The 228173-nt window shown below is 36.2% G+C and overlaps 6 protein-coding genes across 7 annotated transcripts; 2 read left to right on the top strand and 4 right to left on the bottom strand.

Annotated features, from left to right (window-relative positions):
* Nucleotides 1-7795: 7795 nt before the first annotated feature.
* Nucleotides 7796-78169, bottom strand: LOC123560484 (uncharacterized). The gene is made up of 8 exons (XM_053516782.1): nt 78088-78169; nt 58154-58290; nt 52988-53136; nt 42461-42609; nt 39657-39747; nt 29802-29988; nt 18476-18584; nt 7796-8133 (listed from the first exon to the last, which is right to left on the bottom strand). The coding sequence occupies exons 1-8, from the start codon at nt 78167-78169 to the stop codon at nt 8063-8065; spliced, it is 975 nt and encodes a 324-aa protein (XP_053372757.1). The 3' UTR covers nt 7796-8062.
* A 10201-nt stretch (nt 78170-88370) lies between these two features.
* LOC123560482 (lysyl oxidase homolog 2-like) lies at nt 88371-92117 on the bottom strand. Its single transcript, XM_045352672.2, has 3 exons — nt 91710-92117; nt 90571-90770; nt 88371-89411 (listed from the first exon to the last, which is right to left on the bottom strand). The coding sequence occupies exons 1-3, from the start codon at nt 91995-91997 to the stop codon at nt 89243-89245; spliced, it is 657 nt and encodes a 218-aa protein (XP_045208607.1). The 5' UTR covers nt 91998-92117; the 3' UTR covers nt 88371-89242.
* Nucleotides 92118-100247: 8130 nt separating this feature from the next.
* Nucleotides 100248-144641, bottom strand: LOC123559746 (zinc transporter ZIP12-like). Its single transcript, XM_045351807.2, has 15 exons — nt 144290-144641; nt 122207-122468; nt 121277-121488; nt 120471-120582; nt 117613-117717; nt 116942-117078; nt 113955-114135; nt 112234-112403; nt 111824-111947; nt 107432-107484; nt 106101-106154; nt 105236-105320; nt 104827-104979; nt 104376-104563; nt 100248-103621 (listed from the first exon to the last, which is right to left on the bottom strand). Exons 1-15 carry the CDS (start codon nt 144542-144544, stop codon nt 103490-103492), a joined length of 2223 nt encoding a protein of 740 aa, XP_045207742.1. The 5' UTR covers nt 144545-144641; the 3' UTR covers nt 100248-103489.
* A 10741-nt stretch (nt 144642-155382) lies between these two features.
* LOC128545861 (tripartite motif-containing protein 3-like) lies at nt 155383-159137 on the top strand. The gene is made up of 2 exons (XM_053516714.1): nt 155383-155461; nt 157023-159137. Exon 2 carries the CDS (start codon nt 157025-157027, stop codon nt 158093-158095), a length of 1071 nt encoding a protein of 356 aa, XP_053372689.1. The 5' UTR covers nt 155383-155461; nt 157023-157024; the 3' UTR covers nt 158096-159137.
* A 12195-nt stretch (nt 159138-171332) lies between these two features.
* Nucleotides 171333-205729, bottom strand: LOC123559745 (myosin-7-like). Its single transcript, XM_045351805.2, has 8 exons — nt 205657-205729; nt 198068-198224; nt 196983-197092; nt 191138-191228; nt 190648-190770; nt 189153-189347; nt 188377-188465; nt 171333-176132 (listed from the first exon to the last, which is right to left on the bottom strand). Exons 2-8 carry the CDS (start codon nt 198149-198151, stop codon nt 176066-176068), a joined length of 759 nt encoding a protein of 252 aa, XP_045207740.2. The 5' UTR covers nt 198152-198224; nt 205657-205729; the 3' UTR covers nt 171333-176065.
* A 110-nt stretch (nt 205730-205839) lies between these two features.
* On the top strand, nt 205840-225434 carry LOC123559744 (ATP-dependent RNA helicase me31b-like). 2 transcript variants are annotated; one of them, XM_053552333.1, is made up of 11 exons: nt 205840-205957; nt 210729-211070; nt 213124-213184; nt 213617-213851; nt 215222-215365; nt 216077-216171; nt 216458-216580; nt 219738-219866; nt 222993-223173; nt 223761-223914; nt 224480-225434. In XM_053552333.1, exons 2-11 carry the CDS (start codon nt 210997-210999, stop codon nt 224637-224639), a joined length of 1356 nt encoding a protein of 451 aa, XP_053408308.1. In that variant the 5' UTR covers nt 205840-205957; nt 210729-210996; the 3' UTR covers nt 224640-225434. The 2 variants fall into 2 exon arrangements, with proteins under 2 accessions (XP_053408308.1, XP_053408309.1); XM_053552334.1 differs by lacking the exon at nt 205840-205957 and adding an exon at nt 206251-206273.
* Nucleotides 225435-228173: the final 2739 nt, after the last annotated feature.

The raw sequence follows: 228173 nt of genomic DNA, 5'->3' as shown, positions 1-228173 counted from the left end.
TGCAGTTGACCCAGTTTCAAACTTGACCTAGATATCATCAAGATGAACATTCAGACCAACTTTCATACAGATCCCATGAAAAGTATGGCCTCTAGAGAGGTCACAAGGTTTTTTATTATTTGACCTACTGACCTAGTTTTTTATGGCATGTGACCCAGTTTCAAACTTGACCTAGATATCATCAAGGTGAACATTCTGACCATTTTTTATGGAGATTCATTCACAAGTATGGCCTCTAGAGAGGTCACAAGGTTTTTTAGCCCACCATCATCAGATGGTGGGCTATTAAAATCACTCTGCGTCCGTGGTCCGTCCGTCCGTCATTCCGTCCGTCCGTCCGTCCGTTAACAATTTCTCGTTATCGCATCTCCTCAGAAACTACTAGGGGGATTTTGACCAAACTTTGTCAGTATGATGTATTGGTACCCTAGTTGTGTCCCCCTGAAAATCAGACTGGTTCAACAATTTTTGAGTGAGTTATGGCCCTTTGTTTATTTTTATAATTTACATAGATTTATATAGGGAAAAATTTTGAAAATCTTCTTGTCCAAAACCACAGAGCCTAGGGCTTTGATATTTGGTATGAAGCATCATCTAGTGGTCCTCTACCAAGATGATTCAAATTATATCCCTGGGGTCAAATTTGGTCACGCCCCGGGGTCACATGGTTTATATATAGTTATATAGGGAAAAACTTTGAAAAACCTCTTGTCCAAAACCACAGGGCCTAGGGCTTTAATATTTTGCATGTGACATCATCTAGTGGTCTTCTACTAAGATTGTTCAAATTATTCCCCTAGGGTCAAATATGGCCCCGCCCTGGGGGTCATATGGTTTACATAGACTTATATAGGGAAAAACTTTGAAAATCTTCTTGTCCAAACCGCAGGGCCTAGGGCTTTGATATTTGTTATGTAGCATCATCTTCTGGTTCTCTACCAAGTTTGTTCAAATTATCCCCCTAGGTTCATATATTGCCCTGCCCTGGGGGTCACATGGTTCATATAGACATATATAGGGAAAAGCTTTTTAAAATCTTGTCAATAACTTACAGCATTCAAATTTGGACCACATGTATAGTTTTGAATGAGTGGCGAGATGATCATTGACATGAGTTGACCTTGATCTTGACCTAGTGACCTACTTTCACATTTCTGTAGCTACAGCCTTCAAATTTGGACCACATGCATAATTTTGTGCACCGGAAAAAACTTTAACCTTGACATTGACCTAGTGACCTACTTTCACATTTTTGAAGGTACAGGCTTCAAATTTGGACCACATGCATAGTTTTGTGTTCCGAAATGAAATTTGACCTTGATCTGGACCTATTGACCTACTTTCACATTTCTCAAGCTACAGCCTTCAAATTTGAACCACATGCATAGTTTTGTGTACCGAAAAAAACTTTGACCTTGACATTGACCTAGTGACCTACTTTCACATTTCTCAAGCTACAGCCTTCAAATTTGGACCACATGCATAGTTTTGTGTACCGAAAAAAACTTTGACCTTGACATTGACCTAGTGACCTACTTCCACATTTCTGAAGGTACAGGCTTCAAATTTGGACCACATGCGTAGTTTTGTGTTCTGAAATGAAATTTGACCGTGATTTTGACCTAGTGACCTACTTTCACATTTCTCAAGCTACAGCCTTCAAATTTGGACCACATGCATAGTTTTGTGTATCGAAATGAAATTTGACCTCGACATTGACCTATTGACCTACTTTCACATTTTTCAAGCTACAGCCTTCAAATTTGCACCACACGTATAGTTTTGTGTACCGAAAAAAACTTGGACCTTGACATTGACCTAGTGACCTACTTTCACATTTCTCAAGCTACAGCCTTCAAATTTGGACCACATGCATAGTTTTGTGTACCGAAATGAAATTTGACCTTGACATTGACCTATTGACCTACTTTCACATTTTTCAAGCTACAGCCATCAAATTTGGACCACATGCATAGTTTTGTGTACCGAAATGAAATTTGACCTCAACATTGACCTAGTGACCTACTTTCACATTTCTCAATCTACAGCCTTCAAATTTGGACCACATGCATAGTTTTGTGTACCGAAATGAACTTTGATCTTGAGATTGACCTATTGACCTACTTTCACATTTCTCAAGCTACAGGCTTCAAATTTGGACCACATGCATATTTTTGTGTTCTGAATTGAAATTTGACATTGATTTTTATCTAGTATCTACTTTCACATTTCTCAAGCTGCAGCCTCCAAATCTGAAGCACATGCATAGTTTTGTTTACCGAAATGAACTTTGACCTTGAAATTGATCTTGTGACCTACTTTCACATTTCTCAAGCTACAGCTTTCAAACTTGGACCACATGCATGGACCACATGCACAGCGGTGTGTACTGAAATGAAATTTTACCTTGATTTTGACCTTGAGCTAGTCTTGAAATTTGGAACAATCAAAAATGGCTCAATGGTGGGCGCCAAGATCACTCTGTGATCTCTTGTCTATTTTTAGACCTACTGACCTAGTTTTTGACCACACATGACCCTGTTTCGAACTTGATCTAGATATCATCAAGATGAACATTCAGACCAATTTTCATACAGATCCCATGAAAAATATGGCCTTTAGAGAGGTCACAAGGTTTTTCTATTATTTGACCTACTGACCTAGTTTTTGACGGCTCGTGAATCACTTTCGAACTTGATCTAGATATCATCAAGATGAACATTCAGACCAACTTTCATACAGATCCCATGAAAAATATGGCCTCTAGAGAGGTCACAAGGTTTTTCTATTATTTGACCTACTGACCTAGTTTTTGATGGCACGTGACCCACTTTCGAACTGGACCTAAATATCATCAAGGTGAACATTCTGACCAATTTTCATGAAGATTTCATGAAATATATGGCCTCTAGAGAGGTCACAAGGTTTTTCTATTTTTAGACCTACTGTCCTAGTTTTTGATGGCACGTGACCCAGTTTCAAACTTGACCTAGATATCATCAAGGTGAACATTCAGACCAACTTTAATACAGATCCCGTGAAAAATATGGCCTTTTTGTTTGTTTGTTTTGGGTTTAACGCCGTTTTTCAACAGTATTTCAGTCATGTAACGGCGGGCAGTTAACCTAACCAGTGTTCCTGGATTCTGTACCAGTACAAACCTGTTCTCCTCAAGTAACTGCCAACTTCCCCACATGAATCAGAAGTGGAGGACTAATGATTTCAGACACAATGTCGTTTATCAAATAGTCACGGAGAACATACGCCCAGCCCGAGGATCGAACTCACGACCCTGCGACCCGTAGACCGACGCTCTACCTACTGAGCTAAAAATATGGCCTTTAGAGAGGTCACAAGGTTTTTCTATTATTTGATCTACTGACCTAGTTTTTGATGGCACGTGACCCAGTTTCGAACTTGACCTAGATATCATCAAGGTGAACGTTCTGACCAATTTTCATGAAGATCTTATGAAATATATGGCCTCTAGAGAGGTCACAAGGTTTCTCTATTTTTAGACCTACTGACCTAGTTTTTGATGGCACGTGACCCAGTTTCGAACTTGACCTAGATATCATCAAGGTGAACGTTCTGACCAATTTTCATGAAGATCTTATGAAATATATGGCCTCTAGAGAGGTCACAAGGTTTCTCTATTTTTAGACCTACTGACCTAGTTTTTGATGGCACGTGACCCAGTTTCGAACTTGACCTAGATATCATCAAGGTGAACATTCTGACCAATTTTCATGAAGATCTCATGAAATATATGGCCTCTAGAGAGGTCACAAGGTTTTTCTATTTTTAGACCTACTGACCTAGTTTTTGAAGGCACGTGACCCAGTTTCAAACTTGACCTAGATATCATCAAGATGAACATTCTGACCAACTTTCATAAAGATCCCATGAAAAATGCGACCTCTAGAGCGGTCACAAGCAAAAGTTTACGGACGGACACACGCACGCTCGGACGGACGGACGACAGACAACGCGCGATCACAAAAGCTCACCTTGTCACTTTGTGACAGGTGAGCTAAAAAATAATAACAGGATCAATGCTCATTTAACTGACTTTATTTCCAAAATACAGAAAGCAAAACAAAAGCTTAACAAAACATAACAAAAGTAACTACTTTACACCAAGAACCATGGCTACAGTATAATTGTAAAGATTCAATAGTTTCCTGTGAAACAGCAGCTTTGTTAGTAAATACAGTTATAATTGGGTCTCTTAAATTCCAAGGGATCAAACGTTTTACTTCGAGATAACCGATATTCAAATAAAAATGATATTTATTTTGCATCCATGTTTTTAGGGACGGGACTTGAAATTGTTTTCAAGATGGCCAGAATTTTGAGATATGCGAGTTCAAGAGTTTTAACTGTACATGTAGAAGGAACAGTAGTTCTTGCCTATAAATGAGGATGGGGAAGTACAGGAATTTTTAATGAAAGAGATCCACGCTACAACTGTAACATGTTATTCAAAGATTCTATACAGTGACAATATTATATACAGAAAAGCTATTTTTTTTATCAAAGTCTTGATTAACAAGAGCTGTCACTAATGGTGACAAATGCCCCTGCAGCACCTTGACCTTTGACCTGGTGACCCTAAAGTCAATAGGGGTCGTGTACTCAATAAGCACTATCAGCATGTGAAGTTTGAAGGTCCTGGGTGCAGTGGTTCGCAAGTAAAGTGCCTTCATGCAAAAAGTTAACATTGGCCCCTGTGACCGTGACCTTTGACCTGGGGACCCCAAAGTCAGTAGGGGTCGTGTACTCAATAAATACTATCAGCATGTGAAGTTTGAAGTCCTGGGTGCAGTGGTTCGCGAGTAAAGTGCCTTCATGCAAAAAGTTAACATTGGCCCCTGTGACCTTGACCTTTGACCTGGTGACCCAAAAGTCAGTAGGGGTCGAGTACTCAATAGGTACTATCAGTACGTGAAGTTTGAAGGTCCTGGGTGCAGTGGTTTGTGAGTAAAGTGCCTTCATGCAAAAAGTTAACATTGGCCCCTGTGACCATGACCTTTGACCTGGTGACCCCAAAGTCAGTAGGGGTCATGTACTCAATAAATACTATCAGCATGTGAAGTTTGAAGGTCCTGGGTGCAGTGGTTCGCAAGTAAATTGCCTTCATGCAAAAAGTTAACATTGAGACGAACAAACTAATGAATGAGTTAACATTGGCCCCTGTGACCTTGACCTTTGACCTGGTGACCCCAAAGTCAGTAGGGGTCATGTACTCAATAAGTACTATCAGCATGTGAAGTTTGAAGGTCCTGGGTGCAGTGGTTCGCGAGTAAAGTGCCTTCATGCAAAAAGTTAACATCGTGACGAACGAACGAACGGATGGACAGTTGAATACTAATATGCCTCCCTTTGGGGGCATAAAAATTGTTGCTAGAAAATATATGAAAGAACAAAAACATTTGACAAATCAAATAATAAGAGTTGTCAGCAGACGACAAGATGTAAAATTTAACAAGAGCCCATTTTCCGAAAAGGGATTAATTTTGTGTGGGTACAGGTATAAAAATGCTGAAAAAAACAAGTGAAAAAATATGTATCGAATTGGAAAAAAGAAAGAACAAGAGGGCCATGATGGCCCTATATATCGCTCACCAGAGTTGATCTCGCCTACTGACCTAGCTTTCAGCCCAACATGACCAGGAGTCGAACTTAACCTAAAGATCATCAAGACAAACGTTCTGACTAAATTTCATAAAGATTTGGTTACAACTGTGGCCTCTAGTGTTCACAAGCTTTTCCTTTGATTTGACCGGGTGACCTAGTTTTTTACCTCACATGACCCAGATTCGAATCTGACATATAGATTATCAAAACAAACATTGTGACTAATTCTCATGAGTTTCCAACTTAAATTGTTGTCTCTAGAGTACTGAAAAGATTTTCCATTGATCTGGCCTAGTGACCTAGTTTTTGACCCCACATGAACCAGTTTCAAACTTCACCTAGAAATGATTAAGACAAACATTCTAAACCAGTTTCAGAAAGATTGAGTTACAACTGTGGCCTCTAAAGTGTTCACAAGCTTTTCCCTTTGATTTAACCAGGTGACCTAGTTTTTGACCCCACATGACCCAGATTCTAACTTGACCTAGAGATCATCAAGACAAACATTCTGACCAAGTTTCATAAATATTGGGACACAACTGTGGCCTCTGGACTGTTCACAAGCTTTTCCTTTGATTTGACCAGGTGACCTAGTTTTTGAACCCATATACCCATATGACCCAGTTTCAAACTTGACATAGAGATCATCAAGACTAACATTCTGACCAAGCTTCATAAAGATTAGGTCACAAATGTGGTCCCTAGAGTGTTCACAAGCTCTTCCATTGATCTGACCTACTGACCTAGTTTTTAACCCCACATAACCCAGATTCAAACTTGACCTAGAGATCATCAAAACTAACATTCTGACCAAATTTCATAAATATTGGGTCACAAATACTGTCTCTAGAGTGTTCACAGTTTTTCCTTCGATCTGACCTACTGACCTAGTTTCTGAACATACATGACCCAGTTTCAGACTTGACCTAGAGATCATCAAGACTAACATTTTGATTAAATTTCATAGATTGGGTCACAAATGTGGTCTCTAGACTGTTCAAAAGCTATTCCTTTGATCTGATCTACTGACCTAGTTTTTGACCCCACATGACCCAGTTTCAAACTTGACCTAGAAATCATCAAGACTAACATTCTGACTAAGTTTCATAAATATTGGGACACAACTGTGGCCTCTGGACTGTTCACAAGCTTTTCCTTTGATTTGACCAGGTGACCTAGTTTTTGAACCCACATGACCAAGTTTCAAACTTGACATAGAGATCATCAAGACTAACATTCTGACCAAGTTTCATAAAGATTGGGTCACAAATGTGGTCCCTAGAGTGTTCACAAGCTCTTCCATTGATCTGACCTACTGACCTAGTTTTTAACCCCACATGATTCAGATTCAAACTTGACCTAGAAATCATCAAAACTAACATTCTGACCAAATTTCATAAATATTGGGTCAAAAATACTGTCTCTAGAGTGTTCACAAGTTTTTCCTTCGATCTGACCTACTGACCTAGTTTTTGACCACACATGACCCAGTTTCAAACCTGACCTAGAGATCATCGAGACTAACATTTTGATTAAATTTCATAAAGATTGGGTCACAAATGTGGTCTCTAGACTGTTCACAAGCTTTTCCTTTGATCTGACCTACTTACCTAGTTTTTGACCCCACATAAGTCAGTTTCAAACCTGACCTAGAAATCATCAAGACTAACATTCTGACCAAGTTTCATAAAGATTGAGTCACAAATGTGGTCTCTAGAGTGTTCATAAGCTATCCCTTTGATCTGATCTACTGACCTAGTTTTTGACCCCACATGACCCAGTTTCAAATCTGACCTAGAAATCATCAAGACTAACATTCTGATTAATTTTCATAAAGATTAGGTCACAAATGTGGCCTCTAGAGTGTTCACAAGGCAAAATCCTATGAAATTTCAACATTCTGGGACAAGTGTTTCTCAAGTTATTTTCAGGCCCCTGTGACCTTGACCTTTAACAGAGTGACTCTAAAGTCAATAGGGGTCATCTCTGCATGACTAATCATTCTATGAAATTTCAACATTCGCGTCAAGTGTTTTTTAAGTACATTTGTTAGTGTGATGGATGGACAGGGCAAAAACAATATATCTCCAGTGGGTGGCAGGGAGACATAATAACACCCTACTCAAATATCTAGATATTAATTCACAATACTAAGTTAGGTATATGCATGACTTTTAATAATAATTTCTCAGGTAATTTATTACTTTGTACAGTACAAAATTCATTTCATTGAAAGGCTGTTCCGTTGTTACTAAGCTTATTCTTACTACTTTATACAGTACAGTATTCATTGGCAATTGCTTTCGTCATTGCAAGCCTATTCCATGGTTACTTAAACACATCCTTATCATTACTTTATACAGTACAGAATTCATTGGCAACTGCTTTCGACACTGCAAGGCTGTTCCACAGTTACTTAACCTTATTCTCTTGTAAGTCTGTACAATAGCGCCATTAAGAGGCATGGGACCACAAGCCATTCCACCGCTGAGTCTGAAAACAATACATTAATGTAAAAAAGACTGCCAAATAACTTTCAGTAATGTATTTAATATACTGAAAGAGCACATTTTATCCAACTACCTGCCATACTGAGTTCGGAGTTTTCAAGGCTGGATTATGAAATAAAGTATGGAGAATATAGATATGATCAACAAGAGGGCCAAGATGGCCCAAGGTCGCTCACCTGAGTAACACAACATATAATCATTGTGAGCTAAAAACAAAGGGAGGTAACCTAACATAAATCAATCCAGAGTTTCTAACTTGATCATCTGAGTACCCTGGTGACACTGATGAAATATCAAATCAGTCTTGTCAGATGTTACTGAGAAATATCCATTCAAAATAAAAAAGGTTATTTGTCAAAAATTCACTCTGGAGTTGTCTACTGATTGTCTGAAACTCTTGATCACATAAATAAAATTTAGAACCAATCATGTAAATAGTTACCAAAATATGTTCATTTAAATTAAAGACAAAAGGGAGGTAATTTGAAATAAAATCAGTCCAGAGTTATCTACCCTGATAATCTGAGTCCACCTGAACTTTCAAATCAATCACATACACATGATTAGGACTGGTGAAGAAAGAAAAATGCAAAACAATGTGAAATATAGCAATTTTTGTAAATCAAGGGCACACAACTCTTGGCCTATTAAACTGAATCAGCTCTTGAAACTCATCCAAGACTTTTTAATCATACACATTCTGTGTAAATATTATTTGGATTGGTAAAGAAATGAAGCTGCTTGAGTGTAAACAAGGGAAAATATAGCAATTTCTGTAAAATCAAGAGCAAGTAACTCTGCTCCTAATGATCAGATTTCACATATGCTCATACACATTCTGTTTGAATATGATTTGGATTCTGAAGGAATGAAGGTGTTATAGTGTAAACAAGGTAAAATATAGGGACTTTTGTGAAATCAAGGACCAACTAGAAAATGCTTTTGTAAAAAAGCGCATGTCTCCCCAAATGCAAAGTCCTATAGGCAAGAAGTCAATAGGGGTCAGGAGCGAAAGTCAAAGAGAAACTGATGGTTGGCTGCAATAGGGATCGCCTACTTGGCATGTCCAGTCATCCCGCTAAATTTCAACACTCTGGGCCTAGTGGTTCTCAAGTCACTGTTCAGGCTCCTGTGACCTTGACCTTTGATCAAGTGACCTCAAAATAAAAAATGATTTTACATGAACAGGCCACTGTGACCTTGACCTTTAATTGACTGACTCCAAAAGCAATAGGGGTCACATACTCTGCATGTTCAATCATCCTATGAAGTTTCAACATTCTGGGTCAAGTGGTTCTCAAGTTATTAATCGGAACTGGTTATCAATGTTAAGGCCCCTGTGACCTTGACCTTTAACAGAGTAACCCAAAAAACACTATGGGTCATTTACTCTGTATGATCAATCATCCTATGAAGTTTCAACATTCTGGGTCGAGAGGTTCTCAAGTTATTGATTGGAAATGGTTTTCCATGTTCAGGCCCCTGTGGCCTTGACCTTTAACAGAGTGACCCCAAAATCGTTAGGGGTCATCTACTCTGCATGACCAATCATCCTATGAAGTTTCATCATTCTGGGTCAAGTGGTTCTCAAGTTACTGACCGGAAATGGTTTTCAATGTTCAGGCCCCTGTGACCTTGACCTTTAATGGAGTGACCCCAAAATCGATAGGGGTCATCTACTTTGCATGTAGAATCATCCTATGAAGTTTCAACATTCTCGGTGAAGTGGTTCTCCAGTTATTGATCGGAAATGGTTTTCAATGTTCAGGCCCCTGTGACCTTGACCTTTGACGGAGTGATTCCAAAATCAATAGGGGTCATCTACTTTTCATGACCAATCATCCTATGAAGTTTCAACATTCTGGGTCAAGTGGTTCTCTAGTTATTGATCGGAAATGGTTTTCAATGTTCAGGCCCCTGTGACCTTAACCTTTGACGGAGTGACCCCAAAATCAATAGGGGTCATCTACTCTTCATGACCAATCATCCTATGAAGTTTCAACATTCTGGGTCAAGTGGTTCTCTAGTTATTGATCGGAAATGGTTTTCAATGTTCAGGCCCCTGTGACCTTGACCTTTGACAGAGTGACCCCAAAAACAATAGGGGTCATCTACTCCAGCAGCCCTACAACCCTATAAAGTTTGAAGGTTCTAGGTCAAATGGTTCTCCAGTTATTGCTCGGAAATGAAGTGTGACGGACGGACGGACACACGGACGGATGGAAGGACGGACGGACGGACGGGGCAAAAACAATATGTCTCCTGGGGGAGACATAATAACTGTGGTCCTACTTGTCTGATTTTGCTCAAAATAGAACTCAACCAAGATCTTATAGCAATACATATACAATGTGGTTATGCTTTGAAATGGTGAAGAAATGAAAAATTATTTTAAATTGGATCACTGTTTCTGCAAATGAGATTTTTGTCGAGCCCACTTGTGGAAGCGAAAGCATAGTAAACTGTTGTCCAAATGGCTCTTCGGTGTATGTGCATGCATCAATGTGTGCATCCATCCCAATTTGTTTGTTTGTTTGGTCGAACTATAACTTTGACATGCATGGAGCAAGGTCCCGTCAGATCTTGTCCGGCCCATAACTTTGACATGCATGGAGCAAGGTCCCGTCAGATCTTGTCCGGGCCATAACTTTGACATGCATGGAGCAAGGTCCTGTCAGATCTTGTCCGGGCCATAACTTTGACATGCATGGAGCAAGGTCCTGTCAGATCTTGTCCGGCCCATAACTTTGACACGCAATGAGAAATCTTATTTATATTTTGCATGAATGTTTAACTCAATGACACTGCCTCTAATTCAAAGGCTATTTCAAGGGCAATAACTCTGTAACAAGGCTAAGATTCTCAGAAGAATGCCAAGTGTGCAAGGTCACATCATGATAAAGACTCAAGCAATGTTTCATGAATTTACAACAAATACTTTTTGAGCTAGGCACGTAATTAGGTGAAAATGTGCATTTTTTGTCTATTTCAGGGGCCATAACTTTAAAAATAGGGGGTGGAGCCAGCCAAAACATATGAGTTGTGCAAGCTTATATCATGATAAAGATTCATGCAAGTTTTCATCCATTCATATCATACACCTTTTGAGTTAGGCATGTCACAAGGTGAAAATGTGCATTTTTGACTATTTCAGGGGCCAATACTCTGGAAATAAGGGGCGGACCCAGGTGAAAAAGAGGAGGTGCGCAAGTTCATATCAAGAAAGACTCAGGCAAGGTTTAATCAATTTATATTAAATACTTTTTGAGCTAGTCGTGTCACAAGGTGAAAATGTGCATTTCTGACTATTTCAGGGGCCATAACTCTGAAAATAGGGGGCGGAGCCAGACGTAAATAGGAGGGGCGCATATCATGATAAGGACTCATGCAAGGTTTCATCAATTTATATCGAATGCTTTTTGAGCTAGGCGCGTCACAAACTTCTGACGGACGCACAGACAAGACCAAATCTATATGCCCCCGCCACTCATGGAGGGCACAAAAAATGTTTGTGTTACAATTTTGTTAATATTTGAAAATAGAAGGGTAAATTATCAGAAGTTTATACTGATAAACGAAAAACAAGAGGGCCAAGATGGCTCTAGGTCGCTCTCCTGAGTAACACACCATAACAGTGTAAACATGTTTTACCTAATGATTTCATGGAAACAAATATTCTGACTAATTTTCATTAAAATTGGACTGAAAAACATGGCCTCTTGAGTGTAAACAAGCATTTTCTTTGATTTTACCTAGTGAACTAGTTTCTTACCCCACATGACCCAGATTTGAATTTGTCCAAAACAAACATTCTGACAAAGTTTCGAGAAGACTGGAGCAAAAAAAGTGTCCCTTAGTGTGTATACAAGCTTTTTCCTTTGGTCTGACCTAGTCACATAGTTTCTGACCCCACATGACCCAAATTTGTGATCATGCAAGAGTTTATGATAAACATTCTACAGATAGAATCAAGAATGTGCTCCCTAGGATGTAAATAAGCTATTCTTTGCTTTGATCTGGTGACCTAGTTTTTGACCCTACATGACCCAGATAAAAATTCATCCCAGATCTCTATAGACAAATATTCAACAAGGTTTTTTCTTTGATTTTAACAGGTAACCTAGTTTTTGACCCCTGATGATCCACATTTGAAATTGGGCTAAAGATCACCAAGATCATCATTTTGACCAAGTTTCATGAAGAAAGGGTATCTGGAGTGTTACCAAGCTTTTCCTTTGTTTTGACAGGATAACCTAGTTTTTGACCCCACATGACCCAAGTTCAAACTTGAACTTGAGACAACCATTCTGACCAAGTTTCATAAAGACTGAATTACAACTGCCACTGGCCTCTAGAGTGTTCACAAGTTTTTCCCTTGATTTGACCTGGTGATCTACTTTTTGACCCAAAATGACCCAGATTCAATCTTGGCCTAGATAAACATTCTGACCAAGTTTCATAAAGATTGAGTCACGAATGTGGCCTCTGGAGTGTTCACAAGCTTTTCCTATGATATGGCCTACTGACCTAGTTCTTAACCCCACATAACCCAGTTTCAAACTTGACCTAGAAATCATCAAGATAAACATTCTTCATATAGATTAGGTCACAACGGTGGCCTCTAGAGTGTTCACAAGACAAACGTTGATGCATGACGGACAACGTACGACTCATGTCGACAATGACCGGTCACAATACTTCACCTTGAGCACTCTGTGCTCAGGTGAGCTAAAAACAATTGCTTAACCTTTACCCTGCTAAATTTCTATAATGAACTTGTCCACAGTACCATTAACTCTTAGAAGGGGTGCTTACCAAAAAGGTACTGACTGAATGGCTAACAGTGCAAATCTTGATCAGACAGCATGGATGTGCAGGCTGATTATTATCTACACTGGTAGCAAAGGCAGAAGCAATTTTGTCCAGCATGGTCAAGGTTAACTGCGAAACACCAAAGACAAACTTCTCTTAAGACTTGGACAAGATGTGGATCCATTATAGGAAAATTGTGCTCCAACATCCTGTCACTGTATGGTCATGTGTTCATTGCTGACAATTCAAGACTCAGAAAATCTCTGTATCACAGAGGATTGAGGTAGGGTGGGAGTATAGATACTACAACAAGAGCTCAGCTAAGCGTGGCAATATACGCCCGAAAGGTTATATCAGAGGATGGGAACAAAAATTTAAAGAACTTGACTGTTGAAGCCCAAAGGACAGGAAGAACAAAAGGGAGAAATTAAAAAATTCTAAGTCGACAGAAAAAAAAATTCTAAGTCCACAAAAAAAATCCTTACCAGGTAAAGATATGTCAAAATACACCTAAAAATTGGAGGTACCATCCATGTTGTACCGCAGAAAAGTGGTCTTGGTTTTTCCCTATGGCCAATAATAAAAAAGTTACAAAATAAGCTATTTATAGTAATATAAAAGGGAAGTAATTCAATAAAAAAGATTATTATAAGTGAACAAAAAAGGGATCTGCCAAAAAAACCCCAAAAAACAAGAGCACTGCAATGCAGAGCAATATACAAATAAAACAAAGTCATATGACCTTTGACCCCTAAGTGTGAAGTTGACCTTAAAGTGAGCCATCCGAAACATGCGCTCTGCATGTTGTCTTGATGTGGTGAACATTTGTGCCAAGTTTCTTTGAAATCCTTCAAGAAGTTCAAGAGTTACAGAGCGGACACGAAACAAAGTCATATGACCTTTGACCCCTAAGTGTGACCTTGACCTTGAAGGGAGCCATCCGAAACATGCGCTCTGCACGTCATCTCAATGTGGTGAACATTTGTGCCAAGTGTCTTTGAAATCCTTCAAGGGGTTCATGAGTTACAGAGCGGACACAATATTGCTACCCGACAGACAGACGGATGCACACCGGCGTCATGAAAAAATCATCAGGAAAGAAAGGATAAAAGAAATTGAAAAAAAAAAGATTTTTTATGGGGGAAAAGTAGTACCAAAAACAGTGAACAACTTCATATTCTGAGCAATAAGGTTTCATGACTTCAGATCAAATACTTTTTTGCATGACATGTCTCATTATGGGGAGAATTTGTGCCAAATAATATTAACTGTTTTTAATGCATGACAAATTTTGGTTCAGACAGGAAAAAAACACTACTGACTTTTGACCTCAGTGTGACCTTGACCTTTTAGCCAGAGGTACTGGTCTTGAGCATGACAAGTTGTCTGATTATGAGGAACATTTGTGCCAAGAAATATAAAAATCCTTTCATGCATGACTAAAGATATGGACCAGACAGGAAAAAGTATCTATTGACATTTGACATCAAAGTGTGACCTTGACCCTTGTTGAGCTATGGGTCCGGGTGTTGCGCATGTCACATCATCTTACTATAGGGAACAATTGTGCCAAGTACTACTGTAATCTCTCCATGGATGAAAGAATTCTGGACCTGACACAAAACAGACACCATAAATGCCATGCTAACCTTTGAACTCCAAGTGTGACCTTGACTTTTAAGCTATGGGTCTGAAAGTTGTGCATAACACATCTTCTTTTTATGGAAACATGTTTGCCAATTAATATTAAAATCCTTTGATGAATTGTTGAGTTACAGACCCGACAGGAATGAAGTCCTGTTCACCTTTTGACCTCCAAGTGTGACCTTGACCTTTGAGATAGGGGTTTGCTGTTTTTGCAAGACGCGTAGTCTCATTATGAGAATCATTTATGCCAGGTAATATTAAAATCCCTTGATGAATAACAGAGTTACGGACCTGACAAGAAACTGCAGATGGACTGACAGAATAAAAGATGGACGGAAAGTGCAATCCTATTGTCTCCAAATCTGGTTTTCAACCAGTAGGGGACTGATAATCTGACATCAGAAACCTTGAAATATGCAAGTGTCCAGTTCATGATGATGATGATGTTTTCATTTGTATTGGATGAAAACTGTAGGAGTCAAGTACTTAAGACTAGAAATACATTCTGCATGCCTACGGGCAGAATATCGAGCCCGCCAGCACCTTTGGCCTCTAAGTGTAACCTTGACCTTAGACTTAGGGACCTGGTTCTTGCGCTTGACACTCCATCTCATAATGGTGAACATTCATGCCAAACTACATCAAAATCCCACCATGCATGAAAAAGAAATGCTCTGGACAACCTTGACCTTTGAGTTAGGAACATGGTGTTTGCGCATGACACTCCTCATTGAGGTAAACATTCATGCCAAATATAAACAAGATTGGTCCACGCATGTCAAAGTTATTGTCTGGACGAAATCGGACAAACGTGCCACCTAAATGATATAGGGGGCCATTTCTTTTGTCATTTTCTTTTGTTGTATAGGGGGCCCTGGCCCTTTAATCTATTTTTAATGGATTGAAGCTATTGTTCTCTTTTGTTCTCTTTACAGTTTGATGGCCCTCTCTATCTTTTAAGTTGCTTGGACACATGCATGCGTCCATATGCACAGATGGACACACATACGCACATAGACCGACCCACCAAAAGTGACGACTATATCAAGCTCACCGCAAGTGGGCTCGACAGAAATGCAACTGAAGATCAGACGGGCAGACATTTCAAACACTGCATGCCATCGAAGTCATAGAAATTGGGGACATAAAAATGTAAAGTGCAAAAAAACTTTCATTTAATGTCTAGGATCCTGCGCTCTGACAAGTGAGATAGCTTTCCATGTACTTCATCTAGACCAGCTAAAAAAGAAGTTATGACACAAGAGCTGTCGGAGGACAGAAACACTCGACTATTCAACAGCCTTGTCAGTTGAATGAAAATAAAAGTTGAAACAAGACCTGTCAGTTGACAGCGCGCTCGACTATTCTCAGTACTTGATAGTATAATATAAGCTATGTCAAACTTTAACATTACAATAAGCATATTCTAAGTCGAAAAGGGGCCATAATTCAGTCAAAATGCTTGACAGAGTTGCCTCCTCCTTTTTACAGACTGAGGTTGTGATGGTAAACAAGTATGCAAAATATCAAAGCAATATCTCGATGGACTCTGAAAATATTTGGGGTGGTACGCAAACTTTAACATTACAATAAGCATATTCTAAGTCGAAAAGGGGCCATAATTCTGTCAAAATGCTTGATAGAGTTGCCTCCTCCTTTTTACAGACTGGGGTCACGATGGTTAACAAGTATGCAAAATATGAAAGCAATATCTCAATGGACTTTGAAAATATTTGGGGTGGTATGCAAACTTTAACATTTGTGTGATGCTAACGCTAATGCTCACGCTCACGCCGACACTGGGGCGAGTAGGATAGCTCCCCTATTCTTCGAATAGTCAAGCTAAAAATGGAATAATTTTGTAAACATGCAAAGTAGAGTTATGTAACCTGTGCATCACATGTCAAATTATGACAGTGAACAAGTATGTGAAGTTTCAATCCATTCCCATTAGTGGGTACAGAGATGCAAGCTTACATACAAAAACTTAACCATGCAAAAAATGCTAAGTCTAAAAAGGGGCATAATTTTGTAAAATTGCAAAGTAGAGTTATGTAACCTGTGCACTGCATGTCAAACTCTGACAGTGAACAAGTGTGTGATGTTTCAATCCATTTCAATTAGTGGGTACTGAGATACCAGCTTACATACAACAAGAGGGCCATGATGGCCCTATATTGCTCACCAGAGTTTACCTGGCCTACTGGCCTTGTTTTTGACCCCAAATGACCCAGTTTCAAATTTAATCTAAAGATCATCAAGACCAAGTTTCATATAGACTGAGTCACAACTGTTGCCTTTAGAGTGTTCACAAACTTTTCCTTTTATTTGGCCATGTGACCTAGTTTTCGACCCCAAATGACCCAGATTAAAACTGGACCTAGAGATCATCAAGACAAACATTCTGACAAAATTTCATAAAGATTGAGTCACAACTGTGGCCTCTAGAGTGTTCACAAGCTTTTCCTTTGATCTGACTGGGTGACCTAGTTTTTGACCCCACATGACAGATTCAAACATGACTTATAGATAATAAAGACAAACATTCTGATTAATTCTAATGAGTTTCAAACTTAAATTGTGGTCTCTAGGTTGACAAGATTTTCCTTTGATCTGGCATAGTGACCTAGTTTTTGACCCCACATGACCCAGTTTCAAACTTCACCTAGAAATCATCAAGACAAACATTCTGACCAAGTTTCATAAAGAGTGAGTCAAAATTGTGGCCTCTGAGGTGTTCACAGGCATTTCCTTTGATCTGACTGGGTGACCTAGTTTTTGATCCCACATTATCCAGATTCAAACCTGACCTAGAAATTATCAAGACAATTATTCTGACCAAGTTTCATAAATATTGGGTCACAACTGTTGCCTCTAGAGTGTTCACAAGCTTTTCCTTTGGTCTGTCCTACTGACCTAGTTTTTGACTCTACATAACCCAGTTTCAAAATTGACCTAGAAATCATCAAGACAAACATTCTGATTAAATTTTGTAAAGATTGAGTCAAAATTGTGGCCTCTAAAGTGTTCACAAGCTTTTCCTTTGATTTGACCGGGTGACCTAGTTTTTGACCCCACATGACCCAGATTCATATATGACCTAGAAATCATCTAGACAATTATTCTGACCAAGTTTCATAAACATTGGTTCACAACTGTGGCCTCTAAGGTGTCCACAAGCTTTTCCTTTGATCTGGCCTACTGACCTAGTTTTTGACCCCACATAACCCAGTTTCAAAACTGACCTAGAGATCATCAAGACTAACATTCTAACCAAGTTTCATAAAGTTTGGATCACAAATGTGGCCTCTGGAGTGTTTGCAAGGCAAATGTTGATGGATGACGCACAACGTTTGATGGATGCAGACGGACACCAAACAACGACTGGTCACAATAGCTCACCCTGAGGACTTTGTGCACTGGTGAGCTAAAAACTTAACCAAAAACTGCTAAGTTGACAAAGGAGCATAATTTTGAAAAAAGTAGAGTTACTGGACCTGCTTAGTGCATGTCAGATGATGACAGTGAACAAGTGTGTGAAGTTCTAATCTATTCCCATTTGTGGGTACTGAAACACCAGCTTACATACAAAACCTTAACCAAACATTTCTAAGTAGAAAAAAGGGCATAATTTTGTAAACAAAGCAAAATAGAATTATGGAACCTGTGCAATGTTAGTCAGTTTACCACAGTGAATAAGTGTGTGAAGTTTCAATCCATTCCCACAAGTGGTTACTGAGATACCAGCTTACATACAAACTTAACCAAATCGGGATGCCGATGCAGACGCACGGGCGAGTCCAATAGCTCTTCTATTCTTTGAATAGTCAAGCTAAAAAAGTAAGTTTGTAAAGTAAAACAATTACCAGAACTGGAATACATGTATTGATCTACCACACGAAAACTGCTCTTAACAGATACATCCTCTACACCAACAGCAACTTCAAATTCTCTCTTTTTTCTAGTGTCACATACCTACAGAAAAGAAAAAACAAAAGCATTTTCAGCCACCAGTACAATCCTAGTACATGTATACTGAAAATGTCACTTCTATATCTATCACACACCCTACCCTTCACACCCTAAATGAAATGTTCTTCTTTTTTTAGGCTGACAAACGCTTAGGAGAAAAATGACATTCCTTCAAGGCAAGTAACTCTCAACCCACTAACCTGACCTGACCTGACCTGAGCCATATTCAAAACTAAAAGGATTAGTTAAGAAATGAATGTGCTCAAGCACATGACAGTTATGATAAAACAAGGCCACATAACTCAGGACTACTATTCCTAACAAGAGCTGTCAGTGGACAGTGCGCTCAACTATTCTCAGTGCTTGATAGTATAATATAAGCAATGAGTAAAATTTTAACATTACAATAAGCATATTCTAAGTCGAAAAGGGGCCATAATTCAGTCAAAATGCTTGATAGAGTTGCCTCCTCCTTTTTACAGACTGGGGTCATGATGGTTAACAAGTATGCAAATAAGAAAGCAATATCTCAATGGACTTTCAAAATATTTGGGGTAGTACCCAAACTTTAACATTTCTTCTAAGTCGAAAAGGGGCCATAATTCAGTCAAAATGCTTGATAGAGTTGCCGCCTCCTTTTTACAGACTGTGGTCATGATGGTTAACAAGTATGCAAAATATGAAAGCAATATCTCAATGGACTTTGAAAATATTTGGGGTGGTACGCAAACTTTAACATTTGTGTGACGCTCACGCTAACGCTAACGCTCACGCTCACGCCGAGGCGAGTAGGATAGCTCCCCTATTCTTCGAATAGTCAATCTTACAAGAGGGCCAAGATGGTCCTAGGTCGCTCACCTGATAAACACACCATAACAGTGTAAACATGTTTGACATAGTGTTTCATGGAAACAAATATTCTGACCAATTTTCATTAAGATTGGATCAAAAATGTGGTCTCTTAAGTGTAAACAAGCAATTTGACCTAGTGACCTAGTTTTTGAGCTAAGATGATCTACATTCGAATCTGATCTAGATTTGATCAAGGCAATCATTCTGACTAAATTTCATCAACCTCGATTAAAAAATACAGCCTCTATCGCATACAAAACATTTTTCTTTGATATATCCTAGCGACCTAGCTTTTGACCCTAGGTGACCCTTATTCAAACTTGACCTTTATTTCATCAAGGCAATCATTCTGACCAGATTCATGAAGACCAATTGAAAAATACAGCCTCTATCGCATACACAAGGTTTTTCTTTGATTTGACCTCGTGACCTAGTTTTTGACCCCAGATGACCCATTTTCAAAAGTGGCCTAGATTTCATCAAGGTTATCCTTCTAACAAAATTTCATGAAGATCAGTTGAAAAATACAGCCTCTTTTGCATACACAAGTTTTTTCTTTGATTTGACCTAGTGACCTACTTTTTAACCCCAGATAACCCATTTTCCAACTCGGCCTAGATTTTATCAAGGTAATCATTCTGACCAAAATGCATGAAGATAAAATGAAAAATACAGCCTCTATCGCATATACAAGGCTTTTCTTTGATTTGACCTAGTGACCTAGTTTTTGACCCCGGGTGACCATTTTCAAACTTGGCCTAGATTTCATCAAGGTAATCATTCTGACAAAATTCATGAAGATCAATTGAAAAATACAGCCTCTATCGCATACCAAGGTTTTCTTGATTGACCTAGTGACTAGTTTTGATCAGATGACCCATTTTCGAACTCAGCCTAGATTTCATCAAGTAATCATTCTGACAAAATTTCATGAAGATCAGTTGAAAAATACAGCCTCTATCGCATACACAAGCTAAATGTTGACGGACGACAGACAGACGACCGACAGACGACAAACGACGGACGCCGGACATCGAGCGATCATAAAAACCCACCTGAGCAATGCTAAAATGTTTACCTATTAGAACTAACTCCATAATAAAAAGTTGTTTGATTTATTTACTAATTTTAACTTTGGTGTCCCCTAAAGGGGATCAAGCTGAACCATTACAAAGCTACTGCAGTCCAAGTTTGATGAATATCCATCAAGCGGTTCATGAGAAGAAGTCATTCAACGGTTTTTCTATTTTTAACTCTCTAAAAGAGGCCAAGCGACCCCAACTGAAAAGAAAACTTGGGAGAGGGCCTTACAATGATTCCAAGTCTGGTGAAGATTCAGCCAAGGTTCATCAGAAGTAGTCATAGCTTCTATTCTGTCTAAACAGCTGATTGCTGCCATTTGACAATCTAGCGTTTCATGAGAAGAAGTTACTGTTGTTTAAAGGTATTTCTAATTTTAGCTCTAGCGGCCCCTAAAAGGGGAAAAGTGCAACCCCTACATTTGAAATTTGTGAGAGGGCCATATAAACTAGAATGTGTCTGTAGGACACAGGGTGTGTCCTCACTGGCACATTTGTCACAAAATAGGGGGCAGTTACTAAAATCTTTGCAATCTTAAGGGGGTATAGCCTCAACAAACATTTTATATAAAGAATTCATTATTCTAGGCCATATACTTTTTGAGCTATGAGCACCACAAACAAAAAATCCACTATGTTGGCTATTTCGAGGGCCGTAACTCTGAAATTAGCACTAAAATCTCAAGAAGAATGCCAAGAGTGCAACGTCACATCATGATAAAGACTCAGGCAAGGTTTCATCAATTTATATCAAATACTTTTTGAAGATAGGGTCATAAAAGTGTTAACAAGTTTTTCCTTTGATTTGTTAACAAGCTTTTCCTTTGATCTGAGTGGTGACCTAGTTTTTGACCCCATTTGACCCAGTTTCAAACATGGCCTTGGAATCATCAAGATAAACATTCTCACCAAGGTTCATGAAAACTGTGTCATAAATGTGGCCTCTACAGTGTTAACAAGTCAATGAAGTATTGCCATGCAATACAAAGTCCCCTACTGGAAAGCACCTAATTTTCTCTACTGCAGTATAACATAATGAACTGATATCTGTCAATGATGTATAAACAATATTGTACTATATATACTATATGTTATAACAAAACACTTGGATTAAAATCTATATGTATAAAAACCTACAGCTGTTTTCATATGGCATTTTTTTGCCCGATTATCAAAAAAGGTGTCATAAGTTATTTATAGTAACAACAAAGGGAGAAAAAAAAAAAATATATATATATATAAGTCCACAAGAAATTCTTTACCAGGTAGAGATGCTCCTAAAAATTGGATGTAACATGCATGTTGTACCACAGAAAACTGGTCTCGATTTTTCCCTACGAACAGTAATAAGTAAGTTACAATATAATCTTTTTATAGTAAAACAAAGGGACGTAATTCTAAAAACAAGGGTGCCTCACGGTGGTAAACATTTCTGCCAAGTTACATCAAAATCCCTCCATGCATGAAGAAGAAATGCTCCGAACAGTCATTCTTGTATTTGACCTTTGGCCTCTATGTGTGACCTTGACCTTTGACCTAGGGACCAGATTCTTGTGCATGACACTCCGTCTCATGGTGATGAACATTTGTGCCAAGTAATATTAAAATCCCTTTAAGGATTGTTGAGTAACAGACTGGACAGGAAAAAAGCCCTTTTGGCCTTTGACTTTAAAGTGTGACCTTGACCTTGCAGCTAAGGGCTCAGGTGTTGCGCACAACACATTGTCTCATCAAGGGGAATATTTGTGCAAACTGATATTCAAATCCTGTTTTGCATGACAAAGTTATTGACCAGACAGGAAAAAGTCCCATTGACCTTTGATCTCAAAGTGTGACCTTGACCTTTAAGCTAGGGTTCTGGGTGTTGCGCATGACACGTCGCCTCATCATGGGAAACATTTATGCCAAGTAATATTAAAATCTCTTAATGGATGGCAGAGTTCTGGACCGGACAGGAGAGAAACCCTATTAACCTTTGACATCCAATTGTGACCTTGATGTTTGAGCTAGGGGTCCGGGTTTTGCATAGGACATGTCGTCTCATCATTGGGAACATTTATGCCAAATAATATTAAAATCCCTTCACAGATGTCATAGTTATTGACCGGACAGGAAAAATGCCCTGTTGACCTTTGACCTCCAACTGTGACCTTGACCTTTGAGCTAGAGGTTGGGGATTTGCGCATGACATGTTGTCTCATTATGGGGAACATTTTTGCCAAGTGATATTAAAATCCCTTCATGAATCACGGAGTTATGGACCAGACACGAAACAGACCCTGTTCATGCTATGTAAATATTTGACTGCCAAGTGTGACCTTGACCTTTGAGCTAGGGGTCTGAAAGTTGTGCATGACAGATCGTCTTATTATGAGGTACATTTGTGCCAAGTAATATTAAAATCCCTTCATGGATGGCATAGTTATGGACTGGACAGGAAAAATGCCCTGTTGACCTTTGACCTCGCACTGTGACCTTGACCTTAAAGCTAGGGGTCCGGATTTTGTGCACGACAAGTTGCCCCATTATGGGGAACATTTGTGCCAAGTAATATTAAAATCCCTTCATGGATGACAGAGTTATGGACCAGACACAAAATTACGTACGGACGGATGGAATGATGGAATGACAGAATGATGGAATGACGGATGGAAAAGTGCATTCCTATAGTCCCCGAAACTGGTTTTCAACCAGTAGGGGACTAACAAGCTTTACCTTTGATATGACCATGTGACCTAGGTTTTGACCCATATGACCAACTTTCAAACTTGGCCTAGGAATTATCAAGATAAACATTCTGACCAAGTTTCATGAAAATAGGGTTTTAAATGTGGTCTCTAGGGTGTTTACAAGCTTTTCCATTGATTTTACCTGGTGACCTAGTTTTTGACCCAATATGACCCAATTTCTAACTTGGCCTAGAGATTATCAAGATAAACATTCTGTGCAAGTTTGTATCAAATCAAAGCATAAATGAAACCTCTATATTGCTGAAAGGGCTTAAATAGAAAATTTTACCCCTTTCAGGGGCAGTAACTCTAGAACTCTTGGTGGAATCTAGCCAGTTTTCAAAAGGCCAAGATGTTACTGTAACTGAAGTTGTGAAAGTGTGGTTAAAATCAAATGTAAAATGTCACTTCTATCGTGTTCACAAGCAAATTTTGGTTCTTTCAGGGGTCAATCAGGGGCCGTATCTCTGTAACCTATGATTGGATCTGATGGATTCATCATGGAATCCAAGATATATTGTTGTTAAAGATATTATGCAAGTTTGAATCAAATAAAACCATAAATGAAGTCTCTATATGGCTGCAAAAGCTAAAATAGCAAATTTTGACCCTTTAAGGAGCTATAACTCTGGAACCCATGAGGGGATCTGGCCAGATTTTAAAAAGAACTGAGATATTATGCCAATACAAGTTGTATGCAAGTTTGATTAAAATCGGTTGGAAAATGTGGTCTCTATCGTGTTCACAATAAATTGCAGACAGACGGACACAGACAAAGGCTCACCTTGTCACTATGTGACAGGTGAACTAAAACCTGCTAAGTCGCAAAAAGGGCAGAATTTTGTAAAAAAGCAAAAAAAAGATCATGACAGTGAACAAGTGTGTGAAGTTTCAATCCATTCCCTTTAATGGGTACTGAGATACCAACTTACATACAACAAGAGGACCATGATGGTCCTGAATCGCTCACCTGTTCCCACATGACCCAGTTTTGAGTATGACGTCATTTTTTCTATTATTTGACATTGTGACCTAGTTTTTGAGCTCATATGACCCAGTTTTGAACTTGACCTAGATATCATCAAGATAAAAATTCTGACCAATTTTCATGAAGATCCATTGAAAAATATGGCCTCTAGAGAGGTCAAAAGATTTTTCTAATTTTAGACCTACTGACCTTGTTTTTGACCGCAGTTGACCCAGTTTCAAGCTTGAACTAGAAATCATCAAGATGAACATTCAGACCAGCTTTCATACAGATCCCATGAAAAGTATGGCCTCTAGAGAGGTCACAAGGTTTTTTTATTATTTGACCTACTGACCTAGTTTTTGATGGCACGTGACCCAGTTTCGAACTTGACCTAGATATCATTAAGGTGAACATTCTGACCAATTTTCATGAAGATCCATTCAAGGGTATGGCCTCTAGAGAGGTCACAAGGTTTTTCTATTTTAAGACCTACTGACCTAGTTTTTGAGTGCAGTTGACCCAGTTTCAAACCTGACCTATATATCATCAAGATAAACATCCAGACCTACTTTCATACAGATCCCATGAGAAATATGACCTCTAGAGAGGTCACAAGGTTTTTTCATTATTTGACCTACTGACCTACTTTCTGAGGACATGTGACCCACTTTCGAACTTGACCTAGATATCATCAAGATGAACATTCTGACCAATTTTTATGAAGATCCATTCATAAGTATGGCCTCTAGAGAGGTCACAAGGTTTTTCTATTTTTAGACCTACTGACCTAGTTTTTGACCGCACGTGACCCAGTTTCAAACTTGACCTAGATATCATCAAGATGAACATTCAGACCAACTTTCATACAGATCCCATGAAAAATATGGCCTTTAGAGAGGTCACAAGGTTTTTCTATTATTTGACCTACTGACCTAGTTTTTGATGGCACATGACCCAGTTTCAAACTTGACCTAGATATCAGCAAGGTGAACGTTCTGACCAATTTTCATGAAGATCTTGTGAAATATATGGCCTCCAGAGAGGTCACAAGGTTTTTCCATTTTTAGACCTACTGACCTAGTTTTTGACAGCACTTGACTCAATTTCAAACTTGACCTAGACATCATCAAGGTAAACATTCTGACCAATTTTCATGAAGATCTTGTGAAATATATGGCCTCTAGAGAGGTCACAAGGTTTTTCTATTTTTAGATCTACTGACCTAGTTTTTAAAGGCACGTGACCCAGTTTCAAAATTGATCTAGATATCATCAAGATGAAAATTCTGACCAACTTTCATAAAGATCCCACAAAAAATGTGACTTCTAGAGTGGTCACAAGCAAAAGTTTACGCATGCACGGACGACGGATGCTGTGCGATCACAAAAGCTCACCTTGTCACTATGTGACAGGTGAGCTAACAAGAGCTATCTGTAAGACAGCACGTTCCACTATTAGGTGATTTGACAGTAAGATGAATTTATGTCTCAACAAGAGACCTATATTTTAAAAGGAAGATACACCAAGATATATAATGACCCTACTACTCACAGGTGTTAAAGGTCTAGTGTGGATGGGGTACTGACATTCTTTGTTTTGATGAAATTAAAGTATATCAGAAAAAAACAGTCCAAGAAACTACATGCACATAAGTATAAACACTTTGCTAAACTCAAATTATATTATGGTAAAGATATATTTTGAGTTTTTAAGTCATTTTCTTATATAGTACCAAAGTTATGTCCAGAAAAAGAAGTTTGTCAAACTGGAATGTGTCTGCAGGACACAGGGTGTGCCCCCCACTGGTACATTTGTCACAAATAAGGGGCAATAATTCAAATGTTTGTAGTCTCAGTTTGAGGGTATAGCCTCAACAAACATTTTATGAAAAGGATTCATTATTCTAGGCCATATACTTTTTGAGCTATGTGCATCACAAACAAATAATCCACTATTTTGGCTATTTCAAGGGCCATAACTCTGTAATAAGAGCTAAGATTCTTAAGAAGAATGCCAAGTGTGCAAGGTCACATCCCGATAAAGACTCCAGCAAGGTTTTCTGAATTTTCATCAAATAATTTTTGAGCTAGGCACATAATTAGGTAAAAAAGTGCATTTTTTTGCTATTTCAGGGGCCATAACTTTAAAAATAGGGGGTGGAGCCAGCCAAAAAATTAGAGGTGTGCAAGTTTATATCATGATTAAGACTTATGTAAGTTTTCAACCATTTATATTAAATACATTTTGAGCTAGGTGCATCACAAAGTGAAAATGTACATTTTTGACTATTTCAGGGGCCATAACTCTAACAATAGGGGCGGACCCAATGAAAAATAGGAGGTGCACAAATTCATATAATGATTAAGACTCATGCAAGGTTTCATGAATTTATATCAAATACTTTTTGAGCTAGGCATGTCACAAGGTGAAAATGTGCATTTTTGACTATTTCAGGGGTCATAACTCTGAAAATAGGGGGCGGAGTCAGATAAAAAATAGGAGGTGCACAAGTTCATATCATGATTAAGACTCATGCAAGGTTTCATGAATCTATATCAAATACTTTTTGAGCTAGGCATGTCACAAGGTGAAAATGTGCATTTTTGTCTATTTCAGGGGCCATAACTCTGAAAATAGTGGGCGGAGCCAGACTAAAAATAGGAGGTGAGCAAGTTCATATCAGATTAAGACTCATGCAAGGTTTCATGAATCTATATCAAATACTTTTTGAGCTAGGCGTGTCACAAGATAAAAATGTGCATTTTTGACTATTTCAGGGGCCATAACTCTGAAAATAGGGGGCGGAGCCAGACGAAAAATAGGAGGTGAGCAAGTTCATATCATGATAAAGACTCATGCAAGGTTTCATCAATTTATATCAAATACTTTTTGAGCTAGGCGCATCACAAACTTCGGACAGATGGACGGACAGACAGACGGACGCACAGACGGACGGACAAGACCAAATCTATATGCCCCCACAACTCATGGGGGGGGCACAAAAATTTAAGTATGAAAGGGGCATAATTTGGTGATCACTGACCAAAGTTTCATGAAAATCCTTCCAGGGGTTTAGGAGATACAGAGCGGACACGAAATGTTACAGACGGACAGACGGAAGGATGGACCGAGACCATTCCTATAACCCCCCATAAATCATGGCGGGGGATTAACAAAGATATGACAGAAAAAAAAAGGTTGTTGAAAAACTTTAACCTTAAAAATAACCTAAGTATAACACCTTGGTGACCTTGACCTTGGGTATAATGGGACCAACCCCTGCACATACTTTGTTTGCCTGCTGAACAATGTTAATGTGAAGATACAGTAAGATATAAGCAAAGGTTGCAGAAGAACTTTAACCAAGAAAGCTCACACCAACGTCGGGGCGAGTAGAATAGCATAGAATAGTGGAGCTAAGAACTGCTAATTCGGGTCATAATTTTGTAACAAGAGGGTCATGATGACCCTGGATCGCTCACCTGAGTAATATGAGCTGCATGTTTCAAATGTCAAACTGATGATAAAATATTAAGAAAGTCAGTAGGTCACATTCATGGTCAATGAAATTCAGTTTTACGATTTGTGTGCAAAACTGTGTATGTCATCAAAATTTCAAGGCTGTATATTAAAAAACAAGAAAGTAGGTCAGTAGGTCAAGGTCACAATCAAGTGACATCATATTACTTGAGGGCATCAGGTAATTATAATTAAACAGTCTTGGAAATAGGATCAGATGATTTTTTCCTATATAACTCATATAATAACTAAGTGACCCCAGGGCAGGGCCTCTTAACCCCAGGGGCATAATTTGAAGAATTTTGGTAGAGGACTACTAGACAATGCATCATACTAAATATCAAAAGCCTAGGTTGTATGGTTTCAGACAAGAAGATTTTTAAAGCTTTTTCCTATATAAGTCTATATAAAACTTGGGACCCCCACGGCAGGGCCTCTTTTCACCCAAGGGGTACAATTTGAACAATTTTCGTTGGGGACCATAAGACAATGCAACAAACCAAATATCAAAGGTCTAAGTGTTGTGGTTTCAGACAAGAAGATTTTTAAACTTTTTTTCCTATAAAGTCTATGTAAAACTTGGGACCCCCGGGGCGGGGCCATATTTGACCCTAGGGGTAAAATTTGAACGATCTTGGTAAAAGACCACTAGATGATGCTACATACCAAATATCAAAGCCCTAGGCCATGTGGTTTTGTACAAGAAGATTTTCAAAGTTTTCCCAATATAAGTCTATAGAAATGATGTGACCCCCGGGGCAGGGCCATATTTGACCCTAGGGGGATAATTTGAATAATTTTGGTAGAGGACCACTAGATAATGCTACACACCAGATATCAAAGCCCTAGGCCCTGTGGTTTTGGACACGAAGATTTTTAAAGTTTTTCCTTTCAGTTGCAATGGCAACCAGAGTTCTAAATGGAATTCAATTTTTTGAACAATTTTGAAAGGGGGCCACCCAAGGATCATTCCTGTGAAGTTTGGTGTAATTCTGCCCAGTGGTTTTCAAGAAGAAGATTTTTTAGAAATTGTTGACGCACGACGGACATCAAGCGGTCACAATAGCTCACCTTGTCACTTTGTGACAGGTGAGCTAAAAATGCAAAGTAGAGTGATGAAACCTGTGCACTGCATGTCAGATCATCACAGTAAAGAAGTGTGTGAAGTTTCAATCCATTCCCATCAATGCATGGGTATTGAGATACTAGCTTACATATAAAACCTTAACCAAAAACTTCTAAGCCAAAAAAGGTACATCATTTTGCAAAAAAGCAAAAACGAGTAAGTCAGTTTATCACAGTAAGTAAATGTGTGAAGTTACTGAGATACCAGCTTACATACAGAAACTAAACCAAATCGGGATGCCGGCGTGGATGCCGGCGCACAGGTGAGTCCATTCTTTGAACAATCAAGCTAAAAAGGCACACACACCATTTGTTGACCTTTTTAATATAAATGTTCGTTTCATTGTTTTCAGTATACATATTTTCCACAAATTAATAAGCATTATTTGTATTACTTTTTTCCATCAACAACATCATCATTATTTGACAATCTATTCAGCACATTTTCACTCGCCATAATGACGTTACTTCATGCCGTCAACATCAGAACATTCCTGTCACCCTGAGCCATTAAGATTATGGTGCGTGAGGCATACTGCGCCATTATGAATCCATCAATAGCCTTTTAACGGCTTTTTTATTACTACAGTATTTATATCAAAGTATATAATAAATTAGTGTAATACCAAACTTATGTAATGGCTTTACTTCACTCCCATGACGTCAAACTTGTAATATATTTGACTGTCTGGACACAGGAAATACTGATGGATGACGCCGTTACATAATAGGTCTGTTTTGTTTTTCAAAACGGCTGTATAAAAATCAGAGATTTCTGTGTGTAGTCCTATATTTCTTTCATTCAACAATATGTTATTGCCTATATATAAATGCAAATAGATACACAAAAAGAACAATAACAATGACACAAAAGCAAATGGGTTCAGCATCAAATTCTGTTAGCATTATATTATGCCCTCATTAATTTTGACAAGTATCAACTTACGTTTGAGTTACAAAATGATATTCCATGTTGACCATCGATGAGTGGACATACTCGAACCGTACACTCAAATGTCACATAATCATATCCGTAAAACTTGAAGACGGTAAATATAGCACGTGTGTTATAGCTATTTGAGTGGGGTGTATACCCGTAGAAATCACCAACTAGTTGACCATCTACAGTGCAGCTGCAAACAAAAACAAAAGCTCAAAATTTCGACTAAGTATCTTGTTTTTTTATTTACAAAGTTTGACCATCTTCCAAAGGCCACAAACTTTACTGGGCTAATATTATTAACTCCTAGACAGTAAAAATTTAAAGTGGATACATCTACTTATACATCAATATGCTGCACCCAGCATATAGTGACTTGAACATAGTACTACCATACATCTACTTATACATCAATATGCTGCACCCAGCATATAGTGACTTGAACATAGTACTACCATATATCTATGTATGACCTCCCTTAGCCTCTGGAGCCACACCAGATTTCAAACTTTATCAAGAATATATACCACCGTTTCCATGTCTGTTTAGTATGTTCTGGATACAGGGGCTTGAACTTAAAGGTAGAAAACCTTCAGACATGATCAAAATACTGAACACTACCCATTCATCATTTTTGACCTCTACTCCAAATCTACCTAGGTAACTGATCTTGGTTGAACCCAAAACTGCATGTTCGTGTAGGATAAATGTATGGTCATATGGGCTCAAACTTAATTGCAAATTTTCTGGAGACTTAACCTTTACCCTGCTAAATGTCTATAATGAACTTGTCCAGTTTTCAATTTGGACAGTACCATTAACTGTTAAAAGGGGTGCTTACCAAAAAAGATACTGACTGAATGGCGAACAGTGCAGATTATGATCAGACTGCACAGATGTGCAGGCTGATCCTGATCTACACTGTTCGCAAAGGCAGAACCAATTGTGACCAGCATGATAAGGGTTAAACATAGCATATGATAAGGTTTAAACATAGTTGGAATAGTGAATACAGAATACTGCCCAGTCTTCTTATGTGACTAGAGGACTATACAATGTACCTGAATGTGACCAGTCTCTATACATCTACAAGTACTGTGTTACTTAGTAAGTAATGAGTTACTTAGTCTGAATTTTGATAGACTTACTTGAAATTTCCCTATTATAAATAGCATTTGCCTTGCAATAATGATATATACATCTACGAATGCTATGGAACTTAGTAAGTATGAATACTATGGAACTTAGTAAGTACGAATGCTATGGAACTTAGTAAGTACGAATACTATGGAACTTAGTAAGTACGAATGCTACGGAACTTAGTAAGTACAAATACTATGGAACTTAGTAAGTACGAATACTATGGAAGTTAGTAAGTAAGGAGCTACTGAGTCCGAATTTCGAGAGACTTACTCGAAATTTCCAGATAATAAATATCATGGGGTGGGGCATAAAAACATACATTACAAAGTTAAAATTGCAATAAACCTATGAAATACAAACATACAAGCTTTTTATAGCTTTAGAACACACCTATTAACCAGTTGCAAGCAAAACAGTTTGTGGCGGACAAAACACTTCTCCGATATTTTTGTTGGAATCTGTACTGAGGTAATTTTTATACAGATTCCTGGTGCTAAATATGTTAAAAGACTTTTTTCATATAAAAAGTAGCATGAACAAAGAACATGCTTAAATAACAAGAGGGTCATGATGACCTAAGATCGCTCACCTGAGTAATATGAGCTATATGTTTCAAATGTCAAACTGATGATAAAATATTAAGAAAGTCAGTAGGTCACATTCATGGTTAAAGAAATTCAGTTTTACAATTGGTGTGCAAAACTGCGTAAGTCATCAAAATTTCAAGGCTGTATCTTAAAAAACAAGGAAGTAGGTCAGTAGATCAAGGTCACAGTCAAGTGACATCATATTACTTTGTGTCATCAGGTAATTATAACTAAGCAGTCTTGGAAATAGGATCAAATGATTTTTTAAGTATTTTCTCCTATATAACTCACATAATAACTAAGTGACCCCAGGGCGGGCCTCTTTTAACCCCAGGGGCATAATCTGAATAATTTGGTAGAGGACTACTAGACAATGCATCATACCAAATATCAAAAGCCTAGGTCATATGGTTTCAGACAAGAAGATTTTTGAAGTTTTTTCCTATATAAGTCTTTATAAAACTTGGGACCCCCAGGGCAGGGCCTCTTTTCATCCCAGGGGTACAATCTGAACAATTTTGGTTGAGGACCATAAGACAATGCTACAAACCAAATATCAAAGGTCTATATGTTGTGATTTCAGATAAAAAGATTTTTTCCTATATAAAGTCTATGTAAAACTTGGAACCCCCGGGGCGGGGCCAAATTTGAACCTAGGGGGATAATTTGAACAATTTTGGTAAAGGACCACTAGATGATGCTACACACCAGATATCAAAGTCCTAGGCCCTGTGGTTATGGACAAGAAGATTTTTAAAGTTTTTCCTTTCAGTTGCCATAGCAAGCAGAGTTTTGCATGGAATTCAATTCTTTGAACAATTTTTTTTTTTTTTTTGATTTAACGTCGCACCGACACATGATAGGTCATACGGCGACTTTCCAGCTTTTAATGGTGGAGGAAGACCCTTGAACAATTTTGAAAGGGGACAACCCAAGGATCATTCTTGTGAAGTTTGGTGTAATTCTGCCCAGTGGTTTTCAAGAAGAAGATTTTTTTATAAAATGTTGACGGAGACATGACACAAGGCACACGACTGACGACAGACACTGAGCAGTCACAAAAGCTCACCATGTAAAACATATTTTGTAAGGTACTGTGGGTTAAAAGTCACCTACTGTTAACAAGAGGGTCATGATGACACTGGATCGCTCACCTGAGTAATATGAGCTACATGTTTTAAATGTCAAACTGATGCTAAAGTATTAAGAAAGTCAGCAGGTCACATTCATGGTCAATGAAATTCAATTTTAGGATCGGTGTGCAAAACTCCGTGTATGTAATCCAAATTTCAAGGCTGTATCTTAAAAAACAAGAAAGTAGGTCAGCAGGTTAAGGTCACAATCAAGTGACATCATATTACTTGGGGTCATCAGGTAATTATAATTAAACAGTCAAGGAAATAGGATCAGATAATTTTTTAAGTATTTTTTCATACATATCTCATATAATAACTAAGTGACCCTGGGGCGGGGCCTCTTTTAACCCCAGAGGCATAATTTGAACAAATTTGGTAGAGGACTACTAGGCAATGCACCATACCAAGCCTAGGTCTTGTGGTTTCAGACAAGAAGATTTTTAAAGTTTTTCATATATAAGTCTATGTAAAACTTGGGACCCCCAGGGAAGGGCCTCTTTTCACCCTAGGGGTACAATTTGAACAATTTTGGTTGAGGACCATAAGACAAACCAAATATCAAAGGCCTATGTCTTGTGGTTACAGACAAGAAGATTTTTAAACTTTTTTTCCTATAAAAGTCTATGTAAAACTTGGGACCCCTTGGGTGGGGCCATATTTGATCCTAGGGGGATAATTTGAACAGTCTTGGTAGAGGACTACTAGATGATACTACATACCAAATATCAAAACCCTAGGCCGTGTGGTTTTGTACAAGAAGATTTTCAAAGTTTTCCCTATACAAGTCTATATAAACCATATGACCCCCGAGGCGGGGCCATATTTGACCCTAGGGGGATAATTTGAATAACCTTGGTAGAGGACCACTAGATGATGCTACATAACAGATATCAAAGCCCTAGGCCCTGTGGTTTGGGATAAGAAGATTTTTAAAGTTTTTCCTTTCGGTTGCCATGGCAACAAGAGTTCTGCATGGAATTCAATTCTTTGAACAATTTTGAAAGGGGTCCACCCAAGGATCATTCCTGTGAAGTTTGGTGTTATTCTCCCCAGTGGTTTTCAAGACGATTTTTTTAGAAAATGTTGACGGACACACGACAGACGACAGATATTGAGTGGTCACAAAAGCCTACCATGAGCCTTTGGCTCAGGTGAACTAACAAGAGCTGTCACAGGAGACAGCGCGCTCGACTATTTCGATGCTGGATAGTGAAACTGGGCACACCTGAGGAGTGTTTAATGACTCCAATTGTGGATGAAGATATTGCACAATAGCCTGAGTCTATGTCAAAAATATCAACTTAAAGTAATAAGAGAGGTAAAGAAAAAATGTATCAAAACACTATATAAGTATATCCTAAGCAAAAAGGGGCATAATCCATTAAATATTGGTGTCAGAGTTATGCAGCTTGTGTCATATAGTGTGGGTGATAATGTTGAACAACTATTTTAAGTTTGAATCAAATCCTTTCAGTAATAACAGAGACAGAGTGAAAGTGCATCAAAACTTTAACCTAAAATTCTAAGTAAAAAGGGGGAATAATTAATGAAAAATTGATGCCAGAGTTATGCACCTTGCGTCATATGGTGTGGGTGATGATGTTGAACAACTATTTTAAGTTTGAATCAAATCCATTCAGTAATATCAGAGACAGAGTGAAACTGCATCAAAACTTTAACCTAAAATTCTAAGTAAAAAGGGGAAATAATTCATAAAAAATTGGTCCCAGAGTTATGCACCTTGTGTCATATGATAAGGGTAATGATGTTGAACAAATGTTTAAGTTTGAATCAGATCCATTCAGTAATAACAGAGATAGAGCGAATGTGCATAAAACTTTAACCTGAAATTCTAAGTAAAAAGGGGAATAATTCATGACAAATTGTGCCAGAGTTATGCATCTTGTGTCATATGATGTGGGTGATGATGCTGAACAACTATTTTAAGTTTGAATCAAATCCATTCAGTAATAACAGAGGTAGAGTGAAAGTGCACCAAAACTTTAACCTGAAATTCTAAGTAAAAAGGGGGAATAATTCATGAAAAAATGGTGCCAGAGTTATGCACCTTGTGTCATATGATGTGGGTGATGATGTTGAACAACTATTTTAAGTTTGAATAAAATCAATTCAGTAATAACAGAGAAAGAGTGAAAGTGCATCAAAACTTTAACCTGAAAATCTAAGTGAAAAGGGGGGATAATTCATGAAATATTGGTGCCAGAGTTATGGCCCTTATGTTAGATGATGTGGATGATGATGAGGAATAAGTATTTCAAGTTTGAATCAAATCCTTCAAGTAATTACAGAGATAAGTTGAAAAAAAGAGAAAGTGCACCAAAACTTTAACCAAGGTGGGGACGCAGAAAGACGCCGATGCTGACGCCAATGCCGACGCCGGGGCGAGTAGGATAGCTCTCCTTATACTTTGTATAGTCGAGCTAAAAACTAGAATGTGTCTGTAGGACACAGGGTGTGCCCCCACTGGTACATCTGTCACAAATTAGGGGCAATAATTCAAATGTTTGCAGTCTTATGGGGGTAACCTCAACAAACATTTTATATAAAGGATTCATTATTTTAGGCCATATACTTTTTGAGCTATGAGCATCACAAGGGCAATAACTCTGTAATAAATATTAAGATTCTCAAGAAGAATGCCAAGTGTGCAAGGTCACATCATGATCAGGATTCATGCAAGATTTCATGAATTTACATGAAATAGTTTTTGAGCTAGGCTGTCATTAGGTGAAAATGTGCATTTTTGACTATTTCAGGGGCCCTAACTTTAAAAATAAGGTGTGGAGCCAGATGAAAAATAAGGAAATGTGCAAGTTTATATCATGATAAAGACTCGAGCAAGTTTTCATCAATTTATATCAAATACTTTTTGAGCTAGGCACGTCACAAGGTAACAAGAGCTGTCACAGGAGACAGCGCGCTTGACTATTTCGATGCTTGATAGTGAAACTGGGCACATCTGAGGAAACTAGAGCTGTCACTGGAGTGTTTAATGACTCCAATTGTGGATGAAGATATTGCACAATAGCCTGAGTCTATGTCAAAATATCAACTTAAAGTAATAAGAGAGGTAAAGATAAAATGTATCAAAACACTATATAAGTATATCCTAAGCAAAAAGGGGCATAATTCATTAAATATTGGTGCCAGAGTTATGCACCTTGTGGGTGATGATGTTGAACAACTATTTTAAGTTTGAATCAAATCCATTCAGTAACAAGACCTTGTCGAACATGAAATGCCCCCATTGATGTATTCAGTAATTGCACAAGGAACAGAAATTATATGCTCACTGTAAACAAAAGTTCTACCATTCTGGTTTAATCTGACCTTGACCTTTAACCTATTAACCTAACAAGAGATTACAGAGTGATATTGCCGCCATCCACTGAGCCATTTTCGAATGTTCCAAATTTCAAGACAAACTCAATGTCAAAATCAAGGTCAAATTTCATTTCGGTACAAAACAATGTGTATGTGGTCCAAATTTGAAAGCTGTGGCTTGAGAAATGTGAAAGCAGGTCACTAGATCAATTTCAAGGTCAAAGTTCATTTCGGTAGACAGAACTATGCATGTGCTTCAAATTTGGAGGCTGTAACATGAGAAATGTGAAAGTAGGTAATAGGTAAAAATCAATGTCAAATTTCAATTCAGAACACAAATATGCATGCGGTCCAAATTTGAAGCCTGTAGCTTGAGAAATATGAAAGCAGGTCACTAGGTCAATCTCAAGATCAATTTTAATTTCGGTACACAGAACTACGCATGTGGTTCAAATTTGAAGGCTGTAGCTTGAGAACTGTGAAAGTAGGTCACTAGGTCAAAATCAAGGTCAAATTTTATTTTGGAACAAAAAACTATGCATGTGGTCCAAATTTGAAGCCTGTACCTTCAAAAATGTGAAAGTAGGTCACTAGGTCAATAACAAGGTCAAAGTTTTTTTCGGTACACAAACCTGTGCATGTGGTCCAAATCTGAAGGCTGTAGCTACAGAAATGTGAAAGTAGGTCACTAGGGCAAGATCAAGATCAACTTATGTCAAGGTTCATCTTGCCACTCAAAACTATACATGTGGTCCAAATTTGAATGATGTAAGTTATGGACATGAAGATTCTAAGTTTTTCCCATGGTAGAGAACCACTAAATGATGCTACATTACAAAATATCAAAGCCATAGTCTTTGTGGTTTGGACAAGAAGATTTTCAAAGTTTTTCCCTATATAAGTCTATGTAAACCATGTGACCCCCAGGGCCCCCAGGGCGGAGCCATATTTGACCCTAGGGGAATAATTTAAACAATCTTAGTAGACGACCACTAGATGATGTTATATACAAAATATCAAAGCCCTAGGCCCTGTGGTTTTGGACAAGAGGTTTTCCAAAGTTTTTTCCTGTATAAGTCTAAATAAACCATGTGACCCCCAGGGTGGGGCCATATTTGACCCCAGGGAAATAATCTGAACAATTTTGGTAGAGGATCACTAGATTTTGCTACATACCAAATATCAAAGCCCTAGGCCCTATGGTTTTGGACAAGAAGATCAGAAACCGTTTAACTGTTCCTGGTCAATGCGACCTTGACCTTTGACCTAATGACCTCAAAATCAATAGGGGTCATCTGCTGGTCATGGCCAACCTAACTATCAATTTTCCTGATACTAGGCCCAAGCGTTCTTAAGTTAATGCCTGGAAACCATTTTACTGTTCCTGGTCACTGTGACCTTGTCCTTTGATATACTGACCTCAAAATCAATAGAGGTCATATGCTGGTCATGATCAACCTCCCTATCAACTTTCATGATCCTAGGCCCAAGCGTTCTTGAGTTATCATCCGGAAACCATTTTACTATTCAGGGTCACTGTGAACTTGACCTTTGACATACCGATCTCAAAATCAATAGGGGTCATCTGCTGGTGATGACCAACCTCCCTATCAACTTTCATGATCCTAGGCCCAAGCGTTCATGAGTTATCATCCGGAAACGGATGGGTCTACATTCTGACCGACCGACCGACATCTGCAAAACAATATACCCCTCCTTCTTCGAAGGGGGGGCATAATAACAGAGACAGAGTGAAAGTGCATCAAAACTTTAACCTAAAATTCTAAGTAAAAAGTGGAAATAATTCATGAAAAATTGGTCCCAGAGTTATGCATCTTGTGTCATATGATAAGGGTAATGATGTTGAACAATTGTTTAAGTTTGAATCAGATCCATTCAGTAATATTTAGAGAGATAGAGTGAAAGTGCATAAAACTTTAACCTGAAATTCTAAGTAAAAAGGGGAATAATTCATGAAAAATTGTGCCAGAGTTATGCACCTTGTGTCATATGATGTGGGTGATGATGTTGAACAACTATTTTAAGTTTGAATCAAATCCATTCTCTAATAACAGAGATAGAGTGAAAGTGCATCAAAACTTTAACCTGAAAATCTAAGTGAAAAGGGCAGATAATTCATGAAATATTGGTGCCAGAGTTAAGGCCCTTATGTCAGATGATGTGGATGATGATGAGGAATAGGTATTTCAAGTTTGAATCAAATCCATCAAGTAATTACAGAGATAAGCTGAAAAAAGAGAAAGTGTAAAAAAACTTTAACCAAGGTGGGGACGCGGAAAGACGCCTACGCCAACGCCGGGTCGAGTAGGATAGCTCTTCTTATACTTCATATAGTCAAGCTACATGTGTGCATTTTTAACTATTTCTGGGGCCATAACTCTGGAAATAACGGCAGATCTAGATGAAAAATTGGAGGTGCACAAGTTCATATCATGATAAAGAGACATGCAAGGTTTAATCAATTTATATGAAACATTTTATGTGCTGGGCATGTCACAAGGTGAAAATGTGCATTTTTGACTATTTCATGGGTTTAACTCTGGAAATAGGGGGCAGAGCTTGACGAAGAATAGGAGGTGTGCAATTTCATATCACCATAAAGACTCAAGCAAGGTTTAATCAATTTATATGAAATACTTTTTGAAGCCGGTGTTAACAGGCTTTTAATTTGATTTGACCAGGTGACGTAGTTTTAGACCCCAAATAACCCAGATTCAAGCATGGCGCAGAGATCATCAAGATAAAAATTTCGTGAAGACAGGTTCATAAATGTGGCCTCTAGGGTGTTACCAACTGTTCCTTTGATTTGAGTGGGTAACCAGTTTTTGACCCCACATGACCCAGATTCAAACTTGGCCTTGGACTCATCAAGATAAACATTCTGACCAAGTTTCATGAAAATAGGGTCAGAAATGTGTCCTTTACAGTGTTAACAAGCTTTTCCTTTGATGTGAGCTGGTGACCTATTTTTGATCCCGTATGACACAGTTTCGAACTTGGCCTAGGAATCATCATTTGGTGGCAAATGCCCCCGCAGCGCCTTGACCTTTGACCTGGTGACCTTGACCTTTGACCCCAAAGTCAATAGGGGTCGTGTACTCAATAAGTACTATCAGCATGTAAAGTTTGAAGGTCCTGGGTGCAGTGGTTCGCAAGTAAAGTGCCTTCATGCAAAAAGTTAACACTGCCCCCTGTGACCTTGACCTTTGACCTGGTGACCCCAAAGTCAGTAGGGGTTGTGTACTCAATAAGTACTATCAGCATGTGAAGTTTGAAGGTCCTGGGTGCAGTGGTTCGCGAGTAAAGTGCCTTCATGCAAAAAGTTATCATTGGCCCCTGTGACCTTGACCTTTGACCTGGTGACCCCAAAGTCAGTAGGGGTCGTGTACTCAATAAGTACTATCAGCATGTGTGACCTAGACCTCTGACCTGGTGACCCCAAAGTCAGTAAGGGTCGTGTTCTCAATAAGTACTATCAGCATGTGAAGTTTGAAGGTCCTGGGTGCAGTGGTTCGCGAGTAAAGTGCCTTCATGCAAAAAGTTAACGTTGTGACAAACTAACGAATTAACGAACGGACGGACAGTTGAAAACTAATATGCCTCCCTTTGGGGACATAAAAAAAGCTTACCCCTTTTCATAGATGAGCCTTTTTGGAACTGTATCCGAAATATTCTTTCCTGCATATGCCCAACATTCGTAAGGTCTAATGCGGTTTTTCCCTGTATTCAAAAATAGTTTCATATTTAACAAGAGCAGTCTGGAGACAATTAGCAACATTCGGCAATTTGTTATGCAAATTTGTTTTGTGCACTGCATTATCAAATCATCACTGTGAATAAGTGTCTTTGATTGCGTGTGCATGTGTGTGTGCAAACAAGTACTCTCGTGAGTGCACACTGTTTGTGAACATTTTGGATATGCTGTTCCTGGTCGAACATAAATTAGAAATAGACCCCGAATCAGCTAAAACCAAAGCAGATAGGTCAAAGACTTATGAAATGTTCTAGGTCAAAGACTTATGAAATGTTCTCACCTGCCTTTTGATTATACCTGTAAACTAACTTTATATTAACTTTTAGCAAGTGCCTCCTGCGCTGATTTTCCATACTGATGTATTACTACTAAGTGTGTTTGACTTAAAGTAAGTTTACACATCGCGATTTAATTGCTGAGAATGGTATACAAACAATATTAAGAAAAGTATGCTACTTTAATATCTTACAAACATTCTGTCTACACATCTATACGTAGTCTACTGATGTGAAATAGTGCGCATCTGTAAGTAGCCTACTGATGTGAAATAGCACGCATCTGTAAGTAGCCTACTGATGTGAAATAGTGCGCATCTATACGTAGCCTAATGATGTGAAATAGCGCGCGTATGTGTGATGAAACTGGAAGGGTATGAGCTGTAAAGTTTGAAGGACTTTTTTCAATTATTGAACATTTGATGAACAGAATGTATTTATCTGATATATTTTTCAATTTCCTAGTAGATCTCGCCAATATAATTATATTATGTCCCAATATTTTTTCATTCAAGTTTTGAATATCTAAATTCCAAAGCTTTTAAAATTGAAAACTCAAGTTCCAAAAAAGAAGACTGAGATATATCGTTTACATTACCAGTAATCTTTACCCTGCTAAATGTCTAAAATGGACTGGTCCATCATTCAGTTTGGGCAGTATCACTTGTCATTCAAAGGGGTGTTCACAGAATAGCGGACAGATGTGCAGACTGATCTTTGTCTGCACTGGTCACAAAGACAAAATCATTTGCCGCCAGCAGGCTAAAGGTTCAAGAAATGGTTTTAATTGTTACATGACATCTTGTATAAAATTTGTGCTTTGTAGTCAACAAAGGTTCGCTTACTATGAACATTTATTTCTGAGGTAATGTAATAAAACTGAACGGCTTGCCGGTCTTTAGTCAGAGCTTCCGTCTTTTATAACACAGTTAAATAGTTTCAACAATTGACCAGCAGGGCAACCAATAAGTGCATACAAAAGATCTTGCCACTGTAATATTGTGTTTTCTTAAATGATATGTACATAGTCAAAGTCATGATTCTTACTGTCTTGTAAATAACATGAAAAAAATACTAAACACCGGCTTCTAGCAGTACCGACTGTTGTCTAAACTACAGATCAAAGATGTTTATATCTATAGTTGGGTTTAACATTGCACCAACACAATTATTGGTCATATGGCAACTTTCCATCTTTGTAGGTAGAGGAAGACCCCAAGTGCCTCTCTATGCATTATTTTCATCACCAGCGGGCACCTGGGTAGAACCATCGACTTCCCGTACGTCAACTAGATCGCTTCCTCAAATGAAGAATTCAATGCTTCAAGGAAGACTTGAATCCACATCAGTGAGAGACAAGTGTTTGGATGTCAGTGAGTTTAACCATTCAGCCAAGGGGGCCCCCTCTACTGGAATAGCCTTTATCAGTTTAATGCAATCCTGGTCAAAATATTAGAAATCTGAGTCTGAATATGGGTTCCAAAAGTAGCTGTTACTAAGTACACTAAAACTGTTCCATTCTGTGACTGTATTTAATATATAAATATAAATCACATATCAGAATTATAAAAGTTGTTTTATTGGATATACTGCCGAATACTCCTACATATTGTGACTGAAATCCAAATTTTGTTATTCTGAAGCTGGTCATGTCATCTCCGGAAATTTTGATATTATGGAAGGTAAAAAAATTAGTCCTTTTGTTTTCTAAAGGTCTTAAGTACAGATTGCTTCAGGTATTTATTTTGGTGCCATTGCAGAATCTATAGAAGCCTAATGCCACCGAGAAAGTGCAAATACCAAATCTGTTTTTTTTCTTGGGTTGAGAGTCACCACAACATAAATTAGGTCAAATGTTGACTTCTCCAGCTTTTGCTGATGGAGGAAGACCCATGGTGAGCTTCCGAACAATGTTTCAGGCATGTGCGGGCACCTGGGTAGAACCACAGACCTTCCATAAACCAGCTACATGGCTTCCTCACATGCAGATTTCTACACCACGGTCAAGGTTTTGAAGTAACTTTCTTTACACTGTCATGTATTTTATGTAATGTAGGTTGAGAGTGAGGTCTGGCACTAGCAAACTAGTTTAAACTCACTCCTGCTGTTTTTGTTACTGACCGTTCCATGACGAGGCTATTGTGTTCATTCCTCATATGTTTTGTTTGTTACATCTGCGTAATTATTGCATTCATTTTCATTAACATGTACATGTGATAAGCCATTTTGTACGTATAAACATTTACAAATGCCCATAGATTTCCATGTGGAGTGCTTACTATTGGTGGCTACGATTTTTTAATGTCGCTTTCCATGTTGGACTTTAGTCCTTGATTTTTATAAACCGAGATCTAGACCTAGAAGCTATGATTAAGTGATTGAACAGTAAAGTAAATCCACTTACTTATGCTAGATTTCATCACCCAAAAGTATACTGAGCTAACATAAGCTTCTGTGACCAGTATCGTTCCAGCGTAATCCATGTAAATACCAGAGGTTATAACATGATCAGGCTCCAATGACATATATTCTGACGAGTTCTCCTGGTTTACTCTACAAAATAAAAACAAAAAGCAAGAATGTCAGCAGATGATGATGCTTGCCACAGATGAAAATTTTTTTAACAAAGCTCAATCTCAGAGAAGGCTGGCGTAGCCAAAAACGGAAGAAATAGATATACTTCTTTGACAATATCAAGAGATGCAAAAAACTAAACATTTTTGGTGTGGGTGTCGAGTAATGCCGGGTAGTGATGTAATCCTATTTGACAATATTAAGAAACACAATAAACCAATCATTTTTGGTGGGGGTGGTGGGTAATGCAGGGTAGTGACAGAATACTATTTGACAATATCAAGAAACGCAAGAAACTAAACATTTTTGGTGTGGGTGTGAGTGGCCAGGAGTGACAGAATACTATTTGACAATATCAACAAGAGCTGTCGGAGGACAGCAATGCTCGACTATTCAACAGCCTTGTCAATTGAATGAATACAAAAGTCGAAAACTGGGCATAATTTTGTAAAAATGCAAAACAGGGTTATGGAACATGACACTGCATGTCAGATCATGACAGTGAACAAGTGTGTGAAGTCTCAATCCATTCCCGTCAGTGGATATTGAGATACCAGCTTACATACAAAAACAAACCAAAAACTGCAAGTCGAAAAAAGGGCATTATTTTGAAAAAAAATGCAAAGTAGAGTTATTTGACCTGCACAGTGCATGTCAGATCATGACAGTGAACAAGTGTGTTAAGTTTCAATCCATTCCCATTAGAGTAATGAGATACCAGCTTACATACAAAACCTTAACCAAAAATTTCTAAGTCGAAAAACGGGCATAATTTTGTAAACAAGAGGGTCATGATGACCCTGGATCGCTCACCTGAGTAATATGAACTACATGTTTCAAATGTCAAAATGATGCTAAAATACTAGAGATGCTTTTGAGAAAAGCGCATGTCTCCCACAACTGCCCCTATGAAAAATGTCTAGTTTCTTTAGATGGTTTAGACGAGTGGATCCAATTAGATGGTCTGAACAAGTGGATCCAATCAGTAATTCAAGGGCCATTAATCAAAAGTGCCTGGGCGGATTTGGCTAGTTATCAAACTTGGCTAAGGTCTGATGGCCAAACACATTTTGTTAAAGTTTGGTGAAGATTGGATGAGAAATGTTCGACTTAGAGAGCGGACAAGAGAAAAAAGGCGTATTTTTCCCGTAATTCAAGGCCAGTAACTCCAAAATGCCTAGACCGATTTGGCTAGTTATCGAACTTGGCCGAGGTCTCATGGTCAAATACATTTTGTTCATGTTTGGTGAAGATCAGATGAGAAATGTTTGACTTAGAGTGCGGACAAGAGTAAAAAGGCGGATTTTTCGGTAATTCAAGGGCCGTAACTCCAAAATGCCTGGATCGATTTGGCTAGTTATCAAACTTGACTGAGGTCTCATGGTCAAACACATTTTGTTTAAGTTTGGTGAAGATCGGAACAGAAATATTTGACTTAGAGTGCGGACAAGAGTAAAAAGGCCGATTTTTGGTAATTAAAGGGCCATAACTCCAATATGCCTACACCGATTTGGCTAGTTATCGAACTTGGCCGAGGTCTCATGGTCAAACACATTTTGCTTAAGTTTGGTGTAAATCGGATAAGAAATGTTTGACTTAGCGTGCTGACAAGCTTTGTGACAGACAGACAGACAGACAGACACACACACACACACACACACACACACACACACAGACCGGAGTAAATCAATATGTCTCCCACACCACTGTGTGGTGGGAGACATAATTAAGAAAGTAGATCAGTAGGTCATATTCATGGTCACTGAAAGTCAGTGTTAAGATCAGTGTACAAAACTGTATAAGTCATCCAAATTTTAAGGCTGTATCTTAAAAAAACAAGAAAGTAGGTCAGTAGGTCAAGATCAAAGTCAAGTGACCCCTAATTTACTTTGGGTCATCAGGTAAGTATAATTAAACAGTCAAGGAAATATGATCAGATAATTTTTGAAGTATTTTTTCCTATATACTTCATATACAAGTGACCCCCGGTGTGGGGCCTCTTTTCACCCCAGAGACATGATTTGAACAATCTTGTTAGAGAACCACTAGCAAATGCTACAAACCAAATATCAAAGACCTATGACTTGAACTTTCAGACAAGAAGATTTTTAAAGTTTTTTCCTATATAAGTCTATGTAAAACTTGGGACCCACAGTGCAGGGCCTCTTTTCACCCCAGGGGCATAATTTGAACAATTTTGGTACAGAACCACTAGGCAATGCAACATATCAAATATCAAAAGTGTAGGCCTTGCAGTTTCAGACAAGAAGATTTTTAAAGATTTTTCCTATATAAGTCTATGTAAAACTTGAAGCCCCTAGGGCGGGGCCTCTTTTTACCCAAGGGCCATAATTTGAACAATCTTCATAGAGGACCATTAGATGATGTCACATGCCAAATATCAAAACTCAACGCCTTGCGGTTTTGGACAAGACGTTTTTTAAAGTTTTTCCTTTCGGTTGCCATGGCAACCAGAGTTCTGTGTGGATTCAATTCTTTGAACAACTTTGGAAGGGACCATCCAAGGAACATCCAGGCCAAGTTTCATCAACTTCCACCCAATGATTTCAGAGGAGATGTTGTTTAAAGGAAAGTGTGGATGGACGGACGTCGGACAATGAGCGATCACAATAGCTCACCCCGAGCACTTTGTGCCCAGGTGAGCTAAAAAGCAAAATAGAGTTACGGAACCTGTGTAGTATACGTCTGTTTATCACAGTGAATAAGTGTGTGAAGTTTCAATCCATTCCCACAAGTGGTTATTTAGATACCAGCTTAAATACAAAAACTTAACGAAATCGGGACACCTAAAGCAAGTGCCACCACATGGGCGAGTCCAACAGCTCTACCTATTCTTTTAATAGGTGAATTGCTAAAAACGCAAGAAACTAAATACTTTTGGTGTGGGTGGCAGGTAATGCAGGGTAGTGACGGAACACCATATGACAATATCAAGAAACATAAGAAACTAAACAATTTTGGTGTGGGTGAGGTAATGCGGGGCAGTGACAGATTACTAATTGAAATATCAAGAAACACAAGAAATTATAAAGAAAGTGTTTTGTGGTGATGCTGGGGTGGTAATGCGTATGTGTGTGCATGTGTGTGCCTGTGTGCATTCTAAGAAACTTGGGATAAAAAAGTATTTTGAGGTAACGTTGGGTGGGCATGGGATGAGGCTATATGAGGGCAAGAGTGGTAGGGTATATGGCTGAGTAAGTGAGGATACTAAAACAAATGCTATCAAGAAAGATAAATCACTAAAAATTGCACAAACAAAAGAAAACAAAATGCTTTTGGTGGGATGGGGTGTGAGTTTGGGGCGGGCGGGGTAGATAAACAAGAGCTTCACAGGAGACAGCGCGCTCGACTATTTCGATGCTGGATAGTGAAAATGGGCACATCTGAGGAAGCTGGAGCAGTCACTGGAGTGTTTAATGACTCCAATGTGGATGAAGGTATTGGACAATAGCTTATGTTTGTGTCAAAAGAATTAAGTAATAAGAGAGATAAAGATAAAGTTATCAAAACATTAAATAAGTATAAGTCTAAGCAAAATGGGGGCATAATTCATGAAATATTCATGCAAGAGTGATGCACCTTGTGTCATATGATGGGAGTGATAAGGTGTAACAACTACTTTAGTTTGAATCAAATCCATTTAGTAATATCCGAGATAGAGTGAAAGTGCACCAAAACTTTAACCTGAAATTCTAAGTAACAAGAGGGCCAAGATGGCCCTAGGTCACTCACCTGAGAAACACACCATAACAGTGTAAACATGTTGACCTAGTGATTTCATAGAAAACAAGAGCTGTTGGAGGACAGCAACGCTCGACTATTTAACAGCCTTGTCGCTTGAATGAATAAGAAAGTCGAAAAAGGGGCATAATTTAGTAAAAAAGTAAAATAGGGTTATGGAACCTGCATAGTGCTTATCAGCTCATGACAGTGGACAAGTGTGTGAAGTTTCAATCCATTCCCATTAGTGGGTACTGAGATACCAGCCTACATATAAGAATTTAACCCAAAACTCCTAAGTTTAAAAAGGGGCATACTTTTGTAAATTGCAAAGATGAGTTATTGACTCTTTGCACTGCATGTCATATCATGACAGTGAACAAGTGTGTGAAGTTTCAATCCTTTCCCGTTAGTGGATACTGAGATACCAGCTTACATACAAAACCTTAACCAAAAAATTCTAAGTCGAAAAAGGGGCATAATTTTGTAAAAAAGCAAAATAGAGTTATGGAACCTGCTTTGTGTATGTCAGATCATGAAAGTGAACAAGTGTGTGAAGTTTCAATCCATTCCAATTAGTGAGTACTGAGATACCAGCTTACATACAAAACCTTAACCAGAAAATTCTAAGTCCAAAAAGGGGCATAATTTTGTAAAAAAGCAAAATAGAGTTATGGAACCTGTGCAATGTAAGACAGTTTATCACAGTGAATAAGTGTGTGAAGTTTCAATCCATTCCCACAAGTGGTTACTGAGATACCAGCTTACATATAAAACCTTAACCAAAAATTTCTAAGTCAAAAAAGGGGCATAATTTTGTAAAAAAGCAAAATAGAGTTATGGAACCTGTGCAATGTAAGTCAGTTTATCACAGTGAATAAGTGTGTGAAGTTTCAATCCATTCCCACAAGTGGTTGCTGAGATACCAGCTTACATACAAAAACTTAACCAAATCGGGACGCGGACGCGGATGCGGAGGCGGACGCCGACGCATGGGCGAGTCCAATAGCTCTACTATTCTATGAATAGTCGAGCTAAAAATATTCTGACCAACTATCATTAAAATTGAAGCAAAAAATCTTGAGTATAAATAAGTATTTTCTTTGATTTGACCTAGTGACCTAGTTTTTAACCCCAGATGACCCATATTCAAAGTTGACCTAGATTTCATCAAGGCTATCATTCTGACCAAATTTCATGAAGATCAATTGAAAAATACAGCCTCTATCGTATACATAAGGTTTTTCTTTGATTTGACCTAGTGACCTAGTTTTTGACCCCAGACTATCTATATTCAAACTTGACCTAGAATTCATCAAGACAACCATTCTGACCAAATTTTATGAAAATCCAGTGTAAAATGCAACCCCTATTGCATATACAAGGTTTTTCTTCGATATGACCTAGTGACCTAGTTTTCAAACCCAGATGACCCTAATTCAAATTCGACCTAGATTTCATCAAGGTAAATTGAAAAATACAGCCTCTATTGCATACACAAGGTTTTTCTTTGATTTGACCTAGTTTTTGAACCCAGATGACCCATTTTCAAACTTTGCCTAGACTTTATCAAGGCTATCATTCTGACAAAATTTCATGAAGATTAATTGAAAAATACAGCCTCTATTGCATACATAAGTGTTTTCTTTAATTTGACCTAGTGACCTGCTTTTTGACCCAAGATGACCCATAATCAAACTCAACATAGATTTTATGAAGGCAATCATCCTGACGTAATTTCATGAAGATCAATTGAAAAATACAGCATCTATCGCATACACAAGGTTTTTCTTTGATTTGACCTAGTGACCTATTTTTTGACCCCAGATGACCAATTTTCAAACTCAGCCTAGATATTATTAAGGTTATCATTTTGATTTAATTTCAGGAAGATCAATTGAAAAATACAGCCTCTATCGCATATACAAGCTTTTCCTTTCATTTGACCTAGTGACCTACTTTTTGACCCCAGATGACCCATATTCAAACTTGACCTAGATTGCATCTAGGAAATCATTCTGATCAAACTTCATGAAGATTAATTGAATATTATAGCCTCTATTGCATACACAAGGTTTCTCTTTGATATGACCTAGTGACCTAGTTTTTGATTCCAGATGACCCTTTGTCAAACTCGGCCTACATTTCATCAAGGTTATCATTCTGACCAAAATTCATGAAGATTAATTGAAAAATACAGCCTCTATCGCATAAATAAGGTTTCTCTTTGTTTTGACCTATTGACCTAGTTTTTGACCCCAGATGACCCATTTTCAAACTCGGCCTAGATTTCATCAAGGTTATCATTCTGACCAAAATTCATGAAGATAAGTTGAACAAGTAGCTGCATTCAATAAATGCTTGATACCCCCAGTGGCATCCTTGTCGATAGAAAGCAACCTAAGTCCAAAACGAGGTCAAGGTCAAACTGAGGTCAGGTGATGTTTGAAGATGAGGAATGGTCACAGGTTACATCTGTATTAGTATCAATTCATTCTTGTAAGCGGTATTGATGCTAGACGAAACGGTCCCATTTGGTTAACCAAGAGATGGCCCATATAAAGCAACCTTAGTCCAAAATGAGGTCAAGGTCAAGGTCAAACTGAGGTCAGGTGATGTCTGAAAATGAGGAATGGTCACAGGTTACATCTGCATTAGTATCAAGTCATTCTAGTAAGGGGTATTGATGCTAGACGAAACGGTCCCATTTGGTTAACCTCGTACGGACGGACGAACGAACGAACGAACGGACAGGACAATCACTATATGCCTCCCACATCAGTAGATGCTGGGGGCATAAAAATACAGCCTCTATGGCATACACAAGTTTTTTCTTTGATTTGACCTAGTGACCTAGTTTTTGAACCCAGATGACCCATTTTCAAACTCGGCCTAGATTTCATCAAGGTAATCATTCTGACCAAATTTCATGAAGATCAGTTGAAAAATACAGCCTCTATCGCATACACAATCTAAATGTTGACAGACAGACAGACGACGGACATCGAGTGATCAGAAAAACTCACCCGAGCATTGCTTAGATGAGCTGACACGGGGAGATAATTAATGAAATACTGGTGCTAGAGTTATGGTCCTTGTGTTATATGATATAAATGATGATGCCGAATTTAATCAAATCCTTTCTCTAATAACAGAGAAAATGCATCGAAATTAACCTTAAATTCTAAGTAAAAGGGGGCATTATTCACGAAAAATTGGTGCCAGAGTTATGGAGGTTGTGTCATATGATGTGGGTGATAAGGTGGAACAACTATTTTAGGTTTGAATCAAATCCATTAGTAACTAGAGCTATCACTAAAGGTGATGAATGTACCCCCCGCATGCACTGACACGGTACATTGCAATATGACACACACAAGACTGCATAATTATGTGGACTGTATGTATATAGACTGTATGTATACAGTATAGTAACAAAAAACAAAGTCCCATAACTATGCAGAATATTTATCTAAAAGAATGTAACATGCACCATGCACAACTAGGGTTGGTACTGATCACTTGTGTGAAGTTTCATTAAATTGTGTGCAAGGGTTTGGTAGATTAGGCACGCACAAGATTGCATATGCAGACTGTATGTACATAGTATGTTAACAAGGAACAAAGTCCCATAACTCTGCAATTTTTGTCGCTGAAAGAACATAACATGCCCCATGCACAACTACTGTTGTTACTGATCAGTTGTGTGAAGTTTCATTAAATTGTGTCAAGGGGATGAGGAGAGATGGTGCGCACAAGATTGTGTCTATGTATATAGTATAGTAACAAAAAAACAAAGTCCCATAACTCTGCAAAAAAAATTTCTAAAAGAACCTAACATGCCCCATGCACAACTACTGTTGGTACTGATCACTTGTGTGAAGTTTCATTAAATTGTGTCAAGGGGATGAGGAGAGATGGTGCGCACAAGATTGTGTCTATGTATATAGTATAGTAACAAAAAACAAAGTCCCATAACTCTGCAAAAAAAATTTCTAAAAGAACCTAACATGCCCCATGCACAACTACTGTTGGTACTGATCACTTGTGTGAAGTTTCATTAAATTGTGTCAAGGGGATGAGGAGAGATGGTGCGCACAAGATTGTGTCTATGTATATAGTATAGTAACAAAAAACAAAGTCCCATAACTCTGCAATTTTTTTTTCTAAAAGAACCTAACATGCCCCATGCACAACTACTGTTGGTACTGATCACTTGTGTGAAGTTTCATTAAATTGTGTCCAGGGAATGAGGAGAGATGGTGCGCACAAGATTGTGTCTATGTATATAGTATAGTTACAAAAAACAAAGTCCCATAACTCTGCAATTTTTTTTTCTAAAAGAACCTAACATGCCCCATGCACAACTACTGTTGGTACTGATCACTTGTGTGAAGTTTCATTAAATTCTGTCAAGGGGATAAGGAGAGATGGTGCGCACAAGATTGCGTCTACGGACAGACGACCAGACGGACAGACAGACAGACAACCTGAAACCAGTATACCCCCCCTTACAACTTTGTTGTCGGGGGGGTACAATAACTAAGATAGAGTGAAACTACACCAAAACTTAAGCGTGAAATTCTTAGCAAAAAGGGGGATAATTAATCAAATATTGATGCAAGAGTTATGGCCTTTGTGACATATTGAGTGATGATTTGGAACAACTGTTTTAAGTTTGAATAAAAACAATTTAGTAATAAAAGAGATAGAGTGAAAGTGCACCAAAACTTTAACCTGAAATTCTAAGTAAAAAGAGGGCATAATTCATGGACAATTGGTTCCAGAGTTATTGACCTTGTGTCATATGATGTGGGTGATGATCTGGAACAACTACTTTAAGTTTGAATCAAATTCATTTAGTAATAACTGAGATAGAGTGAAAGTGCACCAAAATTTTAACCTGAAATTATAAGTCAAAAGGGGGGATAATTCATCAAATATTGGTACAAGAGTTATGGCCCTTGTTGGTTTTGATGTGGGTGATGATGAGAAAGAACTATTTTAAGTTTGAAACAAATCCATCAAGTAATTACAGAGATAAAGAGAAAGTGCATCAAAACCATAACGAAAGTGCGGTCGTGGAAGGACGCTGACTCCGGGTTGAGTAGGACAGCTCTCGTATAGTCAAGCTAATAGACTGACACACATTGTATGAAAAGCCTTTCTCTAGTATCCCGATACAAAAATATTGAACTGGATTTGTGACCTTGACCTCTGACCAAATTTAAGCACTATCATCTCATCACTACCTACCTACATGCCAAGTTTGAAGTCAATACCTTGAATAGTTATCAAGTTATGCTTTGCACACAAAATACAACAGACATATTTAACCTTGCTGTGATCTTGGCCTTTGAACTACAGACCTTGCTCATGCATTCTGCACATCATCTAACTGCCACCTACCTATATGGCAAGATTGAAGTCAATACCTTGCATGGTCATTAAGTTATGCTAAGGACATGAAATATGAAGGGCAAATTTGTCCTGTTTTAGCTCCATTTGCGACCTTGATCATTGACCAGCTGACCTGGTTCATGTGCTCTGCACATTGTATCACTGCTACCTACCTGCATGCCAAGCTTAAAGTCAATACCTTGAACAGTTATCAAATTATGCTCCAGACACATTCATGCACATCCTCTCATTGCCATCTACCAAAAGTTTAACCCTTAACCTGCTATATTTCTATAATGGACTAGTCCATCTTTCAATTTGGACAGTACCACTTATTACTCAAAGGGGTTTTTACTGAAAATTTACTGACTGAATAGCGAACAGTGCAGACCATGATCAGACTGCTTGGATGTGCAGGCTGATCTTGGTCTGCACTGGTCGCAAAGGCAGAACCATCTGCCGCCAGCAGGCTAAGGGTTAAAGTCAATACCTTGAATGATTACTGAGTTATGCTCCAGTTACAAATATGAAGGATGAACAGAAAGACTGACAGATGCACACGCCATCACAAAATAGTATGTCTGCTTTTTTTTTAAAACAGGCATAGAAGAATGAATACCAACAGTCGAAAAAGGGGGCGTAACTTTGTTTATAAGCAAGACGTAGTAATGACACCTGTATACTGTATATCAGATCATCACGGTGAACAAGCTTGTAAAGTTTCAAGCAATTCCCTTTGGTGGTTAGGCGTAAAAAATTTTGTTTCCGGTATCCCGGCCTACCCTAAATTTTTGGCCTGACCCTAAATGTTTTTATGGCCTTGGAGAACATTTTTTTCAACTTTTCAACAAAAAGTTGTAAAACTGCTCTTTTTATGCTTTAAACATGGTCAGTAATGTTAGAAATCAACTTACTGATGCTCTGAAGGCATAACCCCCTTATTTGTATTCATTTTTTGACACAAAAATAATTTCTGAAAAGTCTCACTTAATAAAAAAAAAAGAAAAATCTGACTTACCTACGCATGTTACCAGAAACAAAGATTTTTTTAGGCCTTACTAAGATACCCACTTACATATAAAACAGCTGAGCTAAAATCAAATTCATTTTCAAAACGGTACATTCTGTAACGTATGTTTCATAAGTAACATGGGCTCTCTGCTGTGCCGTGACATAGCTTAGTATAATACAACTAGTATACAGTGTTGTTACTTACTGCACATGAAAACCATCACTAATTGTTTTAAACACTCCACTAGCAGGGATTTCAGCGCAGTTAATAGAGTAGACCTCCATGGTAGTGCCCCCAATCACTTTATTTAAATTTGGGTTGTTGTAACTGAAGCATACAAATATACTGTCATCCTGCAAAAAGAACAAAAAAAAACCTGTTCAGTTTGTCTATGAGCCGTGCCATGAGAAAACCAACATAGTGGGTATGCGACCAGCATGGATCCAGACCAGCCTGCGCATCCGTGCAGTCTGGTCAGGCTCCATGCTGTTCGCTTTTAAAGGCTATTGGAATTGGAGAAACTATTAGCGAACAGCATGGATCCTGACCAGACTGCGCGGATGCGCAGGCTGGTCTGGATCCATGCTGGTCGCACACCCACTATGTTGGTTTTCCCATGGCACGGCTCATATAAAAAATCTTCTTCTTGCTGTATATAAGAAATAATGTACCTTGAAATCATTAACCTTTAGCCTGCTAAATATCTAACATGGACCGGCCCATCATTCATTTTGGGCAAAACCATTTATTATTCGAAGGGGTGTTCACTGAAAAATTACTGACTGAATAGCGAACAGTGCAGACAATGATCAGACCGCACGGATGTGCAGGCTGATCTTGGTCTACACTGGTCGCAAAGGCAGAATCACTTGCCGCCAGCAAGCTAAAGGTTAATATTCGTGGGGGACTACCGTAATTATATAATCCCAATGAACAAGTAAAAATCCCATTCATTTTATGTTCAAAGTTGAAATGTGAGCTTGAAGAGTAACTGGAACGAAATATTGTCTTTGAGTAGTTTGGCACCAAGTGTTGCTGTTTAACATGTACATTTTAACTTGAAAAAAAAACAAGAGGGCCATGAAGGCCCTGTATCGCTCACCTGATCTATTGATCTAAAGATCATCAAGATAGTTTCATTAAGATATATGGTCATAATTGTGGCCTCTAAAGTGTTAACTTTATCTTTGATTTGACCCGGTGGCCTAGTTTTTGGCCCCACATGACCCAGATTCAAACCTGACCTAAAGATCATCAAGATTAACATTCTGACTAAGTTTCATGAAGATGCAGTCATAAATGTGGCCTCTAGAGTGTTAACAAGCTTTTCCTTTAATTTGACCTGGTGACCTAGTTTTTGACTCCACCTGACCCAGATTTAAACTTGACCTATAAATCATCAAGATTAACATTCTGACCAAGTTTTATTAAGATATGGTCATAAATGTGGCCTCTAAAGTGTTAACACGCTTTTCCTTTGATTTGACCTGGTGACCTAGTTTTTGACCCTACATGACCCTGATTTAAACTGGACTTTGAAATCATCATGATTAACATTCTGACCAAGTTTCATGAAGATATAGTCATAAATGTGGCCTCTACAGTGTTAACAACCTTTTCCTTTGATTTGACCTGGTGACCTAGTTTTTGACCCCAGATGACCCAATATCAAACTCGTTCAAGATTTTATTAAGGGTAACATTCTGACCAAATTTCATTAAGATTGAACCAAAATTGTATTCTCTAGAGTGTTAACAAGCTTTTCCTTTGATCTGACCTGGTGACCTAGTTTTTGATCCCAGATAACCCAATATCAAACTAGTCCAAGATTTTATTAAGGTTAACATTCTGACTAAATTTCATTAAGATTGAACCAAAGTTGTATTCTCTAGAGTGTTAACAAGCTTTTCCTTTGATTTGACCTGGTGACCTAGTTTTTGATCCCAGATAACCCAATATCACATTTGTCAAAGATTTTATTAAGGGCAACATTCTGGCCAAGTTTCATTAAGATTCTGCTAAAATTGTGACCTCTAGAGTGTTAACAAGCTTTTCCTTTGATTTGACCTGGTGACCTAGTTTTTGACCCCAAATAATCCAATATCAAACTCATCCAAGATTTTATTAAGGATAACATTCTGACCAAGTTTCATTAATAGTCAAACTGTTGACAACGGACGACGGACGGACGATGGACGACGCCGGACAATGGACCAAGGGCGATCACAAAAGCTCACCTTGAGCACTTTGTGCTTAGGTGAGCTAACAAAATGTCCATAAGAGAACACAATCAAGTAAGATATCTTGAACATTGCTGGGGGCGAGCTGGGTGTGGTTACAACTTCACATGTTGAAGGTTTGAACAATTGTTTTTAAAAAAAAAAAGAATGGAAAAATATACAGTCAACATTGTATTAAGAGACCACCCAAGGGACTGCTAAGAAGTGGTCTCTTAATGGAATGGTCTCTTAATGAATTTCAGTCAGATGTAAACAAAAGTTATTTTTAACTATTAATTTAACTGTATGTATTATGAACATACATAATTTTATTATATGGTTTCAAAATCTGTTTTAAGGTTGTTCTGCATGTTTGGATCGAAATTTTTTCTACAATGTAGAATTTGATTAAACTCTGATTTTTCAAAACTTCATAATATACCTAGAAAATTCAGCAAACAAAACAAATAGGGTCCTGTGCTTGATTTTTTGCCAGACTGATTTGAAAAGTTTGGACCTCATGCAATATTTCATAACAGGAGTCTACGGGAAAATCATAACTTTCTTAACATTTTCAGAAATATAATTTTTTCTACAATGTAGATTTTGATGAAGCTTCTCAGGGTTGTTAATAAACATATTGCCCATAATTTGGTGAAATAAAATATATAGGTCCGTGTGCTTACTTTTGAGATATGTGATCATGATTAAAAGTGAACAAGACATTTCATGCTAATTTTAAGACATTGATTTTTTAACGTGCCATATGTTTTAATATCATATTTTGACTTTAGAGATATAGCAACAGTGCCATTGTTATAAATTTACTCACAGGTTTCGATTTCATTTCCCTACGCCAAATCCAGGCGTTATTCTATGTTTTCCAGATAAATGACGTTACGCCATCAATTCCGGTTTTTCAAACGTGCAGAACTACCTAAACATCGTGAACACTTTTCCAACTTCACAAACCGTGAAAATTATGGCTAGATTATTTGTCAGTTTGACTGATACAAATGTTAATTGCATTCAGTCACATGCAAAACGTACTCGCTAATTAAACAGATGAAGAAATGCCCGGTAGAATTTTGGTACCCGGTCGCTTAATAGATACTTTTGTGGAATATATTACCTGTCGGGACTATATTACTGTGGTCGCTAGTCGTTTAATAAAAAGAGCTGTCAGCGGACAGCGCACTCGACTATTCTCAGTGCTTGATAGTATAATATAAGCTATGAGTAAAACTATAACATTACAATAAGCATATTCTAAGTCGAAAAGGGCCATAATTCAGTCAAAATGCTTGATAGAGTTGCCTCCTCCTTTTTACAGACTGGGGTCATGATGGTAAACAAGTATGCAAAATACCAAAGCAATATCTCAATGGACTTTGAAAATATTTGGGGTGGTAGGCAAACTTTAACATTTGTGTGACGCTCACGCTCATGCTAACGCTAATGCTAACGCCGACGCCGGGGCTAGTAGGATAGCTCCCCTATTCTTCGAATAGTCGAGCTAAAAAGTTGTTTAATGGAATGAATTTATATACTGAAAGCGTTTGGGAGGGATTTTGACTGGTCGTTTAATACAACAAGAGGGCCAAGATGGCCCTAGGTCGCTCACCTGAGAAACACACCATAACACACCATAACAGTGTAAACATGGTTTGACCTAGTGATTTCATGGAAAAAAATATTCTGACCAATTATCATTAAAATTGGAGCAAAATTCTTGAGTACAAATAAATATTATCGTTGATTTGACCTAGTGACCTAGTTTTTGATCCCAGATGACCTATATTTGAACTTGACCTAGATTTCATCAAGGCTATCATTCTGACCAAATTTCATGAAGATCAATTGAAAAATACAGCCTCTATCGCATACACAAGGTTTTTCTTTGATTTGATCTAGTGACCTAGTTTTTGACCCCAGACTACCCATATTCAAACTTGACCTAGATTTCATCAAGGCAACCATTCTGACAAAATTTCATGAAGATCAGTTGAAAAAATTTAGCCTCTATCACATACACAAGGTTTTTCTTTGATTTGACCTAGTGACCTACTTTTTGACCCAGATGACCCATATTCGAACTTGACCTAGATTTCATCAAGGCAATCATTCTGACCAAATCCTTACCAGTAGAGATAGGTCAAACTACGCCTCAAAATTGGATGTAACATGCATATTGTACTACAGAAAAGTGATCTTCATTTTTCCCAAGACCAGTAATAAAAAAGTTAAAATATAAGATATTTACAGTAACAACAAAGGGAAGTAATTCTAGGTTCTTGCACATTAAACTCTGTCTCATGATGGTGAACAGTTGTGCCAAGTTACATCAAAATCCCTCCATGCATAAAAAAGAAATGCTCCGGACAAAGTCATCTGACCTTTGACCTCTAAGTGTGACCTTGACCTTAGACCTAGGGTCTTGGTTCTTGCGCATGACATTCTGTCACATGGTTGTGAACATCTGTGCCATGTTACATCAAATTCCTCCATGCATGAAGAAGAAATGCTCCGGACAAAGTGATTTCTGAATTTAACCTTTGACCTCCAAGTGTGACCGTGACCTTTGAGATAGGAACCTGTGGTTTGCGCATGACACTCCACCTCACTGAGGTTAACATTTATGCCAAATATAAATGAGATTGCTCCATGCATGTCAAAGTTATAGTCCAGACAAACAAATCCCGATGGACAGACGCACGCACGCACACATGCACTGACGCATGCACGCACATACACCGAACTGAGGTCAAGGTCAAGGTCAAACTGAGATCAGGTGATGTCTGAAGATGAAGAATGGTCACAGGTTACATCTGCGTTAGTATCAAGTCATTCTAGTAAGGGGTATTGATGCTAGACGAAACAGTCCCATTTGGTTAACCTCGTACAGATGGACAACGCCGAAACTATATCCCTCCGACTTCTTCGCGGGATAATAAAATCATTGTTTGGGGTTCAGATATGCGAAGAAATTATATATCGGTAGCAAGTTTTAGCTTCAATGGTGGAGGACCATTGACTGCCAATTAATAAACATGTCATACTTATCCACAGCTGCAGCACTGGAACCACCGCTTCTGTGAAAGCTATGGCCAGGGTGAAATATAGCAAACCAGATTTATAAGTAAAATATTACCATTCTGCAGCCATCGATATATACAACTGTCTTGTCAGGTGTCCATGTTGTATTACATATAGTTTGACTGTTGTTAGCAAACACAGATGTGAATGCTCCTGGGTTTTCTACCTTCAGGGTTGAATCTGGATAGCAAGCTAGAAGAAGAAGAAGCTTTATAAATTTAAACAAATGCAAACTAAATGGAGAGATTTTTGAAGTTGGTACATGTACAAATTCAAACTGGAAAGATTTTTGAAATTGGTACTGAAATCAATATTAGAAGATTATATATATTTTTGGGGCAAGTTCTGAGATCAATAGTGTCACTGTTTTGTGGGGAGGAAACTTGAGTCATGGATTGGGACTATGGCTGGAGCTGGCTTCTAGCTAAAAATTCGGCAATTTCCTTGCAATCTTTATTCTATTCACTTTCACAACTGGCTTGAAATTCATAAACAAGAGGGTCATGATGACCCTGAATCCCTCACGTGATTAATATAAGCCACATGTTTAAAATGGCACACCGATGCTAAAGTATTAGAAAGTAGGTCACATTCATGGTCACTGAAAGCCAGTTTTAAGATCAGTGTGCAAAACTGTACATGTCATACAAATTTCAAGGCTGTAACTTAAACAAGAGGACCATGATGGTCCTGAATCGCTCACCTGTTCCCACATGAGCCAGTTTTGAGTATGACGTCGTTTTTTCTATTATTTGACAAAGTGACCTAGTTTTTGAGCTCATGTGACCCAGTTTTGAATTTGATCTAGATATCATCAAGATAAAAATTCTGACCAATTTTCATAAAGATCCATTGAAAAATATGGCCTCTAGAGAGGTCACAAGGTTTTTCTATTATTTGACCTATTGACCTAGTTTTCAAAGGTACGTGACCCTGTTTTGAACTTGACATAGATATCATCAAGGTGAACATTCTCACTAATTTTCATGAAGATCTCATGAAAAATATGGCCTCTAGAGAGGTCACAAGGTTTTTCTATTTTTATACCTACTGGCCTAGCTTTTGACCGCATGTGACCCAGTTTCGAAATTGACCTAGATACCATTAAGGTGAACATTCAGACCAATTTTCATGAAGATCTATTGAAAAATAAGGCCTCTAGAGAGGTCAACAGATTTTTCTAATTTTAGACCTACTGACCTAGTTTTTGACCGCAGTTGACCCAGTTTCAAACTTGACCTATATATCATCAAGATGAACAGTCAGACCAACTTTCATAAGGTTTTTTCATTATTTGACCTACTGACCTACTTTTTGATGGCACGTGACCCAGTTTTGAACTTGACCTAGATAGTATCATAATGAACATTCTGACCCATTTTTATGAAGATCCATTTAAAAGTATGGCCTCTAAAGAGGTCACAAGGTTTTTCTATTTTTAGACCTACTGACCTAGTTTTTGACCGCATGTGACCCAGTTTCGAACTTGACCTAGATATTATCAAGATGAACATTCAGACCAACTTTCATACAGATCCCATGAAAAATATGGCCTTTAGAGAGGTCACAAGGTTTCTCTATTATTTGACCTACTGACTAGTTTTTGATGGCACATGACCCAGTTTCGACTTGACCTAGATACCATCAAGGTGAACATTCTGACCAATTTTCATGAAGATCTCATGAAATATATGGCCTCTAGAGAGGTCACATGGTTTTTCTATTTTTAGACCTACTGACCTAGTTTTTGACCGCATGTGACCCAGTTCCAAACTTGACCTAGATATCATCAAGGTAAACATTCTGACCAATTTTCATAAAGACCCTATGAAAAATGTGACCTCTAGAGTGGTCACAAGGTTTTTCTATTATTTGACCTACTGACCTAGTTTTTGATGGCACGTAACCCAGTTTCAAAGTTGACCTAGATATCATCAAGGTAAACATTCTGACCAATTTTCATGAAGATCTTTTGAAATATATGGCCTCTAGAGAGGTCACAAGGTTTTTCTATTTTTAGACCTACTGACCTAGTTTTTGACCGCACGTGATCCAGTTTCAAACTTGACCTAGATATTATCAATGTGAACATTCTGACCAATTTTCATAAAGACCCCATGAAAAATGTGACCTCTAGAGTGGTCACAAGCAAAAGTTTACGCACAGACGAACAGACGGACGGACAGACGATGGACGCTGCGCGATCACAAAAGCTCACCTTGTCACTTTGTGACAGGTGAGCTAAAAACAAGAAAGTAGGTCAATAGGTCAAGGTCACAGTCAAGTGACCCCTAATTGCTTGTGGTCATAAGGTAATTATAACAAGAGGACCATGATGGTCCTGAATCGCTCACCTCTTCCCACATGATCCAGTTGTCGTTTTTTCTATTATTTGACATAGTGACCTAGTTTTTGAGCTCATGTGACCCAGTTTTGAACTTGACCTAGATATTATCAAGATAAAAATTCTGACCAATTTTCATGAAGATCCATTGAAAAATATGGTCTCTAGAGAGGTCACAAGGTTTTTCTATTATCTGACCTATTGACCTAGTTTTTTAAGGCACTCAGTTTCAAACTTGACCTAGATATCATCAAGGTGAACATTCTGACCAATTTTCATGAAGATCCATTCAAGGGTATGGCCTCTAGAGAGGTCAAAAGGTTTTTCTATTTCAAGACCTACTGACCTAGTTTTTGATCGCAGTTGACCCAGTTTCAAACTTGACCTAGATATCATCAAGATAAACATTCAGACCAACTTTCATACAGATCCCATGAAAAATATGGCCTCTAGAGAGGTCACAACGTTTTATCATTATTTGACCTACTGACCTACTTTTTGATGGCACGTGACCCACTTTCGAACTTGACCTAGATATTATCAAGATGAACATTCTGACCAATTTTTATGGAGATCCATTCATAAGTATGGCCTCTAGAGAGGTCACAATGTTTTTCTATTTTTAGACCTACTGACCTAGTTTTTGACCGCACATGACCCTGTTTCAAACTTGACCTAGATATCATCAAGATTAACATTCAGACCAACTTTCATACAGATCCATTGAAAAATATGGCTTTTAGAGAGGTCACAAGGTTTTTCTATTATTTGACCTACTGACCTAGTTTTTGATGGCACGTGACCCAGTTTCAAACTTGACCTAGATATCATCAAGATGAACATTCAGACCAACTTTCATACAGATCCCATGGAAAATATGGCCTCTAGAGAGGTCACAACGTTTTTTCATTATTTGACCTACTGACCTAGTTTTTGACGGCACGTGACCCACTCTCAAACTTGATTTTGATATCATCAAGGCGAACATTCTGACCAATTTTTATGAAGATTTCATGAAATATATGGCCTCTAGAGAGGTCACAAGGTTTTTCTATTTTTAGACCTACTGACCTAGTTTTTTACCGCACTTGACCCAGTTTCGAACTTGATCTAGATATCATCAATATGAACACTCTGACCAACTTTCATACAGATCCCATGAGAGGTCACAAGGTTTTCTATTATTTGACCTACTGACCTAGTTTTTGAAGGCACGTGACCCAGTTTCAAACTTGGCCTAGATATCATCAAGGTGAATGTTCTGACCAATTTTCATGAAGATCTTGTGAAATATATGGCCTCTAGAGAGGACACAAGTTTTTTCTATTTTTAGATCTTCTGACCTAGTTTTTGATGGCACGTAACCCAGTTTCAATCTTGATCTAGATATCATCAAGGTGAACATTCTGACCAATTTTCATGAAGGTCTTGTGAAATATATGGCCTCTAGAGCGGTCACAAGGTTTTTCTATTTTTAGACCTACTGACCTAGTTTTTGACAGCACGTGACCCAGTTTCAAACTTGATTTAGATATCATCAAGATGAACATTCAGACCAACTTTCATACAGATCCCATGAAGAATATGGCCTTTAGAGAGGTCACAAGGTTTTTCTATTATTTGACCTACTGGCCTAGTTTTTGACGGCATGTGACCCAGTTTCGAACTTGACCTAGATATCATCAAGGTGAACGTTCTGACAAATTTTCATGAAGATCTTGTGAAATATATGGCCTCTTGAGAGGTCACAAGGTTTTTCTATTTTTAGACCTACTGACCTAGTTTTTGATGGCACGTAACCCAGTTTCGAACTTGATCTAGATATCATCAAGGTGAATATTCTGACCAATTTTCATGAAGATCTTGTGAAATATATGGCCTCTAGAGAGGTCACAAGGTTTTTCTATTTTTATTTATTTATTTATTTATTTTGTTGGGTTTAACGTCGCACCGACACAATTTTAGGTCATATGGTGACTTTCCAGCTTTAATGGTGGAGGAAGACCCCAGGTGCCCCTCCGTGCACTATTTCATCACGAGCGGGCACCTGGGTAGAACCACCGACCTTCCGTAAGCTAGCTGGATGGCTTCCTCACATGAAGAATTCTACGCCCCAAATGAGGTTTCGAACCCACATCGATGAGGGGCATTTTCTATTTTTAGACCTACTGACCTAGTTTTTACAGGCACGTGACCCAGTTTCGATCTTGACCTAGATATCATCAAGATGAACATTCTGACCAACTTTCATAAAGATCACACAAAAAATGTGACCTCTAGAGTGGTCACAAGCAAAAGTTTACGGATGCACGCACGCACGGATGACGGACGCTGCGTGATCACAAAAGCTCACCTTGTCACTATGTGACAGGTGAGCTAATAAAACAGTGTAGGAAATATGATCTGATAATTTTTTAAGTATTTATTCCTATATATAAACTCATATAACAAGTGACCTGCAGGACTGGGCCTCTTTTCACTCCAGGGGCATAATTTCAACAATCTTGTTAGAAATCCACTAGGCAAAACTATACATATCAAATATCAAAGGCCTAGGCCTTGAACTTTCAGACAAGAAGATTTGTTTTCTCCCTATACACGTCTATGTTAAATTTGGGACCCCCAGGGCAGGGCCTCTTTTCACCCCAGGGGCATAATTTGAACATTTCTGGCAGAGGACCACAAGGCAATGCAACATACCAAATATCAAAAGCCTAGGCCTTGCAGTTTAAGGCAAGAAGATTTTTAAAGTTTTTTCCAATATAAGTCTATGTAAAACTTGAGACCCCCCCACCCCCGGGGGCTTGGCCTCTTTTCACCCCTGGGTTATAATTTGAATAATTTGGTAGAGGACCACAAGGCAATGCTACATACTAAATATCAAAGGCCTAGGTCTTGTGGTTTTAGACAAGAAGATTTTTAAAGTTTTTTCCTATATAAGTCTATGAAAAACCTGTGACCCCCGGGCTGGGTCTCTTTTCAACCCAGTGGCACAATTTGAACAATCTTCATAGAGGACCATTAGATGATGTCACATGCCAAATATCAAGATTCTACGCCTTGCGGTTTTGGACAAGAAGATTTTTAAAGTTTTTCCTTTCGGTTCCCTGATGGCAACCAGAGTTCTGCATGAAATTCAATTCTTTGAATAATTTTGAAAGGGGGCCACCCAAGGATCATTCCTGTGAAGTTTGGTGTAATTCTGCTCACTGGTTTTCAAGAAGAAGATTTTTTTAGAAATTGTTGACAGACGCACAACGCACACCACACGACAGCCTACGGATGACGGACATTGAGCGGTCACAAAAGCTTACCATGAGCCTTTGGCTCAGGTGAGCTAAAAAACTGGAAATCACACTCTACATGAAAGTTTGCCCTAGCAAATAAGATGTCTATTTTCAAAGACCTGCTTGAAATTCTGCATTAATATAAGCTGATCTTAATTTCCATAGCAGACTAACTTAAATACCCTACTGTCTCCAAAGTTGGCATTCACCTTTAAAAATAGATATGACTTGAAGGCTGAATTTGGCTTTTTTGTAAATTCAATCAGGAGCAAAGATTTGTCTCAATTAAATTTAATGTCAGCTTAGAATTTCCATTTGGACTTCTCGTATTTCATTCCGGTCAAACCCGAGTATATGTTTAATGGAATTGGAAGTCAGATTGATTTAAAATGAAATGCATTTTCAACAGTAGCCGTTCATCACAATGAATTTTGGTTTCAGAGGTGACTCCACGCTTTCTTAAATATTGATATCTCAGACACTGTCACACCATCCAACATTTTTTTTTTGTTTGGTTTAACATCACACGGACATATTTATATACATATGGCGACTTTCCACCTTTGATGGTTCAGGGAAGACCCCAGGTGCCCCTCCGTGGATAATTTCATCACAAGCGGACAGCGACCTTAAGGTTCTTCCGCAAATTGAAATTAGAAATTCATGTGAAAAATCAGAATCCTCGAAACAGCTTTCAAAATGCAAGGACACAAAAAATATATGATAAAAGTTGAAAAGATATATCTGTAGGTAAACTTGCGAGCATGAAAGCTACGCTGAACCCTATCTCCACAGTGCTTTGGAAGAAAATGAGTGAAGATTTTTGGTGCAAAATTTCGGTATCGTATGTAACCTAAATTGCTATAAAATATTTATTTTCAAATCAAAGAAATGCCAAAATAGTGCATACGAGCGTTACTTTTTCAAGAAAATGTCGTTAAACATTCTAATGCGCAAAACACGTGCACAGTTTTTCTAAAATATTTCGCCGCCATGTTTATTTCAAGGAATTAAATATATGATTGTTCTTTTACCTCAGATTTCCTTACTGAAATATATATGCCTCCTTATTCACGGCTAGAGATATCCATTTAGTATAGTTTAGCACTGCCCGATCTCCTTAATCTGTTACCGATCCTTTACATTTAAAGAATAAACGCAATGTGTAATGATAGCTTTTCGCTTTACACACCACCTTTGGACAAGAAAGGCATTTCACTTAAAATTTGTAAGCATCCGCTGGCAAAATATTATTGAAAGATCGGAACTTTTTCTAAAATAAAGTTCAATTTCAATCATTTTCAAAAACTGGAAATATTGCACATTGTGTTGAATACATAAATAAAACAAAAATCCCCAAAATAAACCATTTTAGAACTTTTCCGGGAACTATAAGTTTCAGCCGAACAACGCATTTCAGGATGACACAAAACTGGTTTCTCTTTGTAAACAGTGTCAAAGTTCACCTGAGGGACATTGCTGAAAAAGTAAAAGTGCTTACTTGTTTCAGTTTTACATCCTGTAGAAAACGATAAACTTTCAACTTTAAATGCATATATGTTCTAAAATTATTCCAATATCAAAAACCGTCCGATCTTTTCCGTGAGAATAAAACGAAGCAAATTTAACTATTTGTTTACACTTTAACCATGTGAAATTAAAGGCTTGACTATCACGAGACTCCCATGCATTTTGAACCTCGTGGTGAATAAACTGAATTTACTTTAAAGTATGGTGTCTCAGTTGAGCCAGTTATTTGTTAATTTCAGAGAACATACATTAAAGTGTGTGTGTGTGTGTGTGTTGTGTGTGTGTTTGGGTTTAACGTCTTTTTCAACAATTTTTCAGTCATATAAACGACGGTGTCTACTTGTAGCAGTGAGCACAATGCTCAACTTTATAGTGCTGCCTCACTGGAATATCACGCCGTAGACACGTGACATGATACCCTACCTAGTCACATTATACTGACACCAGACTGTCCTAGCACTATCCTCTTAATGCTGAGCGCCAAGCGAGGAAGCTACTAGTACCATTTTTTACGTCTTTGGCATGACGCGGCCGGGGATCGAACCCACGACCTCCCGCTCTCGAAGCGGACGCTAGATACCACTAGGCTACCGAGGCGGTTCATACATTAAAGAAGTGCTTATGAGATTATGCATGTGTGCGCATATTTCAAAGTCTACTTTATATTAACGACTATAGAAAACAAGTGTGCACTCGGCAAATAGCAAGTCTATTATTTTCAGGTGTATACTGAACACTGATCCTTATGTTTGTACTCGTTATCCTTGGTTTCGTAGACAGTCTTAGTACTGGACCGCTGCTTCCGCTGTCAACACCGCAGTAATATAAAGTCAGTGTCCATTTCTATGCCGGAATTTCAATACACATTTATTATCAGTTTATATCTATGAAAGTGTGAAAAAAATATTATTGTTTAACAAAGAACAGTAACTTTGAGATCTTTCTGATTTTAATCATCAGGTTTTCGCCTGAAAAGTTCAACTGATTGCATTTTGTTTGTTTTGTAGTTATCTACAATTGTATACAAATTGTATTACCTCCTAACATATTTGGCTGTACATTTTTGTCTGCGATTTATTCTCACTGCGTTTTTAAAAACATGCTGCATAAATTCTCATAGTGTATAAAAAGTCGATAGATCAAAACTGGTTAGTTTACGACGCATGAAACATCTAATAAGGAATCTCTATAGGCCTACACATCGAACTTGTCCCGGACCAGTATGCGGAAATACTGTGGCCCAATGTTTCAAGATTGTCTAAAATGTTTGCATATATCGTGATAAAGCAAATATTTCGATTGTTTTTATAATTAATAAATATAAAATCACGTATATGTGAGAAAGTTACGTTAAGTAATTTCGGTAGTTACCGCAAGAAGTTTCGAAAATTCCATTTGCTCCAAAGTTTCCTTGAGATAAGCAGCGTGTAAGTCGTAAATTCTACTGTAATAAATTAAACCTTTCTTATACGTGCACAATCCTTTAAACCAATTTTTGATCATTGCCAAATCTTGGTCGCATTAAGTCGGAGACTTTTCTTACAATTTTAGGCAGTTTGGTACACCATACATAGAAAAATCAGTGTGTGCACATTGCACTACTTTTATGTATGTTGAAAATAGCAATATGTACAAATGTATTTTCGTTTTAATACATGAAGTGGTCAGATTTGAAAACAGATTTTGTAATAAGTTAAGTTCTATTCAGTAAGACAATTCTCCTATGCACTAATTGAAACTTTGAACTAACTTTTGCCATTCATGAATTTTTAATAAAGTATTTTGAAAGGATTTATAAATCTAACCAAAAATTTGGAAAAATACAGGTAAAATATCTGCTTTGTTTATTTCCAAATTTTAGTATCACTTTTTATACAGCTACTTTTAGTTCAGGTCTTGCAAACTGAGCTGTTTTTGTGCTGCGGAACAGCTGCATTTGAAAGCTTTGGTTCACTATATTTTCACACCTCAAATGAAGGTCACTCTAAATTCAAGATGGCGGAAGTACCTTAACCACTCAGCCACGGAGGCCCCAACCAACATCTTTATTATCTAAAACTTATAAACCTATAAAAGTGGGCTGTTTCATTCCAGGAATATGTGCAACAAATAATGACAATAGATTAACAACTTGCACACTGTCGTGGTAAAGTGCGTTTCATTTGACCTGGCTGGGCGGAGTTATTCTCTGACTTATGCAAAAAATGGTAATCACAAACAAGAGCTGTCAGAGGACAGCAACGCTTGACTATTCAACAGCCTTGTCAGTTGAATGAATATACAAGTTGAAAAAGGGGAATAATTTTGAAAAATTGCAAAACTGGGTTATGGAACCTGTACAATGCATATCAGTTCATGACATTCCCTTTTAATTTAGCGGGTATTGAAATACCAGCTTACATACAAAAACTAAACCAAAAACTGCTAAGTCTGAGAAAAGGGGCATAATTTTGTAAAAAATGCAAAACAGAGTTATGTAACCTGTACATTATGTCAGATCATGACAGTGAAAAAGTGTGAGAAGTTTCAATCCATTCCCATTCGTGGGTGCTGAGATACCTGAGCTTACATACAAAACTTTAATCAAAAACTAGTAAGTCGAAAAAGGGGCATAATTTTGTAAAAATGTAAGGTAGATTTATGGAACCTGTGAATATTGCATGTCAGATCATGACAGTGAATAAGTCTGTCAAGTTTCAATTCATTTCCATAAGTGGTAACTGAGATACCAGCTTACATACAAAAACTTAACCAAATCGGAACGCCAACGCATGAATGAGTCCAATAGCTCTACCTGATGCATTCTCAGTTAACCTGGTCAATTGACGTCGCTGACCTGTAATATTGTTTATTTCCACCTAAACAGATTCATGAGAGAAGTAATCACTGTTATTGTTAAGAATAACCTTTCCACCGAAAATTAACACTGGTTTAGTATATTTTTCATCAATTTCAGTATGGCTCATAATGTTAAAAGGAAAGCATGGGTCTCAAAAACTCAATGTCGCCGGTAGATTTTTATTATATTTAAATAGTTGTATGTGTGCAAAACGTCTGCAGTAGAATAAACTTATGCATTGTTTTAGGTAATGGTATGCTAGACTTTAGGAAGAGACATGAAAGTTTAAGAAAAGAATAAATTTTGTACATTTTCGTGTCTAATAGTCCCATGTCGCCAAATTTCGGAAATCTACAGGACAAAAATACAATGTGGACCATATATCGTTTGAACATAATAATCCTAACATATTGTGTGAATTTCAAGAGCCTAATACATTGCCAAGAATAAAAATTCATCACTTTACTATAATCTTTTCTCTTGATTTTATTTGCAGTGTCCAACAATTTACATCTTAAACGTAATTTTTAATCTATAATCTATGAGGCTTGTTTTAAGGTACCACTGTCTCATAAACAAATTGCTTAAAACTGGTTTTATATAATATCTAAAATAAGACTCAGATGTCAGCTGATTGCATATTTTATAGGTTATTGTTCTAGTTACTAAAACACAAAGTTAAATTTTATATTGATTTCAGTTAAATATTTTAAAACATAATCTACGAGTCATAATCTACAAGACTAACCCTATCTTATGCTCGTTGAAAGACATTACTTTTTGCCATTTGTAAAGTTCTTTATATTCGTTAAATTAATACCCTCCTACTCAAACCAGGTGTATACAAATATCGTCTGCTTCTGGGGCATCTATTTGGTTAATATTCTAATTCTGGACATTGTACAGACGCATAATCAAGGTTTGTTACGAATTTTTCGAACAGTACTTTTGAAATTGCTTATGTGAGATAGATACTGTATATATTTACTTTCTTTCAAAACGTATAGTCAGTGCTACTGCAGTTTCTATGTGGGTTGCTGTTTTCATTGAAACTATGTCCCGTATAATATAAAGAAGTGTCCCGTAGATTAGGGGGTAGAATGAAGGAAAGTTTGACAATTAAATTTTAAGAGTTGTAGCAAATCCTAATTCTTCCCTTTTTGTACGGTAATGTTTCGCAGAAGTCATGAGTTCTGTTAAACACTTTTAACACCTAAATTCTAGGATATGTTGCTTGCCTTTAGGACATTTAAGAAGTTAGCAAAATATTATTATATTATTTAATATTCAAAAAACCTTTCAAGCAATTCAAAAGTTACAGAGTGGACATGAAAAAAGTCATATGAACCCAGTGTGACCTTGACCTGATCTTAAAGCAAACCAGTGCATCCAGAACATGCACTCTGCACTTTCTCCTGATGTGGTGAACATTTGAGTCAAGTGTCTTCAAAGTGTTGCAAGGGGTTCAAGAGTTACAGAGCTGTCACGAAAATGCTAACAATCAGATGAACGGACAGACACTGGCGTCATAACATAAAACGACCCTTTAGGCGTGTACTAATTGGTAAGAACAGGAGTATTTTGTAATATTTAGATGCCGAAAGGAAACAGTCAAACCAAGTAGTAAATCTGGCAACTACTGAAAAATCCTAAGAAAGTTCCAGAAATAAGAAGGCCGTAAATGGTTAAGTTTTGGAGAATACTCGATCGAGGAAAGTTGGGAAAGGATACCTAAGACAAAAGTTGTACAAAATAAAACAACACAGATTTGTCCTTCAGGAAGCCACAGGAAAAATTATGAAAAAGTACAGAATGGAATACACTGTGGAAATTAAAAATTAACATCTTCGAAGGGAAGGAAAGAAATCACAAGAACCTGTTTAAAGTCAAATCTGATAGAATAGTGAAAGAAAATTACAGATATTTTAATGTTTTGAACCAGAGAATAATTCCCGCATAATGCCATAAAATGCTTGTTTTGTCGAAACTGAAATGGCAAAGAAATACAATAGAGCATCAAAATATTCACTTTGATTATTTTGGAGATGCATCGTTCACATGTATCTATAAATTATCATCAGAAATTTTGTTGTATTTCAAGAAAAAAGCAAGAAAAATGTTATTGATAAAAAGTGTAGATGAACACATTTCGTTACCATCAAACAGAATGATACATGTAATAGAAGTATATATAATCGTGACTAGACATTCAGGTGTTACAAAGCTAGATGTTTATATAATTTACTAATTTACGGGACAAACTTTGTTTGTGGATTTACTGGATTGTATGTTATAGTTCACTGATTTCTTTTATGTAAGACAGATTCTTTCCTTAATACTATACACAAAATATCAGAGAAAGTACTAATAAACTTTGATAATGTGGCAGTTGAGTCCAATAAGTCCAGGGATGTTCAAAGATAATCCGTCATAGATCTATTGTAAAGCAAATATTGGATTTACCTGTATTGGAAAATATTCAGTGTCGATTGGATTTAGGTCAATTGCCACATTATCAAAGTTTATTAGTAACAAGACTTATATACAATATTTACTTTGTATACTGTATTGGTATTTTGTGACATTCCTCTGTCATTTAAGTATTTCATTATAGAAGATGATGGTTCTTGTGTATTTTTGCAGAATTCACATATTATGTTAAATGGTTGATTGTTTTACTGTAACCTTGATATGAATAGTTTTATATGTTGACAGGTTTAGTATTTACACTAATTGTATAGCTGAATCGATAACCTAATAATCTACGAGCCAAACTAGTGTAATCTACGAGACAATGAAAAAAAAGCAGTTGTATCATTATCATTGTATCTTTGGCAAATCCAGCTCAGTCGCCTGAGAATATGAATATATTATTGATTCACTTAGACTGCATGCTAAATATATGTGTTTGCTTGATACTATTTTAATTAAATCAAAAAAGAAGGTATCTTGAACAAGGCAGTCTGAAAGACAGCTAAATCCCCCGCCACTGTTACGGATAGTGAAAGGATGAACTTTTGACCTTTAGCTGTGACCTTGACCTTGAACTGATATGGCTGACTCATGAATTCTGCACAACGCCTTGATGAGGTGATCATTTGACCCAAGTTTCATGAAAATCTTTCAAGGGGTTTAGGAGATACAGAGCTAAAACCTTTGACCTTGAGTTGTGACCTTGACCTTGAGTTGACATGGCTGACTCATGGGCTCTTGATGAGGTGATCATTTGACCAAAGGTTGATGAAAATCCTTCAAGGGGTTTAGGAGATACAGAGTGGACACAAAATGGAAGGCTTAAACCTTTGACCCTCAGTTGTGACCTTGGCCTTGAGCCAGCATGGCTGACTCATGGGTTCTGCACATCCTCTTGATGAGGTGATCATTTGACCCAAGTTTGATGAAAATCCTTCAAGGGGTTTAGGAGATATAGAGCGGACACGAAATGGAAGGCTTAAACCTTTGATCTTAAGTTGTGACCTTGACCTTGAGCTGACATGGCTGACTTATGAGTTCTGTATATCGTCTTGATGAGGTGATCATTTAATCCAAGTTTCATGAAAATCCTTCAAGAGGTTTAAGAGATATAGAGCGGACACGAAATGGTAAGCTTAAACCTTTGACCTTGAGTTGTGACCTTGACCTTGAGCCGACATGGCTGACTCATGGGTTCTGCACATCGTCTTGATGAGGTGATCATTTGGTTCAAGTTTCATGATTATCCTTCGAGGGGTTTAGGAGACACAGAGCGGACACGAAATGGAAGGCTCAAACCTTTGACCTTGAGTTATGACCTTAACCTTGAACCGACATTACTGACTCATGGGTTCTGCACATCGTCTTGATAAAGTGATCATTTGACCCAAGTTTCATGAAAATCCTTCAAGGGGTTTAGGAGATACAGAGCAGACACAAAATGTTACGGAAGGACGGATGGAGACCATTCCTATAACCCCCCACCACTTGTGGCAGGGGATTAAAAATGGAGTAAACAACAAATATTTAATTTTTTTATTTGTCCAAAAGTAAAAGTTACTTAATAATATCAATACAGTAACTTATACTAAACAAAAGTTTAGACCATACTCTGTAGCTTTGATAACTGACACATATTTTTGTTACAACTTTCACCATAATTGCATATTAATGAGTGCTAGTCTTGTTGTAAAGTTTATAATTTTTGAGCACAGCATGTCATTCTTGAACATATATATCTTGAAAACCTTTTTAGTGTAGCTGGTAAAAATTCACATTTAGGCACGAGATATATTATTTACACCGCTGGAAATTCTTAAATACAAATCAGAAGAAGTGAAAAATTTCACTTTCTAATACCTCAATTGACCAGGTTAATTGAGAATGCGTCTAGTACCTATTCTTTGAATAGTCAAGCTAACAAGAGCTGTCAGTTGACAGCGCGCTCAACTATTCTCAGTGTTTGATAGTATAATATAAGCTATGAGTAAAACTTTAACATTACAATAAGCATATTCTAAGTCTAAAAGGGGTCATAATTCAGTCAAAATGTTTGATAGAGTTGCCTCCTCCTTTTTACAGACTGGGTTCATGATGGTAAACAAGTATGCAAAATGTGAAAGCAATATCTCAATGGACTTCGAAAATATTTGGGGTGGTACACAAACTTTAACATTATTCTAAGTCGAAAGGGCAAATTCAGTCAAAATGCTTGATAGATGCTCGCTCTTTTTAAGACTGGGTCATGATGGTAAACAGTATTAGCAAAATAGAAAGAAGTCTCAATGGACTTTGAAATATTTGGGATGGTACGCAAATTTAACATTTCAAGTCAAAAGGCCAAAATTCAGTCAAGAAGGGTCAAAATTAGTCAAATCTTTATAAGTTCCTCCTTTTTACAGTGGGGTTATGATGGTAATAAAGATGCAAAATATGAAAGCAATATTCAAATGGACTTGAAAACATTGGGGTGGTCGCAAACTTTAACATTACTAAGTCAAAGGCCAAAATTCGTCAAAAGCTTGATAAGTTCCTCTTTTTACGATGGGTCATGGAAGGTAAACAAGATGCAAAATAGAAAGCAATACTCAATGGACTTTGAAAAATTACGCAAACTTTTAAATTTGATGACGTCACTCACGCCAATGTAACGCTCACGCAGTGGGGGCATAGGAATCCAATTCTTAAAGCGGCTAAAATAAAAAAAATTACAGTATGCTATTGCAGCGGAAGTGTGAGGAAAAATGCCACTATCACCATAAAGTACATTCAAAGTACACTAACATTTAAGAAAGAAAAGTTACATTTAAATCATATTAATTAATTATTAAAATAATGGGAGTAGCATAAGTACAAGAAAAGAAAAACTTGAAACTTGGGTGCTAATCCAAAATTTGTGACCGATTTGGATAACGAACAAAAAAATGTGCCTTAGTGCTGTATGTATGGACATAGTTTCAGATTTAAAAAATGAATAGTGCACATTTATAACATTGCAGTCACAGTGGAACACCCCTGAATTATTCGTGTGATTTTAAAAAAAAATTTCAGCTGATATTATTCAGAATACATGTACTTCTTGTTTCCTAAATCTTTTAACAGGTCTCGTTCAGTGGAAGTTTTCGCCTTTGCGACCAGTTTGTATAAGGCTACATCTTGTTTAAATCTAATATCAGGTTACTTAGTCTGGAAAACTTTTTTTTCATTTTGACTAATCACAGCATATCTGGTCAGCAAAAGATAATTAAAAAAACAGTCGATCACAAATTTAATTTCGATAAAGTTCCATGTTTATTTTAACTACCTGTAAAAATTAATAACTTGCAGATTTTACCATAACTTATGTCAAATTTCCAAGTCATAGGTATATCAACCATTATGTTATTGATCCAATGAAAATGACAATCATTGTATATGCAATCCTAAATTGTATGTCCATGCAAATGATTTTAGTCACATTAAACATTCCTTGATTGACATTATAAGGATAAATGCTAAAAAAATAGCTAGACACAAACTGGAAACAAATGTCCACATGCTGAACAAGAGTGCAAATGTGCATATACGCGTACAGCAATTTCTTTACTCAGCACTGTAATTGCAAAGGAATCTTTAATTTATTCTTGTGGTTGTTTAGAAATAAACTATAAGTGGTTTTGTTTTCCTAAGTCCAAAAAAAACTTACCAGGTAGAGATACTTAAATACACCTAAATTGGAAGTTACATCTGTTGTACACAGAAAGTGGTCTTGTTTTCCTACTCAATTATAAAAAAGTTACAATATTAAGTTATTTATGTAACAATAAGGGAAGTTAATCTTAATACAAAAAAATTAAATAATATAAAAAAAAAATGAGTCTCATTAAAAATCTTCCCTGAGATTGGTCTAAATAACTCAATTGGAGTACATGCAGTTTACTACAGAAAATGTCCGATTTTCTACGACTAAATGAAATAAGTTACATAAGCTATTTAGCAACAACAAGGGGAAATAATTCTAAAGAAGGGAACTGCGCATGACACTTCGTCTCATGATGGTGTATAATTGTGTCAAGTTACATTAAAATCGCTCCATGCATGAAGAAGAAATGCTTCCGGCAAAGTCATTCTTGTATCTGACCTTTGACCTCTAAGTGTGACCTTGACCTTAGACCTAGGGACCTGGTTCTTGCGCATGACACTACATCTCGTGGTGGTGAACATTTGTGCCAAGTTATATCAAAATCCCTCTATGCATGAAGAAGAAATGCTCCGGACAAGGTTTTCATTCTTGTATCCTTTGACCTCTAAGTGTGACCTTGACCTTAGACCTAGAGACCTGGTTCTTGCGCACGACACTCTGCCTCATGGTGGTGAACATTTGTGCCAAGTTATATCAAATTCCCTCTATGCATGAAGAAGAAATGCTCCGGACAAAGTTTTCATTCTTGTATCCTTTGACCTCTAAGTGTGACCTTGACCTTAGACCTAGGGACCTGGTTCTTGCGCATGACACTCCTTCTCATGATGATGAACAATTGTGCCAACTTTCATCAAAATCCCTCCATGCATGAAGAAGATATGCTCCGGACAAAGTCATTCTTGAATTTTACCTTTGACCTCCAAGTGTGACCTTGACCTTAGACCCAGGGACCTGGTTCTTGCGCATGACACTCCGTCTCATGATGGTGAACAACTGTGCCAAGTTTCATCAAAATCCCTTCATGCATGTAGAAGATATGCTCCGGACAAGGTCTGTGGATGCCGCCCACCCACCCACCCGTCTATCCACCCGCCAGGGGCGATCCCATAATACGTCCCGTTTTTCAAACAGGTGTATAATAGTATTAAAAGGAAAGGCAATGTTGTTTCGATGTTAATTTCACCCGCTGGGATTTCTTTAATCATTTTTTATTCTCAACAGCAGCTTGAAATTAATCTGTTTATTTTCAGTATACATAAATTAAGGTCATTTGTGAGTTTCAGCCATTTTTGTTGACTTTGATTTTTCGACATTTTCAGAAAAATCAGTCAACAGAAATGAGAAAAAGTTACAATAGACATTTATTTATGCATACTACAAGTAAATCAACAAATTTCAAGCTGCGATTTTGAGTCTAAATATGATTTTAGCAGTTTTCAAACACTTGATCTGTAAATTTATAGATTGAAAAATCTGTAAATTTATAGATTATCTGTAAATTTACAGATATTCTGTAAATATGCCACTTTCCTAGACCTGATGACAAAGTTATGGTCCGGACAAACTTAAATTTGACCTTGACTGTGACCATGACTTTTGAGGTAGGATCATGGGGTTTGCGCATGACACGCCTTCTCATTGAGGTAAACATTCATGCCAAATATAAACAATATCGGTCCATGCATGTCAAAGTTATGGTCCAGACAAAATCGGACAGATACACACACGCACGGAAGGATGCTCGCACAACCATGCGCCAACCCGCCAAAAGTGACGACTATATCGAGCTCATCGCAAGCGGGCTCAACAATAAAATGGATGTTTGTGTGAAGTTTCAATCAATTCCCATCAGTCATAAATTTGCAGGTAGCAATATTATTACTATAGCATTTTTAAGCCAAGTTTTGCAAACCCTAGATTTAGGATTTAAAAAAAAAATGCATCCACAAAATAAATGAACTGCTCACAATTGATTTTTGAAATAACAATAGGAAAGATAACTCAGCAAACACTGATTCATGATTTCCAAATAATGTGCATGCTTGTATGGACGCCGACGCCGACGAATGGAGGAGTGCAGTAGCTCTACCCATTTTTCGAATTGCCGAGCTAAGCCTAAAGGTTATATAAAAAAGCTGACTATTTTGTTGTTGTTTACATGTAGTAACGAACTGGAAAATGTATTGTTAGACTTGTTGACAATCACACAAAAAAATCAACTAAATTTTAAAGCTATCATTAAAGAGTTATATTAACGACAGCAATATGACTGATTCACATACCTGCATAGTTTTAGATGTACTCTTTTACGAAAATAATGCACAGCTGTAATCACTTTCACCGCGCAACCCACAGGGCTTTGTTCAAGTCAAATTGAATCTGCCTAACCTGATATGGAGTAGTCTACATTATTTGTCGAACTAAAGCCGGATCCCTGTGTAATAAATTAAGTTGCACGGGAATTTCGTGCATACGAAAGTTATTCCTGGAAAGCATGGCCAACATTCCAATACACTGACCAGTAGTTTCGGCAAAAGTAGTCTCCCTTGAATATACACGGATCGCGGACCCGATAACGTTTATCGATAAACAGTTTTACCATAGATTTGTATAGGAAAATATATTTCATACATTAAAAACGTATTTTTATCGTTATTTAACGAAATTTTATAACCTCGTGAAGTAATCTTCATTTTTTACCCTTTATTTTATCGATGTGGTACAAAAACTTATTGCTTCCATTTTTGTTTGAAGTTGATGACTATGGTTTCTATGTATTTCTATATAAAAAGATATGGAAAATACCGTATATGTCAGGTTTTAAAAAGCTTTAAAATTATTTTCGGTCAAAATGACATTATTTTTTTAATTGACAAACTTTAAGTCTTAAAAAGTCCGCATAAAATTAACAAGAAATATCTTTAAAAATGATGGTCGGCGAATTGTAATAAGGAAAGAAGTTTATGATTTTTTCATCTAACATTCATCTTTCATCTAACATTTTTCAAATTGCAAAACTAAACACCACACTTTAACAATTTAAATGGTTCTCTTTTAATTTTTCGCAAAGGTTTCATAGGGTTGCAATTTTGTTTCGTTTATCTTTAGACGAATAAGTACAGCTGCAGTTGTTTGATGAAGCGGTTCATGAGAAGAGGTCATTAAACGTGTTTATATTTTTAGCTAAATTGGTCCCTATCCCCATTTGTAACAAAATAGCAGGAGACCTTACGATATTGTTACACATCGAGTTTGATAAAAATCCATTACATTTTAGTGGTTAATGCGAAGAAAGGCATATCTACTTTTAGCTATAGTGGTCCCTAACAGGGCCCAAGTTCCTATATAAATAAATTTGGAAGTGGACCTTATAATGATGCTCCAGACCAAGTATGACAAAGATCCACCAAGCTGTTCATGAGACGCTGTATAAAGGCAAATCTAGTTTTATCTCTAGCAGCCCCTAAAAGGGGTCAAATGTCCCAGCTGAACAAAGTTGGCTGCGGGCCTAATAAAGATGCTACAAATCAAGTTTGATTAGAATACATGAGAATAAATCAATTAAAGGATTTTTTTATTTATTATTTTTATTTATTTCTAAAATAGGCCAACTGATCCCGCTATAACAAATAGCATATTCGCTATTCATGAATCTTTGGATTATGACGTCACACCTATAAAAAAAAAAAGTGAAGGTCAAGCAAAACATACATTTGTGATTATTTCAATATTTCTGTTTCATAAGCAAAGTTTGACCATAGTCATATCACATAGATAAACTGTATGCAGCGTACCTTCATTTCAGTGTGATGATGATAATTAGGTTTCTTTATACTCTCTGCCGGGTACAAGCCCATATGAGCGAGAATATCTGCCCCATCGTCTTCATCGTAGTGTGTCGACGGGCGTCTTTTCATGCTGATCGGTCGTAATCCTCTCGGAGTACCATGTTCTGCGTTCGTAGACAACTCTGAACTGAGGAAGGTAAACCACCCTTCTTAGGACCACTGCTCCGGCCCTTCGTTGCAACCCCAACAGCTGACCTCAATATATTTATGACGACTTCCGATGGAGCTGCATGCCTTCTCCGCGACGTGCGCGCGGCGGGAGCTCAGGAGAAGAAAAAGCATTTCAGTTTAACGAGATTCAGTCATTATATAGCATATATATAATAAAACAGATTTCAACTGAGTTCAATATTTGCATACCATACTAAAGAAAAATATTCATATATAATAAATCAGTTAACTAATTTATAACAAATATATCAAAGCAAACAAGTAGTCATTTTAATAAACAACCTGAATAAGTCACAAAAGCAAGAAACCTTTTCATATACAGACGACAATTGTAACAAGGAAAATCTTTTAAAAAGCACTTCTCTACATAAAAGACTCTTATCACACCCTTATTCATGTGATACGCAGACCATATTCAGCTCTTTCTTTAATTTGATATATGTTGGTATTGAACAGGTTTTTATCATATTTATTAAACTTACTTATCATTTTGAGATATATCAATATTCTTGCTAAATATACTGAGCCAAAGTTAGCTTTAAAACTGTGAACAGCGTCGTTTAGGATAAACGCTTTGTCTACATTTCACTCAGCGTAGCACAATCAACAGAGTGAAAGAAATTGACACTCTCGTCCAATCAGGCAGAGTGTTGCATAAATCTTCCATTTCGATAAATTATCTGTAATGCGTTATCAAGTAGTTTGATTTGCAAACTGAAGTCACGTGGCATAGCTAACGAAAACGAATTTAGACGGCGTCGCCGAAAAAAGCAATTAGAATTAATTCTATGTAACAGCTGTACACAAACTGTGCCGGTATGATTTTTGATGATGTTACAATAAAACATACTTCGTTTAATTGAAACATTTCGCGAAAATTTTGTGTTGGATTCACATATATACATGTGCCTAAAATGTTACATACAACCATAGCTTCTTTACGTTCTCTGATCACTGCATGAATTACAAATTAATGAATGGTGGTGATTTTAATTGTGATGATAATGTGATTAATTTACTCGTGCGTGCATTTCAGTGTTATAAAGTAGAAGATGAAAAAGAGCGCACTTTATGCAACTTATTATTAAATAATAATAATAAAAAAAACCACACACACACACACACACACACAAGTATATATTTATTAAATACAATAATCACTTTCACCGATATATGACCTTTTTCATTATCACGATATATTACAAAGACATTTTTTAGTTTACACTATATCTGTGTTTTATTGTTATAATTATATTATTATTATTATTCTACATTCATTAAAGGAAAATTAATTCCTACTCCACAAATCTTCATGGTCTAATAGGGACCCCTGTTGTGCAAAAGTGCCCATCAATTAGCGACTATTACATAATCGCTGATAAGCAGCAGATAAGAGAGAGGTTGTATATTAGATTAGCGTGGGAGACACTTCTCTGCCCATATACTTGACAAGTGTTTTATGGTCTTACTGCGAATATTGTGAAACATTGAAGTTTTATAAATGTGAAAAAGAAAATAATACAAAAATTCTAATCATGTGCAAACAGATATTTTAGATTAATTGTAAAATGTAAGATAATATGTGTTTAAGACTATTATAAAATTTATCTTTTTTTTTAACAAATGTACATTACAGTCTCTTGCAACTCTTGATTTTTATTACAGACGTATTTTGGGGTAATTAGCGGTAATTAGCATAGCCTGGGGTATACCTCGTCTCCATCCTGTGTATTCGCAAAGGCCCATAAACCATCACGCGTAAAACACTTATAGTCAATATGCAGCAATGTGAAAATTGAAATTTGCAGGGCGATAAATAAATTAAAAAAAAAACAACAACAAAACCATAAGAACATTTTATAATATTTCGTTTCACAGCAACAAGGGAGAAATGGGCTTTAAAGGCAAAGAAAATCTCCTATATAAGTGACCCCCCCCCCCCCCCCCCCCCCCAAATACCAGACTTTTTAATCCCCAATATACAAGATCCTGTCTGGTCCAGTCTGATAAGGGTCCATAAAACCCCTGTAGACTTGACATGTAGCCTAATTATTGTCAGAGAATCATAAATTTTATTGCCTACAGGTAAATTGGTTATTTCCTGTGTTTTGCATTTTATTAATTGAAATGCTGTTGTTTTTTTTAAGTCTTTTTTCAGCATGTACACAAAATTATTTTAATTGATAAGATATTAATTTTGATTGCTCAGTCATGTTGAGTAATGTCCTGGCCAATTAAATTATAACTCTTATAGCAAAGCATTTCTCACTATAAAATAATTATTCAAAACTTAATAAGAGAAATTACAAGTTTGTTTATTCATTGATTATGATCTTTTTATCAAAAGTAACAAAATAAAAACGAAAAAAAAAAAAAAAAAAGATAATTGCTGGATTTTATTAGAAATTAAAGAAGCGTTCAGTTGCATTTTTAATAGATAAAGAAGGTATATAGACAGAAGGATGTTATATATTAAAAATGCTTAATTCCTCTTGTGTTGTCTAAATAATGTTAACTTTCTTTTATGTATAATAAAATCCAGCAATAAAGATATATCAATGTTCAAAATACACAATAATTTATTACTTCTAAAAGCTATGTGCCTGAATGCATTTTTTATATTTTTGATAATAAAAAACAGCAATAATGAGTTGTAATTGTTAAAAAAAACTTACTTTATTAAAAATATGATAAAACACTGTTGTATCTGATCACTTTGTTTATTTAGCCCTAATTCAATCAAGCTTTCTAAACTCGTTATAAAGGTGAGAACTGATTTGCTATAAAGGTGAGAAATACCACCTGCAATTTATTTACTGCACAGTAGCTATACAGTAGCTTATTATGATAAACAGAAGCAAGTCTACCAATGGTCCTGACTTGTGTATTGGCCCTTATCGCCAATACCCAGACCTTATCATCTCCATAGGCCACATACCAGGCATACCAGAATCAGGGATTTAAAAAAAAGAGTTGTGTTGTGTGATGTTTTATGTATATCCTTTACGATTAAAAGGGGGCATTTTTGACTTTCATATTTTCGGCTCATACATTAAACGAAACTTATAACTTAACCCAGCATTATGAGCATATACATGACCGAAAATACACCTTACATGCGCATAATGATTCGGTCATTCTGAACAAGTATTTTTACTGTAAAATCCATGCAGTTTCATTAGAAACTCATTGTGCATTACGGCAGAATATTTTGTACATTTTGCTTGCTGTTTAAACATATAATTATTTAATTCATGGTACAAGGTCGGTATCTAGTAAAGTCAACATTTTTTCGATTAAAATACAATTAATTACAGTACCTTAAAGATGTGTTATATTCTGCTTTAATTTGCATACTTCAATAACTCTATCTTACAAAGACTGAAGATGCGCTTTTCAAAAAGCCATATAATTATACAGTTACCCGCTTCCTTCTTTTTATTACCTGCGGCTTTCAGTATATTGTATATGCAACAAGTAGTGTAGCACATGGGGACTGGGTAATTTCACATGACTTTTTACCGATATGCGATTGGCTTATCGTATTTATGGAACGCCGTTTTTGCAATATAGCTGGCACTCTATATGATATATAGAGAAATGTTTGTGACCTGAATTCCTCATTCATTATTTCATATAATTTATTCAAACTTTCAGCAATGATCAAGATTGATACCTTGTTGTGCATAAGGGTTTTTGTGTTAATTGCTCTTCAATTTCCTGGACTATGGTCCTGTGTGGTCAAGCAAGTCCATGTTAAGACACGAATCACATTTGTGAAAGCTCTAGTAAAGTATTTCAATAGTCAAGGAATGTGACCATTTAAGCTAAAAGTTATGTTATACATGAAAGGGAAATATAGTTATTTTTGCTCAAAACAATAACTTTCAGAATTAAGAAATACATAGTTCATAGATCTACATGTAAATCATGCTGAATGGAGTAATATTTCCTACGTTAAAGCGTAATGGTATAATAAAAAAGTACGTTATTCGCCCATAAGTTACTGTCAACAATTTCTGGTCTGTATAACTTCTGGCCGCAGGAAATCTTTCGACTTGTTTCTTATCTTACTAATTTCTTGTCGGTTGGCGCGCGTGAAGTCTAGGTCTACAGCAGCGATTTGACTAATCGATAGCCTAGTTTACCTGTTTATCGATATTTTAGTGTATAGGGAAACAACTACAACGGCGCGCAAGGCAAAAAATCAATACGACAGGTGTTGCGGTTCTCGTATATTTTACGCTCAAAGTTGGGGATGGCGGTTAAAATTAAATATATATGCATTGTTAAAACACGGTTGTGACGTAATCCTTTGTTAGTTTTGTCCATTATATGATATAGGTATAGGTCGACCATGGTTTTTGAGCCGTGACTAATTTATGCAGGACAGTTGATTCGCCACGTACATAGTAAAGCGGTATACGTTACCGATGGATGCATGTAAACGTATGCATAGCCCAAAGAATATGGCGTCGGCTTAACAAACGTGCTTTTCGAAGTTTGAGCCTTCAGGTAAGTTCACATTCTTTTTTTTTTTAATCGTTTGTTTCAATAAACATTGCATGAGAAAATTGTGCAGTTCATTGAATCGATTTTCCAGCACCGGTGATCATCGAGCTTAATTAACTCGGATTCCAATACATCACCTGGCTTAGAGACTGACACAGCTGAAGGGTCATCAACAAAATTATGTAAAACAAACTTACGCTAGAAAGACGTCACGTTAACGTGCGATGACGTCAAAGTTCTTGTTGCGACAAAGAAAGAGCGCCTCTATATTCTATCTACTGTTTTAGAGTAAGGGCATATTAGAATATAATAATTTATAGCAAAACCGTGTTTCAACACAATTTACACACTCGGGCGGCAATACGTCGTACAAATCATTTCCATGGTTTGAAAAATTATTACACCCGACGTATAACCGCCCATCGTGCATAAATAGTGTTAAAACACTCTTTTTGTTATAAATTATTTCTTAAAAGTAGCAAAATGTATTAAAGATATAGAAACAATTAAAAAGAAACAGACAAACATTATTAACATATATAAAACGGTTTTTAAAAAGCGTCTTCAGAGATTTAAAGATTCTTGACCTAAATAAAGTAAAAATAATGTATACTAGAAAAAAATACTGTGGGCTTGAACTCGCGCCTCGCGGTTTGTAAAGTTCCACACCGTTCGAGTGAATGCCGTTGATCTGCCCCGACGACAGTACATGATATACATATTGTGGTATATTTCTAATAAAAAACGATAATTTGTCAACTTTCAGGAAATGTGTGCATTTTTCTGAAAACATTTCAGCAATAAATATTATTTTCTGAATATTTTTATTCATTTCCTGAAAATGTTTTAGCGCAAAATTTTACGTAATTGCTCGGAACTGCCACAAGATGCTAGGTAACTATCACGATAATATTGTAAACTTTCCAGCAAAGTTGAGCATTTTTCTGAAAACATCAATAAATTTTTTTTTCTCGATATGCTTTTTATATCCAGGAAACTTTAGGCTATTGCGATAAATTTGTCAGAAAAGTTCGAAATATCGAGATAATTTCTGGAAGTATTGAGGAAGGTAATCTAGTTAACAACTAAATGGCAGTTGAGGGCACTTACACAAAAAGTATGGTTTACCTGCAGTGTCATTACATATAATATTCTTCAACTGAGGAAGAGGCGTGGCTGTATATGTGATAATATCAACGCTTTAAATGGACGTAAATATCATTCAGCCCACAAGAAATATAATCTGCATAAAAAGAACAAGAAGCAGATTTTACAAGCAAATAATGAATACTTATATAAGGCAACATAAAGTCTAGCAACGAACGAAAAATACGTGAAATCCGTACGAATTAACCACGTGACTAATAGCGTAAAACAGCAGTCGACTCATCCAATGCCCATATGAATATTTTAGAAGCATAAACATACAAACAGAAACTGAAGAACAAACTGCACTCGAATTTAATTTCGATTTAGATGATACAAATGAATTATTAAATGGACCATTATGTGAAAGTGAAATACCTAAGGCAAATCATAAATTAAACAGTGACAAAGCTGCCTCGCCGCAAGATATTATATAGAATGAGTAAATTTAATGTACAAAAAGATACATGACCCAGATATACTGTAATTTATTTAATATTATTCTTGATACTGGTCAAATTCCAGAACCATGGCTTATCGGTACAATCAAACCTATTTTCAAGCGGAAAAGTTCTCCGTTAGACCCAGGAAATTATAGACCTATAACAGTCTTAAACTACTCACATCAGTTCTAAACAATAGAATTACGAATTTTCTAAACATTAATAACATTCTGTCAGAAAACCAGGCGGGGTTCAGGGCAAAGTATTCAACACCTGATCACGTATTTACTCTTAAATTTTTGATAGAAAAACTTAGGTCTCAAAAGAAGAAAGTTTTTGTATCCTACATAGATTTTTCTTCTGCTTTTAATAAAATTTGGCGCATTGGTCTATGGAGTAAACTTACCAAAACAGGCATCAATGGAAAAATGTTTCAAATTTTGCGCAACATGTATGTCGTCATAAAATCTTGCGTATCCTCAAATAATGACATTTTCTGCTTTTTTCCCTAGTACATGTGGAGTTAGACAAGGGGAAAATTTTTCCCCGATTTTATTTTCTATCTATTTAAATGATCTTGAAAGTTTCTTAGAGCAAAACCGCCCTGGAATTACTGTAGAGTACATTAACGATAACCTGGATGTTTATTTGAATCTGTTTGTACTGTTATATGCAGATGACACAGGACCAAATATCATTCCAGCCATCATTGAACCATTTTTCGTACATTTGTATCATGGTTTACCTGCAGTGTCATTATAACTGTTTACTTCTATCTGTAATATTCTTCAACTGAGGAAGAGGCGTGGCTACAAGCCGTACTCTAACTAAGATAAAGAACATCACTTAGGTCCCGTCTACATATAAAATACTATAGGGAAATGTTGAACTTTCTGAACGTTCTCTGTTTCGGTTAGAGTACGTTTGTCACGTGATAGTACCAACGCTTAAAATGAAGTGTTAACTTGTCAATCAAAATTAGTAGCTGAATGCGTTCAACGGTTCATATTGGCGGATCATGATACAAAACAGAAAGCGTAGGGACCACTCGAATAATGAGGTTATTCTCGTGAACCCCTACTCTTTCTATTATATAGAATACTTTATTTAAACATAATTTATTTCCCAATATGTACATTTTAAATAATTAGTTACATAGATAAATTTTGGATTGGACTGGAAGCCAGTAGGCTTATTGAAGTCCTATCCATATATAAAATCAATTTATACAGAATCCTGGCGATATTGAACTTATAAAAAGGAAATGCTCTCTTATATTGTATTTGAGTTTGATCTAAGTTATCTGGAAAAACAACAACATATCAAACGAGCAAAAACAAAACAAAACAAAAATGAATTAATTAAGATATAGTAATAGAGAGAGTAATTGGGCATGAAGATGAAGATAGGCGACAGGGTTGTTAGTTTTGTACTATGGTGAATTATCTAAGGAAGCGTTACGACCCGCCCGCTTAGCTCAGTATTTAGAGCGTCGGTGTACGGATCGCGGGGTCGAGACAGTTACTTGCGGTGAACAGGTTTGTACTGGTACAGAGTCCAGGAACACTGGCTAGGTTAACTGCCCGCCGTTACATGACTGAAATACTGTTGAAAAACGGCGTTAAACCCAAAACAAAGGAAGTGTTTCGATTTGTCTATATATCTGTGTACTGCAGAGAAGGTAGTGGTATTTTCTTCGTACGAGAAAGACTGGTCACCACATAGGAGAACATTTAAAGATACCTGGCTATAGCTTGAAACTGTCTCGAGGAGACTCATTCGTAGGTCACTGTACCTTTCACAGTGAAGGAAGTAATGATTTGGCGCTTTCAGCGTAGCCACAAATACAGTTAGGAGAGTCAGTAATGTTCTTTGAATAAAGATCTTGCGAAAGTGAACTACAGTTGGTACGTAACCTAGTATGCAAAACCTGAATTTCTCGATTTCCATAATAATAATATTTAGGAACATTTACAATATTCGAGTTGAGGTGGTGTTTAAACCTAAATAGTGATTCAGCTTCCCAAGTAGGTCGTGGCAATTCATTGAAATGAAGTACAGCTGAAGAAAGAAATGAGTTTTGATGAAGTGTTGTGCGTGCACGTGGAACTTGTATGTCGCCTGCGTTGCGAAGGCTGTAATTAGACCTATCTTCTACGAGAGGCGGAACTAAAGATGACCTTGTTTCATTTTTTAAAAATAGAATTAGTTTGTGTTTACTTCTTTTATCTTTCAATGTGCTCCATCCCACTTCTTTCATTAATATCTGAATAGAAACCATTTTGGTAGTACCTGTCACGATGCGGGCGGCTTCATATTGAATTTTTTCTAGATCATCGGACTCTTCAGTTGTACAGTTATCAAAGAGGTCATCTGCATATTCGAGTATTGGTCTTATAAAACTAGTATACAATCGGTTCTAATGATTTCCGGTCTGAAGTGAATTTGAGTTTCCATATTATATTTAGTCTTTTGTAAGCTTTGAAAAAGTACACCTAAGTGTTTGTGAGTTTGAACTTCTTGAACGATTTGGTTCTGCATTATGATTGGTGGATAAGGTTAACAGATCAGAACTGTCTCTTAAACTATTCACAACAGCAGGATCGTCCTGAACGGAAAGCATAGGAGTAACACAGCCTTCAAACAGTTTCACCGACCACATTGTATTCCGAAGTGTATTTGCTGGAACATATGGCTTTGCCATATGGAGATCTTCTTCAGAACAGAAAATTTTAAACCTGATACCGTGATCTGCTAGTAAAATATGAAAATTAATGTTATATGAGATTTGTTATTACTTATCAGTAGTAAAGAGTGACTGATGATCCAAAGTTCCTTACTTATCATCATCATATCATCATCATCATCATCACCAAAGAAATATCATAAGTATCGCTCATAAATTATAACAATATTTTGAAATGCATCTTAATTCATACAGCGAAACATTTGCATAAACCTTTCTAGTAATATTTGATGGGGTAACATACCTTCCCGGCCTTACATGTACATTATTACTACTTCCTACACCTGAACTTAATTAAGTGCGAGAACAATTATCACGCCATAACTTCTACGAGTGAATATAATTTTCTAAAAGTAACATTAATTCCTTACCTGTATGTATTCTGTGTCAGGAAAATCTTTCTGTCCATAAAGATCTAATGCCTGAAATTTCGTGGACATTTTGAGAAGGAATGGCGGTATGTACGTCGGATTTTGACCTCGTGCATCGGCCTTTCTCTGTAGGAAAGACCTGCACACGGGCTTCTTGTGAACACCGAGAATGCGAAGGCGAACTAGATGGATAGAGGGTTATGTTTGTGCAACCACATTAAATCTTGACATCTTGACATTTAATTATGAGGGAATTTTTATCCTTCGGACGGCTACTGACTTTTTTACTCTCTCCCTCTCTCTCCCTCTCTCTCTCTCAAATGATAAAACAGACATTGTTCCAACATTTGTTGTTGTTGTTTATGTTGGGTATAAATTACAGCAACTAAATTTAGGTCATATGTCAACTTCACTGCTTTCAAATGTGGTGAAGATCCCACTGCAGGTGCTTCTCCAGACATTGTCTTAGTCACGGGTGGTCACCGGGCATTCTGTAAACCAGATGGATTGTTTCACCACATGACGACCCCTTCAGCAGTAAGAAGTAAGTAAAATCAGAGTCAGCGCCCTTGACCACTCATCGGCGGAGGCGCATGTTTGAAGAAAAAAATAATAACGCGTTTAAAGGTTTTAGGCAATATCAAGAATGTTCAATATGTCATATGTTTCGAGGGTAGATATCAATTAACATATTTACTACATATAAGTAATTTTCATTTTTCATATTGCTGACATAACATATCAGTCGCCAATACCTCTTCGTATCCTAAGATTTTCTATGAAATAATAATCATATACACAAAATAATGCGCATGGACACTGACAATTAAAAAACCTCAAGATCACAAAAACACACAAACCTTTTATTGCGTTCTACATTTCAGTCAATATAAATACAGAGCAAGAATATTAAAGATTCATTAGAAAACGCGTAAAGCCTATGTGCATCTATTTAAGCAAAGAGCTATAAAAATAAAGTATGTTATACTTCTTTGATTTAAGCAAACCATTCAAACGTTCCGTCTACAGATTCAACATAAGAATTAGATTTCAGGTTACCATTATTGCTTAATTGTTCATCCTTGATTATTGATTGTAATTTTTTCCATCCCTGATAGAGTGCTAAACATGTTCATTTTCCTTATAATTCGGTATAAAATCGATTTTGTGGGACAAACCAATGAAAGAATTGTTTTAAAGTTGAACTGGAACAAGAAAAACAAAAATCATATAGCTAACAATTGATAACCCTAACTTAACATTATTTTATGCAGCTAGATTACATGTATATTACACACGCTAAGGTTTGATAATTCGTGTTGAATGCCGAGATTACCAAGACAGGTCATACAGCTTCTACGAAAAATGTCTACATTTGAAACGAGAAATGATAACAAAAAATTTGAACGAAGTTACTGGAAACAATGCTACCTTTAACTCCACACCAAGACGGAATGTATCACAACAGCATGGTCATGACATGATGCAAGACGTATGTTCCACAAGAGCACAGTCAATATAAATGCATTTACAGAATGTATCAATTCTGGTGTCAAAATCATAGTGCAAATTTGTCAGACAGCGACAAGGACATGTTACAAAGAAGTTTGTAATTTTTGCCTTCATACTGTTCCATAATTTGCGTCATTCGAAACTGTGGGATTTTCTCCACTATGAAATGTTCTTGTTCAAGTCAAAAAATAATGAAATCTAAACGTCACTGCAAATGAAATCTGAAATATAAAAATCCTGTTCAGTAGCAGACGACTCCGACATCCTCTCCGTGGTTACAGTTGTTTTCTCCGAAGGGATTGTGAGCGCAGTCGAAAATAGACGCTTCTGTTCCATCGCAGATGACATCGTCCAAATGTATTGGACCCGTGCTTCGACCGAACGTCGCTGAGGTATTTGATACACCATCCCTATATTAACAAAAATGTAGAAAATATAGAGGATATTACATGAGTCGCTTTTTAAATTGAATTTATTCAACGAGTTTAATAAGTTCAATGTGGAAAGTCACAAATATAATATTCTTTTATCACATGTTAGCTTTTCCTGTCGAAACATCAAATATTCTACTTTCCTTTACTATATAAACAAGTCAATTTGACGAATAATAATATCTGTCATGTGTTTACGAATCGGATAGAAAATATCCGTCCCGAGGGCACCTGCGCATTGGGCGGTAATGAGGCTTGCCGAATACGCATCTGAACGATAAACAATGATTTATTCAAAAGCAAATCACTAAATGAGATATATTATTTCGATTCTAACACGTTACAAAGGATTTTAAGTACATCCTTGATGACATGAATTAAATATTTGCCCGTTTTCAATCGGTTCCTTTTCTAGCGCGCCGCTATGCCGTTTGACGCCTTGACGTAATAACTGTGACGTCAGAACAACGATTAGTTGTATAATAATTCGCTGTTGTCTACCTTTTTTGTTTAATAGGAAAATGAATTGGATCGTGTTAGAATTAATGAATAATTGATTGTGCTGATAATTTTTAAGCTTAAATGAGCACAAAGTGCAACCACAATTTTAGCGCAACCTTAGTGAAACTTTGTCAAAATACTAGTACTACTCTCAATTAAATCACGGATAAGTCCGTTACTGGCTTATCTAGTGATGTTAAGTCCGTTACTGGCTTAGCTAGTGATGTTGTTGAAAATTTATACATTACTGCATGAAACTAGTTCAAATGTACTGCGGTCGTTAGGGATTTACTGTGTGACTTTTGATTTCAGGGTTACGTTACTGTAACTGGTTTTGTCTCAATGAATTTACATTAAGAGTTTTACCTTTGTTATGTTTTTTATGTGTCCAATTTTCATTGAATATTGTCAATAACAGACAGAGATATCAACCAAAACCAAATGGCGGAGTTAGAAATATTGGTAAGTTTAATAGTATAATTGGGGAAAAAATGGGTTATTAACTTTGTCGATTGACCGAATTTTCCCATTGTGGAATTTTTTCTTAACATGCTCATATTGACCTTCGCGTTAATTTAGAAACAAAAGTTTGATAGCCTATCACTATCGAAAAATATCACGAGTAATTTTTACTCACGTGAATCCAAGTATACCGCAGACGACCTTTGCGTTCACAGGTCCGTGGCTATACATTTCCCAGCTATCATCGCAAACGCTGCCCCATTGTCCATCATAATAAACTTCAACACGCCCCATGGCAGAGTCAGCCTCATCGTTCCTGGAGCCATTACACAGTCTCACGTTGCCGAATGACTCGGTGCAGCTTTTTTTGATCACCTTCATGAAGATACAACCAAAATATCATTACAGTAGGACAACGCAGTCAAATGCAAAATCTTGGCGATTATTGATTATCGAACATTAGTACCGGAGACTAACGGAAAGGGCCGAGACGCTGCGGTTGATAAAACCACCCCTAAATACTATAAAATACATATATTTAAATGTCACTTTTTTAACTATTACAACACATTCGATTTATGTTCTTACTTATATGGTATAGTCACCGGCCCCCAGATTTAGCTTGAAGATTGGTCATATTAAGGACATAAGAATATGAGTTTTTGGTTTCTACACTGTTTTTAAAGTCCCAAATCAAGAAAATAAAAAGATGACCGCCGCGGCAAACGTAAAAGACATTTCACCGTTGTCTTAAAGTTAACGCTATATAATAGTGGAATTAGTGAATTATGACTTCAAAATACAGGTACTTATAACTGGAGAAGAGCCTTAATACGCTTTTCGATTTTCATCGTAAAAAGTAGTAAATAGAAATTCTCATGGGTTTCCGTAACATATAGTTTGTCATTAATTAAGTTTTAGATTTTAAGAACTATAGCATTCATTTCCAGATATCTAAAACAAATAATTGTGTTTGTTTTCGAACGATCTAGAGGCCAGTCCCTTTGACACAAACTGTCGAAAAAAATATTTAGCAGGCGATCGAAGGATTTGTTCGGATACCATATAGAAATACAAATATATCAGGCTCTTCTGACGGACACAGTAATACTTTTATTTCAGTTAGCTCAATTCAAATACCAGTACATAATGCATTTTCTATTTAAAAATGTACAGAAATATAGTTATTAAATCATATTTTGATGCTTTTTTCTTTTTACATTCGTCCATAACATCAATGATAAGCACAATGTGATGGGTCGCAAATATTTACGCCCTTTCCAACAAATACTAAAATCAAAATTGTATACTCACTTTTGCCCCGTACATAATACCGTTTCCACACGTTTCGTTGTTCTTTGCGAGACCGTCGTTTAGTATGCACGTGGAATTATCATTGATAAATAAGAAAGACTCGCATATCCCTTGCATCGCACACAACGTGCCACAAAACAGCTCACTAGTCACGTGTCCATGGTAACTAATTCTATTTGTTGGCGCTGAAATGTCACAAATGTAAGACACCTTAAACTGTGTATTATATCCAGACGACTGCACAAAAGCCAGACACAGAACATACGCCATTTCAATAAATGTGCTCATTTTATTTGCAAGTTGAATAAGCAGACGAGTGAACCACTGCTATCACGTCCACCTCCTCTTCAGAAATGTTTGTGAAGTTTTCTGCACTGGCTTCATACATAATAGGCCAAACAAATTCTTGTAAGTTTCTTTCGTTCCAGCAAAGAAAATTTTAGCTTAACAATATGGAAAGGAAATAAACAGCTCCTTTAACGAATTACTAGATTGACTACAGAACATTTAACTAAGCTAAAAAAGAAACTCCATCGTACATGGACATGCAAAACGTTAACAGTTTAATCGCGAATAGTTTTAAAGAGTGTACGAGAAACCAATTTAGCCTTTGCTATGACCTTGCTTGATTACCTCTCATTTGTCTCTGAATAATTAATTAAAAACAAATAACGGCTGTCAATATTACATAATCAAATATTAGTGTGTTAATTCATTTGTTTCATATTGTATCAAATTTCCAATTTTAAATCGTTTGGTTACATTACGGTTATTCAAATATAACAGTTATTTGATAATTTTCTCTTAATTAATTAATTAATTAATTATTCATCATGGCAAACAAGCAGATATGATATGTGATACTGTTGATACTATTTGTTTGATGAGTAAGTTTAGAGCGAATGATTTCTGACGAGCCTCGCTAACGGACTTGTGAGCAGAGACCAATTCTGTCTTATTTGCCGTTACCGGAAACGAAAGTAGTTTAATATTGGCATTGGTGAACAATTCATCTCACTGACGTCACATTTTACTAAAACTTAGAAAACCGGATCAGTAACGTATGATCTCGGATCAAACAGAGCGGTTTTCAGAGGGTGATTTTGAGTAAGAAAATTGTCTTTTTTCAAGTATTTAGAAATTATTGTCAAAGACGGCCTACAGCGCAAGATGTGCTCCGAACATTGCGTAATACTCGTTGCTATTTGTTTTCCAGCAAATCTAAGCTCTTTTCTCAATTTCTTTGAAAAACCATGCCAAAAATAGCAGGAAAGCAATGCCGTGTCTCAGAAAAAGCGCTCAGATGATTTCCAGTACGTTCTCTGATAAACATACAATATTACCAATTCTGTTTTATCACTGATACATTCATGTAACATGTATGTGCTACAATGATGAATTAAATTTCTTGAAAACCCGATTCATGACTGAACTGATCGATAACGCAGGAGCCAAAGGACCAACGACTGCAAAATGTAGTAATACAGGAGCTTCGGATTTTTCTTCGATGTGCGTTTTAATCAATTTCCAAGGGAAACATACCTTTATTCACTTTATTTATAAATTTATAACAAACAACGATAAGTATTGTCTCCTGATAACGTTCTAGTCTAAAAACAGCAATTTATTGCTTTTTATATAGTTTATAATTCATTTCTTTCAGCCCGGAACCCCGTGTATTACTATTGGTTTAAGGGCTGGAATTCTCAAAATGTTTTAGACAGAAAAAGGCATGCATGTACTAAATAAATCCTGTTGTCTATTTCTTTCTATATAAAGTAAAAACAAAATGTGTACAGATAGCTTGCCCCATTTCAGAGAAAGCTATTTTCGAGAGATTTTTTCCTGAGATCAAAATAAATGCTGTGACTTGGAACTACTTTTCATACTACAATGGAATTTTATTTCTCACCTAAACACATCTATTAATGCGTTTTTACCGAAGTGTCAAAATCATTCGCATGAACACGCACGTATACCTAAAAGGATTTCTCAAGTAAGAACTGGTCCGCTGTTACGTGACTATATGTGACTTTACCTCATTTAGACTAGTATATAACATTTCACTATGAACTTTCATGATTACAGTAGTAAAAATCGACAATATTTAAATTGAAAAAATCGGGATTAGCAATTCTTTAGCAGTAATAACTTAATTTGTCTAAAAATACAAAATATCATACCACTGCTTTGCGAGTTATTCACCCAAAATCACGGCCTGTAAACTCTAGCCAAACCTCTTTTTGGAGTTGAGTTGAAGGAATAAGGTCAGTTATTCGGTCGAAAATGTGCTACCGTGGTGTAGTCGAAAGAAGTCCATAATAAATAGATCCTAATTTTCCCATTTTTTTGCGCAAATTCGTGTAGAACGAGTGCTTTAATCACCATTTTTCATCACTAGAATACATTCTGCATGAAATGAGACGGTTTTCATGTTCATACACCCCACATGGCAAGTTTTGCAGATCGAAACCGGAAGTAGGCGTTTATTGCGCGGACGAGAGCATTAAGGTAGCAGACCACAACTGACTGGCATTTCACTAGGAACTACATAACCCCCTATTTTCTTTTCATTTTTTCGTTAATTTGTGATAGAACTTCCATGAAAAATAGGTGTAGGAAAAAGTGATGTTCTCTAAAGATACGTAAAGACGACCTGAAGTTGTCGTTCTTTATATGAAACAAAGAAGGATTTGAATTACTGACCTTTAACCTTTGAAAAAAGAGTTGATACTTCCAACGCGGCGCTATAATTACCGGAACTATAGGAGTTCCAAATGTAAGCAAAGAAAGAGGGCATTATTTTTTCATTTATATGGCTTCATGTGTTACATATGCTATCAAGCATGCGAAACAAAATCAAATCTGAAGGGACATATGAACAGACACAAAGACAAAATCATCTAGTGTAACAAATGTAAAATGTCATTATACTGTGCTGGCGGGCTGAACATCTTCATGGAACAGGGAACCCTATGGTATGGTATGTCCACAGTGTGGAACGCGCAACAACCATTACACCCAGCATAACTGTATACCTTAAGAATCAGTACTTAGATCCTGCTTGTTCATCTGTTCAATTTTCATTCAAAAGGGAAGCGGTGGTCAAGTGGATAAGGTGTCGGTCGCTCAATCTTGGGGTCGTCGGTTCGAGCCCCACATGACCTTTCATATGACACCACTACTGTTTTTTTTCCAGGAAGCGGACTCGAGAGTGGTTCCATTAAGGTTAAAGCTTTCATCACAATCGAGCTAAAACAAATTCGTATAAACTAATTTCATATACTTCATTTCAGTAGCAATATAATTATGGTGACGTTACTCTTACCAGAGTGGAACGTCAAACATATTTTTGATCATGTTGTTCTTTGGGTTTCCACTACCTATCACTGTTTTGATAGATAAGTTAAGTGTCTCTTGGACATCGATGAAAACGAACACAGAAAAAACAAAAGCTGTCGGAGGACAGCAACGCTCGACTATTCAACAGCCTTGTCGATTGAATGAATACGAAAGTCGAAAAAGGGACATAATTTAGTAAAAAAGCAAAATAGGGTTATGGAACCTGCATAGTGCTTATCAGCTCATGACAGTGGACAAGTGTATGAAGTTTCAATCCATTCCCATCAGTGGGTACTAAGATACCAGCTTACATAATAGGAATTTAACCAAAAACTCCTAAGTCGAAAAACGGGCATAATTTTGTAAAATGCGAAGTTAAGTTATTGACCCTTTGTACTGCATGTCATATCATGACAGTGAACAAGTGTGTGCAATTTCAATCCTTTCCTATTAGTGGATACTGAGATACCAGCTTACATACAAAAACTTAACCAAAAATTTCTATGTTGAAAAAGGGGCATAATTTTGTAAGAAAAGCAAAATAGAGTTATGGAACCTGTGCAATTGTAAGTCAGTTTATTACAGTAAATAAGTGTGTGAAGTTTCAGTCCATTCCCACAAGTGGTTATTGAGATACCAGCTTACATACAAAACCTTAACCAAAAATTTCTAAGTCGAAAAAGGGGCATAATTTTGTAAGAAAGCATAATAGTGTTATGGAACCTGTGCATTGTAGGTCAGTTTATCACAGTGAATAAGTGTGTGAAGTTTCAATCCATTCCCACAAGTGGTTGCTGAGATACCAGCTTACATACAAAACCTTAACCAAAAATTTCTAAGTCGAAAAAGGGGCATAATTTTGTAAAAAAGCATAATAGAGTTATGGAACCTGTGCAATGTAGGTCAGTTTATCACAGTGAATAAGTGTGTGAAGTTTCAATCCATTCCCACAAGTGGTTGCTGAGATACCAGCTTACATACAAACACTTAACCAAATCGGGACGCGGACGCGGACGCCGACGCCGACCCGGACACCGACGCATGGGCGAGTCCAATAGCTCTACTATTCTATGAATAGTCGAGCTAAAAACACTCGGAAGCTCCTGCGTTATTGCATTTTGCAGTCGCTGATCCTGTGTCTCCTGTGTTACTGACCACCACGGTCATGAATCGCTTTATATCAGTCTTCCAAGAAATAGAATTCATCATTAATGATAAAACATGTTACAAGAATGTGTCAGTGATATTGTGGAAGTGGTAATTTAGTGTTTTTGCCGGAGAACGTTTTTTTGTTTGAGTCGCGACATTGTGTACCTGCTATTTTCGCATGTTTTTCCACAGTAATTGTGAAAAATGTTTAGAATTGCTCGACAACGGAAAGCAAGAGTATTCCACATTGTTCGGAGCCCATCTTGCGCTGTATGCCGTCCTTGACATTATTTTCTAAATAACAAAAAAAAAAAAAATACAGTTTTCTTACCCCAAATCACAAAAACCGCTCCATTTGATCCGAGATCATGCGTTAATGATTCGGTTTTTGAAAGTAACGATAGAATACGGAGGATTTTGGAATTGCTAGTCGTGCATTTTCAATCGCTTTGATGTTTGACAGAATTATACTCGGAATTATAGCTTACTTTCTCTTCATATAAATGTTTTATATCTGGACAGTCAAAGCTGACAGTTTCTTTTTTCTTGTTTGAAATCTGTATTTACCTTTACCAAATGTCATCGATTCGACGAATTCCATCAAGTTTAAAGAATTTGAATGCAAGTTGTTAGAAATGTGCATTAGTTTGATGAAAATACAATTAGGAAGGTACTTCAGACATTTCAAAACATCAATTAAAATCTATAGAAATATCCCCTACAAGCATTAAGCGCAACAAAGCAAAATAATAGTAGATTCGATTGGATCGGATCTGTTCCGGAAAGTGGTTATGAAATATGCACGAAGCTTATGCCACTCAGTAAGCCTTTAGCGGAAATCTGTTATACATATGAATTGAAGGATTTAAAACTACGCTCTATATAGAATGCAAAATAAATTTTAAAAAGAGGTCCTAGAAGCTTTTTTGTGAAGCATGTCATTTCTTTGTCTGCCAATTTAGTTATACAAAATGTATTTAATCTTTTAAACTGACATAATGTCACTGTTATGAAATCCAATCAATATAGTGTGCAACAGAACATTAAAAATGGGGTCAAATACTTTAGATTTTTTAAATATATATATATTTTTCAAAATGTAAACTGCCTGAAGATATATGTATTGAAAGCGCTTGCAGTGAAGAATTAAAATAATTGTAAAACACAGAAGTCTGCTGCTGTTTATTCCTTACAAATTGAACTTTTATATATATATATATATATATATATATATATATATATATATATATATATATATATATATATATTTTTTTTTTTTTGCAAAATTGTGTCAGCCATTTTGAGTTTTTACGGCCATTTTGAATATTGGATTTTCAAGTAGAAAAAAAGCGGCTTGGAAAAAATTAAGATGTTCTACTTGCCACTTCAATAACGTATTTCAAACATGATGGCCATCTTGAATTTCAGACGCCATGTTGATTTTACGGTCTGGACCTCTTTCAAATATTTATTTTGTTTGCTTGTAGAATTATCTTAATGATTTTTAGCGATGGCATTCTAACTGCACTTCTTGTACCTAATTTTACATTTTTATATATTCATACCATTGTAACTTCTGAACAGCTTTTATTAAACTTAATATGCAAAAAAAAAAAACCAACAACAACATAACGTCTTATTCTTTCATGTGTGTGTGTGTGTGTGTGTGTTCGGGTTAAATTAACGTCTTTTTCAACAATTTTTCAGTCATATATAAACGAAGGTGTCTTCTTGTAGCAGTTGGCACAATGCCCAACTTTATAGTGCTGCCTCACTGGAATATCACGCCGTAGACACGTAACATGATACCCCACCCAGTCACATTATACTGACACCGGGCCGACCAGTCCTAGCACTACCCTCTTAATGCTGAGCGCCAAGCGAGGAAGCTACTAGTACCATTTTTACGTCTTTGGTATGACGCGGCCGGGCATCGAACCCACCACCTCATATCCTATAAGCAAATGTTGTCGCACCTTCTACGTCCAAGATAAATTTTTGGAGGGCGATAGCTCTTGTAAACACAGCATATTTAATCTTTAAAAAAAATTCAAAATGTTAAAACTATAAGACCTAGAGCTTTGATAATTTGCATACTAGCTAAGAAGGCCAAGAACCATAACTGTCATATGCCTTTTTGCATGCATTTTTATATTTATGGTCCTTATTAAACATTAGGGTCAGCGCCAGCTACGTGTTAACGCGACGTGCGATGGTGGAGCTTACTTGGCGATAACACGCCATAACAATGGTTAGGCACGAAGTTACGATGGTTGCAGTAGTGTTAAAAACGAAGTTAATGTCGCATTGTCGTTATATTTTTATCGATTTTCGCCACTGCACCATCTTAAAGGGAATTCCTATAGTTTTTTATGCGCATCTTTCTGCGCAGCCTACACTTTCTATGGAAAACTGAACTGAAGTCAACATTTGTTGAAACATGTTACAGACAATCTTAAATATGATGAATTTAGAATGAAATAACATTTTTGGTAAGTTATATCAGTAATCAAATGTTGATACTGGTTTATGTTGTATTGACAAGTATCATGCCTGACAGGTATCTTGCTATTTTTGTGGTTGTGTTTTCACATCGCATTTTAGTACAAAAACGGTGTTGTTCATATAATGTAAGATAATTGACTTAGTACTGATAAGACAATATCATCTTTCAGATTATTTAGTATTCAATTATAGAAAGAATTAAGAATTTTAAAAACTTTTTTTAAACTTTGAGCAGACATACATGTAATCAATTTGGCCAGGTTCGCGCCATTTCCGTCCGAACAGGTGTTGTATTCTAGCGGTCTTAACATAAAATTTAGCCTGGTGACCCATACATTTTTAGCCATTTTTATGCTCACAATACAATTATCTATACACAAGAAGAAAAAGAAAAAATTCTATGAAAGAGTTTTTCAAAATTTAAAAAAAATATTCTTCACTATGGGTATTTTTCATTGAAAAAAGTTCACAAAAGTAAATATAAAACAATATTTTTTTCATTTTTACCCATTATTGTAAGGATAGAGTATTACAAATATGACTATGATATCAAATAAGTATATAATAAAATCTGTAAAAAGAAAAAACCGTATTGTGCTGCCTGGATGTATATTTTGGTTGGTATTTATAGAAAAGCAGAAAATTATGAAAATGTTGAAAAATCGCTGTCAGTTTCAGCAACAGTGGGTGTGTTCAAAACAATTTTTCACAAAAACAAGCCTGGTGACCTATTGTTTTTATTTGTTCATTGTTTTCAGCACAAATTTTCCTATCATATATGTGAATTTAAAAAAATTCTATGAAAGGAAACAAACTATAGGAATTCTCTTTAACATTGTCATTAACAATTGAGTGTCACCGATATATTGTCGCGTCACCATTGCACTGTCACTGTTGTACTGTCGATCCCCTGGCGTATGTTCTCCGTGACGATTTGGTAAAGACATTGTGTCTGACATCATTCGTCCTCCACCTCTGATTCATATGGGGAAGTTGGCAGTTACTTGCGGAGAACAGGCTTGTACTGGTACAGAATCCAGGAACACCGGGTAGGTTAACTGCCCGCCGTTTCATAAATGAAATACTGTTGAAAAATGGCTTTAAATCCAAAACAAACAAATAAACTGTTCCACTGTACCTTTGCGCTCGCGGGAGCAGGCGATTACCCTTACGTGTTAATACGAATAATTTCGAGTTAACCATTTAGTCATATGGAAACACGAATCTTAACTACATGTAGTCTAGATATGACTTTTTTGTGTTTGGACAGAAAATGGGCCATATATGTGGTTATCTAAGATGCGAATATGTCCATTCCGAGAGTATTCCGAGTGTCCAATAACTGGTAACAATACTGCGATGCTTTTCACGTTTCCCATTTAGCTATCTGAAAACACGAATCTTGTCTAGATATCCAGTGTTAACGTTTGAAGGAAAAACTAACAAAACCGATGGCATTTCTGGGCACCCTTGTGGCTGTTATTTGTGCTAAGACATTTATCATACTGGGGAAACAACACAAACATTAAATAGATAACCAGACAATTTTCTTGATATTTATTTAACGCGAATTTTAGCACTTATTTTATGGCAGAAATATGCTACCATACTTTTGAAACAAGAGGGCCAAGATGGCCCTAGGTCGCTCACCTGAGATACACACCATAACAGTGTAAACGTGTTTGACCTACTGATTTCATGGAAACAAATATTCTGGCCAATTTTCATTAAGACTGGACCAAAAATGTGATCTCTTGAGTTTAAACAAGCATTTTCTTAGATAAGACTTTGTGATATATTCAAACTTGACCTAGATTTTATCAAGGCAATCATTCTGACAATTTCATGAAGATCAATTGAAAAATACAGTCTATATTGCATACACAAGGTTTTTCTTTGATTTAACCTAGTGACCTACTTTTTGACCCCAGATGACCCATATTCAAACTCGACCTAGATTTCATCAGGGCAGTCATTCTGACAAAATTTCATGAAGACCAATTGAAAAATACAGTCTCTATCGCATACACAAGGTTTTTCTTTGATTTGACCTATTGACCTAGTTTTTCATCAGATGACCCATATTCAAACTCGGCCTAGACTTCATCAAGGCAATCATTCTGACCAAATTTTATGACGATCAATTGAAAAATACAGCCTCTATCACATACACAAGGGTTTTCTTTGATTTGACCTAGTGACCTAGTTTTTGAACCCAGATGACCCATATTTAAACTCGACCTACATTCAATCAAGGCAATCACTCTGACTAAATTTCATGAAAATCAATTGAAAAATACAGTCTCTATCGCATACACAAGATTTTTCTATAATTTGACCTAGTGACCTAGTTTTTAAACTCAGATGACCCATGTTCACACTTGACCTAGATTTCATCAAGTTAATAATTCCGACCAAATTTCATGAAGATCAGTTGAAAAATACAGCCTCTATCACTTACACAAGGTTTTTCTTTGATTTGACCTTTTGACTTACTTTTTGACCCCAGATGACCCATTTTCGAACTCGGCCTAGATTTTATCAAGTTAATCATTCTGACAAAATTTCATGAAGATCAGTTGAAAAATACAGCCTCTATCGCATACACAAGGTTTTTCTTTGATTTGATCTAGTGACCTAGTTTTTGACCCCAGATAACCCATTTTCAACTTGGCCTAGATTTTATCAAGTTAATCATTCTGACAAAATTTTATGAAGATCAGTTGAAAAATACAGCCTCTATCGCATACACAAGGTTTTTCTTTGATTTGATCTAGTGACCTAGTTTTTGACCCCAGATGACCTATTTTCAAACTTGGCTAGATTTCATTAAGGTAATCATTCTGACAAAATTTCATGAAGATCATTTGAACAAGCGCTGTCTGTAAGACAGCCAAGCTCGACTATTCGAAATATTGTCATAGAAGCAAAATATCAAGAGTTTTAAGTTCGAAAGGGGACATAATTTGACCAAAATACATATCAGAGTTATGGGACTTGATGTTATCAACTAGTTTTATAACCCCGAAGAAACATGTTAAGTTTCAATTTAATATCTGCATTAGTTTTTGGGATAGTAACTTGCGTGTAAAACTTTAACCAGAATTTTCTAAGTCCAAAAGGGGACATAATTTGCTCAAAATACATGTTAAGAGTTATGGAACTTGGCCCAGTGAGGTTGGTAATTGACCTAGAAAAAGAATAAATAAGTTTCAAAGCTATATGCCTTTTGGTAATAGCTGTATGTACTTGCACGCAAAACTTTAACCAGGATTTTCTAAGTCCAAAAGGGGGCATAATTTGCCAAAAATACATGTCAGAGTTATGGGACTTGGTGCTATCAACTAGTTTTATAACCCCGAAGACACATGTGCAGTTTCAATTTAATATCTATAGTAGTTTTGGAGATAGTTACTTGCATGTAAAACTTTAACCAGGATTTTCTAAGTCCAAAAGGGGGCATAATTTGCCCAAAATACATGTCAGAGTTATGGGACTTGACCCAGTGAGATAGGTAAATGATCTAGAAAAAGAAAAAATAAGTTTCAAATCTATATGCCTTTTAGTAATAGCTGTATGTCCTCGCACGCAAAACTTTAACCAGAATTTTCTAAGTCCAAAAGGGGGCATAATTTGGCCAAAATACATGTCAGAGTTATGGGACTTGACCCAGTGAGATAGGTAAATGATCTAGAAAAAGAAAAAATAAGTTTCAAATCTATATGCCTTTTAGTAATAGATGTATGTTCTTGCACGCAAAACTTTAACCAGAATTTTCTAAGTCCAAAAGGGGGCATAATTTGCCCAAAATACATGTCAGAGTTATGGGACTTGACCCAGTGAGGTAGGTAATTGATCTAGAAAAAGAAAAAATAAGTTTCAAATCTATATGCCTTTTAGTAATAGCTGTATGTACTTGCATGCAAAACTTTAACCAGAATTTTCTAAGTCCAAAAGGGGGCATAATTTGGCCAAAATACATGTCAGAGTTATGGGACTTGACCCAGTGAGATAGGTAATTGATTTAGAAAAAGAAAAAATAAGTTTCAAATCTACATGCCTTTTAGTAATAGCTGTATGCACTTGCACGCAAAACTTTAACCAGAATTTTCTAAGTCCAAAAGGGGGCATAATTTGGCCAAAATGAAGGTCAGAGTTATGGGACTTGGTGCTATCAACTAGTTTTATAACCCCGAAGACACATGTGAAGTTTCAATTCAATATCTGCATTAGTTTTGGAGATAGTAACTTGCATGTAAAACTTTAACCAGAATTTTCTAAGTCCAAAAGGGGGCATAATTTGCTCAAAATACATGTTAGAGTTATGGAACTTGACCCAGTGAGGTTGGTAATTGACCTAGAAAAAGAATAAATAAGTTTCAAAGCTGCCTTTAAATGATAGCTGTATGTACTTGCATGCAAAAACTTAACCAAGGTGTGACGCCGACGCCGACGCCAGGGTGAGTAGAATACCTAGACTATTCTTCGAAGAGTCGAGCTAAAAATACAGCCTCTATCGCATACACAAGGTAAATGTTGACAGACGACAGACAGACAGACGCCGGACATCGAGCGATCACAAAAACTCACCTGAGCATTGCTCAGGTGAGCTAAAAAGGGGGATATGTAACATTTTAATCCTTTACGATTATTACAATTACACTATCCTTATTTTTATGCGTTCTGTACTAACACTGGCGAATCCATATTGAAAAGCAAACAACATTATGAAAGTCAATGTTGTATATATTTTGCATAGAACAAGTGCAATGTGTCATTTAGGTTCACACTGAAACGCTTATCCGTTCTTCAAATATTGCAAGAACAACCATGGCGCCAGCACCAAGAAGCATTCCTATATTGTTCAGAATGAAATCACGGACTCCATGTGCGGACCTCTGAAGCAATTGTGGCATCTGAAAATAAATACCAGTGACATTTTAGATCTATCAACTGCCCTAAGTCACCTAGAAATGCAACAGACATGTCTGTATACATAATTGTTCCTAATCAATTCGGCTAAAGAATGATAATTGAATAGTCCTAAATCAAAGCCTTGAAATGACTGGTGGTTGCGGGTTTTTGGTAGATTTATTTTCTGTTTAAATGTCAGTCTATGAATATACATGAATGAGAAACAAATACAAATTTAATGTGCCTCATACCTAAGATGAACTCTGCCTGACCCAGCTTGTGATGTAACCATTGGCTGGAATACCTTATTATTGATAGATCTTATATAATCTAAATGGTCAGTGTGAGTGGATACAGGTTGAATAAGAACTGCTTGTTCATTGGTAATTCATCCGCATTATTCATGAATGGGATTATTTTGTGTAGCACATGAACATCCTTTGGATGTGATTCGGAATAAAATAAATATGCTATGATTGTTAGAAATACACTTTAACTTTGGTAGCGGGATAAACCCTCAACCAAAAAGGAAATAAATAAATTACAGATTAAGTACACTGAATTTTTGTTGTTACTGAGTTTTCGCTTTTTCACTGGAACTTCCAGTGGTCAAGAACGATAACTAGTCGCACCAATGAAGGGAGGTCACAAAAACGTTTCAAACATCTGACACGCTTTGAAAAAGTGGATAAAAATCTGTTGATTAAATTTTCCACATTAACTTAGGAATGAAGTACTCCTAGAAATGTGTCTTACCATATCCACAAGAGAAATATATATGAACAACCCCGCTGCGACGGCAACGATCCATTGCTTGACTGTTTCGTCATCAGATATAGCCAAACCCACATACAAGCCAAGCATGGCGGTAAGAGAAACAAGAAAGTTCAAGAACAAAGCTCGACCAAAAGAAACACCACTGGCGAGTAAGATAGCAAAGTCGCCTGAAATAGAAAAAATTGTCATTGGACGTCTGAGACTAGTTGACACAAAGACGAATTATGCAATAAGAGTCTCCAACGTTACAGTTAGAACTTTCGAAACCACCAATCCCCTCAGCTTTGATAAAGTACAGTTTGTGAGAAAATTTAAAAGACTCTTTTAGAAACGTTTGTTTTTACGCTGAAATGGACTGACGTCCAAAAGAATATTTAAAATTTACTCCGAGCCCGATATTACGTGCGTTTCCGTATATTTCAGTAGTTACCGAGTTCATGCGGAAGTTCATGACAGAATACTGCTATGGTAGTTGACAAGCCTAGCGCCAAGCTGGACGAGAATGCTGCACCAAGAGCTACACCATCAGCAAAATTGTGCACCGCGTCTCCCATCAACACCATAACAGCAATGCTTGAAGTACCTTTAAATAAATGTAGGTATACATAAATGAGTTTATAGTTTCCTTGCAAAGATGACAAAATAAACAAATGTTATGCTTGAACTATTCAGGTTAAATAAATAAAGTAATGTTTCCCATATATCTTTGGAGGAAATGTTGTAAATATATTCTTGCATAACAACTAGGCCTACATGTAGTTTTTTTCATTGTATCAGGTCAAGTATTAACGGGAAAAAAATAGGCACACAAACGTTCGCTGCTAAAGAATATAACATACGTTTCTTTGATCTTCCTTGGGCGTCTTCTGCATTCTCTTCTGACATTGTATCTACAGTATATTTGTCGGCTTGCGAAATATTTATCTGAAAGTTTATACATACATAAATTAAACCTTAATTGTCCCTATTTGTATTCACTATCGTGAAAAAGAAAATAGTCTGATTGATTTTTTGCTTAAGGTTCATAATGCCTTTGTTTATAAAATGGCTGCTACATTCTTTGATATGAGCATAAAATATACCTTTTTTTGTTTAACGTTTTATTCGATAATTGTATATTTGTTACAGATTTGTCTATATTGATTAAATAGTAGGAAGTATTACTGAATCCATTGTTTTAAATTATCACCCTTTATGATAATTTTACAAGTTCATGTGATTTTTTTAAACTAGTGCTTTTCTATGTTTGTGTGTTTTTAGTTTAGCGCCGTTATTAACAGTATTTCAGTTATGTAACGGCGGGCAGTTAGCCTAACCAGTGTTCCTTGATTCTGTACCAGTACAAACCTGTTCTCCGCAAGCATGGTGTTCCACATGGTTCTGTGAAATTTCAACACTCCTACGCTATTGTAAATGCATCAAAACGAACATATGTAACAGTTTTTTTTTAAAAAAAATGGTGTTTTTTTAAGGCGTTTAACTGTCCGGAAGTGGGGTCCCTTTAGGCAGCCTTTTTCCGGAATTCAATGTTTATATCAGTATACTGACACTTGTTTCGTAGAGTATTATACATGTTTTACATGCTGTTCAATTTTCGTGTGAAACAACTCTTTAAATTCTTTCTATGATTTGGTGTTATTTGATTATTTTCTCTCAAAACGTAATGCTAAGCGTTAACAAACACACAAAAGTAACTTGTAGTACCTTCTCCTCGTGTATCTGTTCATCCGTCATATTCCGTCCGTGACTGTGAACATTCTGAAACAATTAAGAAATTAGAGATTTTCTGAACTCTATATATCTTTTCTTAAAAAAACCTTTTTAAGGAAACACTACAAGGCTTCATACAAGCAGACACAGGTAATTCAATTTAGGTTGCTACAAGAATATATAAGAATCACTTTACTACTTGGCAGGAACAGCATATGACGCAGAAATATAATAGGGTTATTATAATATTAGCTCGATCTGGGATGCTGTAGTCGACTCGAGTGGATTTTGCCATGTCAACAGATCTCACGAGAGTGTGAATTTCATGAGAGTCGGATCTATAGCTTCGGTTATAATGACCCTTTTATTATATACCTCCACCTTTTTGTTTGTTGTTTTGTTATCGAACGAAATTTTCAATGTTTATCGATGCTAAAATAGAACTGAGTGAATTTTTTATGTGCGCTATTTATAATCAAAGCCTTGAGATGTCTGGTGGTTGCGGGTTTTGCTAGAGTTATTTTCATTTTAAATGCCAATCTATAAGTATACATGTATAAGAAACAAATACTAGTGTGCCTCATATCCAAGATAAACTCTGCCTGAACTTACATGAACATCTGGAAGTCAGTGATGTAACCATGGACTGGAATACCTAATCATTGACAGATCATATATAATCTAAATGGCCAGTGTGAATGGATAGAGGATGAATAAGAACTGCTTGATCATTGATAATTCATCCGCATTGTTCATGAATGGGACTACTTTGTGTGGCACATGAACAAATTCCTTTGGATGTGATTTGGAATCAAATAAAGATGCTACATGATTGTCAGAATTACACTTAACTTTGGTAGCGGGATAAACCCGCAACCAAAAATGTGTCAGGTCATGCATAATAAATGGAAGTAGTCCGGCAACATACAATACAAAAGGTACAATACGGACTTTTTTCTGTCTGTTTATATTTACTTTTTTTTAAATATAAGCCGAATTTTTTGACAGAATTTGACAGAAACAACCTATATAAATTTTGCCAGTCAGAATTACGGCTTGTATGTCACACGGAACCATTTTGGTTTACCTGGTACAAAGAAGGGCTATAATCGAGACATTTTAAATTGTTCCTTAAAACCGAAAATTCGTTATAACCGTGCTCACTATAACGTACAACAATTTACACGCAACATTCGTCAAAAAGTAACATTGTAAGAGCATATGGGACTTTTATCTTCGTTGTAAGAATAAAACTGCCAGGGTTTAGTGGCTGATTTCTGCCTTTTCATTCTGGCGTGTGGCGTTATTGTAAGGAGACAACTCACCTGTCTTCGTACCAGTATCAAGATCTTTTCAAACAGGTAGAAGAAATATAAACCTGTAAAGAAACAGAAACATCAAAGTAGGGTATCCGAAATGACAGGTCTTCATCAAGTCTTTGGCTTCATTTCTGCATCAGATTCTTGCATATTTAACCTGTAGCGTGCTTGCAGCAAGTGGTTCTGTCTTTGCGACCAGTGCAGCACTATTCACTATTCAGTCTGTAAATTTTCAGTGATCACCCATTTGAATAATAAGTGGTACTACCCAAAGTGAATGATGGACCATAGTCCACGGCCATTCGTAATCCCGCTCAAAAGTAGTTGAGAAATATAGCCACATATACCAAATTGTTCCTTGGTCCAAGACAAAAAATAATATGTATGTATCTCTTTTGGGGACCGCGACTGGATCCGGAAATGACGTCATCAATATGGCGACCGTTTACGAAAATAATACTGCTGAATAATGATTGAAAATGCTAGTAAAATTGCTTATAATATCGGATATGATGTTATTAAACAACCCAATTGGGCATTTCAAATATATTATATTTGCACTTTCTCAGTAGAAAGTATATTTAAGTTATTTTAATTGTTTTTATACCCCACCCACCTAATTTACAATGCTTTTTACATGTCGCTTCTACTTCTTGAAATAAAATATTTTCGACTAATCTTATGGCGTTGAATCCGAAATAAGATTATCTCCAAACGGTACAAGAAATATAACATACAATAAAGGAAAATACGTTATTAATATCTGGTTTTAATCAGTACCTAGAAGGAAAGGATTTTGTCAAAAATGCAATACAAATCAATGTCGGCACAAGTAATTGTCTATGCTTTTATTATTAGAACATGTGCCTATTACATGCATTGTTTGCAATTTTATTTAAACACGATTTAAGTACAATATCAAGACGACTATGCCGGTGGAAATTTAACAGATATTTGTTAAAGTTAGATTCATAATGAGTCGACTCAATTACTGAGAATTACTGGTTAATCATATGCATTCAAACTTGACATCAACACTGAAAGCGTTTTACTTAATTCGTCTTCAGCTCCGCGATAACAAAAGTATCAATAAACAATATTATTTATTCATTTAAACATTTATTATGGGCTTTCCGTAATTATGTTTAGCTAATTGCAGGAGGAGGGGCATCAGGGGCAGGGGATAATCACTTCATTTTCTTTCTTTCATCATTCTTTCTCTGAAACTGAAAATATTTCTTAACAGATCCCATTTGTGATAAACTCTGATTCATGTTAATGCAACGCATATTTGAACCGTAAAACTTTGCAGCAATGCATGTATATGTTAGAACATGATAAATACCTGAACGAAGTAAAGCCAAAAGACAGAAAGCTTAAAACTTAAAATAAAGGAACGTAGTGCGGCAAAGCCTTGGAACGGTCAGTTGCAAAACAATGCTGGTGTGCTTAAACAGTAGTTTGGCAATAATGCTCACACTCTATATCTCCATCATATTCCAATGTTATAGAACATTATACGTTAACTTAATCCCCCGACTGCTGAGTGTCTTACTCACGCAAGGGAAACTGAGGACACGCTATTAATTGAAACACAAAAATGATCGAATAAATATCTACATTAAATATGTAAATAGCCTCTGGTCCTTTAGTATTATGAAGTTCGTTAAATATCATTATAATATAATTCAGCTTAAGCTGGTGCTAAAGGGCATTAGATTTTTTTCACCTTTCTAAACCTCTCAGGAACAAATTTAGTCAAACCAAGTCTTCTATTATCTTGATTATTTGCGTTCTATACTTTCAAGGGATCTTCTTAAAGCTTTTAACAAATCATTTGCGCATGTTCTCCATGCCGTTACAGAAAGCAGAATACCAGCAGAACATTATTAAGGATCCGAAAAATCAGGAAAGTAGAAAAATATCAAAGCAGTTCAGTCCCAATGGCCTTTAATAACCACCAGTCATGGCGTGGTCCACCTCTTTCGTTGGTCACGATCAAAGAGGAAAATGTAGCATCCAGCTGACACACTTAGTAATAGAAGTGTTTTTAAATTGCTATTAAGCTTTAAAAAAATAATAATAACCCACACAAGTCTGAATCACAATCGTAAAATTGTAAAATTTAGTAGAATATTCTTGCACTTGATAATAGCAGTATATCTGCAAAAGGACACATTGATAACGTTCACCGAATTCTTGAAAGTCGCTCTTGCAAATATATGAAGATTATATAAAAGTTAAGGAAAGTGTATTTATTAAACGTCGCATATAACCGACAAACAACATGACCTACGGCTGACTGTGACAAACTGCGTATCTAGTAACAAATAGTTATCTAAGCTGATATATTACAGAAGATTGTATGGGGAACATCCCCATCTGAATAGAGAAAAACTCCAGTAAATAAACTTGAAAGTGTAAATCAATTTAAGATATGGAGATATATCAATCCCAAGCGATGCAGTATTGTAGTCTTTGAATTGTTAGTTTCATTTAATAACTACACCTCTCTGACATAAAAAATGTCAACTATTCGAGCAACAACTGATTGTTTGTATTTGAAAACGTCATCAAGAATGCGTAAATTGTTTTTCATATAGTAGCCACACATAACTGTGTGTAACGTTTTCTAAATCATACGACAAGCTAGGCAGAAGTAGTTCTCATGGATTACTTATCATCTCTCGAAAAACTGCATTCCCTTACCGGACATCGTTTAATAAGGAGATGCTTTGACAAACTGCCTCACAGGTTCACATGGAAATTATTTTTAGCAATGTTACAGGCAGGAAAAGGCTTAACTGAAATTAAATACACAAGAAAAGGCGTTTAATTACAGCAGTTTGTTATTCATTGGATTATTTGGTAAATAGGTATAAAGAGTAAAGGAATCATATGAAACGACGGAACAGCACACCCTGTAATTGCTGGATTTTAATTTTTCTGGGAATGTATTTTTCAGAATCTGCATATACTGTGTCGCAATATATTTTTTTCCACATGAGGTATATATCAGTTCGACATGAAGTTATACGATTTAATAAATTAGAAATAGTACATGTAGATCTATTAGAGATTAAATTGTCTATGAAACGAACATAATCTAATTGTATATATAATTAAGGAATCAAAAATAGTATTGCTGATCATATATGCGAGCTTTGTTTGAAAATACAAATGAAGGGAAGCGATTAGTGACCAAATCTTGTTCATTGAAAGGACTAAATGTGTAGTTTTTTTAGTATTTTAAATTTTCTTCTGTAAAACGTAAATATACTGTACCGCTAAACGACGATGACATCATAGACCACTAGTATGCTGGACTAAAACATTCTTAGAGAAATCTTCTGATGATTCCTTTCGTAGATGTCTTTAACTTAGTTTTAATTGATTGGATTATCAATTTCAATAGGAGAGTTTGTATTACAAAGTAGTTTACAACAAGCTGTAAATGCATTAGAAAAAGCATTCTTAAAATTGTAACATATATTTTTTCTATTGATTTTGAGTTCTGACAAAAGTGTCGGGGCATTAAGCTGATCTGACACATTCATACAGATAACAAGGGTATATAGATACATATAATTATGCTTATCGACTATTGTTGTGATAGATTATCAGACTATTACTATTTTAAATCGAACAAACTGTGCCATTAAATAGACATTTGCTCACTTAATATCGTAATTCAGTCGTTTTCGTCATTTTTTATATATATATTGACTTTTTATTCATTTTAAGCATAATGAATTCCATCCGTTTCCCTTAAAGTATTTTATCTGCTAGAATAAACATTACCTTCACTAAATATATCAATTTTGCAATCATAACATAGTTTTCAAAGACGTTGTCACCTGTATTTATTCAGCAGCTTACGATTTTTTATTTTCTCTTAAGCCGCCATATTTATGACGTCATAACTTTTTCCAGTCGCGTGGCTGGAAAGAGATACATGGGAAATTACAATAACTCACTTCAATCTACAATGTGGTACAGGACTCTATATTTCTCAATATTTTTTCTCACGGCGGCCCATATTCCAACAATTTGACATGAACTACCAGGTCATTTTAGAAATTTAGCAGGGTGCATGTTAAGGAGCTGTCATTTTCCATCTAGGCTTCCATAAAATATATTCCATATAACACAGTATAACAATTCTTTCTTGGAATTTACTCATAAGAAATAGTGTCTCACAGAACACATATAGTCAAATACTTTGACAAACAAAAGAACTGCTGAAAATTTGTTGAAAATTGGAGATTTTCTTTAAGACGATACGTTAATGCAGCCGGAAGTACTTTGAACCCTATGATTCCTTTTTCCGTTCTATGGATAACAAAGATTCAATCGATAAAAAGAGTACTGCACAAGAATGACACAAGTTGGCCTTACCAGCACAAGCCACAAGGGAAAACCAGACATACTCTTCCACCACTATGTCCCCTTCCCCGTGACCATGATCCTCTCCTCCATTACCGTGGTCATCTGTCTCAGAATGACCATGAATACCAAGCGCCTGAAATGTAATATATTACACGGGTATAGACTGGGCAACCAAATATTCTTCCAGGATGGGGATTTTAATGTTGCACTCTTAGTTGGGTAGAAATTTCCAGTACCCGGACCGGGATGCGAATCCGTGCGAACCCGAATCTCTGGATTCACAGTTAGGCGTGTTACCACTAGAGACCATAGGACCCCCAAGCATTTAATACATTTCGAGTTGCGTTTAGTTTAGCTTGCAGTAAGTTTATTTACTGAGTTACATTTTCGATAAAAGTAAACTTCTGTATATTTCATACCATTGGCAGGAGATGTATCATGGCGTCTGTGAAGAGTGTGCCGACGGCAAGCCCAAGAAACAACGCCATGATGATATCATAAGCTTTATCGCTGCTAAATTTGACGACGAAAGCTCCTACCACAGAACATAAACACACTATGATTGTTGCCAGGCTTCCGTATCCGTACCCTGAAAAGATAACCATACTTTTGTACTCCTCCCACAACCATTTTGGTTGTTGAGGCTTAGATTTAACCTTGTCCGTCCGTCCGTCCGAACTAATGTCGTGCATATCTCAAGAAGTCTTTGACCTAGAGACATCAATAGTGGTTTCTTTAAGACTGAACTAAGTAAGACCAGAGTTAAGGCCCTTCTGTCATAAATCTGTATATATAGGGCCTAAATTTTTGTCGCAAGTATCTCAAAAAGTATAAGACCAAGAGTTACGAAACATTAATAGAACTGTTACTTAGAAAGTGAACGTGTGCACCTGGGGTGTATTGTTAAGGAAAATCACTCAGTCAGACCAGACTTACGGTCCATGACTTAGTCAAGAAATGCATAAAATGATAATAATAAAATATATATATATTCAGGTTTAGTTTATAAGAAAGTTAGAATTACAGCTTAAATATAAATCGCTTTTAAAGCATTTTAATTTTTCAAATATTAGCAAGAAAATAGGGGGTTTAAAACTCATTACGCATCTTCGTAAACGTAATGTTTTCTTTTGCTGACTCGAAGACATGTAAGGCTGCTTTTTAGAATTACTTTTCTGAAATATTATTTGTTCTTATGGAGGGGTTTTGCTGTAAAGTTATCAATATAACGCCGAATGGTTATACAAAACTTATTGCGACAATCTGTGATACCCTGAAATCCCGAAAATAAGCCGGTTTTGAAAATAAGCCGGTCTCGAAAATAAGCCACCATTTCACTGCAGGCAAAAAGGGTTCATAAATACGCCGCACTCAAACATACGCCGTCCAGTTTTTTTGGTATTAGTAATAGTATCAATGACTCTGTTAAGACACCATGTGAGATAGCAAAAGTTACCCACGTGTACATAGCAGATTTATTTCCACACGTAATAGCAATAAATCATACTTCGGAATAAAGACACCTAAAACAATATAAGTTGTGCTGATATTTAAAACCATGGACAAATTAAAACTTTAAAAGCCAAAAAAAAAAAAAAAAAAAAAAAAAAAAGAAAAAAAAATCCTGTCTCAAACACTTCTTGTCACGTCTGTAATTCTACTTATTAAAGTGACCGGTCTTTATAACACAATGCAGTTTTTATCACCTATTGTGTAAGTTATTTATACCCGTTGGCCGATTAAATCATAGGTGTATTTGTTTGTTAGGCCAGACAAAACTATTTAATGGGTAATTATCTGTTAGCATTGGATAATTTTTATTAAGAACTTGTAATAAATTGTAACAAACTGGTATGTCAGAAGTATATAGAAGTATAGGTAGATGTTTTGACTAAAAAGCAAACTTATGAAATCCATATCTTCAGTCTTTCAGTACTTGAAAATACGCCGATTTTTAAATAGTTACTGAATATATGAACTCAAAAGTTCGCCGGACTCAAGAATAAGCCGGTCTCGATAATAAGCCACCAAATCCTTACGAAAATTTAAAATAAGCCGCGGCTTATTTTCGGAATTTCAGGGTATATGAAAAACTGGTAGTTGCTGTCTGAATAGAATTTTTGAATGCTTTAAGACTTACTCTCGAGTTTTGATGGTTGCGCCCCCTGTTGTTTAGACTCTTGCTCGCTCTGTACACAGACGCCTGCAAGCTTTTGTTGTATAAGAGCAGGACACATGACGTTAAATTTCTCTTCTGGAATGTTGCTGTCATGTCCATGGAAAATTGCCAGCAGTTGTTCATCTGTATAACACACGTTCTCCTGAAATTCAGATACCGGACTGCTGACTAACTAATTGATCTCTATAACAGGTACAAGAAGCGATCCTAAATGTTTTCCTATTATACATGTAGATAACAGCATTTTATATAGCAGCCGCGAAAAAAAAAGAATATTAAACAAAAACAGCACTTATCAGAAGTACTATCTGCAGTAAATGGCTAATAAGGAAGCTTCTGTCCCCCGTTGAAGAATATTCTTAAAAATGTTGTCACGTGCTGTGATTCATATGTTGTTTTTTTTTATTTTCAACATATTTTCGTTTGTTTGTCTTGGGTTTAACGCCGTTTCTCAACAGTATTTCAGTTATGTAACGGCGGGACATATTTCCGTAATCATTGACGTGACAGGAAAGTCGGGTATTTTAGAAAATTGCTCTAATGATAATCATGACAGAAAAAAAGCACGATTAACTGTTATGAACATAAATTCACAAAATCTCGGATGCTTGATGAGAAATAGAATCCAGAAGTAAATGAATCGGAAACGATGAGCCTTTCCCTCATACGGTAGTCGTTACATCAAAGACATATGAAATATATAATTTCTCTTGTTCATTCAATGTAATGGTGTGTTCTAAAAGTTTGTCTTCATATAGGCGTAGCCAGGATTCTCCGGATGGGAATGCAAATACAAGCCATGAAAGGGCGAGTGCGCGCTTGGTGCTGGAAGGGGATTTTCCTTCTGTAGATGGGGTTATGGGGTCCTCCCCCTGAATTGTTTAATATCTAGAATGTATTTCGTGTAATTCAACGTACATCTGAGAACTTACCGGATACAGAGTTTGACTCGATTTGGAAATCTTTAACAGAATTGTAAAAATTACACAAATTTTAATGTTTCCCAGACTCCATCTTTACTGAATATGGTTCCGTCATGAGAAATCACTAACGCTTGCAAACATTCTCAGCTTTGATAAAAATCACTTTTGAACACAAATAATTAATACATGTATATTTGAAAAATAATCGTTTAGGTTGTCAATATTTTAAACATCGTGAAATAGACAAGACACTATTTACCGCTACCATATCCATTATTTCATTGTTTTTCAAAAACTGACGTTTTTCCACGCTGCATTATTATTGTAATTGTAATTGATGTTGTTGTTGTTATTATTATTATTATTATTATTATTATTATTATTATTATTGTTGTTGTTGTTGTTGTTGTTGTTGTAAATAAGTCGTTTTTGTTCTAATCTATTTTGATGTACAATGCAGGGAAGGAAATGGTTCGAGAATGTAGGCATCGGGAACATTCGTCCTATGTATCATCTAGAAACATATCTGGCATACGTTTACCGGCATCTCCGTGGCCGAGTGTTTGATGTTGCTTATTTTGACTCACTTGCCCCACGCCGCTGTGGGGTCAAAACTTCTGTTGAAATGTTTCAAATTCTTTCATTAAATCTCTATAACGTAAAATTGTGTTTGTTGTATATAATATGCGAGACAAACACTGTTTCGTTTTACTTACAGTCTTTAATGTATGTATAACGTATAAACATAATGGGATACAGCTGTTATGCTTTAACATTATTAACCTACGCTTCAAGGTGTGTGGTTTCATGTGTCTTTTATACATGATATATACCATATTTCTCCTCTTTTTTTAAGGTGAATTAGATAAGTCCTAAGTTTTGCTTTTATCTTGTGGAGTAAACTGTAATGTCACACTATATTTAAGATTAACCACAGAGCTGTAAAAATAATATATTTTCTTTGGATTAACGCATCAAGTAATTGTATTTTATCTTTGGGAGGAACCTGTAATGTCATATTGTTTCTACATAATCACACTTTAAACAAAACCATATCTGTGTGGAGGTTTTCTTTCGTAAAAGGAATCTCCTTTCAGTATCAGTATTATATCCTGTTCTTTTTATTGCTAATTCCCAGGTTTCTACGTATATGATCGGTATTTGTGTGACACGCGGCGTTTTCGGACTTTCTGGACTGTAAGCAGTATAATTTTGCGGTAATGAATGATCGCGGTTCAGTCATTTCAGTTTTCTACAACTGATTCGCATATCTCGGCCGCAGTCTTTTATATCCTACATTTATTGTGTACACGAGTGGGCCGTATCATGAGAAGTCATAGTATTAGCTATCCATATTGCCCTTATCCCGGTAGCCACGCATTAACTCATTTTCGACGATTTCGAAATCACGCAATTTTCCGTCATCAGAAAATGAAGATATGCTAATCAGACACATATCGTTTTGTTTCAGGTTTGACAAGATCTAGCCTACATCTCACATTTCTACACAGAGAGACGTGTGGTGTGTTACCTCACCGTAACAAAATCAATTACGTTTCTGATTTAGGCTAAATCTTGCGTTTCGATTTTACTACTGACCAGCAAGCAAGTGTTCTATTACATGCCATCAGAAATAGATTTCAGTTATTTTTCAAGTTTTTACTTAAGCACAACAAAACTTGGTGTTGAACATTAAACCGATCATTACAGACATTTATCAGTCATAACTTAGACACTCAAATTAATTTAAAATTACAAATATTTCATGATTTAATGAAGTAGTTATATTTCTGAATTATGATTTCAATAAAATCTTTAATGTGAATACCAGTTCACAGGTTCTTTTGAAGTCATGAATAACTTATGCTCAGTCTGGCATTTAATGTCAGGTGATTTGATATGAAATACGTAGGTATTACATTTGAGCTTCCTCTTTAGAGTTTTTTTTTGTAATTCATTTTGCAAAACAATATAATCTGCGCCACTGCATTACTAATTGTTGGATTACTAGTAAAATAGGTATACCCATGATGTTTTAAAGTCCATATCGGCCTCTTCAACGCTTCTTTTTCTTCTATGGTCATGGCCATGGTCATCATCCGTTGTCTCTACTGGCGCATGCGCATCTCCTATCTGAAGAGCATCCATCACCTTCGTAAAACCTGAAAAAGATGTCAATTAAGTTAGCAACATTTTTTCTTTACTTTTTATAAATAATACAGAAGTGCAGGCAAAATTGATGGCTAATTAATTTAATTTTAGCTATTTTCTTATACGTGACAAGTATAAACGGTCTCTTAAATTACATAGAACGGTTTCTTTCCACGGAAATTAGGCTTTTACATGAGTATACTTATCAAAAAAGATCATCCATGTTTACCGAACGACTTATTATGCCTTACCGTAGCACAAACTGGAAACGTAGATGTGTATGTTTTGCCAGACTGGCATACTGATCTGATTCACGACATTTTCTTTATTTTCAAGGCATGATCGGCAACCACTTCTGTCAGACTAATATGTTTCTACTTTGAAAATATGTGAATCAATTTTACAGACGAACCTCGGTACATATAAAATGTGTCCTAATTATAAATTTTTATAGAAGTTAATAAAATTGCAATTATAGATTTGTCGCTTGAAATTCGTACATTTTTCTCGGAGACAACGTTTCACAAATGCACCGATAAACTCACCTTTTGTGCCAAGGGTGTTGTTTTTATTGCCATATATATGAACAAGTTCTTTGAAAAAGAAATCCTCTCTCGGTAACGCTCTACAGTCACGTGATATTTCGGCTCCTGAAAAGGGTACACATTATTTCATTTATCAAAATAGAGGGTTTTAAGGTATTAGTCCCCTAATAGTAATGTTTAAAAAATGACATTTGCTTGGTATATTCTTACAGTTGACCATGCTTCGTACTGTGTTGCAAATTTTTAAAAACTTTTACCGTGCCGTTTTTTATAAATTTTGTATAATTCATCATACTTCCTCAAGCTCAAGTAGAGACAAATTGCAAAGTGATGGCCTTTCCAAAACGTTTGCAGAGAATTCATTATACCATGTTTTTTTTCTATAAAAGAAACATCAAACTATTGGTAAACAATTATAAAACTAAAATAAAACTGTCAGTATCATTTTTTTCTAGGGTGCCTCAAGTAAACGGATTTAATGAGACAGAATTCTAACTCCCGCCCCCCCCCCGCCTCCCACCCCCACAACATTGAAAAATTAAGGTCGAATCCTGCGTGTCTGTTTTGAATTTTGATCGCTTCATTAAAAAAAAACCTTGAGCAGAAGTAAAACCTACCTGCATTTCTTCCACAATATGTATCTAAAGGTTGAAGTTTTACCGCATGTATTTTTAAAGATGTATATTTCTACCCCTTCTGTTTCAGAGGTAAATTCACTTTGAACAGCAAGAATTCGCTTATAAAATGAATTGTTTCCACTTTTGTACAATAAATCAATAATAAGTCTCGAAAGAAGTAAAAACTTACTAGAAAAAAAGGAAAATAAGGTAGTAAAAAAATTTGGTCCCAGTGGGGTTTAAACCTACCCCCCCCCCCTCAACCCCACTGAAAATTGCAGTCAAAGTATGTTTATGGTAGGAATTGAATACTCTTCAAAAAGGAGGAACTCTATTATGGACCTAACACCCTAAACAAGAGGGTCATTGACCCTAAAGCGCTCACCGGTACAAGGCGTCAAGCGCATTTCTATAACGTAATGGTACAAGTACAGAGTTAGAATTCTTCTGTGTTAGCCAATATTATATACATGTCACACACAGTTTTGAACCAATAGCCGCCAACAGGCTGTTCCAAGGCATTCATCTTTCAAAAAAGGGTGGTGTGCACTAACTGCCCACATGTGGGAAAACCTTTAATGGATATAACAATTACTACCAGAGGTTGAACAGCATTAGGGTTCTATCAAAATGTCTACTATGAGGTTGTATGTCTTAGTCTATTTCCTGTGCCCAGGTTAATAACATCTTGGTACTCAAATTTAGACCCAAAACATGTATCAGAGGCCACAAGTTCAACCTATATTTTAAAATTTTCCACGTGGAGAACCCCCTCACCCCACCCACTTAGGGGTTCAACAGCAATGAGGGACTGGTTCTACCAGAATGATGTATGCCTATGCAGTGAGGTTGTTATATGCGTTAGTCTCTTCCTGTATGAAATCTATCAATCCAAACTACACTAGATACCACCATGTCATACTTACATTTTAAAATTTTCTAGGGACCCCTTTATGGAATGGAAGTGTCTAGCCGTCCGGTAACCGGACGCCTAGCCTGCGTTCTAGCCGTCCGGTAATTGATTTCTTAATGAATAAGTAATGATTTTATATAGTTTTAAATGTTATTTACTTAATATATCAATACTTATCTGATTTGTTCAGTCGATAAAACGAATGAGATCGTGTTTGTATACAAATCCGTTGATATTCTATTTATATTTTATGGAATGGAGTACACCCTCCCGTACTTACCCCCACTTTAGGTGTCCACTTTGACAATTACAGAGTGCTGTTGTTACAGCTGATTGGCCTTGGATGTGGTTTTGGCATATTTGTAATATATAACACAAATATAGTGATTATTTGCATTAAAATATACTTTAATTTTATTAAGATTTTCAACGTAAAATTGCTATATTTTACCCCAAAATTGGCTAAAACTCCAATATTTAGGGCTAAAAATTCCTCTAGTATCTTAATCAAAATCTGGTTGACAGCCTTATATTGACAATCCTTCTTTTTGCCACAAACCGCACAATCATTTTACCGAACATTTTTATTCACTTGTGCTTTGAAACAATTCTGTAAACACGGGCCCTATTTTGGTAATGTATACATGCAACTGTTATTTTGATACTGAATAAACGTAAACAAAAAGCGAAAGGAGTGCTGGACGAAATTGGTGGTTCTTGACAAAACAAACATTTGATAATGCTGCTTTCTTGACAAGCTGCATTTACCAACCTGAAGATCTGTCAGGAAGCTCTTTGAATGTCTCGGTACATTCTGAAATGAACTTTTATTCACCTCTTAGGTAGTTTGGACGTGTTCACAGTACAATGACTACACTTGCATTGAAAAACAAAATGTATTGCACTGTATTGCGGATGAGTCAAAACAACCCTGCCGTATAATTGACGATCTGTCCGCTCTTTAATTGTGATTTTCAATATTATTGCGCAATTCTTCAATATTGCCCATTCACATTCAGTATTATTGCGCAATGCTTCAATATTCCCCATTCACATTCAATATGATTGCCAATATCCTTTACTGACAATTTTATTGCCAGTATTATCGACCGTGGATAGGCCGCTTAAGGCTTTATGCAATAAGTGAGTGAGTGAGTTGGGTTTTACGGCGAATCGACACAAAATGGCCATATATCGCCGATTATGCAATAAGTGGAATAAGTGGAATCTGATTAACACTTCCAATATTTCAAAAAATGTAGAGAAATACATGTCTGACTGCCCCTTTATTTGTTAAGTTTCGGTGTCCTTGAAGTACATGTACTTACCTTTTAGAATATGGTAGACAACAAGTCCAGCAATTTTTCCAATATGATCAAGCGAAACGTTGCCATCTAAGGCCAACCCAAGCTGGTCAAACACAATATCGGCACCCAAACACTATAAAAACAGAAAAAAGAAATAAAGATGTGTTCCTTCTTTTTTAATCAAATTACTGTTGCTACAGCTTACAGATGACCGCATATTCAGGAGTAAAATGACAACAATTTACATGTTGCGAACGACGAAATGTGAATTTATATTTCGGCACTTTTCTCATTTTGGACAAAAAAAATGAGTTAAACCATGATTTTTCGACCCCAACTATCATTTTAGCCATATCAGGGCCAAATTTCTAATGATCTGTTCCGTGTAGCTATCCGTCAGCATTTCCAAGAAATGGTATTGGTATGGACAAACAAAAACTTAAGGCGGTGCTAGAGGGCGTGTTGGATGTTGCACATTCCATTACTTCCCGTGAATAGACTCCATCAAACCGCGTCTGCTACATGCATAACGTTGCTTGGTTGTGTTCTATTCTCAAAAAAAAGAAGATCTTCTCACATATTTTATTCACGCCTAAAACATAGTTATGATAATTACAAAAATAAACAAAACAAAACAACATATACAGATCGCATTTACCATGTTAATTGTAATCGTATCTAATGCATTCTAATTCGTTACAGGCCAAAAGAATGCAATCACTTAAGTTTTTCGTTTAATCTTCGGACACTTCAGGAGTATTTAAGTATTCTGCAATGAATCATGATATAATGGAAAAATGCTTCAAGAATATAGGTATCTGTCTTACTTTTTCTTTAAATATAAGTGTGTTGTCTTGTTTGTGCCCTTCGTCAACCGCAGAAGTTTCAGCTTCCTCGTTATGAGAATGAGGCTCAGCGTCCTCGTTATGAGGCTCAACTTCCTCGTTATGAGAGTGAGGCTCACCGTCCTCGTTATGAGAGTGAGGCTCACCGTCCTCGTTATGAGGCTCAACTTCCTCGTTATGAGAGTGAGGTTCGTCTGGAAAAAAAAAACCCATTAAACTGGATTTGGAGACTAGCCATTGAAACTTGCAATTTAAAATAATTACATTATCAGAAATAACTGATCAGATATTGCACTTTTGAGACTATTTTGTAAACAAGAACGCAAACGACCTTCCTTTATATAAGCTCTATTCATGGCATATGTTTTGACATTAAATCGGTAAATATTAATAAGTCGTTCATTTTCTCGGTTCATGATACTTGATTATATTTTTGATAAATATAGTTTATACTGGCGGAAGTATAATAACGGTACGATTAATTGTTACTTTTTGTCTATATCTGTCTGCGCTATGTTTTTGGTCGTAACTGGGTAAGCAGATATTTTGTTTTTAGTTTGTGAAATATAATTATTGATATCTACAGATAGATTCAAAACGATAAACTGCTTATCTTTCAAAATGAAATAAAGATACAATGTAATATGAAACTTATACTGAATATGTGCAAAAATTACTGTAAAATGTTTGTTTTGGTAATGTTTTCAAAAGCGTCCCAGACGCGTAAACGCTGTTTTTAACCTTTAAACAACACAGTGTTGTATCATATACGGGAGCTTTGCATAATCCATTTGTTATTTATTTTTTATCAAACCATGAACCCCGCTCTCCACACCTCCCCCTCCCCCAAATATTAATAAGACGTCATTTTACTCCGAAATGTGAACAGGTCACTTTAAAAAATGCTGTTACCAAGGACAATAAGTTCCAGTGATTGTTGTATTGCCACAAGCTGTAACCCTCCAGTACCATTGTCGCCAGTGAAACTGTTCTTTAGGGCGTTTTTATAGGCTTCAAACCCGTCTTCTCTGAGGATAATTTCACTGTGACAGGATTCATTAAAACCGACAGCAATTTCTAGCAGAATCACCGAGATCTTTTCGAATGTCTCTTTCGTAATGTTTGTTATATTTCCTTCGTTGAGACTTGCAAGAACACTGGAAACATGTATGCACTGAAAAATGAAACATTATATTTAAATGTAAATAAACTTATTTCTCACATCAACTTGTATTAACTATATACGCCATTGAAGGTTATGAAACCAAATTTGGAGTCCAGTGCCAACATGTGCTGCATCAGACTGGATGATTTAGTACTTGAGCCGCGTCATGAGAAAACCAACATAGTGGCTTTGCGACCAGCATGGATCCAGACCAGCCTGCGCATCCGCGCAGTCTGGTCAGGATCCATGCTGTTCGCTAACGGTTTCTGTAATTGCTATAGGCTTTGAAAGCGAACAGCCTGGATCCTGACCAGACTGCGCGGATGCGCAGGCTAGTCTGGATCCTTGCTGGTCGCAAAGCCACTATGTTGATTTTCTCGTGGCACAGCTCACTTCATATTAAAATATTTGATAAAAAAATAAAGCCTTTCATCAGGCATTCAAACGATATCGTCAGAAGTCATGGATTAACGTACTTTATCCGGAAAGCCTGGAATAATCTGGGTGCCGGATGCGGAGTTGTAGGCTTTTTCTCGCGTATGTCAGCAAAAATGGAAGTTCCCCAAATGTTTCCATGGGGTCCATTTTTTTTTAAATCTTGCTGCAAGAAATTATGTGCGGTACATTATTGTTTATTGACTTAATTTTCTCACTGTATCAAGTCTTTGATTTCAGACATACGGAGAAACCTTTTAAGTTGCATGCATTACAGGGTCATTAGACTTGCCGACTGTGCATTGGGTAAATATGTCATGGCCACAAGCCAAAGCTATATTGATCCTAACAGATATTGATCTTCCTTTTATTCCATGACTTTTGAAATTTCTAAGCCAAATTTTGTAGTTCCGTTCCAGAGAAAAAAAGTATTTGATATCTTTTCTCTATGAAAATACCAGATATTCACGGAAAACATGTAATATTGATAATACTTAATATGATGTTAATAAAACTAAAGAATGTCTTTTTTAAATGTTACTAGTATTTGATCAACGTACTTTTTACCAATTCATTTTTTAATACTTGAAGAAAAATAGTGTTACATTGTATTACACACCATCCTAAAGAACTTAATGGTTGATAAAAGAATAAAATATTTTCGTAAGTGCCAATAAGCACTTAGTTAGTGCTGTAGAAGTCTTATAAAATGTTACAATAAAGAACTGTTCATTTCTTTTTTTCTTATTTACCCAAAATATTTCTCGTAAAAAAAAAACGAATATATTTTGCTATCAGATTTACCGATTAAGTCTCAGTCACACTACACCGTACAGCGTTAACGGACGTCTAACGTATAACAAAATTTTCAATCCGTTCGTGTCCGTTCGCATGCGTTTCTTTTTCGTTTCTCATGCGGCACCTGCGCTCCTTGTCCGGCGATGCTCGTTCGATCCGGTGGAAGGTTTTGAGCATGTTCAAAATTTAGAACGTACACCACCGGACAAAGTTGTCAGTTAGATGTATGGTAGCAATGCGCTGATAAGCATTTTGTTCGTTACTCGTGCGTTCCCTATTCTGAACTTGACCGGTTCGCATCCATTCTTGTCCGGTTCGCATTCGTTCTTGTCCGGACGACCTGATTCACGGCCGGACTGCTACCGGACATGCAACGGATATAACGTATGTTCAACGGACGATAACTGACAAGAACGTTTTGTCAGTTTCTCATGCGTTGCGCTTTCGGTTTACGCGGTACAAGTCCGTTACTAGTACGGTGATATCCGTTAATTGAACGTTGTTCGTCCTGTATATATGCGTTAATTTTGCGGTCATTGTGCGTTTTATGCGCCCCATACACCGATCGCGAGAGCATCGAGCAGCAGCGGGGGATGCCTTTTGTCACCAGATAACTTTATGTCGCAAATTTTCTATATGTTTGGCGTCCGTTAACGCTATACGGTGTAGTGTGACTGACACATTATTTCAACATTCAAAACTCAGCATAGTACTGCTTCTACTACTGAAATCTTTAGAGTGCGGTTCAATATCAGTTTTGTTCTTGAAAAAACACACAGGAAATTCACTGAAAAAAAAAACATGCAAAAGAAAAGTTGAAAAAAAAACATATGTTTCTGTTTAATCATAATTATATGTCCCGCTTTGACAGGAAGATTTCGCCGTTGTTCTCTTGTTTTTATATTTTTGCCGCTAAAGTGACTCGTTTGTTGATGATTCTCATAAAACTAAGTCTATTAGCAGGCCCGGATCCAGGGCCTGGGCGAGAGGGTCCGTGGGCGCAGAACCTACCCCCACCCCCTCCCACCAAGCGGGGTGTAACCCCTCCATTACCTACAAATTTAGACTTAAAAATGCACCAGAGGTTACCATTTCATACCTGAAATTCAAAAAATTTCCAGGGGAGAGACCCCTGACCCCCCTAAAATGAGTACCCAGTAAATGCCACTGAGGCCACCATTTCATCTATGTATTTAAAACTTTCCAGGGTAAGACCTCCCTGACACACCTACCATGGACGGAAGTCCCTTCTCCCCGGCCCCGTACCTACCCACTCCCGGTGCTATGCGCATCCGGCTCCGTTTTAGAATCGTGCCCCCACCCCGAGTCAAATATTTCAGGACCCGGACCTGATTAGAATTCTTTTTAGTCTGCGAAAAAAATATATCTTTTTACACGCATTTTCTATAAAAAAAGAACAACCAAAAAAAAAAAAAAAACATATCTTTGGCAATAGGTTCAATACACGTGCATGAAATATTGAATTACAGACGATTTGAAAATTTAGTTTTCACAGCTGGGTGAATACCATTAGAAATTTATAACTGGAAGTTATGTATTTTGCTTGATTTTACGCAATGCAAACGTTATCTTTAAATGGTAAAACCATTGATGTCAAAATATAATTTTAGTAAAAACCACACCATTAAGCCTAAAGTGCATATCAAAACGAAAGATTAAATGATGTAAGTTTATTCAAAGACAGCTGAATGGAACGGAATTTCAAATGAGCCGTGCCATGAGAAAACTAACATAGCGGGTTTGCGACCAGCATGGATCCAGACCAGCCTGCGCATCTGCGCAGTCTGGCCAGGATCCATGCTGTTCGCTTTCAAAGCCTATTACAATTAAAGAAACTGTTAGCGAACAGCATAAATCCTGACCAGACTGCGCGGATGCGCAGGCTGGTCTGGATCCATGCTGGTCGCAAACGCACTATGTTGGTTTTCTCATGGCGTGGTTCAAATAATTTCATCGTAATTACATAATTACGAGATGCATGCATATATAAATGCAAATCATTGATGACAAAATAATCAGTTCATCACTACGTGTACATGACAATATATAGACTTGGCAAACATACTTTGATGAAAACGATCAGTATAATTGGGGGAACTACTATTTTTAGTTATCAAATCCTGATGAAAAGGCGTGAGAATCCGTTTTGTTATATATATATATTTATAGACTGAGAAATATGCACCAGATCAGCCGTGGAAATGTTGCTCGAATTTAGGAGCGCAAAAGTATTCCGCGAAAGAACGAGTGCATCATTTCTAGATGCAAATCTAATAATCTTTTAATTAATTACACACTCTTAATTTTAAATGACATAAGCGTCTTCTTTAGTGTGAATAAAATTGAAAATAATGTCGTTATAGTAATACTTAACGCGACAACACGCATGTAACTGATCACTCATACGATACGAAAAAAAAAATATATTGACGTGTCTGGCTCCATTGTAACTTGAGGTAATTCTGCATGTTATGATATTTTTAAGTTATGTAGAATTTGATTTAACCTTGATTTTTCAAAACTTCAGAATATACTTAGAAACATCGGCAAATAAAACAGATAGGGTCGTGTCTGCTGATTAGAAAAATATTGACCTCACACAAGCTCTACGGGCAAATCAAAATTTTCGCGAATATATATTTTTTTCTACATTATATATCTTAATGAAACTTCTCACAGTTGTAAATAAACATATGTCCTATAACATGGTGAAATAAAATGTATATGCACATGTGCCTGTTTTGTGTTTGTGTGTGTGTGTGTTTTTTTTTTTTTTTTTTTTTTTTTTTTAGATATTTGCCCACCGCGCATTTCAAACTGATTATAAGACATCATTTGGAATTATTTTACTTGCCAGATGTTTAAGTATCATATAACTTTAGAAAGATAGTTACGTTGCCGTTGTATAGTGTACTCATCAGTTGCCATAAACTCATAAAATGAACTACATTTCCGTACGCCGATTCCAGGCTTTATTCTACATTTTCCAGATAAATGACGTTACGTCGTTACTTCCGGTTTATCAAACGCGCAAAACTACCTTCACGGAGTATGTAATTGAGTATTTAACCTGCTAAATTTCTAAAATGGACTGGTCCATCATTCAATTTGGGCAATACCATTTATTGTAAGAAGGGGTGTTCACTGAAAATTTACAGACTTGATATCGAACAGTGCAGACTATGGACGTGCCTGCACTGGTCGCAAAGGCAGAATCACTTGCCGCCAGCAGGCTAAAATTTCACATAATATAAATGCAAAAGTCTGTGCCGGATCAAGTAAATTATAAAGAAAAAATAAACAACATTACATGAGTTACATAATATTTGCCATATAATGACAGAGCATGAGATTTTGGTGAAATGAAATCAGTATATATATATATATATATATATATGTGAGATTTTGGTGAAATGAAATAAAGTTATTACTTACATCCAGAACGTGACATGAACATACAGCTAATAATCAAATCTCATACATTTATTTCTTTTTCCTCTCATTTCTATAGGACACTTTATATTTGACTAATATTATCTGTCTATGGAGTTCATATTAACGGACGGAATCTTCTTATACATAAAATTTCTCTATTTTTTATTGTTATATATACTATAAACTTCGATTTCTAATCTCGATTCTTTTCAAAATTTGCTAATTCCTAACTTGATACTAATATTTTGTTTCATGTCATTTTTTCTATTCAATGCATATTAGCTAAATGTTTGTTCGATGATACATTTCAAACAAATTATGTAATACCGCCAAATTTACTGTAAGTTATCCCATATAGGAGAAGACCTTTATAAGCTTAGCTTTCGGATCTTATCCTTTTTCAACATGTATAATATTGATATTGTAAATTGTAAAATGTAATATGCACATATGTTTGAAATAAAATATGTTTAAATCAACATACAGCTAAGTTTTTCCAGTAGAGATATGTTTCGTGTATGAAGTTTTATTGAAATTCTTTTGAGCAAATTACATTGGATGTCGAGTTAGATAACATTACAAAATGTTACCCTTGTCATTATATTAGTATTTTAAGTGTTTGTTATATCATATAATTACACCAGTAACGGTCACTGTCATAGTTAAAATGTAAAATAACGCGACACTTTTGAGAAACAATAATATATAGTTTCAAGATAATTATGCCTGTCTCAATTACAACACTGCAGAATTGTGCAGTATCATTGTGGTTACTGATAAAATAATTACATATAAAAAAGATATATTCGCTTTAAACAAATTGTAATGAAATTTTTGAAACTCCAACTTTGATGTTATAATCATTTATTATCAAGTATGGTCAAGTATGCATCCAGCTGAAGAACATGTCTGTCAATAAGCCTACAATCACAATCTTCCTTTCCGACCCCACTTCCTCAAATAAAACAGGACCCGTGCTCTAAAGAAGACATGGAGGTTGGATGCATACCATGGATGGTACAAAACATGGTTCTAGACGTCCGCAATGCGTCCCAGACAAATAAAGGCAACAAGTCCCAGCCATGTAATGTACCATTCGCCCAAATAGTTTGTTTCAAATTGACTGTTTGCACGTATTAATGTTTTCAGCTATATCCCCTATATACAATATATCGTTCTTTAGTCTTAAGTAAGCAGGCAAGGCAGGTTGGACTTTGGACCGGAAACAAAAAAAAAAAAAAAAAAAAAAAAGAAAAAAAAAAAAAAAAGAAAAACGAAAAGGAAAAATCTTAAATAATAAAAAAACGGTAGCAATTAAAAAATATTTGACAAATGCACTTCTGTTAAAGTACACACAGTGGCATGTTTTTTGATACTAATACGACCTACTTAGCACGGCTGATAGTATTTTAAACATTGGTGTACGTGGATAATGTATGCTGTTTTTAAGTTAATAATACATGATGTCGTAGCGGGTTTTAAACAATTTTAAATAAAACTGTGTTTTTAATCATGTTATTGTTGTTCTAATTAAAAAAAGTAGAGTGTGGGCAGTTCATGGTCGTGGATGTTTTGTGTGTATAGATGATTTTATAGTTATAAGTCAACAATATCAAAACATCTAAACATATTTATTAAAACTTTTGGAACTTTGGCAGAATTAACGGGGAAAACACTAAAAAACAATCAAAAAACAAAATTTACCTCCACCAATACCCTGACATGTTCTAAAAAGTAACATCCGGGCTTTTAATTAAAGCCCCTTTCCTACATACTGTACAAAAATTTTGGCAAAACTTTGGCTACCTCGTTCTCTTTTGGTCTTACAAATGAGATTTTTTTTTTTCAAATTCAAAATTGAGTGGCCCCCGAAAGGGACGTTTGTTTAAATCGTCTTGCTGTGATGACGACCCACACCTGCTGAGGACTGAGGAAGAAGACTAACAAACGACGCGACCCAAGCCTTAAAAGGGAAGGTACGTTCAACGTGCTTCCTTTAGAGGGGAGGGTGAAGCCCGGTTGAAACAAAAGATGTCCTAAGACCTTGGTCAGGAGGATTCGACAACGACGACTACAGGTGTGGAAGCGGCAATACGTTCAAAGACCATGGTTCCTGGCCTGCTCATGGCTCTGCTGGTGACTCCGGAAGTCCGATGATACGGCAACAACAAAGTAGACTATCTTCTCTACTCCTGCTATATTGTCAACGCTAGGAACGCGTGTCTGGTCCGGTCCGTTGTGCTTGCCTTTCCACCTACACTCAAAATTTGGACTTAAGTACGTCCAGGTCCAGGCCTCATTGGCCATTTGCCGCTGTACTTATAGTCATAAATTGGCAACAAAATTCATTCTGGTTGGACAAAAACTCTCTGGGAATTGCAGAGAGGTAATCTTTATCGCTATTTGGCAACAAAAACATGAAAAGGGACATGTTCGCAGTCTATACTCTTCGTGGCATTTCTATGCTTCATCGGATGAACCATAATTAATGTTTAAACAAATAGAATACATGAACAAGAAACATGCTGTCTACATAAAGAAACACATTTAAAGTAAAATTAACATTAATATGGCAACAATATACTGTTTTCTTAAACTTTTTTGCCAATTTTCGTAAAATAACCTTGAAATAATGCAAATGATTAAAGAGTTTGTTCAAAACAGATTTGTACTTGCACCAAATAAACAGTCTGTTGTTGTGTATGAAATGCATAATATATGAGAGTTCAATTTATAGACCGTCTGCCGATTAGGGAATACAGCATGATTTACCTTGCCTTATTTAGTCGTACTGAATAACACTACCTAAATAACAGACCGTTCCATTATCAAAAGTACAAAAAAACATTGCTGACCTCAAAACCGAGCTATAGATAGTTCGACACTATGACTATCACAGTATGGTTCCAATAAACAAGGGTCGTTGTTTATTGGAATGTCAGTCTACCTTACAAGAGTATCAACTATAGTGAGAAGGGGAAACAGTGCACTTTATTTAATAAATAAAAATATGTAATAACTTTTAAAGTTATACCTATTTTTAGCATTTTTTTTATGAAAAAGAAAAATATTTGATGATCAAACATGATAATAAAATAATAAGAAACTTATTTAGGAATATGTTACAAATTTCATTTTTTGTTTTTTGGGGAGGGTTGTGGGGAACAAGTTTTTTGTTTTTTAAAGTTCTGTCTGGATATGTGCACAAATTCAAATTTGATTTTTTAGAAAAATGTGACATTCACTTATCTAGAAGTTGTTTTAAAGGACAAGAAAAGCCTGACAATAATTTAATTTCATATGAAAGTCATCTTCTTGCCTTTCATAATGCTGAAAGAATTTTTTGAAAAAGATATGGCAGTTTGAAATTTAAGAAAATTGCTGATCACGGAGGCAGCCATTTTGTGTGTTTATGACGTCATTTACACGCTGCTGAATTCTTTATTTAGCAAATAACATTTTAAATAGTTTAATTTTGTATGCTTCTTGAGTGTAAGATGTAAAACATTGTAATTTCTTTCATTTTAGCTGGAAAATAGAAAAATCATTTTACAGAAATAACTAAATATAGTTCAAATATGTGTCTAGAAATTTAATAGATCCGCCATTTTGTTTTTTTGTTGCCATGGAAACAAAATGGCCGCCATTTTTATCAAATGTTTAAGTGTTCATAACTTTCTCATTTTTTAGTCAATTTTGAAAATTCTTTCACTTCTTTAAATGATTAAAGAAATCCCAGCAGATGGAAATAACATCAAAACAACATTGCCTTTCCCTTAGCAGAATATTGTTAATAACATTTGTCTAAGATTGAAAACCGAATGTGCATTTTAGTGATATGAAAGGTAAAAAGTACACTTTTGGCAATTTATTATTGAAATAGATAGAACACAATAATTTGTTTTATCCAGTAATATTATCTTTCAATAATTCTATATAAATATAATGGAAGGCTCACCTTCATCGGTATGACCTTTTTCATTATAATTCTGATATTCGAAGATACTGTTTATCAACACAAAGAACCCGTTGTTTTTCTTTATACTTGTGTTTTATTATCATTATTATTTCTTTATATATAGTAATATAATCATTGAAGGAGCTAACCCTGTTTTAAATAAAAGAACAATAAAGTGCCCTTGCTTTTGCAAAAATGTTCACTTAATATTAACAAATAATTATCATTATTATTCCACATTCATTGAAGGAAAATATTAATTTCTTTCAACACCACTGCACACATCTTCATGGTCTAGTTGGGCCCCTGCTGTGCTAATTGCCCTCTAATCAGCTACTGTTACATAATCATCGATAAGCAGCAGATAAGATAGGAGTTATTTATTGGATTGGGCAGTTGGGTGGGAGAGCGAGGGAGGGGTGGTCACTTATATAGTAGTGGATCTAATAGAAAACTTCCAGAACGGACGCAGTAGTCTAGAGGTAACACTGGCTGACTCCGAAGCAAGAGATAAGAGTCCCATGTATGGGTGCTTTACACCTGGCATGTTAAAGAACCAGGGAAGCTTCTGGAATTGGAGCGTCTTCTGTATCTTGCAGTATCCTCCCACTAACATTACTAACAGTCGTCTGGAGGAGTCGCCCATATAATTATATACAAACAACACTTCCTATAACTGGCATATTTGTAAGGAAGAAGTTGTTTTAAGCAAGTAGTTCAGATAGGTAATTAGAGTGTTGTTTATACAGTGTGTGCATTGTCTCCTACAGCTCTGTATAGACCGGTATGTGCACATTGTTTTTGTAATAAATGTATCATTATTATTAAAATGAAATTGACAAAACCTTAAAATCTGATCGTGAGTTCTTAGGCAAGCTGAAAAGGGAGTGCGAGTCCTTGAATTCAGTAAATGAAGACATAATAGATCTACAAGCACGTTCTATGCGGGATAACCTGTTGTTCTTCGGGTTTGCTGAAGGCGAAACTGCAGAAGCGCGTAAATCCGAAAATTGTGCAGAAAAAGTATTAAAATACTGCACGGAGACATTGGAAATACCATATGCCGACCAGTGTATTAAAATTGAACGCGCCCACAGAATAGGTAAATATTTGGGCTCCAAAACGAGACCAGTAGTTGTTAAATTTAACCACTACCCCGACAAAATGCTGATTAAACAGAAAGTAACTGAAAATGTGAAGAGATATGAAAACGCGAGAAAAGCAGCATCGGAGTTGCCCGATTCATCAGAAAGGTCTAGCCCCACAGATCCCATTCGTGTGAGCGAACAATTTCCCAAAATAATTCAGGAACGCCGTAAATCATTAATTCCTACGTTGATTAAGGCCAAAAATGCAGGAAAAGAGGCATATCTTTCATACGACAAACTTTTTATTGACAGGAAAGTATATACAGTTGATACTGTTTCAACCGTGAAATTCCACTAGGAATCTGTAGAGGAACAGTTAAGGGTTTTACTATGGAACATCCAGGGTATTAACTCTAAAAGGAGAGACTGTGACTTTTTGAATTTGTTTCAGATTTTGATTTGCTTTTATTGACAGAAACATGGAATTCAATGAATACTGATGTCGAAATTGAAGGTTTTGAACATTTCAATTGTCCTCGACCAAATTTTAACTCGAGATCTAAACGCCACAGTGGTGGAGTTATTGTTTACTATAAGAAATGTTTCAGTCAATATTTAAAACTGGTTTCTCTTGATTACAGGGGTACAATATGGTTTAAACTGGATCGTAATTTTTTAAAAGTAGATAATGATACGTATTTTTGTGTATGCTATATTCCTCCTGAAAGTTCAAGTATGTACCGAAATACTAATTCATCACTATTTGAAACAGACTTTTTTGAGTTGTTAAATAATGATATTCGAAATAAAGTGACCTCGGGCAAGTGTATCTCCAAGGTGACCTGAATTCCCGCACAGGTGACCTGGCAGATTATATTAGTGACATACATTTAAACCGGTTTCTTGATATACCGCAATACAATATCAGTTCGTTCCTTCCTTTGAGACGTAATCAAGATATTAGATCGTAAATAGTTTTGGGTCAAAATTGCTGACATTATGCAAGGAAAATAGCTTAGCTATTGTTAATGGTAGGCTCGAAGGGGGAATGTATACTTACCATGCATTGTTGAGAAACAGACCAGTGTCTAGTCTGGTTTGTTTGTTTGTTTTGGGTTTAACGCCGTTTTTCAACAGTATTTCAGTCATGTAACGGCGGGCAGTTAACCTAACCAGTGTTCCTGGATTCTGTACCAGTACAAACCTGTTCTCCGCAAGTAACTGCCAACTTCCCCACATAAATCAGAGGTGGAGGACTAATGATTTCAGACACAATGTCGTTTATCAAATAGTCATGGAGAACATACGCCCCGCCCGAGGATCGAACTCACGACCCCGCGATCCGTAGACCGACGCTCTACCTACTGAGCTAAGCGGGCGGGTCTAGTCTGGTGGATTATTTAATCACTAGTCCGGAAAACTTTCGTTTTATAAATGATATGTGTGTTTTAGACGTAACGGAATTTTCTGATCACTGTCCGGTGAACTATTCTATTGACTGTTTTTGCAATCTAAATACTGAACCTTCATGTACTTATGATAAAATTGTGTGGGATTGTTATTACACAAAAAGGCTGTTTTTGATGAATTAAATGAAAAATTATTATCTGGTGAACTTGACATTAACCAATGTATGAATAACTTCTCTAGCACGGTCCATGACATTTCTTACAATTGTTTTGGTAAAACAATAAAAAAAGATAGTGAACATAAAAAGAAAAAGTCTCTTTGGTTTAATGAAGAATGTAAAAAAGCTAAATCTGAGTTCTATTCTGCTAAACGAAATTATATGTCGAACATGTCCCATGAAAACAAGGCATTTTTTTTTTAAATTGTAGAACTCAATTCGCTAAGACGAAACGCAAGGCTAAGTTGAATTTTTTCAAAGTTGAAAAAATTAAGATATCACATATGAGTAAAAAATCTCCGCGTAAATTCTGGAAATATATAAATAAATTAAAAAAAAATATGACAATAGTGAAAGTACTATTGGTTTAAATGATTTAGTAGATCATTTTTCGAAACTTTTGAATGATGTGAATAGTCAGCTCAGTTCTGATGATGTGTCGACTTCTCAGTCTGAATCAGTCAATATTGAATGTTTAGATAGTACTATTACAATAGAGGAAGTACAAAAAAACTATATCGATGCTAAATAGGTATAAAAGTTGCGACTTTGAGCAAAACGTTGCTGACTTTTTTATTGATTCAAATTCATTTATTTCACCATATCTATGTACTATGTTTAACCACATTTTTGATAATTGTATTTATCCTGAGGCGTGGTCGAAAGGAGTTATCATACCTATATACAAAAAAGTGATCGAAATAATCCCGCAAATTATCGTGGGATTACTCTTGTTAATGTTATTGGAAAAATCTTTTCATTGCTACTTAGAAATCGTATTAACAAATGGTGCGAGGCTGAACATTACAATGATTTTCAATATGGTTTTCGCGATAGCCATTCTACGGCTGATGCTATTTTCATATTACATGCTATTATCCAGAAAGTTTTGTCCAAAAAATCCAATTTATGGTGTTTGTTTGTGGACTACCAAAGAGCCTTTGACACCGTAAATAGGAATGCACTTTGGCATAAACTGATTCAAACAGGGATTAGTAGTAAAATGACCAATATGATTAAATGTCCAATCTTGTGTCAAAATATGTAGCTCTATGAAACTTTCGGATTTTTTCGAAGTAACTGTTGGGTTAAAACACGGAGAACCATTATCTCCCTTGTTATTTATACTTTTTGTTAATGATATTGTTGATAATATAAATATGCATGCATTGACTGAGAAAGATCTTGAACTTCTATCAATGTATTTAATCCTATTTGCAGATGATATTGTTTTGTTCACCACTGATCCTACTAGTTTACAAGCGCAAATTGATAGTCTATACCAATATTCTGAGAGGTGGGGTTTAAAAATTAACGTAAGTAAAACTAGGCTATGTGTATTTTCGAAACGTAGGCAAAATAATTATGCTGATATTTATATAGACAATGAAATAATTGAAAGGGTTGAGCATTTTACATACCTGGGTGTGAAATTCACTCACACTGGATCTATAAACGAAGCTGTCAAGGCGCTACACGATCAAGCTTTAAGAGCCTATAGTAATTTACTATCATTGTTTGATAAAGTGAATTTAGATGTTAAGACCAAACTTCAATTATTCGACACTATGGTACTTCCAATATTGACATATGGATCCGAGGTTTGGGGTGTGTATAATTTGAAGGATGTTGATAAACTCCACGTGCGCTTTTGTAAATATATATTGGGTGTTAAGAAACAAACCCCAAACAGTGCTGTATATGGGGAACTTGGAAGGTGTCCTTTGTCAATAACATGTAAGTCCAGAGCACTGAAATTCTGGTTTAAAATCATGAAAAATGTAAACTCACCTATCCATACAGTTTATGATTGACTTGTGTAATAACGTTAATTCAAATTGTTGGACAACGCGAATACACTCTATAATTGACCACTTAGGATATCATAATGTACGTGTTAATTTTAATGTCGATATACATAAATGAGCCGTGCCATGAGAAAACTAACATAGTGGGTTTGCGACCAGCATGGATCCAGACCAGCCTGCGCATCCGCGCAGTCTGGTCAGGATCCATGCTGTTCGCTTTCAAAGCCTATTGCAGTTAGAGAAACTGTTAGCGAACAGCAAGGATCCTGACCAGACTGCGCGGATGCGCAGGCTGGTCTGGATCCATGCTGGTCGCAAACCCACTATGTTGGTTTTCCCATGGCACGGCTCAAATTTGATATGTTTAAGACACGATTATTCGATCAATACATGCAAGATTAAAATGCATCCGTAAATGAAAGTGCCAAGCTAGATACTTATTGTAACTTTAAAACTACTTTTTGTTTTGAAAGTTATATTGTTAAATTATCAAATGATGAACTTAGAAAATGGTTTACTCGTATAAGACTTAGCTCACACAACTTAGCCATAGAAACTGGTAGATATAACAACATACCAAGGGAAAATAGAATATGTGCTTTGTGTAATAAGAATATGATTGAATCTGAATACCACTTTATGTTATGCTGTACAAAATATCATGATATTAGAAAGAAATATCTAAGTAATGTATCATGGCCCAGTAGACAGAAATACTATTCTTTGATGTCAACTAATAATAAAACTAAACTAGTTAACATAGCCAAATATATAAAAGAAGCTATGAATATACGTATTAATACCCTTGAACAATGAACTGTTTCTGTGATTATTTCATGTATATATTGCAAATGAAATGTTTTTGTATTTGTACCTGTCTTTGCCATAATGTATTATGTTTTGTAAATGGCCAGAGGCAATTTTATATTGCTGAAATTTGCCAATAAACTTGTAACTTATTAATATTATTATTATTATTATTATTATTATCATGACATGTATTATGAACAATAAATACAACATATACAACATATTCAACAAATACAACACATAAATGCATTATTGTATGATGTACATGTGACGAGACATAAACAAACAAATCACTTATTATTATTATTTTATTGATACAATTAGGCCTATTATAAAACAATATTTATTCACTCACATTATTTAACTTATTTCAATGTAACAATAATACTCCCATCTTACCTGCTGCTTATCAGCGATTATGTAACAGTAGCTGATAAGAGGGCAATTAGCACAGCAGGGGCCCCAACTAGACCATGAAGATGGGTGCAGTGGAGTTAAAATTGAAAAACGAAAATTAATGTTTTTACAAAGGCTATGTAGCCTATCAAGTGATAAACTTACCAAGAAAATATTTGACTTCCGACTCTGTCATTACATATCAAAAAATATTTGTAACCAAACTGGAGTAATTCCCGATTTGTATCGTATCTTGTGTAAATATGATCTTGCAAATTATTTAAAGGCAGTGGCTACGATTACGGTACCGTAATCCTAGCCTCCGATTCTAGGATTTACGGAAGTTCCGTATTCCTAGACAAACCTATAAGGATAGGGTAGGATTACTGAGGTATTTAAGAGGCATCAAATATATGTTAAGATATGCATACATAATGTTGTAAACTTACTTATTTCACTTAAACAAAAACTTATTCGGGTATTGATTTCGCCCAATTCTATATGCGCGGAAATCTAAATTTAAGTGACAGGCAAAAACAAACCATTTAAAGTATAGAAACTTTTTATTATCCTTTTGAGCTATTATTAAGAATATAATTCTTCATTTGTCTGTCAATTTTCAATTTTTTTTTAAATATTTAGTATGGTTTTGGAAAGAAAAACGTATGTATACGGATGTCGATTTCGCCTGTTTGTTTAAGATTATACTAACTCAAAATGGCTGATCGATAACAGAAGATAATAGGGCAAGCATGAAAAAAAAAAAACGCTATTTTATCTTAAATAAGTAAAATAATAAGAGTTATGCATATCATAACATATATTTAATGCCTCTTAAATACTTCCGTAATCCTAGCCTATCCTTATAGGTTTGTCTAGGAATACGGAACTTCCGTAATCCTAAAATCGGAGGCTAGGATTACGGTACCGTAATCGTAGCCACTGCCTTAATTAAATGACAATTACCATGGCATGTCTTTCCCGTCAAAAGGTAAATGGAAGTCAATAATTAATAAACGCATCGTAGATAGTCATTTAGCACTATGGACAGCTAGAATAAACTTATCACCAGATTTCGATAGGTTTAAGAATATCCATGCAAAGGTTGAGACTGCTGTTATTTACAAGTGTATCTGCAATGAATTTACACCGGCAATGGCCCAGTGTATTGTAAATGTTTGGGTAAAAGTTCCGAATTCTGACGAAAAACTTCAGTCTCCATACTGCTTGAATATCGTAAATGACATTTATATGCATAAGATAATAGAATGTTCAACTTTACTTGCACTAAGATATTATGTAGACTACTGATAGAAACTTTTGATACAGTGATTATCCAAGAACTTCGACATATGAATGAAGAGACTTTGTATCAAACTCTACTTGGAAAACTCATAATGAGTCACATAATTGGGATATGCAAAAGAAGTTCCTTATTATGTCTTACAAGTATATTGTTAAATGTTTGTATACCTAAGCATTTGGATATTAGTACTTGATATGATGTTGCAAAATCATATCCACAGACTGTCAGCTGCTCAATCAAGAGGTCGGGTTACTTATATTTTGCTTTCGCGTAAGCATACCGAACTCCAGCCTAAACGATTTATGTAAGCACACACGTTCCTTGGTAGTCCTTTGAAAGAAGAAGGAACTACACTTGGGAACCTGCATACCATAATGTCATTCTATACCCAATACCATCTTCAGCATATCAATTACTTTCTATGCTTCACAATTTACGTACATGTATGTATATATTATGTTTGTACTGAAAATGTAGACTGTAAAATTGCGACATTTCAAAACAATTTATAACAAAGTGCACATTTCCTATAACCATTTATAATCTGTATATATTTGTTTGTATAAAGTATGTTGTAATCTCTGAGTAAGATGAAATAAAGAGAATATAATATATAAGAAACCCAATTTTACAAACTCATTTAAATCAAATTAACGTTACCACGGCAATATTTAGTTTAAACATATTTATTCCATATATATGTACATATAGTTACATAAGCATATATTACATTTGTATGGACAGGATTAGAACGAAAGACAATATCTTATAGAGTTCTTCTCCTATGTCTGATATTTGTAGTTTATTATTTCTACTGCCCTGAGCTTTAAGATTAACGAAATATGGAATATCTGATTGAAAAAAAAAATGAAAATGACCAAAACTCTAACGAAAGAAATTCTTTGCAAAACGTATGAAAGTGACTAAAAGTGGAAAGGAAAGAAAGGAAGAAAAGAGGAAGGGAAAAGCAATGCCTCATTTCCGGTGAGTTGGATAGGTTTGAATCAGTTGAGAAATCTCTTGCTGCTTGATATATAAGATTGTACTAATGTAAAAATGAGAGAATTATCTTGATCTGAAAGAGCTGGGTCCCCAAATAATAGTGTATCCAGATTAATATTAAAATTTTGAAGACTGTCAAGCAGAATTGTACGAATGTCATTATAAAACCTGCAGTCGAAGAAAAAGTGGAAGTTTGTCTCAATTTCACCACAGTTGCACAAAGGTGTAGGGGATACGTTTTTCAGAAACAGATGATAGTTGAGAGAACTACATTTTGTACGAAGACGTGTGTGAAGGACCTGTAGTCTTCTAGTACCTACATAGTAGTAGGATGGGACTTTGTTTTTGTCTTTGTTCAGGTAACTTTTAAATGAAGAAAGTGATGCAGATTGTCGAACATTTAGAGGCAGTAAATTCCAGTCCCGAATTACCGAAGGTAAAAATGAATTAAAATAAAGTGTGGTTCGAGCTTGAACTCCGCGGACATCTTCCGAGTTTCTAAGATTATATCGAGACTCATTTGAGTGGGGAGCAAGAGAAGAGAGGTAGTCGGGTGTCTGATTATTAACCATTTTATAGAAAAGAATGAGTTTATGCGTATACCTTCTTTCTGCAAGGGATTCCCATTTTGTTTCGTTCTTTAAGTTTTCTAAAGAGACAAGTTTTGTAGCTCCAGTCGAGATGCGGGCGCATTCGTTCTGAATTTTGTCAAGTTGGTCCATTTCATATAGAGTACAATTACTCCAGACAACATCAGCGTATTCAAGAATTGGCCTTATAAAAGATGTATATATGACCTCCAGTGATCTACGATCAAGAGAGAACTTTAGTTTACGCATAATATTGACTCTCTTCCATGCCTTACTCGTGATGTAGTTGATATAAGAATGCCAACTGCAATCATTTGAAAGGAAGATACGTATCTCGCCTTACGGCAATGTGTAGGCGAATATAACAAAGGTGTGCCGAATGGAGCAAAAGTGATGTAGCTGAAAATTTTTCCTCTCGTCTGGGCGCCGCCATTTTGGGTGCCGCCATTTTGTTCTACTTCCGTCAAAGTCGGGAAAACTGTTTTTTTAATTTTATATTTGAGTTACAATTTCTATGTTCATTAGGTGTCTTTATTTTTAAAAAAGTTATGTTATGGAAATAATTTCAATTTTGCTTTTATTTGACAAAGTGCGTGTCCCTAGAGGACAGGTGCTCACAGGAAATGCTTTGTTGGCAGTGAATACAGAACTTCATTTGATTGCTGAATATTATCCATCACTCAAAAATAATGCAAGAAAGATTTCCAGTTGGTAGAAAAACATATGATTTTCTTTTAAAAGATCAAGCATTGGCCAGAAAATGGGATAAAATGTCATAAATAAGCATAAAGCCATAGAACGCCACAAACAGGTAATGACGTCACCGTGACACCGGCTTTCCATGAATTTTGCAACGTATGATATTCGCTGTTAAAGGTATAATGACACTAAATGTTTGTTTCTTTTCAAGTGAATGTATAGGTTCTCGGAATTGTTTTAAGCAGTGAATATTTCTTTACCGTTTAAGCTACGCTCGCTCAGAGGCTTTGCCTTTTTCATATTACATACTTTGAATATGACATTATTGTTCCTTCTCAAGAGAAGGAACACTTATGGTGAACATGTCATACTTGACTGAGCATGTAATGGATACAAGGGTATCGTCAAAGGAATCCGATTTCCCGTAGGGCGCCGCCATCTTAGACTTATGCATATTCATTACAGATAGCCTCTAGCCCAATATGTGTTTACGCATAATCAATCTTTATTCCAGTTTTTAAATAGTGCAAATAACAGAACAAGAAGACACAATAATAAAGTTTAAATCATGTAACATACCATAGTAAAGAATCGAGATTAATTAAATGAATATGCATCATCTAAAAATAGACTCCCGCCAAAACAATTACGTAATAAAATTGTCCCTGGTCATGTGGTTCCTTTAGCTTCTAGCGTTTCAAATTTGCAAGTCATTTATTTTGCGTACTTTTTTACTTCCTGATTTGTTTTTCGAATCGTAAACGCATGTACGAAATTTCTTTGTGTTAAGTGTGCAGGTACTTGCTGGTGTAGTCGCGTGATGAAAATATCCGGAAGTGAAATACATACTGCAAGACAAATGCTTTTGATAGCATAATATGTACTGCACTTGCTTATATTAAAAAAAACATCTCTGGGTTATGATAAAACTGTTAATACTTAGAATAGTTCTTAAAAAGATCTAGATTAAGTTTGCACAAAAAATGACAAAACATACTTTTCTCATTGCATTATTAAACATTTGTAACATTATGCTAAAACAATATCCCTTAAAAAGAATATTTAATATGTGCTAGAAGGAACCTTTTGGTAAGCTAAATCTTGTAATAATTATGTTTGTTGCCACATATATTTGAGCTATGTTACACCTAAAAATAGTAGCAAGGCATTTTGGTAGTCACTTCCAAAATTTGGCATTTTTTTTTCTACATTAGGGGCTGTGCTCATTTTTACATTACGCACAAAAGAGAGAGATAAGAGATAGATTCCTGAGTGTATTAAAGGGGCCTAAAACGACGCTTCCTATGCAAGTAACAATGTACTGTTTTGTTATTTTAATGTGCTAGTGCTGTCGGAGGGATATTTCACCGATATTTTTTAAAGCAAAAAAATTTTGACGACGTATAAATGTGAGGATGGCACGTGGGTCCTCCGCCTAGATATTTTTTAAGACATCCCACGTTCTACTTTTCTTGGACTTCTTGATTGCAATTACAAAACTGCCGTACGAATAGCCACCTGCGGGCTATTTCACTATTCGTACGGGAGAGCCCTACAAATAGCCACTTCCTAAAAGTTAATCTCAACGAACTAGCAAACTTCAAGTTCATTTTTTTTGTCGTGACCATTTATGGAAAGTCCTGTCTACAAAAGCATACTTTTGACAAAAATAATGCATGATTTTTTAAAAGCTATAGGTACGAAAATGTCAATAAACTGAATTATATTACATGTAATTTCAGACTTTTTTGCAGTAACAATATCCTTGTACTAATAATGTTCGATTTAATGCTCGATATAATATATATATTGTTCTCACACATTTATATACTTGAGCGCTTTTGTGTTAAGATTTATTTATAATAAATTTGTAGAAAACATATCTTTTATCTTTTAAATTTAAAAATATTTTAATTCAAACATAATAGTCATATAATTATATAGGTAATGCAGTCTAGTTTTGGACTCAAAATCAAGTTGTGGATTCGTAACAAGTAAAAAGCCCCACCAGAACATACAACAAAGAAAAAAAAAAAAAGATATCAGGAAGTGACTGTTATATTTCTTATTATTATTATTATTTATTATTTTTTTTTTTTTTTAAAGCTTAAAACTCTTACTGACTGAAACATGAGAATGAGATGGATTTTTTTTCCATTTTCTTTTCATTTAAAAGTGACACGTGGTACTGAAGGTAAACTGCCTTAATTATAAAGCTTTATAAACGGTCGTTAAGTACGGATTCCTCTTTGGTGTATTGGTTACCATGGTAGAAAGATTTTGTTTTACAGGCAGTACGGTTTCGATTCCCGGCTCAAACACGACTTTTTTCTAAGTCAGCATTTTTTTGGGAATAGATTAGAAACAAAAACTCAAGTTCTTAAGTTAATTATTTTGTAACGCTGCGCGTGTTACGTGAAGTTTCTTTGGGGAATATTTTAGCTAAAATTCAGTTTTTGGAGTATTTACAATTTGTTTAGCTTAAGTCCGCTTAATTGGGGGATTTAGCAAAATCCAGATTCTGTTTCTTCTTTTATTCAGTTTTCAACAACAATATATGGATGTCCACATAATATCAATAATTTCTATAAACACAATAGAATTAATTAAAACTTTGTAATTATCTAGTCGGATATCTCGACATGAAACGCAGAAGTATATGTCCTTCTTATTTCGTAGGTAAAACTCTTCTGATCTACTGTTATCATTGACTTTTTATGGTGATCGTGACAACAATAAAATTAACCAATCAGATTGCAGGAAACCTACATGTCCCCTAGCAACAAATCTCGCATACCGCGATACCTAGTGATTTTTCACGTGATTTCATGCGACCAGGGACCTCTGTCCTTGCGTGTCAAAAGATTATTATCTCATAAACAGATATTAAGATTATATAATAAAAGCAGTAAGACCATTAACAGACGTATAATAGCAATTAGTTTGACACTGCAAGATCTTATCAATGTTTAGTACGAAATAAAACATTTTTATAATGACAGCATGTAAATTCTTTTTGTTCTTTTAAAATTATTGACAAAGTTCGAGTTTTTACATATACAACCATTTTTAAACATTTTTAAAACAAAATTTTTGAAAGTTTTGAACACTAATGTCACCGCATGACAATTTGACCAAACTTCAATGCTAAAGGAAGATCATTTTTAGTTTAGTTTAGTTAATGTTTTGAAAATCTAGAGTCCATTCCTTTTTAAATTATTAATTTTCTAGATTAGCCGCTCATTCAGGTCTGTTCTAACATAAGTGATTAACAATTTATTTCCAAATTGCTTGAAATTGCTAAATCACTGAACATTTATTGTGAAGTACAGTTTAATGGCATCAGCGATTTTCAACGTTCATGTCCATGTATATACCTGGAGCGGCTCTTAAAGGCACTGCAACTCCAGATTTGGCTAAAAAATAATGTTTATTTCAAATTGAAGTTTGATCATATTATGAACATTACAATATGATTTTTTGTGTCTAAAATATTTTTAAAAAATCCAAAATCAAGAGAAAAAAAGATGACCGCGTCGGGAATCGAACCCCGGACCGCCGCGGCAATAAAGGCATAACCAGTAGCGCTATAGCTGAAATAGCAAATTATGACTTCAAAGTATAGATATTTATAATCGAGACAGTTTACGTGGAGTAAAAGCGTGAAAAACGCTTTTCGGTTTTTTCATCGTAAAAAGGTAGTAAAAACAGCAAATTCTCATGTGTTTCCGTAACAAAGTTTGACAATAATTAAGTTTTAAAGCCTTCTTAAGAAATATAGCACTTATTTCAAGAAAAAAAAATAAAAAAAAAATTGTTGTCGCTTTAATACTAACTTTAACAATACATTTACTTACGAATTTATCAGGACAAGCTTCCGTATCCTCTCCGTGGTCTTGTGCCCCTTCATCACAGTGGATCCTCCCAGCAAAGTCGTGAATTAATTGTTCCAGAACTTCAACCGTAAAGTTTCGTTCCGACGGTATATTATAAAATTGTATCACTTCGAGGTAAGGATCTGTTAATAAACCATCCTCTTTCCCGTCAGCATGTGCGTAACAGTCTAATTTGTTACACAACACAAGAAAAACGCAGTTCAACAACAATCTCATTCTTGCTGATAGCTTCACTGTAGAGCAAGTATATTTAATCTGATGTAACAACGTGACTTTCCCGTTTTAACGAAAGCTTTCACATAAACTATTGCAGTACAAAATGGGAAGATTAAGGTATCGTAAAGTTTACGGTCGATGGTTTTGAATAGCTGGATATTGTAATGTTTGTACATTTTTTTCACGTCATGGATTTTGACCGCACTGCAATATTGTCGATACAGCTTTTAAAATTATATTGAGCTTAATCTTTGTAAACCTTTATGACTATTCTTCCCGCGACATGCAAAAACGCCAGACATTCCATTATTTTAGTAAATATCATATAATGATCTGAAAATAATTGTAATTGTTGTGTGTAACCCAATTTTCTTTAATGTTTCATTGAAATACAGCTGTCAGTTACCTTACCAGTTTTTCTAGACTACTTACCTGTTCCATGCAATAAATTGACAAATCCCCCACAAAAAACAGAGGCTGGGTTGTGAAAGAATTACATTTCACGTAAATTTTTTTTTTCTTGTACTCTCAGTAAATCGATACGCAGGAGAGGATCATGCGTATGCCTTGCTCTCGGGATTCGAACCTACGACGGATAGAACTCTTGTTCTCTACTTATTCAGCTAGAATAATTCTTTCAAAGGTGACAAATAAAGGTGTAATTATTGTGTTGGTCAATTAGAGAATTTACCGTTGTTATTGCACTACATTTTACAAAATCTGTAAAAAGATTCTTCGGAAACATAGAAATGCAACCAAGCAGAATAATAGCAGACTCAGTTTGATCGAGTCTGTACATGAGAGATAAATATTTGGTTGATTGCTTCTGTTTTGAAGCTACTTATCTAAACATTAATTATGCTTCTGTTTGTTGATTTGAATAGATCTATGTCAAGTTGTACAACTCTTGTAAACTTGTCAAAGATGACCGTTTTTGTTTTGTTTGTTTGTGTGTTTTATGGTTGTGACTTTGTCTTTTCTGTCGCTCGTCTACATGTTATATAACTCTTTACAGTATAGTAACTTTTATATCGTGATGTACGCCACTGTTTGCTGTATGTCTTGTATTATGTAATATTTATGTCATGATGGGCTTTTAAGCCTAAATGATTTGCAATACAATTGTCTTGTCTTGTCTTGTCTTGTGCAACACCTCTCACGCCCCTCATCCCTAGCACCGGCTTAAGCGAAACTCTATTGCACATCTTATCCATTCGAGTGGCCTTCATTATCCCAAAGGACCAGAAAGATAACAACACACCCCTCGCAAAGAAATTATGAAGAGCAAAATAAACCACGATTCAATCTTAAGATCTGTTTTTTTTTGGTTTTTTTTATGTTTCTTTGTTGTTTTTTTTTTTTTTTTTTTGCAACAAATTCGGAGAGACTTTGTCAAAACGCCATTTTAATGCACACTGATTGCGAGATAAACTCTACGCAAAGATAACTTCGCCGTTTGTAACACACAAATCCACCATCGGTCAAAAACAGTGAAGTTTTTCAACGACTGAAAATCTTGTCGAAGACGGGAATATTTAATGTGTGTGGATAAATCTTTACTATCTTCTGTAAACCAACTCCTTGAAAAGTGTACGTACGCTTGCACCGAATATTCGAAACCGTACTTTATTCAGCTGGTATATAAGAAGGTTAAAATAGCAAAATATGTAACACTCAATACATACATGGTTCAATTATCTTAGTCATATGCAATGTTATACAATAGCCGTATCGCAAACGCATTCAGCAAACTAAATAGCGCATACAGGAATAAAATATCGAAATGTAAAACGCTATTAAGGGGACGCATACTTTGAAATTAGAAAAAGTGGGTGGGGTATGATAAAATTTACCTGCAAAAAAGTACAAGATTTTGGTACATGAAATGGATACTGTTTCAACTGTTATAAGTACACAAAGGATTGCTCACTAAAATAAAAATTAGAAAAACTGAAACAAGAAAGTTATTGTTGAATTACATAAGACTTATTGTGTACATTCAAAGTCAACAATTAATACTTTTTTGTGCGAAAATAATAGTGCTTCACCTTGTCCAAACATTTATCAATCTCCTACAGATTCTAATTTAAAGAAAGAATGTGAAATAAGTTCACTGTCTTGCTTTTTATTTCGCATATGTAAGCTAAAGCACATTATTTAGTTTGTTTACAAAGTAGTGCATAAGAAAAGATACGGTGGTCAAGGAATGCCACATTCCAAAACTGAAAGAGTATATTCCCCTTAATACATTAAACATTTATCGTAACAGACGTCTAGTGGCTTACAATAAGGGCCTAGAAATGTTGCCATTATTAATTTTTAACTTAATTGGTATTCATGAACTACAATGCACTTAAGTATCAAAACACATTACAAACTTTTGAAAATTTATTGTCTTAAAAATCCCTAAAATAAGGTACGGAATTTGGTTGAGAGATCCAATCAATGTGTATATGTGCAAAAGTAACATTCTAATATTGTTCACAAAACTTATTAATACACAGCAGGAATGTCAATGATCAAAAACCGGACGAATATACAGTTATCCTCACTTTAATGTCATTTATAATTTGTCCTTGAATTCTCCACCATTCTTTTCATAACTGTGTTTGCACGAGTTGCACGACAATGCTGTCATTCACGTAAATAAACGGGGTCAAATAAATTGTAAATGCAATATCATCTAAACGTAATTAATGGATTATGCAGTTCAAGATAAACTTTATCTCATAACGTAACGAACATGTATAATGTTGGAACAACAATTATACTTACACTGATTTAAATAGCAATCGGTTTATAAGTGACTTTATTGATTCATTTTGTGTTTTGTTATTGTTGTCAAAAAGTATAACGGAAGTGCCTCACAAATGAAGCGGAAACCAGTTTGATGCGCAAAGTAGTCCACTGTAAGTAATATTTTTTGATAAATGTCCACAGAAATTAATAATTTTCTAATATTAAAGACGAAGATCTGAATAGGATTCATTATTTGATAAGAAATTATAATCATCGACATGTTTTTTTTTTAAATCGTACACCTGCTGACACCTAAGTTGTCTCCCGTTGTTTATTAGAGTTACCTTTCGTCCGGCGCAGTAATACATTTGCAGTGAATCGCCGAGAAGTCGTGGGAAAATTAAAAACCATGTAAATAAACTAAAATTAACCACCTTTTCAAGATGAATTTCAAGTGATCGACATTATGCATTTAACCCGCCTGACCTGTGTAGCATCTTAGATATCTGTTCTAAGGTATTCATTGTGTAGAATGTCATGTTATGCCCTTGCAATGCTAATCCCACTCTGATTTTTTTGTTTACATTTTTTATCAATGAGAAGTATGGCGTCCATCCCGAGCTGAAATGACGTGGCGTTAAATTTTTACATGTTTAAGCAAACCTGGTGTGTTAGAAAGAAAATTTCATCCCTTCGACATTATTTGGAACACTGTTATTGTAAAAATCCTGTTTTTTCCTTATACAAAAGCTTAATATTTTGTGTTGAATGTACTTTCACAAAGACCTCTGTTTTCCTATTACATTCATAGTACCGCATCCTTATCCACTAAGTACTGAATATTACAGGTGTCCATCAGTATTATATCAGTTTAGGGATATGTTTTTTATTTTCCCACCATCGATTTCTTGAATATGCACCCCTTCCGCATTTCTGTATGAACTGTGAATGTAGCAATATGCGTCCCCTTAACAGAAAGGAAACTTTGGCCTCCATTAATAAATTCCGTAGTGTTACCGAAGTGTTATCCTGCATAATATTCTTAGAAGTCAGGTGCGTGCACATCGCCAAGGGGCTGGATGTTCGTCTTTAGGTGTAGGCCTATCAATCCAGAAGCATCTTTTCGTAACATCAGAGTTTTTCTAAAGGATATGCGTGAGTCTGATTTCTTCGAAGACACATTTTCCGCCTTTCCGGGTAGACAGACGACAGAGCCACGGCAACGTGATAACGGCAATCAGACCGTCAGTTGTAAAAGTGACTATACGCAACGAAACTCTAGATCACACTGACGTTTTCAGAGAAACAAATTTAATTTACAGCTTAGGAAATATTAACACATTCAAAGAGCTGGGGCTAGGTCAAGGTTTAGAGTGGGGATGCATGAGGAAGGCAGCGAGGAAGTACAACGTGATTGTAATAGAGGACCTTTATAGACCTTATTCTGTGGGGCGGGGGAGTGGGGTCGGGGAACTACATAAACCTTATATAGCCTACATTTACTATTCTTTATAGGCAAACGAAAGTACATTGCTTATCTTCATAACAGATATTCATTCAGTTAATCAAATAGTTACTCAAAATATTATAAATGTACTGATTTAGTTTTATTAAGTTATCAGATTTTAATGATAAAAAAACTTTGTATCCTGAAATGATTTACGTAAAGGAGTTAATTATGTCAGTAAACATTGGATATCCAGTTTTGGATGAAATCATCCCGAACGAGCCAATGGTTTTCTTTTTATCAGAATAATTTAAAAGTACATCTCTTAACAGGGACATAGTAAAATCAATCGTTAACAGTCTAACTGAAGTAACCGAGTGATATCAAGATGTTCCTCTTCTATTTTGTTTTCTACTTTTTCTATGTGTCAGTTACAACCCATCCTTTCTTCTTCAGTCCTATGCCAGTGGCAACTCAGCATTTCTTCTTCAGTCCTGTGTCAGTTTAAACTCATCATTTCTTCTTCAGTCCTGTGTCATTTACAACCCAGCATTTCTTCTTCAGTCCTGTGTCAGTTACAACCCATCATTTCTTCTTCAGCGCTGTGTCAGTTACAACCCATCATTTCTTCTTCAGCGCTGTGTCAGTTGCAACCCAGCATTTCTTCTTCAGTCCTGTGTCAGTTACAACCCAGCATTTCTTCTTCAGTCCTGTGTCAAATTAAACTCATCATTTCTTCTTCAATCCTGTGTCAGTTACAACCCAGCATTTCTTCTTCAGCGCTGTGTCAGTTACAACCCAGCATTTCTTCTTCATTCCTGTGTCAGTTACAACCCAGCATTTCTTCTTCAGTCCTGTGTCAGTTACAACGCAGCATTTCTTCTTCAGTCCTGTGTCAGATTAAACTCATCATTTCTTCTTCAGTCCTGTGTCAGTTACAACCCAGCATTTCTTCTTCATTCCTGTGTCAGTAACAACCCAACATTTCTTCTTCAGTCCTGTGTCAGTTACAACCCAGCATTTCTTCTTCAGTCCTGTGACAGATTAAACTCATCATTTCTTCTTCAGTCCTGTGTCAGTTACAACCCAGCATTTCTTCTTCAGCGCTGTGTCAGTTACAACCCAGCATTTCTTCTTCAGTCCTGTGTCAGTTACAACTCCGCATTTCTTCTTCAGTCCTGTGTCAGTAACAACCCAGCATTTCTTCTTCAATCCTGTGTCAGTTATAACCCAGCATTTCTTCTTCATTCCTGTGTCAGTTACAACCCAGCATTTCTTCTTCAGCGCTGTGTCAGTTACAACCCAGCATTTCTTCTTCAGTCCTGTGTCAGTTGCAACCCAGCATTTCTTCTTCAGTCCTGTGTCAGATAAAACTCATCATTTTTTCTTCATTCCTGTGTCAGTTACAACCCAGTCCTGTGTCAGTTGCAACCCAGTCCTGTGTCAGTTGCAACCCAGCATTTCTTCTTCAGTCCTGTGTCAGTTACAACCCAGCATTTCTTCTTCAGTCCTGTGTCAGATTAAACTCATCATTTCTTCTTCATTCCTGTGTCAGTTACAACCCAGCATTTCTTCTTCAGTCCTGTGTCAATTACAACCCAGCATTTCTTCTTCATTCCTGTGTCAGTTACAACCCAGCATTTCTTCTTCATTTCTGTGTCAGATTAAACTCATCATTTCTTCTTCATTCCTGTGTCAGTTACAACTCAGCATTTCTTCTTCAGTCCTGTGTCAGTAACAACCCAGCATTTCTTCTTCAATCCTGTGTCAGTTATAACCCAGCATTTCTTCTTCATTCCTGTGTCAGATTAAACTCATAATTTTTTCTTCAGTCCTGTGTCAGTTACAACCCAGCATTTCTTCTTCAGTCCTGTGTCAGTTACAACCCAGCATTTCTTCTTCATTCCTGTGTCAGTTACAACCCAGCATTTCTTCTTCATTCTGTCAGATTAAACTCATCATTTCTTCTTCAGTCCTGTGTCAGTTACAACCCAGCATTTCTTCTTCAGTCCTGTGTCAGTTACAACCCAGCATTTCTTCTTCAGTCCTGTGTCAGATTAAACTCATCATTTCTTCTTCGGTCCTGTGTCAGTTACAACCCAGCATTTCTTCTTCAGTCCTGTGTCAGTTACAACCCAGCATTTCTTCTTCAGTCATGTGTCAGTTACAACCCAGCAGTTCTTCTTCATTCCTGTGTCAGATTAAACTCGTCATTTCTTCTTCAGTCCTGTGTCAGTTACAACCCAGCATTTCTTCTTCATTCCTGTGTCAGTTACAACCCAGCATTTCTTCTTCAGTCCTGTGTCAGTTACAACCCAGCATTTCTTCTTGTCATCTGTCAGATTAAACTCACCATTTCTTCTTCAGTCCTGTGTCAGTTACAACCCAGCATTTCTTCTTCATTCCTGTGTCAGTTGCAACCCAGCATTTCTTCTTCAGTCCTGTGTCAGTTACAACCCAGCATTTCTTCTTCAGTCATGTGTCAGACTAAACTCATCATTTCTTCTTCAGTCCTGTGTCAGTTACAACCCAGCATTTCTTCTTCAGTCCTGTGTCAGTTGCAACCCAGCATTTCTTCTTCAGTCCTGTGTCAGTTACAACCCAGCATTTCTTCTTCAGTCCTGTGTCAGATTAAACTCATCATTTCTTCTTCAATCCTGTTTCAGTTACAGCCCAGCATTTCTTCTTCAGCGCTGTGTCAGTTACAACCCAGCATTTCTTCTTCATTCCCGTGTCAGTTACAACCCAGCATTTCTTCTTCAGTCCTGTGTCAGTTACAACGCAGCATTTCTTCTTCAGTCCTGTGTCAGATTAAACTCATCATTTCTTCTTCAGTCCTGTGTCAGTTACAACCCAGCATTTCTTCTTCAGTCCTGTGTCAGTTACAACCCAACATTTTTTCTTCAGTCCTGTGTCAGTTACAACCCAGCATTTCTTACTCAGTCCTGTGACAGATTAAACTCATCATTTCTTCTTCAGTCATGTGTCAGTTACAACCCAGCATTTCTTCTTCAGTCCTGTGTCAGTTACAACCCAGCATTTCTTCTTCAGTCCTGTGTCAGATTAAACTCATCATTTCTTCTTCATTCCTGTGTCAGTTACAACCCAGTCCTGTGTCAGTTGCAACCTAGTCCTATGTCAGTTGCAATCCAGCATTTTTTCTTCAGTCCTGTGTCAGATTAAACTCATCATTTCTTCTTCATTCCTGTGTCAGTTGCAACCCAGCATTTCTTCTTCAGTCCTATGTCAGTTGCAACCCAGTCCTGTGTCAGTTACAACCCAGCATTTCTTCTTCAGTCCTGTGTCAGTTGCAACCCAGCATATCTTCTTCAGTCATGTGTCAGTTACAACCCAGCATTTCTTCTTTAGTCCTGTGTCAGTTGCAACCCAGTATTTCTTCTTCATTCCTGTGTCAGTTACACCCAGCATATCTTCTTCATTCCTGTGTCAGTTACAACCCAGCATTTCTTCTTCAATCCTGTGACAGATTAAACTCATCATTTCTTCTTCAGCCCTATTCCAGCTGTTTAAACCAATCATTTGTTCTTCAGCGCTGTGTCAGTTAAAATCCATCATTTCTTCTGCAACCCTGAGTCAATTCTTCTTCAGCGCTGTGTCAATAACAACCCATAATTTCTTCTTCAGCCATATGCCATTTGCAACCCATCATTTCTTCTTCAGCCCTGTTTGAATTTAAACCCATCATTTCTTCTTCATATTGTCATGATATGATCATGGCATTAACTGTCATATCTAAACATTACTGTGTTTATGACAGACTAACTTTATTGAATGTCAATGCAGGTTTGCGTTCTAATCCTAATTGTTAAATATACTTACTTAGTATACTGTTTTAAAAGGATTAATCAATTCAACCAGCCATTGACAACACCTGTCACTAATTTCCAGAGGATCGGTATCCGAGATGTGCTGCAAGACTTCTATGTCTGCAGATGAGACAGCTTAAGAGCTATGGTCAGCAAACAGACGAGCTACACACAAAAGATTGTCAGTAATATCATTCCTACAGATTAAAAAGAATAACTGTCCAGGAACCGAGCGTTGGAGGATACCGGTAGATACAGTTTTAATATCAAAGACGATGTGAGAAGATAATATTTTGTCCACTGCAAAAGATTCCCAATTATTCCGTTTTGCTTTAGTTTGAAAATTGGACCTTTTTGCCATACTCGATAAAATGCTTTCGATATGTCGCACAAAACTATACATGTTATCGAAAAACAGGCAAATTTGTTGGTAGATATCTAACAATTGACACACAGTAGATTGGCCTTGTAAGAAAGGCAAAGGTAAAAATTATTTACACTCGATTTGTGAAACAATGAAAAGAAACCCTATAGAGCTTTAGAGCGACCCTATTTAAAGAACGGGTAAAGCCAATTATACCTCATCCCAGTAATTTGCTGGTACCCATTTGCAGCTAGGTCGACTGAGGAAATCGTGATAAAGTGCCTTTCCCAAAGACACATCGCAATGGGAGTAGCTAGGAATCGGACCCGGGGCCTTCACTTCCGTAGGAAAGCGACTTAGCCCTCCCGACCATTACTTTGAATATATCATGAATGTTGTAAGATGTTTAAAAATAATCTTTCCATAACTTTCCTAAACAACTAATAAAAAATAGGCATGTGATTGGAGATTGTATTTCTACAACCATTTTTAATTACGGAATGACTTTAGGTGAATGTTCATATCCGATATTCACCTTCAGTTAATGATCCATACAAATGGGATTTCTACACGACGACGTGTCATTCAAATTAACACTGACAATCGCAAATAATGAAAAGAATGAACTTTCAAATCAGTTTTCAGAAAAGCGACAGATCACTCACAAACAAAATTTAAATGGCGCATATATTAGAAATTGATTGAAGATAAAAAAATGTATGTAGTTTATAGTTTTGTTTCGTGAATCTCGATGATGATTTGTATTGTACAATATGTTACTTTACTGTGAGCGGTTCAAAATCAAACACATTCTACAAATCCGACGATTTTCGTTGAACCCACAATTTCTCCTCAGGAGTCTTACCCCGCCCCAAATGGAATAAGAGGTCTGCTGGACAATTGTCCCATCAATGGAAAACACTTGCCTCCCTCCCCCAGCCCCCACTCCCAAATGAACGTTTGTCCCCGTGCTTAATTCTGAAGCGAACATTTGCCCTTAATATGTTCGTCCCCAGCTGATTGTTGAGGAACTTTGTTATCGTATAATTATATAGCAAATAATTGCCAAAATAACCAGTTTGTGTATTAAAAACCTTGTACCAATTAAAAAACAATTATGTTGTTATGAGCACTTGAATGACTTTTATTTAATTAAGAAATCAATTTCGGTTGTCGACCTTTCATTACATACGAGGGAAGGTTGGACTTAGACGAATCAACCTTTGAAGTCGGAATAGAGTAATCGTTAAAATAGGTTTGTTCTTTTTATTATCAGAAATAAAATGTGAAAGATTGTCGTTTTCATTTACTTATATTTCGAGGGGAGGTTCATGATTTTCGCGACTTTTTGCCTAAGCACACGACGTATTGCAAAATCGTACTACGGTTGTCATTTTGTCTTACTGCCACAACTTGACAAAATACAGTTCTTTGCCAGATCAATAAATTTATCAGGAAAGGATCTAAATGCTTCATAAATTGTCCCTGAACTTACAAAAGACAAGTATGTCTAATTAACTCATACATTTTTGAAAAGTCTTCTAGTTGATACAGTTCCAAACATGTCTTTTATACGGTACTAAAGAAGATCGACCTTATCAAATGCAAACAAATATGCCTAAATGATCACCAATGTTTGTCGAAATATTAAAATTTCCACGACGTAAACAATCCAGTCGAATAAAGCAAGATGGCTTGAATGCCGTAAGGTTTGCCGGTAATTGTTGCCCCTTAGGCTGCGTTTATGGGTTATCTTTGGTATATTAACATGGAATATTTTAAAATAGTTTACTGTTCGTTTCGAGTTTTAGAAGACACTTAAAACAAAATGGCATAAAATTTAGACCCCCCCCCCCCCAAACTCCCAGGGCTAATAAATTGAATAATGGTGCTTTTAAAACTTCATCTGCAAACTTATTCAGTCAATCACTTTTCAGTACAGGTTTGAAAACATAGATAAATAATCACCTTACACTGTAAAAAAAAAGGTGGTATCGTATAAATTCGGGTTAATATATCAAATATTGTGTACATAAAGCTACAGTCATCCAATAGAATGTTTAGACATTAAACACATTGCCTTGGCCTAATATATATCACAGTCAATTTCTCAGCAGATACATATACTTAAAGTATTTTTCTTTTCTTTTTTAATGCAGATCATCTGCAGTTCCCATCATTGAAATACAAAAAGATACAGTTATTCTGTGGCGCGTCTTTAAATGTTTCGTGTATTCGTCTCTTCGCCCCGGCCCAAACTCGAAGACAAGAAGGCAAGACAATTAGGCAGTTTGTTAACCTTTTAAGGGGCGTAAACACGGAATGGCAGAAACCAGTCCACCATACTCCAAGATAAGAAACTGTATTTGTCAATGAAATCAAAAGGTTATTTAGTGAAGCCCTAGTTATAATCAATATTATAAATATATATCCGTTCATATTCAAACTATCGATTAATGTACATGAACCGATCTGAAAGATTAAACGTGGTTTTATGTCTACCGATATCTTTACAGACCAAACAAGGATTACATATTGAGGTTGGTATATTATTTCTTTCTTGTGCATAAATAAATACAAAAGTAAAAAGTAGACCCTGCTGCTACATGTAATACGATTCGTCTAAATAGCTCATTTTCTGTACTTAAAAATTTAAATATACAATGGACGAAATCTATACAGACATTGGTTACACTGTGAATCTGCACTAATATAAACGATCCGTCATACACGTGCTTTAAACACTACCAATATTACACGTGCATTATGATATGGAACATGCACATTAATTTACAGGGCAGTGCCAGAAATTTTCTCGTTTTGCCCTCTACCAAGATTGTTCAATTTATTCGGATTCGTCAAAAAACATGGCGGAAAGGGGGGCGTGGTCACATTTCCCTATATATGTATAGTAGAAATTGAAAAATTCTTCTTGTGTGGAACTGCTGGCCAAATATTTAGCCCACCTGAGCCAAAGGCTCATGGTGAGCCGTTGTGACCGCTTGATGTCCGTCGTCCGTCTTGCTAACCCTTGTCTGCGAGTTGAACTCGCTCAGTATGAAAAAAACAAAACAAAAAAAAAAAAAAAAAAAAAAAAAAACAAAAAAAAAAAACGCTGGTCCCGTAATAGATCATCTATCTTTCGTAATGATCCTCTCATTGATTAATTTTACAACGCAAACTATGTAATTGTGTCTAGCTATAGGTTTACAAAATTCCTTTATGGCTGTGAATTTTGGGACCTTGTGAACTTTAATGTTTAACTAAAGATTCTAAAGCACATGCTCTTCATTAAGTGTTATGGCCTAAAGATGCCAATGCATATCGAAATAAAACCAAAAATATTGTCGTCTTATTTACACTTACAAAAAACTTTTGGTCTAAACGTATACATGTATATAAAACATAGACGTTTTGAAACAATGCATGTCCTGAACAAATATTTCCCACGCTATTCGAAAGGAACTAAAAAATGCGGACAAACGAACTTAAAACTTTTTTTTTTCATTTGTTTTGCTTAAATTTACTTTTTCATGACTGACAAATATAAATACGCATTTGAATAACAAGGTCCTATGTTTTCCAGAGAGGGCCCCCGTTGCCGAAAGGTTAAGGTCATTGACTCCCAATCACTTGCTCTTCACCGATATTGGTTCAAGCCTCGCTTGGGGCGTTGAATTCTCGAGGAAGCCATCCGTGATGAAATCATGTTCGGAGGGGCACCTGGGGTCTTCCCCCACATTCAAAAGCTGGAAAAACACCATATGACCTATAATTGTGTCGGTGTGACATTAAACCCAACAAAAACAAAACAAAACGCAAATGTTTTCCAGTGCAGAATAGATGATATTTTTTTTAAAAATCTGTAGTTACCCACAAAATAATCAGCCGGACGGCACGTGATTTTTCGCGTATCATTTCGTATCCTGTCAAATGCCCTTGTTATAAGAAATAAGAGAACTTGGAATTTGTCTTGTCTTGTGTCCTTTTCAAATATGCAGAGAAAGTTGTCTTAAATCCGAGCTTTTTTTCTGAGACAACTTTATTGATTTTTTGTCACAGGTTATTTATACATGTACTAGTAACTGTTTTATTTTACAGATATGGCAAAACGATTGGTGAATAACTTGAAAGACGAATACCTTAGTTGCAGCATCTGTTTGGACCAGTATCGCCAACCAAAGACATTACCATGTGACCATATCTTCTGTCAAGAATGTCTCAGCAGTCACGTTGTACAGAACATTCACACGCACAAAACTCACGTGGAAATCTCGTGTCCTTTGTGCAGGAAGAAAACTTCAATAAAATCTAAAGGGAATTTCGATGTGGAAGCATGGGTGAATACTTTGCCAACGGATTCTCTCGTCGGATCGTTAATGAAGACATTAAACATGCACGAAAGAGGCACAAGAAGTCCAGAGGTTCTACCTAAACTGTGCGAATCGCATGGCGGAAAACCATGTGACGCTTATTGTTTTACACATGCGCAGTTGATGTGTTGGGAATGCGCGGCACGTGATCATCGCATTTGCAGCGTTGATTCCGCAGACAAAGCAAAACATTTAGTCCAACCGGAAATAGAATCTATGAAGAAAACCGTGGAGAATCATTTAGCAAGAGCTCGAGAATTGAGCAAAAGCGATGAAACATTCAAAAACAGTAAAGTAAAAGTTTTGAACGACCTTCAAGATTTTGAGAGAAGACTCGATAAGGTTTATACATCTGCTAAACATCAGTTGTGTTTATTAAAATCTGAGGTAGAGAAAGTTACGAAAATGCATCTAGATGAAAGAAAGAACTTTTATGATGCTGTCCAATCACTCCTGGAACTAAAATGTTCCATAGAAATAATGGCGAATGAGTCCGAAGCCACCAAGTTATTTGCTTTGTTAGAAAAAATGAAGAAAGATGTCGAACACGGTGTCGACAAATTTCAAAAAATTGAAAAAGAAAACGAAAGCTGCGGAGAACAGTATATCAAATTCGTTGGTGATGGAACACTGAAAAACTTTTTGGCCATGTACTCTAGTGTAGGGTTCATAGATTCGAACGTTCCCGGTTCATCCTCTTTGTCGTTAGAATCCATGCCAACCCCGAGAGCAGCACCAGTTTCGCTGTCACATATTTTTAAACGGTCAAAATCAGTTGGTTCAACGAAAGCTACCGATTAACATGAACTTCTGTTATAAACTTTAGAAGGCTAAATGTCGTCGTAGATGTTAAAATTAGATGTGTTCTAGAGACCGACTATATATGTTACTTTGTATCTACCGGTATTAACACATGGGTTTACGTAAGATAGTCCTTGCAAGTCAATGGACATTCGCGATTTGTGAAACATGAGCGCTATGACTCACTATATAATCACTTCTGCTAATTTTTTTTTCATGTCTGGGCGAAATATGCTGTGGCAGCCAGCAGGTATTAGAAATTGGCATTTCGACCATATGTTACAGAAGATTATTCTTTGAAATAATTCTCTCTCTGTACTTTTTGTAAACCGGAAAGCATAAAGAGGCTTTTTGAAATCTAGTTGTCTTTCTGTTTCCGACAATCTTACTGTCTTTACCGAGCGTTTTTCCCCCTTTTGTGAAAAAAATATGACGTAAACGTCAGATCTTGGAGCGAACTTGCGTACGTCAAAAATGTCGTATAAGAGTTTAAAATGCGTTTTTATTTTATGTTTTTCGGTGGTTTATCGAAATATAACGGTGAATTATATCCTGATAATCTCACTGGCCACTCAGTGAAAATTATCAAATCTGATACCCGGATTAACGTCAAAAAGTTTACCGAGCGTACTGAAAGCTGGAAACAATATGACGATGACGTCGTTAAAATGACGTCATCTTTGCGATGCTTCCTGATAAAATTTCCCGCAAATTTCGACATTTTATTGAAATAAACACAACAAAAGTAGAGTTTTAGACATAAAATAAACAGAAAAATTGTTGGTATCGATGTAATATCACGGTAATTTCACTCGTGAACACCAAAAGTTGTTATTTTCACGAGTGGCTGCGCCACTCGTGAAAATATCACTTTTGGTGCCCACTCGGTGAAATTATAACGTGATATTACACCGAAACCAACAATTATCCTCTATATCATTGCAATAGTAGATGGTGCAAAAATCATGTTTTTTCTTGATGAAAATCACGGGTTGCAAAAACTAGAGTTACTTTCCTATTTTTTTTTAGTTTGAATTTATTGCATGGCACATGGCAAAATAAATTCGACTGTAATTTTTATAAATAGTTTTAGCCCTTTATATTGTGTTTATGTTGTAACCTTTCCAGCTTTACTGTTGTTACTGGTTGTAACAAGAGCACCGCCTTGCGTGTGCAGAGGCTCATCTGATTTTTTTTTTGTCCCTGTATAATAGAAATATTGTCATACCCATTATTTTCTAAGTCCAAAAGGGGCCATAATTCTTGCAAAATGCAGGATGGAGTTATATATCTTGCTGTACAGAGTCAGCTTTTAATGGTAAACAAGTGTTGCAAGAATAAAAGCAGTAGCTTTGATAGTTTAGGGGAAAAGCTGACCTACACACAAAACTTAACCAAGAAATCTGATATTTTCTAAGTCCAAACGGGGCCATAATTTTTGCAAGAAACAGGATGGAGTTATGTTTTTGCTATAAAGAGTCAGCTATTGATGGTGAACAAGTATTGCAAGTTTCAAAGCGATAGCTTTGATTTTTAGGAGAAAAGCTGACCTAACCAGGCAACGCCAACGCCAACAGCAATGCCATCAAGTGATGACAATAACTTATCTTTTTTTCCTTCAAAAAATCAGATGAGCTGATAATGAATATTCTAACAAGATGATGGCCCTATATCGCTCACCAAAGTTGATCTGGCCTACTGACCTAGTTTTTGACCTCACATGACCCAGTTTCAAATTTATCCTAGAGATCATCAAGAGGTCATTGAGACAAACATTCTGACCAAGTTTCATGAAGATAGGATCATAAATCTGGCCTCAAGAGTGTTAATAAGCTTTTCATGTGATTTGAGCACGTGACCTAGTTTTTGATCCCACATGACCCAGATTTAAACTTGACCTAAAGGTCATCAAGACAAGCATTCTGAGTAATTCTCATGAGTTTCAAACTTAAACTGTGGACTCTAGAGTGTGAACAAGATTTTCCTTTGATTTGGCCTAGTGACCTAGTTTTCCCAGTTTCAAATTTGACCCAGAGATCATCAAGACAGCCATTCTGACCAAGTTTCAAACTTCAACTGTGGACAAGATTTTCCTTTCATTTGGCCTAGTGACCTAGTTTTTGACCACACATGACCCAGTTTCAAACCTGACCTAGAGATCATCAAGATAAATATGCTCTGGTGAGCTAAAAAGATGTTATTTCTTAAACAGATTTAAACAAGTTTGAACCATGTAATCAGTCCACCAAATCATTTACAACTCGCAAATCCTTCATTTATTAACGATTGTTACGACAAGACAAAATTGTTGTTGTTATACTGTTCTGTTATTGAAATGTGCTCATATGTTAATTCATCCCATACACATGGTTATATGGTATAATTTAAGAGTAACAAGTATGCCCATGGGCAGACTGATGAGCCCGCCAGCTGTCAAGTGTAACCTTGACCTTAGGTCTAGGGACCTAGTGTTTGCGCATGACATGGTGAACAATTTCATGCCAAGCTACAACAAAATCCCACCATGCATGAAGAAGAAATGCTCCGGACAAACTTCAATATGACCGTTGACCTCCAAATGTGACCTTGACCTTTGTGATAGGAACATGGGGTTTGCGCATGACACACCTTCTCATTGAGGTAAACATTCATGCCAAATATAAACAAGATTGGTCCATGCATGTCAAAGTCATAGTCCGGACACACATACACCGAACCACAAAAATTTAAGCGGTGAGTATATCAGGCTCACCGCAAGCAGGCTCGACAAAAATCAGTTTCACTGTAAAGGGAAACTGACTTTAAAGGAGCAATAATTTATGTGCTTTCTCTTTCTCTCGGAAGAAGAAAACTAACAATATAGCTATAAGTCATATGAAGACTGCAAAATGTACATGTAAATCTGTGTAAATCCTTGCTTTACTAAACTTAATCGTTTATAAAATATTTGCAGCAATGGTTAGGTAAATAGCAATTCAAACCACGAAAATATCAAACAAAATCTCCACAATTATGCAGTAAAAGGTTCATGTAACATAAACTTTATTTGCTTTATTTCGATCAGTACTAATAGGGCCTACTAAGCATGTTATTGCAAAAGTGTTTACCGTTGACTGAAATCGGGCTTCCGTGACTGATTATTTGAGCAATATTTACGAAACTCTTATAGAAATTATGTGCCCCAGTTGTTACACCGGTATTTCACTTTATCAATGCAATAAAAGTTACATTCCAGTCGTTATGAAATGTGTGCAGGAGCAAACTCGATCACATTGGATAATAGCCTGAATTTGCTTTAGTCACAAAGTAACGGCCCTTGAATTTATTAAAATTTGCCTCATTTCACATTAACGAATTAAGACACCTTGTGTTTTAAACTTTAGCCTGCTGGCGGCAATTGATCCTGCCTTTGTGGCCAGTGAAGACAAAGATCAGCCTGCACATCCATGCAGGCTGATCATGGTCTGCACTGTTTGCTATTCAGTCTGTAATTTTTTTGTGAAAACCCCTTCAAATAGTAAATGGTACTGCCCAAATTGAATGATGGACCAGTCCATTTTAGAAATTTGGCAGGGTAAAGGTTAAGCTGTCTTATGAAACTTCCATGGAATGTGTATGGTTACAAATTCTCAGTCAGTCTGGCTAATGAGTTAGATTTTGTAGGTCAATCCAGGGTTATGCCCTTTGAAGTTATTAAAAGTTTCACCAACGTATTTCCTAGGCAATTTTTCAGAGACTAACATGAAATACAGATGACTTTACATTCTCAGTCTTGTCTGATATAGTGCAACATTCTCATGAAATGTGTATTGGCTTAAAATCTCCAACATGTTGGGTAATGCTTAAGGCTGCTTTCAATAGTCACATCAGAGTAACAGCCCTTGAATTTGTCAAGATTTGCCTCATTTTATATTGTTAATGCCTTTGAGACTTTATTTCTTGAGCCATCCTCATAAAGCGCCAACAGAATGTTTATGGCCAAAAGCTTTTGATTGAATTTGGCAATGGCTTTGACTTTAGACATATAAGAGTTATAGCCTGTGAGAGTTTATGAGTTATCTTCATTAAATTTACACAGAATGTATAAAGCTGCATGATCTCATTCATGTTTGATAAGGTAAGATTACTCTACTAACACTAGAGTCACAGCCGTTTATTTAGTCAAAATGGCAAATTCTTTACATATGGCTATATTCCTTGAGAAATCTTGGAACTTAGTGACCTTGACCTTTGAGATAAGGTACTTTGGCGCAACAAATCATTTCAGTATGGGTAACATTTGTACCAATTTACTGTAATATCTTGATGAAATGGAAGAGTTATAATCCCAGCATAATACAGACCTGGTTAACCATTAACCTCAAAGTGTGACTAATTTGACCTTGGTTTTTTTAGCTACATGTCGCCTCCTTGTGCGGAATTTTTGTAGCTCTACCAAGTAATTTCAACATTCCTTAATGGAATATGGACTGAACATGAAATAGAGTCTGTTATTTTTTTTTTACCTCCAAGTAATCTAGACTTTGGAATAAGCAGTCTTAATCTTGCACATCCCATGTGGAGTTACAAAACACGAAACAGACCCTGTTAACTTTTGACTTCTAAGTGTGAACTTGACCTTGCAGCTGGAGTTTGGGTCTTTCATGTGACATGTCATACCATTAAGGGGAACAACTGTGTCAAATAATTTTAAAATCCCTTGATTAATGGCAGAGTTATGACCAGACACAAAGTGCAAAAACCAAACAGACAAACAGGATATGGCCGGACGGGAGAACAGCTCCTTTCTAGACTGCCTTTCGTTTTTTTGAAAAAAGGTGGGGAACAGCTCCATAAGAAAACCAACATAGTGCATTTATGACCAGCACGGATCCAGACCAGCCTGCGCATCTGCGCAGTCTGGTCAGGATCCATACTGTTCGCCAAAGGTTTCTCTAATTGCAATAGTTTTTGAAAAGCACACAGTATGGATCCTGACCAGACTGCGCGGATGCAAGGGCTGGTCTGGATCCATGCTGGTTGCAAATGCATTATGTTGGATTTCTCATGGTGTGGCTCAAAATCTTGTCTTCTTGCACCCTTGCAAACATCTTAAAACAAGAAATTTGATCTTTCAAATGTGTCAAAACAAGAAATTTGATCTTTCATATCAGTATCAATATGTCCCAATGTTACAATTACACCATGATGACCTTGGATCGCTTACTAGAGTAATATGAGCTACATGTTTCAAATGTCAAACTGATGCTTAAATATTAAGGATGTTGGTCAGTCTGTCACATTCATGGTCACTGAAAGTCAGTTTTAAGATCAGTGTGTAAATCTGTATATGTCATCCAAATTTCAAGGCTGTATCTTAAAAAAAACCAAAAAAAACAAGAAAGTAGGTCAGTAGGTCAAGGTCACAGTCAAGTGACCCCTAATTACCTAAGGTCATCAGGTAATTATAATTAAACATGTTTTTTACCGGAATACAACGACTTAAGCAATTTTTGTAGAGGGTCACCTAGAGATCATTTCTACAAAATAGATATTTTTGAAATCCTGCCAACAGTTTCAGAGAAGACAATTTTTAAAGATTTTTCTTTCAGTTGACGTGGCAACAGGTTCTGGGTGGATTTTAATTCTTTGGGAAATTTTGAAAGTGGGCCACCCAAGGATCATTCCTGCGAAGTTTGGTGTAAATCTGCTCAGTAGTTCTGAAGAAGAAGATCTTTTTACAAATTGTTGATGGATGCTTGAAGGACGACGAACAACAGACATCAAGCAGTCACAAAAGGTGAGCTAATAAGCGAGTCTAAACCGAATCATGGTCAATCAGTAAATTAGAGAAGTGAATAATTTGGTCCAGCTCGACCTTTCAGCTAAGGACTTACTTCGCATCAACATTGGAAAGTTTGTTACAAAGCATTAATCAAAATGTGACCCTAAAAAACTTTGATGGTGACACAATAATCATATCAATAATAATTACTGTGCTTTGCAAAAAACAACATTTGAAATGCCTCTATAGAACATTTTATTCAATTTACTACACAATTACCTTTGTGACAGGTGAAAATCACAGAAAAGTTAACAAACAACAAAAACAAGTGCAAATAAAATACAAATTTGAGATATGAAACTGTAAAAATGCCACTAAAAGCAGATTATAAAACCATTACCGATGTTGGTGTACCATCTTCTTGGCCCATTCTTCAACATTTTAATCCTTATCATGTTGGGCACAATTCTGCATTTGTGACCATCATAGATCTTGATCAGCGGGACAACTTCATTATAGAAATTTAAAACTTGTTTTTAGACTGAACAACAAATATTCAATTTGCCATCACTTTGTTGACCTTTACCCTGCTAAATTTCTAACATGGACTGGTCCACGGCAATACCATTTATCATTCAAAGGGGTGTTTATTGAAAATTTACAGACTGAACTGCGAACAGAGCACACTATGATAAGCCTGCAGGGATGAGCAGGCCAATCTTGGTCTGCACTGGCTGTAAAGGCAGAATCACTTGCTGCCATCACTTTGATAATACCAAATAAATACAGGTGAAATTTTGCTAAGCAGTCAAAAATTACTTACAATCTGTCCTAATTTAACAATGACAATGCAAAATAAAATTTCAACATTTTGAATATTCTAATCTAGATTTGAGACATAAAAATGTAATCTGATACAGGCCATTCACCTTAATATTGAAATCGATATGACACAGTTACACAACTATTATTCTTTGATAGTGGTGTAACGTTTATATCTAAGTATATCTATAACATGTAATATTTTATGTACATCTAATTTGCACAAACCCATATAATCTACTGAAAGCCACTGTAAACAGACTAATACATTTACATGTAATTCTATCACAGCAATATCTATATATCACAGGTCACAAACTCTTCAAAAAAATAAAAAGAAATAAATGTGCCTCACAATCTTAATAAAAATGAACATTCAGTGTACTAACATCATTTCTTTAAGAAGTTACAGGTAAAGTTCATCAACATTTTTTACCTACATTTTGTGAGGGTCATTAGGCCTAAAAAAAAATTCTTTGTTTCCGGTAAAATGCTCAAAAAAATTAGGGTTGGTAGGTTGGAATTTAAAAACAATAAAAAAAAAATCTTTTTTTATTAAGGGAGACTTTTCGGAAAATATTTTTGTGTCAAAAAATGAATACAAATAGGGGAGTTATGCCTTTAGAGCATCAGTAAGTTGATTTCTAACATCACTGACCATGTTTAAAGCATAAAAATTGCAGTTTTGCAACTTTTTGTCAAAAAGTTGAAAAAATTGTTCTCCAAGGCCATAAAAACATTTAGGGTCGGGCCAAAAATTTAGGGTAGGTTGGGATACCAGAAACAAACAATTTTTTTTTTACGCCTTATATAAATTTCATTTTAGAATAGATAAAAAACTTTTAAAGGTAAAAGTTTCTTGTTTTACATGGGTAACTGACAGAAGTCCCCACCTGGAACGGACGGAACAATTTATTTCCAGCCGAGCCCAATTGGCAGGTGTATTATTTACGTCCAAAATATCCTGATACTGCAGGAAATGGTACCAGTTTAAACAAATCACCAAGCACTGAACACTAGTTGGGATATCAGTCCAGACCGGGAATTGAACCCAGTGTAATGGTCAGTTTTTTCCCCTGCTTACTACTACGCCCCACTAATTCCCTATATGAACTCCTATAAGGATCCGCATTTTCTTAAACAGAAAAGAAGAATCTAAGATTTTTTTAAATATCATTTTAAAAGTCTCTAAAAATTGGGGTGGTCCAAGTATCACAGATTATACCTTGTAAAATTTACAGCTGTGATGTTTCTGAAACCTGGATTCAGAGTTGTTATATTTTCTGGTCCTATTCAGTATATGTGTAATAGTTCTGTTTAAGCCGGTGCTAGGAGGCGTGAGAGGTGTTGCAGCACATTTCATTACCTCTCATGAACAGACTAAATCAAACTGAGTCTTGGTTGCATTCATTGCTTCCAAAGGATCTATTTACAGATTTTATTTACTAATACTTTATGATTAATTGCATGAGGAAGTACACTCCATCCCACTCTCACCGCTCCACCATGAGGCAAATGTTTTGAGACATATTGTCTGCTGTCAAGACACCACACTAAATACATTGCCTCACCCTGGAATTATTCTTGGGGCAATTTCATGATTGGTACCCTTATTCTAATTGAGTCGGTCAAGCTGGCTAGAACTGATGCCTAAGAAAATAAATATATACTGAGCCTAAAACAGACAAAATAATAAATATTAACAAAAAGTATCACAAGTTGCTAAAAGGCAATATTAAACAATACATAGTAATGTAAAACCATTAATTACAACATATATAAACCATTAAATCCCTCCAGTAAAACACCAACAAAACCAGTTAAATTTTAAAAAATGAGCCGCGCCATGAGAAAACCAACATAGTGCATTTGCGACCAGCATGGATCTAGACCAGCCTGCACATCCACACAGTCTGGTCAGAATCCATGCTGTTCGCTAATTGTTTCTCTAATTCCAATAGGCTTTGAATGTGAACGCAATGGATCTTAACCAGACTGTGCGGGTGCGCAGGCTGGTTTGGATCCATGCTGGTCGCAAACACACTATGTTGGTTTTCTCATGGTGCAGCTCAAATTTTTTTCACTATGTCCTATGCACAGTCATATTTACTTCTATTCTACTCATTGTTCCTCCGTATGTAAACAAGACAATTTAAATAATAATTAAGCCTGAGAAACTGAACTTCTTCATATTAAATAATATACAAAACAATATCACATATTTCAGCTGCTGCAGTGTAAAACATAGTATGTATATATCTGTAGCTGTATATACTAAAAACTAGGTGTTTTTGTCACAAAAACATAATTATGTCTCCCCACTATGTATACCTTTAGCTCTGGCGGCCATTTTGTGCAGCGAAGGGGAAAGTCACAGTAGGTGATATGCACAACTAGGCTTGGTACTGATCACTCCTGTGAAGTTTCGTTGAAATCTGTCTAGCAGTTTGACCTGTGAAAGCCGGACAAGATTTTTCTATTTTTAGCTCTGGTGGCCATTTTGTGCAGTGAAGCGGAATATCCCAGCGATATACACAACTATGGTTGGTACAGATTACTCCCGTGAAGTTTTGTCATAATCCAGTCTGTGGCTTGACCTGTGAAAGCTAGACAAGATTTTTCAATTTTTAGCTTTTGTGGCCATTTTGTGCAGTGAAGCGGAATGTGCCTGCGATATGCACAACTAGGTTTGGAACTGATAACTTCTGTGAAGTTTTGTCAAATCCGGCCAGCAGTTTGACCTGTGAAAGCCGGAGAAGCGTATTGCGGACGACAAAGACAAAAACAATATATCTCCCCCACCTATGGGGGAGACATAATTATACAATGTAGTTTTAGTGTTCCTTCCCTTGGTATTCCATTGAACCAGCCCGCAGTAAGCATAAGCTAGTTAAAATTTTCAATCACATTGCTGTTGGAAGTGCCATATATACAATCTCTATAATCAGAAAGATTTACTCTTTGATCTAAATCAGTTGTGTTTCTTTGAACGTGTACAATTAGTATGAATTACAGGATTTTGCCCTGTTCATTTTTGTCAGGGTAAGGCTCATAATAAAGCGGTCTGCAATTTGCTGATCTTGAACTTACAAATTTATGAATTAGAATTACTTATTCTGAAATAGTGCGATCAATTCGTAACAGAAAATGCCAAAATACTTCAGAAAATGGGAAAAGCACCAAAATTGGCACAGCTATTTATTAAAGCATTAAAAACATTTTTTTCATGGGACCCATTTGATATCTGTCAAGATGGCCGATATGGCGGCCATTTTCCAAAATGGCCGCCAAAACTCAATATTTACCTTAGAAGACTCTAATGAAAGGTCATTATATTTACATTCACCCCCAAAATGCACTAAATATAAATGTATATAATAAAATAAATCCTAAATTTGCATCAAATGCAAAAATATCAATTCAAATGATGTTAGTTTCTTTCTGTTTCCATGGTAACGGCAAAAATCTAACCTTTAAAACTTCGTTTACTATTATCATTGTGTAGTTTTCATATTTTTAAGAATATTTTGTTTTAATATATGTAATTTATATTATTTCACTTGAATTCCCTCCACAGCAGCATATTGAAACATTGTTATTATTCCCTTACCAGTATTTAGCCAGATGGGGCTTATGGGTTGCCCCTGTATGCATGTCAATACGTCAGCCATGCAGAGTGGGATACTGCAATAACTTTGAAACTACAGCAGAATTTTTCTTGATACGTGGTACATGGATAGATGGTAATGCAGAGAATGCCAATGTCATTTAATTTTGTTCCTTTGGCAACAAATGTTGTTGTCAGGCAACAAATAGTGCACGAATATGACACAAAGTGTCATCCTGCATTTCTTCAAAACAAGGAGAGATTGTTTCTTGAGAAATTTTACATAGACAGAGGGACAAATTGAGAACATGCTTGTTATCTTATTTTCTCCTCTTGTACATCATTTTGTCCGTCTGTATGTCGGTCCATCATTTGCAAATGGCGGATTCTTCAATAACTTCAAAATTGCAAATTCTAAAGACTTCTTTATGAAACCTTGTTTATAGATGGTAAGTAATATGGAGAATGTGATGGTCAATTAACTTAGTTGCTATATAAAATTGTAGTTTCTTTGACACCAAGTACGACAACTACCCCTTTCAGTTTTGGACTTCGAAATGCAAGAATAGATTATAGCGACGGGCTAGTAGGATCAAATGAAACAATGTTCCTTATTATGCACCCGCAGTCACAATGTCTGCGTAATAAATTGCTAACTGTGTAACAAAGAAGAGTAAGGCTGAAAATATAAAAGTTGTTGTCATGGACAACACTTAGTAACTATTCTGTGAAATATATTACTCTGAACAGTGAGCTGAAATCTGAAATAAGGTACATGTCAGTTACTTTTGTCAGTACACACAAGCACGAGATTGTCGACAACTTTAGTTAACTTGCATAAGGCAGTGCAGAGCATTTCAGCACGTTTGACAAATTACGTCTTCCTCGACAGACTTTATCGAGGTTGCAAATGCACTTGAGGAGCTATTGGTACGAGACTCGGGTACTTGAGATAAAAACTATTGGAAAGTTCCAGTATATCAAAGATCTCTCTGGTCAGCCTTATTTATCTTGACTAGGAATTTTAGGAAAATGATAGAACACCCGACACCCATATGTGCCCGACCTAATGGGCAACCTTTTTTAGTATGTTCAAGAGGTGTGCAGACCATGCAGGAATGCACATTATAGCCCTAATCTATATGTGAACAGATGGTTGATCAAGCTACTTGACATTTTTTGCTGTAAAGAAGAGTATCGAAAGCCTCCATTTATACCCCAGAAATATAATAGTCTATAATACGAACAGTTTGTTTGTAGGAAGATGTAGAAAATGCATTTAAAAGCTTGATTCACCGGTAAGCGCGAACTGTACTGGTTAGTTTTGTTTGACAAGACAGTGTTATTCTTACATTGAACTGCTTAACTGGAAGTACAAATGGTAAATAGATAATATTTGTCGTCTTAAAACTAGTAATTTAAATTGGTATTAAAATTGTGTTTCGAATGTACCTGTGCTCATTAGAAAAATCCTCAAGTACTCACATTTAATTTAATTTTAATTTCAGTAAAATGTCCAGAAATAGATATTAGAGCACATTTTTCTTGTAGAAATGATAGATTCTGCTCTTAATTTATACCCCCGTTACACTCAGCCACGTTCCCACTACGTCGTAAAAACTAGCAGGACGCAGTAAGAACTTGTACAATGTAGAAGAAATACAGTAGACTCCGATAAGAACATGATAATTAATAATTATGGTCTCCATGAGTGTAGAGAACGCGGTCGAATTTTGGACATGTTCAAAACAAAGGTAGTGAGAACACGGTCTAATCAGGAAGCAGGAAGGACGTAGTAATGATTAACTAAAACCTAGTAGGACATAGTACAAGCGTGGTGCAGACGGGAAAGGCTGCATGGCGTGCTCACTGCGCTGTCATTGGGTTATCATTGCGTTCTTGCTACGTTAATGGAGTTCTTACTACAACTTATCTACGCTTGTGTGCTATGACCATGCTACGTGCATGCCACATTGAAGTATACCGCATAAGGTTATTTATACGTTCTTTCGGTTCTTAACACATCTATGTCACGTTTGCAGCAGGTTCTCACCATGATTGGTTCAGATTCTGATAATTAAGTATGAATACTGGATCCAATTCCCAATCACTTCGTTTTCAATCAGCAATGGGTATCGAACATCATCAGGAATTGCCACATAATCATGGACTCAGCAGCACTGGCAGCTTGTAGTGGACTTTTGGACCTCCGTATATCCTTCACACTGCTTTTGCTTATTCCACCGCAGTCTCTCTCTATAAGACTGCTCTTTTTTCTTCATTGGGGCGTTGGGGTGGGGTGGGGTGTCGTCATTTATTGTAATTTATGGTTGCTGAGTGTAGATGCGGACACAATTATGTCAATATAACTTGCAGAAGGAATGAAAAAAAAAGAGGCGCATGGCGTAGTATTTATAAGTAGCCGACGAATGCAGTGAAAAGGTGATAAGCATATGGTTAAAGTATGGTAAGCGAGAGGTGCAATCTGACTGATAGTACTAAGAATGTAGTAAGAACACACTGGACGTGAAGAAGCGCGTGGTAAGAAAATTAGTGTGAACGTGTTAGACGCCGTGAGAACCTGGCAAGGATGTTAAAAGCGCGCAGTATGAACTTTAGAACTGCACATTTTTCGAGTTTGATCCCCGTCCCCACCGAGTCAAAATTTTCAGGAAGCAGTATGATCTTCATGGTCTTTGCCTGAGAGTGATCAGGACATTAGTGACTGTACATTATATGCTTATGACATTAAACTATAAAACCATTATTATGGCACAATGTGCTACAATTTGACAAAAACAGAATATTACAGGGACATGCAAATGTAAATTTGATTACGCTGATCAACCGGCAATGACTTTTTCCCAAAGAAATCATGATGATCTGACAGGCCAGGGATGTTCACATCGTCTATCACACTAACATAATTAATGAATTATATAGTTTTATTAACTGTCATTAGTTCTCTTAGTGTAAATAAATTGAAATGAATACAGCAACACTTACAAATTCTGAGTCAAGAAAACTAATGACAAAGTGAAACACATGTCATTTATTCACTAATACACATTACAGACTAAAACTTCATTTGCTCAAACTCTGATAATTCGAACACCATTCTTCAATTAATCTATCGTCAGGTCCCAAACAAATTCTTTTATAATATATTTTCCGATCACTCATACTAGTACTACCGATAATTCGAATAATTTTAGTCGGTCCTGATGGGTTCCAGTTACCGAAGTTCGAATGTATTTATAATTAATTAATTTACAGTTGTTGTAAAGTTCTGCACAAGACTGTTGCATTTTTAAACTTTCTTGATATGCCAGTTACCATTATATACTTAATTTTGATTCATATAAATGCATTATGACTTTTCTTATGCTTAATAGCACATTTTATCCAAGGGAGACAACTTTTTTCATTTTTGTTGGAAGAGCGGTATTTTTGTTAATATAATATGTTTGGATTTATTCAGGCAGGTGGTTTTAGCTTATTATACTGATAACTGTAAGTGTCAATAGAAATTTTATATATGATATTATGTATTTTTGAAAATATATACATATATGGTGGCCATCTTGGATTTTTCGGCCATATTGGATTTTTCGGAGTGGGTCTCATGCTCATTTTTAGTATTTTGCCTTAAAGTAGTTATGTACCAAGTTTCATGCTTTTCCCATTTTCTGAAGTATTTTTACACCATTTTACTGTACTAAAAGGAAAAATAAACAAGAGGACAATGATGTTCCTGAATCGCTCACCTCTTCCCACATGATCCAGTTTTGAGTATGACGTCGTTTTTTCTATTATCTGACATAGTGACCTAGTTTTTGAGCTCATGTGACCCAGTTTTGAACCTGACCTAGATATTATCAAGATAAAAATTCTGACCAATTTTCATGAAGATCCATTGAAAAATATGGTCTCTAGAGAGGTCACAAGGTTTTTCTATTATTTGGGCTACTGACCTAGTTTTTTAAGGCACGTGACCCAGTTTCAAACTTGATCTAGATATCATCAAGGTGAACACTCTGACCAATTTTCATGAAGATCCATTCAAGGGTATGGCCTCTAGAGAAGTCACAAGGTTTTTCTATTTCAAGACCTACTGACCTAGTTTTTGATCGCAGTTGACCCAGTTTCAAACTTGACCTAGATATCATCAAGATAAACATTCAGGCCAACTTTCATACAAATCCCATAAAAAATATGGCCTCTAGAGAGGTCACAACGTTTTTTCATTATTTGATCTACTGACCTACTTTTTGATGATACGTGAGCCACTTTCGAACTTGACCTAGATATCATCAAGATGAACCTTCTGACTAATTTTTATGGAGATCCATTCATAAGTATGGCCTCTAGAGAGGTCACAAGGTTTTTCTATTTTTAGACCTACTGACCTAGTTTTTGACCGCACATGACCCTGTTTCGAACTTGACCTAGATATCATCAAGATGAACATTCAGATGAACTTTCATGAAGATCCATTGAAAAATATGGCCTTTAGAGAGGTCACAAGGTTTTTCTATTATTTGACCTACTGACCTAGTTTTTGATGGCATGTGACCCACTTTCAAACCTGACCTAGATATCATCAAGATGAACATTCAGACCAACTTTCATACAGATCCCATGGAAAACATGGCCTCTAGAGATGTCACAAGGTTTTTCTATTATTTGACCTACTGACCTAGTTTTTGATGGCATGTGACCCACTTTTGAACCTGACTTAGATATCATCAAGGTGAACATTCTGACCAATTTTCATGAAGATTTCATGAAATATATGGCCTCTAGAGAGGTCACAAGGTTTTTCTATTTTTAGACGTACTGACCTAGTTTTTGACCGCATGTGACCCAGTTTCGAACTTGACCTAGATATTATCAAGATGAACATTCTGACCAACTTTCATACAGATCCCATGAAAAATATGGCCTTTAGAGAGGTCACAAGGTTTTTCTATTATTTGACCTACTGACCTAGTTTTTGAAGGCACGTGACCCAGTTTCGAACTTGACCTAGATATCATCAAGATGAACATTCAGATCAACTTTCATACAGATCCCATGAAAAATATGGCCTTTAGACAGGTCACAAGGTTTTTCTATTATTTGACCTACTGACCTAGTTTTTGAAGGCACGTGACCCAGTTTCGAACTTGACCTAGATATCATCAAGATGAACGTTCTGACCAATTTTCATGAAGATCTTGAGAAATATATGGCCTCTAGAAAGGTCACAAGGTTTTTCTATTTTTAGACCTACTGACATAGTTTTTGACCGCACGTGACCCAGTTTCAAACTTGACCTAGATATCATCCAGGTGAACATTCAGACCAACTTTCATACAGATCCCATGAAAAATATGGCCTTTAGAGAGGTCACAAGGTTTTTCTTTTATCTGACCTACTGACCTAGTTTTTGACGGCACGTGACCCAGTTTCAAACTTGCTCTAGATATCATCAAGGTGAACGTTCTGACCAAATTTCATGAAGATCTTGTGAAATATATGGCCTCTAGAGAGGTCACAAGGTTTTTCTATTTTTAGACCTACTGACCTAGTTTTTGACCGCATGTGACCCAGTTTCGAACTTGAACTAGATATCATCAAGGTTAACATTCTGATCAATTTTCATAAAGACCCCATGAAAAATGTGACCTCTAGAGTGGTCACAAGCAAAAGTTTACGCACGCACGCACGAACGCACGGACGAGGGACGCTGCACGATCACAAAAGCTCACCTTGTCACTTTGTGACAGGTGAGCTAAAAAGGTGATTTTTTTCCAGATACAATATCAATGTCAACTTGATATTTGTACACGTTTAGCTTGAGAAACACCAGTATTGCTTATACATGTAACTGTCACATTATTTGAATTTTATACAAGCGGTATTGAAAACTTTTCAGGTTTTTTTTTAAAGTAATCCTTCCGTAAAGACATCAAACATAAATCAAACAGACATAAAATGGCTGAATGCAAGGACATACCAGTGTTTCAAATGTCCATAACCATGCCTACCTCACCTATATCTAAATAAACAAGAAAGTTTCAAGCACCATTAAGGGTAATGTGGCAAAAGCTTTACTGCCAATCTTTAATAATTAAACCACAAAATATGAAAAGATAAAAATAAATTAATTAACACTTAAAGACCTGCTCCAGTCCTACCTTTTAACCTTAAATTGTCACTGAAAAAGCATGAAAATCCTGACTATGAACAGAGACGCCTGTCAAAATAGAGTCTATTTTATATAAAATTCTATATAAAATACCTGTGGTTTTGCATGCTAAAGTGTGGCGCGTGGCCATTAACTGTTACCTATTGTAATCATGGGTTGCATACACACAATAGAATTTCAATAGCCACGGAGCAGGGCTTTAACTGCAGTGATAAAAGATCTTTGGCCAAATTTCTTTGAAAATAATATACATGTTATAAAAAGCAAAATTACAATAATTCTCCATTATTTTAACTTGTTTTAAGCAGTCCCCTGCTTTTAAAGCAAGCAGTCAGATTATATATCTCCCTTGACTGGTTGCATATCACAAGCTTGTGAATAAAAATACAATGTACCTATGTATATAATTTGATAATTATATATTAAACTGAAACCAAAGGCAGACCATAATTTATATTAAACAAAATTTATGGCAAACAGTGGGTATCTGGTATCAATTTCTCATACACTAAGGTAGACATACATTTTAAGTCTGACTGTTTGCCATACAATGTATGTATATGACATTAAAAATGATTAAGTGGGTGAAAATAAAAGTTAGGTATTGATAAAAAAGTAAGAAGAATGCAAATTTTCTGCAATATTTTAAAAGCTTGGCAATGGTTTACTACCTTCTACACAATCTTTCGGTTATTTATAAGAATATCTTGCAAAACTCTTATGTCAGTAAGTTTGCACCACTACCGGGTAGTCACTTTTAGAGACTCACTTTTATGGATTTTTGAGAGAAATTTTTTTTGCCAAAAATATGTGGGAAGACCCTTAAAACTGAAGATTTTGGTCTAGATTCCAAACTCGATTTTGTAATCTTGAACCTGTTCAAATTTGAAGTAGACATAAAAATAATTCATAAACATGTTTTCATCATAGCTTTATGAAGATACAACATGAAAATACCTAATACTATAACCAAGTTAGTTGTTGTTATATTAATATAGTTGGAACACAATTTTGTATAAACACAGTAAGGTCTGAGAACATAAAATGAGCCACACCATGAGAAAACCAACACAGTTAGCTCACGACCAGCATGGATCCAGACCGGCATGTGCATTCTCACAGTCTGGTCATGATCCAAGCTGTTTGCTACCAGTTTCTCTAATTGCATTAGGCTTTGAAAGCGAACAGCATGGATCCTGACCAGACTGCGCAGGTGCGCAGGCTGGTCTGGATCCATGCTGGTCGCAAATGCACTATGTTGGTTTTCTCATGGTGTGGCTCAAATGACAAACATTTCCATGTGCCCGAGAATTCAAATTCGATAAAGTCACTGATAGTCTGATCAATATGACAAAATGTTTTCTGTGATGCTGCTGCTGATGATGATAATGATGATGCTTACAGACAGTATAAAGATTTTAATGGGAACAATAAATGAGCCATGCAATGACAGGAATGATGGTAAAAATGATGATGATCATGAGGGATGACAAAATGATGATGATGAATATTCAGTTATACTCATTATAATAATGATGACAGATCTTGGTTTTGCTGCAATTTACAGTTGTTTGACATGCATTTTCAACTCTGTTCACCCCCGCCAGCTTCAGGTGGTAACCTTTGACCTGATCTGTGAAGATACATACGTCTGCAAAATAAAAAGGTATGGTAAGCATATCATCATACTAAAATATCATATCACAGTATCATATAGAAGTATCATATCAAAATGTCATATCAAAATATCATATCATAATCCCATATCAAAATATTGTACTATAATGTCATATCATAATAACATATAAAATATCATAATTTTCATAATACCATATCATAATCCAATATCAAAATTTCATATTATAATGTCATGATAAAATACTGAATCATAATATCAAATCAAAATTCATATCATAATATCATAGTAAGATAACATAACATAATAAAATAACAAAATAGATGGTATTGAAATTCACCATAAGACAAGATGGGTTGCACATATAAGGAAATCTGACATCACAGAAGTGGGGTGTAGTGAAGAGAACGAAAACTGTGAATAATGATAAAATTTACCATTTTTTCAAACATAGCTATGCAAAGCAATTTTAAATATCACCCATCATAAACATTAAGACATAACTTTGTCAAAACCATAAACTCGGTTTAGTTTCGCCTTGGTTAATCCATTAAAATATTTTATTACCTAATTTTGCAAAAAATGCTGCAAATCTATGCAAATTGAGTGCGCTATAATGCTCTTTAATTAAGACTTATCAATATTGGTATCTGAAACCTAATGCATTTAATAAATAAAGGAAGTTTTGAATAAATATCAAATGATGTTGCATATTTCAAATTTAAACAGTTTTTTTAAGTTTATGCACAGGGTATGAACTAGAGCTGTCACAGGAGTGACGAATTATACCCCCACAAAATGGCCTTGTCCTATATTCAATGATGTTACACTTGTGTATCAAAAATTATCTAAATCTGTCAACCCTTCCATGAGTCCGGAAACCATGAGTTTGGCAAATTGGAACGGGGCCATAACTACGTCAAACAAGAAACCGGTAAAACCGAATGCTGCTACCCAATGCATGTGCTTGTCCCAATATGGGGAATAACGTATTTTCCTGTCAATGGCCTCTATCATTCTGTGAAGTTTCAATGAAATGCCATTAATACTTTTCAAGTAATGCTCTGGACAAGCCTTTTTTGTATAATAAAGGAAGATAATTTAAAAACTAGGTAAGGTAGAGTTATGTGTTTTCTTTTACACTGCACTTCCGGTCAATGGCCTCTATCATTTTGTAAAGTTTCAATGAAATGTCATTTATACTTTTGAAGTAATGCTCCGGACAAGACTTATTTTGTATAATAAAGGGAGATAATTCAAAAACTCGGTAAAGCAGAGTTATGGTTCTTTGCAATGGCCTCTATCATATAGTGAAGTTTCAGTGAAATGCCATTAATACTTTTCAAGTAATGCTTCGGACAAGCCTTATTTTGTATAAAAAAGGAAGATAATATAAAAACTAGGTAAGGTAGAGTTATGTTGTTTTTTTTTGACACTGCACTTCCCGTCAATGGCCTCTATCATTTTGTAAAGTTTCAATGAAATGTCATTAATACTTTTCAAGTAATGCTCGAGACAAGACTTATTTTGTATAATAAAGGGAGATAATTCAAAAACCAGGTAAAGCAGAGTTATAGTTCTTTGCAATGGCCTCTATCATATAGTGAAGTTTCAATGAAATGACATTAATACTTTTCAAGTAATGCTTCAGACAAACTTTATTTTGCATAATAAAGGGAAATAATTAAAAAACTAGGTAAGGTAGAGTTATGATTCTTTGACACTGCACTTCGTCTAAATGGCCACTATCATTTTGTGAAGTTTCAATCAAATGCCATTAATATTTTTCAAGTTAATTACTCCGGACAAAAGTGTGACTAATGGACAGATGGACAGACGGACGAATAAAGTGGCAACTATATGCTCACGCTTCAAGAAGCATAAAAATGGTGGTATGTAGGCAAAGTCGAACTTGACCAGTATTTGATGTTACTCCTGTGTACCAAAATTAATTTAAATCTGTCAAGCCTTTTATGAAATTTTGTCTGAATTTTACATTGGAAAAGGGCAATAACTATGTCAAACAAGAGGGCTATGATGGCCCTATACATCGCTCATCAGAGTTAATCTGGCCTACTGTCCTAGTTTTTGACCCCACATGACCAAGAGTTGAACTTGACCTAAAGATCATCAAGACAAACATTCTGACTAAATTTCATAAAGATTTAGTCACAACTGTGGCCTCTAGAGTGTTCACAAGCTTTTCCTTTAATTTGAGCAGTGACCTAATTTTTGACCCCACATGACCCGGATTCAAACTTGACCTATAGATTGTCAAAACAAACATTCTGACTGATTCCCATGAGTTTCAAACTTAAATTGTGGTCTCTAGAGTGTTGAAAAGATTTTCCTTTGATCTGGCCTAGTGACCTAGTTTTTGACCCCACTTGACCAAGATTCAAACTTGACCTAGAAATGATTAAGACAAACAGTCTGACCCAGTTTAATAAAGATTGAGCCACAAATGTGGCCTCTAGAGTGTTCACAAGCTTTTCCTTTGATTTGACCAGGTGACCTAGTTTTTGACCCCACATGACCCAGATTCAAACCTGACCTAGAAATCATGAAGCCAAACTTTCTGACTAAGTTTCATAAATATTGGTTCACAACTGGGCCACTAGAGTGTTCACAAGCTTTTCCACTGATTTGACCTACTGACCTAGTTTTTGACCCAACATGACCCAGATTCAAAGTTGACCTAGAGATCATCAATACTAACACACTGATTAAGTTTCATAAAGATTGGGTCACAAATGCGGTCTCTATATATCTATAGAGTGTTCACAAGCTATTTCTTTGATCTGATGTACTGACCTAGTTTTTGACCCCACATGACCAAGTTTCGAATTTGACATAGAGATCATCAAGACTAACGTTCTGATCAAGTTTCATAAAGATTGGGTCACAACTGTGGTCTCTAGAGTTTCACAAGCTTTTCCTTTGATCTGACCTACTGACCTAGTTTTTGACCCCACATGACCCAGTTTCAAACTTGACCTAGACATCATCAAGACAAACATTCAGACCAAGTTTCATAAAGATTGGGTCAAAAATGTGGTCTCTTTGAGTGTTCACAAGGCAAATGTTGACGGACGACAGACGATGGACGCCGGACAATGACCGGTCACAATAGCTCACCTTGAGCACTTTGTGCTCTGGTGAGCTAAAAATTGGTGGTTTGTCATCTGCTGGTCAGGATCAACCTCCCTATTAAGTTTTGTGATCCTAGGCCCAAATGTTCTCAAGGTATCGTCCTGAAATGGTTTAACTGTTCTGGGTCATTGTGACCTTGACCTTTGACTTACTGACCTAAAAGTCAATAAGGTCATCTGCTGGTCATGACCAACCTCCCTATTAACTTTCATGATCCTAGGCCCAAGCGTTCTCAAGCTATCATCCAAAACCATTTAACTATTCTGGGTCCTTGTATTAATGACCTTTGACCTACTGAGATCAAGGTCAAACTTGACCTGTATTTTATGCTGTTACACCAGTCATGTGTACCAAAATTATTTAAATCTGTCAAGTTATTGCACAGAAACCATGAAAACCAACAGAACAACCGGCAGACACACTGACTGTTGAGCTCACTCGTATATACTCCCAAACTTTGTTATGTGAGGGTATAAAAAGACCTTCAAAATAATAACTTTGTTTAGTTTGGGATGTCATTAATATATATCAACCAACTTTACTGTCAAATTACTACAGAAGACAAGGGGGCCATGATGGTCCTAGATCTCTCGCTTGCTTGAACTGTTTTGGTAGAATGCCACGCAAGATAAATTTTTGTGAAATTATTTTGAAATATGGGGTTTTCTGATGAGAAGATTTTAAACAAGAGGGTCATTATGACCCTGAATCGCTCACCTGAGTAATATGAGCTACATGTATAAAATGTCAAACTGATGCTAAAATATTACAATGTAGGCAGTAGATCATATTCATGGTCACTGAAAGTCAGTTTTAAGATCGGAGTGCAAAACTGTACATGTCATCCAAATTTCAAGGCTGTATCTTAAAAAACAAGAAAGTAGGTCAGTAGGTCAAGGTCACAGTCAAGTGATCCCTAATCCCTTCGGGTCATCAGGTAATTATATTAAAACAGTCTAGGAAATATGATCTGATATTTTTTTGAAGTATTTATTCCTATATAACTCATAAAGCAAGTGACCCCAGGGCAGGTCCTCTTTTCACCCCAGGGGAATAATTTGAACAATCTTGTTCGACATCCACTGGGCAATGCTACATAACAAATATCAAAGGCCTAGGCCTTAAACTTTCAGACAAGAAGATTTCTTTTTCCCTATATAAGTATATGTTAAACCTGGGACCCCTAGGGCAGGGCCTCTTTTCACCCCAGGGGCATAATTTGAACAATTTTGGTAGAGGACCACAAGGCAATGCAACATACCAAATATCAAAAGCCTAGGCCTTGCAGTTTCAGGCAAGAAGATTTTTAAATTTTTTTCCTATATAAGTCTACGTAGAACTTGAGACCCCCAGGGCAGGGCCTCTTTTCACCTTAGGGTTATGATTTGAACAATTTTGGTAGAGGACCTCAAGGCAATGCTACATACCAAATATCAAAGGCCTAGGTCTTGTGGTTTTAGGCAAGAAAACTTTAAAGTTTTTTCCTATATAAGTCTATGTAAAACTTGGGACCCCTGGGACAGGGGCCACACTTGACCCTAGGGGGATAATTTGAACAATCTTGGTAGAGGACCCCTAGATGATGCTACATACTAAATATCAAAGCCCTAGGCCATGTGGTTTTGTACAAGAAGATTTTCAAAGTTTTCTTTATATAAGTCTATATAAACCATGTGACCCCTGGGGCGGGGCCATATTTGACCCTAGGGGGATAATTTGAATAATCTTGGTAGAGGACCACTAGATGATGCTACACACCAGATATCAAAGCCCTAGGCCCCATGGTTTTGGACAAGAAGATTTTTAAAGTTTTTCCTTTCGGTTGCCATGGCAACCAGAGTTCTGCATGGAATTCAATTATTTGAACAATTTTAAAAGGGGGCCACCCAAGGATCATTCCTGTGAAGATTGGTATAATTCTGCCCAGTGGTTTTCAAGGAGATTTTTTTAGAAATTGTTGATGCACTACGCATGACGCGCGATGGACATCAAGCAGTCACAATAGCTCACCTTTTCACCTCGTGACAGGTGAGCTAAAAAAGCACCTGAGGCCACCATTTCATACCTGTATTTCAATTTTTTTCCAGGGCGAATGCCCCCTGACCCTCTAAAATGAGAGGGTTCCCCCTAAAGTACCTAAAAATTTAGACCAAACAGTGCACCATAGGCCACCATTTCGTATCTATATTTCAAAATTTCCCAGGAAGAGAGCCCACTGACTACACTAAAATGAGAGGGGAAACCCCCTTCATACCTTAAAATTTAGACCAAAAATGCACCAGAAGCCACCATTTCATACCTGTTTTTTAAAAATTTTCCAGGGAGAGAGCCCATTGAACCCCCTAAAATGAGAGGGTTCCCCCTACAGTACCTCAACGTTTAGACCAAACAAGAGGGTCAAGATGACCCTGGATCGCTCACCTGAGTAATATGAGCTACATGTTTCAAATGTCAAACTGATGATTTTTAGAAATGTTTTGGAAGATTTTCTGATGTACAATAAAGTATCCCCTGCGGGGGGACCAATTTTACCCTGGAGGTCATGATTTGAACAAAGTTTGTAGAAGTCTACTAGGCAATGTTACATATCAAATATCTAAGATCTAGGCCTTCTGGTTTATTTTTAGCAAATTTATGAAGATTTCCCTATGTACAATCAAGTAACCCCTGGGGCTGGGTCAATTTGACAATGGGGGGGGGGGGGGGGGGGGTCAAGATTTGAACAAATTTTGTAGAGGTGCATTAGGCAATGCTACATGTCAAATATCTAAGCTCTAGGCCTTCTGGTTTATTTTTAGAAAATTTTGAAGATTTTTCTATTTACAATCAAGTAACCCCATGGGGCGGGACCAATTTTACCCTGGGGTCATGATTTGAACAAATTTTGTAGAAGTCTACTAGGCAATGCTACATGACTGTGAAATATCTAAGCTCTAGGCCTTCTGGTTTATTTTTAGAAAATTTTTGAAGATTTTCCTATGTAAAATCAAGTGACCCCTTGGGTGGGGTCAATTTTGACCCCGGGGGTCATGATTTGAACAAATCTTGTAAAGGTCCACTAGGCAATGCTGCATGTCAAATATCTAAGCTCTAGGCCTTCTGGTTTATTTTTAGAAATTTTTTGAAGATTTTCCTATGTAAAATCAAGTGACCCCTGGTGGGGGGGGTCAATATTGATCCCGGGGGTCATGATTTAAACAAATCTTGTAAAGGTCCACTAGGCAATGCTACATGTCAAATATCTAAGCTCTAGGCCTTCTGGTTTATTTTTAGAAATTTTTTGAAGATTTTCCTATGTAAAATCAAGTGACCCCTGGGGCGGGGTCAATTTTGATCCCGGGGGTCATGATTTTAACAAATTTTGTAGAGGTCCACTAGGCAATGCTACAAGTCAAATATCTAAGCTCTAGGCCTTCTGGTTTATTTTTAAAATATTTTTGAAGATTTTCCTATGTAAAATCAAGTGACCCCTGGGGCGGGGTCAATTTTGACCTCTGCCCAGTGGTTTTCAAGAAGAATATTTTTTTAGAAATTGTTGAGGCACGACAGACGACTGATGACGCACATCATGTGGTCACAAAGTGACAAGGTGAGCTAAAAATGCAATATATGCCATCATTTCGTATCTGTATTTCAAAATTTCCTAGGAATAGTGCCCCCTGATCCCCTAAAATGAAGGGATTATCCTATTCAGTACCTCAAAATCAAAAAAAACAAGAGCTGTCACACTATTTCGATGCTGGACAGTGAAACGGGGCACATCTGAGGAAGCTGGAGCTGTCACTGGAGTGTTCAAAGACTCCAATGGTGGATGTAGATATTGCAAAATAGCTTGAGTCTGTGTCAACAAGAGCTGTCTCCATAGGATGCCACATGCCCCCGATGGCACTTTGAATGAATAGTTATGGCCGATGTTAGAGTTTAGGACCTTTGAGCTACGGACCTGGGTCTTGCGCGCGACACGTCGTCTTACTGTGGTACACATTCATGCCAAGTTATTTGAAAATCCATCCATGGATGACAAAGATCCTTTAACGTCTCAGTGTGACCTTGACATTTGAGCTACGGACCTGGGTCTTGCGCGCGACACGTCGTCTTACTGTGGTACACATTCATGCCAAGTTATTTGAAAATCCATCCATGGATGACAAAGATATGGACCGGACACACCCATCAATGCACTATCCTTTAACGTCTAAGTGTGATCTTGACCTTTGAGCTACGGACCTGGGTCTTGCGCGCGACACGTCGTCTTACTGTGGTACACATTCATGCCAAGTTATTTGAAAATCCATCCATCGATGACAAAGATATGGACCGGACACGCCCATCAATGCACTATCCTTTAACGTCTAAGTGTGACCTTGACCTTTGAGCTATGGACCTGGGTCTTGCGCGCGACACGTCGTCTTACTGTGGTACACATTCATGCCAAGTTATTTGAAAATCAATCCATCGATGACAAAGATATGGACTGGACACGAAAATTGCGGACAGACTGACAGACCGACAGACGGACAGACGGTTCAAAAACTATATGCCTCCCTTCGGGGCATAAAAACACCAGAGGCCACCAATTTATACTTGTAATTATAAAATTTCTAGGGGAGACCCCCTGACCACCCACCCCACCTACACAGACAGAGCCAACCCCCATTCCCTCCCCTCCGGCTATAAATCCCCAATTATCCTTACAAGTTATCTATATAATTTTTCTTATAATATAAAAGTAACTGAGGTAGGATTAAAAGAACAATTTTTACTGTGATGTAACACAGTTAGTGCCCCAGAACGCACGAGAGACGTCATGGGGAAAACCCGGGGCGTTGGGCATGCCCCCACACCCCTGTAGATTGCCTCAGTTAGAATTTGTGTCTGGCTACGGCACTGTATCGCATGTTTTCTGCATGAAATATTATTCTCTTGGGAAATAAATAAGAAGTGAAATTACCGCAAAGTTGCGCATGAAACTGCTGTAGCAAAGCTTATAGCGAAGCAGTGAAAATCGACAATAAAAAGTACAAACAGCTTCTTCATTATTCACAATTTCTTTTCAAGATCTTAATTTTGTGGCATAGGTCATCAAAAACAAATAAAATTTTTTTATTAGAAATAAGAGCCAAATGAAAGAATAAAAGAAATAAAAAATGTCGAGAATGGAAACACAAGTATTGTGCAGACCAGTCTGATATTATAATGAGCTTGAAGATTGATTTATCTGCCAACATAAGCAATACTGTTTCAGTTTCTTGGTAGATAATTGGTAATTTAGCTTTACATTTCCTCTGTATTTTGGTCCATTTTCCAAATATCCGAATCTGACAAATCAAGGGTCAGGATTCCGCTGAAAATCATTTAGTCAGAATACTACGATAATAATTGTACAACAAGGCTTCACACTAATCATTCAGCCTAACTGTATGTAGCAAGTAGTGTAAACAATACAAATCTAACAAATCATGGGCCAAAATTTTGTTGAAAATCACTGATTCAGAACCTGAACATGCCAATGATATGTATAACTAGGCTTGGCACTGATAACTCCTGTAAGGTTTGGTACAAATTTGCTCAAAGCTATGAGAAATGTCGTCAAAATATCACAATTTGACAAATAAAGGGCCATATCTCCCCTAAAAACCACTGAAGCAGAACATGCCGATAATATGCATAATAAGTCTTGGCACTGATCACTCCTGTAAAGGTTTGTTGGAAATCTGCCCAATTATATCAGGGAAGTGGCTAAAACATAATCAATTTTGATGAGTCAAGGGCAATAACTCTGCTGAAAAAAGAAACAATGAAAATCACTGAACAGGAACATGTTGATGATATGTATAATTAATCTTGGCATCGATAACTCCTGTACATTTCGGTGGAAATCCACTCAGTTATATAAGAGAACTTGCCAAAATATAAATTTTGATAGTTTCTAAATTTTCACTCCATCATAGGTACTTGTCTGATCAATACTAGATTAACGATATTTCACTTGTTTCAGTGTTAATTAAAATATCTTTCACGAGTGAACATCAGATGCAATATTTTCACGAGTGGCATAGCCATCGGTGAAAATGTAAGATATGGTGTTCACACGTGAAAGATATTTTGATCTTACATGTAAAACAAACAAATTTTCTCTCCATTTATGTTTTGACTCATTTTATAGTTTCTTACCACTGAAAAATATATTTGATCTGTTTCAATATGAAAATACCAAATATATTTCACTCTTAATATTTCCATAATTTACTGAAAAACATGTAGTAACAATGCATCTATCTGTTAATGTACAGTTCAAGGGAGATCATAAATAAGCAATTGGAAAACTGCTTCAAAAATTGATAGTTTGTTTTCAAAACTAAGACCAAGTGTTTTTGTTTAATTTGTTTGTTTTGGGCTTAATGCTGTTTTTCAACAGTATTTTAGTTATGTAATGGCGGGCAGTAAACCTAACCAGTGTTCATGGATTTATACCAGTACAAACCTGTTCTCCGCAAGTAACTGCCAACTTCCCCTCATAAATCAGAAACACAATGTCTTTTATCAAATCGCCACGGAGAACATACACCTAGCCCAGGGCTCGAACTCACGAACCCCCCCCCCCTCACCCCACTCCAATCTGTGCTCTCCCTATTGAGCCAAGTGGGTGAGCTAAGACCAAGTGGAATTAAATTTGCAGCATGGATGCGTATGTATCTTTGAGATTATTTACCTGCAAGAATATTATACAACATACATGTATCAATGTATCAAATAAATATCAACTGGTGAACTATACATTTAGGTACCTAAAGCACATAATTTACACAATGACATATGTATTGTAAATGAATAAATTTGAATGAACTTCCAAGTACATGTATATTTAATTTGTACAATTGTATTCTCTACGCATTGTTCTAAGCATATTCAATCCTTGATTTAAGCTACCAACATACCCATTTGTTTGTGAACAATATACCCATCTGTTTTGATACAATGTTACAGTACTAAAGTTACTCTACTACAGTCTTAACCTGTGTACATTTCATTTTCACCATAAAACAATGGTAGTGATATGGCTAATTTTTGGTGGTGGTTTACTACAATACATTTGTTTACAATATGACATATAACTTGCGAAAAATTAGCATTTTCGGATGTCTAACATTTTTGGCTCACATCTGTACATGTACAGTGTATCAAATACTGCAGATAATTGTAATGAAATAGATGCACACTCTGTTTTACATCACATACGTCATGGCAACACACTGGCACCTGCAAGTACCGACTTCGTTCCTGTTTCATTTTGGATACAAGATTCATGCAGAATCAGTGAAAAACAGCATAATACGATATTATGGCAGCATTGCACAATTACTTCAGCAAAGTCAGCCTGATTAATTGGTACTTTCATTGCATATACTGATTTCTACTGCAAACAAGAGCTGTCCGTAAGACAGCCAAGCTCGACTATTCGAAATATTGACCCAGAAGCAGGAAAATATTACCCAAAAAAGTTAAATATCAAAAGAGTTTTAAGTACAAAAGGGGGAATAATTTGACCAAAATGCATATCAGTTATGGGACTTGCTGCTATCAACTAGTTTTATAACCCCGAAGGCACATGAGAAGTTTCAATTCAATATCTGCATTAGTTTTGGAGATAGTAACTTGCATGTAAAACTTTAACCAGAATTTTCAAAGTCCAAAAGGGGGCATAATTTGCCCAAAATACATGCCAGAGTTATGGGACTTGATCCAATGAGGTTAGTAATTGATCTAGAAAAAGAAAAAATAAGTTTCAAATCTATATGCCTTTTAGTAATAGCTGTATGTACTTGCACGTAAAACTTTAACCAGAATTTGCTAAGTCCAAAAGGGGGCATAATTTGGCCAAAATGAAGGTCAGAGTTATGGGACTTGATCCTATCAACTAGTTTTTTAACCCCGAAGACACATGTGAAGTTTCAAATCAATATCTGCATTAGTTTTGGAGATAATAACTTGCATGTAAAACTTTAACCAAAATTTTCTAAGTCTAAAAGGGGGCATAATTTGCCCAAAAAACATGTCAGAGTTATGGGACTTGACCCAGTGAGGTTGGTAATTGATCTAGAAAAAAAAAATAAGTTTTAAATCTATATGTCTTTTTGAAATAGTTTTTATGTACTTGCACACAAAACTTTAACCAGAATTTTCTAAGTCCAAAAGGGGGCATAATTTGGCCAAAATGGAAGTCAGAGTTATGGGACTTGCTGCTATCAACTAGTTTTATAACCCCGAAAACAAATGTGAAGTTTCAAATCAATATCTGCATTAGTTTTGGAGTTAGTAACTTGCATGTAAAACTTTAACCAGAATTTTCTAAGTCTAAAAGGGGGCATAATTTGCTCAAAATACATGTCAGAGTTATGGGTCTTGACCCAGTGAGTTGGTAATTGATCTAGAAAAAGAAAAAAATAAGTTTCAAATCTATATGCCTTTTAGAAAAAGTTGTATGTACTTGCACGCAAAACTTTAACCAGAATTTTCTAAGTCCAAAAGGGGCATAATTTGGCCAAAATGAAAGTCAGAGTTATGGGACTTGCTGCTATCAACTAGTTTTATAACCCCGAAGACACATGTGAAGTTTCAAACAAATATCTGCATTAGTTTTGGAGATAGTAACTTGCATGTAAAACTTTAACCAAAATTTTCTAAGTCCAAAAGGGGGCATAATTTGCTCAAAATACATGTCAGAGTTATGGGACTTGACCCAGAGAGGTTGGTAATTGACCTAGAAAAAGAAGAAATAAGTTTCAAAGCTATATGCCTTTCATTGATGGCTGTATGTACTTGCATGCAAAAACTTAGCCAAGGTGTGACGCCGACGCCGACACCAGGGTGAGTAGAATAGCTAGACTATTCTTCGAATAGTCGAGCTAAAAAATAGATTTGTCATGCAGAAAGACATAACAAAAATTTAATGTGTCCCAGGCCATTTCTACTCCTCAAAACAAGTGGACCAATGGAATCATGTCATCATTAGTCCCATTGTAATATATCAAAATCTCATCCTCCTAATTAATGTGAATATGAAGCCATTTTTTCTGCCTGCCTCTACATTATCTAAAGTACTTACAATAACTGATTAGCTTCCTGGAGTTCATTTATCTTCTTCTCTGTTTCTCTCATCCATTCTTCATACTTATCTCCCCATTGCTGTTTCAACTGAAATGTATAAACCAAGTACATGTATATGCACTTATAGATTCCTTAAAGTGTGGGGAATGCCCAAAACAAAGTTGATTTCATATGAAAAACATCTTCCAACTATATCAAAATGCTGGAAGAATTTTTAAAATCAGACCATTATTGATCAAGATATGGCAGTTTGAACATAAGGAAATGGCTCATCATTCAGGCAACCATTTTAGTGTGTTTATTACATCATAAATAACCTGCTGAATTATATATTGATTAGCTCAATAAGGAGAACACATATCTAAGGATCGCAGCATTGTGAGTTTGATCCCAGAGGGAGTTGTATATTCTCCTTAACCATTTGACAGAAGACACCATGTCACCTCCATTTCTGATTCATGTGGAGAAGTTGGAAGTTACTTGCAGAGAACAGGTTAGTACTGGTACAGAATCCAAAAATACTGTTTAGATTATCTGCCTGCTGTTATATAACTACTATATTGTTGAAAAATTGTGCTAAACCCAAAACAAACAAAACAAATCATGGGGGAATAATTTTTGTGGATTTTGTTGCTGAGTAAATGACTCACCGAACCACCTAACTCTAACAAAGAGCAAATAACTCAATGTCAATGACCTGACGTACTTGGCAATAAATGCCAAACCCTAGAAGCAAAAGTGCATTATTAAAACTTAACTACGTATTTAATTTACCTTAAGGTTGTACTGTTCCTCCTTTTCACACCATTTGGCTTCCTTGACGCTCAATTCTAGATGAAGGGCATTAACTCTTTCAGTCAGATCTTTGTTTTCCAACATTAGGGCAGATTTGTCTCCCTCCAACTCAGCAACTTTCGTTCTTAACTTGTACAATTCATCTTCATGATTACATGCTGGCGTAGATTTTTGCTGAAACCAATAGAAGATTTGATTCTAGTGACCTATAGAGTGTTAACAAAGTTTTTCTACGCTTTGACCTAGTGACCTTTTTTTTACCCTAGATAACCGCTTCGAACCAAATCTTAATTTATTATGATAAAATTTCTGACCAGGTTCCATGAAGATCAGGTAAAACTATGGCCTCTTGATGGTTTTTCATTGATTTGGCCCAGTGTTCTAGTTTTTTATTCCACATGACCCAGTTTCAAATTTAGACTAGATTTCATAAAGACATCCACTCTGACCAGATTTCATATAAATCAGGTAGAAAATAGGGTCTCTTGAGTGTTTACAACATTTTTCTTTCATTTCACCTACAGAGTGTTCAATGTAAACAAGTTACTGATGGATGATAAAGATGGACCAAGAGGTCTCACAATAGGTCTCATTGAACACTTTGTCACAGTTGAGCTAAAACAAGAGCTGTTTGAGGACAGCAACATTTGATTAATTGATAAACAGCCTTGTCACTAAAGAAAGTGAATTAAATAAATATTAAATGCAAAAAAGGGCATTATTTTGTACAAATGTGAAAATTAAGTGATGGAACTTGTACAATGCATGTCAACTCATCACAACAGACAAGTGTGTGAAGTTTCAATCCATTTCAACTGAGATAATAGCTTACATACAAAAAATTAACCAAAATTGCTATGTTGAAAAAGGGCCTAACTTTTGTTAAAAATGCAAAGAGTTATTGAACCTGTGCAACGCATGTCAAATCACCACAGCAAACAAGTATGATTGTGAGGTTTCAATCCATTTCCATAAGTCAGTATTGAGATACCAGCTTACCCACTCAAAAGTTGCAAAAAATATTTTTCAAGTAAAAAAGGACCATAATTTTGTAAAATAAAAGAGTTATGGAACCTGTGCAATACAAGTTGGTTCTTCACAGTGAATAAGTGTGTGATGTTTCAATCCATCCCTACAAGTGGTTACTGAGATACCAGCTAACAAAAACTTGGGACACTGACATGAATGCGTACGAATGGGCGAGTGCAATACCTGTTCTTATAATAGTTGAGCTAAAACTATGAGCAACATGCATTTCATATTTCTACCTACAGGCACATGAGACTCTTGCAACAATTTAGTGAAAACACCTGCATAGAGTAACATTTAAAGTTTTAATTTTGGTTATCTCAGAGTAAAACTTTTGGTCTTTGCAATTTAAGATACTGAGTTTCGACTGTGCATGACTTGTATTTCTTTCTCTTTAGAACTGTACGTTTCACTCAATATACTATAAATAATAATGTATAGTTACCTTATCAAGTCTGTCCATCAAATCTTTTCTCTCTTTTTCCATCCTCTGATACAGATCATCAAGCTGTTTCTGCAGGTCTTTCTGCTTTTTATTTTGTGCTTCCAATTCCTCTGCATGTTTTCTCTGTAATTCAAAAGGAATTTCAATTGAGTATTTATTTTTTTACTTAAGTTCTGTGGTACATTTATTTCTATAATAAAACAGATAATGTAGTCTGTCTTTCTGTCTTAATTACCATTCCAAACCACAGTTTACACGAACTTCAAAATTACAAATTACCAATCTGCTATCAATTTACTCATATATAACCCATCTCAAACAAATAAAGACCCTTCAACTGTTAAATAATGTTTCCATAATTTCAACCATTTATCAATATTAATGTTTCGAAAAGTCCATTTTGCTTAGTCTAGGTGTAAATTTCTGTTGTACTGATGAATACAAGCCCTGATGCAACCTGCCTATAACCTACACATACAGCATACCTTACCTTAAGTTCTTCAATTTCTCTGTTCTTAGCAGCAGATTTATCTCTGATCTGTTTTTCAAGCTCAGCTAACTTAGCTTCATATCTTGGATCTCTAAAAACAAAATAAAGTCAAATCAAATCCAGTCCTTCATATGTTACACTTCAAACTTTAAGGATATCATGGTGTAATAGGCTTCAATTTCACCAAAAGCGTACATACAACTTGATAATGTAAGTTTTAAAAATGTCAAACGATAGAAATAAGATGCATATTGACAAGTTATATAGTGACAGAAGTTCTCAAAAATTTCCTTTAGATTACCTCCCCTGATAATTTTGGTTTTTCATGAGTTACAGCCCCTGAAAACTAGAAAAACAAGAGGACCATGATGGTCCTGAATCGCTCACCTCTTCCCACATGACCCAGTTTTGAGTATGACGTCGTTTTTTCTATTATTTGACATAGTGACCTAGTTTTGGAGCTCATGTGACCCAGTTTTGAACTTGACCTAGATATTATCAAGATAAAAATTCTGACCAATTTTCATGAAGATCCATTGAAAAAAATGGTCTCTAGAGAGGTCACAAGGTTTTTCTATTATTTGACCTACTGACCTAGTTTTTGATGGCACGTGACCCACTTTCGAACTCGACCTAGATATCATCAAGATGAATATTCTGACCAATTTTCATGAAGATCTCATGAAATATATGGCCTCTAGAGAGGTCACAAGGTTTTTCTATTTTTAGCCCTACTGACCTAGTTTTTGACCACAGGTGACCCAGTTTCGAACTTGACCTAGATATCATCAAGATGAACATTCAGACCAACTTTCATACAGATCCCATGAAAAATATGGCCTTTAGAGAGGTCATAAGGTTTTTCTATTATTTGACCTACTGACCTAGTTTTTGAAGGCACGTGACCCAGTTTCCAACTTGAACTAGATATCATCAAGGTGAACATTCTGACCAATTTTCATGAAGATCTTGTGAAATATATGGACTCTAGAGAGGTCACAAGGTTTTTCTATTTCTAGACCTACTGACCTAGTTTTTGATGGAACGTGACCCAGTTTCGAACTTGACCTAGCTATCATCAAGATGAACATTCTGACCAATTTTCATGAAGATCTTGTGAAATATATGGCCTCTAGAGAGGTCACAAGGTTTTTCTATTATTTGACCTACTGACCTAGTTTTTGATGGCACGTGACCCACTTTCGAACTTGACCTAGATATCATCAAGATGAACATTCTGACCAATTTTCATAAAGATCTCATGAAATATATGGCCTCTAGAGAGGTCACAAGGTTTTTCTATTTTTAGCCCTACTGACCTAGTTTTTAACCGCAGGTGACCCAGTTTCGAACTTGACCTAGATATCATCAAGATAAACATTCAGACCAACTTTCATACAGATCCCATGAAAAATATGGCCTTTAGAGAGGTCACAAGGTTTTTCTATTATTTGACTTACTGACCTAGTTTTTGAAGGCACGTGACCCAGTTTCGAACTTGAACTAGATATCATCAAGGTGAACATTCTGACCAATTTTCATGAAGATCTTGTGAAATATATGGCCTCTAGAGAGGTCACAAGGTTTTTCTATTTCTAGACCTACTGACCTAGTTTTTAATGGAACGTGACCCAGTTTCGAACTTGACCTAGCTATCATCAAGATGAACATTCTGACCAATTTTCATGAAGATCTTGTGAAATATATGGCCTCTAGAGAGGTCACAAGGTTTTTCTATTATTTGACCTACTGACCTAGTTTTTGACGGCACGTGACCCACTTTCGAACTTGACCTAGATATCATCAAGATGAACATTCTGACCAACTTTCATACAGATCCCATGAAAAATATGGCCTTTAGAGAGGTCACAAGGTTTTTCTATTATTTGACCTACTGACCTAGTTTTTGATGGCACGTGACCCACTTTCGAACTTGACCTAGATATCATCAAGATGAACATTCTGACCAATTTTCATGAAGATCTCATGAAATATATGGCCTCTAGAGAGGTCACAAGGTTTTTCTATTTTTAGCCCTACTGACCTAGTTTTTGACCGCAGGTGACCCAGTTTCGTACTTGACCTAGATATCATCAAGATGAACATTCAGACCAACTTTCATACAGATCCCATGAAAAATATGGCCTTTAGAGAGGTCACAAGGTTTTTCTATTATTTGACCTACTGACCTAGTTTTTGACGGCACGTGACCCAGTTTCGAACTTGACCTAGATATCATCAAGGTGAACATTCTGACCAATTTTCATGAAGATCTTGTGAAATATATGGCCTCTAGAGAGGTCACAAGGTTTTTCTATTTTTAGACCTACTGACCTAGTTTTTGATGGAACGTGACCCAGTTTCGAACTTGACCTAGATATCATCAAGGTGAACATTCTGACCAATTTTCATGAAGATCTTGTGAAATATATGGACTCTAGAGAGGTCACAAGGTTTTTCTATTTTTAGACCTACTGACCTAGTTTTTGACGGCACGTGACCCAGTTTCGAACTTGACCTAGATATCATCAAGATGAACATTCTGACCAACTTTCATAAAGATCCCATGAAAAATGTGACCTCTAGAGTGGTCACAAGCAAAAGTTTACGGACGGACGGACGGACGACTGACGACGGACACCGCACGATCACAAAAGCTCACCTTGTCACTTTGTGACAGGTGAGCAAAAAACAAGATTTTCTCCTTTTCTCTACGGAGAATTTTAGATTTCTTTTTGATATTTGTATCAGAATCATATAATGGAGCTTTCTGCCGCAAACTTTTCTCGAAACTCAAGTTCAGATTTTCATAATCAAAGAAATTATGTATTTCCCATAGGCATCAATGTTAACTTCAATACTGATTATCTCCCCAAAAAATGATAAAATTTGAAAAATCTCTTGCTGAAAAGTTTTTTAATTTTGAATGTCTTTAAAGTGACTAAATTTCATTTAAATATTACCATCCAGTTACAAGATGTGAAATATGGCTATTACACCATGTTATCCTTAAGAAAAAAACACCCATTACTTCCTCTTTATTACTAGTTTTATGTTCACACTTGATGTGGAATTGTTACAGGGCCAAAAAACATCAATGTTAAAAGTCGGAAGCTTAGATTTCACAATGGCAAATATTTAAAAGTCTAATTACTTGTTTAAAGCACATCAATACTTTGAAATTTTGCAAAGCAGTCTGTAGCTACAGAATGAATATTCATACAAAATTTAATTACTTTCTGTTAATTCAACCATGACAGAGCAAAAAGAAAATTTAGTATTGTGAACATTCAGACTTTTAAACACTGATAAATACCTGCCCAAGAACCATTCTATGCAAGCAGTAAACAAAAAACTGAGAAATGATAGAGCTTCATAAAAGGAGCGAATTCACGTAATATTTAGAGACACGGTCAAGCAGACTTGTCGTAAAAACTATTACATACATTGTATACTTGGTATTTATAAAATATAAACAAAGTTTGTTTTAGAAGGAAGATAACACAATCCTGAAATTGGGTTCTTTAAAACATACTTTTTGGCATATACTCTGTTCGCTCGAACTCGAATATTTTAAAAACCACCCATTGCTGGAACTTATCATCAGGTCCCGGAAAAATCTATATACCATCGACCTCATTCGAAAAGGACGAACTTGCATTTTTGCCAAAAACATTTTAAGTCATTTTCGAAAAGGTAAAGTGTTCCCACATCTTTTGCAAAGATATCGGATACAATAGCCATTCACAAAGGTCAAAAGTTGTCACGTGAGGAAAGGAGGTATAATAAATTTCACTGACATGCGAAAAAGACGTATTTTAAATGAAAACGCCATTTTGCACAAATTACATAGTTTTGAGTATTGATTAAAATAAAATGCAAATTCAATAAATAAAACTTTTTCGAATTCTTTTAAATGATATTCATTCAGCGGAATGGTGTGGCTTTTAAGATAGTTTTTGCACAAAATTATACATCTTTTTGACGCTGATTTTTTTTAAAATTGTATAGTTCTATTTACAGATATGATGTTTTTTTTTAATTTACGTTTCTTGTGTCTCCTGAAAAATTAGCATTTTGCAGGTACATCCTTTTCAACTGAGGCTGACGATAGAATGTATATTGTTTGGTGACTCGAACTGATGATAACTCTAACAAATTTTTCTGGTCCTGTCAAGTTTGAGCAAACAAAGTTTGACTATTATACATTTTTTACCAATGAACTTTCAGTAGACTGACCAACATTGTAAATCCTAATTCATTCAAAAAACTAGGGGTTAAAAACTTCTACATTTACAATGAGTTTGATATACAATATATACCTGACATTGAGAAATAACAACATTAAGTATAACTTAATAACAACATAAGTATAACTTAAACAGAATGATGGTTTTAATCATTGTTGCAAAAGCATCTCAGATGCAGAACATTATTCTTGCACTTCATATGGATATCTTATAAAATTCATATGACAAAAATTCCTACAAAGAGCTACTTCCACAACACACAATTTGCAATATCTTAGAGAGGACATCAATTTCTGTGAAGAGTGTGTGAATAAGTCCACCAATCCTACTTCAAGTTGTAAATTAATTTCTATTTTACAAGACTTCAGGATCTCAATTATCTAATACCTCAGTCACACATATGGCGCGGATAGCTACGTCTAGCCACGGATAGAAATGCAGTATTCCATATCAATCCGTACCAGAGCCATACGGATTGGTACGGACTGATACAGATTACTACTTTAAGGTACGGCTCAAGTACGGATCGATACGGATTACTTCGTTTCTAACCGTGGCTAGACGTAGCTATCCGCGCCGTACGTGTGACTGGGGTATAAGGTAGGGCATCCCTTATGGCAATCAGCAATTTCAATCTGATCACTTAACCTGTATGCAATTTCAACATTTCCCAGCTGGTACGGAAAAACACAATGTTTGTTTGAGTTATATAAATGGTCGATTAATATCTAAGTAGGATAATTATGGAGATTGCATAATGGCACAGAAATTGCTGAGCATCATTACTGGTCCAATACCTTAACTCAATGAATTGTTTTTCCTTATAACTGACTGGAACCTTTTTTAGAACATGCACAACAAGATACACACAATAAGCATGCCATTTGTAGGGCATTACACAATATCAAATAACAAGACAATTATATGACAAAAATGACATTAAATTTTTACATACAGCGCGCTTTGAACAACTGAAGTATATAATTGAGACACGCCATGAGAAAACCAACGTAGTGCGTTTGCAACCAGCATGGATCTGGACCAGCCTACCCATCCGTGCAGTCTGGTCAGGATCCATGCTGTTCGCTAACAGTTTCTCTAATTGCAATTGGCTTTGAAAGCGAACAGCATGGATCCTGACCAGACTGCACAGAAGTGCAGGCTGGTCTGGATCCATGCTGGTCGCAAACGCACTATGTTGGTTTTCTCATGGTGCGGCTGATATAGTAGTAAGTGCTCGTACCTATGATAATACCTTTATACACATAAGTTGGCATACCTTTATACACATAAGTTGGCAGACTGCACAGATAACAAAAGAGATAAAAGGATATTTTTAAAATGCATAATGTATGAAACATGAAGAGAAAATGCAGATTGCTTTAAGTCTAATACTATTAAAATACTATTCATCAAAGTTTCACTATATTTATACATAATTTATATATGTAGAGAACATGATTGATGTTTTTACTAAATGTTAGTACTTACTTTATCATATATTAGCGCGGTGTTTACACTCTTAAACCCCACCAATAATACATAGTTGAGAGGTCCGAAACACATTTTGAGAGGGCATTCAAGTAGAATATTACCTCTTAAATCCAACTTCAACAACTTCTCTCTCTCGTTTTGTGATAGTTGTATTCTTTGCTTTCCTTAAATCATCCAGTCTTCCTCTCAACGTGGATACTTCATGTTCAAGCTAGAATAGGAAAATATTCATATGCGTTAACCTTTAGCCTGCTAAATTTCTAAAATGGACTGGTCCATCTTCAGTTTGGGCAGTACCACTATTTGAAAGGGTGTTCACTGAAAATTTACTGACTGACGGATGTGCAGGCTGATCTTGGTCTGCACCGGTCGGAAAGGCAAAACCACTTGCCACCAGCAGGCTAAAGGTTAATATCCAACACAAGTTTTTAACAGTTTTATATATTAATGTGAATTCAGTACTATAAATAGATTTTGTGATGTATTAATCCAGGATTTTTTTTTTCAAAAACCACATTTATTTCACCATAACATTTAAAATTTAAAATCTACAAGTTCATGTCTTAGTATGTGATAATTTTGTCAAAAAAGAAAAATGACTGTATTAAGTCACATCATATTTGTAAAATTATGACTCCTTAATACATAATTATGTTGGGCAAAAGTTTCCAACGTTTTCCCATTTTTTTTGCCTGTATTTCAATGAAAGCTTTCAAATCAAAAGAAGGAATAATTTTCATGCATTTCCTGGAGCCAATCCGCAAAATTTAATCATAAGGAAGCAGTAATATTCCCATTCATGTTCAAACCCTCAAAAGTCAAATTCCATTCCCCTAGAGCTGCCAAAACCATAAAAATGATTTCGCAGGATAATACTATAAAATCATTAATATTCATGGGGGAGGGCACTATGTTTCATAGGTTTCATGGTTGTGTCGTGTCAAACCAAAATCTAATCCTATAAAAAAGATATAAATTTCTCATTTATTTAATTTCAAAAGTTAAAGTCTGTGAATTTATATCCTAAAGAAAGAGCTATTTTGACCACATGCTCTTTGCATGTGGTCTGTACCCTGCCCCTGCCAAATCCACCAAGGTCCCTCCTCTATTACTATGATTCAAAAAGACAAGAACATGAAAATTTGTGCCAGCTCCCCCCAACCCCACAAAAAAAAAGTTCTGTTACCTCTTTCACTTTGAATTTGAGGGAAGCGATTAGTTCCTGGTTTGCTTTTTCCGCATCTTTATTACCTCTCGCGGTAGTACTCATGATGATAAAATGTCTCACTTTCAGTTTATATATGCCATTCCTATCAATGCTTCATTTACATCGTAACATATAACTGAAAAGGAAAATGAAGAATGTTGATAGATATAAAATGTATACAAGACCCATTTGAGAATATGCAGAAATGTCTAACAATTAATCTAACTAGCATCCTTCAGTTATATGCCAAGTAGTCTGGCAACCGACTAGATGATCATTTTCTAAAAACATTTTTCTAAATTTCTACTTTTTTGCTTTTACCTCAGCAAATTTTACAATAGCTGAATACTCTCAGGAGTTATCTCCTGTGAACGAACACTTTTAGGAGTTAAATTATCTCCTGTGAACAAAACATCAGGTCTGAATACAGACTATGTGCCCACTGAAAGTTCACAAAACAACAGTTAACTGAACACTAAAAAATACATGGAGGTATCTGTTTACACTTAAATTGTTATAAACAATACAGTTACCCTATCATACAAAAACATATCTTTTTAAAAATATTGCCATCGCTTTTGACCCTCGTCACTTGCTCTCATACATTATGGGGCATTATATGAAACTAAATACGAAAGTTGATGTAAAATTGTGATAAAAAATTTTGACATCCAACATTATAAATCTGTCGTGTCACAGAAAGCTTCAATATACCTTTTTAGTCAGATTTATTTAAAGTTTGAACAATACTCTGTTTATAATAATCATGGCATAGAGCAGATAGATAAATCATATGAAAAAACTGAGCTATAATAAATTGTCAGCGTGGAATGAAAAATTATCATTGTGTCGCACTTTGTGGTTCAACACTTCAGACAAAATTATTATTTTTGTTGGGTTTAATGTCGCTCCGACACAATCATAGGTCATATGGCGATTCTTCAGCTTTGATGGTAGAGGAAGACCCCAGGTGCCCCTTTGTGCATTATTTCATCATGAGCAGGCACCTGGGCAAAACCACCGACCTTCCGTAAGCCAGCTGGATGGCTTCCTCACGTGAAGAATTCAACGACCCTAGTAATCTCGAACCTACATTGATGAGGGGCAAGTGATTTGAATCAGCGAACCTTAACCACTCGACCACGGAGACCCCTCCTCAGACAAAGAGATCTTTGCTAAATGTTTAATTAGCTTTAAATGAAAGTTTTATGGAATGACTTGTTTAAGGTAGTAGACCTGTACTGATCCATTGAGATAACGTATTCTCATTAGGCAATTAATTCAGCATACTCCATACATAAATTAGCTCAACCTGACTTTCAGACAAATGCGGAAAAACTTATGCTTAAACATGATTGTACAATATTGTTTTTATATATTCATGGATAGATCATTAAATTGCTAATAAAAGACATTATCTGATTTATGAAATATTGCTTATTTTGCATAAAATATATATTTTTTCCGATCTCCATGACCTCCACTATTTGGATTCATTTTTATCGCGTGTTCCAAATCACTTCTGCTGTTACTCATTTCTGCCTGTAGATGTCAATCTATACTCAAAAAGATAAGAGAAAGTATTATTTATTTGTGTGTACACATCACCAGACAAACATTTTTCAGGTAATGACAACAAATACTACATATGGCAAAAGTTAAACAAGAGGACCATGATGGTCCTGTGAATCGCTCACCTCTTCCCACATGACCCAGTTTTGAGTATGACGTCGTTTTTTCTATTATTTGACATAGTGACCTAGTTTTTGAGCTCATGTGACCAAGTTTTGAACTTGACCTAGATATTATCAAGATAAAAATTCTGACCAATTTTCATGAAGAGCCATTGAAAAATATAGTCTCTAGAGAGGTCACAAGGTTTTTCTATTATTTGACCTATTGACCTAGTTTTCGAAGGTACCTGACCCTGTTTTGAACTTTACTTAGATATCATCAAAACTGGGTGAACATTCTCACTAATTTTCATGAAGATCTCATGAAAAATATGGCCTCTAGAGAGGTCACAAGGTTTTTCTATTTTTATACCTACTGGCCTAGTTTTTGACCGCACGTGACCCAGTTTCGAAACTGACCTAGATATCATCAAGGTGAACATTCTGATCAATTTTCATGAAGATCCATTGAAAAATATGGCCTCTAGAGAGGTCAAAAGATTTTGATAATTTTAGACCTACTGACCTAGTTTTTGACCGCAGTTGACCCAGTTTCAAATTTGATATCTAGATGAACATTCAGACCAACTTTCATACAGATCCCATGAAAAGTATGGCCTCTAGAGAGGTCACAAGGTTTTTTTATTATTTGACCTACTGACCTAGTTTTTTAAGGCACGTGACCCAGTTTCAAACTTGACCTAGATATCATCAAGGCACACATTCTGATCAATTTTCATGAAGATCCATTCAAGGGTATGGCCTCTAGAGGGGTCACAAGGTTTTTCCATTTCAAGACCTACTGACCTAGTTTTTGATCGCAGTTGACCCAGTTTCAAACTTGACCTATATATCATCAAGATAAACATTCAGACCAATTTTCATACAGATCCCATGAAAAATATGGCCTCTAGAGAGGTCACAACATTTTTTCATTATTTGACCTACTGATCTACTTTTTGAAGGCACGTGACCCACTTTCGAATTTGACCTAGATATCATCAAGATGAACATTCTGACCAATTTTTATGGAGATCCGGTCACAAGTATGGCCTCTAGAGATGTCACAAGGTTTTTCCATTTTTAGACCTACTGACCTAGTTTTTGACCGCACATGACCCTGTTTCGAACTTTATCTAGATATCATCAAGATGAACATTCAGACCAACTTTCATACAGATCCCAAGAAAAATATGGCCTTTAAAGAGGTCACAAGGTTTTTCTATTATTTGACCTACTGACCTAGTTTTTGAAGGGACGTGACCCACTTTCGAACTTGACCTAGATATCATCAAGATGAACATTCAGACCAACTTTCATACAAATCCCATGAAAAATATGGCCTCTAGAGAGGTCACAAGGTTTTTCTATTATTTGACCTACTGACCTAGTTTTTTTGACGGCACGTAACCCACTTTCGAACTTGACCTAGATATCATCAAGGTGAACATTCTGACCACTTTTCATGAAGATCTCATGAAATATATGGCCTCTAGAGAAGGTTTTTCTATTTTTAGACCTACTGACCTAGTTTTTAAAGGCACGTGACCCACTTTCGAACTTGACCTAGATATTATCAAGATGAACATTCAGACCAACTTTCATACAGATCCCATGAAAAATATGGCCTCTAGAGAGGTCACAAGGTTTTTCTATTTTTAGACCTACTGACCTTCTTTTTGGCCGCGCACGTGACCCAGTTTCGAACTTGACCTAGATATCATCAAGGTGAACGTTCTGACCAATTTTCATGAAGATCTTTTGAAATATATCACCTCTAGAGAGGTCACAAGGTTTTTCTATTTTTAGACCTACTGACCTAGTTTTTGATGGCACGTGACCCAGTTTCGAACTTGACCTAGATATCATCAAGGTGAACATTCTGACCAATTTTCATGAAGATCTTGTGAAATATATGGCCTCTAGAGAGGTCACAAGGTTTTTCTATTTTTAGACCTACTGACCTAGTTTTTGATGGCATGTGACCTAGTTTCAAACTTGACCTAGATATTATCAAGGTGAACATTCTGACCAATTTTCATGAAGATCTTTTGAAATATATGGCCTCTAGAGAGGTTACAAGGTTTTTCTGTTTTTAGACCTACTGACCTACTTTTTGGCCGCACACGTGACCCAGTTTCAAACTTGACCTAGAATTTACCAAGTTGAACATTCCGACCCATTTTCATAAAGATCCCTTGAAAACTGTGACCTCTAGAGATGTCACAAGGAAAAGTTTACTCACGCACGCATGGACGACGGACGCTGCGCGTTCACAAAAGCTCACCTTGTCACTTCGTGACAGGTGAGCTAAAAACAGTTATGTTTGTATACGTTAAGTATCTGTGTGTGTACACATTAAACAACCATAGCTTTTTATAAAATTTACTACTTTTCAAGCGATATACATGGCATAAGAATGTCGTGTATTGACTTGAGATGCTAATTTTTGCCGAGTTCGAGAGACACTTTGAATTAGATTAACCTGCATTTGAATTTATTTGAGTATAGACTGTGTGTCTAAAAGGTAAATTTTATTTACCATTGCTTTGTGAAACAATTAGATATATATCTAACATAAGCTCTGTACTGTAGAGCTTTTGAGCAACTCTATATTAAGAACAGTAAACCAATATTAAATTCCCTTATCCCCAGCAATATGCTGGTACACATTTACATGTAGCTGGGTCGATTGAGGCAAACATGATAAAATACCTTGCCCAAGGACACACCACAATGGGAGTTGCCAGGAATCAAACCAGGGGCCTTCACCTCGGTAGGAAAGCATCTTAGCCCTCTCGACCAAAGTGTCCTTGCAGTTTTCAAAACCCGGCCGGCCTGTGGACAACATGGATAACAAGAGCTGTCCGTAAGACAGCCAAGCTCGACTATTCGAAATATTGTCACAGAAGCAGGAAATTATTACCCAAAATGTTAAATATCAAAAGAGTTTTAAGTTCGAAAGGGGACATAATTTGACCAAAATACATATCAGAGTTATGGGACTTGATGCTATCAACTAGTTTTATAACCCCGAAGAAACATGTTAGGTTTCAATTCAATATCTGCATTAGTTTTGGAGATTATCTTACTAAGTAACTTGCATGTAAACTTTAACCAGAATTTTCCAAGTCCAAAAGGGGGCATAATTTGTTCAAAATACATGTTAAGAGTTATGGAACTTGACCTAGTGAGGTAGGTAATTGATCTAGAAAAAGAAAAAATAAGTTTCAAATCTATATGCCTTTTAGTAATAGCTGTATGTACTTGCACCCAAAACTTTAACCAGAATTTTCTAAGTCCAAAAGGGGGCATAATTTGCCCAAAATACATGTCAGAGTTATGGGACTTGATTCTATCAACTAGTTTTATAACCCCGAAGACACGTGTGAAGTTTCAATTTAATATCTGTATTAGTTTTGGAGATAGTAACTTGCATGTAAAACTTTAACCAGGATTTTCTTAGTCCAAAAGGGGGCATAATTTGCCCAAAATGAAGGTCAGAGTTATGGGACTTGGTGCTACAAACTAGTTTTATAACCCCGAAGACACATGTAAAGTTTCAATTCAATATCTGCATTAGTTTTGGAGATAGTAACTTGCATGTAAAACTTTAACCAGGATTTTCTTAGTCCAAAAGGGGGCATAATTTGCCCAAAATACATGTCAGAGTTATGGGACTTGACCCAGTGAGGTAGGTAATTGATCTAGAAAAAGAAAAAATAAGTTTCAAATCTATATGCCTTTTAGTAATAGCTGTATGTACTTGCACCCAAAACTTTAACCAGAATTTTCTAAGTCCAAAAGGGGGCATAATTTGGCCAAAATGAAGGTCAGAGTTATGGGACTTGGTGCTATCAACTAGTTTTATAACCCCGAAGACATATGTGAAGTTTCAATTCAATATCTGCATTAGTTTTGGAGATAGTAACTTGCATGTAAAACTTTAACCAAAATTTTCTAAGTCCAAAAGGGGGCATAATTTGCTCAAAATACATGTTAGAGTTATGGAACTTGACCCAGTGAGGTTGGTAATTGACCTAGAAAAAGAATAAATAAGTTTCAAAGCTATATGCCTTTAAATGATAGCTGTATGTACTTGCATGCAAAAACTTAACCAAGGTGTGACGCCGACGCCGACGCCGACGCCAGGGTAAGTAGAATAGCTAGACTATTCTCTGAATAGTCCAGCTAAAAAACTTTGCAAAGGTTTGGTTTCACACAACTGGCTAAAGAAAAGCTTAATGATCTCACACAGGGGTGTACATTCCTTATTAGACAAGTTACATAAGCAAGTGCACCATGTCTAAATAAGGGTCTGGGCCTAGGACTTAGGTCTGGAATCTAGAGGTCTGGCATATAAAAAATGGTATCAAGTCAACTCGTCCCCCAGTTAACTCGTCCCCGATTTGGTCATTTCGTCCCCCAAAATTGGTCAGCTCGTCCCCATTTTGGTCAACTTGTCCCCCTTTTGGTCAATTCGCCCCCCTTTTGGTAATTTTGTCCCCCTTATATTTTAGGAATTTTTCATAATATTTTTGACTTTGAAAACTTGTATTTACAATCATCGTGAGTTTTGAAGGAGTTATATTGGAAATAGTTAACTTGGTCATAATAAAAGAAAGTTTTAATTAGAAATACAATAAAGAATAAATAAATGGCTAATATCTGGCACATATGTTTTACTAAAAATAACCAACATGCTTTATATTAATTTTTGTCATTAAAATAAAAAAAGTACTTCAATAGTAGGGAGACAGTGGTTTCTAAAAAAAGTAGAATGAGCATATCCCTGCATACGAAATGTGTTAAAGGTTATTAATCACATTAAAAGGTGTTGATTGGGCTGATTGGAAGGTGTTATATTAATGGTATTTAATTGCATGAGATGTTGTTGATTGACTGAATGAAATGTGTCAAAATTTTCCCCTTGTATAATTAAATGTGTTAATAGTTGATTGGAGTGAGGAAATTATTTGTTATAAAAAAAGTTTAATAAAAAGTTTAATCTTATACAAGAGTTTGAAAATAAGCAGCATTAAATACTGACATTTAAACAGCAATCATGTTGTCCAACATAGCAGACTTACAAAAACAAAGAGAAAAAAACACCCCAGAAAATACTCCTTGTTAAATCAAAGAAGTATAAAATACACAGAATGGCAACTGGCTGTAATCTCGCGTGAGCTCGTGTCAGAGCGTGATTCGGCGTTATCTTACTAAAAACAAACATAGGCGAGCATGGAGTTACAATTTGTACCTTTAAAACTACATTTACTTCTAAAACAAAATTAGTTTAATGTGAAATGGTCTTAAGACACGAAGTACACGTTTTTTTTGCCATCGACAGAAGCATGGTCATACGGTAATAATTATTTTACCGATGAATAATTGCTTTCGCATACAAAATGGCGCGTGGAGAAAGCTCCACTTCCGGTAAACGAGATCTCGTTTTTTTGTCACGGGAGGTTGGCGAGATTTGCTCTATATGCCTTTCAAGTTGCCAATCTATTTATTTTTATAGCTCTTTGGTTAAATCGATCATTTTTAAAGCAAAAAGTTTTAAAAAAAACAAACGAAAACTTTTGTATATTTTTAGCATAAAATATACTTATTTGAAAAAAAAAACGACTTAATTTATCATACTTTGATTTTTTTCAAAAATACGTTTTAAAAAGCGGGGCCGAAAATGGGGGGACGAAATGACCAATTTGAAATCACCGAGGGGACGAAATGACCAAATCGGGGACGAGTTGACTGGGGGACGCGTTGACAAGGGGACGAGTTGACTGTAAATCTATAAAATTGACGCAAATACATCCCATTTTCGTAGAATATTTAAATCTTAATAAATTGGAAAAAGGTTCTTAAACTTCACTTGCATAATCCGTATACCTCATCTTATACTGTAAATACAATCAAATTGTTGACAGATTGCTAACAACTTTTCGCCATGTTAACCTTTGACCCCATCTCAAGGTTCAGAGTTCAGTCGCAATTTCGTAAAAAAAGAAAATATTAAAAAAAAAGATTTTACTGAAATTTTGTATAAAATGAGTATTTTAAACTAAAATTATGATGACTGTAATAAAAATATTTGTATTAGTTATGATTAAATGAAAACTTCATTGTTTGTTTTTGATTTTCGAAGCGCCCCCAAACGGTACGAGACGTCTACTTCTAAAGTTGACATTTGGTGAGCGAATAAAATCTGCGTTCATCTGTAATTTCCTTGAGAAATTTACCTATCATGATCTATAGAACCCTAAAAGGACAATATTTCTGTATACTCTGAAAATATGAAAGTGGTATATTGAATGGGTCAAGCCGTATTTTATAGTTATTTTTTTTCCAGATTCGAGAGCTCTGGATGGTAGCTGTCACTTAGTTGTTGTAATTTTGGCAGAAATATTAAAAATTGGCCGGTTGCTGGCAAAATGTTTTGAATTTATATTCAGTTATGAAGACACATGAGCTGAATCCTTATCTTATTAATGAAAGTAAACACTGCTGTAAGTAATATTGCCTTGCGACTGAAATTTTACCCCACCCACCATCAAATTTGGTAGAGTTGGAATCAAAGATTTATTTCAGGTGACACCACTTTTCAGTTTGATTGACAGTAGAAGTGGAAATGGAAATTGTAAACAGTAATACGGTCATCTCTTAGGACTTTAATTTATGAATTGAGTACAGTATGTCAGCAGAAATTTGGGCTATAATTTCCAGAAAGGAAGTGTCTAGGGGTACAGATCCGTACCTCTAGAATATGATTCTAGAGGTACGGATCCATACCTATAGACAAGCCTGTTAGGGGTTTTCTAGAGGTACGGATCCGTACCTATAGACAAGCCTGTTAGGGGTTTTCTAGGGGTACGGACCTCCGTTTTTCTAGAGATTCAGGGTCATGTACATTTCAAATTTTGTTGAAAATGAAGAAAACAAATAACATTTCATCAGTATTCACCTTAAACTTGGATCTAAATGGTTTACAGATAAAAACGTTTATCCAGTTTGTTATATTTTCTTTCGGAACGTAAATAACTGAGGAACACCAAATAAATCACGAGGATTCGAAATGGCAGAAAAAAAAAGATATAAAGATTAAACAAAATAATCTTAAATATGTTGGGGAAAAAAAACTATTTTTAATTGATAATTAACCCTTCGTTTATGTGTATGTTTTTCACACATTTTGGTAGCCGTTATGATCGAGATACATGGGACGTTTTCACACAAACAGTTTCTATTACTTAATGTCGCTTAATTGATTATTAAACAATCAGTTCCGTGCCGATTATCATTATACCTTGTTAAATAACAAAATAAATTGGTGCATATTATATATAATGCCTAATTTATTTATTTATTTATTTTTTGCTGAATAATAGAATTCATTTAAGGGATAGAATTATTAATCTAGCTGTTATCAACAATTGTTTAACAACAAACTAATCGGCACGGAACAGTGTATTCATTTGGAGTTCCTCAGTTATTTAGGTTTTGAAAGAGAAGATAAACAATTGAGTGAACGCTGGTATCTGTAAACCAATTAGATCCAAGTTTTAAGTGAAGACTGGTTAAGACTTATTTGTTATTTCATTTTCAACAAAATTTAAGATATAAATAACCCTTAATCTCCAGAAAAAGGAGGTCCGTACCCCTAGAAAACCCCAAACAGGCGTGTCTAGATGTATGGATCCGTACCTCTAGAATCAGATTCTAGAGGTACGGATCCATACCCCTAGACACTTCCTTCCAGAAAATATCCACCCCCCTCATGTGGAAACAGTTTTTTTTTTAAAGAAAATTATCCCCTTCGGTCACGTCAAATATAGACCCCCTCCCCCGGTTTGTGAACTGCTTCCACATACCAGTAAGATACACGACCTCCTTCCCGCTAGACACCCTCTCCTGTTCCCTTTCTCTGTAAATAATTTACACCCCCATTTCCCCAAAAAACGTGTACTGCTCCGGTGGTTAGTGGGGTGTGTATTTTCTGGAATAGACTTATATATAATATATTTAGCACAGCCTGGGGGGATCCGTGTTACAATTTAAAGCTTGTTAATGTAATTTATGCGCTACAGTGAGGGGCATTGGGCCAAATTTTGACCTCATGATGCAGCTTGGCTTGAAAAAAACGCATGGATACTGGATTTTTAGCTCACTTGTCACAAAGTGACAAGGTGAGCTTTTGTGATCGCGCAGTGTCCGTCCGTCCGTCTGTCCGTCCGTAAACTTTTTGCTTGTGACCACTCTAGAGGTCACATTTTTCATGGGATCTTTATGAAAATTGGTTAGAATGTTCATCTTGATGATATCTAGGTCAAGTTCGAAACTGGGTCACGTGCGGTCAAGAACTAGGTCAGTAGGTCTAAAAATAGAAAAACCTTGTGACCACTCTAGAGGTCACATTTTTCATGGGATCTTCATGAAAGTTGGTCAGAATGTTCATCTTGATGATATCTAGGTCAAGTTCGAAACTGGGTCACGTGCAGTCAAAAACTAGGTCAGTAGGTCTAAAAATAGAAAAACCTTGTGACCACTCTAGAGGTCACATTTTTCATGGGATCTTCATGAAAGTTGGTCAGAATGTTCATCTTGATGATATCTAGGTCAAGTTCGAAACTGGGTCACGTGCGTTCAAAAACTAGGTCAGTAGGTCTAAAAATAGAAAAACCTTGTGACCACTCTAGAGGTCACATTTTTCATGGGATCTTCATGAAAGTTGGTCAGATTGTTCATCTTGATGATATCTAGGTCAGGTTCGAAACTGGGTCACGTGTGGTCAAAAACTACGTCAGTAGGTCTAAAAATAGAAAAACCTTGTGACCACTCTAGAGGTCACATTTTTCATGGGATCTTCATGAAAGTTGGTCAGAATGTTCATCTTGATGATATCTAGGTCAAGTTCGAAACTGGGTCACGTGGAGTCAAAAACTAGGTCAGTAGGTCTAAAAATAGAAAAACCTTGTGACCACTCTAGAGGTCACATTTTTCATGGATCTTTATGAAAGTTGGTCAGAATGTTCATCTTGATGATATCTAGGTCAAATTCGAAACTGGGTCACGTGCCTTCAGAAACTAGGTCAGTAGGTCTAAAAATACAAAAACCTTGTGACCACTCTAGAGGTCACATTTTTCATGGGATCTTCATGAAAGTTGGTCAGAATGTTCATCTTGATGATATCTAGGTCAAGTTCGAAACTGGGTCACGTGCGGTCAAAAACTAGGTCAGTAGGTCTAAAAATAGAAAAACCTTGTGACCACTCTAGAGGTCACATTTTTCATGGGATCTTCATGAAAGTTGGTCAGAATGTTCATCTTGATGATATCTAGGTCAAGTTCGAAACTGGGTGACGTGCGGTCAAAAACTAGGTCAGTAGGTCTAAAAATAGAAAAACCTTGTGACCACTCTAGAGGTCACATTTTTCTTGGGATCTTCATGAAAGTTGGTCAGAATGTTCATCTTGATGATATCTAGGTCAAATTCGAAACTGGGTCACGTGCCTTCAGAAACTAGGTCAGTAGGTCTAAAAATAGAAAAACCTTGTGACCACTCTAGAGGTCACATTTTTCATGGGATCTTCATGAAAGTTGGTCAGAATGTTCATCTTGATGATATCTAGGTCAAGTTCGAAACTGGGTCACGTGCGGTCAAAAACTAGGTCAGTAGGTCTAAAAATAGAAAAACCTTGTGACCACTCTAGAGGTCACATTTTTCATGGGATCTTCATGAAAGTTGGTCAGAATGTTCATCTTGATGATATCTAGGTCAAGTTCGAAACTGGGTCACGTGCGGTCAAAAACTAGGTCAGTAGGTCTAAAAATAGAAAAACCTTGTGACCACTCTAGAGGTCACATTTTTCATGGGATCTTCATGAAAGTTGGTCAGAATGTTCATCTTGATGATTTCTAGGTCAAGTTCGAAACTGGGTCACGTGCGGTCAAAAACTAGGTCAGTAGGTCTAAAAATAGAAAAACCTTGTGACCACTCTAGAGGTCACATTTTTCATGGGATCTTTATGAAAGTTGGTCAGAATGTTCATCTTGATGATATCTAGGTCAAGTTCGAAACTGGGTCACGTGCGGTCAAAAACTAGGTCAGTAGGTCTAAAAATAGAAAAACCTTGTGACCACTCTAGAGGTCACATTTTTCATGGGATCTTCATGAAAGTTGGTCAAAAACGATGTCATACTCAAAACTGGGTCATGTGGGAAGAGGTGAGCGATTCAGGACCATCATGGTCCTCTTGTTTATTGAAGGCAATAGTGTTTTTAAACACAGAAAAATATCACAGTATTTAATCTGTTTAATTACAAGATTGATCCCCAAAATTGGAGATATGTATTAGTTTCTGGGCTTGACAAACTCTAAAGTTTAATAGTATTTTATTGTATTTGTTCATATTAAAAAGCCTAAAGGCATTTAAACAATGAATTAATAAAAACACAAATAAGTAACATATTCAAATGGATTTGGCCATGAGTTATATCAACATCAGCAAACAGTCCATTCCACATGAAGTCAAATTAACAGATCTGTAAACAAAGTTACAACTCGTGTGTCTATGAATAACTTTTTAACTATGGACTTTGAATGAAAATACATTCAATATGTTTTAAAAGTAGTTAATTTATGATTGGAAAAGGGACCAAAAGAGATTGAGATAATCTGAGAAATAATAACTGTAAACAAGGTGACAAAATTAACTTTGAACTGAGATTAGATACACATCATCGATTCAATAGAAATAAGTTGTTTTAATGATAGAAAAATAACCGGAAATCTACAAAGAGGAAACTCTTTGAAAGATAGTCAACCTGCAGTGCAAGGTTCTAAGAGTGTTCACTCGTACGGCTGCAGTCTGTACTCGTCCTGCAATTCACCAAGATAAAAAAAAACAAAACATTTTTTATTGACAGTTTCATATTTGAAAGTCTTTTCTTTTTGTCTTTTTCAGATTAACCTCAGTTTTTATACTTCACCAGATATATTGATTGTTCAAATTGACAACAGATGTTGGATCTACACATATCAGACAAACAGTAAAATTCTTCCAAAATTGACTGTGTTCAGAGAGTTAATTGACAGTGTGTGTGTTTGTGTGTGTCGGACTGACTTTGAGATACAGTGCTGTTTCGTGGAGAAGCATTTGACTGCAGCGAACTGTGAAGTGGTAGTGTGTTAGGTGTGCAGCTGTGCTGCTGTAAGCAGAGTGAACAGTTACCATGGCTTCATTGAAGATGGATAATGCTGTCAACCATTCTAGTCCAGGGATGAATGATCTCAAGGGAGAAAATAAGTAAGTTGGGTAATTCTTGAATTTCTGCAGTGCTTTAATTATGGCATCAGAATTATCTCAAGGGAGGAAAAAGTAAGTTGGGTAACTTTTTAATTTTTAGCTCACCTGTCACAATGTGACAAGGTGAGCTTTTGTGATCACGCGGTGTCCTTTGTCCGTCCGTAAACTTTAGCTTGTGACCACTCTAGAGGTCACATGTTTCATGGGATCTTTATGAAAGTTGGTCAGAATGTTCATCTTGATGATATCTAGGTCAAGTTCGAAACTGGGTCACGTGCCTTTAAAAACTAGGTCAGTAGGTCTAAAAATAGAAAAACCTTGTGACCTCTCTAGAGGCGATATTTTTCACAAGATGTTCATGAAAATTGGTCAGAATGTTTACCTTGATGATATCTAGGTCAGGTTCGAAAGTGGGTCACGTGCCGTCAAAAACTAGGTCAGTTGGTCTAAAAATAGAAAAACCTTGCGACCTCTCTAGAGGCCATATATTTCACAAGATCTTCATGAAAATTGGTCAGAACATTCACATTGATGATATCTAGGTCAAGTTCGAAACTGGGTCACCTGCAGTCAAAAACTAGGTAAGTAGGTCAAATAATAGAAAAACCTTGTGACCTCTCTAAAGGCCATATTTTTCATGGGATCTGTATGGAAATTGGTCTGAATGTTCATCTTGATGATATCTAGGTCAAGTTCGAAACTGGGTCATGTGCGGTCAAAAACTAGGTCAGTAGGTCTAAAAATAGAAAAACCTTGTGACCTCTCAAGAGGCCATATATTTCATGAGATCTTCATGAAAATTGGTCAGAATGTTCACCTTGATAATATCTAGGTCAAGTTGGAAAGTGGGTCACATGCCGTCAAAAACTAGTTCAGTAGGTCAAATAATAGAAAAACCTTGTGACCTCTCTAGAGGCCATATTTTTCATGGGATCTGTATGAAAGTTGGTCTGAATGTTCATCTTGATGATATCTAGGTCAAGTTCGAAACTGGGTCACATGCGGTCAAAAACTAGGTCAGTAGGTCTAAAATTAGAAAAACCTTGTGACCTCTCTAGAGGCCATATATTTCATGAGATCTTCATGAAAATTGGTCAGAATGTTCACCTTGATGATATCTAGGTCAAGTTCGAAAGTGGGTCACGTGCCATCAAAAACTAGGTCAGTAGGTCAAATAATAGAAAAACCTTGTGACCTCTCTAGAGGCCATATTTTTCATGAGATCTTCATGAAAAGTGGTCAGAATTTTTATCTTGATAATATCTAGGTCAAGTTCAAAACTGGGTCACATGCGCTCAAAAACTAGGTCACTATGTCAAATAATAGAAAAAAGACGTCATACTCAAAACTGGGTCATGTGGGAAGAGGTGAGCGATTCAGGACCATCATGGTCCTCTTGTTGCTTTAATTATGGTGTCAGAATGATCGCAAGGGAGGAAATAAGTAAGTTGGGTAACTCTTTCATTTCTGCTTTAGTTATGGCGTCGGAATGATTGCGAGGGAGAAAATAAGTAAGTTGGGTAACTCTTTTATGTCTGCTTTCTGACGCCAGAACGATCTCAAGGGAGGAAATAAGTAAGTTTGGTAACTCTTTAATTTCTGCTTTAATTATGGTGTCAGAATGATCTCAAGGGAGAAAATAAGTAAGTTGGGTAACTCTTTAATTTCTGCTTTAATTATGGCGTCGGAATGATCTTGAGGAAGATAATAAGTAAGTTGGATAGCTTTTTAGTTTCTGCTTTAATTATGGTGTTTGAATAATCTCAGGGAGGAAATAAGTATGTTTGTTAACTCTTTATATTCTGCTCAAGTTATAGTGTCATTCTACTGATAAGTACATGTCATTAAAGCAAAATGTTCAAAAATGAAAGTATGTCTTGTGACTTTCTAGAATAGCTGAGGTCTATATGTATTTAGTATCATTTATACTTTTCATATTCTTCTGCTTTTGTGACATGGGAGGATGTAAAATGTGAAAGTGTTATTTTCAGTACCTAAGTGTAGGGTTTTTACTAGCAAACTCTGTTTTAAATTGTGTTTTACTTTATTCCAGTGATCAAGGTTGGAAGACAAAGTTAAAAGTCCCACCAAAGGACACCAGGATCAAAACTACAGTATGTATATAAATGCATGCTTTCTGCTCGTTTCATTATTCGTTGTTAAAAAGTGCTAAAGAGCTATTATGTAAAGTGAAAATTGAGTTAATAGAGAAAGTTTGAATGGACAATATTAATGATCTTAGATTTTAAGTTAGTACTCATTTTAGACAAAGGTAGTAAAAAAGGCAAATTTTAGAAACTCTGTTCAAATTGTTCTGTGGATTGTATTAGAACTTTGAGTCATGACATGATTCATTACTCTTAACCTCACCTTACAGTGAGATTTAATGAACATTGTCCTCGGAGCAAAATAACCATTAAGATAAGACAAGTTTACCTTTTATTTAACAGTTTTGATGAAATACTGAAGTAAAAGAAATTGAAGTTAAGGCTATGATGAACTTAAATTGAGAGGTATGATGTAAACCGAACTCTTATTTATTGCAGGATGTTACAAATACCAAAGGAAATGAGTTTGAGGACTTTTGTCTAAAGCGAGACTTGCTGATGGGAATCTTTGAAAAAGGATGGGAGTCACCATCACCTATACAGGAAGCCAGTATACCAATAGCACTGACAGGCAGGGATATTTTGGCTCGAGCCAAGAACGGCACAGGAAAGACGGGGGCTTATGCAATACCAATACTGGAGCGGGTTGATAATAGTAAAGATGAAGTACAAGGTACGAGTAATAAGAGGGACCGAGGACTGATAATAGTAATAGAGGGATAGGGGAGTTTGTGATAGTAAGGATTATGTAACACATGTAAGTATGTGATGCTTTTGTGTTAAGTTTTGCACCAGTCTCTGAGCAGATAATGTGGAATACTCTTTTGAAAGTACATTGGTATGTGGAGGAATTTTGTTGTAGTCTGACTCAAACACAAAGCCTTAGATTCTTAAACGTTTATGTAATTATGAAATCCAACTTGGAGATGGGACGACTTAAATGCACAGCTGTAATGGCCAAGGAATGTGCTGAGATTCTTTAATCATTGATTGTAGTAATGAATACTGACTCGGATGTGTGATGATAATGTACAATATTATACAAGTACTAAACTATTTTCGTGAACAATCAAGTATACTGTATGCCCAGTGATTTGAAGATTTGGCCTGCAAGGTTTGGAAGTAAATTATATTTTTATGCCCCCAGCATCTACTGATGTGGGAGGCATGTAGTGATTGTCCTGTCCGTCAGTTTGTTTGTTCGTCCGTCCATACGAGGTTAACCAAATGGGACCGTTTCGTCTAGTATCAATATCCCTTACTAGAATGACTTGATACTAATGCAGATGTAACCTGTGACCATTCCTTATCTTCAGACATCACCTGACCTCAGTTTGACTTTGACCTCATTTTGGACTTGGGCTGCTTTATATGGGCCATCTCTTGGTTAACTAAATGGGACCGTTTCGTCTAGCATCAGTACCCCTTACTAGAATGACTTGATACTAATGCCGATGTAACCTGTGACCATTCCTCATCTTCAGACATCACCTGACTTCAGTTTGACCTTGACCTTATTTTGGACTTAGGTTGCGTTATATGGGCCATCTCTTGGTTAACCAAATGGGACCGTTTCGTCTAGCATCAATACCCCTTACAAGAATGAATTGATACTAATACAGATGTAAACTGTGACCATTCTTCATCTTCAAACATCACCTGACCTCACTTTGACCTTGACCTCGTTTTGGACTTTGGTGCAAAATCTATCGACAAGGATGCCACTAGGGGCATCAAGTGTTTATTGAATGCAGCTCCTTGTTAGTATATTTTTTAGCGTTCAGAAGTTGTTTAGTTAACACAAATAAAAATACATTCTTTTTCACTAAGAAGGGGTGGTGCCTGCACCAGATTTTTTGGAGAAAGACAGCTTGGCATTTAGGCAAATGGGAAAGAAAAAATCTTACTTCAGGAGAAAATGGATGATTCGAAATTTTCTTAGAGCAAGGTACCTGTAAACAGGCCATGAAATATAAAAGAAAGCTTCGAAATATGAACTGTTGATAGTTATTAGATCACTGCATAATGTAAATGATGTTTCAGCTATGTGTGTAGTCCCTACAAGAGAATTGGCATTACAGACTAGTCAGATTCTGATAGAACTTTCCAAACATATTGGGGCCAAAGTTATGGTAACCACCGGTGGAACAAATTTAAAAGATGACATTATGCGACTATATGAGCCTGGTAAGTCTGACTAAGAGTAATGAAATGTTAGTTTAAAATGTTTCTTCCCTCAGCAGCTGTCTCTCGCATCCTGCGCAGGATGTCCCTTAGGGTAGCCTTCCAGTTATACTGTGGAAGTCAGGAGTTCTGTGAAGGTGTGTCCATGTGTGTGAAACAAGGCATGGAAGGTCACTTGGTGGCTGCCTCTCTAGTCACGGGCTCGAAAGTCTCCACATGACTCTGACCTGAACTGTGTTGGTGGGACATAAAAAAAATGCAACAATATCAATTGATAAAGAGAATTGGGATGTACTTTTGTGTCCCCAAAAATGTATGGTGATTGTGGGGGTGCACACTTTTACCCTTGTTCCTCCAAATTTTATTTTTTATATTTGAACTACAGTCATAAAACGTAGGATTGTGATTAAGCGTATGAAGTGTTGCACCTAGGGTTTTGTTTGTGATTTTACTCAACCACCCAGGGTTATGGCCCTTGAGTTGCAATTTATACTGAAATAGTTACGAAGTTACTGTTTCTTACTGTTAAATACATATGTAATAGTAAATGAAAATTAAATAATCTTGCACATTACATAGGACCTTTATCAGAAAATCTGCTGAAGTTTAATTTAAATGAAATGTTAACTAATGTAAAGAATCAGTGGAGAAAATACATAAAGCAGTCTACAGTTTGAACATTTAATCTTACTTTGTGAAATTGTTTCATTTCAGTACATGTTATAGTAGCAACACCAGGTAGAATACTTGATTTAATGAATAAAAACCTGGTCAAGATAAGTAAATGTGGCATCCTAGTGTTAGATGAGGTAAGTTCTTGTATGTTATACTTCCTTGTACAGATCAGGAAAGTTTTCATGTTTCTTGCCCATCTTTAATTAATCTAATTAACAGTATTTTCCCTTAAAGAATGCTGTTACATGCAGATTATTTTCACAAAAGTAATTTTATAAGTGTGAAGTGGAACTGTGAAATAGAGAAGAAATATTTGTTTTGAAAATAAGTTATGGTTGTTATCTTGTTAAAGGGAGGTAATCAGAAGATGTTAAACAGATTTAAATAAGCTTATATGTTTGATACTGTTTTTGTTTACAGGCCGATAAATTGTTATCTCAGGATTTTAAAGGAATGTTAGATAGTATCATTAGCCATCTTCCAAATGACAGACAGATCTTGTTGTACTCTGCTACATTTCCTCTCTCAGTCGAACAGTTCATGGTATGTAAAAACCTCGTAAACTGTTGAAAATATGTTTTTCTCATGAAAACAGAGGTTGTATGAGAATTTCATTGTTTTATTAGCTCACCTGTCACATAGTGACAAGGTGAGCTTTTGTGATCACCCTTCGTCCGTCGTCAGTCCGTGCGTGCGTCAACAATTTCTTGTCTGCACGTTAGTGGTTTCATTTATGATTTTATTTTAACCAAACTTGCACACAACTTGTATCACCATAAGATCTCGGTTCCTTTCTTGAACTGGCCAGATCCCATTATGGGTTCCAGAGTTATGGCCCCTGAAAGGGCCAAAATCAGCTATTTTGACCTTGTCTGCACAATAGCAGCTTCATTTATGATTTGATTTTTACCAAACTGGCACACAACTTGTATCACCATAAGATCTTGGTTCCTTTCTTGAACTGGCCAGATTCCATTATGGATTCCAGAGTTATGGCCGGTGAAAGGGCCAGAATTAGCTATTTTGACCTTGTCTGCACAATAGCAGCTTCATTTATGATTTGAACCCGCCCGCTTAGCTCAGTAGGTAAGAGCGTTGGTCTACGGATCGCGGGGTCGCGAGTTTGATCCTCGGGCGGGGCTTATGTTCTCCGTGACTATTTGATAAACGACATTGTGTCTGAAATCATTAGTCCTCCACCTCTGATCATTCATGTGGGGAAGTTGGCAGTTACTTGCGGAGAACAGGTTTGTACTGGTACAAAATCCAGGAAAACTGGTTAGGTTAACTGCCCGCCGTTACATGACTGAAATTCTGTTGAAAAACGGCGTTAAACCCAAACCAAACAAACAAAACAAATTTATGATTTGATTTTAACCAGACATGCACACAACTTGTATCACTATAAGGTCTTGGTTCCTTTCTTGAACTAGCTAGATTCCTTTATGGGTTCCTGAGTTATGGCTCCTGAAAGGGCCAGAATTAGCTCTTTAGACCTTGTCTGCACAATAGCAGCTTCATTTATGATTTGAATTTAATCAAACTTGCACAAAACTTGTGTTGCCATAAGATCTCAGTTCCTTTATTGAACCGGCCAGATCCCATAATGGGTTCCAGAGTTATGGCCCCTGAAAAGGCCAGAATTAGCTATTTTGACCTTGTCTGCACAATAGCAACTTCATTTATGATTTGATTTTAACCAAACTTGCACACAACTTGTACCACCACAAGATCTTGGTTCCTTTCTTGAACTGGCCAGATTTCTTCATGGGTTCCAGAGTTATGGGCCCTGAAATGTCCAAAATTGGCTATTTTGGCTTTTGCAGCCATATAGAGACTTCATTTATGGGTTTTTTTTTATACAGACTTCCAAAATATCTTCAACAACAATAAATCTTGGATTCCATGACAAATCAGATCCAGTTGTAGATTATTTTATATCGTATTACCTCCCCTGATTGTAGTCAAAATGGATTTATATCAGTAAGTACTTATAGAACTTATTTGAAATTTCATTATTGTCATTAGTTGGACTGAGCCAATCAGGGTAGATAACTATGGACTGATTTTATGTCAAATTACCTCCCTTTATTTCAAATTAAAATGGGTATATCTCCGTAACTAATGAAGATACTGATCTGAAATTTCATTTATGTCAACAGATTTATTTGGCAGATCCTTCTTTTGTTCACTTACAACAGTTTTCTTTTTAATTACTTCCCTTTTACGTTACTATAAATAGCTTATTTTTAGTAACTTTTTTATTATTGGCCGTAGAGAAAAACCGAGACCACTTTCCTGTGGTACAACATGGATGGTACCTCCAATTTTTAGGTGTATTTTGACATATCTGTACCTTGTAAGAATTTTTTTTTCTTTTTGGTTAAATTTCTTTCCTTTGTTGTTCCTGTCCTTTGGACTTGGATATTTTTTCTGAGGACCTTCTTGTCCTCAAGTGCAATGATAACAGGTGAGCGATATAGGGCCATCATGGCCCTCTTGTATCCATTAGTTCTTTCACAATTAAGTTTGTATATTGTTTATAACCTAGTAATGGGTCATTTCTGTCACTTAATAGTGTTGATAATTTTCTTCACGATCTCAGTTACTTACTGTAAATTGATTATCATTCGTGTTTATTGGAGAGCAGCGTTGTACATGTTTATAGGATTTTGCAGATCATAAGTGTTTATGTTTTAGGACATGATTCAGATAAATATTCCAGAATATGTTAAAATCATGAATGGCATTATTGGCGATGTTAAACGAAAATTAAACTGCCAGTCTACAGTATCTTCTGTGAAACATGCGAGGTTTAAATATGGACATTGCATGCAAACTGTTTTGACAATACTGTCAGCAAAATGTAAGTCAACCGGTGTCTTAAACCTGAATAAAACAAAGTGTAGGTCAACCAGTGTCTTAAACCTGAATAAAACAAAATGTAGGTCAACCGGTGTCTTAAACCTGAATAAAACAAAATGTAAGTCAACCGGTGTCTTAAACCTGAATAAAACAAAATGTAGGTCAACCAGTGTCTTAAACCTGAATAAAACAAAGTGTAGGTCAACCAGTGTCTTAAACCTGAATAAAACAAAGTGTAGGTCAACCAGTGTCTTAAACCTGAATAAAACAAAGTGTAGGTCAACCGGTGTCTTAAACCTGAATAAAACAAAATGTAAGTCAACCGGTGTCTTAAACCTGAATAAAACAAAATGTAAGTCAACCGGTGTCTTAAACCTGAATAAAACAAAATGTAAGTCAACCGGTGTCTTAAACCTGAATAAAACAAAATGTAGGTCAACCGGTGTCTTAAACCTGAATAAAACAAAATGTAGGTCAACCGGTGTCTTAAACCTGAATAAAACAAAGTGTAGGTCAACCGGTGTCTTAAACCTGAATAAAACAAAGTGTAGGTCAACCGGTGTCTTAAACCTGAATAAAACAAAGTGTAGGTCAACCGGTGTCTTAAACCTGAATAAAACAAAGTGTAGGTCAACCGGTGTCTTAAACCTGAATAAAACAAAATGTACGTCAACCGGTGTCTTAAACCTGAATAAAACAAAGTGTAGGTCAACCAGTGTCTTAAACCTGAATAAAACAAAATGTAGGTCAACCAGTGTCTTAAACCTGAATAAAGCAAAATATAGGTCAACCATTGTATTTAACCAAATTAAAACAACTATATTGCTGTTTACAGAAAAGGTACCTTCACAGTCCGTATGAGATTAACCTGATGGACGAGTTGACGCTGAAAGGTGTTACACAGTACTATGCTTTTGTGCAAGAAAAACAGAAAGTACATTGTTTAAATACACTGTTCTCAAAGGTATGTATATACTGTGCTGTCCATTAACAGTTCAAGTACCAGCATCAGATAGCAGTTTGTCCCAAGAAGTAATTCAAACAGTTTGAAACCAGATTGAACATCAGTAGATACCATTGCGTATGTAGCTAGCGATTATATTATTGAGCAATATGTAGAAGATAGTATTGCATTTATTAGCCCACCATCATCAGATGGTGGGCTATTCAAATCACTCTGCGTCCGTGGTCCGGCGTCCTTCCGTCCGTCCGTCCTTCCGTTAACAATTTCTCGTTATCGCATCTCCTCAGAAACTACCAGGGGGATTTTGACCAAACTTTGTCAGAATGATGTATTGGTACCCTAGTTGTGTCCCCCTGAAAATCAGAATGGTTCAACAAATTTTTAGTAAGTTGTGGCCCTTTGTTTATTTCTATAATTTACATAGATTTATATAGGGAAAAACTTTGAAAACCTTCTTGGCCAAAACCACAGAGCCTAGAGCTTTGGTATTTGGCATGAAGCATCATCTAGTGGTCCTCTACAAAGATGATTGAAATTATTTCCCTGGGGTCTAATATGGCCCCGCCCGTGGGTCACATGGTTTATATAGACTTACATAGGAAAAAACTTTGAAAAACCTCTTGTCCAAAACCACAGGGCCGGCTTTGATATTTTGTATGTGACATCATCTAGTGGTCTTCTACTAAGATTGTTCAAATTATCCCCCTAGGGTCAAATATGGCCCCGCCCCGGGGGTCACATAGTTTACATAGACTTATATAGGGAAAAACTTTGAAAATCTTCTTGTCCAAACCACAAAGCCTAGGGCTTTGATATTGTAATGTAGCATCGCCTGGTTGTTCTCTACAAAGTTTGTTAAAATTATCCCCCTAGGGTCAAATATGGCCCCGCCCTGGGGTCACATGGTTCATATAGACTTATATAGGGAAAAGCTTTTAAAAACTTCTTGTCAATAACCTACAACATTCAAATTTGGACCACATGTATGGTTTTGAGTGGCAAGATGAACCTTGACTGAGTTGACCTTGATTTTGACCTTGTGACCTACTTTCACATTTCTGTAGCTACAACCTTCAAATTTGGACCACATGCATAGTTTTGTGCACTGATATAAACTTTGACCTTGACATTGACCTAGTGACCTACTTTCACATTTTTGAAGGTACAGGCTTCAAATTTGGACCACATGCATAATTTCGTGTTCCGAAATGAAATTTGACATTGATTTTGACCCAGTGACCTACTTTCACATTTCTCAAGCTACAGCCTTCAAATTTGGACCACATGCATGGTTTTATGTACCGAAACAAACTTTAACCTTTACATTGACCTAGTGACCTACTTTCACATTTTTGAAGGTACAGGCTTCAAATTTGGACCACATGCATAGTTCTGTATTCCAAAATAAAATTTGACCTTGATTTTGACCTAGTGACCTACTTTCACATTTCTCAAGCTACAGCCTTCAAATTTGGACCACTTGCATAGTTTTGTGTACCGAAATGAACTTTGACCTTAAGATTGACCTAGTGACCTACTTTCACATTTCTGTAGTTTACAGGCTTCAAATTTAGACCACATGCTGGTTTTGTTACCGAAACAAACTTGACCTTTACATTGACCTAGTGACCTACTTTCACATTTCTCACGCTACAAGCCTTCAAATTTTGACCACTTGCATAGTTTTGTGTACCGAAATTAACTTTGACCTTAAGATTGACCTAGTGACCTACTTTCACATTTCTGTAGCTACAGGCTTCAAATTTAGACCACATGAATAGGATTGTATACCAAAACAAACTTTGACCTTTACATTGACCTAGTGACCTACTTTCACATTTTTGAAGGTACAGGCTTCAATTTTGGACTACATGCATAGATTTGTTTCTGAAGTGAAATTTGACCTTGATTTTGACTTAGTGACCTACTTTCACATTTCTCAAGCTACAGCCTTTAAATTTGGACCACTTGCATAGTTTTGTGTACCGAATTAAACTTTGACCTTAAGATTGATCTTGTGACCTACTTTCACATTTCTCAACTACAGCTTTCAAATTTTGGACCACATGCACAGTGTTGTGTACGGAAATGAAATTTGCCCCTTGAGCTAGTCATAAGTCTTGAAATTGGAACACTCAAAAATGGCACATTGGTGGGCGCCAAGATCACTCTGTGATCTCTTGTATTCAATTAAAATGTATTGTGCATGAGCGGCTCACAGAAATCTAACAGTTATATTAATAGGTAACAAAAACAATCAAGAAAATAGTTCAGTATAAGACAAAATTTTTTATCTGCTTTTGCTCAGTATGCATGTGGAATGTATCACCTGCTATAAACACATTCTGATTTATTTTTAGTGACATAGAGTTAATTGACAGTAGGGCTGTCATCGATAGAAACGATATCGATGTATCAACGATATTTTTTTGTCAAACGATTATCGATTCCCATTTTCAAAAATCGTATTTACAGAGAGAAAAAAACTATCCGATAAATATCAGACCCTCTAAAACTATTAAGTTCACAAATTTGGTAAATTTGGATATATGCAAAAGAGAAGTAAAGGGCAAAATAAAATGAAAGTTTTTAATTTTTTTTTATTTCTTTATTTCATAAATAAAAATACAACACAATAAAACAGTAATATGAAAAATAGGCAATAAAACTAAAAATAGCATTTACAGGAAGGTATATAGTATGCATACGAACAAACAGATAGTTAATCTAACTTAATAATCGATATATCGATGTATCGTCGATATTTGTCTTCTGATATATCGGTATCGTCGATATGCCTAAGACCCAATCAATGACAGCCCTAATTGACAGGGGTATAGGATTACAGAGAATATCCTACAAACCCAGCAAGTGTTGATTGTTGCACTAGTAAGCAAAATGAAGCTTTTATTTACTGAACATTTTTGAAAGCATTGATTAAATTGGATGAAAACATTTTTTTTTCTGAATGTTTTTAATTGTATTTGCAGAACTTGATAGGCAAATATTTGCAGTACTTTTGCAGAGCAGTTTCTGCTGCACCACTGCATTTATTTCACCTTCAGATGTTATCTGGACAGTAAACTGAAGTAAAAAATAAAACATTGTTCTTGTGTATTATTTCAGTTGCAAATAAACCAGTCTATTATATTCTGCAACTCTACTCAGCGTGTTGAGCTTCTTGCCAAAAAGATAACGGAGTTAGGGTATTCGTGTTTCTATATCCACGCTAGAATGAACCAGCAGCATAGGAATAGAGTGTTCCATGACTTCAGACAGGGACTGTGCAGAAATCTTGTCTGCTCAGGTGAGGTACCCTAAATGGTTGATAAATACAACTTGTGTGTCACCATTAAAGTTCTATAACCTTTCTGGAAATAGCACTTCCTAAGTCTCCATAAAACAATTATTTTGATGCAAAACCACAGAACTTTACATAATTGTTTATGCCCATTCACATCATTTTAATCTTTGAAATACAGAAAACAGTTTATGGTACTTTATTATACATATTTTTAACAAGATTTGTAGATAACTACAAACCAGCTGTATAAGACAACTGTAATTTCTGAAGTGAACATGTATTTAGTAATTTCTATCCAGTTCCTCAAGGAGTAATTTTGACGTCAAAAATGGAAAAGTGTTGCAGTCATAAAGATAAAGTTGCTGGATATTGCCTGTGGAAGGCATATAATTTGAATATCTTTGAAGTTCACCATGCCCTCAGTCACGGTGCTGTTTTAAGCAATAGGAAATGTAATTTATACAGTACTGAAAATTGTTTAATCTGCATTTCATTTAGGCCCTGATGTACTTTTGTTTCATTCCTTAGGATATGTTTGCCAGATATACTGTCATTCATGCAATACATATATTGATGTGGTATCTTTGCAGATTTGTTTACCAGAGGTATAGATATCCAAGCAGTAAATGTTGTGATCAATTTCGACTTCCCGAAGCATGCAGAGACATATCTCCATAGGATTGGTAGATCTGGAAGATACGGTCACCTTGGTGTAGCCATCAACCTCATTACATATGACGACAGGTAAATCAAGATGAGAAAGTCTTTTTACTAACATTTTATGTTTTACAATAGAATTTCAGTGGTAAATTGCAGTTAGTAAAGCTACCAGTGTTTCTTGATTCCTTATCAATACAAATTGTTCTCTAGAATTAATTTGCAACTTCACTCATAATTTGATTGAGCCCGCCCACTTAGCTCAGTAGGTAGAGGGCAGTTCTATGGATTGCAGGGTCGTGAGTTTGATACTAGGGCGAGGCGTTTGTTCTCTGTGACAGTTTGATAAAAGATATTTTGTTTGAAATCATTCATCCTCCACCGCTGATTCATGTGGAGAAGTTGACAGTTACTTGCGCAGAACAGGTTTGTACGGGTACAGAATATAGGAACACTAGTTAGGTTAACTGCCCGCCTTTACATAGCTGAAATACTCGTGAAAAACGACCTTAAAACCAAAACAAACATAATTTAACTGCTGTTACTGTATTAGACACTGATATTTTATAACAAGATTTTATTGAAACATACAGGAGAGATTTGAGGTTTAGCAGAAGGTATATGTAATATATTGTTTGACTTTTTTCCCCAGATTTTCACTACACAAGATAGAGAGTGAACTTGGTACTGAGATTAAACCCATACCTAAAAACATTGACAAAGCTCTCTATGTTGCTGAGTATCATACAGAACCAGACATGGATGACGATGACCACCCTCAAAAAACAGCTAATGGTGCACCCAAAGGCTAAGCAGCACAGTCTTGGGGATCTTTCGACTGAAGTCCCGAGGTTGATAACAACTATCTGTTCTGTTTAGTGCTAGATAATGGAAGTATTTTTGTGTGAATGTGTGTAAAAATAGTGTACATACAGCAGCGGGTCAAAGGATTTCTGAATTGGTGCACATTTCAGGAAGAAATTTTTACACCTGTTCTGTGATGGAGAAGTCACCAAATGTACTAAATTTTGAACTCTCAAACTTCAAAAGAATAATTTTTCTGTTGTAATGCAAAAGAGCTCAAAACAAATGTGAAGTCGGGTTGCCAAAATTTTGTATAAGTGAAAGGTTTTAATATATCTGTACTTCTGTTTTGTAAATTGTTAGTTTTTGTAATGGCAATGAAAAAGAACATTTTTAATTTTGAAGAACTTGTTTTAGAGTTTTTGAAGAAGAAAAATAGTTGAAGATCAAAAATATACTTCTGTCTGTCTACTGTAACATGTGGGTCTAAGAAAAGCAAACTTTTTGTTAAGAGTGTCCCACATTTAGCAATGTAAGTTATTTAATACTGGAACCATATGGAATGGTGAATGTTTCACTCTTTTTATATTATAATACATGTTTCTGGTTCCATCCAGGTGCCCGTCCATTCCTGAAGCAATGCTGGAGGGTTACCTAGGGTTTTCCTCCTCCATCAAAAGCTGGAAAAGTCACCATATGGCTCAGTTGTCAACATGACACTACAGCCAACAAAAACAATGAACAGGTTTTGTGTAATTCAGTATGGTGTAAAAGGTGGGGGGGGGGGGGGGGGGGAATCTACAAAGAGTAAATTTTGAGCACTAGAACAGTATCTTATATCCTATTGTTACACTAGACAGGCTAATTAGACTTATAGAAACATTAAGGATGTCAGTTGGAATATTGTGATGATATGCAAATATGTATTATACAAATAAGCTTTGTGTAGGTCATGTTAGAACTTGCGATTTTTTTCCCGTAAAAATGATTGACAGTCCATTCTTTGCAAATTTGAAGATTGACATGTTGATAGTTTTTGTGAAGTTGTCTTTGCACTGTTTGCAAGTCTTGGATAAGCTCTGCAAAATTCTAAACTTAAAGTTACCTTTTAAGTAAAAAATATTACTGAATGCAGAGTCATTTGATCCATAAAATGCCAAGTGGCTATATTCTATGAGAATTGAAACCAAAACAACTCCTTTATGTCATTAAAGTTTTTCCAGCAATGCAAAGGAGATTTTTTTTTCATCCACAAAGAATTGGAGAATGGGTATTTGAATAGAATGTGAAAACATGTAAGGAAGATAATAGACTGAACTGTCCATCATTTATTCAGACAGAACAGACCTTAGATAAAGGCAGCAATATTCAGTCATTTTTCACCACAGTTCCCATTTTTGTACATCAAATTTCTAAGAATCGATGTCTTTTTTTCATGGGCCTTATTTTGTAATATTGTTTTCATTAAGTACACGCTTATAACTGTCCACTTGCTGTCTGAACACAGTCAGTATTCTTTTCTTGTTTTTGTAAAGTTGTGGAAACAAAATCTTAAAACGCTGATTTAAAAAAAACAAAAAAATTAGAAATGAAGTCTTCAGTGAAAATCTGGAAAATATTCAGCTGTTAATAAGTGATTAATAGGATATTAAAAGCTGGTGATAAGGGTCAGAAAATGGTCGTGTTACTAGTCAAATGTTTTTATTGCAAGTTAAATATTAAGATTAAAGGTGTATTGTGAAGATTTTAGTGAATTTCTTTTTAATGGGGAAAAAATCATTTGCTTTGATTTAATGTCAAACCTTTCTGTTTTGTAATTTCCATGCCAGAAAAGGCATTTATAATTAGTTGTTACTGAACGCACATAAAAAAAACTACAAGTTACTTTGGCACTTGATTGACTTGTACTTAAATTATACTGCTTTGTTACTCTTAAAGCTGCATTAAGTACCATTTTGGCAAAAAAATAAATAAATTCCACTATTTCCTAATGGAAAAAAACAACAGTTTATTAAAAAGCAGAAAAAACTTTACATTGAATTTATGTATTTCACTAAATATTAGAAAAGCCACGTTTTGATGTAATACTAGTTTACCAAACAGAAAATTTAAAGAAGATTTTTTCAGGTATTTTTAATCAAGGACAGTTATTGTTGTTGTTAGAACTTTATGGTTTATGACTGTGTTTCAGTGATATTGTTTCAAGAAGTGTACTGTTTGTTACCAGTGATATCAATTGTCAGGCCAAAGTTACTTATTGCTTTTTATTGTCAAATTAATATTTTTACCAAGTTGTTTTTCACCGGCTTTTCATTTTTCGACAAGAAACTAAAACCAAAGGCTGTTGGTTATTGAAAACGGGATTAAACCGATATATGTGTTAGTTTGACTATATTTAGCAGTAGTTCGTTTTTATAGAATCTAAGATTTGTGGTGTCAACCAGTGCTAAAGTAATTGGTTTTCTATATTATTTTCATGATGTTTTACTTCTTTTCTCAAAGGAAAATAGGAAAAAGATGCAAGCAAAAAATATTTTGTTTAGGGCAGGATTTTTGTGTAGGAAATACTGTGAAATTTTGATCAGAGAAATATTACGCCTGCTACAGCAGTGTTCACATATATTTTTAAAATACTGAGGAGGAGAGAAACAGAACATTTTCATGTTATAAAAACTTCTTTTGAAGCATGGAATACCAAGTTTTTTTCCGAACCTTACGAATACAGTGAAATTGTGAGTTAGTTGAGCAGAGTTCAAGGTTCCAACATTGAATTTGGGAACCAGTCTCAGAATACAAGCTTCCCATTGGTCAGTTTTGATTGAGATTGTGCTCAGAATTAGCCAATCAGATGCTGAAGTTTTAAGACTGGTCCCTGAAGTCAGCTTAATTACCTGTAAACTAGACTTAAATTTTGAAAAGTTCTGAATTCTGACTATAAAAGTACTGGAGAAAATGATTGATGGAACAAATACATTTTACAGTTGTAGGATACTATGGCAGGGTGCGTTTTTTTTTTCTTCCAATTTTCCTTTGAGAGAAATTGAGACACTCGTAAAATGTAAATAATGTAAATTAATCTATTTTTGTATAAAAAAATGTTAACTTTAAAGAACAATGATTTATCAGACTTGTTAAAGCATGGTGCACTCTAAGAAATAGAGTTTAATTTTTTGGGAGGAAAATTTAAGCAAAAAATAGTTCAGCACCATGGCACCTTTCTTCGGACATTTTCAAGTAATTTTGTATTTTTTTAAATACGCTCGTATCTTGTATAAGAAAGGGAAAAATCTAGTTGCCATTTTTGTGTTCAGCAAGTCGAATATTAAACCAGGGAATTAACTAGAGCAGAACAATTGTGAGACTGTTACACTTAATTGCTATTTTTCTTCAATAATGCTATTTCCTCGGATATATAGACAGTGTCTAGAGAGCAAATAAATTCAGCAGTTGGAGGATTGACAGAAATGGAATTAGGATATCAACGAAATGAAAATCAAAGGATTTAGAGAAAATTTCAAAAAGGGGGATTGGAACGGCCCGTA

Source organism: Mercenaria mercenaria, chromosome 10, assembly GCF_021730395.1.
Source record: "Mercenaria mercenaria strain notata chromosome 10, MADL_Memer_1, whole genome shotgun sequence".
Classification (NCBI taxonomy): domain Eukaryota; kingdom Metazoa; phylum Mollusca; class Bivalvia; order Venerida; family Veneridae; genus Mercenaria; species Mercenaria mercenaria.
Note: the sequence above shows the minus strand (reverse complement) of the source record. Positions and strands in the feature narration are given on the sequence as shown.

Bases quoted from the DNA above. Each gene is read 5' to 3' on its own strand.
- LOC123559744 (XM_053552333.1), top strand. From the start codon at position 210,997: ATGGCTTCATTGAAGATGGATAATGCTGTCAACCATTCTAGTCCAGGG. The intron at 215,366-216,076 runs GTAAGTCTGACT...GTTTCATTTCAG, and splicing joins TATGCGACTATATGAGCCTG to TACATGTTATAGTAGCAACA. The intron at 219,867-222,992 runs GTATGTATATAC...GTATTATTTCAG, and splicing joins TAAATACACTGTTCTCAAAG to TTGCAAATAAACCAGTCTAT.
- LOC123559745 (XM_045351805.2), bottom strand. From the start codon at position 198,151: ATGAGTACTACCGCGAGAGGTAATAAAGATGCGGAAAAAGCAAACCAG. The intron at 189,348-190,647 runs GTAACTATACAT...TATTGGTTTCAG, and splicing joins TGATGGACAGACTTGATAAG to CAAAAATCTACGCCAGCATG. The intron at 188,466-189,152 runs GTAAATTAAATA...TATACATTTCAG, and splicing joins AGGAACAGTACAACCTTAAG to TTGAAACAGCAATGGGGAGA.
- LOC123559746 (XM_045351807.2), bottom strand. From the start codon at position 144,544: ATGAGATTGTTGTTGAACTGCGTTTTTCTTGTGTTGTGTAACAAATTA. The intron at 122,469-144,289 runs GTAAGTAAATGT...TTCATTTTTCAG, and splicing joins AAGCTTGTCCTGATAAATTC to TGCATACATGTTTCCAGTGT. The intron at 104,980-105,235 runs GTATGTTATATT...ATTTATTTAAAG, and splicing joins CCAAGGAAGATCAAAGAAAC to GTACTTCAAGCATTGCTGTT.
- LOC128545861 (XM_053516714.1), top strand. From the start codon at position 157,025: ATGGCAAAACGATTGGTGAATAACTTGAAAGACGAATACCTTAGTTGC.
- LOC123560484 (XM_053516782.1), bottom strand. From the start codon at position 78,169: ATGAAAAGACGCCCGTCGACACACTACGATGAAGACGATGGGGCAGAT. The intron at 42,610-52,987 runs GTAAGTAACAAC...TTTATTTTGTAG, and splicing joins AGTGATGGTTTTCATGTGCA to AGTAAACCAGGAGAACTCGT. The intron at 39,748-42,460 runs GTAAGTGGATTT...TTTTGAATACAG, and splicing joins GGTGATGAAATCTAGCATAA to GGAAAAACCGCATTAGACCT.
- LOC123560482 (XM_045352672.2), bottom strand. From the start codon at position 91,997: ATGAGCACATTTATTGAAATGGCGTATGTTCTGTGTCTGGCTTTTGTG. The intron at 90,771-91,709 runs GTGAGTATACAA...ATCTTCATGAAG, and splicing joins GTATTATGTACGGGGCAAAA to GTGATCAAAAAAAGCTGCAC. The intron at 89,412-90,570 runs GTGAGTAAAAAT...TTGTTAATATAG, and splicing joins TGCGGTATACTTGGATTCAC to GGATGGTGTATCAAATACCT.